General features: G+C 47.3%; 2 protein-coding genes across 2 annotated transcripts; one reads left to right on the top strand and one right to left on the bottom strand.

Annotated features, from left to right (window-relative positions):
• Positions 1 to 12,509: 12,509 nt before the first annotated feature.
• EXO5 (exonuclease 5) lies at positions 12,510 to 28,340 on the top strand. Its single transcript, XM_056865048.1, is given in 8 exon segments — positions 12,510 to 12,613; positions 12,785 to 13,129; positions 14,000 to 14,274; positions 14,878 to 14,940; positions 14,943 to 14,981; positions 15,996 to 16,037; positions 16,040 to 16,167; positions 27,873 to 28,340. Coding segments are annotated over 8 exon segments (1,464 nt in total).
• A 17,376-nt stretch (positions 28,341 to 45,716) lies between these two features.
• RAP1GAP2 (RAP1 GTPase activating protein 2) lies at positions 45,717 to 206,305 on the bottom strand. Its single transcript, XM_056864955.1, has 24 exons — positions 206,199 to 206,305; positions 168,749 to 168,833; positions 131,806 to 131,841; positions 129,348 to 129,392; positions 125,484 to 125,516; positions 121,337 to 121,546; positions 117,352 to 117,455; positions 115,908 to 115,986; positions 113,038 to 113,091; positions 111,146 to 111,229; positions 108,240 to 108,340; positions 93,556 to 93,685; positions 92,470 to 92,625; positions 86,476 to 86,547; positions 85,482 to 85,568; positions 83,885 to 84,019; positions 67,103 to 67,240; positions 64,397 to 64,515; positions 63,306 to 63,419; positions 54,857 to 54,974; positions 52,548 to 52,550; positions 49,745 to 49,871; positions 48,814 to 48,890; positions 45,717 to 45,749 (listed from the first exon to the last, which is right to left on the bottom strand). The coding sequence occupies exons 1-24, from the start codon at positions 206,303 to 206,305 to the stop codon at positions 45,741 to 45,743; spliced, it is 2,223 nt and encodes a 740-aa protein (XP_056720933.1). The 3' UTR covers positions 45,717 to 45,740.
• Positions 206,306 to 288,358: the final 82,053 nt, after the last annotated feature.

Below are 288,358 nucleotides of genomic sequence, written 5' to 3'. Positions count from 1 at the left end.
ACCAATGACGCCTTCTGACTTCTGGCTGCGCCTGCCAAAGACTGCTCCCCTCGGTTCTTCTTCCTGACGTCAGGGCAGTCTCTCTTTAGATGATTTTTAGATCCACATGCAAAGCATTTCCTGACTTTTAATGCCACATGCTGTAAATCTCCTGATGGCTGCTTCCTCTCTGAACTCTTATCTCCGCTGACAATGCAATGTGTCTTTTGGCTTCCCTCTGACTTGGCAAGCTTCCCAGATTCTGACGCAATCAACCTTTGCTCGTGTTCTAGCAGCCTCCCAGACACGTACTGCCAGGTCAGCTGATCTGTCTCACTGACTCCAAGGCAGTAATTAACATGCTGTAATCCTCAGACAGAGAGCTTAATAATATGAAGACCTTGTCTTCCTCCAGCACAGTTTTTCCTCTCTGTTCCAACATTTGGAAGCACTCTGCTAAAGAGTTCATGTGCTTCCTAACAGGCACTCCAGGTAGCATAACAGTTCTGTACATGCACCTGGTAATGGCCATTAAAGAGGCAGCCATCTTTTGCACATATACCTGACATAGAGTCCCAAGCCGCTTTCGCTTTTAGTGCACTTGAGACGTGCACCAGCTGGTCGTCAGCCACGCTTAGTACTATCGTAGGCAGTGCTTTTTCATCTTTTGCCACGTCTTGAGCTGTCTCTGGGTCAGGGGGGGCAGAAACATAAATCCACAATGCCTCTCTCTTGAGATAGTGCTGCATTCGCAATGCCCAGACATCGTAGTTGGTGGAGGTGAGCTTGTCAACAAGTAACGCCATAGCCGTCTGTGCCATGTCGTCAGCACCCGGCTGCTCAAGCTCTGTATCACTCTCCTCCTCCGCCCCCGACAACTCACTTTCAGCAGACCAGCTTGCCTCCACCTCTGCTCCCGACAACTCACCGCCAGCAGACAGGCTCGCCTTCTCCTCTGCTGTGTCTGAATCCACATCAGACATTCACTCACTCCCTCTGCAGTCCACGGTACTTGTTCCACAGATAGAACCTCTGTTCAGAACCTCCAGCACCTAGCACTGTCGTGCCGAGCCCATAACCCTGATGGTGTTTGTAAGAAGTTACACCCCAGAGGCAAGTGAATACTGCAGAGACAGCACGTATATAAAAGTGCTATTTTTTATTTCACAGTGTCAAAGTGCTCTGCAAAGCAACCACTTCTCTTAACCCACAACCAAATACATATATGTTACACTTATATACATTACTGGCACAATCTCCCAGCCAATGAGCTGTTGGCTGCCTTGTCTCCAGGATCATGTAGCACAGTCCAGTTTCTGCCAGTTTTCTTGCTCAGTCATGAGCTGTCATGTGACATCACCTATCACCTGGCTGTCACTCAGATCTTTTCCATCTGCTGGCTAATGTGCAGTCTCAAATGCCAACAAGACGGAGTGCCACAATGGATCGTAATGTCACCCCAGGATGGAAGGCTCCCCCAGCTCTCCACATCAAGGAAGCCTCAAAGGATCCTGCATCGTCGGACCCACCGGGGTCCAGGATTACAATTACAACTGCCCAGGAGGAGGACAGCTCCACTTCATCTGAAGAAGGTGACCGTTGGGACACCCCTGCCCTGAATTTGGCATCTCCCTCAAGCAGCAAAAAAAGGACAGGGTCTGCGACAGATGGAGCGACATTGCAGACCACTGCAGATGCTTCTGCACATCCCAAGGCTCCACTAATGGTGAGCGATGTAGGAGATACTGTACATCTTTATGTAGTTTTACAACACTACCGATGGGGTCCCCAAGTGAAAGTTAAGGCATTGATAGACTCCGGGTGTGCCCGCACTTTGATCAATGAAGCCACCTTTAAAGCTCTTAAAGTGAAAGCCGTGCCTTTACTGGCACTGGTTCAGTTTGCCCAAATGAATGGCAGTGGCTTCAGAAGGGGGGCGGTAGACTGGCGTACTGAAGGAGTGGCGATGGGGATTGGCTATCACTGGGAGCAGATTCATTTTACTATAGCTCCCGGAATTCATTATGCTGTGGTTTTAGGAGTAAACTGACTTAATGGACACAGTCCTACCATAGACTGGGCAGCCAAGACGTTAGCGCTTGACAGACCACAGTGCGAAAGACATTGCCATGAAGTAGCCATCAAAACCGGGGTGGGGAATGCCGAAAGCATCAACACAAAAGAATCTCCAACCCCAGCATCTGCGTTCCATCCCACTTCGTCCTCTCTGCCCCCTGAGTACCAGGACTTTGCAGATGTCTTTAATGTACAGGAATGCAATGTTTTACCCCCCCCCCATCGCTGTACGGACTGTGATATTGAGGTGGTGGGGAACGAGAAACTGCCAAAAAGTAAAATCTATCCGATGAACCCTACTGAAAGAGTGGTACTCTATGAATTTTTGGACAAGAATCTGGCCCTCTTCAGCACCCTATTCTGCACCAGCCTTCTTTGTGCATAAGAAAACGGGGAATTTATGGCTATGCATTGACTTTCGTAAGCTAAACGCGGTTACCCAAACAAATGCTTACCCTATCCCTTTGATTTCAGATCTTTTGGGACAACTAAGAGAGGGGCGCATATTTACCAAATTGGACTTGGTTGAAGCCTACTACCGTATTAGGATTCGTGAAGGGGATGAGCCACTGACAGCCTTTTCAAGTTGCTTTGGTATGTTTGAGTTTCTTGTGATGCCCTTCGGCTTAAAAGGGGCTCCGGGGGTCTTCATGCAACTAATTAATGAGGTTCTACATGATTTGCTGTTTAAAGGAGTGATAGTTTATCTAGACGACATCCTTATCTACTCCAAAACCCAGGAGAAACACGTTGCCTTGGTCAGGGAAGTGTAGCAATGCCTTAGAGACAACCAACTCTATGCCAAAGTGACCAAATGTGAATTTCATCAGAGACAACTAACTTTCCTTGGCTATATTGTCTCGCATCATGGATTAACCATGGACCCGGAAAAAATACGGGCAGTTGTTGACTGGGAACCACCCACGACCTGTAAACAGGTCCAAAGATTTCTCGGGTTCACAAATTTCTACCGGGGTTTCCTCCCTAACTTCGCGCAAATTGCTTTGCCCATCACTGACCTCCTCAAAACAAAGGGAAAGGAGATTGCAGCTACCTTGCCCACTGCCCGAGTTAACTGGACCCCCCAATGCCAAACTGCTTTTGACATGCTTAAGCGGCTTTTCACCTCAGAACCTGGATCAAATCTTGGATCAAATCCTATGACACCCCGATTGTGAACAGTTGTTTATAGTCCAAGTAGATGCTTCAGATGTAGCCATGGGGGGGGTGCCTTGTTGCAGCGGGGGGAAAACAGACAGCTGCAACCTTACGCCTACTTTTCCAAGAAATTCACCCAATCGCAGCTTAATTGGCCCATTTGGGAAAAGGAAGCCGGTGCAGTTAATCATGCTCTGACTATATGGAGGCAATTTCTAGAGGGGTCTAAAATCCCATTTGAGGTCTGGAGTGACCACAAAAATTTGGAAGCTTTGACAGGGACTCGTAAACTCTCCGCAAAGCAATTGAGATGGGCGGACTTCTTTTCCCAATTCCGCTTCGTACTGAAATATGTTCCTGGGAAGCAAAACCTGCTGGCAGATGCCCTGTCCCGACTCCCCCAATATACAAGTAAGGTGGATCGTCCCACAGAGTCCCTCTTTACTCCCACCTAAATGGGTCTGGTGCCACCTCTAGCAGTGCAAACTCAATCAGACCCAGACCCAACTGCAAGTGACCTTGGAGGGGGGGGCAGCAGCCGATCGAACCGCCCGCTTCGCTCCCTTCACCTGCACAGACCCTTCCACCTTTGGGCAGGGGGGGCAGCAGCCGGTTGATCCGCCCACCTCGCTCCCTTCGCCTGCACAGACTACTCCGCCTGTGCAACCTGCAGGCGAAGTGCCAAATATGTGGGACTGGCCGGGAGGCAGAGATCTATTTAAAGGGCACCCCGCGCGTCTCCAGGGAAGCCCCCGGCCGGGAGGCGCAGATCTTCAGGGAAGCTCCCGGCAGGGAGGCGCAGATCTGTTTAAAGACCCCCCGCGCACCTTCAGGGGGCTTCCCTGGAGATGCGTGGGGTGCCCTTTAAATAGATCTGTGTCTCCCGGCTGGGAGGCACACATCTGTTCCCCCCCCGCACCTTCAGTGCCGCCTTCTGGCCAGGCGGCACATATCTATTTAAAGACCCCCCTCGCACCTTCAGGGGGCTGCCCTGAAGGCGCGCGGGGGCCCCTTTAAACAGATCTGTGCCTCCCGGCCCGGGGGCGCAAATGTGTTCCACGCCCCACTGCTCGCCTTCCCGGGAGTCTTTAAACCCCTCTGTGCTGCCTGCGCAGACAGCACAGAGGGGCTTGACAACCCACCGCCCGCCTTCCCGGGACTCTTGGGAAGAGGGGCAGGGGGTCTTTAAACCCCTCTGTGCTGCCTGCACAGACAGCACAGAGGAGCTTGACAACCCACCGCCCGCCTTCCAGGGACTCCAGGGAAGAGGGGCGGGGGGTCTTTAAACCCCTCTGTGCTGCCTGCGCAGACAGCTCAGAGGAGCTTGACAACCCATCGCCCGCCTTCCCGGGAGTCCCGGGAAGAGGGGCGGGGGCTCTTTAAACAGATCTGCACCTCCCGATCTGTTCCACCTCCCCAGCTGGGAGGCGCAGATCTGTTTAAAGGGTCCCGAATTTCCCCCCAAACTCCGGATCTCGCCCAAATTTTGGGGGATACGAAGGGGGGAGTTTGGACTTCGGCATGACTCGAATCAAAACGGGCCGAATTTTGCCGAATCTGAATTTTACCCAATTTTTTTTTCAACAGCCCTAATGAAAATATCAACAAGAATATATTTTCATTGCCGTCTCTGCTCTTTTACTGCTTGCATCTGCTATTTTTATTATTTATTTATCAAAAAAATATGTCTGCCCAATCAGGGCACTGTTTATACTGGTTTTTAAATGGCTTGTCATAGTAATGGATTAGTACCTTAGCCGTTATGTATATTTGGAAGCCAGTTTGAGTAGCCGGAAGGAAGGAAGGAAGGAAGGAAGGAAGGAAGGAAGGAAGGAAGGAAGGAAGGAAGGAAGGAAGGAAGGAAGGGTTCTATAAATAAACAGCCATTTTCTCACACTGCACTGACACAGAACAGATTAATTTGCAGGCAAAGGTGTGGGACCATTAATACTGTGAGCGCCACACTGTGACAATTACCATTTAATGGGATTTCCAGTTTCCCCCACATTCAGCACATGGTCAAGTGTGTTTCTCCTGGAACTTCCTTACTGAGAACGCACAACAAAGTTAGAGCAGATTGAGCAAGGCTTTGAGCCTTCCCCAATGCAGAGACAGTTTGTGTGACACCTCCTTAAAGACATGGAGGGCCTTATCAGTCCTCTGAGAGGCATGATTGACTGTCCTGCCAACTTGGATAAGCTCTCCAAATAAAGAGCCAGCGCTGATTAAATATTTCCCTTGACATTTAATTAAGCAATTCGTTAGAGTCTGATATGCACACTGACAATGGCATAATCAAGGATTTCAATCAACAAAGGATGAGTATTTGCAAATGACACGCAGGGATGGAAATTCAGTTCCTGGAAAGATGACTGGCCCAGGATTCTTAGGTCTCAACCTTTGATCTGACACGTCAGGGGTTTAGCTTCCAGGGAAGAAGCAGATCAACAGATCCAAGTGGGAGGAGCTGTGGCTCTAGTGGTGGAGCATCCTCTTGGTACGCAGAGGGCTCCAGGTTCAATCCCCAGCATCTCCGGTTTAAAAAGGATCAGTTAACAGGTGATGTGAAAGACCTCTGTCTGAGACCCTGGAAGCTGCTGCCAGTTTGAGTAGACAGTTCACAGGACCTTGATAGGCCAAGAGCCTGACTCCATAAAAGGCAGCTTCATATGTTTAAGTACCATACAATCTATTCCAAAGAACTCAGAGCAGAATAAAAGGTTTCCCCCTCCCCACATTATACTCAAACAACCCTGTAAGGTGAGTCTGGGAGAGAGTGAATGACCTAAGGTTACCCAGCAACCCCCATGGCAGAGTTGGATTTCCCAGATCCGAGTGGGACCCTCTAACTATGACATCCACTGTAGCCAAGCAGCCTTAGCCTACCCCTTCTGCATCCAAATGAGGAAGGGGCCACCACCACTCCCCTCTGCTACTGCCTGCTCACCGGGCCCGCCCCTGCCCTCCAGCTTAGCCGCCTTCCTGTTGCTGCCACTCAGAGCTTGACTGAAGCCCAGAATATGTGGAATCTTCTTTACTAAAGCTTATTCTGAGAATGCAGTTTAGAGACAAATCACTTTTCTCCAATTCCTTGTGCTCAGCTAATAGGTATGAGAGGTTGTCAAGACACTCTTATCTAGTTTCCTTTAAAAGAAATAATTTAATTTGAAAAACAACATGAGCGGCGGACTCTGATCTGGAGAACAGGGTTCAATTCCCCACTCCTCCACATGAAGCCTACTGGGTGTTCTTAGCTGGTCACAGCTCTCCAAACACTCTCAGCCCCACCTACCTCACAGGGTGTCTGTTGTGGAGAGGGGGGAGGGAAGGCGATTGTAAGTCGCTTTGAGACTCCTTATGGTAGAGAAAAGCAAGGTATAATAATAATAATTTATTAGGTCTATGACTGCAGTCTTGGACCAAGGAAAGAGGGAGGGAGGGGAACACAAAGGAAGGATAGGAAACAAAACGTAGTAAACATAGTAAACATAAGACAATATTAAATTAACAGTGCTAAAAACCAGGCGTCAGCCCGATAGATAAAATTCCTAGCTAAAATAAACTAGGGGCGGAGCAAATTGACTAAAAGTTGCCAGAGGTAGGCATTGAAAGTTCTTTCTTCTTAAGTGCAACCACTCTGGCCAAAAAATGAGCCACATTCAATGTTACCAAACCATTGTTTAAATCGCCAAGCAAAAATGGCAACACCCAGGCATGTGAAGGGAGGTTCAAGCTAGTAAGAATTGGAGCAATGAAAACCTCTGCAAGGTATAAAAACCAATTCTTCTTCTTCCCAGAATAATAAGCCCCTTTAGGTTGTTATGACCAAATAAGGGGAGATTATGCATAGTGTGATCCTCTTGATACAAATGGTAGCCATTTTGTAAACAGTATATTTATCTGCTTCAGTTCACAAAACCAAAAAGTTTGAGGGTGGCCCGAAAGTCAGCTATGACTTGACAGCAAGTCACACAAAATGGCAACTATGTGCATTGAAAGGATCACACTACATGTGATCTCCCCTGATATGTGGTTGATTGTAATGGCTGAAAAGGGCTATAGATACCAACCAATCAAAATAAAAATGTGTAAGATTTGGTTTTGTTTTTTGAACTGTGTAACACACAGTTGTAAAACAATGCAAATGATAAGTTTAAAAAACCAAGTCAAAAGAAAATATGCTTGAAAACCACCAACTCCCACAACTCCTGCTAAATTAATTTCAGCTCTGTTTGTGGACACCTGGGCTCACACTAAAGATGCTTGATGCCTGTTCTCCTGACAATCCCCAACACCCCTGCACTTAATCAACCCTCGGGGAGTGTGTGTGTGTGTGTGTGTGTGAGTTCCTAAATATGACAACTCTAATTTGTCTCAACATTGCCTCCTGTGAAGTGGTTTCATAAATAACCACGGCGACAGGAGACCCATTTATACTTCTTGACGGGCTTCTACAGAGATGAATAGCTAATATTATGGGGATGATTACACTTCACATCTTTGTCCCCTGCAGGGGAGACAAATGCCTGGAGGTGGCGGGGGTGGGGGTGGCAGCAGCCTCTATGGGAAGGTGTGTTTTTGCATCAGGTTCTGCTGGAACAAAGGGCCCAGCCTCTCCATCGTTTGCTCGTTCACAGCTCCAATCCCCGGATTTAAATATCCTCAGATTTGGCCAAATTCACTATTAGAATATAAGATACCATGTTATTATCCAGATCAGAAGTTGGATTATGAAAGTTACCGAACATGTTTATCAAATACTGTTCCCAGGAAGAACCAGTGAATTATGACAAATCTAAAATTATGATATTTTCAAAAAATATTAAACAGAAGCTATGGACAATTAATGGGGGGAAGTAGAGCAAGCAGCCCATTTTAAATACTCGGGTGTAACATTTAGTAACAACCTGACCTGGAAAACCCATATTTATTCAGTGGTAAAAACAGCCAGGGTAAACATAAATGATCTATTATGGTTCTTTTATTCTAAAGGGGGGCTTTTAATGCTAAAATAATCCCACTGGGTTTATTGGGGCTCTGAATCCTCTGTCCACTTCTTCCATTTTGATGATGGATACCAGGGGAACCAAACTGTGTGGCCGGGGACCACTCGCTGGAGTCCAGGGCCTGGATGGGTGTCTCCACCCTAAAATGGAAGGACCTCTTTTCAGTGTCCACTCCTGGGTGTGTGTGTGTGTGTGTGTGTGTGTGTGTGTGGAGGGGGGCATACGTGTTTACATTTACTGAAGGAAGATTCCTTGAGAACATAAGAACATAAGAAAGGCCCTGCTGGATCAGACCAAGGCCCATCAAGTCCAGCAGTCTGTTCACACAGTGGCCAACCAGGTGCTTCTAGGAAGCCACTAACAAGATGACTGCAGCAGCACCACAGAACCCAAAATAATAGGCGTTTGGGTGTTCCACAGCACCCAAAATAATAGGCATGCTCCTCTGATACTACAGAGAATAGGTATGCAGCATGACCAGCATCCATTCTAACTAATAGCCATGAATACCCCTCTCCTCCATGAATATGTCCACTCCCCTCTTAAAGCCCCCCAAGCTGGCAGCTATCACCACATCCTGGGGCAGGGAGTTCCACAATTTAACTCCAGCTTTAGCAGATGACCCCGTGTTCTAGTATTATGGGAGAGGGAGAAAGACTTCTCCCTGTCCACTCTCTCCAAACCATGCATAATTTTATAGACCTCTATCATGTCTCCCCTTAGCCACCTTCTTTCCAAGCTAAACAGCCCTAAGCGTCCTAACCGCTCCCCATAGGACAGTTGCTCCATTCCCCTAATCATTTTGGTTGCTCTTTTCTGCACCTTCTCAAGCTCTGTAATATCCTTTTTTAGGTGTGGTGACCAGAACTCTACACAGTATTCCAAGTGTGGTCTCACCATAGATTTGTACAAGGGCAGTATGATATCAGCAGTTTTATTCTCAATTCCTTGTCTAATTATGGCCATCATAGAATTTGCCTTTTTTACAGCAGCCACACACTGGGTTGACATCTTCATTGAGCTATCCACTACCACCCCAAGATCCCTTTCTTGGTCTGTCGCTGCCAGCACAGATCCCATCAGTGTATATGTAAAGTTTGGATTTTTTTGTCCCAATATGCATCACTTTACATTTACTCACATTGAATCTCATTTGCCATTTTAATGCCCATTCTTCCAGTATGCAGAGATCCTTCTGGAGCTCTTCACAGTCCGATTTTGTTTTAACCACCCTAAATAATTTGGTGTCATCTGCAAACTTGGCTACTTCACTGTTTAACCCCAACTCCAGGTCATTGATGAACAGGTTGAAAAGCACTGGTCCGTAGGGCTGTTGAAAAAAAAAATTCAGTAGAATTCAGATTCGGCTAAATTCGGCCCGTTTTTATTCGGGCCCTGCCGAAGTCTGAGCTCCCCTGCTTCGGATCCCCGAAATTCGGGGGGATCTGGAGTTCAGGGGGAAATTCGGCCCCCTGCAAGTCTTCAGGGGGATTCCCTGAAGGCGCACGGGGGGCCCTTTAAACAGATCTGCGCCTCCCAGCTGGGAGGCGCAGATCTGTTTAAAGGGCCCCCCAACAAGCCCCACTGCGCTGTCTGCGCAGGCAGCGCAGAGGGGTTTAAAGACCCCCCACCTGCCCTCCCGGGACTCCCGGCAAGGCTGGCGGGGGGTTGTCAAGCGCCCCTGCCCCCTCTGCGCAGAGAGCGCAGAGGGGTCTAAAGACCCCCCCAGCCTTGCTGGGACTCCCGGGAAGGCTGGCGGGGGGCTGTCAAATCCCTCTGTGCCCTCTGCGCAGAGAGCGTCTAAAGACCCCCCCAGCCTTGCCGGGACTCCCGGGAAGGCTGGTGGGGGGCTGTCAAACCCCTCTGCGCCCTCTGCGCAGAGTGGTCTAAAGACCCCCCCCCCAGCCTTGCTGGGACTCCTGGGAAGGCTGGTGGGGGGTTGTCAAGAGCCTCTGCGCTCTCTGCGCAGAGAGCGCAGAGGGGTCTAAAGACCCCCCAGCCTTTCCAGGACTCCGGGGAAGGCTGGCGGGGGGCTGTCAAGCCCCTCTGTGCCCTCTGCACGAGGGGCCCTTTAAACAGATCTGCGCCTCCCAGCTTGGAGGCGCAGACCTGTTTAAAGGGCCCCCTCCCCACGCCTTCATGGAAGCCCCATGAAGGCGCGGGGGGGGAAAAAGCCAAATCTGCTGAATTTATTCACCGAACACCCAAAGTCGGCAAATTCGGCTCCCCCATTTCCTGCCTTTTTTGAGTTCGGTTTGTCCGAACCGAAAAACAGCCGAATCGGGGGAAATTCGGCTGTTTTTCAGTTTGGCCCGAACCGAATCAACAGCCCTACTGGTCCCAACACAGATCCCTGAGGCACCCCACTGCTCACATCCCGCCATTGTGAGAACTGACCATTGATTCCTACACTCTGCTTCCTATTTTTATTTTTCAGACAGCTCTCACTCCATAAGAGGACTTGTCCTCTTATCCCATGACTATGAAGTTTGCTTAGCAGTCTTTGGTGGGGGACTTTGTCAAAAGCTTTTTGGAAATCCAAATACACAATATCCACAGGCTCATTCCTGTCCACATGCTTATTGACACTTTCAAAAAACTCTAATAGGTTAGTGAGACAGGACCTACCCTTACAGAAGCCATGTTGGGTTTTGCCCAGCAGACCTTGCCCTTCTATATGCTTGACAATTCTATCTTTAATAATGCTTTCCACCAATTTACCCGGAACAGACGTTAAGCTAACTGGCCTGTGATTTCCTGGGTCCCCCCTGGAACCTTTTTTATAAATCCTGAAGTGATCTGTTAATTTGTGAAGTCCAAAGCTAATCTGCATGGCTATTGTTGACTATAGTCTTTGTTACTCTGGAGGTTTTTTAGGACAGGAAGCCAAGCCTTATTCATTCTTAAACTCTCTTCTTTTCTGTTAAAGTTGTGCTGATGTTTATGAATTTCAATGGCTTCTCTGTGCAATCTGACAAAATAGTTGGTAGAATTGTCCAGTCTTTCAGTGTCTTGGAATAAGACCCTGTGTCCTGTTTGTGTCAGTCCATGTTCAGCCACTGCTGATTTCTCAGGTTGGCCAAGTCTGCAGTATCTCTCATGTTCTTTTATCCTTGTTTGTATGCTGCGTTTTGTGGTCCCGATGTAACAGATCACTTCAGGATACAATGGTTCCATATTAACATACCACACCGTCATTAGCACATTATCTTGATACTTACAGGACAATGACTAGCACATTACTTTTGCAGGACAATGACTCAGCTCAAACCCAACCCCTTTCTGACTATATCTTCCTACACACTTGACACTGAGAGACACTGTCCTTCAGTGTTACTACTCTGATGATGCCTGCCACAGTTGCTGGCGAAACGTCAGGAAATAAAATTCCAAGACCACGGTTACACAGCCCGGATAACCTACAAGAACCAATGAAATTGAAATTGTTTAAGACTTTCTATTCCTTGGCTCCACCATCAACCAAAAGGGAGACTGCAGCCAAGAAATCAGAAAGAGATTGAGACTGGGAAGGGCAGCCATGAAGGAGCTAGAAAAGATTTTGAAGTGTAAGGATGTGACTCTGGCCACCAAGACTAGGTTAATTCATGCCATCATATTCCCTATTACTATGTATGGGTGTGAAAGCTGGACAGTGAAGAAAGCTGATAGAAAGAAAATAGATTCCTTTGAAATGTGGTGTTGGAGGAGAGGGTTACGGATACCATGGACTGCCAAAAAAACAAATCCATGGGTTATAGATCAAATCAAGCCTGAACTGACCCTAGAAGCTAAAATGACTAAACTGAGGCTATCGTATCATGAGACGACAAGAGTCACTGAGAGCAGCAGGAAAAGAGGAAGACCCAACAAGAGATGGATTGACTCAATAAAGGAAGCCACAGCCTTCAATTTGCAAGATCTGAGCAAGGCTGTCAAAGATAGGACATTTTGGAGGACTTTCATTCATAGGGTCACCATGAGTCGGAAGCGACTTGACGGCACTTAACACACACAATTATCTGCTTGCATTTCCTTTGTGCAAGTTTGTGTTTGCTTCTGTTCGCCTCATTTGGACAAACCTTCCAGTCTCTGAAGGAAGACTTTTTCCCTCTAATTGCTTCCTTCACCTTACCCATTAGCCATGGTGGTGACCTCTTGGACTTATTACTACCTTTCCTGACCAGTAGTATGCAAGCTAGCTGAGCCTCTAGTAATGTGGACTTGAGTAACCCCCAAGAAGTGGGGGGGGGGGCTGTGCGGATAGTGAAGTTTCTGGGTTTCTCTCTGGTCATGGTTAGGGATCGGGGCTATTCTGAAGCTGTGAGGTTGGCCCAGGAAAGTGCTGTGGTGCCTGGCCCTATCAGCAGCCGGGGCCAGGCGCAGGCGCTCCAGCTGTGCGGGGGGATCCCCTTCTCTTCGACCCTCCCCCACATCTGAGCCTCCTGCCAACTGCGGAGCTCGGGGGGAAGGGGGCTCCTGGCTGAAGAGCCCTGTGCCGCTCTGCAGCTGGCATTGCAGAGAGACCACCGGTCGCCTCCTCTTAATCTGCGACCGACCTGCAACAGGGTTGCCGAGGCGGCCGGAGCCGCGCGCCTGAACCGCCTGGCGGGGGCGGCTGGACGGGGAACCCTGCCGCCGGCCGAGCTGCTCGTGCCGCCCCTGCCCAGGCCGGGCCAGGCAGGGGCGGCACGAGCAGCTCGGCCGGCGGCAGGGTTCAGCAGCAGCCTGTCCGCGCTGGACTCTGAACGGGAAGAGGCCGGCGCGGTGTCCGCGTTTTCGGATCGGAGCGACTCCGACTTGTTGCGCGTCCAGGAGCCGGAGCCGGCGTCCCGCTCTCTGTGCCTGCCTCGCCTCTCTCGGCGCCTTCGTTCCGCGGCCGGGGCGCAGCTCCCCTCGCCGCGGGCGGGGAGGTGGGCCAGGGGGGGACGGGGATGCGATCCCCTCCCCTGAAGTCTCTGAAGGGCCTGTATGTCCCGTCGAGAGAGGGCAGTTGGAGCTGCTCCTGCTGGCAGCAGAGGATCAGGGGACTCGCAATAATGGGTTTAAATGGCGGTGGGGGGACGGTACCGGCTGGATATTAGGGAAACCTTTTTTCCCCAGTTGGAGTTGTTTGGCAGTGGGTTCGGCTGCCTCGGGAGGGGTGGTAAAGCTCCCCTTCTCTGGCGGTCCTCAGAGATGCTGTAGGCTGATCCTGCATTGGCCAGGGGGTTGGACTAGATGGCCTCTATGGTCCCTTCCAACTCTCTGATTCTAGCCTGGGCTAACCAGGGAAGGGAAGATTAGCTGCCTGAGAAGAAGAAGAGTTGGTTTTTATATATATATTTTATTAGGTCTATGACCACAGTCTTGGACCAAGATTGGTTTTTATATGCCAACTTTCTCTGCCACTTAAGGCAGAATCAAACCTGCTTACCATCACTTTCCCCTCCCCACAACAGACACCCGGTGAGGCAGGTGGGGCTGAGAGAGCTCTAAGAGAGCTGTGACTAGCCCAAGGTCACCCAGCTGGCTTCATGTGGAGGAGTGGGGAATCCAACCCGGTTCTCCAGATCAGAGTCCACTGCTCCAAACCACTGCTCTTAACCGCTACACCATGCTGAGAGAACAACACACAGGTGGAAGGCGCTGTTGTGGCAAGTCTGGGGTCACAGCTTAGACAGCAGTCTCATGGGCTCCTCTTTGTGCTCCAGGGTGGATGAAATAAATGAAATGAAATTGAGGGGAGAGTGACTGAGTGGCAGCGTTGTTCTAATCTGAACTTTTTAAATAATTAATTTCAGGGATTTGGAAAAGCCAGGGTGTTCTGGAGCTGACCATCCTGAGCCTGGGGGGAAAGGGAAGAGCAACAGCAGCAGCACATTGGAAAGAGGAGCCAAAAGGAAGAGAGCTCCGACCCCCCTGGAGTGTTTCCACTTGTGCTACCTGTGAGTCACAGATCTGTCTGCTCAGGTGTTGTGTGAGCAGCAGATGGTTTTCCGGAGAGAGCGGCCGGATCTGCTGCGTCCTGAGCGGGCTTTGATTCTGAGCATGGGCAGGAGTATCCACCTGGCCAGAGGTAGTGTGGATTACCTAATGGCCACTCGCTTTTATACAAGACAGAAAACCTGTGTTTGGGCTGTACCACTTTCTGTGGGCAAGTCTCGCCAGATAGAAGGCCCTCTCTGCACAGCAGTTTCCTGCTCCAGAAACCCCAGCTGGTGCAGGAAGGACTATACCAGGCACTTTCAATGTTAGATTTGTATTAGCCCTGCGAGGCAAGAGAGTTCTTGCCAGCAGAGCCAGATTTATGTGCAAGCTAAATAAATTTAGGGTCTCAGATGAAGATGGATTACTAAATATCTAAATAAATAAATTTCAGCGTTACAGTTATACACTTGGGGGGTGGGTGTCATTCTGTGGGGCCTCTTAAACATGAGCTCAAGAACTGATCATATTTTAATTCCCTCCTGCTGGCCAGGCCCAGGCCTCCTCTTTCCTGGCTCTCTCATGCTGTCCTCTGCCATCTACCCTTTAAAAAGATATTTATCTCAAAAGGAAAACATCTGTAAAACTCCTTTTTCTCTGGGTTTCTGGCAAAATGGAATCTGGACGTCCTTGTAAAGGTCCACTGTAAGGTCAGATAGTAATGCTCCTTTTATTTTGTTCATTTTGAACCCAGAACAGGAAGACCACAACCTGGTGACACTCCGCACCACAAGCCGGGAAGATTCATGGGCAATAAAATGCTAAATCTTCTGGTCATGGTTCACAGTTTGCAAGGAGGTTAATTGCCACATTCTCCCAGAGCTTGTTTTGTTAACATTGATGGGATATTTTTAGAGATGTGTTCTGGCAGCTGATGTTACACGGTAAGCATGCATGTTTGATTAAACTGGAGCACCAAAGAAAGAATCCACATCATTTTATAATTGTGTCAGGAATTTTTGTGTGTTCTGAATTCATCAGTATGCTATGGTTCGTGCGCACTGCTAACGTATGTGAAGAGAAGAGGTATTTTTTGAAAATGGCATTCTTAGGCTCTAATCTCAGGAATCAATGGAATGGGAGAATGGCAGGTGGCTTATGCATCTTTTCTGCATCAGAAACGTGACGGGGTAGTTTAGGATCCAAAGTCTATAGACAAAGTTGAATGCAATAGATTTTGTAAGCATTTACAGACTTTCCTTAAGATGTTGCTGTCCTTTTGATTGCTTATATATTTAGATAATTAATCCTCGACCTATCCTGTGAGGTAACTTAGGCTGAGAATGTGACTGGCCCAAAGATATCCAGAAAGCTTCCATGGCAAAGTGGGGATTTGAATGGAGGTCATCCAGATTCTAGTGGGTCTAGCATTGTAACCCGGGGGTCCCCAATCTTTTTGAGCTTGTGGGCACATTTGGAATTCTGACATAGCATACAAAATGGCTGCTACAAAATGACTGCCACCGGAAGTGGGGCCAGCCACAGAATGGCTGCCGCAGCTTACCTTCGGTCACACCGTGAAGATCCTTGGCCTGTGATGGGAGCTGTTGCCAAAGAAACTTAAAAAAAAAAAATCTGCTCAGCCAATGAAATTTCCACTGGCCCATCAGAAGCCTTGCTGGGCAAAAGCCGCACCCAGTTTCTGAAAACACCTGGCGGGCACCAGGAAAGGTGTCACCTGGAGCCATGGCTCCCATAGGCACCATGTTGGGGACCCCTGCTCTAACCTCCACACTACGTTGGGTTATAGCAACAGGAGAGCATCTCAAGAGCTCCTTCCACAAACAGATCATCTTTTTTTTTTAATGGCAGGGTTCCTGGTACGGGAATTCCCCGTGTTTGGAGTGCTTGAAGGTATTTTGTGGTTGGAATCATTGATCAGCTGTGTTATACTGCCAAAGGAGAGCTGGAGCTGCATGAGCTGAAAACACAGAGTGGCCCCTCCATGCTTTCGGTCGCACAGAAGAAACAGGACTACTTTCAGGTGGGCAGGAGAGATCTTTGTCCATTCTTAGCGTCAAGACAGTGCTTCCTTGAATAGTGGCACCCACGTTATCCAGCTGTTGCCTCAGGATCTTATTTTTAGTGGCCCAGGCTAGCCTGATCTTGTCATATCTCAGAAGGTAAGGAGGATCAACCCTGGCAAGTATTTGGATGGGAGACCTCCAAGGAATACCAGGGTTGCTGTGCAGAGGAAGACACTGGCAAAACCACCTCTGTACGTCTCTTGCCTTGAAAACCCTACAGGATTGCCTTAAGTCTGCTATGACTTGACAGCAAATGTGTGTGTGTGTGTGTGTGTGTGTGTGTGTGTGTGTGTGAAGTGCCATCAAGTCACTTCCGACTCATGACCACCCTATGAATCAATGTTCTCCAAAACGGCCCCGCACAGGTCTTGCAAACTGAGGGCCATGGCTTCCTTTATAGAGTCAATCCACCTCATGTTGGGTCTTCTTTTCCTGCTGCCTTCCACTTTTCCTGGCATTCTTGTCTTTTTCAATGACTCTTATCTTCTCTTAATGTGACCAAAGTATGACAGCCTCAGTTTACTCTTCTAGGGACAATTCAGGCTTGATTTGATCTGGAACCCGCCAATTTGTTGTTGTTGTTTTGGCAGTTCACAGTATCTGTAACACTCTCTTCCAACACCACATTTCAAAGGAATTTACTTTCTTCATCATCCAGCTTTCACAAACATAGTAATAGGAAATACTATGGCATGAATTAAATATATCTATATCTGCCTGATGGATATACACTCTAACACAGGTGTGTCAAACGTGGCCCGCTGGCCGATGGGCCCCCTGGAGGGCTTCCCTCCAGCCCACAAGGCAGCCAGCCCCCACTCCCCTGCCCCCTTCTAGGCTTCCTGGGGCTGTTCCGGCCCTGCCAGCCCAGCCAGCCGCCTTCTGCTGTCCCTTTCTGGGCTTCCCAGAAACTGAAGATCGTGCTGTCTCCCCACCAGGAGGCAGCGCAATCTTCATTCCCTCCCCAGCCAAGCCCCACAGGGAGCTTGTCTGGGGTGGGGTGGGGGACTGAAGATCGTGGTGTCTCCTGGCCAGGAGGCAGCACAATTTTCCTTCCCTCCCTGCCCCAGCCAAGCCCCACATGGAGCTTGACTGGGAGGGGGGGGGACTGAAGTTCTTCACTCCTTCCCCGCTTCAGCCCAGAGGGACCTGTGTGCCATGAAGTCGCTTCCATGCCATGAAGTGCCATGCAGTTGCTTCCAACTCATGGCAACCCTATGAATCAATGTCCCCCAAAACATCCTATCCTTAACAGCCTTGCTCAGGTCTTGCAAATTGAGGGCAGTGGCTTCCTTGATTGAGTCAATCCATCTCTTGTGGGGTCTTCCTCTTTTCCTGCTTCATGATTGTCTTCTCCAGTGTCTCTTGGCTTCTCATAATGTGTCCAAAGTACGACAGCCTAAGTTTAGTTATTTTAGCTTTTAGGTTCAGTTCTGGCTTGATTTGATCTATAACCCACTGATTTGTTTTTTTGACAGTCCACGGTATCCGTAACACTCTCCTCCAACACCCTAAATATGTATTTCTCCCCCCCCCACATTGCACTGCTCAAATTATGGAGCAAGATGAGCAGCTTCCTGCTCACCAAGTGTAAAACATCAGCAGCTGGCGCTCAGGGGCAACGTCTGAGGGTCAGGACTACGTGAGCAAGATGCTGATCTCCTATCCTCAAGCCTCAGCAATCTTGCACTGCTGCTCTATAGGCAGGAAGAACTTCCCAAATGTTAATTCTCCATGCAAATCCTAAAACAAACAAGGAGATGTACTAAAAGGAATGACAGGATTGCCCATTAGAAACAATGGGAGAGGCTTGCAGGCCCACTGGAGATAACGGGATCCAAGAATGCCAGTTGACTTGCATGGGCTCCATTGAAATACATTACAGCACAAAAAAGTTGCAAAAAAAATGCAGAATGGATTTTCCATTAAAGTCTCTGGGCCCAAATAGACTACTCTGGGACTGGAACGACAGGTCGCAGAGCAGAATGACAACCTCTGGGTAGCAGAAGCATTCTGGGACTGGAATGACAGCCCTCAAGTGGAATGACAGCCCCTAAGAGTAGCAGAAGTGGTCTGCGACTAGAATAACAGGTCAGGAGTGGAATGACAGCCACTGAGAGTAGCAGAAGTGTTCTGGGACTTGAATGCCAGGTTGCAGAGTGGAATGACAGCCCCTGGGAGTAGCAGAAATGTTCAGGAATGAAATGACAGCCCCCAATTGGAATGACAGTCCCAGAATGCTTCTGCTACTCCCAGGGACTGTCATTCCAATTTGGATTTTTGGACCATGGCTTACGCTTTCGAGATGAAGCTCTTCTATCGGGAGATGGTTTGCATCTCACGAGGGTAGGGAAAATGTTTTGGTGCCTTGCCAACCAGATAAGGAGGGCTTTAAACTAAATTCTGTGGGGGAGCAAGACAAGAACCTAAAGCCTACCATGATGACAATAACTGGAGATGAGAACAGTAAAGATTTGCAGGGAGTACCATGTATGTGAGGAAGCATAAACTTGAGGGTAAGTTCAGAGATGAAAACCTCAGGGCACGAAAACAATGGAATCCAATGTCTGTACACTAATGCACAGAGTATGAGAAACAAGCAGGAAGAACTTGAAGCCCTAATACAGGAAGGGGATTTTGACCTAATAATACTGAAACTTGGTGGGATGACACTCACAATTGGAATATTAAGATTGAGGGGTAAAACTTGTTTAGAAGAGATAGACAAATAAGGAAGGGGGAGGAGTAGCATTGTATGTCAAAGATGTGTACATTTGTGAAGAAGTACATGAATTTGAGCATGATAGTTCAGTCGAGAGTCTGTGGGTAAAAATAAAAGGAGTAAGAAATAATCATATTATGGTGGGGGTCTGCTATCGACCACCAAACCAGGCAGAGGACTTGGATGAGACACTCGTAGACCAAATTATAAAATTCTCAAAGAGACGGGACATGGTGGTCATGGGAGATTTTAATTACCCAGATATCTGTTGGAAGTCCAACTCTGCTAAAAAAGCAAGATCCAATAAATTTCTGACTTGTCTTGCTGACAACTTCCTATCCCATAAAGTGGACAGGGAAACAAGAGGATCTGCTATCTTAGACTTGATTCTCACCGACAAGAAAGAATTGGTGGATGAGGTTAAAATAGTAGGCACTCTGGGTAGTAGTGACCATGTACTCTTGGAATTTACAAAATTGGGGAAAGGAAAAACTGTACATAGTCAGACATACAGGTTGGAGTTTAGGAGAGCAAATTTTAACAAACTTAAACTTATGCTGGGTAGAATCCCATGGTCAGAAATACTTAAGGAGAAGGGTGGGAGTTTCTTAAAAATGAAATGCTGAAGGCGCAATCACAAACCATTCCTATGAGAAGGAAAAATGGGAGGAGCCTAAAGAGGCCAGGGTGGCTCCATAAACAGCTTTTTAAAGAGTTGAGAGAAAAGACTCCTTTATGAAGTGGAAGGAGGGCCTTATAACCGAAGAGGAATATAAACAAATAACTAGTGCTTGTAGAGAGACTAGGGCTGTTGAATTTAAATTTTTTTGGTATAGTTCGGATTCAGCTAAATTCAGCCTGTTTAGATTCGGGATATGCCAAAGTCCGAACTCCCCCGCTTCGGGTCCGTGCAATTTGGCGGGAATTCAAAGTTCGGGAAAAAAATTCGGCCGAATAAAGCCATTAAAAACACAACCGTGCCTTTCCGTGGCTCTGGGGGGGGCATTTTTGGGGGTAGAGGTCCCAAACTTTCAGAGGAGCTTCAAAGGACCCTTCTTGCCAGACCCCCCAAGTTTTGTAAAGATTGGGTCAGGGGGGGCTGAGATATGGGCCCCGAAAGGGGTCCCCCCACCCTTAATGTGCATCTCTGGGCAGAGCTTGCCGCCCAGGCACAAAGCTCCCAGCCCCGACAAACAGCTGATGAGAGCAAGGGCGGGGCAGGTGCTAAGAACTTTGCAAAGCAACACAACTGAAAAGCCACACCTTTGCAAACATGCAAAGGGCGGGGCAGGTGTGAAGAATTTTGCAAAACAATACAACTGCAAAGCAACACAAGCACGCAATGCAACACCTTTGCAACAGTGCAAAGCAACACCTGACACCTGGGAGTTTGCAAACCATGGAAAGGGACAGAGGCAGCTAGCTATGCATAATGAGCAGGAGGGGGTGGAATTTCTCCTTTTGCATTGGACTTGGGACCAGGCAGATGCATTCTTTAAGTCACCATTTGAAAACCAGTTTTGAGCAAGCATCAAAATAACCTAACTGATCTTATGAATGAGGGAAAACCTGAAGACATAAAAATGAAGCCCCCCCTCAAACCAGGGAGAGAGAGACTGGAGGGGGAACACACACCCCAGGCAGAACTGGCAAAAGCCCCCTTTGGCTCCCCCTCCACCCACAGAAACTGCTCCCTCCCCACACACACACAGACTCTGCTTCCCCCCCACACACACAGAGAAAAGAAAAATTACAGATTAAAGCCCCCAAAGGGGTCTTACTGTGGCTGTCTTCTGTTCCATCAGGAGGGGCTGGGAGGCTGGGTAATCCAATATGATTCCATTTGTATCCAATATGAGATCCATATGTATGCATCTCTTGAGGGTGATCCATTCATCCCAATAGGGAAAAGGGGAAAGCCCATATCTCGGGGGGCCCTGACCCAATGTTTACAAAACTTGGGTGGTCTCTTAAGAAGCCTTGTCCGAAGCTCCGCTGAAAGTTTGGGGTCGGCACACCCAAAAATGCGCCGCCTGTAGCCACAGAAAGAGAAAAGGGGGGAGCCGAAATTTCTGCCCCCACTGAACCCATCTTTACAAAACTTGGGTGGTCTCTTAAGAAGGATTGTCTGAAGCTATGATAAAAGTTTGGGGGCTGCACCCCCAAAAAAGCGCCCCCTGCAGCCACGGAAATGGAAAAGGGGGGAGAGGAAAAAGGGGTGGAGCCCATATCTCAGGACCCCCTGACCCAATGTTTACAAAACTTGGGGGGGTCTCTTAAGAAGCCTTGTCTGATGCTCCGCTGAAAGTTTGGGGTCGGCACACCCAAAAATGCGCCCCCTGCAGCCATGGAAAGAAAAAGGGGGGAGCCCATATCTCGGGACCCCCTGACCCAATGTTTACAAAACTTGGGTAGTCTCTTAAGAAGGCTTGTCTGAATATCCCCTGAAAGTTTGGGGTTTGTACCCCAAAAAATGCGCCCCCTGCAGCCACAGAAAGGAGCGAATGTGCACAAGCACCCCCGCACACACACACAAGGATTTCCCTCTCTCTCTCTCTCCCCGGCCGGGCTGCACATCAGCTGATTCCTCCAGTACTCAATCCTGACTGATTGGCTAGAAGAAGACCCAGCTTGGCCACTGATTGGCCGGGGGAGGAGAATGCTGCTTACTGAAGGTTATGCTGCTTACTGATGGCCCCGAATTGGCTGGATTTATTCGTGAACTCCCGAACTCGCTGAATTCGCCCCCCCTTTTCCTGCCATTTTTGAGTTCAGTTCGTCCCGAACTAAAAACCACCGAATCAAGGGAAATTCGGCTGATTTTCAGTTCGGGCCAAACCGAATCAACAGCCCTAAGAGAGACTGTTAGGAAGCTCAGTATGAGCTTAGGCTAGCGAGAGATGCTAAACACAACAAAAAAGGATTCTTTTCCTGTGTACGGAGTAAGAATAAGAACAAGATAAGTCCATTGTGGGGACCGGAAAGTGAAATTGTAACAGGAGATGAAGAGAGGAGATGTAACAGGAGATGAAGACATGCATGCTCAATTCCTACTTGTCCTCAGTCTTTTCTTGTGAAGGAAGCAGTGCTCAACATGGCTTGAACAGAACATGTGATGAGGGAAGGGATTTGCAACCTAGAATTGGCATTGGGGTAGTGCACAAACACCTAGTTTCTTTAAATGAAACAAAATCCTCTGGGCCAAATGAATTGCATCCAAGGATACTCAAAGAACTTGCAGATGTAATTTCTGAACCTCTGTCCATTATAGAAGGGATGTTATAACAATTAAGTGCATTTTGGATAACAAAGGATATTTACTGAATTCAAATAAGTTTAACTTATTTAAATAAGTTAAAAAAATTCATCTTTCTGTGTAAAAATCAAAGTGGTTTTACTGAATTGGCTGCCACACCTAATATGAGTGATCTGATTTAAACATCTAAATAAGTGTAAGCACTTGTTCCCGATGCACTCTCACAAGCAACACTCGCAGACAGGTAGTCCAAAGAAGAGTTGACTTTAATGGAGGTCATACAGGTATACAGAGCTTGCAACGATTAAAAAGGCAGGAATGGGGCAAAAGGGACATACAGCAGACTATATGGAGTAACAGGTAATATCAAGATAGCACAGGTTGGCATGGAAACCCCTCAGTCCAACGGGCCAGACTCCCACGAGCTTCAAAGCCAGAGAGGAATGCAGTCGTTAGGAAAACAATCCTTGAGCAAAGCAGAGTATCTCTGAGAAACCAAAACTATCCCTAAACGCAGAGAGCAGGCCTGACAATAAGACTGATTAATATTTAAACAAACAAACAAACAAACAAAAAACTATTCACCTTTACGTTTTATAACTGTGCATGTCTGATACTTATACAGAACTACAAACTAGAAGGAAAACATATAGATATAATTTAATGAAAAAAAATAGAAAAACAGATAAAGCCAGTAATTTGACTTTAAGGAAAAACTTGGAAGAAGAGGAGAAGGAAGAAGAGATAGACAGCGTGGAAGAATCTACAAGCCACCAATTGCAACAGAAGAGACCTAGCAAGGTACAGGCTACTATGGAGAAGGCACTGGATAAACTGGTTACCCAACTGACTGCATTAACAACTCAACTAACGGGAACAGAACAAAGATTAGACGCAAAAGTGGATCAAATAAATAGCAAGATGGACAAGGTAAATAAAGAGCTAGAAAGGCTGACCAAAGAATGTAATTCGGTCAGAACAGATGTACTTACGGTACAGATGGAAGTGAAGACAGTCAAACAGGAATTGGTGACAGGACTACAGGACATTAAACAAAAAATAGAGGAGAACGCCAAGGATATACTGGATAACAGAGAAGATATTAAGAAACTCAAAATAAGACAAACAAAGACAGAGAGAATACAATCTGAACATAAGGCCTGGACAGAAGAAACGGAAAACAGACTAGCCACAACGGAAATGCAAGTAAGAGAGAACAACCTTCGTTTCCAAAAAGTGTCAGAAGATATGCCCCAAGAAAGCTTAGAAGAAAATATGACGCAGTTGCTTGCTACATATCTTGAGATTGACGAGGAAGCTGTTGACATCAGAGAAATTTATAGGGTTAACTCCAAATATGCGACTAATGTTTATGGTTCAGTAATTGATAGGAAAACATATGGGACAATACGATATCAGGACTTGGTAAAAACAGATGGCTCTCTCAAGACACTAACAGAGTTACAAATCAATTATCCGCAGATGCCTTTGCTGACATACCACCAATTAATTTCAAGCTTTAAAGAGGACTGCTGGACTCGGGGAGTTCTAAAGGGTAAAACAGAGTTCGAACAGTTGATAAGCAAGCCAACAGATCATCTTTTAGGTAAAATTTATCAGCTATTGTAGAAATACGATACGGAAGACGAACAAATAAAATCATGTCAAATTAAATGGATGGAAAACCTTAACAAGATCATAACACGGACGAATGGGAGCAGCTATTTCGTGGAAATCTCAAATTTACTCTCTGTCAAGGGATTCAAGAAAATTGGCTGAAAATGTTGCACAGATGGTACATTATGCCGAGCGACATCCAGAACATGAACACCTCGACATCCGGTTTGTGTTGGAAGTGTGGGAAAGCTAGAGGTACTTTCTATCACTGTTGGTGGACGTGTACATTAGTCCAAAAATTTTGGAAGAAAATTCATAAGAACATAGAAACTATAATTGGTCAACCTATCACATATGATCCTAAACTTTTCCTCCTGAGTAAAATACCAGATGAATGCAGAAAAGATCAGCAGATCAGCGGCAAGAATAGTGTTTGCATCATTGTGGAAAACAGACAAAATACCAAAAATCGAAATTTGGATTGACAAAGAGTATGAACTTATAACAATGGCACACTTAACAGAACTATTACAAACAGATACTCAAAGATCAAGTAAAGACAAATGGCACGCCTTCTATGAATATATTAAAACCAAAAAGCAACAATAAAATCTTATAAACGTTATGAAAGTTAAGTTGACAATTAAATATATTATGTTAACAAATGATGACAATTTGAAACTTTTAAGAGGGTAAAAATATGTATTTTCTTGCTAATGTTTTTCCCTTACCCTTTTTTCCTTTCCTGTATTCTCATTTAATATTAGAAATCAATAAAAATATTTATTAAAAAAAAACATGGCTTGAACAGAACATGTGATGAGGGAAGGGATTTGCAACCTAGAATTGGCATTGGGGTAGTGCACAAACACCTAGTTTCTTTAAATGAAACAAAATCCTCTGAGCCAAATGAATTGCATCCAAGGATACTCAAAGAACTTGCTGATGTAATTTCTGAACCTCTGTCCATTAGTTTTGAAAAAGTCTTGGCAAACAGGTGAGGTGCCAGAAGATTGGAGACAGGCAAATGTTGCCCCCATCTTCAAGGAAAAAATGTTGGCCCCATCTTCAAGGAAAAAGGAAGATCCGGGTAACTACCGACCCATCAACTTGACTTCTATACCAGGAAATGTTTTTGAACAAATCATCAAACAGTCCATCCTTGAGCATTTAGAAAAGATGGATCTGATCACTAAGAGCAGGCATGGGTTTCTCAAGAATAAGTCATGTCAGACTAATCTTATCTCCTTTTTTGAGAAAGTTAATATCTTGCTGGATCAGGGAAATGCTGTAGACATAGTTTATCTAGATTTTAGGAAGGCTTTTGATAAGGTTCCACATAGTATTCTAGTTGACAAATTGGGAAAATGTGGGTTAGATCCTATTACTGTTAGGTGGATCTGTAACTGGTTGACAGATCGCACCCAAAGAGTGCTAGTTAATGCTTCCTCGTCCACTTGGAGAGAAGTGACTAGTGCAGTTCCTCAGGGATCTGTCCTGGGCCCTGTGTTGTTCAACATCTTTATAAATGATTTGGATGAAGGAATAGAAGGGATGCTTATTAAATGTGCAGATGATACTAAATTGGGAGGGGTAGCAAATACGGTAGAAGACAGAGCCAAGATGCAGGATGATCTTGACAGGCTGGAGAAATGGGCTAGAACTAATAAAATGCACTTCAACAAAGTCAAATGTAAAGTTCTGCATTTAGGTAGGAAAACTCAAATGCATAATTATAGGATGGGGGAGACTTGTCTGAGCAGTAGTGTGTGCGAAAAGGATCTTGGGGTCTTAGTAGACCAAACACTGAACATGAGTCAGCAGTGTGATGCAGTAGCTAAAAAGGCAAATGCGGTCTTGGGCTGCATCAACAGAATGTCCAGATCATGCAAAGTGCTGGTATCGCTTTACTCTGCTCTGGTTAGACCTCAACTAGAGTACTGTGTTCAGTTTTGGGCACTGCAATTTAAGAAAGTTGTAGACAAGCTGGAACATGTCCAGAGGAGGGCAGCAAAGATGGTGAGGGGTCTGGAGACCAAGTCCTATGAGGAAAGGTTGAAGGAGCTGAGTATGTTTAGCCTGAAGAGGAGAAGACTGAGAGGGGATATGATAACCATGTTCAAGTACTCGAGGGGCTGTCATATTGAGGATGGTGCCGAGTTGTTTTCTGTTGCCCAAGAAGGTCGGAGCAGAACCAATGGGTTGAAATTAAATCAAAAATGTTTCCATCTAGACATTAGGAAGAATTTTCTAACTATTAGAGCAGTTCCTCAGTGGAACAGGCTTCCTCAGGAGGTGGTGGGCTCTCCTTCCCTGGAGGTTTTTAAGAGGAGGTTAGATGGGCATCTGTCAGCAATGCTGATTCTGTGACCTTAGGCAGATGATGAGAGGGAGGGCATCTTGGCCATCTTCTGGTCACTGGGGGTGTAGGGGAAAGGTAGTTGTGAGTTTCCTGCATTGTGCAAGGGGGTTGTACTAGATGTCCCTGGTGGTCCCTTCCAACTCTATGATTCTAGGAGAGGTTGAGGGGGACATGCATGCTCGCTTTAAGTAGTTGAAGGGCTGTCACTTTGAGGAGGGCAGGGAGCTGTTCCTGTTGGCAGCAGAGGATAGGACTCGCAATAATGGGTTTAAATTGCGGCTGGGTAAGTGTCCGGCCTTCGCTGGTTCAGGCCTTTGTTCTTGACACGACTAGGCCTGATGGCCTTGGTTCACATGCTTTGTGTCAGACGGCCTTGGCTCTCATACTGGTATAATCTGTGTACAGTTTCGTTGTCTGCAGCTGCGGGGATAATTGGTCTACGCTGCCTGAGAATCTCTTATCTCGGGGTTACCTCACCTTGTTTTGGTTTCACTAGCCAGAGCCTTCTTAAGCCTGTACTTTCTTCTGTATCCTTATTAACAGCCTTCTTCTGTTTGTAGACAGTCAGTTCTTTTATTTACCCTTTTGCTCCTAATAAAGTATTATTGCTTCAGGACCACTTGCCTGGATGAGTTTGCTTTAAGGGATGCTAGGGGTAAACGCCTGATCCTGACAGGAAGGTACTGGCTGGATATTAGGGGGAAAGGTTTTACAGTAAGAGTTGTTCGATAGTGGAATCAGCTACCGAGGGAGGTAGTGAGCTCCCCCTCACTTGCAGTCTTTAAGCAGAGGTTGGACAAGCACTTATCAGGGATGGTCTAGGGGCTGATCCTGCATTAAGCAGGGTGTTGGGCTAGAAGACCTGTATGGCCCCTTCCAACTCTATGATTCTATGAGTCCAGCAGCACCTTAGAGACCAACAAGATTTGGGGGGGGGGGTTATAAGCTTTTGAAGAGCTTTGACTCTCAAAAGCTTATACCCTGAAAATGTTGTCAGTCTCTAAGGTGCCACTGTACTAGACTCTGGCTGTTCTACCTCACAGGGTTGTTGTGAGGATAAAATTAAGGCAGGGAGAGAACAATGAACACCACCCTGTGCTCCTCGGATGGGGATGGGGCGATCAAATTGTGCTAAATAAATATAAATAAAAAATAAAACAAGCAGTTTAAAACCACCTTTACAAAGTGTTCACAGAGACTCCTCTCAGAACACACCCAGCAACTGTAGCGGAGGGGTTGTCAAGTGAGTCTGTAACAACGAAAACAATAGGAGAAACATTCAAGACTTAACAGCACCATTGTCAGGCTGCTATCTCGGTTTCAGTATTGTTTCTGTGTCTGTGCTGTACTGTCTAGCCTCAAGGTCGACCACACATACCAAGGCCTGGGAATGCTACTCCTGGGAAAGTGAACTCTGTTTATGCGTTGCTGATGCTTTGTAATCTCCCGCCATTTACTGCTTTATATTATCGTTCAGCTAGTGAGACTCTCATAGCTGCCATAGTTCCCTGTATGCACTGTATTGCCTTTTTGACCAGTAAAAGCCATCTGCTTGGATTCTACATGACTCTGTGGTGATTTCTGGTTCGAAGGGTCAGGAGCTTACAACCATCCTAAGCAGGGTTCAGCGGACCTAGCAGATCCGGGCGCTGCTTAGGATTGTCGGGTAATTGATTTATCTAATGAGGATATTGTTTATTTCCAGGTCTTGTTGTACAAGTATATCTTTGATGGCATGGTACAAGGACACCTGTCCCCAGACAATTTTGTCCATCACCTCCACCTGAGGCCGGAGCAGCCGCTTGGCCCAGAAGTTCAGACGCATGCCCAAACAGCTGGATTCGCAGTAACCCATTTTTGAGATCTCCTGGAGCTGACGTTTCTCAGCTTGTCATTCTTGGGCATCCCTGTTATTGACCGTTTGCAAATTGAGCATATTCATCAGAAGACCAGCGCCCCGCTTGGCACTGAAGTCCTGGTCTATGAGGAAGGCCTTGTCAGGAGCCAGGTCCACGACCTCTTAGCGTACTGGAAAGGCGAAAGAGGCCCTGTGGGGGTGGACATTGAGGATGCTTGGAAATGTCGCTATTGTGACCACTCCAGCATTTGCAACTGTCGGACGAGGAGGGCAGAAAACCCTCTGCTGAGAGGTGGCCAGAAGAAGGTCAAGTGAAGAGCCAAGGCCCAGCTTGGCGTCGGGGATGCTTCAAATCCATTCTGCCTTCCCGTCTAGAGTGGGTGGAGGACCAGACATCAGCAGTCTATTCAGGACGAGAAGCTCTGTTTTTACAGTTTGCCTCTCTGCGGGATAGACTGTACTGCGATTTGTATCACAGAAATGCAGACTTTTTTTTTTTAAAGCAACAAAATAAATGACTAGTAACACTTTTCTATCTTTTAAAACATCATTATGGAAATAAAAATTATTCTTTCCCTGCTGTTCTACAAATGTTATTTTTCCAGCCTTCTGGTAGGAATCCAATATGGCATAAGATGTAACAACCTGATGGGGGTATATTGTTTATTCAGGACATTTATGCCCCAACTTTTAATTTTTAAAAAACTGTTAACATAGCTCATAAAGAAATCTGAGTGTAAAGCAACCACCGTTCCTGTTAAAATGACATTAATTATCATTATATCCAATTCTGAACAATGGCTCAAAAGATCCAGATGACAGGACCACTACAAGCAATTTCTACAAACGTGAGGGAAGCCCCAGCTTCACGGAAGAATCCAAATTCAAATTTATTAATACAGTCAGACCAGTAAAAAAAATTATACAGCAATAAACCTCAGCTGAAACAATATAAAAGCAGCTTTAAAAAGATGGAACGTATATATATAAATTTTAAGAACACTTTACATAAAAAACTAGGTGGAGTGAGAAAAAGGCACAATAAGTGCAGATAGCATCATTTAAGCAGATGATTTACGAAGCTTCATAATAACAGCACAATATTTGGCGACCTTGATTGTGACCTGAGGATTCTCACCACTTAATATCCTAACTCTATCCACTGAGTCCCGGCAAGGATATTTTGCCAACAATGGGGAGATCAATTCATCACAAACATTTTCATAAAGAGAGCAAAATAATAGAATGTGTTCCATAGTATCGACTTGCCCACGGCCACACAAACAAAGCCTTTGAGACACGGGGATTTTTTTGTAACAACCCTCTAATAAAAGCTGAGGGCAATGCTGAGCATCTGACAAGTGAAAATGCTCTCCTATGTCTATTTGCCTCAAGGGAAAACAAATATGTGGCTGGCGCCAACAGATATCTGGTTGTGGCTGGGGCAATAAAGGATGGTGTTCTGATCAGATCCGATTGTTGGCCAATATCCTTCACTCTCTGTTTGACTACTGTTGTGGCTTGATCTAAACGTAGCTGTAGTATAGAATGAGTAGAGAGACCTAAGTGTGCTAATTTATTTTGGACACTTGTAAGCCAGGATGACTGAAATTTGTCACGTAATATCAATGAAGACAATCCCTGAGGGTTTTTGTTGAGTTTGAGCCATTTTGAAATGGATGCCATACTGATCCTATCCTCCACTCTCAGCATCCCTGTTTCCAGGTGAACCATGGAATTGGATACACATCGGGGAAGCTGAAGAATGGCCCTCACAGAAGAATCCAGAAAGAAAAGAAAAGTGAGAGGACTTTTAAAAATCCCTCAGACCTCAGTTTATGAGGGAGAAAGTTCAGCTACCCTTTTGAGGAAGAAGGAGGGGACAGAGAGAAGCTGAGAAACTGGTCCTGCTGCCAAAAGGTGGGCAAGGCAGGCAAAAACAATTTGCAGGATGAAGGGGAACCGTCGGGATCGAACTCAGGTCGTGAGCAGAGCTTTTGACTGCAGTATTGCAGCTTAACACTCTGCGCCACAGGGCTCCTTTTAATTTCAATTGTGGTACCAGCCAGTTTAGTCCATAGATGGCCCCTGGATATCGTATCAAAGGCCGCTCTGAAATTGACAAAGGCTGCAAATAATGAGCCCCTGGCGGAACGCACCTGTTCCTCAGCCAGGCACTTCCCTGCTAGAGCAGACCGTCTAGACCAGCATCCCGTTTCACACAGAAGCCAATCTGTTGCCTGGGAGGGCCAAAAGACAAGGGATAGAGGTCCCGGCCTTGCCCCAATGCCACCTTCTAGCACTGCTATTCAGAGGCTTACTGCATCTGCACATGGAGGTTCCATTTAGTCACCATTGCTAGTGGCCGTTGTGGGACCTCTCTGAGAAAAACTGATGAGAAGTAGGCCTCTTGGCCACTAGATGTCAGCATCACGCGCTGCGCTGGATTTCTTCCCATTTTTGCAAACAAAATTGACAGACTGAGTTGTAGTTATCTGCCTTAGATAATTTACAGTGATGCTTCTGTTGTTTGGATTTCGTGATGCTTCTGTCATGTTTTCCCTTAATATCCATGCAAGCAAGAGCAGAAGGGAGGAGACGAGGCCGGGAATCTAACTCAGACTTTCTAACAAATGTGGATGCGTTGTTAGCACACCCACCGCCTCGTAACAGATCACATTTTGTTAAAACTGGGCCATGCAAAGGTTTTGACAAAAGGAGGCACCTATACATGCCTTGATGAAAAAGCAGGACTGTTTTGCTTTTCTTGGGTCTCGTGGAACTTCATGAAGTCTTCATATTTTTTGATCAAGAACTGGGTCGTCTACATGGTCTCTATTTCCCCCACACATTCATCATTATTGTCATCATCATCAACATGGCCAAATCTGTGGATGCTTAAATCCAGAGAGTGTAGCCATGAACAGGCAAGACAGATCTTTCTACAAACCTGTAAAATGCCCCAAATTTGCCGAGAAATCTTAAAGGAGGGGTGTTAAAACCCCCAAAATAATAGAAGTCGTGCCTGTAGCTGTAAGAAACAAATGCCATCTTAGTGGCGCAATACCTCAACAGTATTGCCAGCCTTCAAGCTTAGTTTCTTTCAGGGAGGGGGAGGGCCCTTTCCATGGCCCTTTTGGCCTTTGAGGGAGGACTCACCAGGGCCAGGCTCCATGGCATCCACTGGGCAACTTACATGTCACTTGCATGTGCCACCCGGGATCGGCTGCTAGCTACCATTCGACAGCACCTCCCCCATACAAAAGCCAGCGTGGTGTAGTGGTCAGAGTGTCACCCTAGACTCTGGGAGACCCAAGTCCGAGTCCCCACTCTGCCATGGAAGTTTGCCGGGTGACCATGGGACAGAAATACCTTCTCAGCCTAAAGTACCTCAAGGTTGTGCTGTGAGGTTAAAATGGAGGACAGCAATGGTGTGAGCTGCTTTGGGTCCCCCTTACGGAGAAAGACAAGAGTATGAATTAAGTACATAAATATAGCAGAAGATGAAGGCAGGGGAAAGGTAGGTTGGTTCGTGTGTGGGAAGGAGAGAAGGAAGCAGGGAAAAGTGGGGATATGGGAGTTGCCAGGAGGAGGGAAAGTGGAAATGGGATGGGGGATAACTGGGAAAGTGAGGTGCCCCTCACAGGTCCTTGGGGGTTCCACTCCATGCACCTGGGCCCTGCCACATGTCCAGCACTGTACAACTCAGCCATAGTTTTCCTGGGTAGAGGCTGCCAGGGGGAGGGAAAGTAGGCAGATAAAGGTAGGCTGGCTGATGGGTGGGAAGGATACAAGTAGGAAAGGGGGGAGGCTATCAGGACTTTCAGGAAAAGGAAAGAAGAAATAGCAGGGGAGGAGAAAGCGAGATGCTTCCCTGCAAGTCTTTGTAGGTCCTGCGCTCGTTCTGTTCTTTAATCTTCTGTGTCCTGAGTTGAGCTCTGTCTTTGTTTCGATTGACAAAGGAGTTCTGGGATTCCAGGACTTGCCTGTGCATGGTTGCTGCAGTTCATCTTCAGTCTTCAGTGCAGCCCCACTTATCTCCATTCCCCCCTCCCCGCGGGGTTCAACGACACAGTGTAGACTGTCCTCAACTCAGTCTATTTCACCCATTCTGATTTCTTGAGCCTCACCATGAAACTTCGTCATTTCACTCCGTTCCAGCAACTCCTGCTTCGGAACCAACTCCCTCTACTTCTTTGGTTCTGATGGTTTCAACATCTTTCAGTTCGAAGTGCCACACTGCCTCTACTTTGAGCCACTGTAACTCAGAACCACTTGCTAAGAAACAGAAGCAAAAGGTTAAACATAGGGAGAAAGTGAAACCCAAAGATGTCAAGAAGTCTAAGAAGGGCTCCATTCCATCGGTTTCCACATCAGATCAGGAGGTTATCTTGATTCTTCCGAAGAGACCTTCCTATCATTCAGATTCCCTGGAGTGGTCATTTTCAGAGGCTGAACAGGACACTCAGCCTCCATGTTTGGAATCTAGGGCAGTGTTATGGCCACAAACCGTTCCAGTTTCATCCCTCCACGTGTCACCAGCACACATTCAGGACTGGATTGCGTTTTGTCAGCAGAAGCCTTTCCACCTGCCTTTTATACAGTTGTCAGCTTCCATAGATTCAGAACCTGAGAAGGAGGAAATTGTGTCATCCCTCTACAGTTCCAAAGGACAGTCTGAGACTTCCCCCAGTGAAAAGGTTGGGTACCCAACCTTGATTTCTCCAAATGAGGACCTTGTGCTGAGCCAGGTCAGGTTACAGAGAGTCTCCGGTTACTGGAGGCCCCGGCAGCAGATTGAATGCAGACACTAGGAATACACAGCAGGAGGCCAGGGAGAGTCTTGGGAGCTGGGAACAGGAATCACAGTCGACAGGCAGGGGCAAGGTCAATAGTCCGGTCCAAATAGTCAGAATTCTGTTGCATCCTTTCAGGGAAGCGTTAGCAGCAAAGTCTCTGGCTTCTTTGCAAAGTTGTTTTTCCAAAGCCGGTTTGTCCTAGATGCTTGGTTTGGAGCCCTGGATCTTAAGGATGTCTACTTCCATGTCACCATCAGTCCCAGCCACCAGAGGTTCCTTCATTTCAGGCATGGCTCAGAAATTTTTCAATACTCTTTGTTGCCCTTCAAGTTAGCCACAGCCCTTTGAGTCTGAATGTTTTGCTCCATTGCAGGGAATGACCCATTATTGATTGGAGATACTCTTCAAATTGAGTGGTCAGGTTGCTTCTTTTATGCTTTCCTCCCTTTCCCGTTACTGTCCACAGAGTTCTAGAGAAGATGTTGGCAGACTACTCGGAGTGCAATCTGAGAGCCCCTTTCCGGCCACACCAGATTTGGTTCTCAGAGCTCATCAGGCTGGCAGGGTCAGAATATGTTGCACTTCCCCTGGAGCCAGACTTGCTAATATGGGGTCGATCGCTTCAGCACGACGTGAAATGCCTTCATTTAATGACCTGGCAGCTATTTCTGCATTCCATGGCTTGGTCAGATGGTTCATCCTTGGTTACACACAGTTGGTCCAAACGTTTTTGAAAGGGTTAATAAGTGTTTTTCCACTGTTACCAAAGTTGATACCTATTATTGTACACAGGAAAGGACAGGTCTCTAAATGGGCTCAATGATTCTGAATGAGGAAAACTGAAAACAGCTTTTGACTGCTTGAAGTTATATTAGGGAGAGACGAGCCTTTGAATGGCCTTTGAATGGCATTCCTTGGTCACCCAGCCTTGCTATAGGGAGAAACCTTTTGCCTACAAAGGTTTTTAATAGGAACACAGTGATTCCAAGATAGGAAAATTCTACAAATCTATATCATTCTATAGGTTCTATAGGAGCTATAGGTCAAAGGCCATGACAAACTGTTGCCCCCTGGCTATGTTATCTAGAAAGGTGGCGTTTCTTGTAGCAATTACATCCACCAAGTGAATGAGTGAGCTGGCTACCCTGAAAGTCGACTCACTTTTCTTGAAGGTGTTTAATGAGAGGGTAGTCCTACGGCCAAGTTTAGTCTTCCTCCCTAAGGTGGTGACTAAATTCCACCTAGCTCAGGAACTAGCCTTACCAGTTTTCTTCCTGAACTCTTCCTTGAATACTGAATGGGCCCTACATACACTGGATGTCAGGAGGGCACGTCTCTATTATATTGATAGGACTTTAGATAAAATACCTTTTAGTTGTTATTTGGGTCCAAAGAAAGGCAGGGGCACATCTGTACAAACAATAGCCAGATGGGTGGTTACCGCTCTCTGTTCCTGTTCTGAGGCTGCAGGGAGGTCCTGCCCCCTAGATGTTAAAGCACAATCTACACGGGCCCAATGTTCCTCTGCTGCTTTCCATTGAAGGATCTTGTTAGCTGATACCTGCAAAGCTGCTGGTCTGCAGAAGATACCTTTGTGAAGCACTGTGCCCGGGACCTGCAATCAAGAAAGGATGCGAATGTTGGGAAAGTGATTCTTCAGTCATACCAGTCAGAGTCCCACCCCACCTTCTTTTGGTGAGTAGCTTGCTAAAATCCAATGTGGGACTGGACTGAAGACTGAAGACAAACACAGAGTTGCACTTACCTGTAACCGTTGTTCATTGTGGTCTTCTGTGCAGACACACATTCTTTCCCATTGTGAGCTCTCTTACTGTTACTATGGTTTTCTATATGGGAACTTACAGCAGCAGACAGGACCTGAGGGAGGGGGCATGCCTCTCCGAAGCATGGGATGGTTTAGGCGGGGAAATGGTCCCTCTTTCTCCAAAGGGAAGGGACACCCCCTCCTTGGCTTGAAGGCTAGAGAATTCTACCAGTGGCAAGCCTGCACACAGGCATAGCCCCAAAGTGCGTCTGCACAGAAGACCTTGATGAACAACAGTTACAGGGAAATGCAACTCTGTTTTCTTTTTTATATTCCCACCTAGGGTTGTGCATATTGATATACCTGAACCGAAAATAAACCCAAAATTATTGTATTATAGTATTCGACTCATTCCGGGTTTACAACAACAACAACAACAACAACAACAAAAAACAATAAACCCAAACCGAAAATTTACCAGATTTTTTTTGCACTACCCTATTCCCACTTCACTTCCCATAGTACCAATGTGTGCATTCACCACGGCAAATTACTGCCAAAGAAAGAAAGAAGGTAACCCCGCACAGTATTAACAGCCTTGTACCTATAACTGCCCTGACCTGGATGGCCCAGGCTAGCCTGATCTCATCAGATCTCAGAAGCTAAGCAGGGTTAGCCCTGGTTAGTATTTGGAGGGAAGACCACCAAGAAATACCAGGGTTGCTGTGCAGAGGAAGGCACTGGCAAACCACCTCTGTTAGTCTCTTGCCATGAAAACCCCAAAAAGGGGTCGCCATAAGTCGGCTGTGACTTGACGGCACTTCACACACACACACGCACACCTATAACTGCATCTCGGCCCTGCTTGTGCGGTGTCTCACCAGGCTGCTCTTGTATGTTGGTTTAGTTGCAGAAAAGCAACCTCTATGTGCAATCCCATCAAGACTGGTCCCCCCTCTCCAAAGTGTTTGGTTGATGCACATCAGAAACAAAATGAAAAGACAGAAAGTTTTGTATGGAACTTGGAAATAACAAATGAAACAATTGAGGTTTCCTAGTGTAATGCTCCCACTACCAGCTAATCAGCATACAGGAAGACGTTTGGAGGAGAAAATTTGCAGTGTGCAGAATGTGTCCTCCCCAGAAACACAATGCCCTTGAGTGTGCATTACACACGCACACACATATATAGGGGTATGTTTGTATCTGAGTAAGCAAGAGTGAATTGTTCAGTTTCACCTGGGAATGGATTTTTAGAAGGAACCAAGATTATCAAACGGTTGGAGCACTTTTCCTACAAGGAAAGTCTGAAGAATCTAGGATGTTTCAATTTAGAAAAAAGGGAATGTGGTAGAGGTTTACAAAATTATACATGGAGTAGAGAGACTGGAGGGAGGAAAGGCAACATGGCATAGCCTGATCTCATCAGCTCTCAGAAGCTAAGCAGCCTTGGTACCTGGATGGGAGACTGCAGAGGAAGGCGAGGGCAAACAACCTCTGCTTCTGACTTTCCTTGAAAGCCATTTGCTGGGGTTGCCATAAATTGGTTGTGACTTGATGACACGTTCGTAGATAGAGTGAACAGCGATGCTCCCAGGACTCTTCTCAGGGGGACACCCTTTTTGATCACTGTACACGTGCACTTCTTAGCATGGTCCTAGCAATGAAGGATGATGTCTGTATCAAGCCAATATCAAAACGACAGTGAGTCACGCTAAGGACATGAAGGAATGCAAGGCAACTCCTCCATCAATCATGCAAAAGCCCATCTCCAGTGTGAGCTATTTCCCCAAAACTTCAGAGTCTCCTCCCAAATAATCAGATCCAAATATCCAAACAATAGCAATAGACATATCCCAGCTATTATCTCCTTGGGCGTTTATGCATGGTTGGCTTGTCTCATGATTCTCCCGCAATTGTCTCAGTTCTCCGTTGGGGTTATGTATGATGTTCTTCTCCCTGGGGGCTCAGCTCACTTCCATCCCACAACTTCCCAGGGTTTTCCAATCCCTGTTTTATTACACTATTTAGTTTATTACACTATTTAGTTTAGTTCTGAGCTTATCTCAGTGACCAGAAAGTGCATAGTTTAGCTGCCGGTCGATCTTCCCATATCCCAACACGCCCCCATTTTCCAACTCCTCCTGCAACTCCTCCTCCAGTCAGCCTTCAGCCATCCCCTCCGCGATGCCCCAGGAAGCCATTCCGGAGAAGGAGGCAGACATGATTGGATGCCTCCTTCTCTGGGCACCCTCCGAGTTTTTTCCCCCCTTCTGGTCTGATGCAATATTGATATATCATCTAATAATCCAAAAATACTAATCAAAATCTCACAGAGAGGCAGTGGAGCCTGGGATCGTATGTTCGCTCTCTCTCTCCCCCCCCCCCGCATTTGGGTGCTGGGTTACCCATGGGGGGGGCAAGCGAGTGCACGATCCCAGGCTCCACTGCCTCTCTCTGAGATTTTGATTAGTATTTTGGTTCATTTGATGATATATCAATATTCCATCAGAGCAGAAGGATAAAAACACAGAGGGTGCCCAGAGAAGGAGGTGTCTTTTTTAGTCAGTTTCAGCAAGTGTGTGTGCAACGGAAAATTTCTCGCACATGAAGCTGCCTTATACTGAATCAGACCCTTGGTCCATCAAAGTCAGTATTGTCTACTCAGACTGGCAGCTTCTCTCCGGGGTCTCAAGTACAGGTCTTTCACATCACCTATTTGCCTAGTCCCTTTAACTGGAGATGCCGAGGATTGAACCTGGGACCTTCTGCATGCCAAGCAGATGCTCCACCACTGAGTCACAGCCCCCCTTTACTTTTGTTAATGCAATTTAGTACTCCATTTTGCAAGATGGGTTGTGAAATGGCCACTCACCCAGGGGGAAGAGGTGAGTAGGGGGGGGGGGCTGGGTGACGTTTTTGTCAGAGTAATCCCTACTGCCAACGACAATGCAGCGTTTCAAGGGGTGGGAATTCGGATGCTTCCTGATACCTGCTTGTGATTATGCGGTGGTCCTGAGACCCCCAGGACTTTCTTCACAACAAGCCACCCCATGCATATGGTTTTCTGATCTCGGGCTATAAAAGTGTGAGACGAGAGAGGGACGAGCCGAGGACATACGAACCATGCATAAAAAACCCTTAATGGTCTCTGCCCTGACTCAATCATGTAAACCTCTCAATCTCCCCAAAAGAATATTTCCAATACTGTAGTGCAAATAAGGAAAGCTCCCCTCCACCATGCTGACAAAGACTGTCTTTTCAAACTAGCCCATCTCCAGAGAGATTGAATTTTCATTAACCTCTCATCCCCCGCCAGCACTCTTTCCCCTCCTCTCTCTTGGCAAACATGTATAAAAAGTTGTCCCTTAGACCCCAATTCTTGGTAGCCGGTTTGGAATCCGTCCCGTTACTACAGCTTCACAGTTGGTTTCTCTGCTTCTCCACTACACCGACCTCTTTGCTACACTCTTTCTCTTGCTTGGGCAATTTAACTCTCCAGGAAACATTCCCCCTTCTTCTCGAAGACCAGGCCTGTATGTTATTTTGGTTTTCCCCCTTTCAGTTTTCTCCTTGTAGGCAGGCAGCTTACTAGGGAAAGGCTTTAACTGTTTTCTAACATCTTTTTCCGTACTGTAAATTACCATTTTTACCTTGCACAATGCTCAGATTTGTAAACTTATTTTCTCTTCCGTTAACTATATAAAAATATCTTTTTATTTTTAATAGCTTATTCCCCCTCATTCTTTTGAGTGTTGGTCTGAATCTTGACCTCCAAATAGATAAGGTTAAAGATCTCGATTGTATTTTTACCCCCAAATAAACATGTTTTCTCCATATTTGTAATAGGACGCTTTTGCTAGTTGCAGGACCTGCCCGTGTATATAGTGATTTGGGCACCAACAGAAATAACTTTTCCTCCCTCTCCCAAAATACTAGAACTTGAGGACATCCAACAGAGCTGAGAGGCAGCAGATTCATGACAAACAAAAGGCCACATGAAGCCTGCAGAAGAAAAATTTCAAGAACCCTGATAGACACAAAATATGTTCTTTTATTATGAATTTTGCAAAGACACATTTAAGCAACAAAATATACATTTCTGACCTTCTTTAGAATCTGTTTTATACAATAACAAATACAAGATGCTACCATTGCAATAAATTAAATATACATTATTTACAAAAGACATCAGCAACCAGGATGGCTACAAAGCATCGCCTCTGTCAACGCACAAGAAAGAAAAATATTTCATTTTGTCAAAGGTTTTTTTTTTTTTTTAAAAAAGCCTTTCTCTTCCCCCTCCTTTCCATACCCTTTCCACAATTTTCTCCTACATCAGGGGCACATTCAATAATGTTCTTTCTCCTCTGGACCCACTGCAATAAATGGGGTCTTGTGCAAGTGAATATTTTATGCTCCTGAAATTCAGAATTGTCCTTCACAGGAGATAGTGCTACATTCATGAAAAGAAGTCAAAAACATTGTTTTTTCAGCAACAAAAAAGAATGCATGCTTTATATTTTTCCATCCAATGAAAACAAAATTGTTTCATTACTGAAGAGGAGGTGAAACTTTACATTTAAGGGATCGGATATGTAGAGATACAACTGCTGAGTTTGTTTTGCTTTTTCAAAGGAAAAGCTTCAGTATATTTTCTCCCTCTCCCATAACTCATGAGGCCACCCGATGAAACAGATGGGCACGAGAGCCTGAGAAGGCCAAAGGAAGTCCTTCTGCCCATCGTTCAAGAATAATGTATGGAATTGGGGGCGGCTGGCTTAGAGCCAGCTTTGGAAGGTCAGCCTAACCGGTGGGTGCCCTCTTTTTCCTGCAGCGAGAGTGTGTGTGTCATAACGTGTGATTTAAAAAAAAATCTTGTTAAAATACCCATGGGTTTCTATTTCTCTCTCAAGGTACACCCTCTGGTACAGAATGTGTGGGAGGAATAAATCCATGTGGAGGAATAAATACCATGCATACCAAGGCCCTGTGGAAAGCAAAGGATTCTAAAGGTAGAATCCTGCTCCCAATACAATACAAGCCTCCTTACACTGGAGAGGGGAAGAACGGAGAGCAAATAAATCTAGGAAACGGTTAATGCTAAGAGACCACCAGACCACCAGCAGCAGCAGAAGAAGAAGAAAGAGGAGGAGGAAGAGGAGGAACAAAGCAGTATAGGAAGAGAAGAGAGAGCAACATGGCAGAAACAATAAAGCCACATGAAAGAGCACTACAAGGAAAGTATCATTTTCACTCTATTTTCTCTCCATGGTGCTCAGGGCAGCAGACATGGCTCCCCCTTCCCCACTGTATCCTCATAACAACCCTGTGAGGTAAGCAAGGATAACAGTGACTTGCCCAAAATAATGCAGCAAGCGTCATGGTAGAGGGAGGATCTGAAGCTGAGTTTGCCAGATCCTAGTCCAACACTCCAGCTACTAAACATATTGGATCATTTAATAAATATCTTTATATTTAATTCTGGACCTGCCCCGCAGTGTGCACATCATAACCCCCACACAATGGGTCCTGAGAGAGACAAGGATCATTTTCTGTGAATCTGAGAGACTAGGTTTACAGAAAATCCCAAACATTAAAAAGAGAAGGTTACAAGAACCCAAAAAGTGGAGAAACATTTCATGCACTTATGCAAATGACTTAAAGATCTTGGCCACCCACCCCTGAGTTTCTCGCAGGTCCCTGTTCTTGGGACACTCAATGTAGTGTCGGGAGCATGTTTCAACTCAGTCTGAGAAGGCTTTCAGAAAGGCTTAAATTTATAGGCTAAGTCAAATAAATAAAACCTGCATATTCAGAAGCAGTGTACTTTTGGAATAACATTGGCAGGGGGAGCAAGACAGGAGAGGAGGGCTGTTTCCTTCATGCTCCACTCCTGGCCTTTTCGGGAGCATCTCTCCAGCCACTCTGAAGATACTGACTAGGTGGACCCTTGGTCTGATCCAGCAGGCCATACATTCCTTGTAGGGCTTCCTGTCTATTATTCTGGTGTCTGGTATGATGCTGCTAGTATTTAGCCATGTTTCCAGTTATCTGATACCTGTTTTGACATCTGGCTCCCTGTTCCGCAGAGTGACCACAGCATCTGTGGGGATCCCTGTCTGCAAGCCTCCTCCTGTAAGATAATTCTGCTCAGACCCCAGCATCTTGGTCTAGATAGGACCAAGGAACTGAGTTGTGGCTGACTTCTTGGACGGGGGGAAAATGACCAGGACCCATGCGATTGTTGTTGCTAAGAATCCTGGCTCTGCTACCAGAGAAATCCTCACTTAAGAGGCAAAAACACATTTTTGGCAACAAGAACATTTTCAGGACAGCTTACATTTGGTGTTTACAAAGGAGCTGACTCATCTGTACAGGCTGTTCATCTCTTTCTGTGTTGGGCTTCTCACACTCACTCACTATGTCCTCTGCTAAGCAGCCAAGGGCCACCCAACCATCTTCCTTCATGTTGGTCCTATCAAGCAAAATACACACAAATGATTTTTTAAAAACTCAGTGGCTTCCTGTTGGCCATGATCCATGAGCCTGCCGATCAGACAGGCTTCTAAAGTGTGAGTTCCATCCTACACTCCTACACATCCTACACTCGTGTGACTAACCTTGCTGGTATCTGTTGACACGTGTTAAAGCTTTCATGGACTTGATCATCCAAATGTATTTATGATGCTGATACTCAAGGCCAAACTAGACCGTACACATGAGATCCTTCAACCTGGAGAGCCAGTGTGGTGTAGTTGTTAAGAGTGATGGTTTGGAGAGGTGGACTGTGATCTGGAGAACCGGGTTTGATTCCCCACTCCTCCACATGAGCAGTGGAGGCTAATCTGGTGAACTGGATTTGTTTCCCAACTCCTACACACAAAGCCAGATGGGTGACCTTGGGCTAGTCACAGCTGTGATAGAGCTCTCTCAGCCCCACTTACCTCACAAGATGTCTGTTGTGGGGAGGGGAAGGGAAGGTGATTGTAAGCCGGTTTGATTCTCCCTTAAGTGGTAGAGAAAGTTGGCATATAAAAGCCAACTCTTCTTCTTCTTCTTCTTGGAGGCTGCGGTCATGAGCAAAAGAATGAAGGGGGGAGTGGAGAACAACTCAATGTCTTCCCTTCCTGCCGTTTTCCTGCTCAAGATTGCCCATAGCTGCTTAACCAGCTGTGGGGAGGAGTATAGAGAGCAGATGCCATTTACCTGCAGAGGGAAGGGCAAGTTGGGGAGAGTTATTTCCAGGGGGCAGAGGGATAAGCTGCCCCCTCCCACCTGCAGACTCTTTCCAATTAAAAAAGAAAGCCTCAACTATTGGGACATGGTTCATGTGTCTCCCTTGAAATGTCTAGTTGGGCCTCATTCAACTGACAGTTTTACTAACTGATTATGTTTCCACACCAGCTCATCATCCACCCAGAACCACTTGGCAGAATGGCAGTGTCTTGTTGCTTTGCATCCAGAAGGTGCGCCAAGCCCTTTCTCTCCTGCCAAACTTTCAGAGCTGGAGAACCCTGTGCCCCCCCCCCCCAGAGAGGGGTGTGGACTAGGCCAAACAAAGGGTGCCACCAAGAAAGTGGCAGTAAAGGCCACAATGGGATATGGCGGAAGAGTGGGGGTGAAAGGTATGTGGGGCCCTAGAACTTTTATGGGTTACATCTAGCACCTTGAATTGCACCCAGAAAATGACTGGAAGCTGACTGCAGAGGCTGGATCACTGAAGGTGGACTGCTGTAGTCTTCATTCACCAAAACTAGTCTTCAAGAGCAGCACCATGTGCCACATGACGTGGTAGCGACATCTCAAGTTTTATATTAGCATAACAAAAAGGGACGCTTCCATCGAGGCCATTGAGTACCAGACGGAAAAGAAACTGGCTCACGACAGCTGCTTGGGACCAAAAGAGCCTTCCTCACACACACAAGGAACACGAGAAGCACTGCGCCTGAGGCCTCGAGACAGCCAGGCCCAGGACAAGGAGCAGGTGCGCAGATGGACAAGGGAGAAGCGGTTCAAGTACAGCTGCTACATGACAGAAAACTCAACTCCAAGCAACGTCCTTCCAGTTAGACGGCATGAAGCATGAACCTTACAACCTGTTTTACTCATCTCCTGGGGCATGTTATCCAGTCGAGGAAATTTTAGTAAGATTACAGTTCCATCTTGGTCTTGGACGAATGAAAACAGCTGTTTAGGTGAAGGTGGCACAAGACGTGCCTGGCAGTTATGCCAAGGGTAGCAGACCGGCTTTCTCATCCGAAGAGAAAAGATTCCCCTTAAAAAACAAATTAGCCAAAAATAAAACCAGAACAGAAATGCCCTGCAAAAAACACAAAAATATTGGGGTTAGGTATTACTCTGATTTTGCCCTGACCTGGATGGCCCAGGCTAGCCTGATCTCGTCAGATCTCAGAAGCTAAGCAGGGTCAGCCCTGGTTAGTATTTGGATGGGAGACTACCAAGGAATACCAGGGTTGCTGTGCAGAGGAAGGCACTGGCAAACCACCTCTGTTTGTCTCTTGCCATGAAAACCCCAAAAAGGGGTCGCCATAAGTCGGCTGCGACTTGACTGCACTTTACACACACACACATTACTCTGATTGACATAGGGTTACACTGAACTTTCATAGGATTTAATTTTCACAACAAAATGGAGGGCTGGGGGAGTCACTAAAAGAGCAGCACCCCAACCCCACCCCCAGAGGGGGAAAGGTCTATTTCCGAGAGCATCTGCCAAAGCCCGGCCCGGAGAGGGGGATCAGGCTTTCTGGATTGTTTCGGAAGGATTCCCTTCCTGCCCCTGAAGGATCAATGAAGCAGAGAAAAGCGCTGGTATAAGTGCTTGTATAAAAGCAAAGTGCAAAATTTTAAAGGCCCATTTTTAATCCAGCCCTATGCATGAATTAATTTGGACAGTTAACCAAATAACTGTTGCAGCTCTAGGTGATGCCCCTGGTCACAATTCCGCGCTTTCCCCTCTGCCCAAGTCGTCATTTTCTCACTATGCTACAGACAGAGGGCTCACATGATTGATTCATTCATGAAAAGAACATTCTCTCACATAGAAAACTAACTTGAAGGTCCAAAGTTTTGACATATTCTCCCGAACATAGATTGGTGTTTTTAAAATGCATTTATGTGTGTGTGGGAGGTTGTTTGCGGAGCATCCAACCATGTGGATCATAGAAACATAGGATTGGAAGGGACCACCAGAGTCATCTAGTCCAACCCCCTGCACAACGCAGGAAACTCACAACTATCTCCCCCACACACCCCCAGTGACCCCCTACTCCATGGCCAAAAGATGGCCAAGATGCCCTCCCTCTCATGATCTGGCTAATAGAATCAGCATTGCTGACAGATGGCCTCTGCTTAAAAACCTCCAGGGAAGGAGAGCTTACCACCTCCTGAGGAAGCCTGTTCCACTGAGGAACTGCTCTGTTAGAAAATTCATCCTAATGTCTAGAGGGAAACTCTTTTGATTTAATTTCAACCTGTTGTTTCTGGTCTGACCTTCCGGGGCAACAGAAAACAACTCGGCACCATCCTCAATATGACAGCCCTTCAAGTACTTGAAGATGGTTATCATATCACCTCTCACTCTTCTCCTCTTCAGGCTAAACATACCCAGCTCCTTCAACCTTTCCTCATAGGACGGTCTCCAGACCCCTCATCATCTTTGTTGCCCTCCTCTGGACACATTCCGGCTTGTCTACATCTTTCTTAAATTGCAGTGCCCAAAACTGAACACAATACTCTAGGTGACGTCTAACCAGAGCAGAGTAAAGCGATACCATCACTTCGCATGATCTGGACACTATACTTCTGTTGATGCAGCCCAAGATCCCATTTGCCTCTTTAGCTAGCGCATCACACTGCTGACTCATGTTCAGTGTTTGGTCTACTAAGACCCCAAGATCCTTTTCGCACACACTACTGCTCAGACAAGTCTCTCCCATCCTATAATTATGCATTTGATTTTTCCTACCTAAATACAGAACTTTACATATGTTTTTGTTGAAGTGCATTTTATTAGTTCTAGCCCACTTCTCCAGCCTGTCAAGATCATCCTGCATCTTGGCTCTGTCTTCTGCTGTATTTGCTACCCCTCCCAATTTAGTATCATCTGCAAATTTAATAAGCATCCCCTCTATTCCTTCATCCAAATCATTTATAAAGATGTTGAACAACACAGGGCCCAGGACAGATCCCTGAGGAACTCCACTAGTCACTTCTCTCCAAGTTGATGAAGAACCATTAACAAGCACTCTTTGGGTGCGATCTGTCAACCAGTTACAGATCCACCTAACAGTAACAGGATCTAAATCACATTTCCCCAATTTGTCAACAAGTATATTATGTGGAACCTTATCAAAAGCCTTACTGAAATCTAGATAAACTATGTCTACTGCATTCCCCTGATCCAGCAAGGTAGTAACTTTCTGAAAAAAGCAGATAAGGTTAGTCTGACATGACTTGTTCTTGAGAAACCCATGATGGCTCTTAGTGATCAGATCCATCCTTTCTAAATGCCCAATTAGTGGCTGTTTGATGATTTGTTCAAAAACGTTTCCCAGTATAGAAGTCAAGCTTATGGGTCAATAGTTACCCTGGTCCTCCTTTTTCCCCTTCTTGAAGATGGAGACAACATTTGCCCGTCTCCAGTCCTCTGGCACCTCACCTGTTCTCCAAGAAATCTCAAAAATAATGGACAGAGGCTCAGAAATTACATCTGCAAGTTCTTTGAGTATCCTTGGATGCAATTCATCTGGCCCTGAGGACATTGTTTCATTTAAAGAAACTAGGTGTTTGTGCACTACCCCAATGCCAATCCTAGGCTGCAACCCCCTTCCCTCATCATGTGTACTGTTTAAGCCATGTTGAGCACCGCTTCCCTCACCTGCTTTCTGAAGTCAGGGCTGACAAGACCAAACCCTGGGCACTCTGTCCCCCCCAGGGGCCCACGAAGCATGGCCGAGTCTTGTGATTGGCTTTCCCATGAGCTTAGGGTTGGGTCTCAATGGTGATCGAGGGGCAGAGAGAATCTTTTCCTGGTGGCTCCCAGCAGCCCTGCCTCACGTGGAGAAGCCCAGTTGACCCCCAAGTGGTAACACTCACTTTTTGCAGGTCTGTAGCCTTCGTCTCCTGCTAATGCGTCTGCAGAGAAGGAAAGGAGAGAAATTAGTTTCAGTGGGACTTGAGGACATCTGACTGGTTTCTCATCAGGCCCACTGGCACAAGCCCTATGGCCCATAGGGTAGAAGCCCCCAGCGTTGATGGTGTCCAAATGCTTCTCTTGCTGCCTGACAGTGATTTCTGGTAGTCTGTCCATCAGCAGCTCTCTGCAGTTATCAGTAGGGCTTGGGTCCCACCTAAATTTCCATGGGCGCAAAGGGGAAGGGCAATTTTCACTGATTCCTACCTCCCACAGCAGCCCAAAACAAATCCCCAAATGCTGCTCCCGGGGGACGAGGGGACTGGTGAAAACTGCCTCTGCCTTGCAGCTGTGGAATTCTAGGCAGGATCCCAGCCGATATCCACACGCCAGTTTGCATGAGAATTGACCGGCCTTTGAGCCTTATCTTGGAAGCAATAATATGTCTACCTGTATGTAAAGCACTGCCCAGTTGCAGCTGACTTGTGGAGACCCCAGCAAGTGGCTTTCAAGGCAAGTGAGAAGCATAGCCTTCCTCTGCAGAGCCTTCCTTGGTGGTCTCCCAACCAAGGACTGACCTTGCTTAGCTTCCGAGACCTGATGAGATCAGGCTTGTGCCTTGCCGCCTTTCCTTCCAGTATGTCTGTCTAGGACATTTTAAATCCTGTCTGTCCTCCTTGAACCAGCAGGCATGGTTTCCACTTCCTCACTTTATCTTCCCAACAACCCTGTGTGGCATAGGAAAAGGTGGCTCCAAGATATCTTAGCAGGCAGCAGACTTTGCCTGGGAGCCGGTGTTTCCAGTCCCTTTCACCTGGCCTCCGATTTCAGTGGCCAAGACTTCCCATAGGAAAAAATGGCCCTTAAAAATTAAAACCAAGTTGCTGATTGGTGCGAGCAGTTCCCTCCCTGCTCTTGCTGCCTCTGTGGGGGGGGGGCAGGGCAGGAGAATCGGGGGCAATTGACAAAATGTTCCCAAATTTTCAAAATCCATGAAATAATGCCTTAAAAAAATCCCAAAATGGTAAAGGAAGTCCTAAGAATGTGGGAAAACAAAAAGCATGCCCTCCCCAAATCCGGATTTTAAATTGATCCCAAAATTTTTGATATGCACACCCCTAGATCCCAGGATAAACCCCTTGCACATGCAACTGAAAAATAATTAAGAGGATGCATTTTTTTCTCTGCCTGAGACTTAGGAATTCTTCTCATCTCAGGAATTCTCCTCATGACAATTTCAGCACTGATTTTAGAATTCCAAATTGCTTTCCTGTTTTTTTTTCTTCTGAAGTGGAACCAATGCATTAAAAATCCTCCATGGTTCATTAGTTTTGTACTAAGCACTGTTTTCATGTGATTTGGTGATGCTCTCTGTGCATTTGTTGTATTAGTGTCTCTCTCTCTCCTTTGTGCTCACGTGAATTAATAAAACTCTGCAAAACAACCTGTGAAGTGAATGTATGTGTGGCTATATTTGTTTGTGTGGTATGTTACCCATTTTTATTTATCCCAGATTGACTTCTTCTTTTACACAAGTGCACACAACATAAATAGGAATCTTGATGATGATGATCCATGTACCACTGCATCAAGATTGCTTTTTGAAGTGTTTTATCAATCTGCACAATCACAGAACTAATGTACAGGGGAAAAGACAGGCATGGAGTGAAAGCTGTGCCATGTGATCCTAATCTGAGATAAATTTTAGAAATGTTGCTAGTTAACCTGAATTAGAAGCACTGGATATTGGAGAGGGAACTACACCAGAATGGAATCAGGTAAATCTACTCATTTTATTTATTTGCTGCATTTATAACTTGCCTTTCTCCCCAATGGAGGACCCAAAATGGATTATAACTTTCTCCCCTTCCCTATTTTTTCTCACAACAACCCTGCGAGGTAAGTTAGGCTGAGAGTGTGTGACTGGCCCAAGGTCATCCAGCAGGCTTCCATGGCCCAAGTGGGGATTCACTATGCCACACTGGGGCCCACTTTTCACGGAAGATTTTGATGCTCTCTTGCTGTGGAGCAAAAAAAATGATTTAAATTTATTTTTCATGGGCGCGATTTAAATTCATGTTTTTATATCCCTGTCAATCCAGAAGTAGTTTTGGTTTTTCATGGGAACAAAGCAAGCAGTATTCTACAATTGTTTGGTCTGTCACCTTCTGAAAAGCTCATGGTTTATGCCCGCCCCCAACTCTGCCCCAACTCCGCCCAGCGGATTACCCAGTGCAGTTCACCTCTGTGGACACAGCCCCAGCCAAAAAAAGCACCAGTCCCTCTGGTTTCCTTATATAACTTTTCTATTTACCATGCTCCCCGTCCCCACTCCCGTACTTGGCCACCACCCCCCTTTCCCAGACTTTGACAGACAGTCATCATTGTGCCCCCCCCCCCCCCGTAGAGCTCTGGCCATCCGTTGCCAGGAACTTTCATCCAGACAGAGAAGGGAGACCCAGAGCAGACTGGCTGCCCCTCTTCAGAAGGGTGATGGGAGTTTTGGCTTGGATTTGCTGCTCTCAGGATGCCCCCACCCCAAACACACACACACATAGCATCGCACCGGCTGGAGGGAGACCCAGAGCAGACTGGCTGCCCCTCTTCAGAAGGGTGACGGGAGTTTTGGCTTGGATTTGCAGGAGGGAGATCTGTCCTGCCTTGGAGGGAGGCTGTCCCCCGGGCTTGAAACTCTCCCAGCCAATCGCCGTTCATAGGGGAGGAGAAATTAGCCGACATGGGCGGGGACAATTGGTCTGAACCCAGGAACATTTTTCATGGAGCGAAAAAAACGCGTAGCAACCACAAAGAACGGACCAACACAGGTTTGAGAAGACACGGAGTTGACACCGTTTTTCTGTTAAAGCTCGAAACGTTCATGAAAAATCAAAAATTTGAAGCGGGCCAAAACAAACGCAAAACCGTGCCAAACCTCCGTGAAAAAATGACCTGGCTCTCCCACGACTGAGCTCCTAAAGAGCCACAGTCAGAACAGGCAATGCTTGGATAGGCAGTCGGGCTGATGACCTGACCCAGCATAAGGCAGCTGCAGTCAGTCATACTTACTGGGCCAGAACTTGAGTGGCTGAGTTTATCGAATCGGAACTTGAGATTTGACCTCGGAGAATTCCTGCTCTTTATATCTGTAGGAAAGATCCAATCAAACAAAATCTGTTGAAAGGCAAACCTGGAAAACCAATCAGCATCAAGGTACTAATAGATATGATTGCAGTTTGCTTTGGGCTGAGTAGTAAGGAAAATAACATTTGAAAGACGTGGAAGGGCAGTTGAAGCACTTAACATAACTGGGAAGGCAAAGATGATAGAATTAAATTGTTTCTATGAAGCAAATAATTTTATCTTTAATCATGCTCATTTTAATTGTCAAAAAATGAAACAAGCTGTATACTATTTAGTACAAGAATAATTCTGCATCCCATTTAATACCCCCCTTTGAAATTTCACAACTTCTTTAAATGTTTCTCCCAGTTTAAAACTAATGAGCGTTTTAAATATCACACCTCTGTTCCTACATCCTTTCATGAGCCAGATCTCATGACCTTTCAGATAATTTGTGTGTTGTGCTCTACCAATGCATAGTGCCACATAGGCGCATGAGCAAAATGCCACAGAAGAAGGACCTCGGTGCACTCACAGGTCACAATCACACTGAGACTGGTAAAATGCTCATATTAGTAATATACAAGCAGTGAGATCCAAATAAACTGAAGAAACTCTGGTTTGTGTCTGCTGCAATCCTGGAATTTCTAAATTGAGAGTCTGTCTAAACTTAATTCTCATCGTTAAACTGAAATTCAGGAGGAGGTGAGATTGAAACAGGTGAGATTGAAACAGCCAAGAAATGGGACTGGAGAGATCTTCTCTATCTTGATAGCGACTGGCCCCTAACAAGAAGGCAGCCATTGCCTTGTCTATTGGCTAGTCATCAAGGACAGCCCCGCACAAAGACCATTACACCTGGTCTGGCTCATCTCACCTGTGGGACTCCGGCTCATGATCACAGGTGTAGTCGCTGAGGCTAAAGCAGGACTCTCGGTGCTTTGTGAGGCGCTGTAGACAAAGACGTCTTGCTTGAATGGCGATGCTGTGGAGGGCTGGCTGCCCTGTGGGGGTGGAGGAAAGGTTTAGTTAGGCTATGATACCTCAAGGAGTTATCAGCACACACTTGCTAGGCTGCTCGGCGAGAGGCTTGGCTCAGTGGCAGAACACAAGCGCCGCCCGCCAAACGCCCCCAGGGTCAATAGCAGGGGTCACCAGTGAAACAGCTTCATGTAGAAGATTTGGGACTTTCCTCTGCCTCAGACCTGGAAGAGCTGCTGCCAGTCAGAGTGGCCAATACTGAGCTAGATGGACCAATGGCCTGATTCAGTATAGGGCACCAACTTTACTGATCTGTTTGTCCTCACCCAGTCACAGAATCATTGGAAGGGACCACCAGGGTCATCTAGTCCACCCCCTGCACAATGCAGGAAATTCACAACTACCTTCCCCCCACACCGCACTCCATGCCCAGAAGACGGTCAAGATGCCCTCCCTCTTGTCATCTGCTTAAGGTCATAGAATCAGCATTGCTGACAGATGGCCATCTAGCCTCTGCTTAAAAACCTCCAGGGAAGAAGAGCCCAGCCCCTCCCGAAAAAGTCTGTTGCACTGAGGAACCACTCTAACTGTTAGAAAATTCTTCCTAATGTCTAGACAGAAACTCTTTTGATTTAATTTCAACCCGTTGGCTCTGGTCCGACCTTCTGGGGCAACAGAAAACAACTCATCCTCTATATGACAGCCCTTCAAGTACTTGAAGATGGTTATCATATCCCCTCTCAGTCTTCTCCTCTGCAGACTAAACATACCCAGCTCCTTCAACCTTTCCTCATAGGAGTTGGTCTCCAGACCCCTCAACCATCTTTGTTGCCCTCCTCTGGACATGTTCCAGCTTGTCTACATCCTTATTAAATTGTGGTGCCCAAAACTGAACACAGTACTCTAGGTGAGGTCTAACCAGAGCAGAGGAAAGCACTTCGCGTGATCTGGACACTATACTTCTGTTGATACAGCCCAAGATCGCATTTGCCTTTTTAGCTACTGCATCACACTGGTGACTCATGTTCAGTGTTTGGTCTACTAAGACCCCAAGATCCTTTTCGCACACACTACTGCTAAGACAAATCTCCCCCACCCTATAATTATGCATTTGATTTTCCTACCTGAATGCAGAACTTTACACTGTAAAGCAGGGGTGGGGAACCTCTGACTTGTGGGCCGCATCCGGCCCACGAGACCATTTTGTCCAGCCCCCGGCCCGCCTGCCAAGGCCTGGAGCTCCATGGCCCACCTGCCGAGACCGGGAACTAGCTATTGCTAGCCAGGCCCTTCTCCCGGCGCTTCGGGCTTTGCAGGGAGGCAGGAGAGCATGCTAACGAAACTAAAAGCTGATTGGGTGACTGTGGGGGGCGTTTCCCCCAAGTCTCCCTGCTTCCTGTTCCTGGAGAGAAAGTTCTTGGGGCACCCGAATCTCCTGCCGCTCTCCCCAGCCTGCGCCCTGGCAGCAGCGGCGCATTTTAAAGTTGTTGGGGCACCCCAATCTCCTGCCGCTCTCCCCCACTCTCATTGCCCTGCCGATGGCCGCGCTGCACCCTCCGCTGGCCCGGTGGGTTCCTATGCAGCCTTCCCCTCACTCTCCCCCGAGGCCAACAGGTAAAGTGTGTGTGTGTGTGCGCACGAAGTAGGGGGAAGCCGCGGAGGCTTCTCTCTGATCGCTCCTGGCTGCTCACGCGGCTGGGGGCTAGCTGGCTGGCTTGCTTGTGTGCGTGTGTGTGTGTGTGTGCGTGCACACACAAAGGTGGGGGAAGCCACGGAGGTTTCTCCCCCATCTCTCCCGGCCACTCATGCGGCTGGGGGCTGGCTGGCTGGCTTGTGTGTGTGTGTTTGTGTCTTTGTGTGCACGGGTGACAAAGCAGGAGGAAGCCGCGGAGGCTTCTCTCTGATCGCTCCCAGCCGCTCATGCGGTTGGGGGCTGGCTGGCTGGCTTGCATGTGTGTGTGTGTGTGCGCCCGTGAAGGCGGGGGAAGCCGTGGAGGCTTCTCCTCGATCGCTCCCGGCTGCTCGTGCAGCTGGGGGCGGGCTTGCTTGTGTGTGTGCGTGCGCACAAAGGTGGGACAAGCCACAGAGGCATCTCCCTGATGGCTCCTGGCCGCTTGCGCAGCCGGGGGTGTACCTGTGTGTGTTTGAGGGGGGGAAGCTGGGAACCCCTCCCTTTCTCTCTCTTTCTCTTCCTCTCTTTTCTTCCTTCCTTTCCTTCCTTCTTTCCCTCCTTCCCCTTCCTTCTCTGCATAGTTTCTCCAGGTGGTGGCTGGAGACCTGGCAACCCTAGCCTCCCCCCCCCAGGATACCTACGACTGGTATGGCCCTCGAATGATGTTATAAATATGGAAATGGCCCTTGGCATGAAAAAGCTTCCTCACCCTGCTGTAAAGTATGCAGAAAGGTCGCTGTTTTGCGTAGTAGACTTGAATGAGGATGCAGGGCATCTCTTGATTTGGAAATCCACTTTTATGTATATCAAACCTGTATGGGGCAGGAGGTTATGAACAAGCCTGATCCCTGTTCCTAATCTCACTGCCCCAGAGATATGGGCAGGGATAGCATCTGATCAGCCCCCTCAGAGATGCAACAACCAAACAGGTTCCATTGAAAATGAATGGTTTGTTGTCTGTCTGTCTGAAAGGGTGAATTCTTTAGGTTCCCCCTTCTAGGATTGTCCACATGAGGCAGGACAGCACGACCTCCCTGACCATTCAAATGCCCTGGGCACAGCTGGAGTTGTTCATGGTGAGGTCGTGGCTTCTGTAAAGGTAGGTCTAGTCTCACAATGGCGGGATGTGAGCAGTGGGGTCTCTTAGGGATCTGTGTTGGGACCGGGGCTTTTCAACCTGTTCATCAGTGACCTGGAGTTGGGGGTAAACTGCGAGGTGGCCAAGTTTGCAGATGACACCAAATTATTTAGGGTGTTTAAAACAAAATCGGACTGTGAAGAGCTCCAGAAGGATCTCTACATACTGGAAGAATGGGCATTAAAATGGCAAATGAGATTCAATGTGAGCAAGTGTAAAGTGATGCATATTGGGGCAAAAAATCCCAACTTCACATATACAGTGATGGGATCTGTGCTGGCAGTGACAGACCAAGAAAGGGATCTTGGGGTGGTAGTGGATAGCTCAATGAAGATGTCAACCCAGTGTGCAGCTGCTGTAAAAAAGGCAAATTCCATGCTGGCCATAATTAGACAAGGAATTGAGAATAAAACTGCTGATATCATACTGCCCTTGTACAAATCTATGGTGAGACCATACTTGGAATACTGTGTACAGTTCTGTCACCACACCTAAAAAAGGATACTACAGAGCTTGAGAAGGTGCAGAAAAGAGCAACCAAAATGATTAGGGGACTAGAGCAACTGTCCTATGGGGAGCAGTTAGGACGCTTAGGGCTGTTTAGCTTGGAAAGAAGGCGGCTAAGGGGAGACATGATAGAGGTCTATAAAATTATGCATGGTTTGGAGAGAGTGGACAGGGAGAAGCTTTTCTCCCTCTCCCATAATACTAGAACGCGAGGTCATCTGCTGAAGCTGGAGGGTGAGAGATTCAAAACAGATAAAAGGAAGTATTTTTTCACACAACGCATAGTTAAATTGTGGAACTCCCTGCCCCAGGATGTGGTGATGGAGGGCTTTAAGAGGGGAGTGGACATATTCATGGAGGAGAGGGGTATTCATGGCTATTAGTTGGAATGGATGCTGGTCATGCTGCAGACCTGCTCTCTCTAGTATCAGAGGAGCATGCCTATTCTATTAGGTGCTGTGGAACACAGGCAGGATGGTGCTGCTGCAGTCGTCTTGTTTGGGGGCTTCCTAGAGGCACCCGGTTGGCCACTGTGTGAACAGACTGCTGGACTTGATGGACTTTGGTCTGATCCAGCAGGGCCTTTCTGTAGTTCTTTTGAGGTCCATCGATGGCTACTAGCCATGGTGACTAAAAGGAACCTCCATATGCAGAGGCAGTTGCAAAAGATAGCATCAGAGCAAAGGTCCTGGCCTCTCTTGGCCCTCCAGGACAACTCACTGGCACTGTGTGGAACTGAATGCTGGACCAGATGGAGCACTGGCCCGGCGCAGCAGGGCTGTTCAGGTGTTCTTAGGAGAGGCAGCCCTCCTTCTCTTGCACGTGGGAGTGAAACGTTTTCTGACATGTTACCTGATGGGCATCATCTAATAATCAAGATTTTTGTCTCCAGTCCTCAGTTCTAGGGACTGTTTTAAGAAAACTCAGCCAGTCAAACTCAGGGTTTGCAGATTTCTTTAAGGGTCTCGCAATCTTTCTCTCCATATTTTGAGCCCTGGATATAGTATCTGAATGAATCCCTGTGGTTTATTCTGTGGGATTAATGAAAACCAAGGGTACAAAAAATTAACTTTTCCACCCTTCTTTGTTTCCAAGAGAGGGACGAGAATAATGTGGAGAGATGGACTGGAACTTGGAGATAAAGTTACAGAGGGGTGGGGGTGGGTGGGGAGAGTGAAATGAGGACATTCTGGCAACACAGAGGGAGGCAACACCGTGGCAGCCAGTTTGATGCAGCAGCCAGACCAGGATCTGGGAGACCCAGGTGTGAATCCCCCTCTCTGCAGTGGGAGCCTGCCGAGAGGGCCTGGGGCCTGGCACCCTCTCCCTCCGCTTCAGCTACCTCGCAGGGTTTTTGCTGTGAGGATAACATGGAGGAAGTGAGAAGGACAGAATGAGCTGCTTTGGGTCCCCAGAAGGAGAAAAGTGGGGTATAAATGAAGCAAATATACAGGTTTGTCCAAAAGGAAAACAACCCCCCAATAACCTTTACACAAATGTTTTAATGGCTGTACATATCTGTAACTTCGATGTATACACTTCTTCACTGCACACTTGGAAAAAGTTCCTAGACCTCCTTTTGGGTAAATATAGTGTGGGCCTCTGGCCTTTGCAACATCCAGGCTTCCCTTTAGGTTCCAGCCCCCCCTTCCCCCAGACCAAGGAAGATTAGGAAGAGCAGGACGCATTACCAGACTCTCGTACTCCTCCATCGCTTCGCTCTCTCCGGCGGTGCTGCTGAAACTGCTGGTACTGGAGGAGGAGCGGGAGATGTTCGACCGTCCGTTCTCTTTGAGCTTGATGAAGGGCCTGGTGGCCAAATGAGAGCAGAACAATAATGTTCAGGAGGCTCCAGGTGCAACCCACAAACCCCTTTGTCTGGGGCACTCAGGGCTTTTTAAGCTCCCTTGTAAAAATTGGTAGCCCACAGCATAGGGATGTGCCTAAAATCAGCAACAGCTTGACTTGAGACAGGAATTTCTCTTGCTCATATTGCTCACACAGGAAAACTAAAATTTAGGTGGGTCTGGTAGCAGTCCATAAATTGGAGCAATTAGATTTTTTAAAAATCTGTAATTAAAAAAAATGGCTGTCCATAGTGATTCTGCTGAAATTCTTAATTTCTTAACTCAAAATATGAATGTGCATGGATCATAATGCCCACACATGAAGACTATGTGGAGCTAGCAGCATGTCAGGCTGTTATCTCGGTTTAGATGTTTCCTCTGTTCCTTTGCTGAACCGTCCAGACTTCAAGGACGGCTCCACATACCAAAGCCTGGGAACGCTACTCCTGGGAAATAGTGCTCTGTTTATGCTTTGTAATCTCCCGCTGTTTCTATGCTTTATATCTCCAACTAACGAGCAAGACACTCATAGCTGTCATCTTATCCTCGATGCACTGTATTGCCTATTTGACCAGTAAAAGCCATCTGCTTGGAATCTAATTGTCTCTGTGGTGATTTCTGGTTCTTTGGGTCAAGAGCTCACATTATGACAGCTAACATTCACACAACTCTTCCTAATCTATTCCCTAGTCAGGCTGGAGCCCTGGAGGGTTCGCCTGCCACTCGGATGGGAGCTAGAAGGACGCTCTCCGAGTGAACCGTGACTACTACTTCTTGGAACCCTGGAGTCCTCATTTGAGGATCCTACCCTTCTACAGGACATAATCGCTGAACTCTTTAGGACTAATTTAGAGGTTTGCCGCTTGAGAGGACTGGTCCAGACACAGTGGCAATCTCTAGTGAGAGTCCTCTGGATGTTAACGTCGGAGGATACTAATACTCGTTTAGACCTCCAGGATTTTGATCAGTTGCTGGATGATGCCCGGCTGGCAACTGAGGACTTACAAGTACTAACTGGATTATTGGACAAGCTTATTGCTCGTGAGGCTCTCTCATCCACGGCTCTAACGCATCCTAACGTCTTGGGGAAAGCTACCATGGCGGGAGCCACATCAGCAGATGTGTCTCTGATACCCGATGCAGCTAGCTGTCAAGCTGAAGCCAAGCGGGTCGCTATTCATACAGCTCTCCTCTTTGCGGATTGTACAAAGGACACCACGGTAGCCACCTTGGCTCAACGTTTAGCCTCGATGTTTGGGGCCGATGCACCCGCGATTGCGGTCCAAGTGCAACCATTGCTAGGCGGGGAACCCGGCCCCATACTCACACTCCTGGAAACGGAACTTTTACCGCACGTTACCGCAGATGCAGCCCTGAAACTTGAAAGCGCAAAAGTTCTCGCGGATAAAGAAGCTGCTGAAGCGGCTAAGGCGGAAGCCGAGGCTCAAGCCGCAAGGGATAAAGAGCTACAGTTGGCTGCGGATTGGGCGCGGACAGGCGGTCGCCCCAAGGACACCTTAAGGAGCGGTCCTCCGTTGGGTCTGTCTTTTTCCCCGGTATTTGCCCCGTCGCGCACGACCCAACGCACACGCCGCCTCGCAGACCGACGCCAAGACTCCGGGGAGTCTGAGGAAGAGGACTTATATGGGGACAGTTCTCAGTGGGCCACAAGTTTTAGGACAAGTAAACCTCATCATACGGGTGGCCCAGCAGAGGACGTTCACCTGTTACGAGCTCAAAATCGAGAGCTATCTGACCGTGTTGATCAACTCCAGGAGCTAATGGAACGTGTGCTTCAGGACAACAGGCAGTTACAGCAGGCTCTGACAGCCCAGGCACAGCCCGTCCCACAGAGACCCGCAATACCGGGTCAGGGGGTGCCAGTCCAGCCACCCGCTAATGTGCCTGTGCAACCTCCGCCTCCCGGAGGTCCCGTTTTACCTGCACCTGGGGCACCCGTGCAACCGGGTCAACCTATGCCCGGTCCTTGGAAACAACTCAAATTGAAAACTACGTACGATGGATCTCTCGAAACCCTACCCTGTTTCTTGCATCAAGTGGACAGCTATATGCGAGAACAAGGACAACTCTTCCCTACAGAGGACAGCCGGGTTCGCTATGTGGCTTCCCTTTTGACGGGTAAAGCAGCCGACTGGATGGTCCTCCAATTCGACACCCGCTCCCGCTCTATCCGTTCCCTCAACAATTTCATGACTGCCTTACGTAGGAGGTTTGAGGACCCCTTTCTGGGGGAACGAGCCAAAGTGGAGCTTCTACAACTAAGACAGGGCACTACTCCAGTTCGAGAATTTGCCGATGAATTTCAAAGACTGGCGAGCAAAATTGTGGGTTGGCCCGAAGCCACCCTAATTCACCATTTCAGGGAAGCCTTACACCCTGACGTTCTGAACTGGTTGTACATGCGGGGTGATCCCGACACTCTCGAGGATTGGATTCTATTAGCCGAAGAGGTGGAAAGCCGCCGGCGCTTTATTTCCCTTGTCCGCCAAAAACACAAGGAGAAAAGCGTCCAAAAGCCCCAGCCCAAGGCACCACCCCTAACTCCACGGAAGCCTGCGCGTCCACCCCAGGATCGCGAAACCAGATTTCAAAGGGGTGCCTGCCTCATTTGTGGGGAACTGGGCCACTTTGCAGCAGTCTGCCCATACCGCCCTGAACCCTTTCGTCCCAGCACGACAACCCGAGCTAGAGGACGACCGCAACGCAGAGGCACCGCGGCCACCCGCAGCGCAGCGCCGGGAAGACCCACACCCTCTGCACTTCACGCTGGAGACTCATCCCTCCTGCCTGCATCAAATGACCCCGCCGGGTCCCGGATTACAAGTGCCCCATTGGGGGACAACTTTCCCTCTTCTGACGAAGAGAACCCATGGAATTCTCCGGCTTTAAACCTGGAATCCCCCCTTGATTTGTCAAAAAACGGCTCCGGTCTGTGGTGAGTGGAGCGTCTCCACAGACCTCTGCAGATTCTCCTGCTAAACCGACAGCTCCCACTAAAGTAAAGGAAGTAGAAACCACCGTTTATATGGGCGCAATTTTACAACACCACGAAGGTGGTCCCCAACTACCCGTTAAGGCACTCATTGACTCCGGTTGCAGTCGCACTCTCATAAATGAAGCCACATTTGCAGCACTCAAAGTCGAGTCCGAGGCTTTACCAGCCCCCGTCCAATTTGCCCAAATGGATGGGAGCCATTTCAAGGGGGCCCCAGTTGATCATCGTACTATAGGGGTGGCGATGAGAATTGGCTCCCACTGGGAGCAAATAGACTTTACCATAGCCCCTATCCGATTTGAAGTGGTCCTGGGAATTAACTGGATTAAAGGTCATAGTCCCAGTATAGACTGGGATACAAACACCATCTCCTTTGCCAACCCCAAATGCGACCTGCATCGACAGCAAGTTGCACTGCTGTCTCCACCCGCTTCAGCCTTAATCTCCGAAGTCCCATCACCACCATCCCTCCCTGCTGTATACCAGGACTTTGCGGATGTCTTTAACATTAAAGAATGTGATGCCTTACCCCCCCACCGGGCCACTGACTGTGCAATTGAAGTGGTAAAGGACTGCACATTAACCAAGAGTAAGATTTACCCTATGAGCACTTCCGAGCGCACTGTACTACGGGACTTTTTGGACAAAAACCTTGCCAGAGGGTTCATTCGCCCCTCGAATGCTCCCAACTCAGCCCCCGCGTTTTTCGTCCGAAAAAAGGAAGGCGACCTACGCCTCTGCATTGACTTCCGAAAACTCAATGCAGTTACTCAAGCCAACGCCTATCCTATACCGCTGATATCGGATATTTTGGGACAACTGCAAGAGGGACGTATTTTCTCTAAATTGGACCTAGTAGAAGCCTACTACCGCGTCCGTATCCACGAAGGGGACGAATCCCTCACTGCCTTCTCTAGCTGTTTTGGAATGTTTGAATTTCTTGTGATGCCCTTCGGGTTAAAAGGGGCTCCGGGGGTCTTCATGCAACTCATCAACGAAATCCTTCATGATTTATTGTACCGCGGGGTGGTAGTTTATTTAGATGACATTCTTATTTATTCAAAAACCATGGACGAGCACGTCGCTTTGGTCCGAGAAGTTTTACACCGCCTACGCAATCACCAACTCTTTGCAAAACTGGCTAAATGCGAATTTCACCAGAGCAAAATAACTTTCTTGGGATACATAATTTCCCACCATGGCCTTAGCATGGACCCGGCCAAGGTCCGTTCCGTCCTCGATTGGACACCTCCCTCCAACCGCAAGCAAGTACAACAGTTTCTGGGCTTTGCTAATTTCTACCGCGGATTTATCCCTAACTTCGCCCAAATAGCACTGCCCATCACTGACCTTCTGAAAACCAAAGGTAAAGAAAACTCTGCCACTTTACCCTCCGCTAAGATACTGTGGACTGATCAATGCCAGACCGCCTTTGTAGCCCTCAAACGCCTTTTCACATCGGAACCTGTGCTACGGCACCCAGACCCTAATCGAATGTTCATTGTACAAGTCGATGCCTCCGACGTAGCTATGGGAGGGGCCCTACTCCAAAGAGGACCAGATGGTCTCCTTCACCCCTGCGCTTACTTCTCAAAGAAATTTGCGCACTCCCAATTGAACTGGCCTATTTGGGAAAAAGAAGCCTCAGCTGTTCACCATGCACTTACTCTATGGCGACAATTCCTGGAAGGGTCTAAAGTCCCCTTCGAAGTTTGGACCGATCACAAGAATCTAGCTGCCCTCACTGGAACCCATAAGTTATCCGCGAAACAACAGCGTTGGGCGGAATTCTTTGCTCAGTTTCGTTTTGTCCTGAAGCATGTCCCAGGAAAACAAAACGTTCTCGCAGATGCTCTCTCCCGATTGCCTCAATACCCGGCGAAACTCGATCGGCCAACAAGCTCTTTATTTACGCCTGCACAAAGAGAAGCCCTGCCCGTACTGGCTGTACAAACTCGATCCCAAACGCTGCCCCAGCGAAAGCACACAGTCACCAACGTGCAAACCCCTCCAACCCTACCGACTGCCCAGCTGCCCCCGCAACGGAAACCCACGATGACCGGCACTCCAGCTCCTCCAACTCAACCGGCTGCCCAGCCGCCTGCAGTCTGCGCACCGCCGCACGTAAGCGCTTCCCCCTCGTCAACCCCCATAGCTGCTCCTACTGCCTTTACAAACACCGGGGGGGGGGGGTTCCCGTCTCCGAATCTTTCTTAAATTCCCTTCGGGAACAATGTCTTATGGAACACTCTAATCAAACCCTGCCTCCCGGTGTAATCGAACAGGGAGACTCTTGGTACAAAGACTCAAAATTGTATGTGCCCAAGGCGCTCCGAAAAGACGTCTTACACTTGGCTCATGGAGTCAAGACGGCTGGACACTTTGGGTTCCTAAAAACCCTTCACCTGTTGCGAAGACAATTTTGGTGGGGGGGAATGTGTTCTGACATTGACTCTTTTATTCGCAGCTGTCCCGTTTGCGCCACAGTCAAACGATCTCAAGGCAAGCCCCCAGGACTACTGCAACCACTTGAAATACCCAGCAAACCCTGGGAAGTAATTGCTATGGATTTTATGACGGATCTCCCTCTCAGCGGGGAAAAAACTGTGTTATGGGTTATCACTGACTTATTTTCTAAGCAAATACATTTGGTTCCATGTGCGGGGATCCCCTCCGCTCAGAAGTTAGCCCGCCTCTTTGTGTCACATGTCTTTAGACTACATTCGTTTCCGCGCAAAATAATCTGCGACCGCGGAAGTAGTTTCGTTGCTAAGTTTTGGAAAGCTTTTCTCAAATTGGGGGGGGGTGGAGCAGGGGTTGTCTAGTGCATACCATCCCCAAACGGATGGTTAAACCGAACGTGTTAATGCTGTACTTGAATGTTATTTGCGCTGTTATGTCAACTACCACAGGGATGACTGGGTAGAACTGTTGCCTTTTGCAGAATATGCGTACAATAATGCTGTACATCAGTCCACAGGTTTCAGCCCGTTCTATGCAGTGTATGGACAGGACTTCGGTCCTATCACCCCAATAGAAGGTTTGGAAGGGGAGGGGGATGCCGACATTGCCTCTTGGGCACACACCCTCCGTACCACATGGCCCTGGCTGGTTAGCAACCTTGACCGAGCCAAGCGCAAATATAAGGCGCAGGCTGACAAGCATCGGTCCCCCGGTGGGGACCTGCAAGTGGGTAACCTGGTATACCTTTCCACCAAGAACCTGCGTTCCACCCGCCCGTGCCATAAGCTCAATGCTAAGTACATTGGCCCATTTCCCATCACTCGCATCATAAATCCTGTCACGGTGGAACTGTCTCTCCCCAAAACCCTGAGGCGAGTGCACCCCGTTTTCCACATCAGCCTTCTAAAGCCCCATGTTGCTTCCCCGCAATGGCATCCGGAACTGCCGCCTGAACAGCCCATAATGGTGGGGGGGGGAGAACATTTCGAAGTCTCCAAAATCCTGGATTCCCGCATACACCATGGGGTCTTGCAATACTTGGTCCGCTGGAAACACTTCCCCCCTGCCTATGACGAATGGGTTCGCGCACGGGATGTCTCCGCCCCCAAACTCGTCAACACCTTTCACAATACCTACCCAGACAGACCAGCCCCTTTGCTGGATGGGAGGGGGCCTTAAGGGGAGCAGGATGTCAGGCTGTTATCTCGGTTTAGATGTTTCCTCTGTTCCTTTGCTGAACCGTCCAGACTTCAAGGACGGCTCCACATACCAAAGCCTGGGAACGCTACTCCTGGGAAATAGTGCTCTGTTTATGCTTTGTAATCTCCCGCCGTTTCTATGCTTTATATCTCCAACTAACGAGCAAGACACTCATAGCTGTCATCTTATCCTCGATGCACTGTACTGCCTATTTGACCAGTAAAAGCCATCTGCTTGGAATCTAATTGTCTCTGTGGTGATTTCTGGTTCTTTGGGTCAAGAGCTCACACAGCAATCCATACATCACTTAAGCTGGAACATTTATGTTTTTTTAAACCACTCTTGTAAATTAAAACACACACACACGCGCGCGCACATACACACACACAAACGAGAACCCATAGTGATGCTGCCAAAATTTGTAATTACCTGGATAGAAGTACGAATTTGCCTGGTTTGCCGTGCTCACCTCTTTTGTTCACGCACAAGAGTGAAGGCACAGTTTTGTAAGGAAAGGTTCGGAGGGCCCCTGTTGGCCTGCAGTAGAAGAGCTCAGTTTGAGTCCAGGTGCACCTTAGAGACCAACAAGGGTTTTGAGGTATAAGCTTTGGAGAGTCAAAGCTCCTGGTATCTGATGAAGGGAAGCGTTGACTCTCGGAAGTGTATACCTCAAAATCCTTGTTGTTCTCTAAGGTGCACCTGGATTGTCGCTGTTCTCTTGCAAGGTCAGGTGCCACAGGGATGCATCTCACACATGTTACTTCCACACAGAACCTTTGCTCCAGTCTGGTGACAAAACTGTTCTTTTTTGAGCTTCCAAACAACGTTGTTGTTACTTCATCCACTTTCCAGTTTTCACCTGCTTTATTCCATTCTTTTTTTCTCCTAATTTTATTAGCTTTTCATACACACAATACAACACCATACATGATAGAACACACAATTGTACAACCTAGATATTATTATTATTTTCTTTTCCCGGGCATCTGCTGCTTTACAATCAATCCATGTCATACAAAAATTGCACCATTGAAAACATCCAATTGATGACTTTTTCAACCCTGCTTTTAATCTGATTTCCTTCCTTAAAGCGTGTTTGCAGCCATGTGGACAGGAAGGGGTGTGCCACCTCCACCTATGGGTGTCATTTGGGTGCTGTTGCCCCCACCCCACCCCCGGCTCATGCCATTCTCCCACACACCACCAGAGGGCTTTTTGGAAGCTTTTAAAAAATCTATATTTGCAAGAACCAACAGGGAAAAAACATCTTCGGGTAGAATGGGAAGAGGGAAACAGCAGGTGTGAGGGGATAACTGAGGAAAGCATGGAGAAAACTCCCAGGTGGATGCTCTGTTGTTGCTGGGAATGATGCCTCCACATTTGCAGCAGCAGCAGCGACTGCTCCATGGAGAAGAGTCCTCCACGTGGCCGTGGCTGCAGCTGAAGAGCTCCAAAAGTGGACACTTGGACAGCCTGTCAACTGGTTTCCCTTGCTTCCTTTGACAGGAGCTGATGGGCAGAAGGGGGGCCATCTCAACAGTATTTCCATTGTGGAGCTTCTTGGGGAGTGATCCCAGATGGACAAGAAAGACCACAGCCTGTTTTGTCGTTTACCTCTCTTTGCTAGGACAGACTTCTGGTGAGCTTGGATTTGAGGAGGCTTCGGACTTCATTTCTTGGGAGGAATGTCCACCATCTGGGGTTTTGGGGGTTCCTGAGCCACTGTCACTATGAAGGAAGCAAAACAGATGAGGTGGATTAAAAGAAAGAACAACTGGTCACATGACTGTTTCAGAATTCTAGACCATGACTCAACACTATTGGACTTGAGCTCAATAGAGACAAGGAGTGGGTACCTTGCTGGAAAAAGCCACTGTCTCTCATCAGAGGTATATGTACACAGTTCACCTTGTTCTGTTCATTCATCACAGTCTAGGAGTCAAACCCACTCAGAGTGGATCTTTTATGCTTTGGTCTAGATCATTATTGTTGTCATTATTCAGCGTCTTCTACTGCTGACCTTCCTGTTTTTATTAGGTAAAAGTAATTCTCCCCCCATCTTCTATTTGTCCTTATTTTTTTTGTACCCATATATTGGAATAATTTGAAAATCATTTCTGCCAGCTGAGGAGAACAAGCGTTTCATGGGTCCCACAGTGGGTGCTATCCTAAGTTCCTTAGAGAACAGTCCTTTTCAGTGAAGCTGACTGAAGCCAGAGCCGAATGGAGCCTCCTTTTATGCTAGGGAGTCAGACCTGAGTGAAAACACCCAGGTCCAACTCCCCGGCAGGCCCGCCCCTTCCAAACACAGGCCCTGATTGGCCCATTCAAACTGCAGGGGGCCAGGTGGCAGCCAATGAATGCTCTCCCGGCAGCAGAAGTAAGCAAGGTAGGATAGGCTGTTTAGTAATTATCATAAAGGAGTTTGAGATTATGCCATTGCTCCCCTCTTGGCTACGGTACCAGGCCATTCAGCGGAAGAGCTAGTTACTCTTTTTTCATGCTGGGGAAAATGTACATATCCCCAAAAAGGTGGTTCTCTTTTTTAAAGTAGCCACTGAAACTAGATCCTGGATGCTGAAAGAACTCTGCTCTATACAATTGCTGTATTTTGTTTTAGTGACTGTTAACTATATAATAAACCATATAATAAAGTTCATTTGTTGTTACTAACACACACATTGGCATTTAATTCACTGAATTACCATCGACTCCGGGGTTCTGCCTGGCTTTCTGACCCTGTGTGCAAGCGGGGAAACAGCCCTGACCGTCTCTTTATGGGACTCCGGGACTGATTCTTGGCTGTGGCGGCTGTTACTGGAGGCTGGCAAACAAAACACAAATAGTTCAGAAATCTCAGCATAACTTTCCTTCCTGTTTTACCAGATGGCATTGTGCTGAATAAATGTGAGCTGGCTGCCACCAGCCCTTGAAAAGCGAATTACCATTTTTCTATCTTTAGTCCATCCTAAAGTGGAACAGGCTTCCTCGGGAGGTGGTGAGTTCTCCTTCCCGGGAGGTTTTAAGGCTAGATGGCCATCTGTCAGCAATGCTGATTCTATTACCTTAATTCTATGAGAGGGAGGGCATCTTGACCATTTTCTAGGCATGGAGTAGCAGTCACTGGGGGTGTGGGGGGGAGGTAGTTGAGAATTTCCTGCATTGTGCAGGGGGTTGGACTAGATGACCCTAGTGGTCCCTTCCAACTCTATGCTTGGCATGCAGAAGGTCCCAGGTTCAATCCCCTGGCATCTCCAGTAGGAAGGCCAGGCAGCAGGTGATGTGAAATACCCTGAGACTCTGGAGAACTGCCACCAGTCTGAGTAGATCTTGCTGATCTTGATGTACCAATGGTCTGATTCAGAAAATTAATTCAGTTTTGTAACTTTTTGTCAATGATTTTGGTTGTCAAATTTTTGCTTTCACTTTTTTTGGATTCCTATTTTCTGTTTTATTTTTATTTATTTGCTTAACTTATATCCTACCTTTGTCCCTGGTAGGGGACACAAAGCAACTTACATAGCTCTCCTTTCCTCTGTTTCTCCCTATTCCCAGCAACCCTGTGAGTAGGGTTGCCAGGACCCTCTTCACAACCAGAGATTTTGGGGGCGGAGCCTGAAGAGGGCGGGGTTTGGGGAGGGGAGGGACTTCAATGCCATAGAGTTCAATTGCCAAAGCTGCCATTTTTCTCCAGGTAATCTGATCTCTATCGGCTGGAGATCAGTTGAATTAGCAGGAGATCTCCTGCTACTACCTGGCAGTTGGCAACCCTACCTGTGAGGTAGGTTAGGCTGCAAGAGAGTGACCGGTCCAAGGTGACCCAGCAAGCTTCCCTGGCCCAGCGGGGATTTGTACCTGGGCCACCCAGATCCCAGTTCAACCATGTGTGCCACCCTGGCGCTCTCCTGTGTATTGCAGATGCTTGTTGTGTGGTTCTGAGATGCAACAAAAATGCTCTTTATCTGACCATGCATTTGTATGTATATTCCACCGATGTATTCCATAGCTCGTGCTGAATTTTTTTTTAAAAGAATGTGTGTACACAAGAAGCCCTATACATTGAGTTGGCTCTGGCCCCTTTTTCTGCTGGTGAAAAAGGAAAGAGGGATCCCTTCTGAACCCACCCATCCACCCCCCAAAAAAAGGCTTTGCTGGGAGATCGTGGGACATGCACATGCACAAAGGTCATGTGGGATGAGGCTGTAGTAAGGAAGGGAAATGGGCAAGACTGAGTGGGAAAGCTGGCAAGATACAACCAATTGTACCTTATTATCATCTAATTAAATCACATAGTAAGTATATTTTTGTTAAGGCGTTGGTTAGGTGAATGGGAAAGCACTATATCCTTTTGGAGCACATTCTTTATTTCTTTATTATGAAAGTTATAGTCCCACTGAACTCAGACATTTCCAGCCCTATGTTACTTCTGTTATTATACCCCACCTCTCCAGACATGCTCAAAGCATGTGACAAAAGAAAACCCAAAAAGAAACACATGTACATGTTTAAAACAAGGCATTCCTGTAACCATTTAAAAACAATTCAGTAAAAGTTCTCTCTACCAGCTAAACCATCTCCGTGTATGTGTTTTTTTTTAAAAAAAGCAGCCCATAAATACAATCAACAGGATAAAGCAATTGGAGACCTAAAAGCGGGGGGGGGGGGGGAGCATCAGCAGGTTAAAAAAAATGATTCTGGATTGATATATACCCTCCTTTGGAGGTCTTGCCCCCTGGCAAAATATGCCCTGCTTTCTTTCAGGCCACCAGTTATTTGCCTTTGGTGTGCATTTGATTTTTGAACAATGAGGTCAAGATGTCTGCTTGTTCAGAATGGGGTGTAGTCAGAGTTTGTAGGACTGAGGCTGTTTTCCCAAAGAAGCTTCTCTTTCCTCACACAGCATTCAGTGATAACATGGCTCTGATATAACATCATTTGCTTTTCAGGATGCATACACACACTTTTTTTTTTTTAAAGAAGGTGTCAGTGAGGATTATTCTCCCTCCAGAGAAAGTACTGTTTTCCTCATCTCTGAAACAGATATTTAACAAGAGTGTTTCCCACTATCAATTTTCTGCCTTCCATTTTTCAGACAGCATGTCCATATGTCCACCTATTTCATTTTGCAAAGAGCCAATTACAGATTTAAGCAATCAATAGTTCATTTCTCACATTTATTTTTTTTTAAAAACAGAATCAAGTTTTTAAATTCTGCAAAAACAGCTCCAGGGAAAGGAAGTAATATGATGACAATCTACCACTGCCCATGATGCTTCTACTGCACATTAGCAGAATTGTTTTCCCCCAACCATCAGTCCCAGAGAGGGTGGAGATGTGAGAAAAGAGCATAGTGAGGACATTTTCAGAATGCAACAACTCTCCTTATTGACCCTCAGTTGAGCAGTACTTACCGAGAAGGTGGTCTTGGTGACTTCGACACTGTTGTGTGCAATCCCCCCACTCAAGCTTCCAGGGATCCCTCCACTGTGGTGTTTCTTCTGACTCCCAACCATAGTTTCCATGGAATGGCTGCGGACTCGGATGGCTCTCTGTATGACAACAGCAGATTTTTCACCAGTGTGTCTATACTTGTGATATAGCAGAAGCTCACACAAAATAAGGTGCAAACCAGTATTTATTTACAGTACAAAAACAAAAAATTCCAACAGAGTAACTAGCCTTGTGAACACCAGCTCTCCAGAGTTAAATCTTACATATGCACACTACTTAAATACATATATACAGCCAATCACAATACAGACTCAATTAGTGCTTACATCAGCCCAGCACAGTTGATCTTAATTGGATAATTGGCAACTTCCCTTACTCAGCACTTTACAGCATTTGACAGCTGTCAAACTAGTTCACTGAGATCTGACTATATGATCCTGATCACAAACATTTCCTACATGACACTCCTTCTAATATTGTTGGATCATGTTAGTTAACTGCTCAAATCTTGTCTTGTCAAAACATTTGGTAAATAGATCTGCCACATTATCAATTGAATTACACATTACAATTGTTATTAGTTTTCTTTGAATTGCATCCATCACATTATTGTGCCTGCTTGCTATGTGTTTACTTTTACTTCTAGAACAGTTTTCATTACTACAATGTGTAGCAGCTGCATTGTCACATTTCACAGTTACAGGCATATACAGTTCTTCTAGTAGAAAACAGAACCATTCAGTCTGAGTAGAGACATTGCTGATAGCAGCATATTAGCTTCACATGTTGATAATGACACAAATTTCTGTTTTACAGCTTTCCAATGTATTGGTGCATTTCCATAGTAAATTACATACCCAGTGGTGGACCTTGCAAATTCTCTATCCCCCCAACTGGCATCTGCGTAAGCTTTAAGGATACCATCGCCTGCATCTAACCTCAGCTCAAAATTTATTGCACCTTTAAGATACCTGAGCACACGTTTAGCAGCTTTCCAGTCTCTCTCTTTTGGTTCCACATTTTGTTTACTCAACATATGGACTGCCATGGTTATATCGGGCCTGGTCCATTTTGAGATGTACAGTAAACTTCCAACTAAAGACTGGTATAATTGTTTATGTTCAAACACTGGCCCCTCAGGTTCTTTTGCATATTGTGGTGTCATAGGATTGCTAACTACATTTGCTTCAGTCATTTTAAACTTTTGCAACAGTTGTGTTATTTTTGCCTTTTGAGTTAAAGAATATACACCATCTTCAGACCTTGTTACTTCTAGACCCAAATAACTTTTGACAGGACCTAATTGTTTTAGTTTGAATCTGTTGCCCAGCTTTTGCTGAAACCATGCAACCTCTGATTCATCTTGCACCATGAGACACAGATCATCAACAAAAACTACAAGTACAGACAATTTGTTGCCATTCTTTTTCACATACAAACAAGGATCTGCTTTGGTTTGAATAAAACCTATTTGTTTTATTTCCTTATCAAGACATTCATTCCAATTATGGGCACTTTGGTGGAATCCATAAAGAGCACGTTGTAGTTTGAGTACCTGACTTGGTTCTTTCAAAGGAAACCCTGGTCTTTGGTTCATAAACAGATTTTCTTTGAGAGGTGCATTTAGGTAAGCTGTTTCTAGATCATAATGGTATGCTTTTAATTTTTTCAAACTAGCAATGGCAAATGCAAGCTTTATAGTTTCATCTTTGACTGTTGGTGCAAATATGTCATCGTAATGGATATCTTTTTTCTGATCAAAACTTCTACATACCAGGCGAGCTTTGTATTTTACAACATTATTTTCAGCTTGTTTCACTTTATAAACCCATCTACAACTCAATGGTTTTTCTCCTGGAGGTAAAGTTACCGGCTTGAACACTTTATGTTCTAGCAATGACTCATATTCCTTTTGCATTGCTGCTTGCCACACCTCCTTCTCACTTTGGTCAAGAGTGAGTACCTCATCATATGTTTCAGGTTCGTACACATGACAACATAGATGTGTTTCATCATCAATTCGTAATCTAGCTGGTGGAACTCCCTTATTGCATCAATTGGATCTTCTAGGTTGTGTCTCTGTCTGATTATCTTCCATTGGCTGTGTTTCAAAACACCTTCCTGCTCAGGACTAGTAGTTGTTTCCTTTTTTACAGGCACATCAGATGTTAAAGGAACTAAAGCAATTTCCTTTGTTTCACCATGAACCCTTTCCAAGCCTTCATTCTCATTGATACTAGCTGAACGGCTAAAGGTGATTGTATTGTTGGGATCAGAGAATCTATAACTTTTAGTACCTGTTTCATAACCCAGAAACAATAATTTCTTTGATCTTTTGCCACCTTTCCTTCATTTGGAGACAGGAATACTGACCCAACTGGTCCTTCCCCAGACTCTCAAATGACTCAATGATGGTTTTCTGTTATAGAGCAATTGGTAAGGTATCCCTTGACAACCTTCAGAATACACTCTGTTGGCGATGTAGCATTCCACCTTTACAGCTTCTGCCCAATAGCTAATTTTCAATTTAGCATCAGCAAGAAGACTGCTCATGATGTTTTGCAAAATGCCTGCATGACACAGCCACAGAATTCTCTTGTGGAACCCATGGGCTTCCAAGACGGTGTTGTATGCTTCTTTTGTAACCAGCTTTTAAACTCATTGGACATAAATTCTCCCCCTCTACAGACTGAGGTATTAAATTGACGTTCCACCCTTGCTACCCAGTATTTAATTATTTGAAACACCTGGGACTTGTGTTTCATGGGAAAAACCCAATGAAATTTTGTAAAATCATCGACCAGAATAAAAAAAATATTTATTCCCTGATATACTTTCAGGAAAGTTTCCTACATCTGAATGCACTAATTCAAAAGGCCATTTGGTGGCAGTGTTGCTTTTCTTTGGAATTGGATATGCCTTCACTTTTGTTTCTCTGCATATTTGGCAATTAAGATACAGAGAACATTTACTAACTCTACAAGTATCCCCAAGAATGTCTAGAGTTTTCTTTATTGTGGAAAATGCCACATGTCCTAAACATCTATGTAACAAATGAATACGGTTGTGATTAAAATTTACAGTGCCCACATTCTCAGCAAGATTACATTCATTAGTAACTTTATATACATTATTTTTCTTCACACCCCTAAGCATTTTTACACCATTTTTAATATAAAACATTCATTCTTGTTGAATTTGACTTCAAAACCTGCTTGTGTTAAAGACCCTGTACACACAAGACTTTTTGAAAAGTGTGTTTAAGAGCCCCAAAAGTTAGTTTGCCCTGACAAGAGGCAGGTAACCTGTGTCCATCTGCCATACATACTTGCCTTGTTGACACAAGAGTGATGTCTTCCGGACAGTCTTCACTGTTGCAAAAATGTTGAGACGCCCCCCTATCAACTAACCAGTCCACAGAAGATTTGGGAGACTCTGCAAGCTGCACTAAAGAGACTTGCCGAAAAGACTTGGCCGGTGTTTTCCCTCTGCCTCTCTTCTCCCTCCTCTCTGGGCAGTCGCGACGAAGATGATTAGACTATCCACAACCATAACACCAGCATATTCCCAAGGCTTTTTCCTGCAGTGGTTGGGGGAGTTGCTGCTTGCTGGAACTGGAATGGCTGCTTTTGCTGCTGCTAGGCAACTCATCCACAGCTGCAGCTTGTTTGCTTCCACAGGCTCCTTGTTGGACGGTCTGACGAGAAACCGCAGTCTCTTTCTGGCAAAGAGAATGGTCCATCAAAAGACCCATTATATACTCCCAGGTTAACTTGCCAAAATTGCACATCTCCAGGGAGGTCACGAGCACATCAAAGCTAGGTTCCAGTGAACTCAGCAACAGGAAAACCTTATCAGCCTCCTCAAAATGCTTTGCACGTAATTCCAAGTCATGGTAAATGCCAGCCAGACGATTTATGTGATCTGCCACAGGCTGACCAGGCTGCTGAACAGTTCTGTAAAGTCTCTTGGTTAAAGACAGCATCGACCCAGCCGAGTCTTGCAGATAGACTCTCCAAGAGTCTCCAGCAGAACTTTTTTCAGCTACATACCCAAGTTGTGAGTCATTCACTGTTAATACTATAGCAGCCAGGGCTTTGGTGTCAGCCTTTTCCTCCTCAGGAGTCTTTGGTCGGCTTTCAATCATCGTCCACAGCTCCTCTCTTTTAAGATAATGTTCCATGCGGACCAACCAGACCGCATAATTTGAGGAGTTTAGTTTCTCTATTGGCAAAACTGTTCCTGGCTGACTCATCTTCAGCCAACATCTGCTCTTTTCCGAGCTTCGCTGAAATACAAGACCTTCAGCTCTGCAGCTCCTTCTGGCACACAGCAGCACACTCACTTCCCTCTCTGAGCTCTGTTACGAGTAGACCTGGGCCTATAACCCTGACAACAGCAGATTTTTCACCAGCGTGTCTATACTCGTGATATAGCAGAAGCTCACACAAAATAAGGTGCAAACCAGTGAGTATTTATTTACAGTACAAAAACAAAAAAAACCCAACAGAGTAACTAGCCTTGTGAACACCAGCTCTCCAGAGTTAAATCTTACATATGCACACTACTTAAATACATATATACAGCCAATCACAATACAGACTCAATTAGTGCTTACATCAGCCCAGCACAGTTGATCTTAATTGGATAATTGGCAACTTCCCTTACTCAGCACTTCACAGCATTTGACAGCTGTCAGACTAGATCACTGAGATCTAACATATTATCCTGAACACAAACATTTCCTACATGACACTGCAGAGGGAGGAGGGAAAGAAAGTAGACAGTTAGATCTTCTAGTCTGAATTTAATGGTGCTTTTCTAGCCTCTTCAGAGGTGGCTTGGATTTTGTTGATATTAGAAACCAATGAGTCTCTTTTGGTATTTGTCTTTTTTGAGAGTATAGTACATAAACATTTTAAATAAATGAATCTAAGTCTGCTTTATTTCACTGAAACTCAGTTATATTTGAAATAACTTATATTTGGGGACCTACTTTTATGCCAAGAATTTGTTAAATTTGAAATGTCAGCAACATGGGCCACCTGCCAGGCAGAGTAAAGGTGTATTTTTTTGTCCTGCTGAAAGTGGAGTTCAGCGTACTCCCATCCTCCATTGTGTCCTCACAACAGTATTGGGGGCAGGCTAGGCTGAGAGAGCATTGCCGGCCCGAGTTCACCCCAGTGAGTATTACAACAAATGCATATTTGAACATGAGTGTCATGGAATCATAGAGTTGGAAGGGACCACCAGGGTCATCTAGTCCAACCCCCTGCACAATGCAGGAAAGTCACAACTACCTCCTCCCCACACCCCCAGTGACCCCCTATTCCATGCTCAGAGGATGGCCCAAAAAAACCCCCTCCAGAATCCCTGGCCAACAGGGGTGTGCAAAAAAAATTTCTGGTAAATTTTGTGTTCAGATTTATTGGCCCCATTTTTTCGGATAAACCTAAATAAACCAAATACCCATACCGGTAAGTGGGTATTCAGCTTTATTTCTGGGTTTTCTGGAAAACAAATCAGGTCCACTACTTTCTTCCTGCCAGAGGGATTCTGGTAAAATAAAACACACTCGAGGCCTTGTGTCAGTCTGAGGCTGCTCTGAGGCACGGCTGTCTCTGGTCCGCTTGCCTTTTTTTCCCCTCTGCAAGAGACGGCTCTGCGGCACAGTGGCCTGTTTCAATGGGTGGGGGGGTGCCCTCTGCTTCTTGTCCAGAGACTGCCCAGGAGCAGAGGCGAGACACTGGCTTTCTCTGTGTGGATTACACTTTCTGGGTTTGTGCACTGAAAGGCAGACCAACATGTATGTCCCTTCAGGCAGGTTTGCAATCAATGTGCTTCAGAGCCTGCTCAGGAGACAATTTCTTGTTGGGCTGGTTGATATTCTCTGTGACGTTTTCTGTGGAGCAATAAGTCCATTGTGCGTTAACCTGGCTAATGAGTTTTCTTCCTTGTTATTAGCCATGGTTTCCCTTTCACACAAGATGTGGATCATATCTGCTCGACAATAATGATTCTTCATTGCAAATCACTGTGCCAAGGTCTTCCTGACCATTGGATGACTGGGGTTGTTCTGGGGCTGGCAATTTCACCATAGCATCATTTATAGGGTTGCCAACTGCCAGGTAGTAGCAGGAGATCTCCTGCTAATTCAACTGATCTCCAGCCGATAGAGATCAGATCACCTGGAGAAAAATGGCTGCTTTGGCAATTGAACTCTATGGCATTGAAGCCCCTCCCCAAACCCCACCCTCTTCAGGCTCCGCCCCCAAATCTCCCGCCGGTTGAGAAGAGGGACCTGGCAACCCTAATCATTTAATTGTTGCATTTGCAGCTTCCTTCCAGATGCAACTGCTTGTACTGATAACTGTTGAGCAAATCCCACTATAAAAAATATTTTTTTCAAGCTCACCAGCCCTCAAATGCTTTTTGAATTATCAGTGGGGAGGGGCCATGGCTATCCCTCGGTTGCACTCCCCACACCAGACACCTTGTGAGGTAGGCAAGGCTGAGAGTGTTTGGAGAGAACTGTGACTGGCCCAAGGTCACCCAGCAGGCTTCATGTCAAGGAGTGGGAAATCGAACCCAGTTCTCCAGAGTCTGCCGCTCTTAACCCCATTTATTCTGTTTTATATTGTCAGAATTCTAGAGCAGTGCTGTGGCCATTGCCAAGACAAAACAAAAAAAAGAGTTCTATTGTGTTGATGTCAACAACCACAACAAATAAATGGTAGGGGTGGGGCAGCTGCATTATGAAAACACACAAAACGGGCTGTTGCCTTCCATTCAAGCATAAGGCATGCTTTCCCTTGGAAACACACGGAAAACTTTGGGCCAATGACAACATACTAGAAAAGGGTATGTTTCTGGTTTAAAAAGAAGTGGAATTTTCAACAGAAAAATTGGCCTGTGTGCAATTAAAGCATGAGTAGAGAATGATGCTGTTTGCACACATTGGGTGGCTGAAATAGGGGGGGGAAACCTCTGTGTAATGTGGGAAAACCTCCCTTGGTGTTTAAAACTGTAGCCTTCTCATAGCTTTTGCAAACAAAATTGCATTAAAGCACTTTAAAAACAAACAAACAAACCCAAAGACAGTGTCTTTGCTTACCTCCTCAGGCAGCCAATATCAAAAGGAAACAGACTATAGTATATTCCAAGTAGTTAAATTTTTGATGAAATTGTTAAGAGGTGGAGGTTAAATGATGTTTAGAGGGTTGGTTTTATTTGAGTGATTGCTTGATGGTATGCCAATAAAGGTATTGAAATTTGATATTCCAAGTCACCAGCCATGTTTGGGTGAGGGGGTGGCCAAAATATGGTGCCCGAAATCCCATAATGGCTGCCCTGGAAGCATAGGTGTCTTTCTACCATCTTTAGCCCTTGATGGGTATTCATTTGGGAACCAACCAAGGACAATGATCAGACTCACTGGGGTTCTGCATATCGATATACCCAAACCAAAAATAAACCTGAAATAAACCGTTTTGGCAATATTTGGGTTTTGGGTAGACCAAATACCCAAACCTGGAAATCTTCCTGAAACCAAATAGGTGGCTCCCGAAAAAGCTGAATAAATATTCGGCTTCTTCGGGTTCAGCTGTTCTTTTTTGCTCAGATGCACAGCTCTGTGCTTTCTCCTATAGTTGGGGCCCTTTTGAGGTAGGGGTCGTGTAATCAGAGCCAACTTGGTCTGACTAACCATCACCTTTTAGTGGGTTAATTTGAATAAAGCATAAGGGCTATTTAAAAGACGGGGCTCACCCAGTCCCTCCAACTAAAAAGAACCGTCTTCAATAGCTGCTCACACCACAAGGCTTCCAAAGGAGACGTCTTCACCCACGCGGATGAGCAGTCTCCTTCAGAATAGCCCCCGTGGTTGAGCATTTGGCTGGCTCCAATATCACCACCGCCCTCCCCTGAAAACCTGCTGTCAAACTGAAGTTTGCCCCCAGTAAAGGCTTTGTTTCCCTATACTGTGACCAGCTCTTGAAATCAGATTTTTGAGGGCTATAATAAAGGATTGTTCACAGGATGTCATTTGCCATCAAAAGAAATGTTTTCCGTGCCTTATTTTTCTTGCATTTAAGCCTTTTCCCTCAGTTTGGAAGCTAATTTGCATAGACATCATGCTATGTGCCCTAGATACAAAGGGAGCCCCCAGACTCTGAGGTGCCAGCCTGACAATTGGCTCTTTCCACCAGTCCTCAGCAATGCTGAACCTCTGAAAACTGATGGACAATTTGGCTCGCAAATGCCTGGAGGATGGGGGCCACCCCTTTGCTGGCCCATAAAATTAGACCCTCTGTCACAAAGCCAGCATCGTGTAGTGGTTAAGAGCAGTGGTTTGGAGCGGTGGAGTCTGATCTGGAGAACCAGGTTTGATTCCCCACTCCTCCACATGAGCGGTAGAGGCTAATCTAGTGAACTGGATTTGTTTCCCCACTTCTGCACATGAAGCCAGCTGGGTGACCTTGGGCTAGTCACAGCTCTCTTAGAGCTCTCTCAGCCCTGCTTACCTCACAGGGGTGTCTGTTGTGGGGAGGGGAAGGTGATTGTAAGCTGGTTTGAGTCTCCCTTAAATGTAGAGAAAGTCAGCATATAAAAACCAACTCCAACTCCTCCTCCTCCTCCTCTTCTTCTTCTTCTTCGTTCACCAAACTTCGGCGACTGTTAGGAGAGTCCCTTGCAGCCATGCTGCAAATTTGGTGACTCTACCTCCAAAAATGCCCCCACAGGAGCTTTGAAAAAAAATCTCCATAGACTATAATGGGCCCTTTTTTTTTTAGTAAACCCAGAAATAAGCCAAATACTCATATTACGGATTTACTGGAAAAAATCAGGCCCAATAAACCTGAACCCAAAATTTACCACCACCACTTTTTTTTTCTTTTTGCACAACCCTAACACTCACACCTGCTGGCCCATCTCCAACTTCCAGGTGTTGAAAGATACTGTTTGCATGGAGCTTCAATACCGAACCCCGGAACAGCTAAGGATCCTTTACTCTCCCATTCAGGACTCACTCTTTTGAAGTACCAGATTACATGAATAGGAGCCTCCTCACACTGAGGTGTTCACCCGTCCATTCTCATATGATCCCTACTTACCAGACAGCCCTAATTTTCTGCTTTATCTCTGACAAATCATGATCCCAATTCTGTTTCCATGTTTGCCTTTTCAAGATGCCTTTGGAAAATGTCCTTTCTCCCCACACTGCTGCACCTGGCCCCTCTTTCTACCGCAGCCCCCTCACATCACACACTTGTAGCTGTGACTGAAACTGAACCAGACCATTCATTGGTCTATCGATCTTCTTCACTCTGACTGGCAGTGGGGGCCTTGTTTTGGGAGACCCCACAGGCTGTGTGTGTGTGTGTGGGGGGGGAATCAAAAATTTTGCTTCCATGGGTGCTCTCTTGAAAGAGCATCCCAGACTGTACCGTTGCTCAAGGATATCTCACAAAATTGTTTTTCACTTCTATTAATTCGCAGGTGTTATTTCAATATTATCCTACCATCTCCCTTTAGAAAAATTGAGCCCAACGCAGATCGTTCTCTATTTATACAACTATCGCTGGCCTGCCAACTTGGATTTTGATCACGCAGTGAGCACAGTGACCTGTTACTTCAGTGCAGTGATGCTCACTCACCGGCTCCCTCTTTGGCTCCTTTGACCCACCTTCCCCAATGTGGCAAGGCTCTTCCCTGGTGGGGCACCCAAAAAGAGCTGCCACCAGGGGAACAGGGCAGCTGCAGGCCTCTCTGAGGTGCAGCCCCCCACCCCCGCAGGGGTGGAAGTAGACAGGGCTCTTTTGGTGCGAATGCGGCTCTCTGCAAGCTATGGAGTGCGCACCACTTCTCCAATGAAATGGAAGAGGGGCTGGTGATTTCCATTGATTCCCCCTCCTTTTGCCCCCTATGCTGTTCATGAGGGTCCACTGACAAACACACAAAAACACACACACACACACCCCGGAGCACAACTGTGGGGGAGACGGTACAGGAGAGAGAGAAATGAAAAGGTTCTGCTCTCTGCATCTATAGGTGGCTGGATACAGGCCTCTGCATTTCTGTGTTTTGAGAACTTCTTGCATATTCTGCTTGTTTAATTTTTTTTAACTAAAACCTGCCTAAAGCAGTTTTTAAAAGGTTGAATACCAACAAGCTGGGTTTCCATTTGAATATAAACACCTTCTTCTCTTTTTTTTGCCATCAAGTCACATCTGACTTATGGCGAACCCTGTTGGTATTTTCAAGGCACGGGGCGTTGGGAGGTGGTTTGCCACTGCCTGCCTCCGCGGGAGGAGATGGGTGTTCCTTGTAGGTCTCCCATCCAAGTACTCACCAGGGTCGACCCTGCTTAGCTCCTGAGATCTGATCCAGGTCAGGGCAAGTGTAAACACTACATGAGAAAGAAAGAACCAATGACATCTGCTTTCTACATTGCTGCAAGCAGGCTGATGCGGCACCCATTCACCGGGGTGTGCAGAAGCAGAGAAGAGCTTTCAGCTGTGTGCAGATGGGGCCGGGGAGTGACCTAGTGGCTAGAAGTGGGATGGCACAAATTCAGGTGCCCCCATTTTCGTCTGTGCCACGCTGGGAGGCCTTCAAATGGAAGCCAGGAGCACACACAGGGGGGCAGGGAATTCAGCCATAAATTAGTCCCTTTCATTCACACACTCATGAGTCCCCAGTGTTCGAGTGATGTTAGAGGGAATGACTATTGGGGCACACTGATTCACTGATGCAGTTAAACAATGTCAGCTGAACTGGGACCCTCTTGGGAGTTTGTATAAGACCTGCTTTAAATTGGGGTCATCAGAAGCTCAACACATTGGCCCAGATCTTATTGGCAGGGGGGCGCTTACTGCAGCTTTTACAGGAGGCTGAGATTCTTGGGTCTGCGCAGACCCCTTAACTAGACCACTCAGTAGGGCAGCATCCTCATGACTGGTCTGTTCTGTCTTGGCTTCCAAAGCGGAGAGGCGCTTTTTGGAGGATCCGCACAAGGCGGCCCTCAAACGTCCACTTTGCAGGTTTCTGCAGACTTTGTTCCAATCTCTTTGCTACAATCTTCCCCAAAAGATTACAAAGCAAGTTAATGGGCCATTGTGATGGGAACCTCCCACCCACCCTGGAACCAGCTTATTGCTGCCACCCCCACCCACCCACCCCCTGTACCAGTGGGCTTCTTTAAAATGGTGGTTGCTGCATCACTATAGCATTACAGCAACTACGCGGGGTGTGTGTGTGTTTAGAAGCCAGCAAAAATCCCTCCAGTGTGGGTGGGGAATGGTAAGCACTAGAGGATGCCCAAGGAATCCAAGTCGGTGCCCCGTTGCCATCGCAAATGCCTCTCTGTTTGCCATAGAAATGACTGTGCAATAGGGAATGCTGGCCATGTGGATGCAGCCTAGATCACCACTGCCCACAGGGGCTGTGGGGATGAAAATGGGGAAGGCGAATGAAGAAGTAAATCTTGGTCAGGAAGTGCCCTGGAGATCACGCTTCGCAAGCAGGCAATAAGCACTCCGGTACATGGACCGAAATGGGCACTGCAGGTGGGGGAGATAATTCAGTCAATACAGTTCCCCCCCAGAAAATAATGGTTGAAGCTGTGATCTCTGATTTCCTTCAAATAATTGCCTCCCAGGTCTTTCTTTGCTGAGTGCATGCACAGTCGTGCCTCACAAAACAACTACATGTCTCTGTACAGATCATGTTGGACGAATTCTCTGCAGTCACCGCCACATGTCCCACTTGCAATCCTTCCAGCTCCTCCTCCAGCATCCTCTGTACTAAGGTGCTCTGTGGATTGAGTAGTTTTTGCTTGTCAGTTCTTCCCCCACCCCCACTGCTTCTGGTTTGGCAGGCACCCGTGTCCTTGACACAGTCTACAAGGAGTGGCAGCTAGCTGTGTGCACATCAATTAACAGACAGACAAAACCCTGCCCTAAAAATGGCAAGAACAACCTGGCTATCATCAAAGGAAGACAGCAGCAGCATCCTGTTCTTGGTTTGCATGCAGAAAAGGCCAGGCTCTGGGTCTGGATTCCCCAGTCAAAGGCTCTCCTGTAGCAGATGTGAGGAAAGGCAGGAGAGAGACCGCCGTGAGACAGTGCTAAGTGGGAGAGACCAATGTGACTGACTCACATATTACTGACACAGATTGGGCCTGGGGTTCCCTGTGTCAGACCAAAAGGTGTAACTCCACTTCAGGAATGTGCCGGAGGCAGAAAACGTTCTTTGGCCCACACTGGGTTTGCTGGGCGGGTGGCTGCACCCCTCCGCCATCCCAACACCCCAGCAGGATTCTGGAAGGAGGAAACTCAGATACAGCTGCCCCTTTTTTCTCATGATTCCCTGGGTCTTTAGGAGGGGGAAAAAGATTTTGCTCCATCACCCCTTCTAAAAGAAAACTTGATGTTGAATGCCTACCAGTAGGAAACAAAATGGGGCTACAGACAAGATAAAAGATACTCAGGAGACTCATTGGGTATTCATAAAAAATGTTGGTAAATTAAAAGAGAGAGAAAGTACATCCTCAAATGTTCTGAAGAGGACAGATCATGCTCTAAGAAGCATGTAATACTGGGGGCCATAAGTCTTTTATGCATGGCTGTTTCACTCGCCTTCACCCCTCAGACGACTTCGGTTCTTTGTGTTGATTGTGCATGCAGTTTCTGACCATCAGAGGTTGCCTAGCTCTCCCCCCTGCCTTTCCCCGCATTTTGCCTGCGTTTTCAGAGACCTGCTTTATTTTGAATTTGAAAACATGGACAAAATGCGGGGAAAGGCAGGGGGGAGAGCGAGGCAACCTCTGATGGTCAGAAACAGCATGCACAATCATCACAAAGACCCGAAGTTGTCAGAGGGTTAGGGTTAGGGGGTGACGGTAAGTGAAACAGCCATGCATAAAAGACCATAGTATGTCACTTAATGCTGGTGGGGACAGAAAAAGAGCGGGGTGTGAAATGGACCTGCTTACAGCGTTCCCGTGTTCTGAAGGGGGGCAATTTGGGTGAGGAGTGATTGATTGCCTCTGTGATTCCTTGCAACACTCCAATTTACTTCTTTTAGAAAATGTTAGAGTTGTATCTGTTGCATACAGATGCTTTTTGTGTGGTGTTTTGCCAAAGGGAAAGAGTGTACATGCATACCAGGAAAATGGTGCACACAAAAATCTTGGCATTTATATGATCACAGGGGGGAAAATCCAACAATGAGCAGACAGAGGGATACAAATGGAACAGAGAATCTCAGCAAAATGTCCATGTTCCATTTCTGGGATTGATTTTACGAGTTCTTCTTGTTAAACAGGAACTGGGGTGGGTGAGGGCTGAACACAGTGGAGAGGAAAGATGGGAATGAAAAAAGAAATGGAAGGAGGAAACATTTCTCCTTAATAACTGCTACACACACACACACACCACAAGCAAAGGCAAGCATTCTATGGTTCTTAAAAAATCAAGACAAGACATGAATTTACAGCTTGTGGTTTATTAGGCACATATGGGGGGGGGGGCGGAATCAATGCTTGAAAGTAAAAGTTAACACAGCTAGCTGTATCCTAACATTCTCAGTAGAAAATGGCCAGAAAGGTTCCTCCTCATGTAATAAAAGATACTTTCCAAACTGCTCAATATTTAGAATTTCAAATTACCTGGTCTTGGAACCGTGGCAGTATCGCCCTCCCTGATACCCCTCCCCACACACACACACCAGCACCTTGTATTCAGATGTGCCCTGCCTTTGAATGGTTCTGTCCGGGCCATTATGAATGGAAGCTAGCAAAAACAACCTCTGTTCCTCTGTGAATGTTTCAAGTGTCATCAAGTGGCAGCTGACTTAGAAGAAGAGTTGGTTTTTATACCCCACTTTTTCTCTACCTTAGGGAGTCTCAAAGCGGCTTACAATCACCTCCCCCCCCAAGCAGGCATCTTGTGAGGTAGGTGGGGCTGAGAGTTCAGAGAGAACTGTGACTAGCCCAAAGTCACCCAGCAGGCTTCATGTGGAGGAGTGGGGAAACCAACCCACTTCACCAGATTAGAGTCTGCCACTCTTAAACATTACACCACACTGGCTCTCATGGTGATTACATGGGGTTTTGAAGCCAAGTGAGAAGCAGAGGAAGTTTGTCATCATCTCCTCTGAACAGCCTTCGCTGGTGGTCTCCCATCCAAGACCCGACCCTGCTTAGCTTCCACGATCTTGTGTTCAGTTTTAGGCATCACGCAAAGTGATGGTATCGCTTTACTCAGCTTTGGTTATACCTCACCTAGAGAACTGTGTTCAGTTTTGGGCACCACAATTTAAGAAAGATGTAGACAAGCTGGAACGTGTCCAGAGGAGGGCAACTAAGATGGTGAGGGGTCTGTAGACCAAGACCTATGAGGAAAGGTTGAAGAAGCTGGGTATGTTTAGCCTGAAGAGGAGAAGACTGAAAGGGGATATGATAACCATCTTCAAGAGGAGGGTGCAGAGTTGTCTTTTGTTGCCCCAGAAGGTCGGACCAGAACCAATGGGTTGAAATTAAATCAAGAGTTTCTGTCTAGACATTAGGAAGAATTTTCTAACAGTTAGAGCAGTTCCTCAGTGGAGCACGCTTCCTCGGGAGGTGGTAAGCTCTCCTTCCCTGGAGGTTTTTAACCAGAGGCTAGATGGCCATATGTCAGCAAATGCTGATTCTATGACCTTAGGCAGATCACGAGAGGGAGGGCATCTTGGCCTTCTTCTGGGCATGGAGTGTGGGGGTTGTTGTGAGTTTCTTGCATTGTGCAAGGGGCTGGACTAGATGACCCTGGTGGTCCCTTCCAACTCTATGATTCTATGATCTGAAGTGATTAGGCCATACTATACCATTCCATACCCCCTGTTCCTCTATAGATTTGTCTAATCTTTTTAGAAGCCATCATCTCATCATGAAGCAGGGAGTATCACAGATTCAGATGGACAGATTTGAGAAGAAATACTTTGGAGGGGTAACTCGAAGTTTGTTGTGATGGAGAAAAGCTATTAAAGCTGCTTCCAGAGGTTGTTGTTTTAAATGGCTCCTTACCTCTGCTATTTCCTCCCATTTAAACTGCCCCTCTGGGAGTTGATATTTGACCAATAGGTTAAGAAAGGATATACTGAGATCAGGAAAACAAGGTAGTGAAAAGGGTTAACCCCATTTACCCAGGGCCCCAATCCACACAGGGAGGGCACTATCTGCTATTACCAGTGGGGTTTTTTTTGGGGGGGGGGGTAATTAGTAGGAGTTCCAATCACAGATATCCTTTGGCCACATTTCGTTCAGGCCTCCCTGGGTATCTTTTGGGCCAATCCACACATTACAAAGTTGTTGTGGCTGCTAAGAAGACTTTGGTTCATGCTGTTTGCTGAACTGAAAAACACACAGATTTCCCAACAGAGCAAATAGTGAGAAAATAACAAAGGCCCTTCTCCTTGTGTGCCATGGCCCTGATCCAAATCAGTCCTGTAGCTGCCTGGGATGCACACATGGGATATCCTCAGCGGCGTCTATGAGGAGGACTTTGTAATGGTTGAATTGGACCTAATTCTCAGCCTAGCATCCCAGCCTCCCTAGACCCAGAACCGACCCAGAACCGACCCAGCTTAGGCTGTTGTTATGATAAAGAGATAATAACAGAGGAAAATGAGGTCAGTACCATGTTTGCTGTTCTCAAAACCTTGAGAGGAGGGGTACAATTATTACTAATAATGGTAACAATAATGCTAGCCTTTGATCCAAATTCAAAGATGTATATACGTTAAAGTTGTTTTTTCTTACATGGCTGCCTTGAGATCTACCTGGAGAGAAACAGGATTTTTTCCAGGCTGTAATAATATCTTGAAAATGACCATCTAGGGATATCTGCTGCCTTCCACCTCCCCTGTTCTCTCTCCCATTATATACTTTGCACATGAATCACACTGAGCAGTAAATAAGCTATCAAGCAGACCAGCAGCGCTGTCCAAAGGGAAAATGGCACCTGCCAAATTATTCGGACAGTTGTTTTCCTTGCAAGCTCGGGGATACCCTGAAATGCCAAGAGTAAGAGAGTCCAATTTCACTGAGGTAAAAGGCACAGGAAAGTTTAGCACCGACAGGCCAAGGACATCTTAATAAAACTGTCTTTCTGTATGACAGATTCTGGATATTCTGTGATGTTCCAATCCGTGATACCCAGAATGTGGGAAGGGGCAGAAAAGTGGTTGTTGAAGGCAGGAAGTGGAGGCGCACACCCTCGCTGGCGGACGAAGCAAGATGGCTGCAGAAGCAGGAGCAGGGGCTGAATGCAAAAAAGGCAATGCTCCTGAGAGGTAACAGCACCATGCGTAGGCTAGGGGTGTGCATTAAAAATTGGTAAAATTTGGATACATTGGACCCAGGAATTTTCGAGATTCCTGAAAAATCCCAAATCCCTATACCATTATGGGGTGGTTTTGTTGTTTTATTTTTTCCCAGAATAAAAAAAAATGGGGTCCATTATACCCTATGAGAATCTTTCTGGGGCTCTGGGGGGAGCTATTTTTCAAGGTAGAGGCACCAAATTTTCAGCGTAGCTGCTGGTGACTCTCCTTGGAAGAACCCGCACATTTGGTAAAGATTGGTAAAGACTGGGTCAGGGGGTCCAATTTTAGTGCCCCTCATGGGACTTTAGCCCAGTTTAGCCCCATTATTGAGACTTCAGCCCTGCCCAGACACAACAGCCAACCTAGATGCTCTTTACCTTAAAGGATTCCAAAAACCCTCCATGGCCTCCGTTCTCCAGCTTGTCCTCCTCAGAGCCCAGGCCAAGCATCACCTGCGTGTGAATGTGGAGCTCATCATGGAGGTTGTCCAGAAGGGCAGCTCGTGTCCGATCCTGAGACAAGGTTAGAAGGCAGCCAGATCAGCCATCTGGTTCTGTATTTTAGGTATCAAAATCAACCATCTTGAAGCAGGTTACAAAACAAAAGTAAAACAAAAACCAACCAAGATCTTTACAAATGTCATTTTGAATTTAAAAATAGAAAGAGGAGATAAGGGAATTCTCATGGGGAAGGGTGTTCTGGGACCACCACAAAAAAGGCCCTGCTGTGCGTGGAGACTGATCTGGCCTCTCTGTGTCATGAAATGCAAAGCCAAGCCTCACTGACTGCTGTCAAAACTACGTGGGGTTCATATGTGAGTAGACACTTTCCAAGGTACTCTAGATCCAAACCATTTAGGACTTTAAAGCCAAATTCAACACCTTCAACATGGCCCAGAAGCAGATAGGACAGCAGTATAGCTACTCCTCTGATTTCCTTTGAAAGCAACTTTTATGTAGAACGCAGCCAACATTTGCAATGCTGAAGGTGTCCTCAAAGTTCCATTCACGTTGGAAAGATACCTTCAGCCCTGGAGCTCTGGATGTGTGCCCCAGGACCTTCTCACTGCTCAGAAATCTGGGGTGTGCATAACAATATACATAGCTCATGTTAAAGTTTACAATTAATCTAAAGAAATGCAATCTTTGTTGCATAATAGTGGCTAAAAGTGAGAACCCACAAGAAACGTGCGAGAAGGGGCACTTTTCAGGTTTTTCTGCAGACCTATGGGGTCCCCAAGTCTGCAGAAACATCTGTTTAGGGTGAGTGTGCCCTCTATCTGCAGATTTAGGTATCTGCAAGCAGAGGGCACCGGTGGGAATTAGACATGTAGATTACTAATTATGCATTGTATTGAAAGAACTTTTTAAAAGAACATATGAGTCAGCAACACAGGGATCAAAGGATTCAAGGACAGGTCCTGCAAAAACAAACCTGTGGAACTCAGGAATATTCCAGCAGGAAGAGGAAGAGGAAGAGGAAGAAGAAGAAGAGTTGGTTTTTATATGCCGACTTTCTCTACCGCTTAAGGGAGTCTCAAATCGGCTTACAATCACCTTCCCTTCCCCTCCCCACAACAGACACCCTGTGAGATATTTTTAGCTACTATTCCAGTACCCGAATCACCTCGCAAAGACACTTCCCTTCCAAAGCACATAGAATGCCTACTATTGAGGCCCAAACTACAGGCTACGATTTGTCATATGTATGGTCTGGGTTCCCCTCCCCTGACCTGACTCTGACAGACAGACATTAGGAGCAGGGGGACATGTTTTCCAAGCATGCCCCCCACTCCGATTCAGATCAAGTCTGCAGCCCGGGGAAAAGAACTTCAGCCTCCTCCCCTCTCCATGTTTGTTTCTGACCTGAAATGGCCCCAGAGGGCACTACTTTCTCACTGGATAGAGTCGCATGTGGAGCATGTAGGTGAGCATGTAGTTTGGGCTTGCCCTGACCTGGCTAAATTCAGCTTACCTCCAACTTTGCAAATTTGTCCGACTTGCAACAAGCATTCTCTGCATTGATCAGCTTGGTGAGAAGAAATTCACGGAATTCAGAGTTCTGGAAAGGGATGGGGTAGAAGAAGTGAGACTGGCAAATCCCAACCCCCTTTAAGGTTCAGATGAAGCTGCATATCACCAAGCCAGACAGCCCATTCAACCCAGGCACAACAGAGATATGAATGAACGAACGGACGAATGAATGAATGACATGGCCTTCGATCTAGCATAGATTTGTCTTCTCTGGCCACCAACAGCTCTCCAGATCCCAACGCCTGCAACTTTGGTTACTTTGAGATTCCACAGATTGAACTCAGGATCTTCTGCATGCAAAAGAGGCACTCTACCACTGAGTCACAGCCTCTCCCCAAAATGGAACATATGAAGTTATCTTATACCAAGTAAAATTACCAATAGTGTCTGCTCTGCCACTGAGCCATGGCCCCTCCCTGAATGGGATTGCAAGCTATCACCAGCGTGGTTTTCAAATATCATGGTATACCAGAGCATGAGCATTATCACTGCAGGTCCCTCATCCATCCCCAATTCTGGGAGATGTTCCTTCCACCTGAGAAGCTCTGATGGGCGAATTCATCCAGCTCAATTCATAATTAGCTCGTTGTCACTTGGGAATTTCTCGTTGTCCTCTGAGAATTTCTGGTCTTCTTTGGAGTGTCAGGGAACTGAGACTCTTCTCATGGGCCCTCTACCGTTGCAATTCCTCCCTTCACCTTGACCAGTGTCAAGGAAGACTGGCAGCAGCGGAGGCCTCATGCTTACATTGCCCTGCCCTTAGGTCAGCTGGCTCAAAGCCGCACCTCAGACGTGACCATAGACTCAAGGGGGGAATTACAAGGTACAGCTTTCTTGGGACCATACGAACTGAAAATTCAAGGGGGGGGGTGTTACATGAAAGACGTAGGAGCAGAGCCACCAGGAAAAATGTCAAGCCAACTTCCACTGCTTACTTTTTGAAACACAGGTGGGCTTGGCAGCGATGGACCAAAGGAAGGGACATCTTCTCTGGCAGTGACTGCTACCTATCAGAAAGATTTTTTTTAACAAATATTAGCAAGAAATGCACAGACAGCAATCCAGAGATGCAACAGACCTAGCATGTCAGAATGTAAGAAGAGCCCTGCTGGATCAGACTGTGAGTCCATATGGTCTAAAACCCCATGTGCAGCAGTGTTTGGCCAGATCCTTTCCAGATGCCCACAATCAGGACACCCCTTCCCAGCTGAATGTCCCCCTAGCAACTGGGACCCCGCGGTATACTGCCTCTGAGCCTGGCCAGCAGGAACTTGAAGGAACAACAAATCAGTTCCGTTCTGCTATCTGTCTAAGATTCTTCTAACATAAGCACAAGGCGAGTTAAAGTCTACACACCCTCAATGTTCAAGAAGTACAGGATTTATTTTTAAAATGACAACGTTTTTATCTTAAGTATTCAGACTTGAGGTAAAGGAACTTAGGATTCAGTGACAGTTGCCATGGATTTTGTCCAAGCAGGCTTGAAACAAACATTGCTTAACCATCACAAAGGACGTAATGTCCCTCAGCTACCACTAAATGAAAATTAACCCTGTCCCTCTGAGATGTATTTAAAATCCTTAACATCTAAGCATGTTAGCCCTTTCTCCCCTCCTTCCAGTCTGACTGTTGTTTTCTGTCAATTCCTAACTATACCTGTTCCATAAATCTCTAATCTGTTTGGCTCATGCTGCTGTGAAAAATTTTTGTTAACACTTCTTAAGCCTGCCCTTCATGAATTATCTTAATTCCCTTTGAAGGTCAACTCATTATACCTGTCATCCATACATCATGACATTTCTCATTCTCTGATTTTCTTAACGAATTGTATGAAGAAATTGATTAGCCCTTGATTCGAGACAGACAGAAGAAAGTTCTTCACACAATGTATTTATTTACTTCATTTATAGCCTACTTTTCTCCCTAGTGAGGACCCAGAGTGGCTTACAGCATTCTCCTTTCCTCTATTTTATTCTCACAACAACCCTGTGAGGTAGGGTTAGCCTGAGAGTGTGTGACTGGCCCAAGCAAACTTCCATGCAGTGTGGGGATACATAACTGCTGTGCGAAATTCACTGCTACATTACGTAGTGGCCTAAAACGGGACCAGATGACCAGCACCGGGGAAGAGAGAACTATCAACTATGATGGTACGGCATGGGGGGGGGTACACACACAAGATCACCTAGTCATGCCACAGGCCCCCGGAGGATCAGGCCCTTCCAGAATTTTTAATGGCCAAATTCTTCTCTAAAATAGCATCTAATTTGGCTCCACGAGATGACAACTGTGGTCGAGGGCAATTGCCTTTGTGAGCTTCCCAAAGGCATCTGGCTGGTTACCATGGGAAACAAGAGGCTAGACTGAATATTCGGACCCCTCATATATCCTTAGAACACAATTGCATGGCAGGAATTAGAATTAGAAAGGAGTCTAAATACAATTCTTTTTTTAAAAAAATCTGCTTGGCGTTCAGCATCTTGCCTTTCCATTTCTGCACCCCAGGATGTCGCCCTCCTAACTGCTAAAGTGAAGATGCTAATGTGGCAGAGGCCCCCTCATTCATCTTAGCACTGCATCCATGGCTCCCAACAGGCACAGTCTATATTTACACCCAGCATGTGCTCGCAGACTAATGTACCAAAAGGGAGGATAATTTTAGCTCCTTATCTGACAGGAAAAGTTAACATCACGCTCTTTCGCTCTCTCAGTGAGGCCAGGCCCTGTAATTCCCCAGGCCTTCCTGCTGATCTAGAGGAGTTTCTGGGAATGGGTCAGGTAGTTAAAAGAACTAAGTGGGTCCCTAAACACAGGTGTGAGCTAACTTATTTTTTTAAGAGAAATACTCGCGAGCCAGCTCAGATAGCAAGCTTAGTGGAAAGAGCCAAGAAATTGTACATTGTACATCACTATCAACCTCCAGCTCCCACCACAACTACAACCCAGTTCCACCCCAGTTCCACACTTTTGACAATTTAATTTGTGCGGCTGCCTAGCCCTCTATAATGTGCATGGTGTGTGTGTGGGGGGGTTAGTATCATGGCTAAGAGAACAGCTAAGCGAAGCTCGGTGCCTATTTTGCCTCAGTCTGTTCCCTGAAAAAGAGAATGGGCTCATCTAGAGATGGCAGGAGGCAAACCACGACGTCCGGCCTGCTGATGGACGTGGGACAGAGAGGTTGCTGAGAGGCACCTGGCTGCACTGGATGTGTACAGATCCCCTGGGCCAGGCAGAATGCACCTGAGACTGCTCAAAGAACTTTCTAGAGAGCTTGCACAGCCGTTGCCCACCATCTTCAAGACCTCTTGGAGAACGAAAGATGCACCACAAGACTGGAGGAGGATGAACATTATCCCAGCCTTCAAAAAAGGGAGGAGGGAACACCCAGGAAGCTACAGGTCAGTCAGTTTGACCTCTGTCCCAGGGAAGACATTGGGGCAGATTTTAAAGGGGTCAATCTGCAAGCATCTCAAGGACAACTTGGTGATCTGGAAGCCAGCACAGATTTGTTCCTAAGAAGGTCCTGCCAGACCAAACTCATTTCCTTCATTGATTGAGAGAAGAGCTTACTGGATTGTGGGAATGCTGTCGATGTTATTTACCTTGACTTCAGTAAAGCTTTTGACAGGGGCCCACGTGATGTTCTGATGGGGGATTGTGGACTGGACCCTAGGATAGTCAGGTGGATAGGGAACTGGTTGGAGAACCGCACTCAAAGAGTCAATGGCATTTCATCTGAATGGAGGGAGGTGTCCAGTGGGGTGCCACAGGGTTCGGTTCTGGGCCCGGTACTTTTCAATATTTTTATAAATGCTCTGGATGAGGGTGTGGAGGGACTACTCATGAAATTTGCAGATGACACCAAATTGAGAAGAGCAGCCAACACACCAGAAGACAGTGATAGAATTCAACAAGATCTAAACATGCTGGAAAAGTGGATGGATGTAAACAAGACTCTGTTCAACAAGGACAAGTGCAGAGTAACAAAAATGGGTGACATATCTGGATAACAGAAATGAGAAGCACACATACTGGGTGGGGGATACACTTCTGGGTAACACTGTGTGTGAACAAGATCTAAGAGTATGGGTGGAGTGTAAGCTAAATATGAGCAGTCAGTGTGATGCAGCGGCAAAAAAGGCCTTGGGGTGTATCAACAGAGGCATCACATCCAAATCACAAATCGCAAGATGTCATAGTCCCACAGTATCTCACATTGGTCAGTTCACACCTGGACTGTTGTGTGCAGTTCTGGAGGCCCCACTTCAAAAAGGATGAGAACAGAATGGAGCGGGTGCAGAGGAGAGTGACGAGGATGATCAGGGGCCTGGAGACCAAGCCCTATGAAGAAAGGGTGAGGGAGTTGGGAATGTTCAGTCTGGAGAAGAGGAGGTTGAGGGAGGGACATGATTGCTCTCTTGCAGTATTTGAAGGGCTGTCAGAGGAGAGCAGGGAGCTGTTCCTGTTGGCAGAACAGGATAGGCCTCGCAATAATGGGTATACATTATGGGTGGAAAGGTACCAGACGGATATTTGGGGGAAAATATTTACAGCAAGAGTTGTTCAGCAGTGGAATCAGCTGCCTGGGGAGTTGGTGAATTCCCCCCTCTCTGGCAGTCTTCAAACAGCGGCTGAATGAACACGTGTCAGGGATGCTCTAGGCTGATCTTGCATTGAGCGATAGAACTAGATGGTCTGTATGGCCCCTTCCAACTCTAGGGTTCTGTGATTCTATGGAGCAACTCCAAAGAATCCCTACTCAAGACACTCCCTGGCTGAAGGCCTTGGATCACTGGAGAGTAGTGGTTAGTGTTAGACTACCCTGGTTCAAATCCCCACTCTGCCATGGAAGCAGGGCAGCCCATTTGGGTGAACTCCCACTGGGAGTTCTCTTTCCCTGCAGCCACTCAGTGGGCCTTCGGGAGGGAAATGGGTGGTAAATTGTCACTGCGGGCAATGCGGTCATGTCACTTCTGCTGTGACCTGGGGGTGACATCGCCCCGCACAGCCAACACTGGAGCCTTTAACCACAGGTCATGCTAGAAGCAATGTCACTGCATTACTGGTGACTTTGTTACATCACAATGTCTCCAACTGGTTGCCATCCTCAGACTGGCAACCCTAAATGGAAGCTTGCCAGGTGGTCTTGGGCAAAACACACATACTTAGCCTAACCTACCTCACAGGGTTGTTAAGAAGTTAAAATGGAGGAGGGTAGGATGGTGTAAGCCAGTTTCCATCCCTGCTGGGGGAAAAAGGCTTGATATAAATTAAGTAAGTAAGTAAGTAAATAAATAGGACCATAAAATGCCAGCGTTTCCCTGTGAACTTGCCGACTCATCATGGGGGCGCAGTCAGAAGTAGGACTATGGGATAGTTTTTGAATAGACTGAATTTCCCGGGTGAATCAGGCATCCCCCCCCCCACCATTGGACAGTTAGTCAGATCCAGTCCCAATCCACAAGACCGGCAGAGTCCAAGGAACTGGGCGGGGCAGGGGGGGAGGAAGATACTCGTGCAGTCGCAGAATTCGGGCGAGGGGTGTCCTCCAGTGGCATTTAGGCACACAATGATGTGGATTCCATGATCGGAACTCCTCATGGTTTTTTAAACATAATTTTCACTAGCTCAGGGTCTGACTCTGATTGTGACCACAGTGCTAGGGGTGGGGCGGGGGGCTAAGATGTCTCCACCGGGCCATCTCCATCTAAAATTTGCCCCACTGGGATATACATATAGGTACCCATACTGTTCAACCTATGTGTTTTCCCAGTGGGGCAAACAAGCAACCCCTCAGGACCATTTCATCTCAGGACACTGATGAGGCCAAAACCTTCCTTCTCCTCATGCTGAGACCCCACCCATAATCGGGCTCCCATCGGCTGCGAGTCCATTCATGGAACTCCCAGCATCTCAAGCACTGAGCCTTCCGGGTCACAGGAGCTTCACACAGGGTGCCCGTCTTTCCCTGGGCCAATAACAACTTGAGGGGGGCATGTTTTACACCTGAATCTTTGCAGGGGGAGGGTTTAATCCCTTCCTACCCACCCATCTCTGGGCCACAGACTCAATCTAAATTGGGATCAGTTGCAATTGGAAAATTGCTGGGCAGAACCATTCAGAGTTCTCCTCATGAATCATCAAATGAGGTCCTGGGCCCCAGGCACCCAAAATGAACTATACATCCTGCAAAATGAACTATACATCCTGCAATGCAACTTGGTGCCCTAGAGAAGCATCTTTGTCTCCAGTGAAAAGCAATAAAGGACAGCATGTCAAAATAACACTGGTGTGATATTAAATGCAAACATTAGTAGGGAAAACCTTGGTTGTGAGCATGCACAAACATGACATTCCCACTGACTGCACACACCCAAAATTGCAAAGCAGCCCTTCCGGGAGGGGCAGTTTGACCACAACCCAGAGCCAGCTTTGCCCCCCGCCCCCATGCCTCATTATGAGACACAAATGTATGCTCTAAACCACAGAAGACAACCCTTGGCTGGCCTACAGAAGCATTTCAACCTGTCGGGCAAACACAGCCATAGATAACACACTCAAATACATTTGATGCATTATTGACTACAAATATTTGAAAGCTGGAATCACAAGGGTGTGAAATCCCATCAGACATCTGCTGTTCAACCTTAGGTTGGCCTGATTCCACTTGGGCATCAAGGGCAGACATGAGGCAGGACACGCGTGGGCACTCAATGATGCTTGCTGCCATCTCACCGATAGCCATCGCCACCCAGGGAGCACCAGCTGCCTCTCCGAGAATAAGTAACTAACCATTTAGGAGAGACTTAACAGGAACTCTTTATCTGGCCAAACAGGAACATTTTTCCTGAGCCTCCAAAGCAGTTGTTTGTCAGCTCTGGCACCAATGCGCGCGCATGCGCGCACACACTCCTTCCCGTTCTTCTTACTTTGTAGGAAGGATTGTCTGTTTCAGAGTTTTCCACCTGGACGACAATATAGGCATGTAGAAAATTGGACGCGATCATGTCTGGAACAAAGGGAGTGTTTTCTTCTTGGAATATAATTGCCACAATGTCGTTGCCAATGTGCCTCTTCCGCTGGAGCTGAAAAGGTGGCAGAGAGAGAGAGAGAGAGAGAAACAGCCCTCAAGAATGAATGACCGTCAGTCTGAAACATTGACAAGAATGAATGACATGTTTACATGAAAGAATGAGTGTCACTGAAATGTTTACAAGAAAGAATGAATGAATGTAACTTGGAAAGGAATGAAATGGAAATGATGGAAATGTGTACAAGCATGAATGGATGTGATTCAGGAATGTTTACAAGAATTAATGCTATGTGGACCAGCGGTCAGCAATCTATGGCCCTACAGCCAAATGCAGCTCTATCTGGGACCAAATATGGCTCCTTTAAAAAGAAAAGGAAATCTGTTAGATTAAGGTGTATTGGAGAGGAAGGTGGGATGACAGAATAACCCAGGTGTGAAGGGAAGAGTGGGCAAAGATTTGCATGGGACTAAAAAATCCATAAAGCAGTTCTCAGGCTAGAAACAGCTTTAAAAAATCAAATCGTTTTGTTAAAAGCCCTTCCTGTATCCATCATACCAGGGACTTGCTTGGTGGTCTCCAAGAGGCAATTTCTTACTCACCCCAGGTGAGCACAGCTCTGGTCAATCACAAGTTTGCCCTAAAGGCAACCAGTGCCAGTGCAGAGAGGAGTCCGCCCTCCCATTGCTCCCCCCGCCAAAGCAGGTTCTCATTCTGAGAACAAAAAAGATGCCAAGTGAACGTCTCAATGGAAAACACGCACATATATGTTTTGAGCACAGGTGCTTCACGTGGAATTGAGCTCCGTACGCAAGCCGTTCAATTGCAGCTGACAGGTACCCTGGAGGAAAGGAATTTGCACCTTCCCATCTGCCGCTGATACACAATGCCCATTTCATAAATGCAAACTCACCAATAGCTGTGCTGTTACCTGCCAACCCCCTCCCATATTATAGCAACAAAGCAAGGTCAACCCTCGGTTACCTGCTGTGCGTCTCCCTCGGTGAAGGGAAGCTTGGTAGAGACATGAAACATGATCTCTCGGTCTCTGAACACTGTGTACACAGACTCCGCGCCCGTCTGGCCGTGACTGACATCCAGACCTCCTCGGAAGCTGAAACAGTTAAGGACAACATGGACCCTGGTTGCCGAGTTCAATAACATCATTTTCAACAAAGGTTGTTGGCACAATTCTATACTGCTTAATAGGACCAGTAGAGGAAAATGGTCTGAAATTGAAACCGACTGTTTAGTGGGATGAGCCAAATCCACATTGAACTCACATATTATTTTGAACCCGGCCCAGTCCTTTTCATCTCAGACTTGCCCATTGCAATTGGGTTGGTGTTGCCATCTTGGTATCCAGGGTATGTGGACAGAAATGCAATGGTATGGGAGCTGAAACAGTATTTCACTCCACTTAAAACTCTGGTGAAGTTTCATTTCCCCCCACATTTAAATATGATAACTTATTTATTTGTTGAAAACAAGAGTTCCAACTGCCTTCCTATTTTTATCCCACCCTTCCTCCACTAAGTTCATGACAACAAATATGGTTCTCTGTTCCCCTTTTTATCCTCACAATAAACCTGTAAAGTAAGTTAGGTTGAATGGACGAGTGAGTGGCCTGTACTCTGCCACTCCACTAAAAAATGCTCGAAGCCTTCCTCCTGCCTAAGGAGCGTCCTGCAACCAGAGGCTCTTTCTTGAATGGAAGAGCCACTTCAGTTAAAGGAAAACTGGAAGAACTTTCTTCAGTATAAGGAATGATACTATCCAGTAAGCATAATGGCTGAGTGAGGATTGGAACCCAGGCCTTCCAGGTCCTAGTCCAACACTCATAGAATCATAGAGTTGGAAGGGATCACCATCTAGTCCAGGGGTCCTCAAACTTTTTAAACAGGGGGCCAGTTCACTGTCCCTCAAACACTGTTGGGGGCCGGACTGTTTCGGGGGAGGAGGCGGCGGCGCGAGGGGGCTCTCCGGAAAAGCATCCTCCTTACAAGCCCGGTCCTTCCCCCTGTAGTGGTTAAGAGTGGCGGTTTGGAGCGGGGACTCTAGAGAACCGGGTTTGATTCCCCACTCCTCCACGTGAGAAGCGGAGGCTAATCTGGTGAACCTGGTTGGTTTCCCCACCCCTACACACGAAGCCAGCTGGCTGACTTTGGGCAAGTTACAGCTCTGTTAGCGCTCTCTCAGCCCCACCTGCCTCACAGGGAGTCTGTTGTGGGAGGGTATGGGAAGGGGATTGTAAGGCAATTTGAGTCTCCCTTTAGTGGTAGAGAAAGTTGGCATGTAAAAACCAAGACCATTTATTCATGGAAGGGTTTGCCTTGGATTTGCCGCTCTCCAGATGCACATTTTCCCCATCCGAATTCTCCAAACTCTCCCCTGGGGTGGGGGGGGAATTTACTTTTGAGTTCTGAGAATTCGGATGGGGAAAATGTGCATCTGGAGAGGGGCAAATCCAAGGCAAAACCTCCTGTGCATAAATGGCCACAAGTCTTTTTCTTCTCCCTGGAGATATGCCCAGCCCTCCCCCCCAAGGGGCCCCTACAATTACCTCCAGGCCACAAGGATACCCCCAGGAGGAGAGAGAGCCCCGAGCCGTGAGAACGCTACCAACTGTGGCCCAAACAGGAACGCCAGGACAGGAAGGGGGCGACTGGGCGGCGTGCGAGGCAGCAAGACGCCTCGCGCACCCAGGAAAGGAGGTTTTGGGCCGGGGAGGGAGAGGGGGAAGGGGGCGACCGGGCGGCACGCGAAGCAGCAAGATGCCTTGTGTGCCCAGGAAAGGGGTTTGGGGCTGGAGAGGGAGCAGGGAAGGGGGCGACTGTGGCAGGAGGGAGGCTTCCAGTTGTGCGTACACAGCCAGGAAGCCCAGAAAAGCTCTGGGGAGGGGGGCAAGGGGGGACTGGCTTCCTTGGTCCCCGGGCCGGACAAAAGCCCTCCGGGGGCCGGATCCGGCCCTCGGGCCTTAGTTTGAGGACCCCTGATCTAGTCCAATCCCCTGCACAATGTACGGAACTCACAACTACCTCCCCCACACACACCCAGTGCCTTCCCCAGGTCCTGACGGTCTCCCTGTTGAATTGTTTAAGAAATTTATTGATTGGTGGGCCCCACTTCTTGCCAAATTATTTACTTCTATTGACTTGTATGGCATTTTGCCAGACTCCTGGCTTAATTCAATAATAATCCCTATTTATAAGAAGGGTGATCCTACTTTACCTGAAAATTTCCGCCCCATTAGCCTTTTATCAGTCTTGGGCAAATTGTATGCAAAGCACTTAGAACAGCGTCTCCTTAGATGGGTAAGGGATAACTCCATCATCGGCCCAGAGCAAATCGGCTTTTCCAAAAATAAATCAACTTTGGATCACTGTCTGATTCTTGCCTCACTTGCAGAAAAGTATATGAAACTGGGTAATAAGAAACTTTTTGTCGCTTTCATTGATTTAAAGAGTGCCTTTGACTCAATCATCAGAGATAAACTCTGGTCTAAGATGATTAGATTAGGAATTGATCTTCGTCTTTTATTCCTTTTAAAAAAATTACATTCATCCACAACAAGCCAAGTAAAGTACTCCTCAAATGGCGGACTTACTGAGAAAATCCCATCTAATAAAGGAGTGAAGCAAGGATGCATCCTTGCTCCCCTTCTTTTTAATTTATTCCTTTCAGACTTGGCTTGTGCTTTAGAACCTATCAATGGTCATCCTCCAAAACTAGGAGGCAAAGCAGTACCTATACTTTTATATGCCGATGACACCGCTATTTTATCCTTTTCTAAAATTGGACTCAAACGTTATCTAGGGGCCTTTGAGAAATATTGTCATCTAAATCTCCTTAAAATTAACTACTCCAAGACTAATGTCTTAATTTTCTCAAAGAATTGGTTGCCCTCTAGTTGGCACATTGGAAAGGCCAAAATTCAACAGGTAAAGAGCTACAAATACCTGGGTATTACCTTTAATTATAACCTTAAATGGGCAGTACACAGAAATAGGACTGCCAAACTAGGGAGAATCTCTTCAAGCCAACTGAAGTCATTCTTCTTCTATAAGGGCAATCAATTTGTTCCTGCAGCAGTCAAGGTATTCAACTCCAAAATTTTACCCCAGATTTTGTATGGTATTCCTATTTGGGTCAATGCTTTTAATCGTGATTTAGAATCTGTTCAAGCAAAATTTTTTAGACAAATCCTGGGTCTCCCTAAATGTGTTTCTTATCATGCAATTTGCTCTGAACTAGGCCAAAATTTGTGTGAAACCAAGGTTTGGTTATTAACTATTCGATATTGGCTCAAACTATATTTTAGAACTGAGCGTGGTTCCCTTTTATCACTGTTGTTAAAAGAACTTCACAATACCTCCTGGGATTGTATAATTTTGACCAAAATAAGATCTATCAGAGTTTCTTTGGAAGATTTGGCTCCAACTACTGAAGCCCACATTTTTAAAATTATTAAACAACGTCTCTTAGATATGGAGCTTCAAAAGATGCACCCAATCCAACCTTATGTTTGCTCTTCAGCAATGTTGGGTCTTATGAATAAAATTGACAGTATCCCCCACTACTTTTACAATCTGGATATCCCTATCCTCCGTAGAGCATTCTCTCTTGCTAGGGTCAATGCCTTTCCATCAAGGATGCTGTATGGAAGGTACCACCAAATCCCAATACAGGAATGGATCTGTCCCTGTGGTTCCAACTCCCTGGATACAATTGAACACATACTGTTTGACTGTTCTCTATACAAAACATCCTGTGGGAAATGGTTAAAAACTTGGCTTTATTCAAAACATCACCTGTCTAATAAAGTAAAATGTCAATTTTTATTGAATGATTCAGTACCTGAGATCACTGAGGGTGTTGCCAATTTTCTAGTGGATGTGATGAAAGTGAAAACTTACAAGCTCTGATATTTGATTATATTGTTCTTTGTTTTATTTCACTGATTTTATGTTTTATGATCCCTTTTTGTAACAATTGTAATAATTTTTATGCCAATAAAGGTCTATGAATGAATGAATGACACCCAGTGCCCAGAAGATGGCCAAGATGTCCCCCTCCCATGAACTGCCCAAGTTCATAGAATCAGCATTGCTGACAGATGGCCATCTAGCCTCTGCTTTAAAATTTCCAGGGAAGGAGAGCTTACCACCTCCTGAGGAAGCCTGTTCCACCGAGGAACCGCTCTGTTAGAAAGTTCTTCCTAATGTCTAGATGGAAATTCTTCTGATTTAATTTCAACCCATTGGTTCTGGTCAGGCTAAACATACCCAGCTCCTTCAACCTTTCCTCATAGGACTTGGTCTCCAGACCCATCACCATCTTTGTTGCCCTCCTCTGGACAAGTTCCAGCTTGGCTACATCCTTCTTAAACTTTGGTGCCCAAAACTGAATACAATACTCCAGGTGAGGTCTAACCAGAGCAGAGTAAAGCGATACCATCACTTCACGTGATCTGGACACTATACTTCTGTTAATGCAGCCCAAGATCGCATTTGCCTTTTTAGCTACCGCATCACACTGCTGACTCATGTTCAGTGTTTGGTCTACTAAGAAAGCTTGAAAGCTTGAAAAAAAAGCTTGAAAGCTTAACTCAGGCAGTCCTGCGGGTTGGGAGTATTCCCTGTGTGGGGGCTGCCAGGGACGTCTGAGGCTCTCCCCTTGTGGGAAGGGGGTTAAAAGTTACACCACCACCACCCCATCTCCTGTTGGTATTTTAAGTGGCTGATTTGGCCAAGGGCTAGAAGGCTCGTGGCCTCTGAATTTTGTTGCGGAAGGCCTTTAAATCTTTTGTTGATCCAATTTAACTGTTAAATAAGATCAGGGGAGGGGTGGGGAGAAAATGGAATGTTGTTGTTAATGTACTGAATTGTAGTTAGTATATTAAGTATTGATTTATTGGTGCATTAACATGGGTGGGAAATTGGCAGAGAACAGGAAATGGATGGGATTTGTCTGTGGGGGCAGCAGTGGGCTGAGGAGCCCAGTGATTGGGGTGTGTGGGAGGTGTGGTGGTGAGAGAAGGTACCATAAAAGAAGGAGCCTGAGATATGGGCATGCTCGCACTCCTTCCAACCTTCGTCCCATCCCAAGGCACGATGGTACTGGGGCTATTTACCCTGCTCCTACTCTGATGTGTGCCATGTCAGGTCCATCAATAATAAGACCAAAACACTGCAAGATTATCTTGCAGTGCATAAAGTGGACCTGGCATGTGTGATCAAGACCAGGGTTAAGGAGGGTGAAATGGTGTCCTTAAAAGAACTGCATTCCCCACCCCACCCCCTTTGCTCGGTCCTTCATCAGTCTCAGACACAGAGTCAGGGGTTGCAGAGATTCTTATCTGGGAGGCTTTCTCCTTCAGGGCACTCCCCATCCCAAAGATCTCTGGTACTGATTGTGTTGGGCTGGCATGGGATGCTGAGGAGAGTTGGTTTCTGGTGTACTGACTGCCTAGCGCACCAGTAGATACTCTGTCAAGCCTATTGGAGGCAGTGTCGTGATGGGCCATGGAGTACCCCCAACTGATAGTCCTGGGGGACTTCAGTGTCCATGCTGATGAGGCTGCCTCATCTCAGGCACAGGACCTGGCATCTTCCGTGGCTGCACTGGGACTCTCACAGTTTTTCTCAGGTCCCACGCACCAGGCAGACCACACATTGAATTTGATCTTTGGCCTGGGGGTGGATGTGAGTCTGGTCTCTACTGACAGTGCCATGGTCAGACCACTTTGCTCTGAAGGCACGACTGGATGCCCTGCCTCCTCCCTGCATTTATGCTGATTTATGCTCACTAATGGATCCAATTGGTTTCCAGAAGGCTCTGTGGGGTCTAATGCCCCCTGGTGACTCGTTAGATGAACTGCTGGATGACTGGCACAACCAGTTATCCAAAGCCATCAATGAGATTGCTCCCAACGCCCTCTTCGCCCCCAGTCCAAACTAGCTCCATGGCATACTATGGAGCTACAGAGGAAGAAACAGGAACTGAGACGACTAGAACGAGTTTGGCAGCAAACTTGTGATGAGGCAGCAAGAACGTCTTATAGGACGTTTATGATATCCTATGAGATGGAAGTGAAGTCTGCTAAAAAGGAATTTTATGCAGCCTCCATTGCATCTGCTAGCTCACGTTCGGCACCATTGTTTAGAGTGATTAGATCATCAACGTCCCTCTTGGAGAGTTTCCCAAAATTTAGTGATTCAGATATTAGCTGCGAGGCTTTTTCGAGCTTTACTGAGGATAAGATCTTTTTGATTAATTAAAAAAAATAGTAATAGAAAAAAACAAAAAGTAAAAAAGAATAAACAGAAAATATAAATAACACTGAGATTGCTCCTACACATAAAATTGATCTGATATGCTTAAGGTGTCAGGCTGCTATCTCGGTTTCAGTATTGTTTCTGTGTCGGTACTGTACTGTCTAGCCTCAAGGCCGACCACACATACCAAGGCCTGGGAATACTGCTCCTGGGAAAGTTGCCTCTGTCTGTGTATGCTGATGTTGTATAATCTCCCGCCATTTACTGCCTTATATTATCGTTCGGCTAGTAAGACTCTCATAGCTGCCATAGTTCCCTGTATGCACTGTATTGCCTTTTTGACCAGTAAAAGCCATCTGCTTGGATTCTATACGACTCTGTGGTGATTTCTGGTTCGAAGGGTCAGGAGCTTACATTATGGCAGCTATCTATCATCTTCTTTATTGTACTACTAGTCAGGCTGGAGCCCAGGGGGGTTCGCCTGCCGCTTGGATGGGAGCTGAGAAGCTCTCCGAGTGACCTACTATCCTGGATTCCTCTCGGAAGGATCCCACCCTGTTACAGGACATAGTCGCTGAACTCTTCAGAACTACCCTAGAGGTTTGCCGCTTGAGGGGACTGGTACAGGAGCAGTGGCAATCTCTTAAAGGGACTCTCTGGATGTTGACGTCGGAGGATACTGATACTCGTTTAGATCTTCAGGTCTTGGATCAATTACTGGACGATGCCCGGTTGGCAACTGAGGATTTACAAGTACTAACTGGACTTTTGGATAATCTTATTTCTCGAGAGACTCTTTCCTCTAGTTCTATCATGGCAGGAGCCCCGCCGGAGGGTTTTTCCCTGATCCCGGATGCGGCCAGCTGTCAGGCTGAAGCCAAGCGAGTCGCTATTCACACCGCTCTTCTCCTTGTGGAATGTACAAAGGACACCCCGGTCGCCACCTTGGCTCAGGCTTTGACCTCGACTTTTGGAGCCGATGCACCTGCACTGGCGGTTCGAATACAACCCTTGCTGGGCGGGGAATCCGACCCCATACTCTCACTCCTGGAAACAGAACTTTTACCGCGTATTACGGCGGAGGCTGCCCTAAGACTTGAGAACGCCAAAGTTCTTGCGGATAAGGATGCCGCCGAAGCGGCTAAGGTCGCCAGAGAGAGAGAGGCTGCTGACGCAGCCAAGGCGGCAGCAGCAAGGGTTAGGGATCGGGCGAGAACGGATACGCGCCCCAAGGGCACTGTACAAGGGCTATCAGGTCTGTCTTTTTCCCCGGCGTTTGTCCCGTCGCGCGCGACCCAACGCGCACGCCGTTTGGCTGACCGACGTCTAGACTCAGGAGAGTCTGAAGACGAGGATCTTTATGGAGATAGCTCTCAATGGGCCACGAGCTTCCGGACCAGTAAGCCTCATCTCACTGGTGGCCCAAGTGAGGAGGTTCACCTCTTACGAGCCCAGAATCGGGAGCTCTCCGACCGTGTTGATCAACTCCAAGAACTAATGGAACGTATGCTTCAGGATAACAGGCAATTACAACAAACCCTGATAGCCCAAGCACAGCCTGTTCCGATACCGGGTCAGGGGGTGCCCATCCAGCCACCCCAACCACCCGCTAATGTGCCTGCTCCACCCTTGCCTCCCGGAGCTCCCGTTGTTCCTCCGCCCGGACCACCCGTGCAACCGGCCCAACCTGCGCCCGGCCCTTGGAAGCAACTTAAATTGAGGACTACGTACGACGGATCTCTCGAGACTCTGCCTTGTTTCTTGCATCAAGTGGACAGTTATATGCGAGAACAAGGACAACTTTTCCCCACGGAAGATAGCCGGGTGCGTTATGTAGCTTCCCTTCTGACAGGTAAAGCAGCTGACTGGATGGTCCTCCAGTTTGACACCCGCTCTCGAGCTATTCGTTCCCTCAACAACTTCATGACTGCTCTAAGAAGGAGGTTTGAAGACCCCTTCCTGGGGGAAAGAGCCAAAACGGAACTCTTACAACTCAAACAAGGCTCTGCTACAGTTCGAGAATTTGCCGATGAATTTCAACGACTGGCAAGCAAAATTGTAGGCTGGCCCGAAACCACTCTAATTCATCATTTCAGGGAAGCCTTGCACCCTGACGTTCTGAACTGGTCATATATGCGGGGCGATCCTGATACCCTTGAAGACTGGATTCTATTGGCCGAGGAAGTGGAAAGCCGCCGACGCTTTATTTCCCTAGTCCGTCAAAAGCACAAGGAAAAAGGCACCCAAAAGCCGCAATCCAAGGCACCACCGCCCGTCCCACGAAATCCTCCACGTCCGCCCCAGGAACGTGAAGTCCGATTTCAGAGGGGTGCCTGTCTTACTTGCGGAGAAATGGGCCACTTTGCAGCTGTTTGCCCGCACCACCATGAATTATTTCGTCCCAGCACGATGACCCGCGCCAGAGGTCGTCCACCACGCAGAGGCACCGCGGCCACCCGCAGCGCAGCTCCGGGAAGACCCACACCCTCTGCACTCCATGCCGGAGACCCAGCCTCCCTGCCTACTACCAACGACCCCGCCGGGTCTCGGATTACAAGTGCCCCATTGGGGGACAACTTTCCCTCTTCGGATGAGGAAAATCCTTGGAATTCTCTAGCCTTAAACCTGGAATCTCCCCTCGACTTATCAAAAAACGGCTCCGGTCTGTGGTGAATGGAGCGTCTCCACAGACCTCTCAGGATCCTCCTGTTAAACCGAATGCTCCTACCAAAATCAAAGAAGTGGACTCCACCGTCTACGTAGATGCAGTTTTACAACACACTAACGGTGGCCCACAACTACCCGTCAAAGCACTAATCGACTCCGGTTGCTGTCGCACTCTCATAAGCGAAGCCACGTTTGCTGCACTCAGAGCCGAATCTGAGGCTCTACCCGCCCCCGTCCAATTTGCCCAAATGGACGGGAGCCATTTCCAGGGGGGTCCAGTTGATCACCGCACCGTAGGGGTAGCAATGGGAATTGGCTCCCACTGGGAGCAAATAGACTTCACTATAGCCCCTATCCGTTTTGAAGTGGTCTTGGGTATTAACTGGATTAAAGGACATAGTCCCAGTATTAACTGGGAAACAAACACTATCTCCTTCGCCAGCCCCATGTGCAATCAGCACCGGCAGAACTTTGCACTATTATATCCGCCCGTACCAGCACTGGCCTCCGATGTCCCAGCACTTCCAGTCCTACCTAATGTGTATCGAGACTTTGCGGATGTCTTCGACCTTAAAGAATGTGATACCTTACCCCCCCACCGGGCCTCCGACTGTACAATTGAGGTGGTCAAGGACTGCACCTTAACCAAAAGTAAGATTTACCCTATGAGCGCTTCCGAGCGCACCGTTCTCCGGGACTTCCTTGACAAAAACCTCGCCAGAGGGTTCATTCGCCCATCGAATGCCCCAAACTCGGCCCCCGCGTTTTTTGTCCGGAAAAAAGAGGGCGACCTTCGTTTATGCATTGACTTCAGAAAACTCAATGCGGTTACCCAAACCAACGCCTATCCTATCCCATTAATATCTGATATTTTGGGACAGTTACAGGAGGGCCGGGTGTTCTCCAAGTTGGACTTGGTGGAAGCCTACTACCGAGTCCGCATCCGCGAAGGAGATGAGCACCTCACTGCCTTCTCTAGCTGTTTCGGTATGTATGAATTGCTCGTGATGCCGTTCGGATTGAAAGGGGCCCCGGGGGTCTTTATGCAACTCATCAACGAAATCCTTCATGACTTGCTGTATCGCGGGGTGGTGGTGTACTTAGACGACATTCTCATTTATTCAAAAACCATGGAAGAGCATGTAACTCTAGTCCGAGAAGTTCTGCAGCGCCTGCGCGACCACCAACTCTTTGCAAAACTGGCTAAATGCGAGTTTCATCAAAGCCAGCTCACATTTTTAGGATACATAATCTCCCACCAAGGTCTTCGCATGGACCCTGTCAAAGTCCAAGCCGTTCTCGATTGGACTCCTCCCACCAACCGCAAGCAAGTGCAACAGTTTTTGGGATTTGCAAACTTTTATCGAGGATTCATTCCTAACTTCGCCCAAGTGGCCCTACCCATTACTGATCTACTAAAAACCAAAGGGAAAGCAAACACAGCTACCTTACCCTCCGCAAAAATCCTGTGGACTGATCAATGCCAAGCCGCGTTTGTGGCTCTCAAACGCCTCTTCACATCCGAACCCGTACTACAGCACCCGGACCCAAACCAAATGTTTATTGTGCAAGTTGATGCCTCCGATGTAGCTATGGGAGGGGCCCTCCTCCAAAAAGGTCCGGATGGCCTCCTTCACCCGTGCGCTTACTTTTCGAGAAAATTTGCGCACGCACAATTGAACTGGCCCATTTGGGAAAAAGAGGCAGCGGCCGTTCACCATGCCCTGACTCTATGGAGACAATTCTTAGAGGGGTCCAATATCCCCTTCGAGGTTTGGACCGATCACAAGAATCTAGCTGCCCTCACGGGGTCCCACAAACTATCAGCAAAACAACAACGTTGGGCTGAATTCTTCGCTCAGTTTCGTTTCGTCCTAAAACATGTTCCTGGGAAACAAAACGTTCTCGCAGATGCCCTCTCCCGGTTGCCACAATACCCGGTAAAACTCGAGAGACCAACTGACTCTCTGTTCACCCCTACGCAAAGGGGAACCCTTCCTGTACTGGCCGTACAAACCCGATCTCAGCAACAGCACCCCAGATCCAGTTCTCCAGCATCTCCAACCCGAGCGGCTACCCAACCGCCCTCGCAACAACAACGAACCGACGGTTCCACTCCTCCAACCCCACCGGCTGCCCTACCGCCTACAATCTGCGCACCACCGCACGTAAGCACTACCCCCATAGCGGGTCCTCAGACTACTATAGCCGGGGGGGGGTTCCCGCCAAGGTTCCCATCTCCGAATCCTTTTTAAATACCCTTCGGAACCACTGCCTCTCTGAACGCTCCACTCACACCCTACCCCCTGGGGTAATAGAACAAGGAGGCTCATGGTACAAAGACTCTAAATTGTATGTACCCAAGGCACTTCGAAAAGAAGTCTTACACTTAGCTCATGGAGTAAAAACAGCTGGACACTTTGGATTCCTAAAAACTCTCCACTTATTGCGCAGACAATTTTGGTGGGGGGGAATGCGTTCCGACGTTGACTCTTTTATTCGCAGCTGCCCTGTTTGCGCCACAGTGAAGCGATCACAAGGCAAACCCCCGGGGCTACTGCAACCTCTAGAAACACCCACCAAACCATGGGAAGTGATTGCTATGGACTTTATGACTGATCTCCCTCTCAGCGGGGGAAAAACTGTGTTATGGGTTGTTACTGATTTGTTTTCCAAGCAAATCCATTTAGTTCCATGCGCAGGGATCCCCTCTGCTCAAAAAATGGCCCGCCTCTTCGTTACACATATCTTCAAATTACATTCGTTTCCGCGCAAAATAATCTGTGACCGCGGCAGTGGCTTTGTTTCCAAGTTTTGGAAAGCATTCCTCAAGTTGGTGGGGGTTGAACAGGGATTGTCTACTGCATACCATCCTCAAACCGATGGTCAAACTGAACGTGTAAATGCTGTCCTTGAATGTTATTTACGCTGTTATGTAAACTACCACCAAGATAACTGGGTAGAACTGTTACCTTTTGCAGAATATGCCTACAATAATGCTGTACATCAATCTACAGGTTTTAGCCCATTCTATGCAGTGTATGGACAGGATTTCGGTCCTGTTACGCCCAAAAATAATGTGGAGGGGGAGGGAGATCCTGACGTTGCTTCCTGGGCACACACCCTCCGTACCACTTGGCCCTGGCTCGTTAGCAATCTCGACCGAGCCAAGCGCAAATACAAAGCACAAGCTGATAAGCATCGTTCCCCCGGGGGCGAACTGCGAGTGGGTAAATTAGTCTATCTTTCCACCAAAAACCTACGTTCCACCCGTCCGTGCCTTAAACTCAATGCTAAATTCATTGGCCCTTTCCCAATCACACGGGTCATAAATCCTGTCACGGTGGAATTAGCTCTCCCGAAAACTCTGAGGCGTGTGCATCCCGTTTTCCACATTAGCCTCCTGAAACCCCATACGGCCTCTCCACAATGGCATCCCGATCCGCCCCCCGAACAGCCCATTATGGTGGGGGGGGGGGAAGAGCACTTCGAAGTCTCCAAAATCCTTGACTCCCGTGTTCACCATGGCAACCTACAGTACTTAGTCCGTTGGAAGCACTTCCCCTCTGCCTACGACGAGTGGGTTCGTGCACGAGATGTCTCCGCCCCCAAACTAATTGATGCCTTTCACACTGCCTACCCGGACAGACCATCCCCCTTGCCGACTGGGAGGGGGCCTTAAGGGGAGCAGGATGTCAGGCTGCTATCTCGGTTTCAGTATTGTTTCTGTGTCGGTACTGTACTGTCTAGCCTCAAGGCCGACCACACATACCAAGGCCTGGGAATACTGCTCCTGGGAAAGTTGCCTCTGTCTGTGTATGCTGATGTTGTATAATCTCCCGCCATTTACTGCCTTATATTATCGTTCGGCTAGTAAGACTCTCATAGCTGCCATAGTTCCCTGTATGCACTGTATTGCCTTTTTGACCAGTAAAAGCCATCTGCTTGGATTCTATACGACTCTGTGGTGATTTCTGGTTCGAAGGGTCAGGAGCTTACATAAGGCAAGATAACTAACAACCACCTTCTATACAGTCATTGATAGACGCAAGTTACAGCATTAGAAAAGATATCATTTCAGGACAGACAGTATATTAAATATATAAACCATTGTATTTGTACTGTCATTTCTGTTTTTGACTCTTTCCATTCCATTATATAAATTTCTAGATAATCTATATCCAAAGTACAATAATGCAAATGCTTTGTTAGTTTACGATCCTGAACTGCTTCTTATTTGTAATATCTTATTTGTGATATCCAGACATTATACAAAAAATAATAATCTTAATTAATCTAAAATTTAATCTCAACAAGCATATTTCTCTCAAGTCCCAAAACCAAATTTTGAGAAGAATAAATGTAGTAATGTTTCCATTTATCTTGAAACTCTATAATTGGCCTTCTGTTCATATAGTTTGTCAATTTTGCCATCACCGCATATTAAATCGCGGATAAGATCTTGTTGCTCCACCAGGACCTCCCAGCCAACTTTGGTACAGTTAGTGAATTGGAGACACCCCCCCCCCTTGTTGACATGTAAGACTGCACATGGCAAGCAGATGTCAAAGATCTAAGTGACAGCCAGGTGATTGGTGGTGTCACATGACAGCTCAATGACTGAGCAGAAAAACTGGCTTGTACTGGACTGAGCTAGATAGTCCTGGAGACAAGGCAGCCAACAGTTGATTGGCTGGGAGACTATGCCAGATATGTATATAAGTGTATCATATGTGTATTGGGGTGTGGGTTGTGAGAAGTAGATGCTTTGCGTAGCATTTTGTCACTGTATAATAAAATAGCACTTTTATACTACGTGCTGACTCTGCTGTATTCACTCGCTGCTGAGGTGTCTGATACTTCTTCCAAACACCAACACCCCTTGGGCATCTTCTGGTCCTGTATTGGACCACTTCAGGCAACTTTCCCAGGCCGATATGGACAGGGTCTTGGCAGCTATGAAGCCTATCACATGTCTGGGCCTTTTCAGCTTTGGCCCTGGTCTGGTGGAAGGCTATGCCCAGTGAGGTTCAGGCCCTGCAGAACTTAAAACAATTCTGCAGGGCCTGTAAAACTGAGCTGTTCCACCAGGCATATGGTTGAGGGCAGCAATGGTCTTCCATCTAGCTGGCCTCCCCTTCTCCCCCTCCTCTTCCGCCTCTGCTATCTCCCCCACAAAAAGCAAGGTAGTGTTATTGCTGTTCTGGTACTATGTATTGTTATTTGCTGCTGTAATAAAATGGGTGTCTGGGTTTTATTGCTATATGTTTGAAATTGGACCCATTTTAGATTGTTTTAACAGGTTGTGAGCTGCACTGAGCCTGGCTTGGCCAGGAAAGGGTGACAGAAAGAAAGAAAGAAAGAAAGAAAGAAAGAAAGAAAGAAAGAAAGAAAGAAAGAAAGAAAGAAAGAAAGAAAGAAAGAAAGAAAGAAAGAAAGAAAGAAAGAAAGAAAGAAAGAAAGAAAGAAAGAAAGAAAGAAAGAAAGAAAGGAAGGAAGGAAGGAAGGAAGGAAGGAAGGAAGGAAGGAAGGAAGGAAGGAAGGAAGGAAGAATTTCTAAAGAATGGTTTCATTTCAGAAATATGAGAAGGAATCCAGAATTCCAAAACTGCTAGAATAATTCAGATGAGGAGAGTTTTAGAAGGTGTCACCATTTATATATTTGTTTGATAACAAATAAACTGGCAAGGAAAACGTACGCAGGCAACAGTTCCTTTAACCTACCCCTTGAAATCCTGGAGTGTTATGGTATCTCCCAATAAACTCAAAAAGTTCTTGAATGCAGGACTCTCTTCATTATTCCCAAACAGTTCTTCTTCCTGGGTCTGCAAAGTTCACCAAACAAAAGAGCAATGCCATGAAAAGCTTGTTTTAACTGTAATGTTGGGGGGGGGGGGCATTTATGATCAAAGTACACATTTCAGGGAAGATGGAATAGAATAGAAATTTTATTTATACCCTGCCCTCCCCCGGCGAACCAGGCTCAGGGTGGCTAATAGCATCGATATACATAATAACAATTAAAAAAACAATTAAAACAATGCTGAGTCAAATCTTTATGCTGAAACTGAGAACTCCTTGAACCAAGGCTCCCTAATCTTGTTGGGACTGTGGGCAGTTTGGGAATGTTGAGAAAGGGTACTGGGCGCCACCGCCAAATGACTGCCGTGGGGACAGAGACCAGCTGAGAAATGGCTGTTACGAGGGATGCAGGGCCAGAAACCGTGAGTTCAAGGTGACTGGTTCCCAGTGGGTGCTTCTTGTGAGGTCTTCTGACCTCTTCTGAAGCACTTCCTATTCCAGTGGGAGGCCCCACTGGGGGGACGACTAGGAATGGATCTCTGGAGCAGAACAAAAACACACAGGTGGGCACCGCATCAAAGATGACCACATTAAACTAAGCATGCTGTTCTTGACAAGAAGGAGTACCTACACTGCAAGAGTCCATGGGGGAAAAGGAAGAATTGCCATCAGGAATACAGATCCATAATGAGATTTCCCAATATTTTGATTTTTATTTAATTATGAGCTGGGGGAAGGGCTACAAGTTTGATTGAAGCAGGGAGCTCTAGGTGTACCATCTGCTCTATCAAAATTGCCCCACCAGGCTACTTTTACTCTTGTGGGAAAGGGAGGCACCTCAGTTTTCCTCCTGTGGGGCAAACTTGTGGAACTCCCTGTCAAAAATGTGGTGATCGCAGATCTTGGATGGATTTAAAAGCGGGCTGGGTAAATGTATGAAGACCAGGTATATTGTTGGCAATTAGCCACAAGCGCTGAATGGGACCTCTAGGTGCACACACAGAGCCCCTCTGAGGGTGGGGGGCTGAGGAGCATCCGAGGAGGCCAGGGCTGTCGCAAGCGAGTCCTGCCCATCGGCTTTCTGGGGGCATCCAGTGGGAAAAGAAAGCTTTGGTCTGACCCAGCATGGCGCCCCTTCTGCTCTTAAGCCACAGCAGCAGGAGGAGCTGCTGAATGGAAGAAAGGCAACGGGGGTTCAGCAGCCCACCCCCCACAATGGCATTACGCCAATGAAAGTTGAAGATACCTGTTTTTTTTTAAATTTAAAACTAACAAGCAATCTGATCACAGATCTTCCATCCAACGAGTAGTCTGACCTTTAATTTCTATGCTAAAGCTTGAAAATGATTGATTTCCTTTGAGGGCTTCCTCACAATCACCCAAAAGGTGTTCATCTGTGAATGGCTCACCCACAGCTGGGGTTTAAATGACCCAACAGGTGGTTTAAATGGAACACAGATGTTGGGCGGGGGCTGATCCCACAGTCTTTGTCGGGGATTAGGCTTCACACTGGTGGAAGTTCTTGTGGCTGGGTCACAGATCCTTGGTATACACACACACACACGTGTTTTTCTGCTCAAAATCTCCTTGCTCAGATGCTTTTCTTCCCATGTGAGGATAAGACACAGGGAGTATTTTCCCTCTGCAGAAAGAAAAGCCAGGGAAGGGCAATTCTGTGAGGGAAACTCATCAGCATGGAAAGAGTTTTAGCCCCTCCCTGCTGCCACCCCCTTTGGTGCCATGGGGGCAATTTGGCTTTTTTGTGCTGCTGGGAGGTGTGGGGTGGGGAAGGCACACAGCTCTTTTGAGGTGTTCCTCATTCAACCCAATCCTGTCTGCAGGACTTCCTGGTTCAGTGAAATCATTTTCCTAGTAGAGATCCCTTCACCCTTGAGCTATTAACCCAAGGGGAAAAGATGCCCCCACCCTCATTCCCTGCTTGTCTCCCAAATGGGGACCCAAAGCAGCTTACAACATCGTTTGCCCCTTCTCCGTTTTATCCCTGCACTAACAACCCCGTGAGGTAGGTCAGACTAAGAGAGAGAGACTGGCCTGAGGTCACCCAGCAAGCTCCCACAGCAGAGCAGGGATTCAAACCTGGGTCTCCCAGATCCTAGTCTGACACTCTAACCACTAATACCCTATCTGCAATACCTGGGTAAGAACGCTGATCTACATTTCAAAAGTACTGTACAGATTCCAGTCAAGTGCATTTTCACCTGCCATTCTTCTAAGGAGCAAAGAGAAGCATGTGTGGTACTCCCTTCCCTAATTAATCTTCATAACCCATTTATGAGGTAGGTGGGGCAGACAGAGGATGACTGGCCCAAGGTCCACCCAGCCAGCTTCGTGCAGACTGGAGAGCTGAAGCTCAATCTCCCAGTGCCCAGTCTTTAACAACTATACCACACTGTCTCCAATAAGATGGACTATGTAAATAATGTTAATAGTGGTATGAAATGTTATTTATTTAAGGTATTTCTGTGCTGCCTTATAACTGTCCTGTTCAAGAGCCTGCCCAACCTCCAAGTGGGGGTTGGAGTTCTCCTGGAATTATAATAACTCATCTCTAGACTACAGAGATCCCCTGGAGAAAAAGGCAGCTTTGGAGGGTGGGGCTCTAGGACATCATGTGCCTGATGAGCTCCCTCCCCTCCTCAAACTCTGCCCTCTCCAGGCTCTGCCCCAAATCACTAGGAATTTCCCAACCTGGAGTTGGCAACCCTATCTGCTCACGGTGGCTGACAATTAAAACAATGCGTTAAGAATAGGTATTGGCTCTCATCCCATTATAAATTGGCTGTGGATAGAATGGCAGAGCTGCTCACTTGCTTAAACGTCTGGTAAATCATGCCAAATTTGAACGTGTTGTTGACCTCATGCTCATCATAGGATACGATCATTTGAGAGGCCTGAAACAGAAAGAACACACAACTTATCATTTAATTCCAAGACATTTTTGTCCTAAAAGGCAACTATCTGAAATTTATTTTAAAAAATATTTATGGCATTTGACCCTGGAGAGCTACAGCCAGTCATTGAGGAAACAATGCTAAGCTAGGCGGAGCAATGGTTTCACTTGATAAAAGGCAAATTCTTATTTACTGCCCTTCTTGGTCCAACATGGCTGCCTGAGTTGGCAACTGATGGCATGAATTAAGAGAACGGCAGTTATGAGAGCGGTCGGCGGCTACATGCTCAACATCCCCTGCGTGGCTCGCATCAGACACCAAGGGCAGGTTTGCCTGAAGAGGCCAGTTCGGCCAGCCCAAAGGCTTGTTCTTAGCGGCACTCCAAGCATCCAACAGTCTCCTTCAAACTGGTGTTCTGTTTTTTTTTATTTCCCACCAAGTAGTCCTTGGCAATCCCTCTGCCTGCAGTGGGTTTATTTGGGCTGGAGTTTGGTTTCTCCCTCTCTCCCTCTTTTTAAATCAAGGAGGTCAAGGAGAGGCCACATAACTGAGAGATGGAAGCGTTCTCAGGTGTGATTGCTGGTGGTTCCCTGGGCCCTGTGGCTGCCGCCTCTGACCCTGACGGCGGCTTCTCTTCCCACTTCCTTTATTTACTCGACACGGCTTCCAGAACTCCAGTAAATCACTGTCAGGGCTTCTTGTTTCATTTTGGGGAACTGCCCTGTTTCAACATTGCTGGTGGGGACTGCTAGTGTTGCCTTGGGCCCAAGCATCCGTTCTGTGGACCCAGCACAAACTTGTGAGATGCCTCGCACACACAGACACACTCACACCCCCGGATCCCACAGCAGGCACGGTGATCATGAGCCATAAAAGGAAAAAACCCGACTGCAATTTCTGAAATTACGAAGTTCTCCTAGGAATAAAGTTTGAACGTTCTAGCTAATGGATTTTTTTATCACGCCCGTCCTCCCAGGAGTCCAGGGTGGTGTGCCTGGCTCTCCCTCCACCGTTTTAGCCTCATAACAACCCTGTGAAGAAGGTGCAGCTGAGAGGGAGTGAGAGGTCCAAGGTCACCCACTGAGCATCATGGCTAAACGAGGATTTGTACCTGGATTTCCTAGATCGTGGTCCAATACTACGCCATGCTGACTCTCCAGTCCAACCCAAGCACTTTCCTGAGAAATCCCAGGCTGGTTTCCCTGATCGCTTGGACCACTTGGACCGCTGGGATCCCCCCTCCCCCAGCCCATGCATGTTTACTTCAATCCCATTGGGTGGGATCCCGCCTGCTCTTTCACTCCATATTGCTTCACGACAACTATACAAGACCAGAGTTAATAGAGATGAAGATTCAGAAGCCTTTTTGGCTCCTCTTGCCTTTCTGGTGCCCCTCAAAATCAGGCACCATAGGCGATCGCCTAGCTTTGCCTAACGGTCAGGCAGACCCCAGCTCCAAAGCAAGCCGGTTTCCCAGTATCTGTGAAGACAGTGGCTTAACTCCCATGAGCCGTACTTATTTGCCCCCCACCTAGTGCTTGGGCTCTGGCAGTCATCCTTTGTGTGTGTGTGTGTTTAAAGTGCCGTCAAGTCACAGCCCACTAGGGTCAAGGCAACAGACTAACAGAGGTGGTTTGCCATTGCTTGACTCTGCATAGCAACCCTGGTATTCTTTGGTGGTTTCCCATCTAAGTACTAACCAGGACTGACCCTGCTTAGCTTCTGGCTAGCCTGGGCCATCCAGGTCAGGGCTTGTCATTCTTTAGGACTTCTGTTATCTTTCATATCCTCATTTCATATCCTCTTACCTTGGGGTAGAGCACCGGGCTAAACTTCAGTCCGGTTGCATCATCACAGAAGGCCTGTCCAGAAACAGAAGAGAATCATGAATGAGAAAGCAGGAGAAGGAGCAGGAGAAGGAGCTTCTCTCCTCAGAGGCTTCCACCTGGCAACCCTGCGCTCTCAGAAAGTCTGCAAAGTACGGGATCCTCGCTCTTCCAGACAGTTTCTGTGTCACCTGCCCTCCCTGAAAAAGCAGTTCTACACAATGATGTCCATTACAGCCCACCCACGTTAGTGAGGGGTGGATGTGAGGAGATCTGAATGTGGATCAGAAGGTTCATTTCAATGACACTGACGGATGGCCGACAGCTGCGTACAGCTGGATGTTCATTCCAAGGCACGTCCAACTGTTTCTTCTCCCACTCTGCCTCGCGTGTGCAAAACTTTCTACGCCCACCTTCCCACCAGTTATGATTTCCCCTCACAGAAAGTCCACTGGACAGAGCTGGACAAAAAGAATTTTTGGAAAAACAATCTGCACCTGCTCAGCACTCAAAGCAGCCTCAGTCAAACCTGCCAGATTCCGGTGGCACTAAGAGAGGCTGAAGACAAGCTCTTCTTTTTTTCCCGAGGAGCAATGATTGAAGGTGACTGAAAAGAGGGATGGCCATGTGACGAGGGACTCCTCACCCCACTGGTTTTGCAGGCTTGGGGATTCGTTTAAAAAATGCAGTCCTTTATTACATTTTAACCTTCTTTACTCCAAGGAGCTCAGCAGGGTGTACATGATTCTCCCTTCCCCCATTTTATCCTCACAACAACCCTGCAGGGTAGGTCAAGCTGAACCAAAATAGTCACCCATTAAAGTTCATGAGAAGCTGGAATTTGAACACGGGTCTCCTGAGTCCTGTTCCAGGACTATTTCGCCAGGCCCTGACACACCACACCACACCAGCTCACAATAGGAATCCAATTAGCAATCCTAATATTGTTCTTATAAAAGACGTTCATATTCTCCAGCCCAAGTCTTTCTTAAAAACAGATTTTCTAAAAGGGAAGATGTTCTAGGAAGTCCTTAGCCTCGTGTGTTCCACTGCTTGTGTTTAAACTGTGGGATTTCATCCCAGGGGTGGGCGCATTGGGCAGTTAGGGTAGTGCAGCTGAGTGGCTTGTGGGCAGTCAGAGAAGCCCTTCCCTGTGAACACAAGGTGAATCTGCACAGTAAACCGACAGGGATGCTACGTGAGTCTGTGCTACTGTTAGAAGTGGCATCGCTAGCACAGTTATAAAGGACCAGCCACAAACTTAGTTTTATGCCTCTCCAAGAGGCAAGAAGGGAGCGGATGCTGAGATACATCCTGCATGTGTGTGTGTGTGTGTATGTGTGTGTGTGTGTGTGCATCTGTTTGTAAGAAAGAGCCAACACATGTTCACTTTGTCATTGAAACCGGGGTCCTACACCTGGATAAATGTGGGGCTGGTATCACACGCTCAGCTGCCATGCCCTCAAGGTAACATGAGAATTATTCAACACACTTATTGTAAAAAATCAAGTGTACAGCATGCATGGATTGTACATGTGTTCACGGTAACTTGTAAACAGGGCTAGTGCAGTGTAGAGGTTAGTGAGCTGGACTAGGCTCTGGAAGATCTGGGTTTAAATCTCTCCTCTGTCACAAAGCTTCCAGGGGAACCAAAGACCAGGCATCCTTCTCTCAGACTAAACTACCTCACAGGGTTGCTGTGAAGCTAAAATAGGGAAAGAACTTTTTCATGGCCCCAGCTAGGTGTGATCCTATTGTCACAGTATTGGGCTGTAAGCAGCATGGAGAGTCAGTGTGGTAGGAAACAGGAGACAAAGGACTCAGAAGCGCAGACCAAGGGGAATCAGGTAGGCAGACACGTCATGGGGTAAACCTTCATATGACTGAGGTCTAGCAACCTGACAGCCATGGTCAAGGGGCAGAGGAAGAAGAGAAGAAGAGTTGGTTTTTATATGCCAACTTTCTCTACCTTTTAAGGAGAATCAAACTGGCTTACAATCTCCTTCCCCACCTCAGGTCATGTGAGATCTCGAAGCATCTGAAGCCCTCCCAAATCAGGGCTGCCTAGTTGGGCGGAGTCATTATAAAGCCAGAAGCGCAATGAAGTGAACGTTGTGCTCTTCCACATGGAACCAAAGAGCCCAGCTCTGACGCTTCCTGGTTCGAGCTCCACATTCCTGAACTCTGCAGGGCAGGTCTGGATTGGCAGAAGGAGGGATGAAGACCAGGGAATTCTCCCTCAGAGCGAAGAGCAGGGCATTTCAGCAATGGCAGTCGCAGAGCCTGGAAGCCCCGATATGGAATCCCAGATTAGGGGGACTCCTTGGGCCACTACACAGGCAGCTTTCCTGTGGAGGCAAGACAGTGGCCTCAGGCAACAGATTTTGGGGGATGGAGTGACTTCTTTCCCTGCCTCAACCTACTCACCTGGTTATCTTGCCTTCACCACCCCTGTCTTGGAGTTGCCAGCACTTCCCTTTCTCCAGGCACCTTTAAGCACAGCGCAGGAAGCTCTGCTGGGTGACCACCTGCACTTCCTGAACTCTCATGAGCTGAGGGAGGGTGGGGAAGGAGGCTGCTCTAAAGTGTTTCTGCAGGTATGGATTCTGGGAAGTATGTTGGTTTGGTCTTGTGGCTCATTGGCTAGAAAGATATTTACTGAGAATTCTCCCAAAGGGCTCACAAAGACCAAGCCCCTTCCAAACTGAGTCAGGTGGGTTTGTCCATCACTAATCCCAATGGTGCCTTTACCTTAGAGGCTCTGAGGATTATACAGACAGGCATGTGAAGTGCTTTGAACACCAAAAACTTGACATAAATGTTACGTGTTGTTATCTGTCAAAGGAATGTACCTTCGCAATCTGTGGGATGCTCGGTAGCTTGCTAAGCCCTGCTAAGGGAATTCTTTCATGTAACGTCTTTGCTTTCGACCTAAGAAAGGTTAAAAAAAGAGAGAAGAAAGTGGAAAAGCAAAATGAGAAAGAAAGAAGGAAATAAGCCATGGCGGCACTGAGATGTCTCTCTCTGGACTGTTATGATAACGCATACACACAAAATGGGGATCGTTTCTGTAGAATTCACTATGGGGAGCTTTGCCAGCCATGTGGAAATGATACTTCACAAAACACTTGGGAGGATATTCTGCCCTTTCTGTTATGGTTGCCATCTCCCCCACCTTCTCTGCTTTTAAAAAGTTCACTTTTTTATTTTTTGCTTGGGGACTAAGAGGATTAAGTCAGGCACCAGGTTTTCACAGTGCTAAACATGATTGATACTTTCCAATAACCTTGCGGAGGTTTTTATGTCTGGTTTCCTTGGGCTTGGCTGTAGATCAAGCAAATAACGCACATTAACAACACAATCTGGAAACACCAGATTGACCCTACCAGCAGGGCATGGAGGGGCAGAGCCCCACAGCAGAAGTGGCATCATGCCTCTGGGGGCGCAGTTCAGCCATCCTGGTTTCCTTCATCTCTCTCCCCACTCCCTGAACTATCCCACAAATCTATAGGATACTCACATGCTCTCTCATACCTACCTGGTCCTACACATCTCCTAATTTTGTGGATGTGCAGGTGGAGGGTCTCCATGGTTTTGGCTTACCATTTACCCACCCACAGCAGGTAATCCCCCCAGCCCCTATTTCTCACCCTTGAGAAACTGGGGGTGGGGGGAGAGAGAGAATGGCCAGAATATTGCCTCCCTAATGATGCTGTAGGAATTTCTTCATGTCTCTATGGTCTTTATAATGGAGACTAGGTTAAACACCCATCCTCTCCAAATTCCACCTTCCCCAGTTATCACCCTCAAAATCTCCTGGCATTTGCCGAGGCAATGCTGGCAACCCTCCTTACCTAGGTTGTGGGTCAACAACCACTACACTACATGGGCAAGCCCCCTTGCTTCCCTTTGCCTTGATGGTTATAGGGCATGGCACAGGGATCTTCTCTCACACCGCCCAGATTCCACGGCGGCAGCGGGAGGGATGAGAAGAGGGCCTGGGCTTCATGCAGTTCTCCCACACTCTGCTCCTACCCTCTTGCCAAGCACTGTGCTCATTGGGAATTGGGGAGTCAATGCTGTGTCTCCAGTGGGTGAGAGGACCTTTGCTGGCCATAGGCCGGAGCACGCAATCCCCAGCGGTGGCCTTTCCGGTGGCCCCGAGGTCATCTGCACCCTGGTATTCAAGACCAGGAGACGATATGCCTATGACCTAGTGAAAATATCACTTTAAAAATTCATGAACACAATGCACCCTAGAAGTTTGGAATCAGCCTCTTTTCCTGTTCACCATACCTGAGTATAATCCGTAAATACTCAATCCCATCTGCCTCTTCGCATTTAACAGATAGGATAAGATTTCCCAGACTGCTAGCTGTGCAGTAAAAATTCAAATGATCCTAAAAATAGAAAGGAGGTGTTAGTGGAGCAGGAGGCAAACAGAGGGAACCTAACTGTGTTGATCCCCACTGTGTGTTGGTTCTCGGTTCAGCCACGGCCCCTCAGCAACCAGGAAGAATCACCAAGTGACTCATCTTCACAAGTGGTTTAGGAATATCTTGCAAACACGACATACGCTGTGAATCCCAGAAGAGGTCGTTATTTACACTTGGCTCAGAATATCTGATCTTCGCTGCCTGAGTAATTAGGCATCTGGTTCTCAGCACCTTGTCCCTAATTTCCAGGGACAGTCCCATGTTTCTAGCCTTTGTTAAGTATTACTGTCCTGAGCTTTGCCTTTTGAGGATGCCTTGTTACATTTTTGTGCCTTGCTCCTGCTGCCACTCTTCAAGGCTCAGCCCCTCCCCAGAAGTCCAGTCTCTGAGTGTGCGGAGGCATACATCTTGTCTGTAGTGTGCATGCGCATAAATGGTCAGTGGTAGAACACAGCACACCATTTCACATACAGTTGATGAAGTAGATTTTGTAGAGAACCCACTGTTGGACAGATTTTGTTTTTCATAGAGACCTTCAACAAAAAGTGACATAACTACATTACCTTTGAAAATGCCAAAACCACAGGTCTTGAGCTATGTGCAATAATGTAGGGGTTCTGGTACTGATCTTTGGTAGGAGAAGTGTCTGTACTTTCATCTGAGAAACACTGTTGAAAAGTATGCAAATGTACTTTGCAAAAATATGGATAGACGGAATATGTAGTTACACCATGCTTAGGGTCATGTGGCAAATCAATCTATAATAGTTCTTCTGCAATGACCCAATTCTGAATTGAGCTGAGGGGAACCCGTCTATCACTGCTGACCACAGAATGACTATAATCCTTCACCCTTCCCTGCTAAACACAACAGGTATCTCAGTAGTTTAATGTCCATGAATCAAACCTCTTTCTTACAATCGTTGACAAATTAAAAGCTGCCAGTTTTTTTAACTGAATTGATACTCAGTGAAGCATATGATCTTACCCGTGTTCAATATCCACAATAGTAGATTTACATTTAGTGTCTTTGCTCATTAAAAACGCTTGTATCCAGCATGGCTCCTAAGTCAGTTTCCATGTTCACTGGGTGAGGACCACAGACCCAACCTGTAAACTTCATCACAGTCAAACCTGATTTACATGTTCTCCTCTATTCCCACATGCACTGTTCCTTGTCCAGGGCAGGATGCAGCACATGTGCATAAGTGTGGTAAATTGGCTAAGAGTGAACAAACTGAAACTAAACCCTGAAAAGACAGGGGTAATGCTGGTTGGAAAGGCGGAGATCTTGAAGGACACGGTGCTCCCCACTTTTGATGGTTTTCAGCTGACCCTTGCTGACTCAGTTAAGAGCCTTGGGGTGACACTGGACCCCACTTTATTACTGGAGAAGTAAGTTAATGCAGTTGCTAACAAGACGTCCTTCCCACTCATCCTAGCTCGAAAGATGGCCGCTTATCCTGATATGGCCTATCTGGCCACCTGGACCACGCCACAGTAACATCAGGACTAGACTACTGCAATGCACTGTACATTGGTCTCCCTGCAAAATCGTTTCGGAAACTCCAGCTGGTGAAGAATGCCATGGCTCAGATATTATTGGGAGGCAGATGGAGCACCCATATTACCCCTGTCCTGCAGGCACTTCACTGGCTGCACATCAGTTGCCCGGCTCAGTTGAAGGTGCTGCCTATCACATACAAGGCCCTTCAAGGCCTTTGGACCCTCATCGCTGCAAGACCACCCTTCTCCTCCTGTGCACAGTGCTATAGGGCAGCTGCACTCCTCAGAGCAGGGGTCTCCTGCAAGTGCCAACTAGGGGCGGAGCACCCACTTCTTTCGGTATTTTTCAGATTCTGGTTTAATAGACTTTTTAAAAAAATGAAAACCCGAAAAAGCAGAATCCCCACACTGATATGGTTTCCCCCCAGCTTTTTTAAAATATCCCCCCAAAATTGGGTCCATTAAACCACATCAGAAATCTTTGTGGGGCTGGGGGGGGGACTTTAAGAGAGAGCCACCAAATTTGCAGCATAGCTGCAGGTGACTCTCCTTACCAGAACCCCCAAGGTTGGTGAAGATTGTGTCAGAGGGGCCAATTTTATGGGCCTCCAAATTTTCCTCCATTGTTTCCAATGGAGGACAGATAGGCTTTGGGGCCCCATAAAATTAGACCGCCTGACCCAATCTTCACAAAACTTGGCAGTTCGTGTAAGGAGAGTCACCTGCAGCTATACTGTATTTTGGTGTCTCTTCCTCACCCCCCCTCCCCGAGCCCCGCAAAGATAATGGATCTGTAAGAGCAAAACAAAAAAATCCAAAAAAATCTGCTTTTTTCGGCTCTGCCTTTTTGGCTCCATTAAAATGGTGCTTCTCTTTTATTGGTTCAACATATCTGAATGTACACTCTAATACCAACCTGCAAATGGACAAAATCAACAACTGCCCATACACAGGCCTTCTCCATTGCGGCCCCAACCTTGCTGAATGGCCTGCCTGGACCCCTCTCCCATGGCTGTACCCAAAGTAGGCAAAACTGAATTATTCAAGAAGGCTTTTCTACGCAGGCAACAGAGGTGCACTGAACAAAAGGATTCAGTACTTAGAAAAATTATTAGGAACTGTGGTCTATGCTACTGTGTATAGATTAGAATCATTAGAGTTGGAAGGGACCATAGAGGCCATCTAGTCCAACCCCTGCTCAATGCAGGATCAGCCTAGAGCATCCCTGACAAGTGTTTGTCCAGCCTCTGATTAAGACTGCCAGAAAGGGGGAGCTCACCACCTCCCTAGGTAGCTGATTCCACTTTTGAACAACTCTTACTGTAAAAACATTTTTCCTAATATCCAGCTGGTACATTTCCACCCACAATTTAAACCCATTATAGCAAGTCCTATCCTCTGCTGCCAACAGGAAGAGCTCCCTGCCCTCCTCTACGTGACAGCCCTTCAAATACTTAAAGAGAGCGATCCTGTCCCCCCTCAACCTCTTCTTCAGACTAAACATTCCCAACTCCCTCAGCCTTTCCTCGTAGGGCTTCTTGAAACTATAACCCTACTATAAAATTTCAATCATTTCAAGTGTCATGTTAATACTTAAATTTTACTTCAGTTCTGTTTTTAGACTTATGGTTAGTTCTACAACCCTAATCCTATAGTATTGTTTATTGAATGTCCTATCCCATTGATTGTATTGACTCACTCTGTGTAATCTGCCTTGAGTCCAAGTGAGACAGGCGAACTATAAATAACAGAAATAAAAACTGAATAAAATAAGATGTGCAGAGGGAGTTTCAGTCTTTCCAGCCACAATTACCCCAACCAGAAATGGTCTGGGGAAAGAACTGTTTGGCACACTGTGGAAGACCGCATGATCTTCCATAGTAGCAGTTTGGGGTAACTGCGTGCAGGTGGGGCTGAAGTTCTTTCTGCACTGCACCATGGCCCCAATCCCAAGTAGGACCAGCATATGTGGGGATAGAGGAGAACACACAAATCATGCATGAGTGTGACAAAGTTCACAGGCTGGGCCTGTGGTCCCCACCCTCTGAACTCCACTTCATGGAAATCAGTCCTTACTTTGAGTAAACTTCATAACCACTGGATATCAGTTTTTCTGCAAGCATCCCTTGGCTAGGCAAGTCACCTCTTCCACCAGGAAGACCAGCCTGGATATCCAATGCAGATGCAAAACTGAGAGGAAAAACAGCTTGTGGGCAAAGGTCCGCTGTTCTCAACATCTTTCCAAGTGGGACAGGGCTCGATTTTGAGTGAATAATTAGCAATGTTTGGCAGCCTCTCCACACACATCGGAAGCCAGTCCATAATTCATGTCTCACTGACCTTTCCCAAGAAGTGCTTCCGGTATGCCCTGGCTTCTCCTTTGCATTCCAATTTATACCCATAAGTGCTGGGGCTCAGCTGTTCTTCCTCTTCGTCACAGATGCTGCTGTCCGATGAGGTGGGGGTGCTGAGATTCTCCGGGTCTTCAATCCAGTAACCGCCAAACTGCGGCAGGATAATTAGGGGGAAAGGACTGCCCTTCTCTAAAAACTAAAGGACAAATTAATCATATCACAGGGGCTGTTGGGTAAACGTCTGACACACAATGTTTGAATCTTTATCCTATCTACCTATCACACTCTTATCGTGCCCAAGTAGCAATACAGACATTTTAATCACAACACCCTGTGAGGTGGGCTAAGCTGGTAGAGAGCAATTAGCCTAAGATCATTCCGTGAACTTTATAGCTAAGCAGGGATCTGAACTCCATTCTCCCCAAGCCTACTTTGAGGGAAAATGAACTTAGAGGCCCAAGATAAAATCATGATTCACAAAACTCCGAACATATTTATTTACTAAAGATTGAAACTTGGTTATCATTAAATACGATTTTCAAATGATCAAACAAATAAATAAAACAATCAGTATCAATCATATTATCAACAATAAAACAATCAGTATCAACCATATTAGAAGCTGGTGTAATGTGTTGGTTCAGGGAACTAGCTGGGAGGTCCCTGGTTCCAATCCCACCTCAGTCCCAAACTCACTTGGTGGCTCATATCAGATCACGCTGAACCAGTTTGTACTTTATTTTACATCTTTTGTATTTTATAAATACAGAAGTGAGGGACCTGCAAGGACTTGCAGGGGGCATTCCATTTTCCCCTTTAGCCCCCTCCCTGACTGTTTCTACTTTCCCTTCTCTAGCAGCCTCCATAGCCTCTCCCCTTTTCCCACCTCCTTCTCGCCTTCCCACCCACCCACCGACCAGCCAACCAACCAACTTTCCTCTGCCCCTGTCTTCAGCCGCCTTCCCTCACCCGGGCAGCCTCTCCCTGGGAAAAGTCTGACAGAGCTGTGCGGTGGCCACCAGCACAAGGCTGGTCCCAGTTGTGTGGTGACCCCAGTGCAGGACCAGTCCCAGTTGTGCAGTGGCTGCCGGCACAGGGCAGGGCCTGCTGGTGTGGCCGGGCAGCGAAGAGGCTGTCACGCCTGGGGCGGGCCAAGTTCACGGGTACTGGGTTTCTGGCAGCCACCGCTGTGCTGGCCCTCGCCTGCTGGTGAAGATAGACCTCCCTCCTCCGCCACCTTTGCCCACTGCCACTCAGCCGGATGGTGAGAGGAAAATGGCGGGCAAAACGGGGGGGGGCAGGTGATCAGCATCCGCAGTGTGATGATGCCACTTTCAGCATGACCCAGAAGTGATGTCATCACATCAGGTGATGCTCTAGCATTCACCCAAAACTCTATAGTTACACAATAGAGTTTTGGGTGAATGTTAGAGCACTGGTACAATGACATTACTTCTGGGTTACACAGTGGTATCATCAACACTGGGGATGCTGATCGTGTGCCCCCCCCACCTCCCTTACCTCCCACCGATTGCCAGGTGGTGCCTGGCAACCCTACTGGTGAGTCCTCCTCCCAGGGGACACGACAATGGAGGGGGGGGCTCCTTCCCAGGGCCTTTCCAGCCTCCCAGCCCACTCCTGCTCTCCCGCCAGCAGCTTTGCTTTACAGAAACCAGGGCTTGGAAGACTTCGGCCAAATTGTGGTTGTACAGCAACCCACAACAGCCACTGAGGCTTTAGTGCAGAGGTGTCGAACTCATTTGTTAGGAGGGCCCGATATGACATAAATGTCACTTGGTTGGGCCGGGCTGTGTGCACATAAATAAATAAATACCATAAAATGTAATGCCAGATACTGGAAATACAAACTTTACGAAAGACACAGGCAAAGTCAATTAATGTTTTTTTTTTACTTAAAACACGAACAAGTTTACAACAATAACATTCTTACAGTATTTTATTTAACAGTCTTATTGTTATTTTGTAAAGTATGTTTGTATTTTAAGTAAAAAATAAATTTAAAAAATAATATCATTAATTAACTTTGAAAGTTTATATCTCTAATCCCTGCCATTAATTTTGTTAAAAAAATTAAACCGGGGGGGGGGGGCTGCCTTGGCTGGCGAACCTGCAGCGGGCTCAACAGCCCAGATCTGGACTGGGAGGGGGGCTGGCTGCCTTGGCTGGCGAGCTCACAGCCCAGAAATACAGGGAGAAAGAGAGAGAGAGAAGAGAAAGAGAAACAAAGAGGGAGAAAGAGAGAGACAGAAAGAGTGAAACGGATAGGAGAGGGAGGGAGAAAGACATGGGGAGGGAGAAGTGAGAGAGGGAGAAAGGAAGGAAGGAAGGAAGGAAGGAAGGAAGGAAGGAAGGAAGGAAGGAAAGAAAGAAAGAAAGAAAGAAAGAAAGAAAGAAAGAAAGAAAGAAAGAAAGAAAGAAAGAAAGAAAGAAAGAAAGAAAGAAAGACAGGAAGGAGGGAGGGAGGGAGAGAGGGAGAGAGAGAGAGAGATGGGGGGAAGGGAGAGAAAGAGAGAGGGGGAGAGGGAGAAAGTGTGCTAAAGAGGGAGAGAGAAAGTGAGGAGAAAGAAAAAGAGAATGAAAGGGAGAGAAAGACAAAGAGGGAGGGGGGAAGGATCTTGGGGGGCCTTGCGGGGCCGCTCCGGCCCCAGTGTGCCCAGGGAGGGAGGGGGGAAGGCTTCCAGCTGGCATGTGGGGCAGCAGCGGCCCCAGGAAGTCCAGAAAAGGTCAGGGGAGGGGGAAAGGGGGACTAGCTGCCTGGGCTCCACATGCTAGAGAAAAGCCCTCCGTGAGCCGGATCCAGTGCGTGGGCCGCATGTTTGACACCCTTGCTTTAGTGGGTATTCTTTTCTAAAAGCTACAGGCATTATGTACCGTATGTTATTTTGAAGAGGCTTAATCCCCCCGATGAATTTTTGTTTTTTTAGATTTCAGGTTTTTCTGCAGCCCTGGGACTTCATTCAGGTTTGTTAACCCCACCCCCCACCCACCCCATCTGTCTCCTATGGCGTGGTTCAGAAACAGAGGCACTCATGATAGCATTACTGAGCAAAAGGCTGTATTTCGTGGCCTTGTCACTCATAATCCAGAGGCCAAACTTTGCATTCTGCCTCCCAGAACCTCCTGTCCCAGCTCATCCTGTTCCTCTCATCTTCCTCCTGTCCTCACGATCCACCAGCAGGGAAGTCACAACCCACTATTAGGTGCTGACCCACAGTTTGAGAACCACTGCGGGAAGGAAGAACATAAGAAAGGCCCTGCTGGATCAGACCAAGCAGGCCCATCAAGTCTGTTCACACAGTGGTCAACCAGGTGCCTCTAGGAAGCCACTAACAAGACGAGTGCAGCAGCACCATCCTGCCTGTGTTCCACCGCACCCTCAACAGCAGACATGCTCCTCTGATACTAGAGAGAATAGGTATGCAGCATGACTAGTATCCATTCTAACTAATAGCCATGAATACCCCTCTCCTCCATGAATATGTCCACTCCATTCTTAAAGCCCTCCAAGCTGGCAGCCATCACTACATCCTGTGGTGACACTGCTCTGTTTCTTGAGCCAACAAACGCCAGGTGTTTGCTGTGTACACCGGGCCCGGCCAACCCAAAGGCTCCACACTGCCTGTCAATCATAGAGGACACCGTTAAACTCTTCCATCCCTTTCTGCTCCCAAACAGGGTTCTGTACTTGTGCCTCCGCACAGCCCCTGGCCGCTCCCTGGGCCAGTCTGACCCTCAGGCCACGAACTGCTTTGAGCTGTACCCAGGGTTGACAGCCCTGGTTTGGGAAATGCCTGAGGATTTGGAGGGGTGAAGCCTGGGGAAGACGGGGTTTGGGAGGGGAGGTATTTCAATGGGGTATAATGCCATAGAGTCCACCTTCCAAAGAGGCCATTTTCTCCAGCTGAACTGGTCTGTTTCCTGGAGATCAGTTGTAATAGCAGGAGATCTGGAGCCACCACCTGGAGGTTGGCAACCTTGGCTGTACCTCATGTCCAGTGCATTCCTAAGCAGAGGTATACCCTTGTGATTCCACTGAAGTCAACGGACTTACAAGGCCATGAGCCTTCGTTGGATTAAACTGTTGGAAGCACTTTTCCCCCTCAAGCACATACCTCATCGATGCTGGGATACGGTATATAGTCCTCCTGAAAAACATTCAGAGCAAGAAAAATGTGCTGTCAATTCTATTGCAAGTGCCATTTGGAATACAAGAAGTGCATTATTAGGTGGGGTTTCAACAGTGGTTTTAAAGGATTTTGCAAATTTAAAAATAAAATAACTGACCATAATCAATTGCTGGTCCATGGTTCTTTTTTCTCCCTCTTTTTTTAGAAATCCTTCTTGTAGCTACAAACACATGAGAAAACTGCTCTGCCTGCTTTCTTCATCATCATAAGCTTCTCAGCAAAACATTTCCAGAGGCAGTCCTTTTGAAAAAGCTCAGTGCAGAGGGGAAAACAACCAACTCCCGACGCAAAGCTGGATTAGGGTGCTCCCCACCTATCCTGTTGATCCCCACATTTTTAATCAGGGCCTCGTTTTTTCAATCATCGTCAAATCCTTCCACCAGCTTCGTCACTGTTCTTCTGAGTTTGACTGTCTGCAAGCAACTAACGGGATGATCCGGGGGGGGAGGGGGGGGCTCTGTGTTAGTTTGCTGCAAGCAAAGCAGTGAAGAGTCTTGGGGCAAAAGCTTGCATGAGCCACAGCCCACTTTGTCAGATGGATGAAGCATTACACTCAGTAGGCAAAGTACATATGTCTGGGGTCTACAACCTATGGCTCCAGAGCCAAAAATTACTCTTCAAAAAAAAGAAGAAGAGGAAATCTTTATGTTAAGGGGTAGGTGGAATGCTAGAATAACCAGTATGTGGAATGAAGAGCAAAGATTTTGATGTGACTGAAAGGCTTCTTAAAGATGCTTTACAGAAAGGGAAATGAGAGAGGTCAACACTGGCCCCCAATTCAAGTCAAACCACACATGGGTTTATGCCAGTGCGCAATCGGGCACGGGGCTTCTCTGTATATTACTTATTGTGATACTTCATGTCTAGGGTTGCCAGGTCCCTCTTTGCCACCGGCGGGAGATTTTTGGGGCGGAGTCTGAGGAGGGTGGGGTTTGGGGAGGGGAGGGGAGGGTTCAATTGCCAAAGCAGCCATTTTTCTCCAGGTGATCTGATCTCTATCAGCTGGAAATCAGTTGAATTAGCAGGAGATCTCCCACTACTCCCTGGCAGTTGGCAACCCTATTCATGTCAGCCACTTTCTAATACTAGACCCACCACCCACCTTAAGCCCGGTGACAATAGCAGTGGTGCCTGGGTGCCTCTATGAGCCCAGAGCAGCTCCTGGTTCCTCCGCCACCGCAGCCGGCACCAGAGCAGCTCCCAGAGTGCTCCACTGCAGCGGTCGGGCCCAGAACCTCTCCCAGCATCTGCCCCAGCCAGGCCCAGAGCGGCTCCCAGCATCCTCTGCCATGGCGGCTGGGCCCAGAGAGTACAGGTTTTTGTATTTTTTTAAAACTTTTCAGATTTTTCTGCAAACCTGGGGAGTGAAATGCCGTATTAACTTCATTTATGGGAAAAGCATATACTCTCTCATATATATATGCACATTCACAAGTTAATATAAGATGCCATGCTCAGATATAAGAGCCTAAGCATCAGACACATATATTCTACACACATATGTATATTCAGATAGCATAACACACACACACATATATATATTGTCATACACAAGTCTAGAATCACTTTGCATTATGGGTAACATGTATACTTTGGTCAAGAGACATTTAATGCTGAGGAGCCTGGGTCAGAATGACCTGTTTGCAGTCAGCTGAATGTGAGATCATTCTCGCATAGTACAAGCAGGCTTCCTAATTGGGGCTAAAGCTTTGATTTAAGAGCAAGAAATGTCATGATGGAATGTTAACTCTCTTTTCTTCATCATTAGCTATCGTCAACGCCTTCCGAAGATTTCTATAGGATATGTAAATATCTGTTTATACGTTCCATGTAATCAGTGGCTAAAGTCTTCTACGTAATTATCATTAGTGCTGTCTGTCAATGACCTATAAAACATGTTGTCTCCCTTTGTTCTGGGAAGAGCTCTGACTTTGAGAAAAGAGTTTCTTCCACGTGCTATATCTGCTCTCTTATTGATCAATAAAAGACCTGCTTAATTGTTAACCTCTGTCTTGAATTACTTGATTGACTGCTATAAGTAATCAGGACATTACAGGAGTACCCCAAGTTTGCAGAAAAATCTGTTTAGCATCAGTGTGGTATCCGCAAATGGGAGTCACACGTCGCTACCAGATATATAGATAAATCAAAGTGTCCGTTATCAGTAATGTCAGGGTGCAGAGTTCCAGTTCTGCAAATGGTCTTTCTTACACTGGCCCTTTGTTGGTCTCTTGCTCTGAATGTTGATGTAATTTGGACCTTCATTATAAAAAGCTGCTGATCCCTGGTGTGTATACAGGCACACCAGAATGTGTGTGTGTGTGTTTAAAATATTTATATACCACACTCTTCAGGATTTTCCTAAGGTGGCCGTTAATAGAAGACGGGCAACAAAGTTATTGGCATTTATAAAACACCTATGCCACCTCTCCAAGAACTTGCTTGAGACAGCTTATAAAATAAAACATGCTAAAATTATAAAACAGCATAAAATCCTTAAAAATTAACCAACTTTTAACAATATTTAAAAGATTACAAGAGTCACTTCACAGACTAAAGGAACCCATCCAGATGAGCATGGATCCCTCCAAACTGGTGAAATTTACTGGCAAAGGAAAAGGAAAAAGCTAAGCAATCCTATGAGGAAGGGCAATTACTTTTGGTAGGGAACCACTCCCAGCCAGCATTAAGGCCAAGACTGATGGTATCAAATCTACCCAAAAATTCTGACAGCAGTTTCTCACCAGGGTCTCCATGTGATTTTTTAAAAAACATGGCTACTTTTAAGTCTGTTACTGAATGCCAAGGGAGGATGGTTTCCAATTTTAGTTCAGTTTAATTTGTCATTTATTCCCTTGCATAGATACAGGCCAGTTTGGTCAAAGTAACAGGTCCAAGGGTATCACTGGAAGCTGGAGGACATGACCAAAGAACACTAATGTTCATTGCTGATGACAAAACTCTCCTCCCTGCCATGGGAAGGTGCCCCCCCTTCAGCTAGCGAGAGGAGTAGAGGCACCGTTTGCCACAAGTTTGAGTTCAGATAATGCAGATGGAGTTGGAGAGGAAGCAAGCTAAGGGTTTTCTGCTAGAGGAAGGTCATTCTGGAGCAGCCCAGAAGGCTGTGGAGGAAGTCTAGACTGATGTTTCAGAAAGTACGAACCAGCACCTTTGCTAGCTGCTCTAAGGGCCAAACTAGTCATTGCAAGGCCAATCCCTCGGGAGAGGGGAAGGGAGGCAATTTGGGCAGGAGAAACAGTGCAGAGAAATGTTTCAATGCCCACTCCTCATGAAACCCCAGCCTGCTACAAATATAAGGAGATGCCACGATGGAGCTCCTGCCTCCTCTTTGTTCTGTCACATTGTTTGTAGGATGTTTTGTATTGGTTAATAAAACAGATGCTACAAATGTCCTCTAACTCCCCAATGCTCTTTTGTCCAAAGGGAATCAGCACCTCCAACATCTCACTGACTTGGATCCAGACCAGCATTTCCACAGATGCCACGGTTTCCACCCATTGAGTATAGTTGTCCCCCTCCCATGGCAGCCCCAAATGCCCCCTGAAATCTTGATCCTGGGGTCCCCTGTCCCATAGGAACAGTCTGACCCAAGAGGGAGAAGGCAAGGAAGTCCCACTCCATGGGTGCCCCCACCCCATCCTTGGATCCACTGCTGATGAAGTGGGGAGCTCTTAACACTCTGATCCCCAGCATCCAAGGAAACCCCCTCCCAAAAAAGGGAGACCGAACACAGCTGCAGGCTGAGGGAACTCTCACACCAGAACGGACCTTATTTTTCTGACTTCCGCTTCTTTGCTCTTCTAATTTTGGTGCCTGTTTGAAATACAACAAAAACGTGGTCAGGCTATTTATTGGGCACAATTTGAGAAGATCTGAATGTGCACCCCTAGGTCAAGATGCAAACAGACTCAGGGCCAAACTAGATGATATGAATGATAGAGATCGAGTTGGGAGTCCCCTGACCCAACTTGCATTCACATGTAACATCAGTGCAAATAGCACTTAAGAAAAAGCTGGGATATTATGGGCTTTCAAGTCAGTTTCTTTCGATGATGGGCTATGAGGAAGCAAAGGAGCCCCTTAAAACTAGAGTGGTAGAGGTAGAAAGACAACATGATCTAAATAACATCTCGGATCCCCTTTTCAGAAAGGACCTGCTCAACAGGAATGTGATAATGCCATATTTGTCTGGCGTCACAAATCCTGAGTATCGCAGTCCTTTATGCTCCTCTGATACAATGTCCTGCCTTCTATGTTCTTAGATGGGAAATAAAACAAACCCCCATTGGAAGCACGCAAATGCATTTGTAAACAAGATGCACTTGAAACTTCAAAACATGTGTTATTCGAATGCAAACTGTATGATCACGCACGAGATCGCTGATCCCATTACTTGTAGATTGTCCTAAGGTTTTGAGGAAACAATACCTTATGCTTTTATTATCGGATACAACAGATAATTTGACTAATAGAGTTGCCAGATTTGCTTGGCTAGCAATTAAAATAAGGCAGAGCTGGATGAAATCTATGCAATAGCCAAGGTAGAATGCGATCTTTACTGCCTGGAACCTTTCAGACTAGTTTTATATTAAACTTATAAATATACATGACTGGATTATTTTTGTAATGTTCATCTCATTTTAAGTATTGTAATTTTAGCCTCATTTTGTCTACATGCTTTACTGTTTTTTAAGCAATTCTGTAATCCTGTTTTATTTGATGGTATGACCATAAATAAATAACAGTAACAATGTTATGTCAGAGAACTAACATTCCCAAATGGTGCAAAAGGAAGGAGGGAGTTCAGCCTTTCCTCCTGCACCATTTTCCCAAGCCAAAACGGTTTGCCCCGGGGGGCTCCATGTGAAGTGACTGCCGCACATCATGCGCCACAGTGGGGCAGACTGGGCTCCCGATGTCTGTTTCAGCTCAGGAAAACAGCACAGAAGAGAAGGGGGCTGTCCCTCTTCACCCCACTGCTGAGCTAAGCTAGACTCCAGAACACGAGTTCCCCAGTGTTATTTGTGACTTCAAGTCGGGTTGGGGAAGCCCCAGCCCTACATGTCTCACACATATTGCCTAGGGTAGAGAAGACCAAAAAGACAACTGGGTGGGGAATCTCGTGGGCAAATGCATATCCTCTTCTCTGCCACCACTGAACATTTGGAGCAGTGAGCAAGGAGTTAAAATCCCACTGGGTGGCAGCCAAGCTCCCTCTGCCTTATGGCCCTTGAATCCGGCACTGGTCATTTGGCCAGAGATTCTCCTAGGCAAGCATCTCTATGCCGCCTGTTGCTGCATGTCAGGGGGTCTGTAGACTGGGTTATGAAGCCAACCTAAGCTTTAGAAGAGAACAGGATTTCTTTACCCCTCCCCCCAGGAAAACCACATAGTAGTAATCAAATCCAAAGAGGATCAAGGGGGGGAGGGGGATCTTTGGCCAGGATACATTCAAAGCATCCAGTTACTGGATAGTTGGAGGAACCCCCAGGATCCCCTCCCTTCATGGAAATCCCCCCACCCCTGGCCAATGTCTTTTGCACATCCCCGGCTTCAGAACCTAGATGAGTCCTGTTTAAAAGCAATTCTGGGTGAAGACACACACAGAGCTCTAAGAAAGGTGGGGGGGGGAGGGTGGAACACACATCCTCTTCCCAGAAACCAAATGCTTTGGCTGCCTGAAGCTGACCCGCTTGCCCCTCCTCTTCTCCCCCCTCCTCGCCCTGCCCCAGCCAGGACCAGCTGACCCACCTTCCTCCTCACTCCCCCGTGGTCTTTAAAGGCAGGGCAGTCAAGCTGCGCATGCGCAAGTCGAGAAGCCCCACTGTGCATGGGCAACTTTGCTGTGCTGCCTGTAAAGACCCCTGGGGAGTGAGGAGGGAAGGCAGGTGAGCTGCTCTGGGTCCTGTCTGGGGAATGGGCAGCATGGCGATGAGGAGGTGGGGCAGAGGCAGCCCCCCTCCCAATTGACCACCTTCTCAAACCATGGCAATGTTGACTGCACCTCAGAATGCAGTGGAGATGTGTCTGAACCAGTTCTTTCAGCTTTTTCATCTGTCTTTCCAAAGTATGCCCATCTTCAGCATTAAAGTGCATGTCTGTCTTCACCCACAGCATGTTAAATACATTTTGTAGTTTAAAAAAGTGAAAGAAAGACAAGAGAGAAATGAGAGAAAATAATTTAGAGCCCTCGGCATCCATGCGGCTCTCTGCACATTCACCTTACCTGCATTTTTTCCAGCATTTCAAAGAACTCTGCAGACTGGGGAGAGGAAATGGATATGAAATGTCAGACTCTTAATGGCAAATACAAACAGCTCGGATACAAAATTTATTTTTCCATTAGATCGACTGGGTTCCTCGGATGTTCTAGCAGGGGCAGAGTCCAGGGCACCCTCTGTGCCTGCAAGGCCACGTCAAGAGCTGGTGGCGTTTTTAGAGTAACTGACCAGGTATGGGGCGGGGGGCTGATTTGGGTCAGAACTGTTGCACAAAGGAAGGAGGGATAAGTCTTCCTCCCCTCACCATCTTCCCAACCCAAAATGGCCCCAGAGAAATACCAGATGACCTTTTGTACATATAACTCTAGCCAACTGAGTTATGCCCCCTCCTAAATGTTTATAGAAGCATCTTCTGTAACCAGAGTCAGATCACGATCACTCCTGCCTAGAAACAGAGCGACTCTTGAGATCACAAGCAGCACGGCCGACACCCAAGCAGAGATCCTTTTCTCTGGAGATGCGGGCCCTGCGGCAATCTGCATGCAAAGCGGGTTGGGGGGGGGGAGAGCCCATTGCCATGAGCCCTCCAACACAGCCAGGGACTGCTGAGACCCTCAAAAGGCTGCTTTTTCCATGATAGTAATTCAGACTGCTGAGCATGAGCTAGGTCAGAAACAGATTATTGAAAAACAGCCAAAAAATACCTAGAAAAGCAGCAAAGCCCTGAAGAATGTCAACTCACAAAAAAAGTCTAACAAGACCTCCTACTGGGATGGCCCTTGGATACAGATCACTGCTGTAGTCATCGACCCAATGCACCTTTCCCTGCTGTAAACTATAACATTGTTTCCTGCCCTTCCTCTGAGGAGTTCAAACTAGTGTATATATTTCTACCCTCCTCTGTTTTATCCTTACAACAACCTTGTAAGGAATATTAAGCTTAGACAGAGGGTGACTTGCTCACCCAGAGACAAGGTCACCTAGAGACCTTCCTGATCAAGTAAGAGGATTTGAACCCCAATCCTAGCCTGGCCAACTACACTGCCCTGCTTCTTCAACACAGAAACATTTCCCATTTCTGAAAAATCAATGTTTCCCAAAACAACATGACTTGCTAATACGCTGGGATTAGAGCTGCCAACCTCTGGTGGGGCTTGGAGATCTCCCAGAATTACTACTGAACTCCAGAGGACAGACATCTGTCCCCCTGGAGAAAATGGCGGCTTTGGTGGGTGCACACAGTGGCATTATACCCTGCTGAGGTCCCTCTCCTCTGCAAACCCTCCCCTCCCCAGCCTCCATCCCCAAATCTCTAGGGATTTCTCAATCCGGAGTTTGGGATATTTTACTGGAGAGGTTACCGCAGTGTTTTGAAGACTGCCACACCCCACATGTGAAGCAAAACAAAGGAGACCCCGCAGGCCAGAGCAAAGACAGATGCCAGCCATTAGGGGAATGAGTGGCAGGGTTCCAGCCAGCCGCTCGGACTAAACTCAATTACTGCAGCGCTTTTTGAATTTCCCAGTCATTTGCAATTTCGTACCCTTTCCTTACTAACAGCAGCATAATTCAATTGCAAGTCCTTTTCTCAGGAAGAAGAAAGAAAGAAAGAAAGAAAGAAAGAAAGAAAGAAAGAAAGAAAGAAAGAAAGAAAGAAAGAAAGAAAGAAAGAAAGAAAGAAAGAAAGAAAGAAAGAAAGAAAGAAAGAAAGAAAATCGGGACACTCCTGATATGCAAACAACGGCTGTCTTTTAAGAGGAAAAAAGACGGAAGCTGTCCAGAGAAGTGGGTCTCTTCATCCTCCACCCTATTTTTGCTTCCTCACCGCCCCCCCTGCCCCGTGTTTGCTCACCACAGAGCCTGTGGGGCCTGGCTAGAAAAGGCAGGGCCGTTCGTATGTCCTGTAAACGGCAGCTGCACAAGGCCCCGATTCAGGTCAAAGCCACAAGGGGGGGAAGGTTTTGAACTTTACCACCCCTGTGTGTTGTCAGTTACTGAAATTCCCTTTCTCGCCTCCCCTTCCTGCTGAACCCCTAAATTCCCCTCAGTGCCACTGGGAGGCCCAGCAGGGGCAGCAGGAGCGCGCAGCCAGGGGTCCGCAGTGGAGGGGTGGGGAAGACTGGTGAAAATCACCCTTCCTCTCTTCACAGAAATCCTCATCAGGATCCAGCCCACAGGGTGCCAGGACATGGTGGAATACTCCACTCTGGCCTGAGGCAACCTGTCCCTGCCGAAGTTGGACGATTTCTCTCGGGGACCCCAAGGGACAGAGCCCCTGAAATAGTGCAAAAGACATCTCCAGCACAGGTGACTCATTCCCACGCGGGCCAAACAGGGCTGCCTGTCCTCTGATTAAAGAATTTTAGACTGATTAATAGGCCTCCTTTTTGGGAACCTATGAGTCGACACAATTGAAATAAATGTGCATATCATCAGAAGCTGAATAAAGGTGCCCTTTGGTGATACTTAAGGAAGCAGGTGATAATGTGCAACTTAATTAAAAAGCTACCATTCTTCGTTAGAAGGAAAGGCCATCTCTCATACGTCGTCTTCCTTTCCTTTATTATACTAACACATACAAAGAAAATAGGCTCAAAAATGAGCAAGGGTGGCTTTTGGCCAAGGTTCTATCAATCACAATTGGCCGCCACTGGTTAAAATTGGCCCGTCAATTAATCAATGACCATTTTTGGATGGGAGACCTCCAAGGAATACCAGGGTCGCTGCACAGAGGCAAGCAATGGCAAGCAGTCTCTGAAAGTCTCTTGCCTTGAAAATGCTACAGGGTTGCCATAAATCAGGTGTGACTTGACAGCACACACACACACACACACACACACACACACACACAGAAGCTTGTGCAGCACTCTAGCACGTCCCTGATAAGAAGGCTCATGTAGACTGAGTTCTCACCAAGGAGAGCCAGTGTGGGGCACAAAATCACAAATCACACAAGGTTGGAAGAGACCACAAGGGCCATCCAGTCCAACCCCCTGCCATGCAGGATCCCACAATCAAAGCGCTCCTGACAGATGGCCATCCAACCGCTGCTTAAAGACCTCCAAAGATGGGGACTCCACCCCCACCCCCCGTTGCAGGGCATTCCACTGTCGAACCATCCTCACTGTCAGAAAGTTCTTCCTAGTGTTTAGGTGGAATCGCTTTTCTATTAGTTTAAATCCATTACTCCATGTCCTAGTCTCTGGAGCAACAGAGAACAAACTAGTTCCCTCATCAACATGGCATCCCTTCAAATATTTAAACACGGCTATCATGTCACCCCTTAACCTTCTCTTCTCCAGACTAAACAAACCCAACTCATAGGGCATGGATTCCAGACCTTTGACCATTCTGGTCGCTCTCCTCTGGACCCACTCTAACTTGTCAACATCCTTCTTAAATTGTGGAACCCAAAACTGGACACAGTATTCCAAGTGAGGTCTGACCAATGCAGAATACAGTGGTAGTATCACTTCCCTTGATCTAGACACAATACTTTTTTTTGATGCAGCCCAGAATTGCATTGGCCTTCTTAGCCGCCATATCACACTGTTGACTCATATTCAGTTTGTGGTCTACTAAGACTCCCAGATCTCTTTCACATGTACTGTTGTCAAGCCAATTATCCCCCATCCTGTACTTGTGCCTTATATTGTCCCTGCCTAGGTGAAGTACCTTACACTTCTCCCTATTGAAATCCATTTTATTGTTTATGGCCCAGCTCTCCAGTCTATCAAGGTCATTCTGAACTCTGACCCTGTCCTCTGGGGTATTAACTACCCCTCCCAACTTGGTGTCATCTGCAAATGTAATTATCATGTCCTCTATTCTATCCTCCAAGTCATTTATAAAAATGTTAAATAGCACCGGTCCCAAGACAGACCCCTGTGGGCAGCAGTTAGCACGCTGGGCTTGGATCTGGAAGACCCACATTTCAATCCCCACTTGGCCATGGATGCTTGCCAGGCGACCTCGGGCCAGTCACACACACTCAGCCACACTTACCTCACAGGGTTTTTGTTGTGAGGATAAAATGGAGGAGAGGAGAACAATGTAACTAAATAAATAAATAATTTTTATTTGCCGCTAGTATGCCAGATAAAACAGGTAAAACAGAAACTGACCATACAGATATTTGCAACCAAGGCCAGCAAAATTAAGAATCACCCAATTTTACATTTCCAAGGATTAAGGACGTACATTAAGGTGACGTAGCTTCATGGCTACTGCACAGTATTTTGTGACCTGGGTGGTGACTGGCGAGCTGTCTCCCAGCAGAAAACTTTTGGTCCATTCACCCTCCTCACCAGAGCCCATTTCCCTAATCAAAGGGTCAATAATATTGAAGCGGGCTGACTTGTAGAGGGGACAGAAGAACAATGTAAACTGCCTTGGGTCCCAATAGGGGAGAAGGTGAATGAAGTAAAATAAATATATGTCTTTTCTGGGCTGTACCTCTATACATTAAAAAAAATAACCCTGTGCTTTAAAAGGGCATTGCCTTTTATACTAATCTTTAGGATGGAGCTATAGGTCAGCAGCAGACCATAGAGTACAGAAGGTCCCTGGTTCAATACTGGACATCTCCAGTTAAGGGACCTCAAGGAGCAGGGAAAATCCATTCTCTGTTTAAGAGCTACTGCCAGCCAGAGTAGACAATAGATGGACCAACCGTATAACTTGGTATAAGGCCACTTCACAAGAGACTTTCTTTAGGGAGCTGGAGTTTAGTGGTAGAGTACAGGCTTTGCATGCAGAAGATCTGTGGTTCAATCCCCAGCATCTCCAGTCAGACAATACTGAGATAGATGGACCAAGAGAGTCATCTTTATAGGGCTACAAAAAGACAGAGGTGCATGAGGCTCAAAGGCAATGCCACAAGAGGGGTTGAACACATGAAGCTGCCTTCTACTAAATCAGACCCTTGGCCTGTCTAGGTGGGTATTAACTCCTCTGGCTGTCAGCAGTTCTCCAGGGTCTCAGGTCAAGGTCTTCCACATCACCTGCTACTGGACCCTTTTTTACCTGGAGAGTCCAGGGAATGAACCCAGGACCTTCTGCAAGCAGAGCAGATGCTCTAAGCCATAGTCCCCATTCCACACAAACACAGAGACGCATGAAGCTGCCTTCCACTGGGTCAGACCACTGGTCTGTCGAGGCTCTCCAGGGTCTTGGGCAGAGACTTTTCACATCGTTCATCACCTGGTCTTTTTAACTGGATAGGCCAGACAGTGAACCTAGGATCACCTCCTTCCTCATCCTTTAAACTGGATCGCCCAGGGATTGAATTTGGGACCTCCTGCATGCAAGGCAGCTGCTCTATCTCTGAGCCACAGTCCAACCCAAGTAAGTAATAAGTAGCAGCCCGTTATAATTCTGTCTTGTGGAGAAAAGAAAAGCTCATGAAGTAGGTACCAGGAAGAAAGCCATGCCAAACTTCTGATGCCCCATCAATTCAGGACTGCCTCTGTGAAGCAGTGTTGACGTGAGTCCAGGGGGGTGCTGAGCCCAGGTAGCCAGCCCATTACCAGGGATGATGCTTAGACCAGGAATCTGTGCCATTTTGGATTCCAGCATAAATACTATTACAGTGTCCTACATTCACATATATAAATGGTGAGAAGGGTGGAATTCTCCATCCCTTCCCTTTAGGCAGCCTGGAAATTTATGACTATTTTGTTCTGGAGAGTGTGTGGTCTCGCCTATTTTATTTTGGGGAATAAAATATTCTGGAGAGTGATTATTATTGTATTTTATTCTATGGAGAGTGTTTGGTCCCTTCTGACTGGTGATTTTAAGACTGCCACTTTCTAGTTTTTTTGTTCTCTGCTGCTGCTCCCCCCCCAATTTCATTTATTATGACCCAAGATCAGCCAACATAAGGGTACAAACTAAACACAAATAAACTATATAAAAACAAGCTGCTGTTTTTGAAATTTTTAATGCCATTTTTAGGATTGTTTTTATTCTGCTGCTGACCGCTGTTTTAGATCTCTTAGATGTTATGTAATTGGTTTGGGGGGGGAGGGGTTTCCCACATCACAAGTTGCCTTGTAGGCCTTTTGTATGACCAAAAGGTGAGATCTAACTTTGCTGGAGGATTAAGAGTCTGCTTCACCAGAAAAAGGCTTCTTTGAAAAAATGCACTTGTTCTGGCTTGATCCCGCACAAAATCTCTGCTGATAGAAGGGATTTCCACAGGACTTCCTGCTCTCCCTGCTCCCACTGCAGCTCCGCAACTCCTCCCACCCCAGTGCTGCACCTGGAGGATAGCGGACCCCCAGGAACAATGCGAGGGTGAAGCTGGAGAGCTGCAGCAGAAGAGAGGAATCAGCAAACCTGGCCCTCCATCTGTTAGTGGAAATTTTCTGTCGGACACATCCCACTATATGCATGCTTGTGAAGATATACAGCAAGGTTGCCAGTGTTCAAAATCTGAAACATGAGCACTCTAAGGATTCCTCTTCCACAGCCATAGCCAAGACAAAGGTATTGCTGGAACGCTTATCAGCCAGCTGCAGCTGGTATCATTTCCAACATTTCACGGCGAGCAAAGTTTCTAACCTGCCAAATGTACGCCATGCAAAAGACGAGCTCCAAAAGTTACTCTACATCCCTCTGCCTGCCTGAACCCTGCTTAAGGCAAAACTGTATCTCTGACAACCATTCTCCACCTCTTAACTTTAGACAGGCTCGACGGGTTTCACTGATTAATGGTAATGTAGTTATATAAATACAGAAAATTATCAGATCAAAGCTTCTTGGAAGCTAGGAGCATGTGTGTCCCCCCACCCCACCCCACCCCAATTCTGATTGAAAAGCAGAGCCTCCTCATCTGGCTCTGCAAAGGTCTACAGCTGCATTGCTACCCAAAAGAGGGAAAGAATGCAAAGAACTATTTTCCTTTTCTTGATCTATTGGTGAATGTAATGCATCAAGATATACAGAAAGAATCAGCTCGACAAGGTCCCATCTCATGATGAGAGTAAAGCTGAGGAGACCACGGTTAAACACCCCAGTCAATTCAGATCCTGCTCCTATATGTATGTTAAGAAAAATGTTCAAATGGTGTATTACAATGTTTTAAATATTTAATGGTTGACTAAGACAGGAATGCGCACCCATTTACAAAGAGAAAAACTCCATCAAAATTCACAGCGAGAGATCAACAAAGAGCCACTATAAGAAAGGCCATTTGCACAACTGAAAATATACAACTTAATATTACTGATAATTGACAAGTTGGTTAATAATCCATAAATATTCCACAGCCCAAACACTCATGATTGTGAGCCTTTTATTAGGCACACACGTTCTCACAATAAGTCATAAATACACATAAGATGCACAATTGTTTAAGTGTGCTGGCACAGATCTGTGCATGATTAGCACTCGGATTACTAGCAGTGGTTCACTTCTATCATTTCCCTTTCTGTAAAGCATCTTTAAGACGCCCTTAAATTCCATACCTTTGCCTGCCATTCCCTTCCATACAGTTTATTCCAGCAGCACACACATCCCAATATACCTTAGCCCAGTGATGGCGAACCTTTTAGAGACCGAGTGCCCAAACTGCAACCAAAAACCCACTTATTTATCGCCGAGTGCCAATGCGGCAATTTAACCTGAATACCACCCCCAGAGGGGGCCCAGAGGGAGAGGCTAGGGTTGCCAAGTTCCTCTTCACCATGAGTGGGAGGTTTTTGGGGTGGCGCCTGAGGAGGGCGGGGTTTGGGGAAGGACTTCAGTGCCATAGAGTCCAATTGCCAAAGTGGCAATTTTTTCCAGGGGAACTGATCTCTATTGGTTGGAGATCACCTGTAATAGCAGATCTCCAGCTAGTACCTGGAGATTGGCAACTAGTTCCTTAGTGTTTTCTCTCTACATATCAAGACAAATGGAAAGGTGTTTGGAGGATGGCTTGTGGGCACTTCAAAGGTGGAATAGGACTGCACGCCCCTCCGCCCGCACAGACCCAGAGGGTGCCGGAGAAGCCGCTGGAGGGAAAGAAGGAAGGAAGGAAGGAAAGAAGGGAAGGGAGGGGGAAAGGGAAGGAAGGGAGGGAGAGAAAGAAAGAAAAAGAGAGAGAAAGGGAGAAAGAAATGGAGCAAGGGAGAGAAAGAAAAGGACAGAGGGAGACAGAAAAAGAAAGAGGCCATTTATGCATGGGAGGTTTTGCCTTGGATTTGCCACTCGGTGGGGCGCGGCGGCAGGCTTGTGAGAGGCGAGCAGGGTGGGGCAGAGGGCGCCTCCTTCGCACCCACCGACCAGCCATGCCCCTCCGCCCGCACAGGCCCAGAGGGCGCCGGAGAAGCCGCCGGCCATGCCGAGTGTGAGCGCTCAGCTTCTGTTCCCCGCTCTCCCACCCGCCTGGCTGGCCACGCACGCTCCAGCGGCGGCAATGGCGGCAGCTTCTGTGGGAGAGTCCGGGGGCCACCGCCAATCATGTCGGAGGTTCCCCACCCCTGGGCTACAGCCTCCCCCATCCGGGGTGGGGCAGAGCCGGAAAGGCCAGCGGCTTGGAGGAACCGTGCGTGCCGGCAGAAAGGGCTACGCGTGCCGGAAGTGGCACCCGTGCCATAGGTTCGCCAACACGGCCTTAGCCTAAAGATAGAATCATAGAGTTGGAAGGGGCCAGACAGGCCATCTAGTCCCACCCCCTGCTCAGTGCCGGACCAGCTTAGAGCATCTCTGACAAGTGTTTGTCCAGCCTCTGCTTAAAGACTGTCAGTGAGGGGGAGGAGATCACCACCTCCCTGGGCAGCCGATTCCACTGTCGAACAACTCTTAATGTAAAAAAAAAAATCCTAATATCCAGCTGGTACCTTTCCGCTCGCAATTTAAACCAAATATTACGAGTCCTATTCTCTGCTGCCAGCAGGAACAGCTCCCTGCCCTCCTCTAAGTGACAAGCCTTCAGATAATTAAAGAGAGCTATCACGTGTGTCCCCCCCCCAACCTCTTCTCCAGATAGGGTTGCCAAGTGTCCGGTGGTGGTGGGCAAACCCCTGGTTATCCACCCCTCTGCCCGCCGACCAGCTGACAACCGGAAGTGCCACCTCACAAGGGGCTTAGTTTGAGTGGTACGAGGCACCTCGTGAGGCGGCACGCACACGCACGATCCCCTGAACTCTGCCCCAAAAGCCTCCTGCCAGAGGAGAGGGGGGACCTGGCAGCCCTATCTCCAGACTAAACATTCCCGACTCCCTCAGCCTTTCCTCGTAGGGCTTGGTCCGCAGGGCCCTGATCATCTTCGTCGCTCTCCTCTACACCCACGCCATTCTGTCCACATCCTTTTAGAAGTGGGGCCTCCAGAACAGTCATCTGACAACTTACTGGTGGTCCCCGGCCCTAAGAGTGTGCGGCTGTCCTCGACGAGAGCCAGGGCCTTTTTGGCCCTGGCCCCGGCCTGGTGGAATGCTCTGTCTGGTGACATCAGGGCCCTGCGGGACCTGAAAGAGTTCCTCAGGGCCTGCAAGACAGAGCTCTTCCGCCAGGCCTATGGCTGAGGACAGCCAGGAATACCATCTGCTGGCCTCCCTATTCTCCCCCCTTCTGTTATATTATTGATGTCAACTGAGGGGTAACCTGCTGCGAATATCCAGCAACACGAGTAGTGTTTAGGCGCCATCTGTAGTTTTGTAGTTTTTAGGTTTTAAGTTTTAAATTGGGATTTTATTGTTTTAAATTTAGGTTTTGTGGTCAATTTTATTATTGATGTATTAATGTTTTTGTATGATGTTACCCACCCTGAGCCGGCTTCGGCCGGGGAGGGTGGGTTATAAATCACAAAATTAATAAAATAAAACTGCACACAATACTCCAGGTGTGGCCTGACCAATGCTGTGTACAGTGGAACTATGACATCTTGCCATTTGCATGCTATGCACTCCAAGATCACATTAGCTTTTTTTGTTGTTGCATCACACTGGTTGCTCATATTGAACTTACAGTCCACCCATACCCCAAGATCTTGATCACACACAGTGCTACCCAGAAGTGTATCCCCCCATCCAGTGTGTGTGTCCCTTATTTTTGTTACCCAGATGTAGAACTCGGCACTTAGCCTTGTTGAATTGCATCTTGTTCACATCCACCCCCTTTTCCAGTGTGTTCAGAACTTGTTGAATTCTATCTCCTGGTGTGTTCACTGCTCCTCCCAATTTGGTGTCATCTGCAAATTTGGTGTCATCCAGATAATTTATAAAAAATATTGAAAAGTACCGGACCCAGAACCAAGCCCTGTGGCGCCACACTGGACACCTCCCTCCATTCAGATGAAATGCCATTGACAACTACTCTTTGAGTGTGGTTCTCCAACCAGTTCCCTATCCACCTGGCTATCCTAGGGTCCAGTCCACAGTCCTCTAGTTTACCCATCAGAACATCCTGCGGGACCCCGTCAAAAGCCTTACTGAAATCCGGGTAAACAACATCATTTCCTCAATCCAGTAAGCTCATCACTAGATCAAAGAAGGAAATGAGGCAGGACCTGCTGGGGATAAAACCATGCTGACTTCCCCAGATCACCAAGTTGTCTCATTAATATCTGCTCCAGTATCTTCCTTGGGACAGAGGTCAAACTGACTGGCCTGTAGTATCCTGGGTCATCCCTTTTTTGAAAATTGGAATAACATTTGCCCTCCTCCAGTCTTGTGGCATATCTCCCTTCCTCCAAGAGATCTGGAAGACGATGGACAACAGTTCTGCAAGCTCTCTAGAAGGTTCTTTGAGCACTCTTGGGTGCATACCATCTGGCCCATGGTATTTGTACTCATCCAATGCAGCCAATTTCCTTTTATTTTTCAAAGAGCCATATTTGATTCTGTACTGGAGCCATAGCTGAAGATTCCTGCTTTCATTTGTCATCTCATTTGTCATCTCCTGCTGAGGGACCAGATAAATATGATGGGTGAACTCCCTTTGGCTCAATTCAGAATCGCCATAATTATGAGCTCTTTTGGCAAGTGCTCAGGAAAAAAAATCTGCTTTCTGAGAGTTTCTCCCAACTTGTACTCTGGTTCACATCCACTGGGGATGAATGGATTCCAACAGATCTATTTAAGGTGCTATTCCATGTCACTCCTGGGGATCTAAACCAAAGATCTTCCAATGGAGTAAAATCCCCAAAGAAAGACTCCCCACCTTTTGAACATTTTCTCCATTGTCAACACAGAGTCTGGTCCTGGCATTTGGAAGTACATCTGTAATTTTAGCATCACTTCTGTAATTTTAGAATCATTTCTCCAAGCCCCAAAGTATATTTATTTATATTCATTCATTTAGGTTTCTCCCTTGCTATCTCCCCTCCATGGGGATCCAAAGTAGCCGACAACATCACTTGTTGCCTCCATTTTATTCTCACAACAACAAGGTAGGTTAGGCTGAGAATGAATGAATGACTGGCCCAACGTCTCCAGCAAGCTTCCTTGGCACACAGGAGTGTCCCAGATCCTGTTCTGACGCTCTAACCACTGCCGGCTCTCAGAAGCCGTTTGGGAACTTACACAAGGCTTTTAAAGTGCTAGAAATCAGTTCTCTGATCCAAAAAGTGCTACTGTGAGCTCTAAGAAGCTTCAAAGTTCCTAAACCTCTAAATGCCACAAATTTCCACACCATTCACTTACAGCATATTATCTTCATGTTCGACCCGCAAGGCTTGACTATGAATGCCCAGGTCGTTTATGCATGGGTACTTTCATTCACAATCACTCCCGGTCTGACTTGGTGGTTCTTTAGAATTATGCATGAGTTTTCCATCCATTAGAAATGACTTCACACCCAGCCCTTGCAAATCCTGGGTCTTCCTGTTGCTCTTATAACCAGATTCTTCAATCTCCTGAGATCAACCCAGGTGAAATCTCCATGCATAAGCCAGAGCACAGAACATAGAAGCTTGGGGGGCGGGGGTGACGTTTTTCTCCCAGTAAGCACCACAGCCAATTACAAAGCAACATTTCAAGGGGCGGGGACTCTAATGCTTCCTGCTTTCTCAGAGTTCTTACTGAGCAGACTCACAAGAAAGGATTTTAAAATGACGCTTGAGTTTCTTCCCCCTCCCTGGTTCCTTTAGAGAGCTCGGGGGCGGGTTGCTTTAAAAATGCTTTTTAAAATGGCACTTGGGTTTCTGCATGGGGGATAGGGGAAACAGACGTTTCTCTCACAGTAAGCCCCACAGCCAGTTACAAAGCAGCATTTCAAGGGGCTGGGACTGCTGGTGAATAGCAATTTTTGAATTCGCAATAGAAAAATGTGGGTCCAGTGAGCAACGAACCCCAGGTGAATCTCCCATGCATAAACAACCCTAATTTCTGTCTGCATTTCATTACTTTCTCAGTTTTATATATTCTTCCCAAAAATGTTTTTTCCCTGTCTGCACTTTTTAGGAAAAGGATAAAGTTCTACAGGCGAGCGTCACATCATTCATGATGTTGCAAATGCTCAAGACGCTCCCCCCTCTTCCCTTTCCCTTTTTTTTTTTTTTTGCGCATGTGCTCTAGCATTGGTGCAATGGTGTGCTGTGATTGGCTGCCATCTCACTGGATTACTTTTTTGTTTTTTCCCCTTCGTTATTTTTGTGTATTTGTGTGCCATTTTGAGAATCAGTTCATTTGTACAGCATCAAGAAAGGCCTTAACCACAATGTCCATGCAGGCACATTCTCTCTCCCCCCCCCCCCCCTGCCTCCACAAACAATCACAGAGCCGCCATCCTGTCGGGATTATTACAATGCTCCAGCTAGTAAAAATACAACAAATTAAAAAAAAATGAAGCACAGGGGGAACAGGAGGGAAAAGCGAATCCTGCCCATGTGATCGTGCGGTGTGGGAACCAGGGACCCTCTCTTTCCCCTGTCACCCCCTTGTGGGAAGTCAGCCTAGTTACAAAGTGCACTTAAGGGAAATGAGAGGTTAGGAAAAAGTTAAGTCAGGACACACACCCCCGGTGCAAATCAACGGGGTTAGTTCAACGTTCCTTCGGTAGTCCAAATGCAGATTGGTGGGGGGGGGGGGAAGCAAAGCTAATGGAAGGAGAGGGAAGGGAGGACAGGAGGAGACAGGCAACACAGTGGGTGTTGCCAATGGAGGGGAGAAAAAGGAAGCATCTCCAGCTTGTCCACACTCCGAGGATAATCATCTTTGAAATGGAGTAAAGAAATACACCATCATATAAGCTTTTGTCAAAAACACAATGATTAAACACTTGGAAAACATTTCTGAGACCAAACCCCGGGGGGATGGTGCGGATACCAAAACAAAAGACGTTTCATTAAACATTACAAATTAGTGCAGAAACCCTCTAAAACTCAGAATTGAACTTGATGGGACTGCTCATCCAACATCCTTTGGAAAGGAATTCAATCCATTGGGCAGCCTGTGGGAATGGGGACTCTGATTCAGCTGCAGGATCCAGTTTCACTGAGTTTCACAATCCTCCTCAATGAGTGCCACTGGTGCCATGCGTAGGATCTTTGCTTCCTCAGGATTCTAGTGCCCAGCACCAGCCATGGCAGAGAGCCACCAGGAACCTCCAGTTGAGCTACAGACTTGCAAGGTTTCCTTGTGAGAACCAGCTAGCAGCTTAGATATAGCTCTCTCACACAGACAGGCAAAGGAGCCAAAGTCTTTATCTAGAAGTTCAGGTTCTGCAACGACCACTTGAATTGAGAATGTAAGAAATGCTCTGCTGCATCAGACCAAAGCCTTTGACCCCCCTGCCTCCAGCAGAAGTGAGTCACAGCAGCACACTCCCTGCTTTCATAAAGCTGCAGTCCTCAGCAGAGTCAATGGGCTTATCTTGGCGTAACTCTGCTTAGTCTACTATTGAGCTCTTACGGCCGTCTTTTCCAGCATTTGTGCCACCACAAGTCAACTTCAACATATGGCCCAAGGGCACTCCCTGCACCCAGCAGTAAACTCCCAAGCCGTCATTGTGCTGCAGGGAAGAGGCAGCCTTTGCATACAAGAGACCAAGGCAGGAGTGGAGACCCAGCCACAGGTCCTAGCCAGACCAACAGCTTCTCCTGTGCCTGTCCACTTGTGGTAGGGTGAGCTCCAGGCTTGGGAAGACCTGGGGGTTCAAAAGCAAGAGGAGGAGGAGGAGGAGGAGGAGGAGGAGGCATTCTGATGTGATTAGCAGGTGGCAAGCCCGGAGAGGCCGAGAGTCGTTCCAAGGGCCGAGGGGCAGCAGAGGGCCCTTCTGGGGCATTGTCCTCTCAGCAGATCTCTCAGAAGGCTTGCCAACATGGCCTCAGCAAATGACATGAGATTTGGGGGTGGAGCCTGGGGAGGGCAGAGTTTGGGAAGAAAGTAATGTCACTTCAGGGCGACCTTCCAGGCTGCCTCTCCTAGCTTCTAGGGGTTTTTACGGGAGAGACTAGAGGAAATCACGCCATCACTATGCGGAGGCCATTTGTCCTCCTGCTCCTCAATTCCGCAGGTGTGAGATCTCGAGGCTGGAGGCCAGTCATTCCTTGCCCCGGGTGTGACGCTCTCAGCCTCCCCTACCTCACAATATTGTCATGAGGCTAAAATGGAGAAGAGGAGAATGTTGTCAGCTACTTTGGGTCGCCACTGGGAAGAAAGGTGGGGTATAAATGAAGTGAACAAAACCCCTCGGCACCGGCAGAAAACAGTGGAAGGCAAGGCCTGCGAGTGGCGGGCAGCGTGGTTAAGAGTCAGCCCAAGGCCTGGAGCCTCAAGTTCTGATCCCCACTCAGCCACAAAGCTCCTTGGGCAATCCTGCCTCAGCCACCTAACCTACCTCACAGGGTTGTCATGAGGGCAAAACGGAGGTGTGTCCCCAAGAGCTTCTTGGAGGGAGGGGTGGGGTAAGAATGCAGTAGCCGGGTCTCACAGGGCAGGGATGCCCTTTCCTCCACTGACTCACATCCCCGTCACTTGAAACTATGTTTTGGAGCAAGTAGACAATGCTTTGCTGAGCATTCCCGGACACAAGGATGTATGCCCAAGCATGACACAACCTGGGGGCTGGGAGAGGGAAGAACGGGCCCAGCGGGCTGCAGGGGGGAGATAAGCGCCAGGAGGGGGGAAGCGGCCAGCAGCTCTGCGGTCCTCTCCAGCTTGCTCTGCTTTTAACAGAGAGAACCTCCAGGACAAGCATGCAGCGGGGGCTGGCTCACAGGAGGGGTGCAACGTTTGGTTAGGTATCCGTTACTTAACCAAGGATCAAGCAAGTCAGCCATGCCCCGAGGGGGATTCTCCTCCAGAAGCGCTCTCTCATGCGCATCTGTCAGAACGCTTCCTACTTACCAGAACTCTGCTCAGCAAGTCCATCCCCTTGCCAATGCCCTGCTCCGTCCAGCGACCAAAGCCAGCATCACAGAGATCCCAAGCCGGGCCTGGGCCGTCTGGGGAGGTCTCTGGGGGCCAGACGCCAGCCCCATCGCCCACCGAGCCAAACTGCCCTCGGTTAATGTTTGGCTACATGAGAAATTGCAAGCCGGCTGCTTGACAGGGGCGATGGGCGTGGCCTGCCATAAAGGCCAGGAGGCCCAAACTGGTTGTGCAGGAAATGCTCTATTTGTTCCAAGCAAAGCAAGGAGCATTTCGCCCCTCCCCCCCACCCGCCATCTCACATTTTGGAATGAGATCAAGGCCTCCCTGTGATGCAAGCTCCGTGTTAATTTGAAGGTAAAGAGTCTAGCCTATATGGTATCTGAGGGAGGGAAGAGGGGAGGGAAGAGAAGCAGCTGCAATTTAATCCAAACGGAAGTAAAAAGTTTACTGAGTTAAACAAGGCAGGGGGGAAATGCTTCCAGATGCCCCAGCAGCGCCACCCAAAGCTGAATGACACCCTTCAACGTTCACAGGGCTTAGAAGGGGGTAACCCTACGTTGTTTGTGCTGCGAGTCAACATCCAGAATAACCTGATTGATTTCTGCCATCTTCTGCATCAAATGTCAAAAGCAGGAAGGAAAAATGACTGGGAAAGAAATAATCCTGCTTCATGTTTATCTGCTTTTTTGCTCGCAAACCCCAGAACAAAGACATGAAACATCAAAATGTGCATTCAACTAGGCACAATTTATGGGCAATTTGCATCATTTCATCACATCTTCTCAATTTTAGTGCAGGTTTATTTATTGAGCACATGTTATCCCTCCTTTCCTCTGAGGAGCTGCGGATAGTGTGCATCATTCTCTCCTCCTCCAGCTTATCCTCACAACAATCCTGTGAGGTAGGCCAGGGCTGAGATTGTGTGACTGGCCCAAGGTCACCCAGTGAGCTCCCCTGGCAGAGGGGGGATTTGAGCTCGGCTCTCCCAGGTCCTAGTCCGGAACTCTGGTCACGAGACCATGCTGGGTTACTGCTAAGGAGCAAATCTGGGCAAGTCCATCCGGGCTCCTGCTGCCAGCTTCATCATCTCCTAGCCTGTACAGAAAAACGACACTGCGAGGTGCCACATACTGTGCACGTAACTCTGGGTTAGGGTGATGCAGCTCAGAGCCCAGGTGGCACCCCTCCCCACCTGTGCCCCAGACTCACAAGGCCACAAAAAGCCTGCTTGGGAAAGTTCCCTTCCTCACTGGGGCGCCTGCCTGTCAGCCCTCCCTACATGCTGGAACCACATACTGCTCCTGCCATCCCAAGCCCTCGGGGCCAGGCTGCACGCGGAAGCCACAGGGACGGCTTGCTCCATTCCTTCATGTGTATTGGGCGAAATACACCCCCCCCCCACACACACACACCACATACACACACACATGGCCAGTTGGTGGGGAACAAGCTTCTCAATACTGTTTAAGAAAAACATTGATCCCTTATTGTACCTCTTATGCCCAACAACACAAATAGTTCCCACTGCACATTTTTTTCACCACTACACACAGTGACTTGGATCCAGCAATGCGCCAGCAGAAGCAGAAGCAAACTTAGTGCACTTTTGCCCAGCGCTTTCCTTCCTATATATTATTGTGCCCAGAAACTGATCACACAAAATCTTGCTCAGGCAGAATCAGAAGTGGGGATACAATAAGAGTGAAGTAGCCCAAACAGTTACTGCAGTCTTTTCCCTGGTTTTTGCTGGTGCAAGAGCTCGAGCGCAAGCAGAAATTCTGCACTGGATCCACCACCCCAGTGTGGAGCTTGTTTGAATAAGCTCTGGTTGGTTATAAAATAGCCCATTCATTGAGGTCATACTCCAAAGACCTAGTAGAGTTCTTCCACCTTTGGTGGCGAGGTGGGTGGCTTCCAGGTACATGGCCTTCTTGGTGGTAGCCCCTGGTTATGTATTTGTCATTTATTTCTTGTTATATGTACCTAGTCTCTTTCTCACTATTTGAGTAATCAAAGTGGCTTATGAGATAAAACAACAATAAAGTCAACCCCCACCAAATAGCTATGTGTGATTAGTTAGCACATCTAAACAATTTGTGTACAGGCTATGGATCTCTGGCATGCAAAGTAAGCATGTATAGCCACTTTGCATAGGCTGCAGCAAAGTTTACATGAGACCCTGAGCACATGTAAATTTGCCTAATAGCAACGCCCCCCCTCCAATCAAATGACTAGTATAAACTTGCTCTCCAAATTCAAACTTTTGTGCTTCTCCAGTGCTGAAACCTTGTCAACGTTGCCCACAACGTTGCCTGGAACTTGTTTTCTATGGAAAAGACTTCATTGCTGCTGAAAGAACATTCTTGGTCACAGAGAAATGCAGGATGCCTTGAGTCTTGCCAGCCCACAGATCAGAATGCTCCATGATGCAGGGAACTATGGTGTTTACTGACCAGGGACAGAACTCAAACTGCCGCTAGGAAGGTCTTTCTTCTTCCTCATACCTGCACGGAGCCTTCGGCTGCGCCCTCTGCAACTAAGGCCGCAAGGCACCCTGTTTTCCTTGCTTCCCTGTTGCTTTTTGCATTAAGTGGTTCTCAAGGGATCAAGTCCTCAGTAGGTGCATGTGCTTTCACACCCCTCCCCTTCCACAACTCTGGCTGTAATTATTACCCCAATGCATATTTCCATCTCCAAGGATCCCAGCAATTGCATCACAAAGTCTACCGGTAATTGGCCCTTGTTCTGTGAAAGATCGAACCTGGCTCTGTTCTGAGGTCAAAAGAGCTCTGTGTGCCATGAGGCAAAGGTAAAAACACATCACTCTTCTCACTGCCTGTCTCTTTTTCACACACACGTGCACAGACAAAAGCCAGGGAAGACACAGAAGGGCAGAAGTAGCCCAGAGGATCTTAATATTTTCACAGGTGCTGAGGTGAAAATAAATAGCTGGCAGAGAATTGAGCATCAGACAAATTGTGAATTTTTAAAAGCAGAGCCTATACAAAATGTGGAGGAGAGGGCATCTTTGGCCCAAAGTAGACCTCTCTTTTGAAATGTGTGCTAGCCACAATGCCAAATAAATCAAGGATAGACGTTGCATTTGAGGAGCAACATAGGACCGTGTAATACTTCCTGTGTCTTACTCATAACCCCTTTTTATTTTTAAACAAATACTTAATCCGTACATATACATGTGTGTGATAAGTGCCCTCAAGTTGCTTCCGACTCATGGTACCCTGTGAATCAATGTCCTACAAAACGTCCTATCGTTAACAGCCTTGCTCAGGTCTTGCAAATGGAGGGCCGTGGCTTCCTTTATAGAGTCAATCCCTCTCATGTTGGGTCATCTTCTTTTCCTGCTGCCTTCCACTTTTCCTAGCGTTCTTGTCTTTTCCAGTGACTCTTGCCTACTCATAATGGGACAACAGCCTCAGTTTCATCATTTTAGCTTGTAGGGTCAGTTCAGGCTTGATTTGATCTATAACCCACTGATTTGTTTTTTTTTTTGGTAGTCCACGGTATCCGTAACACCCTCCTCTGACACCACATTTTAAAGGAATCTACTTTCTTCCTGTCGGCTTTCTTCATTGTCCAGCTCTCACACCCATACATAGTAATAGGGAATATGATGGCATGAATTAACCTGATCTTGGTGGCCAGTGACACCTCCTTAGACTTAAGATTCTCTTTTAGCTCCTTCATGGCTGCCCTTCCCAGTCTCAGTCTCCTTCTGATTTCTTGGCTGCAGTCTCCCTTTTGGTTGATGAACATTATACATACTGTCGAAGGCTTTCACGGTCAGAGTTCATTGGTTCTTGTAGGTTGTCCGGGCTGTGTAACCGTGGTCTTGGTATTTTCTTTCCTGACCTTTCGCCAGCAGCTGTGGCAGGCATCTTCAGAGGAGTAACACTGTCCTTCAGTGTTCCTCCTCTGAAGATGCCTGCCACAGCTGCTGGCGAAACGTCAGGAAAGAAAATACCAAGACCACGGTTACACAGCCCGGATAACCTACGAGAACCAATTATACATACTGTTGTGTTGAGATGGTTCAGGTCCCTCAATGGTAGAACATTAAAGTTTGGTCTCTCTATCAAAAACAGCATCAAAGGAAAGCACACTTTGGAAAAACAGAAAATCCAGCAGCTATACAACGGGATTATTTTTTGTTATTTATTTTGAGAGGCCATATAATAATATGCACAGACACGCACAACTCATCCTCCCCCGACTCATAACATTCAAAATTCAACAGGGGGGTTCTCAAGAACTATATAATTGTATTGCAAAAAGAACAAACTCTTGGGAGAGCTGGGGGGTGGGGGTTGCGCTTTCGCACAAGCATCCTTTGAATGGAGGCCAAACCTTATTGTTTGTTTTATTGCTTTGCTTCATTTGTTTTGCCTAAAATAACTTAGAACAGCGCTTCCCAGTGTGGTGCCTACGGGACCCACTGTGTCTGCCAGTGCATTTCCTGGTGCCCGCTGGCTTCTCCCCCAAAGCCAATCCTCCCCTTCACTGCGGCAGGAGGGGCTTCAGAAGGGCACAGGAGGCGTGTGTCTGTAGGGGGAGCACACCCAGGGCCAGAGAGTGGGCCTTGGGCACACCATGCTGCCCAGAGGCCCTGGTCTACCTGCCGCCAGGCTCCCCTCAGACCTTTCCACACCCCATCTGTGTGCCCACGCCTTTTCCCACTTGTAAGCCCTCCCCTGCCCACCTTCACACCGTTTCCCCAACCGCACTGTCTGAGGTCGCTGTTGCCATGATCCCCCGCAGCACAACCAAATAATGCTGGGCAGCTGGGAACACCGGGGGGGGGGGCAGACAGAGCACTTCAAGCACAGATGGGGACCAATGGCAGGGGGTACATGGGCGGGGGTCAGCAGCAGTGGGCCCCACCAGGAGCCCAGGCCCTGGCAGCCACCCCAGCTCAAGGTGAGGTGATGCCAGCCCTAGGAGGACCCATTTGGAAACTGCTGCCTCACCCACAGGAAGAAGCTTAATATTTTGTTGAACTTCTCAATGTTTTGGCTGGACCCACTCCCCGTGGGAGACACATCATGCTTGGCCAAGCCCCCAATGGCAGCCCTTTTGAGGTGATTCCCTCTACCTGTTCTCAAAACTCCAGAAGGGCACACGGGTTCAACAAGGTTGGGAATCGCAGACTTAGAACAATGGTATGCCGCTGACACAAGATGAAGGCCTTTTATGCATGGGCCATTTCTGCTGGATACGCTGCTCTTACGATGCGTAATATTTGGAGTTGAATTCTCAAATCATTATGCAACAGGGTTTTTCCCCCAAAGAATTTCCTGGAGTAGTTGAGATTACTTTCTGCATGCACCAGTGAAAATGCAGATCATGTGTACCAAGGGGGGAGGGTTGTTACTAATGTCCTCATTGTTACCCAGCTTGCCACCCTCCCCTTTTAAAAAATTACATGCACTTCAGCGATAGATTGTTCTTGCGATAGATAAATCTACCCCCACCCCCAGCAAATGCTGCTTTGAATTGGCTGGGGTGTTTTGTCGAAAGACATCAGTCACCACCCCCGCGACGGGATTCTTTCATTTTAAATGAGCCGAGTAGCCATTTTACAAGCACAGCAGAGAAGGATCTGATTCCAAACCCCCACTACTCCCCCACACCTGCTCCCACAGTCCTTACCATTATTCCACCCAAAATGACTGAAGTGAGAAACGTTCACCAAAGCACCATTTGATTAAAAATGTCTTGTCAGGTGATAGAATCATAGAGTTGGAAGGGACCACCAGGGTCATCTAGTCCAACTCCCAGCACAATGCAGGAAATTTACAACTACCTCCCCCCTCCACACCCCAAGTGACCCCCTACTCCATGCCCAGAAGATGGCCAAGGTGCCCTCCCTCCCATGAACTGCCCAAGGTCATAGGATCAGCATTGCTGACAGAGGGCCATCTAACCTCTTCTTAAAAACCTCCAGGAAGGAGAGCTCACCACCTCCCGAGGAAGCCTGCCCCACTGAGGAACCACTCTGATAGAAAATTCTTACTAATGTTAGAGTGGTTACCCTTGTGTCAGGGTTAGGGTTAGGGTTGATCACTTGGGTCACGCAAGGGTCACCAAGGGGCATCATGGGCAGGCTGCCATCCACTGGGAACATGATGATGGAGAGCTTGGACAAACCCCCACCCGCCCAACCACTTTGTTTCTGCCTATCTAAATGCAGGGGTCACAAGGCCAAAAAAACAACTTTCATGCCTTAAGAGGAAACATAAAACGGGAGGGTGGTAAATCAGCCCAGCTATGTTCCATCCAGCTGAGGACTGAAACTGACCCACACTCGCTGTGAAACAGATCAAATAAGCAGCCTCAGTCTTCCAGCACTCTCTCACTAGTGCACTCACAAACAACAACAAAAAAGATGTCTTTGAGGGGAGGGGTTGGATGAGGGGGAAAGACAAGTGGGAGGGAGAAGTGAGAATGGGTGTGGGGAGAAAACCCCAGATTGACAAGTTTGCACAGCTTTCGATTTGGGATCGAGCAGACTTTAAACTCGGAGTAAAACAGCATCCACAAAACGCGGGGGAAATGCAAGGGGAGAGCAAGGCGACTTCTAAAGGTCAGAAAATTCATGCATCATAAAAACAAAGCCAGGAAGTAGTTAGGGCTTGTTGGCAACAGAAATAACCAGTGCATAAAAGGCCTAAGATAATGGAGCTTCTCGAATCTTGCTGCAGCATTTCTCGTGCTTCAAAAGAGTGTCAATCACACTTTTTTGCCCTAATCTCAACCTTGCCCTGTTCAAAGGTCCAGATTTGCATGGAGCCTCTGAGCCTGAGGAGACCAGTCGCCGCATCATTGTGTCCAGAGCTCCCAACATTTTTAATTCAACTACCAGTCATGCTGAACACGATCTGGACTGCAGCACAAAGGCAGGGAGGTTAAGCTTTCCCCCCGGGCCAGTTTACCAATCTAAATGACCCCAAAGAGCTGCTATGTGCCCTGCTGGGACAAAATATACAGTACCCATATCTATACTCATATGTCTCCCCAGTAGAACTTTAAATTGTGACCAACGACACAATCCTCCTTGCTCTTGCACCAGGATCCCAATCAAGTTCAGATCCCCACAGGCCTGATAATTCAGTTTTAAAAATGCAGGCAGTTCCAGGATCTCTTCTGGTTTAGCCCTTCTCAAGCACGTCTCAGTGCTCCCATAACCCAGTCTGGTAGACTCCTAAATGAAGGCACCCAGATGGCAGACTCGGCATTCATGGCATCTTCACGTCAGCCTGACCTCTGAATGGAAGGAGAGCCAGCAGGCCCGATCCCACTTCTCCCTTTCACTGCTTTGTACATTTTTGTGAATGATTTTGATACTCTGCTCTTTGGGGCTGGGGGGGCTGGGTTCCATCTGCATGTTGTACAGAAGGATGGCCAACCTCCAGGTGGTGGTTTAAGATCTCCCTCTATTACAACTGATCTCCAGGTGACGGAGATCAGTTCCCCTGGAGAAAATGGCCACTTTGGAAGGTGGACTATATGGCATTATACCCCCTTAAAGTCCCTCCCCTCCCCAAACACTGCCCTTTTCAAGCTCCACCCCCAAAATATCCAGATATTTCCCAATCCGGAGCTGGCAACCCTATTGTATGGTGCTTTTAAATAGTCAACTATAAACCAAAGGGTTAAAGATATCAAGCGACAAGTAGATCTAGCAAGAGTTCCCCTTTTTATGGCTCCCCCCCCTCCAAATTTATCCTTGCACCAGCAGCCTATCTCTGTTACTTAGAGATAAACAAATATAGGAGGGCTTTTACCTTGGGTAGGTGCGCAGCCTTACCCTCTGCTATGTTAGAGGGGAAATTCAAGAAGATACCCAGGGCCGAGAGACTATGCCCCTGCAAATCCAGGGATTTAGAAACCACTGAACATGTTCTCCTGAACTACACTATACCCCGTTCTAAGTTTATTGAGCCCCTCATACTGAGAATGGGACCCGACAGGGAAAGAGAAAAGAGAGAAAAGCTCCTACAAGGAGCTAATCCCTCAATCACCTCTCAGGTAGCAAATTTTTCTATGGCTGCAATTAAAATTCATTGCCATAGAGTAGTCTCTTAGTCCAAATGGCAGATGTAACTTGGATGTTATTTATTTTATTTTATTAAGTGACTTAAGACTCGGACTGTAAACCTTTGTCGGTAAGACCATTTTAGTCCATGTATCTTGTTTTATCTGGCCAAGGGCCGCAAATAAACTATCTATTTGTCTGTCTGTCTGTCTATCTATCTACCTATCTATCTGAGGGAATCGCCTGAGGGCAAGTGTATGGCATGCCAGGCTTTTTCTTTGTTAAAACGCCCATCCCAGAGACAAGCACTTGGCATCTCTTTTCCCTTTCCCCCATCAATGCAGAACATTTTTACTGTCCCAGACTTTGACATTTTTCACATTTTGGAGGATATTTAAGTAGCCGTGTTTTATTATTAATTATGGGTGGTATTATTAGTATTATCATTTATCGCTATTGTTTGACATTGTTTCCAACAGTAGCATTAATTATAATTTATGATCATGTAGGGTATTTTATTGGACTTTATTACTGGTTGCTTTAATTTTAATACTTCCTCTTTAGCACATGGCAAAGGTGATAATTATCACGTCATAAGGCTGGATATGCCTCTGCGGCAGATTCTCAACCAAATTAAGACAACCAATGGAGAGGAACCTGCCCCTCCCCGGGCTGATAATTTTCTCTGCCCTCGTAAAGATGCCTTCATGCACACTGAGATCTTCTGGAACTTTTTTGCCATTAAAAATAGGTTTATGGAAACAATGTACATCAGGACCATGACACTGTATAGAGGGGGCTAAATCTGCCCCTGTGCCATTAACCTGGTAAAAATCCACCACCACCACCACCCTGGATCATATTCACAAGAGGAAGACGGAACATCGAGTCCAACATGAGTCTTTGGTCCCTAGTGGGGTGAACAGTAGCTCAGAGAGGGTCCGGAGAAACAGCACGGGGAGAGGGGATATTTTCAGAGGGCAGGGGCCATGTTAGACTGCAGTAGCACAGCTGGAGTCAAGTCCAGCAGCACCTCAGAGACTGACAAGACTTTGGGGGGCAGGAGCTTTCGAGAGTCAATACCATGAGATACCATGGGGGGGGGAACGAGTGTTCACCACCCACTATCCTAGTGCTGTAGTCCTGATCCGAAGCCTTCCATACTCACACTTTTTGACATTGAAAAGACACACCAGGAGATCCCGTTCTGGATCTCCCACGTCTCGGCTCCTTTGGCCCTAGGGCCACGGCTCTCTGAGCTCCATGGCCCACCCCGTCCCAGCTCTAGAACAGTTCCCCAATGCCAACGAGGAAGCCCCTCACCCCAGTTGCTCAGCGCCTGTTCAGCCAGCTGCAACTTGGCAGGCCAGCAGAGCCTGTGAGGAAATCGTTCCCTTCTCCTGCTGCCCAGGCCAGCTGGTCTCTGCTTCTTTGTTAGCCATTCCCTGACATGGCCAGGTCATAATTGCAACCTCTCCCCTTGTCTTCCAGAGCGGTATAAAATATGTATCAACTCTCTTTGTTTCAGTCTCAATGGCCCATTCACAGCACAGGCCGTGTGCCACCACAACCGCTTGGGTAGCCGGCTGCTGCCAAACAAAACACCTTGCAGCCTCTGACCCTGTCAGAAAACAAAGCGCGGCCACGTATGCCAGGCCCGGTTGCTGCAGCACGGGAGACAGACGGCTCCACCCCTCCACTTGTTTTCCCCTGTGGCTCTTCACGGTGATGGCCCTTTGGTCTTACAGTTATGCTTTGTTTCTAGAAAAAGGGAAAGTTTCAGGGACCAATGGACGTCAGACAGATCTGTCCCCTGATCCAGACGTTCCCAGCCATGTGTGGAGGCCGGCTGCCAAGAGGTGCCCGTGTTCTGGCCTTTTCCCCTACGGTGAGGCCAGAATTAAGCAAGGAGGCTGGTTTCTGCTGAAACACCTTTAAGCTGCACCCTTTGTCCATCAGGCTCCACCCCGGCCTGAAAGTGTGTTAGCTTCCGCCCATGCTGAACAAGCTCCACCCCGAGCTCGGAGGTTGCTGAGCTCCTCCCGTGTCCATATCGCCACACCCTTGAGATGCCAGGAACAGTCATGATCTCCCCATGACTGCTTCCATCACTGGGCACTCTTAAACCCTCTCTCTGCGTGGCTCCAACCCCAGATCTGATCTGCTAGGAGCTCCCTCTCAGCTCCCAGGCTCCAGCCCCTGAGTCTCAAGATCTCAACCTCAGGAGATCTGACAAACCCACAGGCTGTGAGCACTCACCGCAAGAGACTCACATGCACACGTCCGTGGGCTGACCTGTGTCTCTGAAAGCCACCTCTATGTTTTCTGTAGAATGGGTTCAAATAAAATTAGCTCTTGCCTACAAAAACAACAAACAAAGCAAATGATTGGGCTATAATTCCACAGGAGGCGCAGGAGAGGCCCCAGTGCCCGGGAAGAAGTCCGTGACGGCCCCGTATGAATACAGAATCAAAATTGTATTACATGCAGGACGCAGCTCCCACTGGAAATGTGTGCAAAGTGCATAGATTTCAAAGTGTAGGGCACTCTCAGAAGTGTGGTGGGGTAACTGACCAGAAATCTATCCTTAACGTTTATATTTTACCTTTTCTCCAAGGTACCTAGGGTTAGGGAAATACGGAAGTCATCCCATTTCATTCTCATACCAGCCCTGCGAGGTAGGTTAGTCTGAGAGTGGGGGAACTGGCCATAGGGAGTTTAAGACCAAGGAGGGCAAGGTGCGAGGCTGAGAGACAATCACATCAGGTTGACAAAACACCACAGCCATGTGCACATTGATAACCCAGAAGAAGCGAGGCAAAATGAACAGAAGGACCTGACCAATGAGGCAAACAGTTTCTTCTTCAGCACTGGAATTAGTATGCAAAATTCTTCTAGTGAAGGTGGGAAGCCAGAGGGATGGAATTCAGAGCAGAGTGGAAGCGGAGCGGGTCTCTCAAAAGCTGACTGGCCTTGTTGGCGTCTAGGGCGCTCCTGGACTCGGATGGAGCTCTCACAGAGCAATAAGAGTCAGAAGGAGGGAAATCTTCTCATCCCAACTCACTCCTGGCAAAGGCCCAAGGGAAGCCCCCCCCATCACAAGATGATCAACAGTGGCAGAAAAGCGGAGAAGAGTTCGGGGGGGGATGCTGAAGTCAGTTGATAGCATACGGGCCTGCCTAAAAACTCCTGGACTGGACCTGGCAACCCGCTATGCAGGCACATGACTACTTCCCAGCTGCGCGCCCGCTCCAAACGCTACTGGGTGGTCGCTGCGCGGTCTGTTTGAAACTGACACGGCTGCTCTTGCGAGCTCCGTGCAGCCAGCAGCTAGGAAACAGAAGCAAGGGCCATCTCCAGTGAGCCAGAGAGACTCCATGTTCCTGTGCAAAGCCTGTTCCAGCCGCAGCCATTTCGTGGAAAGCATGCAGTCATGTAGTAAGTGCCAACACCCCCCCCCCCCATTGCAACATCGGACTAGTTCAGCAAAGCCATTCAGCAGACATTGAGATAACAATGACTTGCTCTTCAGCAACGATCTCCAGACATTAGCAGCGATCGCACCTTTTGTTTTCAAGCCATTAAGCCAATAAGCGAGACTCCTGACTTCTCCTGGGGTTGCATAAGTCATTGGAATCAGAATAGATTTCCAAATTCTCCTCACCCCACCCAGGTAGCAGACCATTAAGGTCTTTTGTCACCTTTTGTCACACTGGGAACCACCTGGATAATCCAGTCAGCCCCCACCCCCTGAAAGAGTATAACTGAGGTCCCAAAAGTCCAGATGATCCCTTTTCCTTAGGCCTGCCCCTCCATACTGCCTGGCACTCTGCCAGAGTGGGCATTTATGCTTGGACACATAGGGGGTCTCCCCCGTCCCCTTTTTATCCCCCATAGCCGCATGGAATTCAGGACGGACAACTACTCTGCAAGAGCGGTGCAGTATATTTCCTCCTCTGCCTGCCACATGGCAAAAGTCTCTTTATTCCTCTCTTTGATTCCTAGACTCTGTATGTTGTGTGATGTGTATGTGTAGTTTTGTGTGATGTGTATGTGTAGTTTTGTATGTGCGTGTGAACATATAATCTGAGTAAATTCGTTTTAACCTAATTCCATTGCTTCTGCCCCTTTACTGGTCATGGTATGGACTCTGGTAGATAAAGGTTGCATCCCTGTTAAGTTATGCCCATTGCCGGTTATTGATTAGCTAATTCCCCCATATAACAATTCATAACTGGGCATTTTGGCTAACACAGTGGAGCTTCTCTTGCTTGCAACAGGAGTCAGGCAAGGGGCAGTGACATGCACCCCACGTGTCAGGAAACAAAGAGACCAAGATCAGGCCGGGTGACACCCTGGTGAGCCCTCTGGGGCTACATGCACCTTTTTGCCTTCTGTTTGGAAATGGGAGACGTTGAGGAATAGACGTGGGATCGTTTGTGGGTAAAGCAGGAAGTCTTATCACTCAGCTACAGTTCCTCTTGGGGAAAAGAAGGTTGGCATCACTGACTGACAAACCGCAGGAGAGCTTGCCTAGACACCAGAGCCCAGGAACACAGCACTCACCTCATGTGTTGATTTAGTTTACAACATCTTGACTACCAAGGGTGTAGTGAGCAACAACAGTGAGCAAACTGCTTGTGTGGAAAGTAAAGGACCGTCTCCTTGCGTCTGTCCCGGTGCACCAACTACGGTCATCAGGCAGCCATGACTCTCCCATCACTCAGGGTGGCCAGTCGGGCACTGACCAGAGCCTGGGCCTTTTCCATTGTGACTCCTGCTTTGTGAAACGGGCTCCCTGAAGAGGTGAGTGAGGGGGGGTCCCTCCTGGGAGATCTCCAGGAGGCGCTGCAAGGCCTGCTTTGTTGCCAGAACTTTGGAGGGGGTTTGAAGAGCAGGCATATTTTAAAGGGGGGGGGGATTGGGGGTTGGTTATTTTACTTTTGATATTTAAGCTGAAAAATGTTTTTAACTATCATTGTAAGTCGCCTCGAACTACAAGGAAAGGCAAGGTGGCGGTGGGAAGTGCCGTCCAGTCCTAGCTGACTTATGGCGACCCCTGGGAGGGTTTTCAAGGCAAGAGAGGTCCTGGGGTGTCTGGCCATCGCCTGCCTCCACGTGGGCTGAGACAGTTCAGAGAGATCAGGGACTGGCCCAAGGCCACCCAGCAGGCTTCAAGTGGAGGAGGAGTGGGGAATAAAACCGGGTTCTCCAGATTTGATTCTGCCACTTTTAATCACTATGCCACACTGGCTCCCATAAAGGCAAGATATACATGTTTTAATAGATAATAAAAACAACTGGGGTCTTTTCTTCAAAACAAATATTTGAGCATGTTCAATTAAATAAAAAACGCACCTGCAGGGGCAGTCGGGGTTTTGGCAATGAAAGTCCTTCTGTAGGTTTGTCGTGGGCGCACTCACTGCCCACCTGACCACCATCACTGCAACAGAGGACTATAAAAGCCTAGGAGTAAATAAATAAACCAATTCTCATGTGCAGCTTCTTCTCCACCCCCACCTCTCTCAAGTTCTGTTCCAAAATGAGCATGCCTCCCCCAAAAAGCATTTCTGCAATTTCTCTTTCTTTCTGTGTACACATAAGGGCCATCTGGGCAGCAACCATTGGATTTTAAGACCACCAGGAGCATCGTCTGTTGGAGCACTCTCTGTAAAACAGAGCTATCACCTGATACATTTCCTTCCTGCACTAACCTAACCACTTGGGTAACATTCAATACACTCCTGTTATTTGATCAGGATAGGCTGAAAAGCGGTGTCTATCCTGTCCAAAGCTGTTCAGTGAGCTGTTTGATCCGAGATTTGAACTCAGGGCTTCAGTTTCTCGATCCCACACTCATTCAGCTACCCTTCATTTGGCTCTCTAAGAGAGTTGGTTTCTCTCAGCTTCATCTCTCCTGGCGACATGAGAGCCAGCTCACTCGTTGGATGAAAACAACCCTCACACTTTGGTTGGGCTTCCAATCTAGAAAGATTGACAAAGTATGGTCCTGGCTTACCTTTTAAACTCCAGACCGGAGTCCCCAAATCCCAATCCCAGAGTTTAGCATTCAAGGTGGCTAGACAGGATCTTTCTTGAGCTAGTCAAACTCCTTTGCTTGGCAGCAAAACCAAATGGGTTTGTTTCCCATTTCCTTTCAATTTTTGTCCGCCAGGCAGGACGGCATCGCAAGACAGCTGTGGGGATGTGGAACAAGCCAGCCTCCCGCTCAGGCGCTCTTCAGCAGTCATTACTGCATTATCGCCTCTCTGTTTTGCTTCCTTTCTGCCTCCGAGACAGACTGCTAACAGGACTTCCTTAAAATAAACCTCCAGGTAGGCAACGTGTGATTAACTTAATGCAATAAGAAGCCAGCAGAATTCTGAAAGAAGCAATTGGCAAAAGGTGACGACCAACACCCTGCCGGGATTAATTTACCCTTTAGTTGACTGACAATGCAGCTCATTATTGTGCCCAATTATATATTCTACAGCAACCAGAACAGTTTGAGGCACTTCCCAGTGGGAAGCAATTCCAGGCCGCCTTTGCTTGCAGGCCACCGGCCCAGGAGGAGCATTTCTGGCTGGGCCAGATTTTCTGTGGGTTCCTTTTTCCCAGCGAAGGGGGCTATTCCAGGGGTTGAGAACCGTTCTCTAAACAAGCAGGGCTCTCTTATCGTCTTTTTTTTTAAAACCAAATTTCGATCCTTCCAGTTCTTTTGGCAAAATGCTTACCGCAAAAGTGAGGAAGGTTCATGCTGCAGATTTTTAAAATTTATGCACGTTATTTATAGTCTGTCTTTCTCACTTGGACTTAAGGTGGATTAGAAGAAAAAGAGTTGGTTTTTATACCCCCCTATTCTCAAAGCAGCTCATACTTGCCTTCCCCCCACACACACACACACGAACACACAACAAGCACCTTGTGAGGTAAGTGGGACTGACAGAGTTCTAAGAGAACTGTGACTGACCCAAGGTCACCCAGCAGGCTGCATGTGGAGGAGTGGGGAATTGAACCTGGTTCTCCAGATTACAGTTCACCACTCTTAACCACCTCACCACACTGGAGTGAGTCAATACAATTGACAGAATGGGACATTTCATAAACAGTGCAATTGGATTAGGATTATAGAAATTGTCAGAATCAGGCGTTTACCTCAAGCATCCCTCCAAAGCAGATTCAACCAGGCCAGTGATCCTGAAGCAATAATACTTTATTAGGAGCAAAAAGGTAAATTAAAGAGCCGACTGTCTACAAAACTAAGAAGGCTGTTAATGGCTTGACACGGGTGGCATACATGGTGAAAAACACTTCAGCTAGAGAAAAGAAAACAAAGTGAAACAATTCCGAGAGAACGTTCCCAGGGCATGGTAGGCACCACAACAGGTGGGGAGTATTGCAGGCTGGGGAGTATTGCCGGCAGAGAGAATAACAGGACGAGAGACTAGACACAGAGTTCTGGCACCTAAAGCAGACCTTTGGCCTGTAGCCAATCTCTGGCCTGGGTCCTGCCAAGAGCCTGTCAGAGCCTGTCTTCAGGTGACTTTGGTCAGAACCTGACAGAAATCTGGAACCAACCAGAAATCAAAAACAGAACTGAAGTAAAGTAAAGCATAAGTATTATCATGACATATTAAATGATGCAAAATTGCATAGCTAGATCCTACTTATAGCATGATATACACAGTAGTATAGACCACAGGTCCTAATCATTTATTCAAGTTACATTGTGAACCATTTCATATAGTGCAAAATGATGGCCTCCTTTGACATGACCAGGGCCATGCTAAAGAAGCAAACATTTATTCAACCCACATGGATGTGCGTCCCCACTCCCCACACACACACTGGGGAACTCCTTTTTGCAGAGGGGAAAGGGTTTCCCCAAAGGCACTCCCCTTTACAGATCACCTGTACGAGCAATAAAAGGTGGGTCAGAAAAACTGGCAAAGGAGGCAAAAGAAAAGCCAGGGGTCATTTTCCAACCTGCTCCAAATTTGTGCTTATTTCTTAAATCATGGCATCATAGCATCATAGAGCTGGAAGGGGCCATGCAGGCCATGTAGTCCAAGCTCCTGCTCAATGCAGGATTAGCCTAGAGCAGGGGTGGGGAATGTCAGGCCCGGGGGCCGTTTCAGGCCCGCAAAATCATTTGGTCTGGCCCTTTGTGGGTCCTGGCAGATCTCTAGCTCAGAAGGAACTAAGACTGCTGATCCGCCCCCTCCCACGGACAGGAATAGCCTCTATTCAGGGCGGATGTGAGTTTGTTTTGCAGAGAAAAGGAACCTTCTCCCCCCCCCCCCTTGCAGTAGAGTCGTTAGCTATGGAGCTGCTAGAACCGCCCAAGAAACTGTGTTAACCCTTTCTCACCCGGGCCATGGAGAAACATATTCCCTCTGTACTACAAGAGGGCTGGGGGCGGAAGTGGCGACAATGGAGGGGTTAAAGGGGCCAGGGCCAGAATGCATGGGGGGAGGCAGTTCTTAGCCAGTGTGTCCTCATTTCATCCCTGCAGGCGGAGGTAGCAGAAGCCAGCTGTAGAATCCGTCCCCGACCATGCGGAGCAGGAGCAACTCCGGCATGTGGCTGGGCAGTTACACCCGGCTGGTGCAACAGACCATCCTGTGCCACCAAGTGGGCGAGTGCACCACTGGTTGGATGCCTGCCTGCTTGCCCATGCTGGAGGGTCATCTGGGGCAGCTGCCTGCTTGGGGCTTGGTAGACTAATTTTTAAGTTGATAATTTTGTATGGCCCACGAATGATGTTACAAATATCCAAATGGCTCTTGGCGGAAAAAAAGTTCCCCACCCCTGGCCTAGAGCATCCCTGACAAGTGTTCGTCCAGCAGCTGTTTGAATACTGCCAGAAAGAGAGGAATTCACCACCTCCCTAGACAGCCAATTCCACTGCTGAACTACTCTTACTGTAAAAAATTCTTCCCTAGTATCCAGCCAGTACCTTTCTGCACATAATTTAAACCTATTATTGTGAGGCCTATCCTCTGCTGCCAACAGGAACAGCTCCCTGCCCTCCTCTTGTAAACAGCTCCCTCAACCTCCTCCTCTCCAGACTAAACATTCCCAAGTCCCTCAGCCTCTCCTTGTAGGGCTTGGCATCCAGGCCCCTGATCACCCTTGCGCTCTCCTCTGCACCCGCTCCCTTCTTTCCACATCCTTTTAGAAGTGAGGCTCCCAGAAATGCACACAGAACTGCACAAATGCGCAGCTCCCAATTCAAGCAATGGCAGGCATCTACAGCTAGTGTTTGCAGTGGTTCAGCCCCAGACAACCACATTCCAACTAGGGATGATACTAAATTTCTCACACCTGCTGTTTCAGCTGCAAATTCACTATTCCTTTTTATAACTCTCTAGTGCAAGACAAACCAGCAATTTGCTGTTTCCTCATGTTTTGTCTCCAGTACTGTACATTTTACAACATTATTTATGGAAACACAGGTGCTCTGTCGTTTGTTTGAAAGAAAAGGTCCCAAATGCTTTCTTTCCCATGCGAACATTTAGATCACAGTCACTCTGCACCATAGGTCAAAATATTGCAAAAATAAAGAGTGTGCTGTGTCAATGGGTTCTGGTGTCCAGGAAAAACTTTTTCCTGCATAAAAGTGATGTACGCTGTATGCATAAATATCACGTATCTGTAGATTAAACTGGATAGTATGCATATATGGTATGCATACTCATTATTGTGCCCAATTATATACAGTATTCCAACAATGAAAAGCAGAGAACTAATACTGTTGACAAATATAAATGAAAAATCAAGGGAGGGGGGAACAATTTGGAAATCAACACACCCACAGATCTCATCCTTTAGGGTTCCATAAGTTCTCTGTGGCTTGATCAGGCTGATTTCTCTCCCCCCCCCCTTGCTGGCCCTATGTGCTTATATATGCATTTTAATTTTGGTTTTAATTGCAATGTTCTGCTTTTAACCGTTAGCTGACTTGGTGGCTCTGACTGGGCAGAAAGATGGGACATACGGTAGTGGTTGTAGCAGCAACAATGACAACATCAACAACCTGCTTCCCAGCTGCCCTTGACATTCCATGCGCCTCCTGGACCATACTCAGTCTTCACCAGGCTGTTTTGATTTTTTTTTTTGCTTCCTGATTAATCTCGAAAGCCCTTCTTTCTGCATATCCTGGCACTCCCCTGAGTTGATAGAGACCCCTGCCCCGTCCGTGGGTGGGCTTTGCAGCCACCCTCCTCTGCACAGGGGCCCTCCAGGTTACTATTATCAAGACATCAAAAGAACTGCAGGAGGAGCCCTTTGTTCTTCACAAATTCAAGCATCATAGATCAGTCCCATCCCCCCCTTCCCTGTTCAAATCTCAGATCAGCATTTAAGGTAGCCTTAGCCAAGCTATACTCCGTATCACACTGCAAAATAAGGAGAACAACACCAGCCTAAAGGAAACCAAAGAATCGCCAGCAGCACTGAGAATAAGGGGAACCCAAACAGATGATGAGAACATATGAAATCAAAGACAAAAGAGGCCTGCCAGACTGGCTTGGCCCGGCCCCACCACCAAGCAGCACAACACTGCTCTGCGAGCTTTACAGCGGAAGCAGGACTTGATGCCCAGGCTTCCAGCCACATCCAGTAGGGGCACAGAAGAAAGCCTGCAAGCAGCACAAAAGGAACGCAGAACAAAATGAAATTCTCCAAAACCGTTAGACACAGGACATACCCTGTGAAGTAGGCAGGACACTCTAATCTGCATAATTTATTCACTGCAAAATATCACAGGTTTCCAGGAAGGGTTTTTGGGAAGCTCCCATTATAATGGCCTGGACCCAACCACGCAGCTGGTTACTGGAGCATACGAGAGAATTTAAGAAGAAAATCAGCTTGTGTTTCATAGATTACAGCAAAGCTTTTGACTGTGTGGATCATGAAAAGCTATGGCTGGTTTTAAAGGAAATGGGTGTGCCACTACATCTGATCGTTCTGATGCGCAACCTGTATTCTGGACAAGAGGCCACAGTTAGAACAGAATATGGAGAAACGGAATGGTTTCCAATTGGCAAATGTGTCAGACAAGGGTGTATTTTATCTCCCTATCTCTTCAATCTATATGCAGAACATATAATTAGGAAAACTGGATTAGATTTAGATGAAGGTGGAGTGAAAATTGGAGGGAGGAACATTAATAATTTGAGATATGCTGATGACACTACATTATTGGCAGAAAATAGTGAAAATGTAAGCACTTGTCCCCGTGGTAATCCCACAAACAACATCCACAGACGAGGAGTCCAAAAGAGAGTTGATTTATTAGAAAACCTACAGGTATACAGAGCTAACAGGTAAATTGGCACGAATGGGAACTGGCAGCACAGTACAGGGCCTATATGGGAAAGCATCAGTCACAACGAGTCATGGCAACCCCCCCTCCTAACGAGGAGCCGTTCTCACGGGACATAGCGCTGGAACAGGAATTCAACAGTTAGCAGGCTCGGCCTTGAGATGCACCTGGTGGAACCGAAACCAAAACATTCTCAGTCTGACAGGCTGCTGAGAGCAGAGGAAAGCAGGCCTGACAGAAGATTTGAAACGACTACTGCTGAAAGTTAAAAGAGAAAGTGCCAAAGAAGGACTACAGCTGAACATCAAGAAAACAAAAGTAATGACTACAGGAGAATTACACAATTTTAAGGTTGACAATAAGGAAATTGAAATTGTTCAAGACTTTCTATTCCTTGGCTCCACCATCAACCAAAAGGGAGACTGCAGCCAAGAAATCAGAAGGAGATTGAGACTGGGAAGGGCAGCCATGAAGGAGCTAGAAAAGATTTTGAAGTGTAAGGATGTGTCACTGGCTACCAAGACTAGATTACCGGTAATTCATGCCATCGTATTCCCTATTACTATGTATGGGTGTGAAAGTTGGGCAGTGAAGAAAGCTGATAGGAAGAAAATTGATTCCTTTGAAAGATGGTGTTGGAGGAGAGTGTTACGGATTCCGTGGACTGCCAAAAAAACAAATCAGTGGGTTCTAGATCAAATCAAGCCTGAATTGACCCTAGAAGCTAAAATGACTAAACTGAGGCTATTGTATTTTGGTCACGTCGTGAGACGACAAGAGTCACTGGAAAAGACAGTCATGCTAGGAAAGGTTGAGGGCAGCAGGAAAAGAGGAAGACCCAACAGGAGATGGATTGACTCAATAAAGGAAGCCACAGCCTTCAATTTGCAAGATCTGAGCAAGGCTGTCAAAGATAGGACATTTTGGAGGACTTTCATTCATAGGGTCGCCATGAGTCGGAAGTGACTTGACGGCACTTAACACACACAAACCCCATTGTGTCACCCTCAGGTGATTTAATCAGCGCTCTGAGCTGACCATTACTCACTCTATCTGCCCTCATCCCTCCAATCAATCAGTAATCGAGGGAAGAGCCCAGGGGGCATATTCTCTTGGGACCTGACGACTCACCAAGCCTCTCCTATCCTTTTGTCGGAACCCTGGAAAAGCAATCAAATCTTTGTTCTCTGGCTTTCCTGCCAGAATTCCTCATACTGACTCAGGACCCGTTTTGGGGTATAGATTTGGCCATCCTATTGTGTGTATGTCTTGGATCGGTGCATCTATCCCCACTTGCATGTGGGTCTTTCTTCTTTGGTTTAATAAAACCTTTTTCCATTATAACTACCGCCTGCTCATTTAAGAGATCTCACCTGGGACAATCCTGGTATACATTGGTTATCGATCCCAGTTTACACACACACACACCCTGCCGACCCGCCTCGTTCTCTGTTTCCTGCTAATTCCCCCAACTTAAGTGGAGACTACCTGCTCAGGGTAAGAGCAGAGCCACACTGGCTCAGAGAAGGTGTCTGCCTGCTGGTCGTGCCTGGCCTGGGGAAGGCTGCCTGTGGCCTAGACATGCCAGGCTCAGGGCTGGGCAGAGCTGGGGGCTGGCTGGCTGGCTGCTCCTCACGCCCTCCTTGGTGGGGTAGGGCCTGGGCAGACCCGGGGGTGGGGCCCTTTTCCAGGGCTGCTTTTTTCCTCTCAGCCCACCCCTGCATATATATTTTCTAAATACATAAATACAATAATGATGACCATCCACAAATAAAATATATGTTTTTCTTCCAAGCGTGACGGTACGTATGGGGTGGGCTCAAGGAGGGAAATGCGTTCCATCGGCTGGTCCTGATGGTCCTGGAGAAATGAGCCTCGGGCTTCCTCGCTGAGTTGGTCCAGCCACAGCTGCGGACAAGGCAAGACAGACCTTTGGCCTCATACAGCAAGGTCATTTTTATGGCGAATCACCGATTCTGATTTTGTGATGATTCCGGTTGTAGCATTCTGTGCCTGTCTGTTTTGTGATAATACTCAGCTTTGCATACCCCCTCCCAGTCTTTCAAAAGATGATGGAGTGTCCTTTTGAAAATAAATTCAAAGCTATCTCATTAGGCAGGCTGTGAGTACAACAGATAAGAAGCCTTTAAAGTGTTCCTTTGAAAACAGCACCCCCATAACTGGATCAAATCCCACGTTTGGGGCAATGTCTAATGCAAAGAGCCCCTGCCATGCCCATTCTAGACTGCATGCCATAAGCAGCTTACCTTCATGCTTGGCGGGGCAGTGAGCGGCGGAGACAGAGGTCTCTCGGGGGCTGCCACATCCGTGTTGCTCAACACCTCCTGCTTCCTGTAAGACAAGGGATCTATTTTAGATAGTTGTCTCCAGCTATTTAAATGAGATTGCAGAAAGAAAGAACAAGAAACCTTCCTGAGTCTTGGGAACCAGGGGAGAGGAAAGGAAAGAGGAATAAAGTAGCCCAAATCCATGTTAACAATTCCAGAGTGTGTTAGCCTGTTGTAGCAAAACAGGAGTTTAGTAGCACCTTAAAGGCTAAGGAATAGATTTTAATCATTTTAAGATGTTTTTAGGCTGCCAAATCCAAGAGGATCCATTCTGATTCTTGCTTAATCCAATTCAAACCCCCTAAAATGCGAGATTCCCCCCTGCCCCCCCCCCAGGAATATCCAAAGTATGGAATAGCAATACAGCCCATACCAACTGAGTGCATTGCAGGTAAAATTCATTTAGGGTACTTTTTCCCACTGGGGTAGTGGGAGAGTTAAATAAAAGCAGGTTTCTATGGAAACAGCATAACAACAAGACTCCTCTCCCCCCCCCCCATTTTCCATCTGGTCTTACTAACGTTTGCTCATGTCTTTCTCTCTCGACAGAAAAGGACATAATGCACAACAGAGCAGATGCTGATCGTGGTTACACCAGATTATCATCAGCGAATTCTGAAGGAGCCACTACTGGACCCAACAGTCAGAACACTTGAAAACTTGCACTTGGGAGGCTTGCAAAACATATTCTTCCACCGTGCTTTCCCATGCTACAAAAGGACAGGGGGAAGGAAGCATAAGGGAAGCTTCCAAAGTTTCCTCATTTGAAACCGACCTTAATTTTTGGAGTTCCAAATTACCTCATCTTGTCTCCCTGGGGAAAATGAAGCATGAGGAAAATCCTGCTGTATTGGTATTTTTTAAACCAAATTTTAAACAAAGTGTTCTGTTTGATGCAGTGTGCAGTTCCTGAAGTCATATCTTTCCTCCTTCTCTACATTTCACACATATGTCTACGGATGAAACCCTAGGAGGAAAAGCCATTGTGACATTACTGCACATAACAGCTATACCAGGATTCTCTTTGTATATATGCAGAAGCACATTGGGGGAACACCGAACAAAAAGAATTTCAGGGCCATTGACAGATTGCTTTTCCACAGTGTTTTATCAATGTACGCATGCACATCTGTAATGTGGGTGGGGGGAGGAAATAAAAACACACAAAAATGTTTGTGTTAATTTCAGATCTGGATTACAGGGAGGGTGTGCTTTAGTTATTCCAACGCCTTGGAACCCTTGTTACCATTTCAGGATTTGGGAGAGTACTTTTTCTGGGCGCAAAAATTTGAGACCATTTTTCTGATCTTCCCCCACCTCCATGGGTAGCAGGAGCACAGAGGGAGGTGGGGGGGGGGGACTGGCCGCACCAAACAGCGGTTAGGGTCTCCCGTCCCTTTCCATTTTAAAGGAACAGAAACCCCATTGAACAGCTGAGTCTGACTAAACCAGGTCAACAGAGGCCACGTCTACCAGCCACTGGAATGAATGTGCCCCCTGTGCCCTGTGGGTGGAGCGGCCTCTGTACATCCCACCCGTAACAATGGAGCCTCTCCCCAAATTGCAGGAGATACATTTTCATTGCTACCAGAAATTCAGACTATGTCCAAGCTGACCCAATATGTTGATTACTAATAATCAACATATTGAGAACATTCAGGTTTAATTTTGGTCCAGTTATATCTGAATGCACACCCCTATTGCAAACTGCCACAAAGAACACACACACCAATTCCATAATTCTCCAACTTAAGACCAGAATCAGGAGGAATGGACCACAGTACAGAGAGCATTTCTGGAGCAACAGAGGAGCCGAATATTTATGAGGGCAGGGACAGCAACAGCCCCACCCAAAGCAGAGTTCAACCCTTCCAAATCCACTGAAGTCTGGTCTCCTTGGCCACAGATTAATAACTGTGCCACACTGAGGAAGGGAAGTTCTTATACAAATTATAATGATATAAGCTGCTTTGAGTCCCTACTGGGGAGAACAGCAGGGTACAGATTCAGTAAATAAATAAATGTCAGGTAGCAAAGGCTGGACTGGAACATCCGAGGTCTTGGTTTGGATTTAAAAGGAGAGTCGTTTTCAAGGGCCCTTCCCCTAGGAGAAAAGGCCATTGCCCTGGAGGAAGAAAGGGCAGGAGAAAGCCTGACAGTCAGAAAATGCAACAGATTTAATTATTGTTTTTTTTATAAAGGAAATGACAAATTTAAATCATAAAATAGACCTCTGAGAAAATATGTGGGTGGGGAGAGAGAAGGAAAGCAGATTGAAAAACAGGATTTAAAAATAATGAACTCCAAAACCAAACAAAGAACACGGAAATAAAGTCTAAACAAGCCAAACCACACATGGAAAACATTTCATTCCTCTGAACCTGGTGGAAGGGGGTCGGGCACTTCTGGGCTGACCCAATAGTAGAGAATTCCTGGAACCCAACTGGCACGAGAGTATTCATAAACTTCTTCCCGGTGTATCTGTCTGCCTTCATCTTGGCTTCTGAATTATCCTGGTCTTGGTAGCAAAGTGGCACTGAGGCATTGGTTAGAGCCTCACATTTGATTGGAATCTCAAATCTGGATTGATGAGACCGGGGCTCAGATCCCAACTTAACTAGGACACTTCCTGGGAAGCCTTTGAGCCAGTCTCTCTCTCTCTCTCTCTCTCTCTTTCCCCCTCTCCTCCATACCTACTCCCATGATATCCTCCTGAGGATAAAATGGAGGGGGAGGAGGGAAGAACAATGTATACCACCCTAACCACCTAGGAGAACGTGAGGGATAGAAATGTAATAGCTGGGGAGGTACAGGATAGACTGACACGATGGCCGTGGGTTGTTGCTGCATTGTGTGCATAGCTGAAGAACTGGACATGGAAATTCACATACATTCATCCATGGAACCTCTTGCCTGTGGACACTCTAAAACCACTGGGTAACATCAAACATGACCTGGCACGACCCTCTACTCAGTGCACTTGGCACCAGTGAACACTCGCCAGCATCAGTAATGATGGTCCAATGTGCTCTGTCTCAGCACTCCTCCTTTTCTTACCCATCGCTTATCCATGGCGCGTGAACACTTGAGGCATAAATTCATACAATTTGCTTCTAAAGCAATGAATAGCTAATGTGACTAAAAACGGCCAAATAAATTAACCTCAAGACTGCAAATGGAAGAGTAATGAGCAGATGACATGGACAGAACTGCCACCCGCCACCTTGGAAGGCCAAGGAAATTGTGCTTGCTAATTCATCTGTGATCAGAATTAAGATTAATTCATTCCATGGCGGAACATGCCTTCCCCCCAGAATCTAACACTTTCCTTAAGTACCACTAAAGAGACCAGCTCAAACTGTTGCTTTGAAGCCTTTTTAAAAATGCTGCTCCTTTATCAGTGTGTTTTTGGCATTTATATCCCACATTTCTTCCACCATGGAATTCAAGAGGATGCCTATACAGCTCCCAGGAGGACTCATGTGGACACCCGTGAAGCTGCTTTATGCTGAATCAGACCACTGGTCCATCAAGGTCAGTATTGTCTACTTAGACTGCCACTGGCTCTCTAAGGTCTCAGGGTATTTCACATCAATTATGACCTCATCCTTTCTTGTTTAACTGGAGATGCTGGGGATTGAACCTGGGACTTTCTGCATGCCAAGAAGATGCCCTACCACTGACCCACAGCCTCTCCCTAAAAGATAGGAGAGTGTGCCAAACAACTGCAATCCACGGAGCACATAAAGATGTCTTATACTGAATCAGACCCTTGGTCCAACAAGGTTAGTATTGTTTACTCACACTTGCATTGGCTCTCCAAGGTACGGGCCGTTCACATCACCTGCTGCCTGGTTCTTTTTCACTGGAGATGCTGGGGATTGAACCTGGAATCTTCTGCATGCAAAGCAGAGACTCTTCCAGTGAGCCACAGTCCCTCCCCTTCTCTTGAGGGTCTAACCAGACCTAGTCCTGCCTAGCTTCAGCAAGAAAGCTGCGTTATGAACCTCACATTCATATCCTGAAAATGAGCCTGGCTATTTTGAGCCTCGAGGAATGCCAAATTAAGGCCAGGGGGTCTGCACGCTTTTACAGTTACAGAACTAAACTACACCAAAGTTTGGAGCAACAGTTCAACAAGGAGCCAGCATAAGAAAGCCTATTTGCATAACTGGGAATAGATAACATTACCGATAATATGACGTGACTGATCATCCATAAAGTTTCCGCAGCCCAGACACTGGTTGGTGTGAGTCCTTCATTAGGAAGTGTCCTACGCAAGGTCTCACCAGGAAGCCATGAAGGTACACAGGAGCTCCCTGAGCAACGGTCTGAGAGTGCAGGCATCAATCTGAGCATGGTCTGCACTTGGATTCCTGGCTGCTGTTCCCGTCTCTCTTTTACCTTTCTGTAAAGCATCTCTAAGAAGCACTTTGACAGCTGGATATGGGCGGGGCTGCTGATATTATTGGATCTGTCGGCAACCTTCGACATGGTCGATTATGAACTTTTAGACTACCGCCTCGCCGACGTCAGGATCTGGGGCTCAGCCTTCCAATGGCTGAGTTCTTTTCTCCTTGGTCAGGGACAGAGAGTGACACTTAGGGAGGAGGTGTTGCAGCAGTACCCTTTGGTGTGTGGGGTGCCGCAAGATGCGATCCTCTCCCCTATGTTGTTTAACATCTATATGCGTCCTCTTGCCCAGCTTGTTTGGAGTTTCAGGCTGGGGTGTCATCAGAACGCTGATGACACCCAGTTTTATCTGCTGATGGACGGCCATCCGTATTCCACCCCGGACACACTGGCCAGGTGCTTGGATGCTGTGACTGGGTGGTTGAGGCAAAGCCGGCTGAAGCTTAATCCATTAAAGATGGAGGGCCTATGGCTCAGCCAGAGCGGCCTTGGGGTGAGGTGCCGACTTCCGGCTCTTGATGGTATGCAGTTGACACCTATGCCCGCTGTCAGGAGTCTGGGTGTGACCTTGGATGCCTCCTTATCTATGGAGGCCCAGGTCACAGCTGTGGTCCAATTGGCTTTTTTCCATCTCCGCCGGGCCTGGCAGTTGGTGCCTTACCTCTCTTGCCCCGACTTAGCTACAGTGATCCATGTGACAGTCACTTCCAGGCTGGATTACTGTAACGCGCTCTACATAGGGCTGCCCTTGAGGCTGACACGGAAGCTCCAGCTGGTACAAAATGCTGCGGCGAGACTTCTTACAGGGACCTCACCGTGGGCTCATGGTACGCCAGTGCTTAAACAGCTTCACTGGCTCCAGGTGGAATATCGGGTCATATTCAAGGTGATGGGTATTAACTTTAAAGCCTTACACGGTCTGGGACCTTTGTATCTGCAGGACCGCCTCTCCTGGTATGTTCCCCAGAGGACTCTTCACTCAGCTAATAACAATCTTTTGGTGGTGCCCAGCCCGAGGAGGGTCTGTCTGGCCTTGACCAGGGCCAGAGCGTTTTCGGCCCTGGCCCCCGCCTGGTGGAATAGCCTCTCTAGTGAGACCAGGGCCCTGCGGGACCTCAAAGAGTTCCGCAGGGCCTGTAAAACAGAGCTATTCTGCCAGGCTTGCGGTTGAGGACAGCTACGGTTCCTTATATATAAATGCTGGCCTCCCCTAACCCTCACCGCTGCAGTATTAAGTTCCATCTGCTCGCCTAGTTGTAATTTACTCTACACTTAGAGGCTCCTTAAGTAATTTTAGGTTATTTGGTTTACATAATTTTATAGGGCTATTTTAATGTTGTTTTAACAGTTTTATTGACTAAACGGGATATTATTCCCCTGTGAGCTGCTCTGAGCCTGGTCTTGACCGGGGGGAGTGTGGTATTAAATTGAAATAATAAATAAATAAATAAATAAATAAATTGTCATCAAGTCACAGCTTTGATCAAGTCTCCCCACACTAGCTGTCTAGCTGCTTTACTGAATTCCTGAACTTTTCAACTCTGAAATAAAATGGGGATAAAAATAATCCATTTTATCCCCACTTTATCTCTTGCATTGTTGCTGCTTTTAAAATTACTTCTTAGGAGAGACAGAAGTCTCTGAAGCACATGCCTGCTTGCTGAGTCATCACTAGCAGGAAAGAAGCACATAGAGAGAAGGCAGACGGAGAGAGGAAAAGCACCACTGACATCTGAATGCAGTAGGACTGGTAGCTTTTTCTGTTGGTTTGTGTTTCCTTCTCTGTATGCAGGAGGCTAAGAGGACAACTGTTCCCCAGAAGTGTGAGCTTTCTGCATCCGAATGTCACGCAACAAACAATAGTTGAAATAAATCACAGTTAACATGTTAGGTACAGATCATGATTTAGAAACCCAGCAAAACACCCACCCCAAGACACCCACTTGCTGAATTCAGACATCATATTAAGTTATATTTTAAACAACTGTCCTTTATTGTGATATCTGGATGCAGCCAATGACTGCAATCAGAATAATGTAGACCCAGTGCAACTTTGTATAGTTAGTAATGCACTTTCTGTTCTCAATGCTTCTTTCTAATATCTGAAATTAAACTTTGAATAGCCACTGTAGTCAGGTATCCTCTCAATACAGGGACTACTTATAGCAGGGTAGGAAGAAAATGCAAAAAATAAACATTAAAACTCCCCCCACTCACCCAGATAACAGAATGCCCCACCGCTGTATACTTCCCTGTGAATGCCGTGCAGGATCCGTGCTGGAGAGGGGAGGAGCACCCACACCTCTCAACCTGGTGTCACACAGGCCCCTGCAACAGGGGGCGCTGCTATGGGCCTCCAGGCCAACGAGGGAACACATTTTGATAAACTGTACATTTGTTGTAGCATAAACCAATCATCTGGAAAGGCCATTATTAAGTGGTGCTTTGGGAATGCAATTCTGCTGTGTCAAGGGAAACAGATTACCATCTCTCTAGTCTTTTTATAGCTTGATTGCTTGCTAATGGCCTTTGATGGCCACTGGAAACTGCACTGTCTGCAGGGCCAAAAGCATCATTTCTCATCGCCTGGTACAAATGTGTAATATGTCCTCCATCCCATCCCATCCCATCCAGGCAAGTCATGATAGGAGAACGTCTGTTTTGTTTCAGAAATTCCACAGGAGTGGAATTCTCACTCAAGTAGGCTCCCATATATGACACCGGGTAGCTATCTACAAATGACCAAAAACAAAAGAGCCCCTCAAAAAAGAGGACAAGATCTGCACATCTGTGCATTCTAATTTGCATACTCTAATTTACAGATGCAAATTTACACGTAATTGCTGGAGTTTAAATAAAAATACAACACCCCCTAGCAACAGCTCTGTCTGCTGCCTAGAGGCTAACTGGGAAGGGGGAACTTTTCAAAGCCTCTGTGGAGCCTTCTGAGGGCTCCTCCTCTTTAATGCGGCTTGAGCAGGGAGCTCTGGATCCCCACTGGCTGCACAGGAGTCTCCACGGCCACCGACCAATTTCATTGGACAGAAGCAGCCTCTAAAAAAGAGGACAACTAGGCGCCCCAAAATGATAAGAGGCCATCACTATCTATCCACTGTAATCCAAACTACTACAGGGTGCCAAAACCACCAAACAATAACCTATGGATTAAAAACTAGGGTTGCCAACCTCCAGGTGGTGGCTGAAGATCTCCTGCTGTTATTCAACTGATCTCCAGGCGACAGAGATAATTTCACCTGGAGAAAATGGCTGCTTTGGCCATTGGACTCCATGGCATTGAAGTCCCTTCCCTCTCCACACCCCGCCTTTTTCAGGCTCCACCCCCAAAATCTCCAGGTATTTCTCAACTCAAAGCTGGCACCCCTAATTAAAAACACATAACAAATAGGGTTAGAATCATAGAATCGGAAGGGACCACCAGGGTCATCTAGTCCAACCCCCTGAACAATGCAGGAAATTCACAACTACCTCCCCCCACACCCCCAGTAACCCCTACTCCATGCCCAGAAGATGGCCAAGATGTCCTTTCTCTCATCATCTGCCTAAGGTCACAGAATCAGCATTGCTGACAGATGGCCATCTAGCCTCTGCTTAAAAACCTCCAGGGAAGGAGCACTTCCCACTTCCCGAGGAAGCCTCTCTTGGCCATCTTCTGGGCATGGAGTAGGGGTCACTGGGGGTGTAGGGGGGAGGTAATTTGGGGAGTCCACCTTCCATCAGCAATTTTCTCCAGGTTAACTGATCTCTGTATCCTGAAGATCAACTGTAAATTCCAGGAAATCTCCAAGCCCCATCTTGAAGCTGGCAACCCTAGGATAGACTCCGTGGTAAGCCGTGGAGAAACAGAAGTCCTAGGTTGACATCACATCCCACTGAGCATCCTTCCCTCCCCAAACTCTGCCCTCTCCAACAATTTCCCAAGCCAGAGTTAGAAACCCTAATAACAAATAAACTTAACTGTGATTTTCTAAATATTTCTACTCTTTTTGTTAAGTTAAATACCGAGCATGTCCCACGAGACAAAACAAGATCCCAAGATAAAAACAAGCAGGTAGGCCACCCCGCCCTGAATTCAATCACATCCCCTCTGAGAGGGGGCTCTCGGCACAGGCTGCCAACCCCGGGGGCCTTCATAGAGTGTGCCTCCCATCCTCAAGCCCTAGGCTAGCCCTACCCACCCGCCAAAGTCAGGGCTGAGGTTAGTCTTCCTGGCCTCAAGGTGGGGCCTGGGGATCCCCCGGAATTACAGCTCACCTCCAGACTACAGAGATCAGTTCCCCTGGAGGAAATGGATGCTTTGGAGGGTGTGGCATCATCCCCCACTGAGGCTCCTGTCCTCCCCAGGCTCCACCCCCAAATTCTGCTCTCCCACCCCCAAATCTCCAGGAATTTCCCAGCCTGGAACTGGCAACCTTAGTCTGCCCTCAGAAGCTGCTTTCTCCTTTATGGGATCAGATCTTGATCAGCTGTAATTCCATGAAAGCTCCAGGGCCCCTCCTTGATGTTGCATCCAAGGGTACTTAAGGGTACTTAAAGAACTTGCAGATGTAATTTCTGAGCCTCTGGTGCGGTGCCAGATGACTAGAGGCGGGCAAATGTTGTCCCCATCTTCAAGAAGGGGAAAAAGGAGGACCCGGGTAACTATTGACCCATAAGCTTGACTTCTATACCGGGAAAGGTTTTTGAACAAATCATCAAACAACCACTTATTGAGCATTTAGAAAGGATGGATCTGATTACCAAGAGCCAGCACGGGTTTCTCAAGAACAAGTCATGTCAGACTAATCTTATCTCCTTTTTTTGAGAAAGTTACTACCTTGCTGGATCAGGGGAATGCTATAGACATAGGTTCTTGTAGGTTATCCGGGCTGTGTAACCGTGGTCTTGGAATTTTCTTTCCTGACGTTTCGCCAGCAGCTGTGGCCGGCATCTTCAGAGGAGTCACACTGAAGGACAGTGTCTCTCAGTGTCAAGTGTGTAGGAAGAGTCAGAGAGGGGTTGGGTTTGAGCTGAGTACTGTCCTGCAGACGTTATGTGCTAATCACTGTCCTGTAAGTATCAAGATAATGTACTAATGAGAGTGTGGTATGTTAATATGGAAGCACTGTATCCTGAAATGATCTGGTAATGTGTGAAATCCAAAAATCTTACATCAAAGATTCAACTCACTTCATCAACAAAATCAGTCCGTTGAGACTCAATCCACAGGATATATTCGTCAGTTTTGATGTTGTATCCCTCTTTACCAAGGTTCCAGTAAAAGACACAATCTCATCGATTAACCAGATTTTTCCAGAAGATATAACAGCCTTATTTCACCATTGTTTGACCACAAGTTATTTCCTATGGGATCAAGAATTTTATGAACAGATTGATGGAGTAACTATGGGAAGTCCACTCAGTCCAGTAATAGCAAATTTTTACATGGAATATTTTGAAAAGACAGCATTAGAATCGGCATCTTACAAACCTACAGTCTGGTTCAGATTCGTAGATGATACATTTACCATTTGGAGCCATGGTGAAGAAAAATTAATGGACTTTCTAAACCATCTTAATAATATCCATCCAAACATTCAGTTTACCATGGAAAAGGAAATTGAGGGTAAACTCCCATTTCTTGATACCCTTGTCATCCGAAAAAACAAACTTTCAGTTAGGTCACAAGGTCTACCGGAAACCAACTCACACAGATCGCTACTTACACAAAAACTCCAACCACCACCCCCAACAGAAAAGAGGAATAATCAAAACATTAATGGACCGTGCAAGACGGATCTGTGAACCACAGTTTCTCAAGGAAGAAACTAATCATCTAAATCACACACTGCTAGCAAACGGCTATTCCAAGAATGAAATCAGAAGGGCCATTAAACCAAACAAAAATCAGAAAGCTCAGGAAAAACAGTCTCCCATAGGAAAGGTATTCTTGCCATTTATTAAAGGAGTCACTGATAGGATGGAGAAACTTTTGAAAAAACATAACCTACAAACAGTGTTTAAACCCACCAAGAAAATACAACAAATGCTACGATCAGCCAAAGACAAAAGAGACCCCCTCACCTCTGCAAGAGTATATCGTATACCTTGCAGCTGTGGAGAAGTTTACATCGGGACCACAAAATGCAGCATATAAACAAGGATAAAAGAACATGAAAGATACTGCAGACTTGGCCAACCTGAGAAATCAGCAGTGGCTGAACATGGACTGACACAAACAGGACACAGGGTCTTATTCCAAGACACTGAAAGACAAGACAATTCTACCAACTATTTTGTCAGATTGCACAGAGAAGCCATTGAAATTCATAAACATCAGCACAACTTTAACAGAAAAGAAGAGAGTTTAAGAATGAATAAGGCTTGGCTTCCTGCCCTGAAAAACCTCCAGACTAACAAAGGCTACAGTCAACAATAGCCATGCAGATTAGCTTTGGATTGCACACATTACCAGATCATTTCAGGATACAATGCTTCCATATTAACATACCACACTTTCAATAGTACATTATCTTGATACTTACAGGACAGTGATTAGCACATTACGTTTGCAGGACAGTACTCAGCTCAAACCCAACCCCTCTCTGACTCTTCCTACACACTTGACACTGAGAGACACTGTCCTTCAGTGTTACTACTCTGAAGATGCCTGCCACAGCTGCTGGCGAAACGTCAGGAAAGAAAATTCCAAGACCACGGTTACACAGCCCGGATAACCTACAAGAACCAATGAACTCTGACCGTGAAAGCCTTCGACAATATTTTGCTGTAGACATAGTTTATCTAGATTTCAGTAAGGCTTTTGATAAGGTTCCCCATAATATTCTTGTTGACAAATTGGGAAAATGTGGTTTGGATCCTATTACTGTTAGGTGGAGCTGTAACTGGTTGACAGATCGCACTCAAAAAATGCTTGTTAATGGTTCCTCATCCACTTGGAGAGGAGTGACTAGTGGAGTGCCTCAGGGATCTGTCCTGGGCCCTATGTTGTTTAACATCTTTATAAATTATTTGGATGAAGGAATAGAGGGGATGCTTATTAAATTTGCAGATGATACTAAATTGGGAGGGGTCGCAAATAAAGTAGAAGACAGAGCCAGGATACAGGATGATCTTGACAGTCTGGAGAATTGGGATAAAACCAATAACATGCACTTCAACAGAGATAAATGTAAAGTTCTGTATTTAGGTAGGAAAAATCAAATACATAATTATAGGATGGGGGAGACTTGTCTGAGCGAGCAGTAGTGTGTGCAAAAAGTATCTTGAGGTCTTAGTAGACCAAACACTGAACATGAGTCAGCAGTGTGATGCGGTAGCTAAAGAGGCAAATGCAATCTTGGGCTGTATCAACAGAAGTATAGTGTCCAGATCACGCAAAGTGCTGGTATCACTTTCCTCTGCTCTGGTTAGACCTCACCTAGAGTACTATGTTCAGTTTTGGGCACCGCAATTTAAGAAAGATGTAGACAAGCTGGAACATGTCCAGAGGAGGGGAACAAAGATGGTGAGGGGTCTGGAAACTAAAGTTCTATGAGGAAAGGTTGAAGGAGCTAGGTGTGTTTAGCCTGAAGAGGAGAATATTGAGAGGGGATATGATAACCATCTTCCAAGTACTTGAGGGGCTGTCATATAGAGGAGGGTGCCGAGTTGTTTTCTATTGCCCCAGAAGGTTGTACCAGAAGCAACGGGTTGAAATTAAAGCAAAAGAGTTTCCGTCTAGACATTAGGAAGAATTTTCTAACAGAGCGGTTCCTCAGTGGAACAGGCTTCCTCACGAGGTGGTAAGCTGGCTGTCCCTGGAGGTTTTTAAGGGGTTAGATGGCCATCAGTCAGCAATGCTGATTCTATTACCTTAGGCAGATGATGAGAGGGAAGGCATCTTGGCCATCTTCTGGGCATGTAGTAGGGGCCGTGACTCAGGGGTAGAGCATGTGCTTGGCATGCAGAAGGTCCCAGGTTCAATCCCCGGCATGTCCAGTTAAAGGGACTAGGCAAGTAGGGGATGTGAAAGACCTCTGCCTGAGACCATGGAGAGCCGCTGCCGGTCTGAGTAGACAATACTGACTTTGATGGACCAAGGGTCTAGTTCAGTATAAGGCAGCTTCATGTGTTCATGTGTCACTGGGGATTGGGGGGGTAGTTGTGAATTTCCTGCATTGTGCAGGGGATTGGACTAGATGACCCTGGTGATCCCTTCCAACTCTATGATTCTATGATTCTATGAAAAGCCTTATTGAAATCTAGATAAACTATGTCTACTGCATTCCTCTGATCCAGCAAGGTAGTACATTTCTCAAAAAAGGAGATACGATTAGTCTGACATTACTTGTTCTTGAGAAACCCGTGCTGGCTCTTAGTAATCAGTTCCATCCTTTCTAAATGCTCAGGGACTGACTGTTTGATGATTTGTTCAAAAACATTTCCTGGTATAGAAGTCAAGCTGATGGGTCAGTAGTTACCTGGATCCTCCTTTTCCCCCTTCTTGAAGATGGGGACAACATTGGTCTGCCTCCAGTCTTCTGGCACCTTACCTGTTCTCCAAGAATTCTCAAAAATAATGGACAGAGGCTCAGAAATTACATCTGCAAGTTCTTTAAGTACCCTTATCTTCCTCCCTCAATGGTCTCTCTCTATTATTGTCAGCCTCCTCACCACAAGGGTCTTTAAAAGTCTTTAGAGTCAAGGGTCTTTAAAATCTGCTTTTCAATGAGAAAAAACTTTTCACAGTGAGGCACAATGAACAGCTCTATGAGCAATAAAAATAAAAGTCTGAAACCCAGAAAACCAAAGCAAAAACTATCAAGAGTTAGTTTCAGAGGGTAGCTATGTTGGACTACAGTAGAACAGCTAAAGTCTGACTGGGATATAAAGACTCAGAGATCTCCATTCCTACTCAAGTCTGATGAAGGGAGCTTTGGCTCTCGAAAGCTCATTTCCCAAAAATCTTTAACGATCTTTAATGTGCTGCTGGACTCGTATCTATCTAGAGACGATTCAAATCTGTAGCAAGGATCAGCAAATTGCTCATTCTTTTTTTATTTGTTTACATTTTGTCAACCATGCTTTTTTAAAACAAAAATTCCATTCTTGGTTTTTTGGGTTGTTTTCTATCACTCATGCAAATTGTACCATTTTATATGTACAATGCGTATGATGTATTTGTACAGTATATGTATAACATTTAATGCTGGTTATCGATTCACAAGCAACAGTGATAAATGCATCCCTTTTTTACAGGAAATAACTTTAGCATGGGTAGACAGACAGACTCCTGCTTGTTTCCCATACTCTGTGCATTAATGTGGAGACATCCTTGGGACACGCCCCCCCCCCCCACACACACACACACACCGGGCAAGGCCACTCCTGCAAACAGCCTTGTCTCACCTGCCTGAGGTCAGTCTAGGACACACTTGAAGCTTCTTCCAAGTCATCATTTGACCACAGGCTGAGACTCCAGATGCATTAATTACATTCAAAAAGTCATGCCCAATAAATGGTTTAAGCATTGACAGAAAGTCAATTTAATTGTTTAACAAGAAATTCATTTTAAAAAAATGAGAGATAATATGTTTACTTCCCTGTGTCCCTTTCTGTTTCCTTGCTGTGTGTCCTTGAAAGATACCTGGTAAACCTGACAAACCTGATAATGAAGCCACAAAGGGTGGCTTTATGATTCTTCGGTCTGACTTATTTTTAATGAAAAGCAGCCTCAGGAGCCAAAGTGGAGGATCAGCAAGAGCCAGGGAGCTGTTTAGTCCTGCTCAAAGTCTCCCTCCTCCAAGCTGCTTTCCCACCCAGAAGGGGAAAGCAAAGGAGGGTACGGGGGCAAAGGGGCAGTTTAGTCCTCCATTTGTGATTTCAGCCTCCTGAGGCTTCTTTTCATCAATCATCGCAGCACCTGCCCCTTCACGTTTGGTGAGAGATGAGCCATGGCACCCAGGCATTTTTTATGAACTGCTATCATGCCAACCCCCCATCGCCCCCCCATTCTTGAAACTAACTCTTCTAACAATCTCTTTCTTTGGGCTGGGCAGAAAAATGAACCACCTGCGAAGAGCATCAGCCTGGCCAGATTCTGGACCCCCAGCAAGAGCTCTGGCCAAGGGCGAGAGTGGGCAACAGCCCAGAGCCAGGTGAGCCAGGGAGCAGGCAAGAGCTGTAGTCTCTCGCGGGCCCTGCGACGGAGCTCTCCCAGCCCAATATTTGGCTCCTTCTTTCAAACCAATTCCTGAACTCTCTTCCCCTCTCTGTCCATCAAGGAAGGCCTCCTCCACAGGCAATATAATGGGGTTAAAAGGTGCACCACAGAAAGGAGAACTGAATTGGGAAAAGGTCCCCAAAGCAGAATGACAAATGTTTGGTTATTGAGCTTTTTTCTTCTTCTGTGCTTAATTACATGGAAGGTAACAAAAGGCCTCCTTCATGCCAGTCTATCAAACCATCGGTGTCCCTGGAAACAAGGAAAGGGCCTTGACAACAGAATTACTCGTGTGAAATTGTCCCTTTGTTAATTAAGACAGCTGGGTCTCGTAGAACCCAAACTGGAAGAAACAGGGACAATGCCAGACAAATGACAGGACATTTTATTGCTTTTCCCCTTCCTTGAGTGACAGGAATTGAACAGAGGCCCTGCCAGATCAGACCCGAGGTACATTTTATTCAGAATCTTATTTATCTGGGTATTCATGTGTCACTTTTCACCCCAAAGGGGACACAAAATGGCTTACAATATCCTTCTCTTCTCCTTCACATCCTCACTACAACAGCCCTGTGAGGTAGGTTAAGCTGAGTGAGAGTGACTGGCCCAAGGTCACCCAGCCAGCTTCCCTGGCAGAGTGGAGATTTGATCCTGGTTCTCCTACATCCTAGTTGGGCCCTGTAAGCACCACACTGTGCTGGCTTTCATATTGCCCTGCAAAAGCAGAGGAGAGGAGCAACCGGTCTGCCTCACTGTAAGTCCCCAGCAGCTGCTACACAGAGGTCTCCTGTCTCTGAACATGGAGGCTATTCTGAACCTGTCGCTTATCCACTTCATTGGTAATGATTTAGTAGTTGTGGCAAATAGCCATGGGCAGACCATGAATTGGCCTAGTTTCTTTTTCCAGTGAACATAAGAAGAGTCCTGCTAGGTCAGACCAACTAGTCTATATAGTCCTGCATCCTGTTTCTTACTTAAGCCGACCAGATGTTCCACAAACAGGGCCACAGAGGCTTGTTGCTGCCCTGCCAGCTATTGGTATTCACAAGTATACTGCCTCTGAACATTTACCCATCAAGAAAACACTCTTCATAAATGTGTCCAGTTTGCTTTAAAGGCCATTTAAACCAGCGTGTGTGGGTGCCATCAAGTCATAGCTGAGTTATGGCAACCCCGTAGGGTTTTCAAGGCAAGAGACATTCAGAGGTGGTTTGCCATTGCCTGTCTCCGCATAGCAACCCTGGTAGTCCTTGGAGGTTGCCCATCCAAATTCTAACCAGGGCCGACCCTGCTTAACTCCTGAGACCTGACTTGACCGAGTTAGCCTGGGGTATCCAGGTCAGGGTGTTTAAACCAGAGTAGCCCCCATGATATCTTGTGGCAGCAAGTTCCAAAGTGAATTCTGTATCACATGAAGGAGCACTCTTCCATCTTTCTTCCCTGGCTGTCAGTAAGGGCTCCCCCCCCCCCCCCGCCCCGTGCTCATTCTTTCTCTCGCTCGGCATTAGTGTTTCAATAGACATCCTCTGTGAGCTAGCTGGAGCCGCAGGACTATGCCTGGGAGCCCGAGAGATCGCCCCGTCATTTACTAGTCAATTTCACCAGTATGTCTCGTAATGGGTAATCACCGGCAAATACTTCCTTATTGTAAACTTGTATCCTTTCCCATTCAGGACAGCTCTGCTGCATCTCATCCTTTTGTGTTCCACCATTATGTGTAATCAATTCTATTGTATGTTCCCTATAAAGATGACCAGTATTTCCCCCATCTGTATTCTGACCTTAAGTTTGTATGGACCTACTGAACTCGTTTTGCTTTCTTAATAAAACGTTTAACTCGCTGCACCGTCCGGAGTGAAGTTTACTATTACTGATATGCAACGAGGTACTGAAGTCCTGACAGAGGCCTACCTCAGTTTCTAGTTCTGTGGAAGGTGGATAAATATTCTCTCTACCCACTTGCTCTATATCAAGCATGGTATTATAAAGTTTCCTCACGCCTTTTTTCCCTAAACAAAAAAAGCTCTCGCCTACCTTTGCCCAGACATGGAGGAGAGGTCTATCAGAGGCTATGAATCGGTTCTTCTGTCCCTGAGCTTCAGGCATTGGGGAGCAGTCAGCAGGGAATGGCTGTTGCTTCAGGCCCTGCTTGGGGCCTTTGAGGGCATGTGGCTGACCACGGATGGAAACAGGATACTGGGCCAGATGGCTCATGAGGACCCAGGGAGAGGAGGGAGGCCAGTTTGACAGCATCATAAAAAAGTGGGAATGTAAATCCGTTTGAGGATCAGCTTCCCTTGCTGATGTACTGCTTAGATGGGGGTGGTGCGAATACACTCCGGTCCTTAACCTAGGGTTGCCAACCTCCAGGTACTAGCTGGAGATCTCCTGCTATTACAATGGATAGAGATCAGTTCACCTGGAGAAAATGACAGCTTTAGCAATTGAACTCTATGGCATTTTTTAATTTTTTTAAATTTTTTTATTATTTTTATAATAAGAAAACAAACAAATTATACAAATCATAAAAATGAAAACAGAAAAAAACATAAAAATACAAAAATACAAAAAGAGCACTTATACAACCGTCAAAATTATACCATGTAATATAAATTGTAAAATACACAGTGCTCTAATACCCACCACCCACCTTAACAGTGTGTCCACCACCAATAGACTTCGGAGAAGTGTTTTGACAGTGTTTAAAATTACCTTATACTATTATTATTATAAAAAACATTACATTTTATCTATAATTCATTAACTATACTTGTAAAATTCATTTTCGCCAGTTTATCCCAAAATGCGACGGCCTTTAACCATGTTTTTTTAAACTCTTCCATATCTTTACCGTGTAAAGTTTGGCCATCCGCATATACATCCACAATTTCTCTCTCCAGTCCTTAATTGAAGGTTTATTTACTTGCTTCCAGTTTTTTGCTATTATAATTCTTGCTGCCGCAAAGCTGTATTGACATATAACTCTCTCACATCTATCCATATTGTCTTTAGGGATTCACAATAGACAAAAAGCAGGATCTTTTTTTTACTTTTATATTAATCAAATTATTAGTTTCCTTTAATATTAGTCTCCAAAATCTCTTAATTTTTTTACAAAACCACCATACATGCATAAACGTTCCTTTTTCGGTTCCACACTTCCAACATAAACCCGTATCGTCTTTCTTCATTTTACTTATCAGTATCGGGGTTATGTACCATCTATAAAACATCTTATATAAGTTTTCTCTTATTTCATTAGTAATTGTAAATTTGTATTCCCTCTTCCACAAGTTTTCCCATATTTCCAGATCAATATTATAACCTAACTCCTTCATCCATTTCACCATCACTGGTTTTATCCTTTCTTTTTCTAAATTCACTTCAATTAATAACTTATAAATTCTTCCTATCAGTCCTTTATTTCCCTTAGTTAATATAATTTCTAGTTTAGAACTCTATGGCATTGAAGTCCCTCCCCTCCCCAAACCCCGCTCTCCTCAGGCTCCGCCCCAAAAACCTCCCGCCAGTGGCAAAGAGGGACTTGGCAGCCCTACCTTAACCCACTTAGCTGACAGCGAGGTCTTCCACTGCTTCTGCAACCTCCGGACAATCAGAGATGCTCAAACCACCACCAGCCATGATCAGGCAGCCAATTTTTTGACAGACGGGTCATCTGTTTGTCAGCTCACTCACGGCTGTTCAGCACGTTGCTTCAACTATTCCTCCCTAACAGCGCAGTAAATTCAGCTTTATGCACATGCCCATTTGCACTCAGTCTAGGTGCGATCCACCCTGCCCCCTTACGTCACTGCTTATTAGGCAACTGTTTCCACGGACAATTAAATCAGACACAAATCATATAAATAAGCCATAAATAAATTCTACCATCCAGTGTTACTCTAAGTAGTCCATAAAGATATTGACTATGATTTGTTTGGCACAACAGCATTTTCATACATGCACCATTTTGCAAAAACCCAGCGCAAACCTGTTCAATGGCCCTGGAGTAATTTCATGCCAAACTGAACAGAGCAAGTGATCAGCTCATATCCGGTCATCACTTGTAGGGCTGGCGAGAGATGCCCATCTGTGCTTCTCCTTACTGCTGCAATTTCTGGGCAGCTGGCACATAGCACAAAGACTAAAGCCAATTGGTAAGGGCTTTGAGATCCATCAGCAGAGCCATTCCCTCTACAGTCAAGTCTGACTCAGAAAACCCACCTCTAATAATTCTCTGTTCTCATGCTCAGCGTTTTCTCCTGGCTCAAGAGACCTGGACTTAGTCAAGGCCCTGAACACTGTGGTATTGGCTCTGCATTGTCTTGAAATGAATTCTGTATTTTCAGAGTAACAGCTTTGCCTCTCTCCATGCAGAGCATTCCTCTAAGCCATCATTCACAGGTTCCAAAAAGGGAGCTGAAGCCCTATAAGGAACAGGGTAGCATTTCGCAGGAAATGAGCTGAACTTTAATTACTTCCCTCTGCCCCAAGGGTAAATATTGCTCAGTTAGCACAGAGAACATTGAGATGCTATCATGACTGTGTATTTTGTGTGTCTGTGTGTTTGTGCAGTGTTGTGTCCGTCCTCAATTGGAGTCAGCCCATTCTTTTGGTTCAGAATTTCACTCTGCACCTTGTTGTGTTCGTTATTCATTTAGGAGGCTTTCTAAAATACTCATTGGACCCAGAGCATGCTCAGTTTGCTTCTATTTCAGTTGCTTCCATCATTTACTCCCCCCCTTTACTCATTAGATTGCACATGTTGATAACAGCAAAAAAAGCAGTCTTGGTTAATTTACATATGTGACTGCATAAATATCCCTTTTTGTGCCACATTTTACTAATGTGCACATGCACACCTGCTCAGTAGAAAGATATCCTACTAAAAAAGAATCTTGGTGGAATCCTACACTGGCACAGTTCAGAGAGACATGGGGGTTGCAGGGTCGGACTCTGCCAGGGAAGCCGGCTAGGTGACCTTAGGCCAGCCACATGCTCTCAGCCCAGCCTACCTCATAGGGCTGTTGTGAGGATGAAATGGAGAAGGGGAGGAGGATGTAAGCCGGTTTAGGTCCTTATTAGGAAGGAAAGTGATGTGTAAATGAAGTAACTAAATAAATTGTACAAAACCATGGTCAATTGTACTAACAATAGTTAGTGTGGTCATCTGAATATAGGACACTCCACTAATTATGGATCTGAAAGTAGGATCTGAAACCATAATTTGAAGCTGGATTTTAACCACAGTCAGTCTTAACTATGGCTGTGCCTGATGTGTGAATGCAGCTGTCCCGGCTGAGTTCTGGGTGGTTCCCTGATGCCGCCCCCTCTCTGGCTGAAGGAGATAAATTACAAGCCTGGGTGGAAGGTCACCACAAGCCAAATCGTGGTTTCACAAACTAACAACATAATTTTTTCCAGCTTTTTAAACAATGTTGTCAGTGGTCTCAGTTCTCTTATTTTCCAATTTTGCTTTTTGTTTGCACTTGGGACAGACGTTGCACGGAAAACCAGTTTGAAGCAATCACTAGAGAAATAACCAGGACTGGGGGGACCAGGTTCAAATCCACACTTGCCATGCCCAGCTGGGTGTCCTTAGCCTGCCCAGCCTCACCTACCTCACAGGGATGTTGGGAGGATAAGGAAGGGAGGAGAACCACATTTACCCCTATGATCCCTGTGGAGGAAGGGCAGAATAAACATGCAATAAATAAATAAATATGGTCATTATGGGTAATTTAAAGGATGTAACCATATAATGGTGGACTATTGATACAGAAATAAGTAACACTAGGAAATTTACACATTTTGTGGGAACATCAGTGCAAAGGAACAGGAAATGACACAATGAATAAAGGATCACAGGTTGGATTTTCAAAATAAAGCAACACAACCAAAATGGAGATTTTCAGGTTAAAGCAAGAGGGGTGGGAAATTTAATGTTGCTTTGGCTGTTGGAGAATCGAAGGAGGTTCAAAAACCCTGAACCTTTCCGTCAGATCCTGACATCAAGTAAACCGGTCGCTGATCATAGTCCCACCTGTACTCTGCTGATCTGAGGTGGCCGATTTCCTGAGCAGCATGACCCACCACTGAAAAGACTGGTCTCTGACTGGTCTCTCTGCAGTGTTTCCTGCCTCTAGTCACACCAGCTAGTCACACAGGATCAACAGTGACATCCTGGGTTATTATTCAAATTAACAAGCCTCCTTGTGACTGATTGTTTCAGGAAAAAGCTCGGCAGGGGAGAGTTTCATCCTGACTCGGGAGGAAAAGGAAGCTTGCAGCCATCAATTTGCAGCATTGGCTTTTGCTGGGTTGCTAATCCGACAAGCAGCCCTGGCCTCCTGGAAGTCAGCATCTGCTGCGGCCCCGGACTTCCTGGCCTGGGGTCACCTTCAATTGCAAGGGGAGGACACCACTCAAAAGACAGCATCCAACTGTCACTCCATGCAGGGCTCAGTCTTTGCCAGTTGTTTGAGGAGGCTGAAGTTGGTTCCTTATTCCCAGTTCGTTCCCTATTCCCAGTTCCTTATTCACATTTCCTAGTTCCTGAATGATTTTGAGGACATTTCAAAAGCTCTGCACCCCAAGATATGGATTGGACCACCACATATCATACACCTCCACATTCAGGGGACAGTGCCCTTCGAGATGGTGCATGCTGGGTCCTGGTCCAAAGTCCAGTTCTTGTGCCAGCGGCTGCCCCCAGGACCAAGGCACATGCAGACACTGGGGCTCAGCTGCACCCCAAAATAATCTTTGGACCACCCCAAATGAAACATCCCCACACTCCAGACACTGTCTCCTCCAAGAAGTCATACAGCGGTGCCCGGTCCAAACACCGGTTCTGGTGCCATTGGCTTCTTTTTGGGTCCACCCCTCCTGTATTGCAAAGAGGTTTTGAATAAGGAACTGGAGCTCTGCACCCCAAAATATGGATTGGACCACCAGATATAATACACCTCCACATTCAGGGGACAGTGCCCTTCGAGATGGTGCATGCTGGGTCCTGGTCCAAAGTCCGGTTCTTGTGCCAGCGACTCCCAAGTGGGGTGACCCAGGACAGATGCCCATACAGACACTGCACTCCAAAATAATCTTTGGACCACCCCAAATGACACATCCCCACATTCCAGAGACTGTCCCCTCCAAGAAGACATACAGCGGTGCCCGGTCCAAACACCGGTTCTGGTGCCATTGGCTTCTTTTTGGGTCCCCCCCCGAAACCTGTATTGCAAAGAGGTTTTGAATAAGGAACTGGAGCTCTGTACCCCAAAATATGAATTGGACCACCACATATCATACACCCCCACATTCAGGGGACCATGCCCTTCGAGATGACGCATGCTGGGTCCTGGTCCAAAGTCCGGTTCTTGTGCCAGTGGCTCCCAAGTGGGGTGACCCAGGACAGATGCCCATACAGACACTGCACCTCAAAATAATCTTTGGACCACCCCAAATGACACATCCCCACACTCCAGAAACTGCACCCTTCAAGAAGACATACATGGTGCCCGGTCCAAACAATGGTTCTGGTGCCATTGGCTTCTTTTTGGTTCGTCCCCCCACCCCAAAACCTGTATTGCAAAGAGGTTTTGAATAAGGAACTGGAGTTCTGTACCCCAAAATATGGATTGGACCATCACATATCACACACCCCCACATTCAGGGGACTGTGCCCTTCCAGATGGCACATGCTGGGTCCTGGTCCAAAGTCCGGTTCTTGTGCCAGCGGCTCCCAAGTGGGATGACCCAGGACAGATGACCATACAGACCCTGCACCCCAACATAATCTTTGGACCACCCCAAATGATACATCCCCACACTCCAGAGACTGTCCCCTCCAAGAAGACATATCATACACCCCCACATTCAGGGGACTGTGACCTTCGAGATGGTGCATGCTGGGTCCTGGGCCAAAAACGCGTTCTTGTCCCAGCAGCTCCCAAGTGAGGTGCCCTCAGGACCAAGGCACATGCAGACACTGGGGCTCAGCTGCACCCTAAAATAATCTTTGGACCACCCCAAATGAAACATCCCCACACTCCAGAGACTGTCCCCTCCAAGAAGACATACAGCGGTGCCCGGTCCAAAAAACCGGTTCTGGCACCAGTGGCTTCTTTTTGGTTCGTCCCCCCACCCCGAAACCTGTATTGCAAAGAAGTTTTGAATAGGGAACTACTGTCCCCTGCAAGAGGACATACAGTGGTGCTCGGTCCACACACTGGTTCTGGTACCACCTGTTTCTATTTGTGGTGGCCCCTGAAAATCTTGTATTTGTGAAGAAATGTTTTGGACATTTGTGAGCCTTCTGCACCCCAAAATTAAGTTTTGAGCACCACATATCATACACCTCATATCATACATTCAGAGTACTGTGCACTTCAAGGGGGTACTTGCTGAGTCCTGGGACAAAGGCCAATTCTTCTGCCAGGTGCTCTTAAGTGTGGTGGCTCCAGGACAAATGAGAAGTTATCAGTCCCCTTAGCATATGTGTTAAAGGTCCACTTGCAGGTCACTTAGTAACTGACAGCAGTTACCTAAGTAATTACTATTCTATTCAGGGATCTTGGAATCATTCCTTCTTCCAGGGAAAACTCCACCCAAAACCATTTCACTCATCTGGAAATGTATAGCTAATACTTAACAGTACTTTTTCCGAATAATCTGGATATTCCGCGTCTCTGTTTCTATCACCTGTCCTTTCTAACTGAATGTTCAAAGGTAATATAAAAGTTCATTGTCCCTGGCAATGTTTCATTGCCAGTGAAGTTTGTGTTAGAACAGTTGCAATGTCTCAGCTTTCCTATCCTTAAATGTAGTTCCCTCAGTGGTCCAATGTGGTGGTCCAATTCATATTTTGGGGTGCAGAGCTCCAGTTCCTTATTCAAAACCTCTTTGCAATACAGGTTTCTGGGGGGGAAGTGGACCCAAGAAGAAGCCAATGGTGTCGCGCTGCGCCTTGGGCGTGGCCGTCACGGGGGTCTCTGGCCGGGAGGACGCTGAGGCTGAGACAATCTCTTCCGCCTCAGACCAATCCGAGGGGGAGTCAGAGCTCGACTCTCCCTCGGCCGTCGCCAGGTTGCCACAGGACACACCTTGCAGCACAACACTGGCATCTACATCCTCCCCGGCAGGCAGACTTCTCTGGCCTTATATGCTCTCCAGGCCAGAGAAGTCCCTCCCCCGGCTCCGCCCCTAGCTCTCCCCCCAGAAGTCCATATAAGGGCTGGGAGGGTCTTCCTCCCAGCCAGGGGAAGTTACATGTAGGCCCCGCCCCCTCCCCGCCCGTGCCCGGCCGACGGCCAGCTGGGTCGCAGGGAGGCCGGCCGCTTCCTCCGTTCTCCTTAGGCCTCTCCCAGGCCCCCCTCCTCCCGCTGCTGGCCCTGGCGGCCGGCGGATCTCGGCGGCCTTGGTCCTGCCGAGGCAGACGCCGCTGGCGGCTCCTCCAGCCGGGCCGCTTGCTCGGCTGTCCCGGCGGGGTCCGGCTCCCTCGGCGGCCTCGGGGCTTGCGCGGCGGCGGCTCGCGGCTCCTGCGGCGGCTCGGGTGGGGCCGTCCGGTCGGCAGCTGGCTGCTGCCGGGCCTGCCCTCCTCTCGCTGGTCTGGGGAGCAGCTGCAGGGAGAGGGAGCCCGTGTGAAGCCGCCCTCCGGAGATGCCCGGTGAGTGTGGGGGTTGCCCCTCGGCCTGGGAAGGGGGTTGGGGGGCCCCTCCCAGGACAAATGGCACCAGAACCGGTGTTTAACCGGGCACCGCTGTATGTCTTCTTGGAGGGGACAGTGTCTGGAGTGTGGGGATGTGTCATTTGGGGTGGTCCAAAGATTATTTTGGGGTGCAGCTGAGTGTCTGCATGTGCCTTGGTCCTGGGGGCACCCCACTTGGGAGCCGCTGGCACAAGAACTGGACTTTGGACCAGGACCCAGAATATGTCATCTCAAGGGGCACAGTCCCCTGAATGTGGGGGTGTATGATATGTGGTGGTCCAATCCATATTTTGGGGTGCAGAGCTCCAGTTCCTTATTCAAAACCTCTTTGCAATACAGGTTTCGGGGTGGGGGGGACGAACCAAAAAGAAGCCAATGGCACCAGAACCGGTGTTTGGACCGGGCACCGCTGTATGTCTTCTTGGAGGGGACAGTCTCTGGAATGTGGGGATGTGTCATTTGGGGTGGTCCAAAGATTATTTTGGAGTGCAGTGTCTGTATGGGCATCTGTCCTGGGTCACTTCACTTGCGAGCCGCTGGCACAAGAACTGGACTTTGGACCAGGACCCAGCATGCACCATCTCGAAGGGCACTATCCCCTGAATGTGGAGGTGTATTATATCTGGTGGTCCAATCCATATTTTGGGGTGCAGAGCTCCAGTTCCTTATTCAAAACCTCTTTGCAATACAGGTTTCAGGAGGGGTGGACCCAAAAAGAAGGCAATGGCACCAGAACCGGTGTTTGGACTGGGCACCGCTGTATGTCTTCTTGGAGGGGACAGTCTCTGGAGTGTGGGGATGTGTCATTTGGGGTGGTCCAAATATTATTTTGGGGTGCAGCTGAGCCCCAGTGTCTGCATGTGCCTTGGTCCTGGGGGCACTTCACTTGGGAGCCGCTGGCACAAGAACTGGACTTTGGACCAGGACCCAGCATGCGCCATCTGGAAGTGCATAGTCCCCTGAATGTGGGGTTGTATGATATGTGGTGGTCCAATCCATATCTTGGGGTGCAGAGCTTTTGAAATGTCCCAAAATCATTCAGGAACTAGGAAATGTGAATAAGGAACTGGGAATAGGGAACAAACTGGGAATAAGGAACCCACTTCAGCCTCCTAGTTGTTTGTTTGTGTGGCACAGGAAACTAATCCATGCCCTAAGGTCAGCTTCCTCCTTGGTGCACATGAATCTATTTAGCTGCAAGCGAGCACTTGTCCTTTCCAAGCCCTGCTCCAGAGAAATCCTTTTCAACTGAAGATGCCAGCAAAGGAACTGGGGTCCTTCGGTATGTAAAGAATGTGCAGCTCTGGCCCCTCATGCCACCCATGAGCGTTACCCTACCCCACCGCCAACACCTTTCCTGGGGCCCACCAAGATTTTTTAGAAAGTGGGTGGAGCCTGATTGGGGCTTTTACCCAGCAGGGCTTTTGATTGGCCCCTGGAGATCTGATTGGCGAAAAAGATTTTTAAAAACATCCCTTTGGCAGTAGCTGCCACCAGAGCACAAAGGATCTTCAGTACGTCCCTGAAGGTAAGCTGTGTGTATTCAAGAAAATATTTTAAAACAATATGTTCATTGTAAAAATGTATTGTAGAGTTACTATTTGAGTTATGCATAGCTCATTCCATGGCATTTTGTAGTTGGCTCCACCCCTTGTGGCAGCCATTTTGTGGTCACACCCACTACCCTGGGTCAGAATTCCAAAGGTGCTTGCAGGCTCAAAAAGGTTGGAGATTAGCCTTAAGGTATTGGTCCACTTATATCAGTAAAAGCCAATGCAGTGAAGTGACTAGAGCTTCAGACAAAGACCTGGGTGACCTAGGTTCAAATCTCCTTGCAGCCAGGAAGCTCACTAGGTGACCTTAGGCCAGGGGTGGGGAACCTTTTTCCTGCCAAGGGCCATTTGCACATTTATAACATCATTATACCATTATATAACATTATATACCAGGTGTAGATCTCCCGGTGGGGGGGGAGAGGCTAGGGTCTCTGGCCACCACCTGGAGGTTGGCAACCCCAGGGGAGGCCATGCAGAGAAGGCCTGGAGGGCGCCCCCGCTCCCCCGGTCCTCCCGCACACCTCCCAGGTGGGAGGGCAGCCAGTGGTGGGCCCAAGCAAACGAGGCGCCAGGGGGGCGCAGCCCGCGGTCGATCAGCAAAGGAGGAAGGGAGGAAGGAAGAAAAACAGAGAAAGAGGAAAAGGGAGAGAGGGAGAGAGAAATGGAAAGAGGGGGAGAAAGAAAATGACCGAGGGAGACAGACAAAGAAAGAGACAGAAAGAGAGGGAGAGAGAAAAGCCTTCCCCACACACACACACACGCTGGCCCCACACGACCTGGCCCCAGGCTCCATGCCCCCCACCCCGAGTCCACAAAAGCCTCCCCGAAGCCCGATCGGCTCCTGCATGCATGCTCTGCCGCTGGGAGCCGCGGGCCTCTTCCCCCCCCCTCACTGCTCAACAGCCGACAGGCAGCGAGAGGGGCTTACAGTGTGCCCTGGTGTTCCTGCACGCTGCGGCTATAGGGGGCAGCCTTGGGGGAAGCGTCCCTCCTCCTCCTCTTGCCGACCAACAGCCATCAGTCGGTGAGAGGAGGTCCAAAAGGCACCGCAGCACCCCTGCAAGCCGTGGCCCCAGGAACACCCTCAGGGAGGGCTGCCCTGCCTCGCCCCTCCGCTGCAGGGCCCCAGTACTCCCGAGGGCCACAAAAAATGTCCTCGGGGGGCACATACGGCCCCTGGGCCTGAGGTTCCCCTTCCCTGCCTTAGGCCAATCTTTCTTTCTTAGCCTAATTTACCTATCTCACTAGGTTGTTGTAAAGACAAGAGGGAGAATGGCCAGGTATGGTGTCCTGAGTTGCTTGGAGGAATCATGGGATTAAAATATCTAAACAGAAAGAGTGCAACCAACAACAACTCATCTCAGACAGATTTCCTGGGAGTGGGAGAGAACAGGGAAGAAACAATGAGCAGTTTGTCTCTGTAGCAACCATCCTCCAATCCCTAGCACTGGATCCAAATATAAGATCCAACTTTGCATCATTTTTGGGAGAGACACCCTTTCAAATATCAGTGTTGCTAGCAGCTTTAAAAGAAAGAAACGGCAATCTTTCTCTTCTGGTTACCAGAACTGAATTTATGGTCAGCATCAGTGGACGGCTACAAGCCAGGGCACTGTCCATTCAGCTTTCCACTGAGACTCAGGCTGTTATCTGCCAGAAACTGAACTCTATGCTTCCTTTGGAAGAACACTTCTGTTTCTTCAGAGCTGTCCCTGGTCCTGAACCCATTTCTGTATTTGACTGTCTTTTCTCAACTTCCTTTCTGTATTCTCCACCCTGATAAACCCACTCTTTTAAAAAACTTTACATTTAAACATTCAAGAAGCACATTCTAAAATGAAGGTAAGAACGGTTGTTCTTTTACAGCCAGCTCCCTGTTACTTGTTCCTACTACTCTTTGCTTACAATTGGTCCTTCCTTTACTACCACCAAAAAGATTCAGTCAAACAACACAGTAGTAACCTAGCTTATAAAAGATGCTACAGTTGGCATCAGGGGCCACAATGAATAGGGCCCTGCAACTGGTAGTCATGCATCTTAACGATCTCAACAAACAGCAGATGATCAACAGGCTAACAATGTTCTCAACAGAACCTCCACAGTATTTTCTAGTTCTTTCCTCCTGTTGATGGACTTCCCTGTCCTAGATAACAGGCTGGGGAGTTTCATTTCCTTCCGTCTCACAGTTGCTTTTGCAGCTGCACAGTAGGTGATATAATTTCTCTCTCAGGGTCATGGATGGTCAAGTTGGGTAATTAAATGATGTGGGGGAGCCGTGACTCCCATAAGGATGTGCAAAACACACATACACAAAATAACATCAGTAGCACAAGCTTAGGTGAACAGTAAAGAGTAAGGCTTCTGGGGAAAGGCAGCTCAAACTTTCCCTAAGCAATTGGCTGCTATGTGGCAACAATGGATTTGGAGCAGGGACTAAGAGTCCCCCTGAAATGTGTGCAAAGATGCATACTGTTAGAATATGTGGGAAACAGCCCACCAAACAGGCTTGAGCTGTTAACAGTTAGCATAGAGTAGCGTCTGATTTGACCAGTAGCTACTTTTTGGAGTTATTCAGCTCAACTATTTCATTTCCTGGTATCATTTGCCGACTACAGATAATAATATCACAGGGCACAAAGGTAAGAGTAGAATGAGGGAATTAAGACAAAGGCTCACCTGTCTCTTTGTCGCTCAAGATTCTTGGCTTCATGGCTTCCCAATAGAATCAATTGACTGTAAGTCCAGAGCAAATTAAAAGAAGCCCACCTTTATGCAACACTTAATTAAGTTAAGAAAATCATTGCAACACGAGGTGATAGCATACGGGCCTGCCTAAAACACCTGGACTGGACCTGGCAACCTGCTATGCAGGCACTTGACTACGGTTCTGGCTGCGCGCCCGCCCCAAACAATACGGGACGGTCGCTGCGCGCTCCGTAGTGACGGACTCGGCCGCTCCTGCGAGCGCCGTGCAGATAGCAGCTAGGAAGAAGATGCAAGGGCAGCCTCCAGTGAACCTGAGAGAAGCCATGTTCCTGTGCAAACCCTGTTCCAGCCGCAGCCATGTCATGAAAAGCAGACAGTCACGTAGTCAATGCCAAACACCCCCCTCCCCATTGCAAAATCCACAGCTAATGGGCAGTCAACGGCGATCCTGATAACAGCGATGACTCGTTCGTCCAGCAATGCAGCAGCGTTCCCCAGGCGTTTACAAGAGAACGCACCCATTGTTCCAGAGCATTAATCGCTTCAGCAAAAGATCTCCCGGTTCCTCCCGGGGTGCAAAAGCCATCAGAATCAGAATAGATTTCCAAATTCTCACTACCCCACCCCGGTAACCACAGATTAGTTCCTTTGTCACCTTTTGTCACCTGGGAGCCTAGGAGGAAGTAAACCCCCTCTCCCCACCCCCAGAAAAACAGTATATCTGGGGTGCAACCAGCCCATTAATTTACCTTAGGTCTTTCCTGGCACCTTTGCCGTTACTCTGTCGGTTTGGGTTTTGCGCAGCCCGACCACGCTCCCTCCCACCTTGCTGGTCAAGTCTACGGGAACCCCTGCCCCCATCTCGGCTTTAACTTTCAATCTGTCTTAGTCTACGTGAGTTTGGACAACACCACATCTGGAAGGTAGATATTACCCCTCAACGAATCCTATTTGTGCTTGTACTCCTCTCTTTACTTCCTAGCACTCCTTGTACGTTTGTATGCAACATTGATTTGATTGAAAGCTACATAAACATTTATTTAAATCTGGAATCCATTGCTTCTGTCTTGATTTAAAGGTCACAGATACCATCTCTGGTATACAAAGGTTGTGATACTGTTATAGAAAAAAAATAGCCATCTTGCTTGCTAATTCCCCAAGTTAAAGAGCAATTTGGCTAACAGAGGTGCTGCCAACCACTGGCGTACATGACTATTTAACAAGGTGGGATATGTGCAAGATAAGACTACGGATGCACATTAGCTAGGATAGCTTGGAAAAGGGCAGGCTCAGTCTTCAAGAGCTACCTGTATCTTATCAGGAGCATTCTTCACCCGTTACAACTAACCATATCAAAACATCATTACAGTTATCAAAGAAGGAATAGGTTTCTTTTAAGGGGCTTTAAATCCTTAGATGGTCAGGGACCATCAGATCTTAAGATGTGTTTCCTCTAATAGGAACCTGACCAAGTCAATATCAGACATTCTTTGCCCCACCACCCTGCCCATAACCATCTGAGATATGGCACCAGCTGATGGCCACATCATGGCCTGTGAGTTCTCGAACCCTGACTCAAAAGATCATCCTCAGAAGAGGAGGACTCATTGATCTAACATCCCCAGCAAGGGGCCCTCTGTACACACCCAGTACAAAGATGCCACTGAGGAACCCATACAGAAGACCATCTAACATCTAGTGGCCTTATTTATATTTATTTATTTAAAACATTTTAATGCTGCCTGCCCCCTCCCCAAATCAGGGTCCACAAGGCAGCAAAACAGGAAAACAGGGGTCCCCAACCTTTTTGAGACTGTGGGGACATTTGGAATTCTGACATGGCATGGTGGGCGCAGCAACACAACGGCTTCCACAAAACGGCTGCTGCAGGAGGCGGAGCCAGCCACAAAATGATCACCACAGTTTAATTTCAGTAACACAGTGCAGAAACTTGTGTTGTGGTGGCAGCTGCTGCCAAAGCAACATTTTAAAAACTGCACATCCAATTAGACCTCCAGAAGTCAATCAGAAGCCTTGCTGCACAAATGTCCTACACACACTTCCTAAAAAGACTTGGTGGGCACCAGAAAAGGTGTCAGCGGGTGCTATGGTGCCCATGTTGGGGACCCTTGCAGTAAAACATTTAAACAATTAAAAATAAAGTTAAAATTATAAAATTCAATTAAAACACAAAAACAACAAACAAACAATACTAGAAGGAGGGACAATAATTGTTAATGGGAGTATGCCAGATGAAACAAAAAAGTCTTCACTTGCTGGCAAAAGACAGATAGATGGAGACAGATGAATTTCCCCGGGAAAGAGTTCCAAAATGTTGGTGCTACCACCACTGAGAAAGCCCTGCCTTGGGTTGCCACCTGCCTAGCCTGAGGTGGCAGAGGCAACTGAAGCAGGGCCTCCGAGGGTGACTGAAGCAAGCCATGTAGGTTCGTATGGGAGAAGGTGGCCCTTAAAGCCTGCTGGTCCCGGGCAGTACAGGGGCTTCCAGCTCTTGGCACTGCTTCCAAGGCCAGGGCTTCTCCCTAAGTGCTCCAGGAAGGGGACAGTCTGCGTGGCCAGCTAGGAAGGAACCCCTCTTTCCTCAGCTCTGGCTCGCTGGCAGGGCAACTCCCCAGCCGTTTCAACATCCCTTATCTGGATCCTGCTCCTCAACATGATAGACCGCTCTTCTGCCTCACTGCTAGTCACAGCTCTGAGCCTCACGGTGCCAGTATTGCTGGAGACGGGACATTCCCTTACTCTGATACTGACATTACGATGCTGGTAAGTCAAGAAAGGGGCGTGGGTGAAGTGGGAAGACATCAGAGGCCACCACAGTGTGTCCAAGCATGTCAAGAAGTAGGAAAATGGTCATGTCATCTCAATAGTGACAGCAATGCTGATGTCACTGATGATGAGGTCAACACAACGGACAACATTTCTGGAAGCTGTGTCACTTCAGAGCCACGGCACGACTGAAAGCGATCAGCCACTAGAGCAGTGACCAAGACCTCAAACCTGTGAGGAATTGCTCTGTTCTGTTCTGGTCTGTGTCTGGTCTGTCCGTACAAGCGACAGGCCAGGTCTCTATTAGTAGAAGGGTTCAGGCCTTAGCTGGACTGTTTCCCATTTAGGCCCTTGCTGGAATGTCCCGGACGTTTTCCTTTCCTCCTTCCCACCTCCCTCTTCCGACCTTGGCTTTCTCAGGCTTGAGTTAACGAGCTCCTCTGCTGCCTTTGATGTGTATTCCGTAGCTTAGCTCAGCGCTGTTATCACTTGGTTCTCAAAACATGCAACTGGCATCTGTAAATTAGAACTGTTTATATTCTAGCCCTTTTGACTATGTGAGCACTTGTAGCTTTGTACCATGTAGGCCCTGACCTTACCTGATGCCTTCCAATAAACTTACCTGCTTCTGAACGGTCGTCTGAGCGAGTGATTTTATGGAAATTGCCCAGGGAGGTTGGAGAACCTCACAAAACCATCTCTCAAGGAGGACAGCCACCAGGATGCTGTCCATGACAGGTCCCCAGTTGAACAAAGTCTCTAGTCAGGCCTGCCGAAGCCCTGACCAACTCAGACCTTAGTCTTTCTCTACTTCCAGCTTTCCAAACATAGTGGGCAGCCCTACTCCTGGTCTTTAGGAAGTTATTAGGAAGCATGCCACCGCCCCCTCCCCCAGGAGGGCTTATTCTGCACAGGTCAGAGGGGTGAACCGGACAAAATGGTTCAGTCTTATTTGGATAAATTATTGGAACTGTGGTCTATATTTCTGTGTACAGCTTATTGTAAGTAGGATCATATTTATGTAATTGCTGTACCACTTAATGTGTCGTGTGAATACTTACGCTACGCTTCAGTTCTTTCTGACAGTTTTAGACTTTCTAAAATCCCAATGCGTTGGTTATAGAATGTTCCTTTTTGTTGATTGTACTGACTCACTAAGTGTAATCTGCCTTGAGTCCCTGTGAGAAAGGTGGATTATGAATAATGTAAATAAATAATGTAAATAAATAATCCCTCCCTGACAAATACCACTGTGACTCTCAGCCACACAGACAGCCTTGTCTGAAAGCTTTTGCTTACTTCAGTGATAAAGCTGTTTCTCTCATAGGTGTTGATAAATGCGAATTTTTGGCCCACGGTGCCTGATGGCCCCCAGATGCTTTGCATCTAATGAGCTTTGGGGAGGGGCTGTATAAAATACCATACCAATGCAGTTTGCAGAGGAGTTTGTGACTATTACATTTATTTATTTTCTGCTTTTCTGCCCAAAGTGGCTTACAATACCATTCTCTTTTCCTCCATTTAATCATAATAACAACAACCCTGTGAGATAGGTTACACCCAAGAATGACTGGCCCAAGATCACCCAAAGAGTTTCCATAGCACAGTGAAGGTTCCAACTTGGGTCTCCACCATGCAGGCTGGTGGTGGGCACAAAGGAGCGTTTGGCCTGTTGCCAAGTTTATGCTGCTTAATTTTGGAGGGACCCAACACGGCTTTAAAGGCTCTCTCTGTAACAGGGCGTGTCCCTACTGTCCTCGTGTTTAGTGTTTATTGGTAATTAAACAGATGCTACCAAACCACCACATATTTCCCCATAAGGAAACCAATTCTGACAATGTTCCCTGTTTCGTTTTTGTTATTTATTTATATTTTTGTCACTGGGTTCAGTTCTCTCCTTTTTTGGTTGTCTTATAGAATCTCTTTCATTATTTTAGCAAAGTATATAGATTTTACATATAGTATTTATAGATACAATCAATGTATCAAATGTAAACCTATCACTGTATCTAATAGGAAAGTTGTTGGCCCCTGTGAGAATGGTGAGAACCAAACAACAGTGCCTCCCAAAGACAAGGTATTCCCCATGTACGCAAGAAACATTGCCTTGTAAAATAACCGAAAGAACTTCCACACATACCCCCAAAGAAAGGCCTGATGAGAACTCAACATGCCTAGGGAGCAACAGAATGTTAAGAGCTGTGAAATGCACACAAGAGCAGACCCCTAACATCATGGCCTGAACAAGCTACCTTCTAGCCCTCTTCTTTTAAAATTTTGTCACATCCAGCCTGATGAAGAGTTCTGGTGGGCACAAAAGTCTGCACAATGTTTTGTGTCAATTTCATTGGTCCTAAGCCCTGACCTGGATGGCCCAGGCTAACCTGATCTCGTCAGATCTCGGAAGCTAAGCTGGGTCAGCCCTAGTTAGTATTTGGATGGGAGACCACCAAGGAATACCAGGGTTGCTGTGCAGAGGAAGGCACTGGCAAACCACTTCTGTTAGTCTCTTGCCATGAAAACCCCCCAAAAGGGGTCGCCATAAGTCGGCTACGACTTGACGGCACTTCACACACACACACAATAAAAAGTATGAAATGGATTTCATTCTCGTTTGTGAAAGAGCAGTGAGGGTCAGGTAAAGAAAAATAAAGGGACAGCAAAAGAAAACTAGCCTGCTCAAGCCCCTGAGAGATTATAGAATCCTGGACGGAGAGATCTTGAGGGTGACGGGTAGGGGTTTCCAAATCGGTCCCCCCTCTCATGATTCCTCACAGGACCCCCAGTGTGCAATGCTGATTTATATAGGCACAAAGAACACTGGAAAAAAATATGTACATTTTACAGGGAAAATTCACTGGCAGGAAACAAAGTGGCCTGAAAGTAAAGAGTGCTGGGGCTCAGTTCGCACATGGCAGAAGAGAAATCAAACGAGGAATTCTCAGGTCAAAACAACAGGGATTAGAAATTCAAAACTGCTCTTAAACTGACCCACATGAAAGGGTCATGAACATTTTCTGTAACATTTGGGAAATGGAGAACCCCAAACACAGTGGTACCACGCTTTCTTCAACATTCACATTTTCACAGAAACAACTGCATGTTTTATCACAATATTAAGGTTCATGATCCTAAATGGAGAGAAACACATATACTTCATAGAGTGGGGAAAAACATAAACCATTCCAATAAACTTATCAATCAAACTTAGACACATGTCCTTAGGAAATTTGCCAAAAGCATAGCTGTGGTAGTCTGTTGGCAAATGTTAATGCTAGAGATGATTTCCCCTTTATCATCTACCTTTATGCTACCTTTTGGACCCCCCCCCCAATAACCACTTCAGTTTCACCACCCCTATGCGAATCAAACTTTCAATTCTTTATTGTGTAACATTTTCTGTTTCCTCGCCACCACCTTTTGCAACATTACCTGTGCATCCATAAATCAGCATTGTAAGTGTATTATGAGGACCCAGCTTGCTGGGGGTAAAGGGAAGATGACTGGAGAAGGCACTGGCAAACCACCCCATAAATAAAGTCTGCCTAGTAAACATTGAGATGTGACGTCACCCCATGGGTTAGGAATGACCCGGTGCTTTTGCACAGGGGCTACCTTCACCTTCAAGTGTATTATACGTATAACGATGCACAATCATAAATTGCATATAAACACCTCACAACATGTAAGTTCAATTAATGGCCAAATCCAACAGGGGGGGACAGAGGACCAAAGTGGTTGCCAAGAATATAAACAAATTTAAGACAAAAAGAAATGGGGGAACATCCCACTCTCATCCTGACCAAAATCCAAACAAATGGATTCTGGAAGGAGCTTCCCTAGGCAAGACTCAACTTCATGGAGGAAGCGAATGCCACAACCCATTCCCCAGTCCTTGTGTCGCCTTCATGGTTACCTGTTTGCACCACATTGCAAGAACAACAGAACAATGAGTTAGTGAAGGCGGAACATCATTTCCCACTTGACAGGTTGCTTGGCTGGCATTCTGCCAAGAGGCAATCATTGTAGAGTATTTTGCAATGGTTCAGTTGAGACGCTGGGTCCTTTGCCAACTAGGAGTTTCTCTATCGCATTTTTATCTTGCTATTCCTCCAAGGAAGAAAATAGATTCCTTTGAAATGTGGTGTTGGAGGAGAGTGTTACGGATTCCGTGGACTGCCAAAAAAACAAATCAGTGGGTTATAGATCAAATCAGGCCTGAACTGACCCTAGAAGCTAAAATGACTAAACTGAGGCTATCGTATTTTGGTCACGTCATGAGATGACAAGAGTCACTGGAAAAGACAGTCATGCTAAGAAAAGTTGAGGGCAGCAGGAAAAGAGGAAGACCCAACAAGAGATGGATTGACTCAATAAAGGAAGCCACAGCCTTCAATTTGCAAGATCTGAGCAAGGATTTCAAAGATAGGATATTTTGGAGGACTTTCATTCATAGGGTCGCCATGAGTCGGAAGCGACTTGACGGCACTTAACACACACACACATTCCTCCATGAGCTCAGGGTAGCATGCCCAGTTCTCCCGTCTTCCATTTTATCTGCACAACAACCCTGTAAGGTATGGTAGACAGAGAGTATCGAACTGCCCCAAGGTTACCCAGTGTGTCAGGAGCAGGCCATGAAGACAGTTCATGGTTGTGCTCCCAGGTGTTGTTTTGCAGTTCTCTCCAAGGCCAGTCCGTGCCCCGTGTTTAGACTTCATAGAGTCCTTCATAGATTCCTTTAGTGTGGGAATTGCCAAGTACTCCTTCCTGCCTCTGGGAGGGGGGTTGCCTGGGTTACTGGTTATCTCCTTTTGCTTTTCCATATATGCCATGTGCCTTGCCTTAGCCCCTTACTAGTGTCATTCTGAATATGGCTTCTGTAACCTGTCGAGTCTAATCAATAAAACTGCTTTCGTGGACTTGCTGTCTGCTGGAATCTGTTTATGGGTTTGCAGCAGGCTAGAGCTCACACAGTGAGGATCTTGGCCAAATGGCAATTTGAACTCAGGTTTCTCCCTAGTCCAATCACCAGAGTGCATTGGGTTTCACCACATTGGAATTGGCTAACTGGGGGGAAAGTTACAGTGATCCTTTCCCATCTAGTGAAGTAATGGCAACATTGTTCCCATTGCTTAGATTTAGTTAGTTATCTTTGGGTGAGGAGGGAGACCAAAAGTCCAAAATAAATATTTTTCCCTGCCAAATCACAGTACCTGAAATCAAGTCAAACTGTAAGCTTGAAATCTAGGGATCAGGGAGAGAAATAAAAGCAAAACGCCTGTCGCCAGGTAGGGGAGGGAAGTGATCGCCACATCTTGAATTGTTACCAGACGCTGTATATCTACAGCAGAACAGTCCACGGCAAACAGAAAGTACTGCTCTGTAGTTTAGTGAATGATCAACCCAAAAAGAAAAAAAGGCTGGTTAGCTCTCTTTTTCCAGAAAGAAAATAAACCCTGACATTTGTTCTTCAGAATCTAATCAATTCTGTGAGCCACACAGCCCAAGATTTAATATTTACAGGCAAACCCTGGCATATCTTCCTCTGCAATGAAGTCCTACAGATTTCGGTGAAACTCAGGTGCAAGTTCGGCATTACTATATGGCACCCCACTGCCCATGGCTGGGAAGGCTGGCGTTGACACCATTCAAATCCTTGATAGTTCTGCATGCCCATCTTTATAACTTCCAACTCTCCCATGCTAGAATGGAGGAGAATTCCCAACATCCTCTCAAAATAAAATATTATTGAAAACATTATCGAATTATCGTAACAGGACCAACACCTCACAGCTATGGTCACAGCGTACTCTCGACTGGCTTTCCCATCCCAAGGGCTTAAAACTGCAGTCACATCCCGCTGCTGCTGGACTTCCACCTCCAGCCCCTCCCCCATTACAAACAGAGACAAAACCCAAACTTTTACATATATATCTATATAGAAAATGTATATATTAAAATTGATGCATTTACCTTTTTTCTTTATTTTGCCTTCGGGACTTGTGCAACAACCCTATGAGTACAACAGCTGCTTGGATTCCGGCTCGCTTTGAATGCATCCTCCCTGGCGTTTGTGACATAGCTTGAGGTGACAACCGGAGAGGCGTTGGTGCCAATATTACCAACCCTTGACAAGAGAGCTTTTTTTCTTGACAAGAGAGCTTTTTCTCCTCCCTCCTTCACACATGCATCCTCATTCTTCCCCAGCTTCTCTTCTGTCCTGTTCCTCCAGTCTGGATAGGTAAATCCCTTTCCTGAATCAGGTGACTCCACTTCAGCGACCTTCAAGTCACCTGCCACCAGCCTGCCTTGTCCTCGCCAGCTACGATCCCCGGCTCTGCTCACCCGAAGGGCTGCTCAACTACCAGCACAGCACAGGGGTGGCATTCCCGAGTCAATTAAATCGCTTTCAACTGTACCAGCTGCACATGTGGTCACCCGCTTTTGCCAATCTGTCATGCCTGCGCTGCACAGCCGACAACCTCAGTTCCCCGGCTGTCACAAAAGAAGACGAGCTGAAGGTTTTCATCTGGAGGCTTTTCTTGGGCTTTAAAATTGTGTGTGGGGGGGAAGCACACAGTATACCAAGGCAGAAGCGAATAGGGATTTTCTCAGTCATGGATAAACATCAGCGCACTCAAGCAACCCAATAGCTGGGAGCAGGATCCTCACAGAGCAAAAAGGTGGCAAAGCTTTTTCTTTTAACATCTCAGATGTTGCATATTATGTCTCTGTGGAAGTTGTTTTCTCAAATATATGTCTAGAAGTGTGAGTCTGGGGTCTGATACCTTGTGGAAATTGAGCTTTCAGTAAAGAAGGATGAGATTAATGGATGGGTGCTCAGATCTTGTCTACAAAGAATCCTCCGTTTTAGGGGAAAGGGCTTATTGAGAGGTATTTTCCTAACATTGTGAATGTCAGTGTAACCACAGCAGCTGTAACAAATGCTGTTTGAAAGTAAATGTCCTTCTTCCCCAGCCTGCAACCTCCAGTGGATGTCATTTACTGATTGCTGTAGGGGATTAGGAAGATCATAAGAGCATTAAAATGAAAGGGGGGTTGATTCGCCCCTCAGTGACTTTCAGATTGTATGGAAATGGGGTGCATCTGTGCATGCTGAAAGCGGGATGGAAATATCCCTGAGTGTTGGCAGTCAGAGGCAGCTGAGCCAAGGGGGGGGGCACTTTTGTGAAAACTTTTGGCCACTGCAAAGAAGTGTCTCTCCTCCCCCCCCCGCCCCCAACTGTGGTGATTTGTGCAGAGGGGCCCCTTCAGAGAGGGAGAGCTGACGGAAGAAGCATGACCCTCCTTCTCGTTTGTGAGTTCTGCTGCCAGTTACGATTGGCTACCCAGCATTGTGACATCATCACATTCAGGATGTGATCCCCAATTAGCTTGTAACAGCCATGTGGCTGTGCCCAGGAAGAAGACTGGTTATCTGTTTTTAAAGATTGGCTTTGAACAGCTGCACAAGTGGATTGAACTGGCTGAATCACAGAATCAGAGAGTTAGAAGGGGCCAGACAGGCCATCTAGTCCCACCCCCTGCTCAATGCAGGATCAGCCTAGAGCATCCCTGACAAGTGTTCGTCCAGCTGCTGCTTAAAGACTGCCAGGGAGGGGGGAATTCACCACCTCCTTAGACAGCCAATTCCACCGCTGAACTACTTTTACTGTAAAAAAATTCTTCCCCAATATTCAGCCAGTACCTTTCTGCATGTAATTTAAACCTACTATTGCGAGTCCTATCCTCTGCTGCCAACAGGAACAGCTCTCTGCCCTCCTCTAAGTGGCAGCCCTTCAAATACAAAAAGAGAGCATTCATGTCCCCCCTCAACCACCTCTTCTCCAGACTAAACATTCCCAAGTCCCTCAGACTTTCCTCATAGGGCTTGGTCTCCAGGTGCCTGATCATCCTCGTCACTCTCCTCTGCATCCGCTCCATTCTGTTCTTTTTGAAGTGGGACCTCCAGAACTGCACACAATACTCCAGGTGTGGCCTGACCAATGCAGTGTACAGCAGAACTATGACATCTTACAATTTGGATGTTATGCCTCTGTTGATGCACCCCAAGATCGCATTAAGCTTTTTTTGTCACTGCATCACACTGGCTGCTCATATTTAACTTATGGTCCACCTGCCACTCAGGAGAGAAAAAACAGACCTTCTTGATGGGGATGTTGGCAGCATTTCAACAAGACAGCATGTTGAGCACTGAAGGTACCAGGCAAATCCTCAGGATTATTAAGTCCTGCACCCTACCGCAATAACCGTAATAACGATGATGGATTGGGGGGGGGGTTATAGAGTTAGCCTTTCCCTTTAAAAAGCCCCACAATATTTTGAGTCACTTCAGACTCCTTCATAGAAGAATCATAGAATCATAGAGTTGGAAGGGACCACCAAGGTCATCTAATCCAACCCCCTGCACAATGCAGGAAATTCACAACTACCTCCCCACAACATCCCCAGTGACCCCATACTCCACACCCAGAAGATGGCAAAAAAAAAAAAAAAAAAAAAAAACCCTCCAGGATCCCTGGCCAATCTGTCCTGGAGGAAAATTGCTTCCTGACCCCAAAGTGGCTATCGGCACCACCCTGGCCATGCAAGAAAGGGCCACGAGGTCACAGAATCAGCATTGCTGACAGATGGTTATCTAGCCTCTGCTTAAAAACCTCCAGGGATGGAGAGCCCACCACCTCCTGAGGAAGCCTGTTCCAGTGAGGAACCACTCTGTTAAAAAGTTCTTCCTAATGTCTAGACGGGAACTCCTTTGATTTAATTTCAACCTGTTGGTTCTGGTCCAACCTTCTGGGGCAACAGAAAACAATTCAGCACCATCCTCTATATGACAGCCCATCAAGTACTTGAAGATGGTTATCATATCACCTCTCATTCGTCTCCTCTCCGAGCTAAACATACACAGCTCCTTCAGATCTGAGCTTGACTCAACATAGGGCTCTGTGGTATGTTTGGCGGGGGGGGGGCAGACAGTTGAATATGTGCATATGTGTGGGTTTCTTTGCTTTAGGGCCGTGTTGGCGAACCTATGGCACGAGTGCCGGACTTGGCACGCCGAGCCCTCTCTGTGGGCACGTGCGGGTAAGTTGAGCAGCCCTCTCGTCTGCCTTCCCTGGACTCCCCGCCGCCCAGCTTAGGGGCTTTGAACAAACATTAATTGTTCAAAAGCATGCCAAATGCAAACTTTTACCTTTCAATAAAAAGTTGTTTGTATCATTGAAAGCTTTGCTATTGTGTTTTTCTTTTAAGGCAAAAGATGTTCTAAACTAAAACCTCAGTATTCAGGTTAAATTGCCGTGTTGGCACTTTGCAATAAATAAGTGGGTTTTGGGTTGCAGTTTGGGCACTCGGTCTCTAAAAGGTTCGCCATCACTGCTTTAGGGGCAAGTGGCCTTTCCACACGTGCACAAAAGTCTTCAATTTTTTTCTGAATGCTTCACAATGACAAGCAGAAATAGCCACTGTTGTTCAGGTGGAGGCTAGTGTGGGGATTTGCACCTCCTATGAACATTGGCATGAAGGCAAATTCTGGTGCAGACCATGCTTCCATTTCTCAGGAAAAGCTTCCCTCACTAAAGCCTGGGAACAGGAATGTGGGAAGCCCCCTTGTGTCCCACTGGCTAGTCCAGGATCAAGGAAAAAGTGCACAATCCAAAAGAAAAAAAGGGGGTGTCTGAATCTAAATGGGGAGAGGGTGGGGAGGATTTTCTCGTGCCATTTCTTGCAAAGTAATGAACGACACATCCTTTTCTCAGGCTGCAGGCAGAGAGAACGTCAACCTTCTTTGTCATTAGATCTCCAAGTCCTGCTGCTCGGCTTCCTTACCCAAGTCAGGTCGTTGGACAAAACTGCTCACTGTCACCTACCCTGACTGGCACTAGCCAGTCCTGTTCATTATTTTTAATTTTTTGTACTCTAGTTAACAGGAAAATCACAAAAGAATCACTCGTTTACAAATAAATTCAAGTCCAGGAGCACCTTAGAGACCAACAAGAGTTTCGGGGTATCAACGTTTGCGAGTCAAGGTGAAGGGAGCTTGGACTCTAGATCTCTTTTAGCCTGAAACTCTAGTTGGTCCTTGAGGTGCTCCTGGACTAGAACCTCACTGTTCTACCGCAGACCAACATGGCTGCCCTCAGAAACTCATCACAAAGTTTCACAAACCAAAAAAGCAAAAAACAAACAAAAAACCCCCACCAAATCAGAATTCACTTTATCATTCCATGACCTAATAAACAAAGGCCATCTCTCCATGAATTTACAAACCCTTGCGTCTTCTCGATTTATAAGCCTATTTTGATCTGTCAATTTAGACATAAAAGCAATTTCCCATGCTCTCATAATCTCGTCATTACATTCGTCATGAAAATCATTGAATTGGACACGCCAGGGATTGCCCCTGCCCCCTTCTGCTCACAAAGCCAATGTTCTGCCGCTGGACTCCAGCTCGCCTGCTCTCCAAGTGCCCCGTGGCTTGACCCAGGAGGAGGTGATGTCAGCCTCCTCTGGGTGCTGCCTTGGCTGTAGGATCTTTTCACTGCCAACAGCAGGAGGAGCAGGAAAGGGCCATGTGAGCAAACAGCCAAAGGCAACATTTGGCCACAGGGAGCCTCCTTTGCTGTTTACGTTCCCCCTCCCATGACCGTCCGTAGCCTCCCCCTGGGAATGAAGCCATCCCACAGCTGAGAGGCGGAGACAGAAGCCCCCCTGAAGAGGGGTTGTGGCTCAGTGGCAGATGGCCCCAGCATCGGAGGCAGGAGGTGTGGGGAACTGTATGCCTCTTTGTGGGCTCATGTAGACCCCCTTCCAGCTAGGCATTCTCAGACACTCGCCAGTTCGGTTCATGCTTCGTTTGCCATTCTGAAGAGGGAACTAAAATTTTCAGTGGACTGTTCGGTGGGCCATTTGTGGCTCTTGAGCAGGCAACGTAGACTATTCCTTCTTCATAGCCCAGTGCGGTGCAATCTGCTTTTTGCACGTGCGCATTCTAACAGAGCCTGATCGAGCTTTCCCCCCTCCCCCCCTACACACACACTGCTGGTCTGCTTGGAAGGAAATTGTTCAAAAACGCTGTTCAGTCGGTTACAAATCTGATATGTCCGCTGTTAAGAGATGCTGTGTTTCACAACAAGTCCTACCATTCACTGTTCACCTAAAGAGCCTTTAGCTTGGTGAAAATCTGCAAATCTGTTTGGATCACCAGTATTTTCATGCAGGTGCAGTTTTGACACACAAAAAATGCAGACCTGCCTGGCAGACGTTTCAGTTGTTCCATGCTGAATGGGACAGACCTGATGATCAGCTCACATCAGACCGACCCTGTCGGACACCACAAAGTTCAACTTTCAAATATGTTTGCTGTGAAATTCACAGCATCCCTAGTTTCAGTCAGAGTCAACAGTGGTCTACCTTTCTGACCTCCTATGTTTCAGAGGGCCCTGAGGTCACAGCAGCTCTTGAACCAGAAGATAATTTGGCCAAGAACAGAGTGCTGTTACCAGCCATAGAATCATAGAGTTGGAAGGGAACACCAGGGTCATCTAGTCCAACCCCCTGCACAATGCAGGAAATTCACAACTACCGCCCCCACACACACCCAGTGACCCCTACTCCATGCCCAGAAGATGGCCAAGATGCCTTCCTTCTCATGAACTGCCTAAGGTCATAGAATTAGCATTGCTGACAGATGGACATCTAGCCTCTGTTTTAAAACCTCCAGGGAAGGAGCACTTACCACCTCCCGAGGAAGCCTGTTGCACTGACAGTCATGGTTGGCTCAGTCACTCTAACAGTCATGGTTGGCTCAGTGACTTGGGGAGGTCATAGAATCATAGAGTTGGAAGGGACCATCAGGGTCATCTAGTCCAACCCCCTGCCCAATGCAGGAAATTAACAACTACAGTACCTCCCCCCACATCCCCAGTGACCCCAACCCCCCCCCGCTATGCAGGATCCCACAATCAAAGCACTCCCAACAGATGGTCATCTAGCATCTGCTTAAAGACCTCCAAAGGCGGGGACTCCACCACCCTCTGAGGCAGCACATTCCACTGTCAACCAGCCCTCACCGTCAGAAAGTTCTTCTTAATGTTTAGGTGGAATCGCTTTTCTATTAGTTTAAATCCATTACTCTGTGTCCTAGTCTCTGGAGCAACAGAGAACAAGCTAGTTCCCTCATCAACATGACATACCTTCAAATATTTAAACATGGCTAGCATGTCTCCCCTCAACCTTCTCTTCTCTTAACTTTCTTTTTTCAAATGCTTCCAATTCAAATAGAAGCTAAGACGTTGATGGATTGGCAAAGACAAATTAACAAATTTGTGTGGGTCGGGAAAAACCAAGAATTAACTTCAAAATCATGCAAGATGAGAAGAAGAGAGGTGGATTAGCATTGTTAAACATCAAATTATATTATCAAGCGGCAGGACTATCATGGATAGCGGACTGGATAAAGAACCCTGAGCAAAAAAGCCTGAAGATCGAAAAAGGACTGTGGAACTATGGATTTCATTATTACCTCTGGAAGGCAAAGAGTTCAGAGATCTTTCGAGAGAAACATATTATCAAGGATGGACTGATGAAGATTTGGGTCAGAAATAAAAGTAGATTGAGCCCCTCACCTCCGTGGATGATGTCTCCAACTGAAACTTATTTAAGCAAGGGAAAGAAAAAAGACATAGACTATATAACATATCAAGACATGCTGAATGATCAAGGAGAAATAAAATCTTGGAATGAGATAAGGACAAGGAAAATTGGATGGCTGATGTATAACCAGATGATTATGAAAATATGACAAGACTGCTACCAACAGGGGACTATAAAAAAGAATACTGAGTTTGAAAATTTAATTAGCAAAGAATCTGACCACATTTTGGGAAACATATATAAACTACTACTTAAATATGAAACAGAGCAAGAGCAAGTCAAGTCATGCATGATAAAATGGATGGAAAACTTTAAAAAGGAGATTACTATGCAACAATGGGAAAGACTGTGGACTAAGTCAATTAAATTTTCAGCCAGCAACAATCTACGCAGGAACTGGTATAAGCAATTTTTTAGATGGTACATTACTCCAATGGACATTAAAAAGGTGGATGAATCTTATGATGGCCGTTGCTGGAAATGTAAAGATAAAGATGGAACTTATTTTCATATGTGGTGGTCATGCAAAAAGGTCAAGTTTTGGATACAAATATATCAAGAAATGCAGAAAATACTCAAATTCAAATTTCCTTTGAGTCCAGAAACTAAGTTGTTAGGGATGGAACCAGAGAATCTGCAAAGTAACCATAAAGAATGATTTGGATACTTGACAACGGCGGCCAGATTAGTATTGGCAGCTCTTTGGAAACAAGAGGACATTCCTGATTTGGAAAAGTAGCAACAGAAAATGGAAGAATTTGGGGTGATGGCCAGATTAACCAACATGATGAAAGAAAAGTCGATGGAAGAAACACGGAAGAAATGGCAATGTTATTTTGAATATATTAAATAGAAAGAATACATTAAAATTTCATAAATAGCAATAATATAGATAATGATTAGGTTATATAGATACAGGATTTATTAAGTATATTGTATAACACTGAAATAATCTTATAAGAGGTATTAGATGTAAGTAGAAATCTATTCCCCGAAGGAATAGAATCTGTGTGATTGTAAATGTATGTATGTGTTTTTTTTCTTGTTAAAAAATACTCCTATTGATGAAGCCCAAAATTGCTTGTGTGGGAGAGGTGAGGGCTGTGAGCATTTAAATTCCAAGGCACCCGCTCACCAGAAGCTGCATTTTGATTCAGCTGAGCTGAGCTGGGGACTACAGGCAGGGGTGAGTTTAAACTTTGACTTTTTCTAAACGCTGGGAAGCCTAACTAAACTGAGAATTTAATTGAGGTTTTCTGGGAGAGGGTTGTGATTGTTGTGCCAGTGGGTGATTAAGGTTGATTGCTGCCTGAAACCTTGTTACCTTGTTAAGTGGGGTTGTTGGGACTGGAGCTTGTGTGGGAGATGTGTGTCAGCTCTGGATTACCAGCTAAATCCCACAAACAAACTTCTAGGCAGGTTTTCCATAGAAAGTTGTTTATTGAGAAATAAGCACAGTGGTAAGCAGAAAGTGACTTGGGAATAAGCAACGACACTAATGGGGGTATAGGAAATATAAAGAAGAGCAAACTTTCAGGACGGCCCTTGGTTGCCACGGCAACTCAGATAGGCCCCCTCTTCCCAGGGTCAGGTTTCCAGGGTAGGATGGAGTACAGACATAACAATACAGACGATGTACCAACAACATAGCGACCTTGAGGCTAGCACCTGGCAAGCCTCTGAATAGGCCGGTGCCTGACATTGTGAGCATTTAAATTCCAAGGCTCCTGCTCACCAGAGGCATGAGCTGAAGGGCGAGAGCACAAGGGCTCTTGCCCTGTGGCTCTTAGCCTGTGGATCGTGACTGGGGATCTGTAGGGTGAATATAAAATCTTATTATCTTGGCAGAGTAACTTGCTCCATCCAGTTGGAGTACCAAGCAACTTGAATATTTATGTGAGTTAGCAGCAGATAGCAGATAGCTGCCATGAAGGAGCTAGAAAAGATTTTGAAGTGTAAGGATGTGTCCCTGGCCACCAAGACTAGATTAATTCATGCCATCATATTCCCTATTACTATGTATGGATGTGAAAGCTGGACAGTGAAGAAAGCTGATGGGAAGAAAATAGATTCCTTTGAAATGTGGTAATGGAGGAGAGTGTTACAGATTCCGTGGACTGCCAAAAGAACAAATCTGTGGGTTATAGATTAAATCAAGCCTGAACTGACCCTAGAAGCTAAAATGACTAAACTGAGGCTATCATATTTTGGTCACGTCATGAGACGACAAGAGTCACTGGAAAAGACCGTCATGATAGGAAAAGTTGAGGGCAGCAGGAAAAGAGGAAGACCCAACAAGAGATGGATTGACTCAATAAAGGAAGCCACAGCCCTCAATTTGCAAGATCTGAGCAAGGCTGTCAAAGATAGGACATTTTGGAGGACTTTCATTCAGAGTCAAAAAGGGCAAGAGTCCAGTAGCACCTTAAAGACTAACAAAAATATTTTCTGGTAGGGTATGAGCTTTCGTGAGCCACAGCTCACTTCTTCAGAAAATATTTTTGTTAGTCTTTAAGGTGCTACTGGACTCTTGCCCTTTTTGACTACTGCAAACAGACTAACACGGCTACCCACTGTGAATTATTTTCATTCAGAGGGTCGCCATGAGTCGGAAGCGAACACAATTTAATCAAATTTAATTTATATGTAAGTGGGAAACTGACTGGGAAATCTCACACAATTACTGTACCTTTGACTTTGAAAGAGGGAACTTCTCTAAAATGAGAAAATTGGTAAAGAGGAAGTTGAAAGGAATGGTTAAGAGGGTTAAATCTCTTGAAAAGGCTTGGGGGTTACTCAAGTCCACATTACTAGAGGCTCAGCTAGCTTGTATACCGCAGGTCAGGAAAGGTAGTAATAAGTCCAAGAGGTTACCACCATGGCTAACAGGTAAGGTGAAGGAAGCAATTAGAGAAAAAAAGTCTTCCTTCAGAGACTGGAAGGTTTGCCCAAACGAGGTGAACAGAAGCAAACACAAACTTGCACAAAGGGAATGCAAGCAGATAATTAGAGATGCAAAAAAAGACTTTGAGGGGCTTATTGCTAAACACATCAAAACAAACAATAAGAAATTCTTTAAGTATATTAGGAGTAGGAAACAAGCTAGGGAAGCGGTTGGACCATTGGATGACAATGGGAGTAAAGGAACTGTAAAGGAGGATAAAGCGATTGCTGAAAAACTAAATGAATTCTTCTCATCTGTCTTCACTGTTGAAGATACAGGGCAGATTCCTTCTCCTGAACAGAGATTTTGGAGAGGGGAAAATGAGGAACCGAGGCAAATAGTGGTAACAAGGCAGGAAGTCCTAGAACGTCTAGACAAACTGCAAACTAACAAGTCACAGGGACCAGACGCTATTGATCCTAGAGTTCTTCAAGAACTCAAATGGGAAATTGCTGAACTTCTAACAAAGATATGTAATATGTCTCTTCGATCAGCCTCTGTACCAGAGGACTGGAGAACGGCCAATGTAACACCCATTTATAAAAAAGGTTCCAGGGGGCACCCAGGAAATTACAGGCCAGTTAGCTTAACGTCTGTTCCGGGTAAATTGGTGGAAAGCATTATTAAAGATAGAATTGTCAAGCATATAGAAGGGCAAGGTCTGCTGGGCAAAACCCAACATAGCTTCTGTAAGGGTAGGTCCTGTCTCACTAACCTATTAGAGTTTTTTGAAAGCATCAATAAGCATGTGGACAGGAATAAGCCTGTGGATATTGTCCCCCACCAAAGACTGCTAAGCAAACTTCATAGTCATGGGATAAGAGGACAAGTCCTCTTATGGATTGAGAGCTGGCTGAAAAATAGGAAGCAAAGAGTAGGAATCAATGGTCAGTTCTCACAATGGCAGGATGTGAGCAGTGGGGTGCCTCAGGTATTTGTGTTGGGTCCGGTGCTTTTCAACCTGTTCATCAATGACCTGGAGTTGGGGTTAAACAGTGAAGTAGCCAAGTTTGCAGATAACACCAAATTATTTAGGGTGGTTAAAACAAAATCGGACTGTGAAGAGCTCCAGAAGGATCTCTACGTACTGGAAGAATGGGCATTAAAATGGCAAATGAGATTCAATGTGAGTAAGTGTAAAGTGATGCATATTGGGGCAAAAAATCCCAACTTCACATATACACTGGTGGGATCTGTGCTGGCAGAGACAGACCAAGAAAGGGAACTTGGGGTGGTAGTGGATAGCTCAATGAAGATGTCAACCCAGTGTGTGGCTGCTGTAAAAAAGGCAAATTCTATGCTGGCCATAATTAGACAAGGAATAGAGAATAAAACTGCTGATATCATACTGCCCTTGTACAAATCTATGGTGAGACCACACTTGGAATACTGTGTACAGTTCTGGTCACCACACCTAAAAAACGATATTACAGAGCTTGAGAAGGTGCAGAAAAGAGCAACCAAAATGATTAGGGGACTAGAGCAAGTCCTATGGGGAGTGGTTAGGACTCTTAGGGCTGTTTAGCTTGGAAAGAAGACGGCTAAGGGGAGACATGATAGAGATCTATAAAATTATGCATGGTTTGGAGAGAGTGGACAGGGAGAAGTTTTTCTCCCTCTCCCATAATACTAGAACACGGGGTCATCTGCTAAAACAGATAAAAGGAAGTATTTTTTCACACAACGCATAGTTAAATTGTGGAACTCCCTGCCCCAGGATGTGGTGATGGCTGCCAGCTTGGAGGGCTTTAAGAGGGGAGTGGACATATTCATGGAGGAGAGGGGTATTCATGGCTATTAGTTAGAATGGATACTAGTCATGCTTCATACCTATTCTCTCTAGTATCAGAGGAGCATGCCTATTATTTTGAGTGCAGTGGAACACAGGCAGGATGGTGCTGCTGCACTCGTCTTGTTTGTGGCTTCCTAGAGGCACCTGGTTGGCCACTGTGTGAACAGACTGCTGGACTTGATGGGCCTTGGTCTGATCCAGCAGGGCCTTTCTTATGTTCTTATGCATTGGCCTTCTTAGCCGCCATATCACACTGTTGACTCATGTTCAGTTTGTGGTCCACTAAGACTCCCAGATCTCTTTCACATGTACTGTTGTCAAGCCAACTATCTCCCATCCTGTACCTGTGCCTTATGTTGTTTCTGCCTAGGAAGTACTTTATACTTCTCCCTATTGAAATCCATTTTATTGCTTATGGCCCAGCTCTCCAGTCTATCGAGGTCATTCTGAACTCTGACTCTACCCTCCGGGGTATTAACTACCCCTCCTAACTTGGTGTCATCTGCAAATTTGATTAGCATGCTCTCTATTCCATCATCCAAGTCATAAAGATATTAAATAGTACCGGTCCCAGGACAGACCCCTGTGGTACCCCACTGGTCACTCCTCTCCAGGATGAAGTTGTGCCATTAATGAGCACCCTTTGGGTTCGGTCGGTCAACCAATTACCAATCCAACTAACAGTAGCAGTGTCCAGCCCACATTTTACTAGCTTTGTTTCAAGAAGATCATGGGGGACTTTATCAAAGGCTTTTCTGAAATCAAGGTACACTACATCTACAACATTCCCTTCATCTACCATACTTGTCACTCTTGTCACGCTTTCAAAAAAAGATATGAGATTAGTTTGGCATGTTTTTGAGAAACCCATGTTGACTGTCAGTGAGCACGGCATTTCTTTCTAAGTGCTTACAGACCGCCTGTTTAATTATCTGCTTTAGTATTTTACCTGGTATTGACATCAGGCTGACTGGGTGATAATTGTTTGGGATTTCTTTTTTTCCCTTTTTAAAGATGGGGACCACATTTGCCCTCCTCCAGTCTGCTGGAACTTCTCCTGTTCTCCATGAATTCTCAAAGATTATTGCCAGTGGTTCTGAAATCACTTCAGCCAGTTCTTTTAACACCCTTGGATGCAGTTCGTCCGGCCCTGGAGACTTGAATTCATTAAGAGTAGCCAGGTATTCCTGTACTATCTCAGTGTCTATACTATGCTGTAATTCCCCTATTGCATCCTCTGCTCCATTATTCCCAGGTTGAGCACTATTCCCCTTTTGGGAGAAGACTGATACAAAAAAGGAGTTAAGTAATTCTGCCTTTTCTGCCTCCCCTGTTAATAACTCACCGTCCTCTCCACGCAATGACCCGATCGTTACCTTGATCTTCCTTTTGTTATGGACATAACCAAAAAACCCTTTTTTGTTGTTTTTAACTTCCCTGGTTAGCCGGAGCTCATTCTGCGCTTTAGCCTTCCTGACTTTCTCCCTACATGTGCTGGCTACTTGTTTGAATTCCTCTCTGTTGATTTCTCCCTTTTTCCATTTCTTGTACAAGCCCTTCTTAAATCCTATCTCAACCAAAAGTTCTTTAGTCATCCACCCTGGTTTCTTCAAACCTCTACCTTTTTTTCTCCTCGTGGGAATTGATTGAAATTGCGCCTTCAATATCTCCCTTTTAGAATTTCCCATCCTTCATGTACTCCCTTCTCATTCAATATTCTCACCCACAGGATCACACCCAGTAGTTCCCTAAATTTATTGAAATCAGCTTTCTTAAAGTCTAGAGTACATGTTAGACTATTTCTTGCTTCTCCTTTCTGCTGTATAACAAACTCCAGGAGAACATTGTCCCTCCCACCTAAAGATCCCACTCCTTCTACCTCATAAACCAAGTCATCATTATTGGTTAAGATCAGATCCAAAATGGCTGTTCCCCTTGTCGCTTCTTCCACTTTTTGGACTATGAAGTTGTCTGGAAAGGAACTGAGGAATTTGTCGGACCTAGTCGTTTTGGCAGAGTTAGCCTTCCAACAGATGTCAGGATAATTGAAATTCCCATTACTACTACATCTTTCTTTTTTGAATGTTTGGACATCTGTTCCAGGAAAGCATTTAGATGATTAGATGGGATTAGAAAATTCAAGAAGTCAGAGGAAGCAGGACAGGAACCACAGATATCAGGAGGTAAGAAACTGATGTTAAAGCTTTACAGACAAAAATATTTCCCACTGAAACAAACAGAAATGATAACAAATGGGAATAATAATGAAAACCAATGGCACTTTGGAAACAAAGAGAGGGAATCACACAGCCCTACTTTCGGGGGCTTGAAAACTGGAGTGCAGCTGGTCCTTCCCTATCTCCTCTCCCTCCTTAGTATTCATTTATTCTTTTTCTACACAGACTTTCAAACCTAAAAATGAGGATGTGCCTGGCTGCTTCCTAGCCTCTCTCCTGGCCTCAATGGATACAGTTAGTAACCAGAGGGAGGGAACTGCACCCAGGAAGGACAGAGGGATGCTTCCTACCTTCTGATGAACCCATTGAATGCAGTCGGAGGCTAAAGAGAATGGGATTGTATCACTCTGTTGTGGGATTCCACAATCATCCCTGTATGGCAGACGAGAGGCTAATGCTATTTGAACTAGGGGCTTCCTCATTGGGAGCTCAGCCTCAGCTGTTATAGGAGATCAAATGAGGCCTATGGAAGGCCAATGCCTTCATTCCCTGGTTGTGAGGACCAGAAAAAAATCTGGCTAAAAATTTGGCTAGCCACTGTGGGAGCAGGATGCTGGATGAGATAGACCACCAAGGTAGTTCTTGTGTCACTACTACCGGCTGACCATGTAACTCCTCGCCACCCTACGATAAAGTTAGAAGTAACCAGGAAGCAGCCACACATTTTTTCATTGTGTTGCAAGGGCCGCTTCTGCCAGTTCCCCCAACGGCCATTCCTCAAGCCTGACAGAGAAGGGGCAGCAACCAGGCATCCCTACAACCCACCTGGGTCCAGATCTGGCTGAGAGCCCAATTTCCTGGTTGCCAACTGCCCTTCCTGTGACCAGCGGCTAAATAGAGAGCAGCCAGGCATTCCTCCATTACAGCTGTATTTTTAAATTGATGTGGGCCACTCTGGGAGTCAATCTTTGGCTGAAAAACAAGGTGAAAGTGCAATTTTTAATACTCATAAATAAATAATCCGAAAGCCTTCCTGCAGTAAAAGCTTATCAGAAGCCACTCCAAGTAAAGAAACAAGCATGAGAGTGGGGGGGGGGGAAGGTGTCTATTTTTTTCCGATTGCCATCTACTTTCCCGCTCAAATGTATAATTATTTTTATTACTATCCAGTGTTATTTTAAACATTTATACCCCAAATGCATAAGGTGGTACGTTATATCATTGAACTAAATCTCAGGTTCCCATTTATAGTTTACTTTGGGAACAGAATATTCTGGGCATCATTCACAAGCAAGTTAAACAGAATGGGGGAGCCGATTTGAGGCCAGGAGAGAGGCTAGGAAGCAGCCAGGCACATCCTCATCCAATTTCTTTAATGTGCTGGATTTGGGTAGGTTCTGGTGGGTTCCCAAAACTAGGATTCTGGGATTCTGGTGGATTTAATGTAAATCCTTCTGCTTACCTATGTGACAGATAATGAGCGAGCGAGCGAACAAAGCACTTCAAGCTTTCAGGCCAATTACAGTCTGCCTCAGTTCAGACGTGACACTGAACCAAAGACAGTGTGGGGCAGAGGTGCAAATTTCCCCCTCTGCCATGAAATTCTTTTATATATATATATATATATATAATAAATTTTTATTTTCTTAATTTGACATGTTAACATATAGAATAATATCCAATATTGACAATACTAAAAAAACACTTAAAATCTGTATCCAGTCTCATATTTAACATATTCCCTGTGTGCATCCCTGTGACCAACTTTGCAGGGATGTTGTAAGGGAGACCAATAGATGCCAACTTCCTTGGCGGAAGAGTGGGGAAAAACATACTAAAGAATAAATTCTAACAATGTATACATTTGCACGATGGATCATATGATTAGGGTGAATTGTGAAGTTTGGGCCACTTTTGAATGACTTCTGATCACGTGATCAGAGCAGGAGGAATAAATAACATGAAGGGGTCATTGTCTCACTTCTGAGATTGGCCACCTGCAAGACCCCTTTCTGTCCAAGGCTCCCACATCGTTTCAATAATCTGCCTCCCCTGTTTGCTGATCAGGGCTGCCCCCAGTCAATCATTAACAAAGGACAGAAGGCTGACTAGCAAAGTCTACCCCCCCACAAGTGTTTGCATAAACCCAGAGATGGTTTTACAAATAAAAACAGCAGCATATCACCCTGCAAGGAGGGGGGGAGGCTGTCAGGTTCTTCTTTGCACTTTTGTCTTGGATACACCTGAGCAACTTATTCAAGGACAGTTCATCCATGTGAAAACGTGACCCTTGCCGTGCCATCAAAATCGCTGAGGCCCAAACTGATTCTGGGTACTAAGTGCTTGATGCACCTGGCTGCCTCTAGGCAGCTGTAGTTTATGGACCCAATTTATCACAGATTCTCCAAGCGAGGAAATCTAATGACTTGTCTCTTCCACACTGGAACCAGCATCCTGCCACCAAGTTCCAGCTTCTAGAGAGAAACCAGAATTGCTGCTAATATAGAGCCAATATTGGAGTTAAGGAAAATATTGGCATGTCCTTCCAATTACCTGGAAACAAGAGACGTTGCTATTGATGCTGGATCACTGCCAGCTGAGTATAACATCTGGGAGGTGGTTTTTCTTCACAACAACTGACATTACTTGAAGGAAAACTTCCAGACCTATAAACCTGACCAGGGCTTAAGATCACCTGTGAATGCCTTATAGCAGAAGCCTGCATTATCAGACTTGGGGCTGGCAGATACCGGTGATAAAGTTTTATCAGATGCTACCAATATATCTGGCAACTTTGACATTTTGTCATAACCAAAAGACATGTGCATTAGTAAAACACTGCCAAAAAAAAGATGTCTATGAGTGTATTAAGGTTCTTAGCGTGTGGTGTTTTATCAATTCGCACATCAGCAAAACACCTTACAAAAAGGATCTGGATCCAAGGTACAAATTAGGTTCTATTAACTTTGCTTATTGAAGAGTTTTATCAATGCATAGATAAGCATTGGTAACATGGGGGATGAAATATAACTGAACTGAAATCCATGGCAAATTCCAAAACCAGAATTAATTTTTGTCCATTTATGCAGGGGTATTTACTTCACAGTCCCTGCTGGACTGCTTTGAGGCTTCTTTTGCTCATCACATCACATCATATGATTTTACTGACCTTCAGACGTGACTTTGCTCTGGCCTCGTTCTTCCCCTGCAGTTCTAGAATCCTGTTTTAGGATGAATTTAAATACTGCTTCGAGGCAAGAGCAAACAAATTCTCCCCATTTCCATGCATAGCTCTTAACTTCAGGTTTTTCTCCCCGCGCCCATTCTGGCTTCTCCCTCCCACATGTCTGTCCCTCCCATCCAACCCCTTCCCTCAAAGCAAAGCACAAAAGAGGGAGTTAAACTGAAAGCATACGGGCTGCCTAAATTCCCGGACTGGACCTGGCAACCCGATATTCAGGCACACGACTACTGTTCCAGCCGCGCGCGCACCCCAAACGCTACTGGGCAGCCGCTGCGCGTGCCATTTAAAACTGACACGGCCGCTCCTGCAAGCTCCGTGCAGCCCGCAGCTAGGAAACAGAAGCAAGGGTAACCTCCAGCAAACCTGAGAGACTCCATGTTCCTGTGCAAACTCTGTTCCAGCCGCAGCCATGTCGTGGAAAGCAGAGAGTCACGTAGTCAGAGCCAACACCCCCCTTTCCCATTGCAACATCAGCAGCTTAATGGGCAATTAGCAGCAATCCTGACATCAGCGATGAGTCGTTCCTCCAGCTATGCAGCAGCGATCCCCAGACGTTTGCAGAGATCACGCCTATTGTTCCAGAACGTTAATCATTTCAGAAGAAATCTCCCGGTTCCTCCTGGGTTGCAAAAGCCATTGGAATCAGAATAGATTTCCAAATTCTCACCATCCCCATCCCAGTAGCCACAGATTAATCCCTTTGTCACCTTTTGTCACCTGGGAACCTAGGAGGGGTACATCCCCTCTCCCCGCCCCCAGAAAAACAGTATATCTGGTGTGCCCACATCCCATTGAGTTACCTTAGGTCTTTCTTGGCATCTTTGCCGTTACTCTGTTGGTTTGGTTTTGCGCAGCCTGACCATGCTCCCTCCCGTCTTGCTGGCCAAGTCTACGGGAACCCCTTGCCCCCGCTTTTGCTCTTAATTTCTTCTGTCTTAGTCTACGTGAACTTGGACAACACCTCTTCAAGAATGGTAAATATCACCCCATCAACGATCCCTGCCACGTTGGCATCTGTGCTTGTACTACTCTCTTTGCATTTCTTAGATTTCTCTGTATGTGTGTATGCATCACTGATTTGAAAGGAAACAACATAAACTCTCTTAATTTGGAATCCTTTGCTTCTGTCTTTATTTAAAGGTCACAGTTACCGGCTCTGGTATACAAAGGTTGCTCTCGCTATATAAATATTGTAGTTTGCCATCTTGCTTGCTAATTCCCCAAGTTAAAGAGCAATTTGGCTAACAAAACCTTCATGAAATGTGCAGGAAGACACAGAAGAAGGCTACAAAGGTTGGAAAGCAGCTCCTGAGAAGGAGCTGTTGAAAAAAGGTGGGGAGGAATACCCAGCAAAAGCACACACAGTCCCTTTAAGACAGCCACTGTGGTGTAGTGGTCAAGAGCAGTAGTTTGGAGCAGTGGACTCTAATCTGGAGAACCAGGTTTGATTCCCCACTCCATCTTCTATGCATAGCTCTTAACTTCGGGTTTCTCTCCCCACGCCCATTCTGGCTTCTCCCTCCCTCATGTCTGTCCCTCCCATCCAACCCCTTCCCTCAAAGCCATCTTCTGGTCACTTCTGGCCATCTTCTGGTCACTAGGGGTGTGGAGGGGGCAGGTAGTTGTGAATTTCCTGCATTGTGCAGGGGGTTGGACTTGATGGCCCTGGTGGTCCCTTCCAACTCTATGATTCTATGATTCCTCCACATGAGTGGCGGAGGCTAATCTGGTGAACTGGATTTATTTCCCCACTCCTACACACAAAGCCAGCTGGGTGATCTTGGGCAAGTCACAGCTCTCTTAGAGCTCTCTCAGCCCCACCTACCTCACAGGGTGTCTGTTGTGGGGAGGGAAAGGGAAGGTGATTGTAAGCCGATTTGAGTCTCCCTTAAATGGTAGAGAAAGTCGGCATATAAAAACGAACTCTTCTTCTTCTTCTTTAAGAGCTGACCCCGCCCCCTCCAAGTAAAGTGCACAAGGCTGTGTTTTCAGGGGGAGGGACCGTGATTCACTGGGGATGCCTAATTAATCACAAGGTATGCCTGGAATTGGGGGGGGTTATCCCTCATGCATATGTTTGAGAATTTGGAGCAGAAAACTGTGCAGTAAACCAAACACAAATTTCCCCTGCATAAATGACCTTAGAGATTGATTGACTGATTTGGGGGTTTATATAACCCACCTTTCTCCTGACAGAGTCAGGACCTAAGGTGGGTATAGGGATCCTGGCCCCAGCTGTCATATGCCAGGGCCTACTTTGTCTGAAGTGCCTCCCATTGGCCTCAGACAGTGAGGAGCGGGGACTGGGTACCACGCTAAGCAACCACCTCTCCTCTAGCTCTCCTCTCTTCTGAACTGGGAACCAGAGCTGGTCTGGCCTCCCAGCCTCTTACCTCAAGCCTTTTGAAGGCCCTAGCCGGGCCTGGGCCATGCCCAATGCCTCCCTCTACCCAGAAGCCCTATGGGGTGTGGCCAAGCCTGTGAGGAACTAATAGTGCCTTCAGAGCCATTTCTGCTCACTCCCCTTCCCAATAAACAGGGTGGAGCTTCCCAACAGCTGCTGCCTGACTCTTACTGGGCCAGCCGCCACTGGCCATTGGTGAGCAGCCCTTGATGAGGTGCGCCGGGAATGCTGGGCTTGACCCTGAAGGGGGCTGAGAAGGAGGGGGCATGGTGGTATCTCCACCCCCAACAGTGGGTAAAAATAAATGCAGATAATCGTCTGCTCAACTCAAATCATTGAAACAGATAAGCCAGAACCCACATGTAGAACCCTCAAGATGACCCCTAATCTCTCTTAAATCTCTCCAGATTTACAGCCTCACTGTAGAGTCCCAAGGATAGGACAGAACATAGAGAGTCTCCTTGTTAAAGCGAAATTTAGGGGCAATGGAATGGGGAGGGGGCGTGGCTCAGTGGTAGAGCATCTGCTTGGCATGCAGAAGGTCCCAGGTTCAATCCCCGGCATCTCCAGTTAAAGAGACTAGGCAGGTAGGTGATGTGAAAGACCTCCACCTGAGACCCTGGAGAGCCGCTGCCGGTCTGAGTAGACAGTACTGACTTTGATGGACCAAGGGTCTGATTCTGTATAAGGCAGCTTCATGTATGTGTTCATGTAACACACAGCAAAATTCCACAGCAAGGAAGGGATGGAAAGGTTCATTTTCGCAGCAAAACAAATTCACATCCGCCTTGAATAGAGGCTATTCCTGTCTGTGGGAGGGGGCGGATTGCCCATCTTAGATCCTTCTGTGCTAGAGATCTGCCAGGATCCACGAAGGGCCAGACCAAATGATTTTAGGGCCTTAAACGGTCCCCGGGCCTGACGTTCCCCACCCCTGATATAGAGGATGGTGCTGAATTGTTTTCTGTTGCTCCAGAAGGTCAGACCAGAACCAATGGGTTGAAATTAAATCAAAAGAGTGTCCGTCTAAACATTAGGAAGAATTTTCTAACAGAGTGGTTCCTCAGTGGAACAGACTTCTTAGGGAATAGGTAAGCTCTCCTTCCCTGGAGGTTTTGAAGCAGAGGCTAGATGGCCATCTGTCAGCAATGCTGATTCTATGACCTTAGGCAGTTCATGAGAGGGAGGGCATCTTGGCCATCTTCTGGGCATGGAGTAGGGGTCACTGGGGGTGTGGGGGAGAGGCAGTTGTGGATTTCCTGCACTGTGCAGAGGGTTTGACTAGATGACCCTGGTGGACCCTTCCAACTCTATGATTCTATGACCAACTTGCCTAGTCCCTTTAACTGGAGATGCCGGAGATTGAACCTGGGACCTTCTGCATGCCAAGCAGATGCTCTACCACTGAGCCACAGCCCCTCCCTGTAGCAGAGCCCTCATTCCCTGACTTCTGGCCACTACACGTTTGCAAAAGATCTATTCGGTCAGTTGCCAGATTTGATCAAAGGATGTTTAATCTCACTTTTTCTTAGCCTGCACCACCTCCACCTGTGTTCTTCCTACCAGAAAGGCACTCGAGACCTGCAGTGCCATCCTAAGCAGAATTACACCTGTTCTAAGTGCATTGCTGCCAATGGACTTAGCAGGGTGTAACTCTGCTTAGGACTGTACTGTTGATCTCTTACAAGCTTTCAACATGCTGACATCCCTTTCCCTCTGAAGCGCAAGCTTTTTCCTTGTCAACCCCAATGCCAGCCATTTCACAGTCCTCTTGTCATGCAGAAATGATTGCTGTATGAGCATGGCACAGCATTTCTTTGGGGGGATGATGATGACGCACAGTTGAAACATCAAAAATAGCTGGGGGCTGGGAGGAGGCCGTACGTGAAAGACGCGAACAATTTCAGGAAGTGAAAGAGAACAGAACATTAGGGCTGTTGGGAAAACAAATCGGTAAAATTCGGATCTGGCAAAATTTGGCCCATTTTTATTTGGGAAATGCCAAAGTTCGAACTCCCCCGATTCGGATCCGTGGAATTCGGCATGAAATTCGGAGTTCACAAATAAATTCGGCCATTTAAAGCCATTAAAAAAACATTCGCTGCTTTTTGCGGCTCTGGGGGGGCATTTTTGGAGATAGAGGTCCCAAACCTTCAGGGTAGCTTGATGGGACCCTTCTTGAAAGAACCCCCAAGTTTTGTGAAGATTGGGTCAGGGGGTCTCGAGTTATGGAGTCCCCTCCCATCCACCCATTGGAATAAAGCCATTTAAAGCACATTTGCGGCTTTCCACAGCTCCAGGGGGGGGGGCATTTTTGGAGGTAGAGGTCCCAAACCTTCAGGGTAGCTTGGAGGGACCCTACTTGCAAGAACCTCCAAATTTTGTGAAGATTGTGTCAGGGGGTCCCGAATTATGGGGTCCCCTCCCATCCACCCATTGAAATGAATGGGAGCAGGCTATCCTTAATGTGCATCTCTTTGTGTTAAGTGCCATCAAGTCGCTTCCGACTCATGGCGACCCTATGAATGAAAGTCCTCCAAAATGTCATATCTTTGACAGCCTTGCTCAGATCTTGCAAATTGAAGGCCGTGGCTTCCTTTATTGAGTCAATCCATCTATTGTTGGGTCTTCCTCTTTTCCTGCTGCCTTCAACTTTTCCTAGCATGACTGTCTTTTCCAGTGACTCTTGTCGTCTCATGGCGTGACCAAAATACAATAGCCTCAGTTTAGTCATTTTAGTTTCTAGGGTCAGTTCAGGCTTGATATGATCTATAACCCACTGATTTGTGTTTTTTTTTTTGGCAGTCCACGGAATCCGTAACACTCTCCTCCAACACCACATTTCAAAGGAATCTATTTTCTTCCTATCAGCTTTCTTCACTGTCCAGCTTTCACACCCATACATAGTAATAGGGAATACGATAGCTCCTTCATGGCTGCCCTTTCCAGTCTCAATCTCCTTCTGATTTCTTGGCTGCAGTCTCCCTTTTGGTTGATGGTGGAGCCAAGGAATAGAAAGTCTTGAACAATTTCAATTTTCTCATTGTCAACCTTAAAGTTGTGTAATTCTCCTGTAGTCATTACTTTTGTTTTCTTGATGTTCAGCTGTAGACCTGCTTTGGCACTTTCTCTTTTAACTTTTAGCAGTAGTCGTTTCAAATCTTCACTATTTTCTGCCAATAATGTAGTGTCATCAGCATATCTCAAATTATTAATGTTCCTCCCTCCAATTTTCACTCCACCTTCATCTAAATCTAATCCAGCTTTCCTAATTATATGTTCTGCATATAGATTGAAGAGATAGGGAGATAAAATACATCCTTGTCTGACACCTTTGCTAATTGGAAACCATTCCGTTTCTTCATATTCTGTTCTAACTGTGGCCTCTTGTCCAGAGTACAGGTTGCACATTAAATGGCACACCCATTTCCTTTAAAACCAGCCATAGCTTTTCATGATCCACACAGTCAAAAGCTTTGCTGTAATCTATGAAACACAAGCTGATTTTCTTCTGAAATTCTCTCGTATGCTCCAGTAAGAACATAAGAACATAAGAAAGGCCCTGCTGGATCAGACCAAGGCCCATCAAGTCCAGCAGTCTGTTCACACAGTGGCCAACCAGGTGCCTCTAGGAAGCCACTAACAAGACGAGTGCAGCAGCACCATCCTGCCTGTGTTCCACCGCACCCAAAATAATAGGCATGCTCCTCTGATACTAGAGAGAATAGGTATGCAGCATGACTAATATCAATTCTAACTAACAGCCATGAATACCCCTCCTCCATGAATATGTCCACTCCCCTCTTAAAGCCCTCCAAGCTGGCAGCCATCACCACATCCTGGGGCAGGGAGTTCCACAATTTAACTATGCATTGTGTGAAAAAATACTTCCTTTTATCTGTTTTGAATCTCTCACCCTCCAGCTTTAGCAGATGACCTCGTGTTTTAGTATTATGGGAGAGGGAGAAAAACTTCTCCCTGTCCACTCTCTCCAAACCATGCATAATTTTATAGACCTCTATCATGTCTCCCCTCAGCCGCCTTCTTTCCAAACTAAACAGCCCTAAGTGTCTTAACTGCTCCCCATAGGACAGTTGTTCTAGTCCCCTAATCATTTTGGTTGATCTTTTCTGCACCTTCTCAAGCTCTGTAATATCGTATTTTAGGTGTGGTGACCAGAACTGTACACAGTATTCCAAGTGTGGTCTCACCATAGATTTGTACAAGGGCAGTATGATATCAGCAGTTTTATTCTCTATTCCTTGTCTAATTATGGCCAGCATAGAATTTGCCTTTTTTACACAGTAACCAGCGTACATTTGCAATATTTGTAAATATGCATCTAGAGAGCGGCAAATCCAAGGCAAAACCTCCCATTGTTTCTGGGGCAGCCAGAGAGAGCCTCACCAACCCACACTGACCTCAAGGCGAAGGTGGCAACCAGTGAAAACAGCAACAATCACACTCGCAAAGAGGAGATCAAGCCCCCCCCACCAGGACAGGTCACCCCCCCCCTTTTGCTCCCCCCCACACACACACAGTAGAAGCTAGTCCGTGGCTTCTAAGAGCCGATGTAACTACGCCGAAAGTGCATCCAACAATGCTCAAAGCATAAGTAAACAGTGTAACTAGCATGGGTAACGTATCTTTTCATTTCAACACAGCCAAAGTGCATCTCATAAGGCTACTAGCGTAAGCGCGACCTGCGTGAACTGCGTATCTTCAGTATTGATAGATTTCATTCTGCTGGATTCAAATCTTCCACAGCAACAATCACACTCGCAAAGAGGAGATAAAGCCCCCCCCGGACAGGTAACCCCCCCAAATCACACTCCACAGAGGCAAAAGCCCCCCCCAGGCAGAACAGCCCCCCCCCCGAACGAGAAGACGCAAATTCCTAACGAAGGAGAAGAACGGGCCAGACAGAGAGAGACTCACTGACATGGGATGTACTAAAACGAATGACAGGCTAGCCCATTAGAAACAACAGGAGTGGCTGCACAGCCCATTGGAAACAATAGGAGCCAGCCAGAGAGACTCACTGACCCACAGTTAACTCCAGACGAAGTTGGCAACCGGTGAAAACAGCAGAAAGCACAGTCCCACACAGAGGCAATCAAGCCCACCCCCCAGCAGAACTGGTAAACCCACCCCCCTTTGGCTTCCCCCCTCACACACACACACACAGAATCTCCCACACACACACACACACACAGAAAAAAAGTTATAGAGAAAAGCCCCAAAATGGGTCAAACTGTGGATGTATTTGGTTCTCGTAGGTTATCCAGGCTGTGTAACCGTGGTCGAAACGTCAGGAAAGAAAATACCAAGACCACGGTTACACAGCCCGGATAGCCTACGAGAACCAATGAACTCTGACCGTGAAAGCCTTCGACAATATTGTGGATGTCTTCTCTTCCATCAGGAGCAGGGACTGGGAGTCAGGACTCAGGAGTAATCCAATACGATTCTAGCAGCAGGTCAGCTTAGGGGTTCTTGCAAGTAGGGTCCCTCCACGCTACACTGAAGGTTTGGGACTTCTACCTCCAAAAATGCCCCCCCCCGGAGCTGCGGAAAGCCGTGAATGTGCTTTAAATGACTTTATCCCAATGGGCAGATGGGGGACCCCTTCCAGACACCATAACTCGAGACCCCCTTACACAATCTTCACAAAACATGGGGGTTCTTGGAAGTAGGGTCCCTCCAAGCTACCCTGAAGGTTTGGGACCTCTACCTCCAAAAATGCCCCCCTCTGGATCCGCGGAAAGCAGCGAATGTGCTTTGAATGGCTTTATTCCAATGGGTGGATGGGGGGACCCCTTCCAGACCCCATAACACGAGACCCCCTGACACAATCTTCACAAAACATGGGGTTCTTACAAGTAGGGTCCCTCCAAGGTACCCTGAAGGTTTGGGACTTCTACCTCCAAAAATGCCCCCCTCCGGAGCCGCAGAAAGCTGCGATGTGCTTTAAATGGCTTTATCCCAATGGGCAGATGGAGGACCCCTTCCAGACCCCATAACTCGAGACCCCCTGACACAATCTTCACAAAACATGGGGTTCTTACAAGTAGGGTCCCTCCAAGGTACCCTGAAGGTTAGGGACTTCTACCTCCAAAAATGCCCCCCTCCGGAGCCGCGGAAAGCCGCGAATGTGCTTTAAATGGCTTTATTCCTATGGGTGGATGGGAGGACCCCTTCCAGACCCCATAACTCGGGTCCCCCTGTCCCAATCTTAACAAAACTTGGGGGTTCTTGCAAGAATTGTCCCCTCAAGCTACACTGAAAGTTTGGGATCTCTACCTTTAAACATGCCCCCCTGGAGCCGCGGAAAGCCGCGAATGTGCACACGCACCCCCCCCCCACGGGGATCTCTCTCTCTCATACAAACAGACACTCTCTCTTTGTCTCCCCGGGCCGCACAGCGGCCAGGCTCATGCACTCATCCGCGACTGATTGGCCAGAAGAAGACCCAGCTTGGCCACTGATTGGCCGGGGGAGAATGCTGCTTTTGGGGCACCAAACTTGTACGAATTTATTTAACTCGCCGAGTTCGGCTCGTTGTTTTCCCGCCTTTTTTGACTATGGTTCTATCCAAAGTAGAAACCGCCGAATCGGGGAAAATTCGGCTTTTTTTTTAATCGACCGCCCTACAGAACATGTTCCCATTGCACCAGCGAGAGACGTATCCTTGGGGCTTTCATATGCTATCATGATCTCTACTCTGATGAGAAGCTGAGCAAGAGAACACTGGAGAAGAATCAATAGAATGCTTTCTAAGAAAAGAGGTTCTGAGGTTCATCTGGATGAAAACCTATTTGCGAAAAGCTCCATCAATAAGAACATAAGAAAGGCCCTGCTGGATCAGACCAAAGCCCATCAAGTCCACCAGTCTGCTCACATAGTGGCCAACCAGGTGCCTCTAGGAAGCCCCACAAACAAGAAGACGGCAGCAGCACCATCCTGCCTGTGTTCCACAGCACCCAAGATAATAGGCATGCTCCTCTGATCCTGGAGAGAATAGGCATGCATCATGACCAGTATTCATTTTAACTAGTAGCCATGAATACCCCTTTCCTCCATGAACATGTCCACTTGCCTCTTAAAGCCTTCCAGGTTGGCAGCCATCACCACATTTTGGGGCAGGGAGTTCCACAATTTAACTATGCGTTGTGTGAAAAAATACTTCCTTTTATCAGGGGATCAGGACTGAGAGTCTGTGAAACTGAATCTGAGTGGGTTCTGAGGAACAGAACTAAGCTTGGAACCTAAGTACTGAAGAAACCTAACTCGAGAAACATCTAAGCGAAAGACAACTTGAGTAACATCTGAACTAAGATATCTCTCTGAAGGAATCTCGTGTACATATATGTGATTTTGTATTTTCCCTCCAATTCTGCTTTCCCCCCAAAAACCCATCTTGTGAATACTGTTCAATAACGTTAAGAAGCCTCTTGTGTAAGATTTCTCTCTGAAGAAAAATCTGGTGTGGGACTGGAGAAGGAGAAAAATAATCTCACATCTACCCTCAGGCTAACGCTTTCCCTCAGCATATACAGTCAGGCTGAGAGTGTGGGGTACTAAAGAGGGTGAAAGGGGGTGTGTCATACCCCACATCTCCAGGAATTCCCGATTTGGATACGGCAATTCTATTCTTAGACCTGATTCACATATACAGTAGTAGTAGAAGAAAGGAATGAAACATTTTGGAATCTACATCAAGGATCGTGGTTTGGAATGTTCCCATGTGTTAAATATTCCCTGCAAATAGAAAATTAGCCTAGTAAGCAAAAACAGAGGTGACAGAACCTTTCACTCTGCTGTGACAGTTTTCTCCTTGAATAAGGGGTTGTTTTTATGCATTCAGAGCTCGAATCAACCAGCAGCAGCCACCCAATTTGGCCTCTCAGTTCACCCTGTCCCAAATCCAAGTCTGACTCTATATTCATGATATCCTGCAAGCTCTCAGATGTTTTAATTGCCTCTAGAATGGGGTCAAGGCTTTCTCCCACCTACCTGAAATTTGGGAGAGGGGGTTTACTGGGAAAAGCAGAAGAGCCCCCAAGAATTTTGTCCCATTTGGTTTGAAGATCAAAAAAGCACAAGTGGGAATATATTTTCCACTGAAGCCAACATCACTCAGACACCAGCACAACTCCAAGGACCTGCCATGATGACATGAAAGAATCCAAACCAAAGTTTTGACAAGCCCAGATAGTATCTCTGTACAGATCACTACTGCACTCACAGTCTCTTTTTAAGATGACCTTTAGAGGGGGGAATCTAAATTTGCTATGCAAGAAGAAGTCTGTTTAAAGCATACCTTGACATTTCTGTTTCAAAGCAGAGATTTCCGCTGCTGAATACCAAAATTTAATTTGCAAAGGAGAAGATGGCTTTTTCAGGGGCAATTAGAGGCCATTACAAATATATCACTGGGAGACTCAGATTAACCCCAAAACCCCCGCTCTGAGTCAATATTCACTTTTTAAAACAGCATGTACCCCAGCTGCTGAAGTTTCGGTGGCATTCGTCTCCTTGCTACATTTTGGTTTAGTCAGATGACATGATGTTACAAGAAAGATTTTGCTGTGATGATGTCACTGGAGATAAATGAGGCCACTTAAAAGAGAGGACAAAGCTTCAACTACATGAACCCACCCGTCAGGATTCTCGTAGTTAATGGGATGATGTCACAGCATGGTCAGTGTTGGATACAGGGAAAGAAGTAGTATGGGGAAGGGTACCTCATTTACCACTTCAAAACTGAGCCCAGCCGGGTGACTGGCACCATGACACTGGCCCTGGCCCAGAGGCCAGCATGGTGCATCTGGGCCACAGTTTTTATCAGGGGTTACACAGTGATGGGAATGTTATTTCCCCCCTAATTGGTAAATTCCCTGAAGAGTCAGCTGAGCTTTTGGCAAAGACACTCCTATTAGGAGAAGACCCTCAGCTTATGCGCCAAACTGCCAAGTTCTGCACTGTTGCTATTAAAATAAACAGAACTTTATTAGAAAATGATTGGTAGATTATTTTACAATTTTATTAATTTTAAGATGATAATTTTAACCAGGGGTTGCTTTTATTGATCTTATACTTTTCTATGTATGGGAAGTCTGTGATTCTGCGGTGCAAAACTATTGAGACTGGAATTTTTGATGTGTTGGCAGCGATTGGAATGATTTCACAAAGTATGCTAAGCAGCAAGTCAGACTGGACTGTGTGAAGACCTCGCCAAAAGCAAAGAATAGTCAACTGCGAGTGAAAGCAAGGAAAGGCAGTGGAAATGAAGAGGCAAACATTTTCACAAATTGTTCCAAACAATCATCAGAGAAGGGAGGCCTTTTTCAAGATGTCTGTAACTGGCCTGAAAAAAGACCGAGGAACGTTGGCTTAGCACCTCGTCACAATGAACGGGGCCTTGTTCAAAAGGCATATACTGCACGCAGTGAAAAAAGTAGAGCAATGGAGAATGTAATTAAAAAGAATATAATACACTTCAGGGGTGATTTCAATTTCTCAGCTGTGCTGGCTCCACTCATTTCAGTTTTGCTTCTCCCTTGTGCAAACTGAACCCATGATTTGTTTTTAAATTTGCATGCCATTTTTTGGATCCTTGCACCAAATGTTCCCCATAACTCAGCATTAGCTGTATATCAGTAATCACCTGTATATATTATATATTATATGTACCTATAAAATGAGAAAGGGAAAACAATATAGACCCCTTCCAAGTTCCTTGAGAAAAATGCAACACAATAAAAATTGGCATAAAACTCAGCATTAGCTGTATATCAGTAATCACCTGTATATATTATATGTACCTATACAAATGAGAAAGGGAAAACAATATAGACCCCTCCCAAGTTCCTTGAGAAAAATGCAACACAATAAAAATTGGCATTATATATATCACGTAATGTTACTTCTCAAAACAAATCTATCTATAAAACCAAAAAAATACAAAAACCATTACCAAAAATATAAATTACTGAACTGGGGACACACAAGACTCACAAGGTAGGAAAACCTCATTCCTCCACAGTGGCCCCCACAGTTTCCCCAGATTTTCTCCACTTTCCCTCCTCTGTCTCATTTCCATTATCTTCATCCTCACAGTACTTCTACTTTTTCATTCCCCTTCCTCCCTGCCACTTTCTCTGCCTCCCCTCAACTTGCAGTAATGCCAGGGTTGCCTCGGCCACACTCCCATGCCTTTGTCCAAGGCCCCCCATGATGCTACCTGTGATTTCACAAGATCTTGATCAGCACTCTCCATTTTGGGGGCTGTTGACTTCCCAGCTTGTTTGGGGAGTTTTCTACACACACACAAATGCCCTCGATCAGTGCATAGCCCCATTGTGTGGATTTTTAATTGGTATTCTGGGAACATTGTTCAGAATTAGATATTAAGGTATAAAAAGAAATGAAATAGGATACATTTGCCTGTCCCAAATACATCTGTGTCTTCAGTACTATTTGGGGATTCACTGGACCATTGTAAAGCAGAAAGAAGTCTACACACGTGAATACACAAATGCATTTCACCCACTCATTCTTGACCTGTTATTTGTAAGAAAGTGACATTGATTTCATTCTCAAACTCACCTTGCTCCAGGCAGAAACCTGACTCAATAGGTGGGGTCAATAAACTCAAAGGGCCCCCCTTCTACTAGCTAATTATTAATGGTGACATGTTTCAAGCCACTCTGGCATTTCAAACATTAACTAAATAATTTGTGTTTATACAATGCTTTGAAGAAGGACAGAGCAATTCGCACGGGACAGGCCACCTAAATCAGTCTGAAAGGAAGTATATGTTTAAGGCTAAAACCACAAAACCCATGTAAAAGCTTTTATTAGGCCCCACTAAAATAACCCAAGTTTGTGCAAGCTTTTGAGTTCCCCAGAACTCTTCATTAGCGTGGATGGGAGAGGAAAGTACATTTTAGTATCAAGGTCTCTTTGTCTTCATTCTCTAGGATGGCTGTAGCATGCTTAGCTACTTCAGTGGGCACAAGGTGTTTGCTGGCTGGTATCAGATTGCATCCCCGTCGTAGTTTATTGGATGTAAAATCTTTATATACTGCTTTTCTGACAAGCACTCAAATGCTATGAAGAAGCAAAAATGGAAGCCATCCCATTGAAAATATAACCACCAATAGCTGATCAAGGTTGAGAACAAAGTAGTCCTTATGCTAACCATACTGGAGGATTATTTTAGTTGGTCACTAAGAGCTAATATAAACCAAATTGTGGTAGTATTACCGAGAGAGATTTCCTGGACCTTTTCTCCTCCATTTGAAAGATTCATTTCTTCAGTGGCTAGATTCTGGAATTCTCAAAGCAGACCAAAAAAATAGGGAGCCATCTTGGTCCATAGTAAAACCCAACACCAAAAACCATGGCCATTAACACATGGCTGTTTTGTCTTGCAGTTCTCCCACAAATGTAGCGAATCTCCGTTGTCTAAATGCATGATCCTCCCCCTCCTGCGGCACCAACCCACTTCCGCTGCGAAACTTCCCCTGGTTTTCCAATCCCAGCTTTATCCTGATTAAAAACAAAGAAGAATAGCAATAGTGAGTGCCTGCCACTGCGTTTCAGCACTTGGGTCGACTCCTCTTCCTTTCGACACTCCCCCCATTCCACTTTTCCCTCCCACTCCTCCTCCCACCTCCCTCTTGGTGGAACTCCAGAAACTGTCTACCGTCACTCGTAATGGCCGTACATCTCTGAAGTGGTCAGTATACCAGTATACCAACATATTGGTAAAACAGGGATGGGGGTCCTTCATATTTCCCCCCCTTTTCCTGACTGTCTTGCGAGAAAAGTCTTTGGTTTCAACCCCAACCTTCCTCAGGCAGCTGTAAGTCAATTGTAAACTTGGGGGGGGGGCTTTTTTGCTTTTGTTCTTTCTTGCTCTTTGCCAGCAACCACTGGTGTTTGGCTTCCAGAGGGAGAGGAGAGGGGGGGAAAGCAGCAGTTACAAGAATCACTTGCAACTGGGAGCTGGGCCATTACTCCCCTATACACACACACACACATAACCCTCTGCTGCAGGAGAGGCTGGGGCATAGAAAAGGGGTCACACTGAGGAAATGAGAGAAGGCTCCCCCCCCTGCCAAGAACAAAGAAGTAGCCATTCTCCAAACCTCCCCCTTGCCATTGGAGCTCGTTCACCAGCCAGGGTCATCAGCACCCGCCCACTCACCCGCCTTGCAGCGCACTAAAAGTCATGGCGCCAGGCTGTTTTTATTTTGCAATGTGGGTGGGGGAGTCTACAACCATGCTTGCTATACAATAAGAGGGTTTAATGTTTTTACAATGGTATACTGGTATACCGGCATACTGGTATTAGAAATTAGAAATTAGAAATGCAAGTCCTCTTTCCTGAGAATGCATTTCTTGAAGCAGGGTTTGTTTCACATGGAAAACATTTCTGATTCTCCATGCATGTGTGTGCCGTGCACACACATATATATTTTGAAATGGTACAGTACAAGAAGTTATTTCCTGAATTCACAGATCACACCCTTTGGATGACAAAAATCATAATGCTACCATTCTAACCTACACTGTATTCATGTTTAATATACTATCAACAATTTTAAAGGGCACTGTAGAAGAAGAGTTGGTTTTTATACCCTGCTTTTTTCTACCTTTAAGACAGGGGTGGGGAACCTCCGGCCCGCGGGCAGCAAATGGCCTGCAAGGTAATTTTATCCAGCCTGCGGCGTGCCTGCCGAGGCTGGAAGCTCCACGGCCCACCTGCTGAGGCCTGGAGCTCCACAGAGCTAGCTGTTGCTAGCCAGGCTTTGCTGACAGGCGAGAACGCAGCACGTGCACATCCCTCCCCCTGCTCGACTCCCTGGCCACACCCCCGTGCCGCAGCCAAACTCTGCTGGGGCGGCCGAGAGTCGCGCCGCTGGGGCATCACCGGCCTGTGCACTGGCTGCACCACCACTGGAGGGCCCCTGCTCAGCCCTCCCCCACTCGATCTCCGAGCCTCCATGCAGGCCGCGCCGCTGCCCTGCTCAATCCCCCAGCCTGCGCTCTGGCCGAGTTGCTGCCGGAGGGCCCCTGCCCAGCCCTCCCCTGCTCGATTCCCCGGCCTCTGTGCAGGCTGTGCCACCGCCCCGCTCTATTCCCCGGCCTGCACAGTGGCTACACCGCTGCTGGAGGGCCCCTGCCCAGCCCTCCCCCACTCGATCCCCCAGCCTGCACGCGGGCTGCACCGCCGCCCTGCTCGACCCCCTGGCCTGTGCACTGCCCAGCCCTTTCCCACTCGATTCTCCAGCCTCCGTGCAGGCCGCGCCGCCACCCCGCTCTATTCCCCAGCCTGAGCACTGCCCGGGCCGCCACCCCACTTGATTCCCTGGCCTGCGCACTGCCCGCATTGCTGCCCTGCTCAATCCCCCAGCCTGCATTGTGGCTGAACGCTGCTGGGGCGCCCAAAACATGCGCTGCCATCTCCCCCCTCATCGGTGTGCATGCTGGCCATGCTGCTGGCTCCATGGGCCCCTCCATGGCCCTCCCCTTGCTCTCCCCAAAGCCAAAGCTGAAGTGGGTGTGGTGCTCCGTATTGCTCCCCCCTGCTCGACCTGACTTAGCCAAGCCCGAACTGGAGGCCCAAACTGGAGGATCAGAGGTAGAGCATCTGCTTGGCGGGGATTGTGGCTCAGAGGCAGAGCATCTGCTTGGCATGGGCTGTGGCTCAGAGGTACAGCATCTGCTTGGCAGGGGCCTTGGCTCAGAGGTAGAGCATCTGCTTGGCAGGGGCAGGGGCTCAGAGGTAGAGCATCTGCATGGCAGGGGCTGTGGCTCAGAGGTAGAGCATCTGCTTGGTAGGGGCCTTGGCTCAGAGGTAGAGCATCTGCTTGGCAGGGGCAGTGGCTCAGAGGCAGAGCATCTGCTTGGCAGGGGTTGTGGCTCAGAGGTAGAGCATCTGCTTGGCATGCAGAAGGTCCCAGGTGCAGGATGGACTACCAAATGTGGAGGATCTCTCTCTGTGTACTCTGTGCCCCTCCCCAATCTGGACCCTTGCAAGTTCAATCTACGGCATTGCCAAGTCGGGCAAGAAATGAACAGAGGTGGGTTGCCATTGCCTTTCTCTGCTTAACGACTCTGGTATTCCTTGGTGCTCTCCTATCCAAGTATTAACCAGGGCCGACCTTGCTTAGCTTTTGAGATCTGATGAGATCAGGCTGGGGTGGGCCATCCAGGTCAAGATCCAGGCAGCATATAAAATTTCCCAATAAACAAAGTGTACTTCTATGGGCCAAAATGAGTAGGCCACCAAAAGGTTATGATCCTAGACATCTGCAGGACAAACCTACTGACACTTTCCAATGAGTAAGCCCCACTGACTGGACTTGAGTAGGATTTAGAGTAGACCTGCATAAGATGCACAAATCTCTAATAATGATCTCTCTCTCTCTCTCTCTCTCTCTCTCTCTCTCTCTCTCTCTCTCTCTCTCTCTCTCTCTCTCTCTCTCTCTCTCTCTCTCTCTCTCTCTCTCTCTCTCTCTCTCTCTCTCTCTCTCTCTCTCTCTCTCTATATATATATATATATATATATATATATATATATATAATGGCCCCCAAATGATGTTAAAGATATCCAAATGGCCCTTGGCAAAAAAAAAAAAAAAAAAAAGGAGTCTCAAACTGCATTAAGGAGTCTCAAACTGGCTTACAATCGCCTTCCCTTCCCCTTTCCACAACAAGCACCTTGTGAGGTAGGTGGGGCTGAGAGAGTTTGGAGAGAACTGTGACTAGCCCGAGGTCACCCAGCTGGCTTCATGTGGAGGAGTGGGGAAACAAAACCGGTTCTCCAGATCAGGGTCCACCACTCTTAACCACTACACGACGCTGGAGGAGGTACATAATGAGCAATTAACAGTGCATTCCTGAGTGGAATGCCTGCGCCGGGCTTAGGCGGCAAGAAGGCTGCACTACCTCCTCCCGGCGCAAAAAATCCGTGCAGCCCTCATAGGGTTGCAGGGGAGATACGCCTAAAAGGTGGCATATCTTGGGAAAAATAAAAAGGGGCGTTCCTGAACCAAAAGGGGTTTGGAGGCTGCCAAAAGGCAGCTCCGCCCCCAGGCCAGCACCAGAACACCCCAGGAACGCCCTTGCATTGGCTAACATGTCCACTGGACCATCTTTTTGTCTTCCTGACCCTTCCTCTTTGGAACATGGCCCACAGAACAGAGCCAAGCATGTCTGCAAATTCTCAGAGCTGATCATTCAAATGAAAAGAAATTGAATGAGTGGAGGAAATAAGACTTTACAGTCAAAAAAGATCCGCAGTGTTTTGCTGGTGAATTGGTTGTTAAAGATGTTCATTTTGCCATTAACGTCACTAGGAAAGCCTGATTGAAGGAAGTTTATATGCAGCAGAGCTATTAGGCCCAATAACTTCTTTAGCTTCCCTTCTTATATGGATTCATTACACAGAAATAATCCATGCCAAAAATCAGAGAGCCATTAGTGGTAGTTTAATTCTAAGTAAAAGTTATGCTATGTCCTCCACCCTTTCCTCCACTCGCTGGAGATGCTGCCAAAATGTTTATAATGATTAGTGACTGCTGAATGCTCCCCCCACAGCCACTCTTTGTATCTGTGAGCCTCCCTTGTCGAACACTCCTGGCAGGAAGGCTTGCAAATCCTGGGAGGCACACAGGAGTCCTTCCCCATTGGGGGGCCACCTGGAAGAGGGCCAAGTGTTTAGCTGCACCAGCAAGAAATGGACAGTGCCCACTGGTAGCCCCTCCCCACTCTTTCCCATTTATCTGGGAACCATACCGAGTCCTCCCTCACCTGAATACCCACATGAATCTGTGTCATACTAAGTCAGACCCTTGGTTGATCAAGGCTGACATTGTCTACTCTGTCTGCAAATGATTGCCTGGCAATGCCAAGGATTGGCCCTGGAACCTTCTGCATGCCAAGCAGCTGCTCAGACAAAGAGCTGCAGCCCCTCCCTCAGCATCATGCTTCCCTCCCACCCGTGCTCACAGCATCTCCAGGCTGCCCTCCTGCCTTTTCAAAGCCTGCCACCTGCACACCATGGCTCATGTCCTTGCCCCACATTCGGCCGGCTGAATGGGGTCTGTCCTGGGACCGGTACTATTTAATATCTTTATAAATGACTTGAATGATGGGATAGAGAGCATGCTAATCAAATTTGCAGATGACACCAAGTTAGGAGGGGTAGTTAATACCCCGGAGGGTAGGGTCAGAGTTCAGAATGACCTCGATAGACTGGAGAGCTGGGCCATAAGTAATAAAATGGATTTCAATAGGGAGAAGTGTAAGATACTTCACCTAGGCAGAAACAACATAAGGCATAGGTACAGGATGCGAGAGAATTGGCTTGACAACAGTACATGTGAAAGTGATCTGGGAGTCTTAGTGGACCACAAACTGTGATATGGCGGCTAAGAAGGCCAATGCAATTCTGGGCTGCATCAATAGGAGTATTGTGTCTAGATCAAGGGAAGTAATACTACCACTGTATTCTGCATTGGTCAGACCTCACTTGGAATACTGTGCCCAGTTTTGGGCTCCACAATTTAAGAAGGATGTTGACAATTGGGAGCATGTCCAGAGGAGGTTGACTAGAATGGTCAAAGGTCTGGAATCCATGCCCTATGAGGAGAGACTTAGGGAGTTGGGTTTGTTTAGTTTGGAGAAGAGAAGGTTGAGGGGAGACATGATAGCCATGTTTAAATATTTCAAGGGATGTCATGATGATGAGGGAACTAGCTTGTTCTCTGTTGCTTCAGAGATTAGGGCAAGGAGTAATGTATTTAAACTAATAGAAAAGCGATTCCACCTAAACATTAGGAAGAACAAAATATTGTCGAAGGCTTTCACGGTCAGAGTTCATTGGTTCTTGTGGGTTATCCGGGCTGTGTAACCGTGGTCTTGGTATTTTCTTTCCTGACATTTCGCCAGCAGCTGTGGCAGGCATCTTCAGAGGAGTAACACTGAAGGACAGTGTCTCTCAGTGTCAAGTGTGTAGGAAGAGTAATATATAGTCAGAAAGGGGTTGGGTTGAGCTGAATCATTGTCCTGCAGAAAGTATCAAAGGTAATGTGCTAATCATTGTCCTGTAAGTATCAAGATAATGTGCTGAGGGTGTGGTATGTTAATATGGAACCATTGTATCCTGAAGTGATCTGTTAATGTGTGCAATCCAAAGCTAATCTGCATGGCTATTGTGGACTGTAGTCTTTGTTAGTCTGGAGGTTTTCAGGACAGGAAGCCAAGCCTTATTCATTCTTAAACTCTCTTCTTTTCTGTTAAAGTTGTGCTGATGTTTATGAATTTCAATGGCTTCTCTGTGCAATCTGACAAAATAGTTGGTAGAATTGTCCAGTCTTTCAGTGTCTTGGAATAAGACCCTGTGTCCTGTTTGTGTCAGTCCATGTTCAGCCACTGCTGATTTCTCAGGTTGGCCAAGTCTGCAGTATCTTTCATGTTCTTTTATCCTTGTTTGTATGCTGCGTTTTGTGGTCCCGATGTAAACTTGTCCACAGCTGCAAGGTATATGATATACTCCTGCAGAAGTGAGGGGGTCTCTTTTGTCTTTGGCTGATCGTAGCATTTGTTGTATTTTCTTGGTGGGTTTAAACACTGTTTGTAGGTTATGTTTTTTCAAAAGTTTCTCCATCCTATCAGTGACTCCTTTAATAAATGGCAAGAATACCTTTCCTATGGGAGACTGTTTTTCCTGAGCTTTCTGATTTTTGTTTGGTTTAATGGCCCTTCTGATTTCATTCTTGGAATAGCCGTTTGCTAGCAGTGCGTGATTTAGATGATTAGTTTCTTCCTTGAGAAACTGTGGTTCACAGATCCGTCTTGCACGGTCCATTAATGTTTTGATTATTCCTCTTTTCTGTTGGGGGTGGTGGTTGGAGTTTTTGTGTAAGTAGCGATCTGTGTGAGTTGGTTTCCGGTAGACCTTGTGACCTAATTGAAAGTTTGTTTTACGGATGACAAGGGTATCAAGAAATGGGAGTTTACCCTCAATTTCCTTTTCCATGGTAAACTGAATGTTTGGATGGATATTATTAAGATGGTTTAGAAAGTCCATTAATTTTTCTTCACCATGGCTCCAAATGGTAAATGTATCATCTACGAACCTGAACCAGACTGTAGGTTTGTAAGGTGCCGATTCTAATGCTGTCTTTTCAAAATATTCCATGTAAAAGTTTGCTATTACTGGACTGAGTGGACTTCCCATAGCTACTCCATCAATCTGTTCATAAAATTCTTTATCCCATAGGAAATAACTTGTGGTCAAACAATGGTGAAATAAGGCTGTTATATCTTCTGGAAAAATCTCATTGATTAGCCATGATTCAGCTCAACCCAACCCCTTTCTGACTATATATTACTCTTCCTACACACTTGACACTGAGAGACACTGTCCTTCAGTGTTACTCCTCTGAAGATGCCTGCCACAGCTGCTGGTGAAACATCAGGAAAGAAAATACCAAGACCATGGTTACACAGCCCGGATAACCCACAAGAACCAATTAGGAAGAACTTCCTGAGGGTGAGGACTGTTCAACGGTGGAATGTGCTGCCTCGGAGGGTGGTGGAGTCCCCGTCTTTGGAGGTCTTTAAGAAGAGGCTGGATGGCATTCTGTTGGGAGTGCTTTGATTGTGGGATCCTGCATGGTGGGGGGAGGGTTGGGGTTACTGGGGATGTGGGGGGGGGGAGGTAGTTGTTAATTTCCTGCATTGGGCAAAAGGTTGGACTAGATGACCCTGGTGGTCCCTTCCAACTCTATGATTCTATGACCCTGCCACATGGTGTGCGCGTGTTCCATCTTAGCTCCACTTAGGCTGCTCAGCTGATGGTGGCCGGTGGGGGGGTTCCCAGCAATGCCCTTAGGAAAGGCTGGGAGATTTGGGAGGTGGTGCCTGGGGGAGGATGTGATGTCACTTCTGGGAGTTTCTTTAGGCCACTTCCCTGAGTCTCTATGGACTCTATCCCCATTCCTTCTCCACTCCTCAGGTCCTCAGGGATGGGAAATTGGGGCTGGAGATGGGTGGGTAACTGGGTGGCCTAGGCTCCACCAGTTTGTGGGCCCCGGCAGCTTCCATAGTACAGTTAAACAATGACTTTGGGCCTGGTAAGAAATCACATCAGAAAACAGTACCATAAGCAAAGAGCCAAGACTCACACGGTCCTCGTCAAGACTAATACGGTCCTTGCCATTCATTCCTGATTCTCCCATGTGGTCTCTCTAAACTATTACCTTGTCAGCTGGACGTTGGATGGATCCACAGAGGTGCAGCTGTGTAGCCCCAGCCCAGTCTTCGCATACTTGCTTTGCCTGCACGGTTCAAGCCCTCCAAGATGTCTCCGGCTGGAACGATCTCAGGTAATCGGACACGGAAAGACCTCTCTCTGAAGCCTTGGAGAGCTGCTTCCAGGCAGAACCAGCCACACCAGACGTGGTGGACCAATTAAATGTCTGGCTCAGAGCGTCAACAATGACTGCTGGTTGCTAGGGTTGTTGCCACAGATGCTGGATTTGCTTGGTCTGATCCAGCAAGGTGTTTCTGAGGTTCTTAAATAAGAGCGTACACTCAGGAATGCTGAACACAGTGTAGTTATATCTTCTTGGGTGATCCCAAGTGTGCCTTTTTGGTTTGTGCAGCATCTGCTTTTATTTTCCAAAACCTTTCATGAGCAGGGTTCAGCGTTCCGTTCTGTCTTTTTCAACCCCAGATTTGCATGTGAATTTCTCATGGCCCTTTTTTTTTTGCAGTAGCTGTATCCTGAAATGGGGTTCTATTGAGCTGTCTGATTAGCAGCCTACAAAAGGATCTTGTAATCTGTTTATGCAACCAAATGTCAAGCCGCTACCCTGCAAAGGCAATTAGATGAATCCACACAGCTCCGGACGCAGGGCTTGCTCCTTAAGCAATGTGCTAGAGGTTGGCTGCTCCCCTTGATCTGAAGCACTTTGATGGCTCCTCTCACTTAAATACGTTCTTTGATGGTGAGGTGTGAAAGGGACAATGAAACGCTGAACAAAACCCCACAGATTTCTATGTATTAGCATACTAGGAGAAGTGGAAAGCAAATCATATTCTGAAACTATCTTGTTAAATCTTTCTGCATAAGCCAGAGCACAGATTTTCTTTTTGTAATACAGATCATTTTTAACATGCAAAGCAGGGATAATAGAATTTTCCCCATCCCCTGTGATTCCAAAATTTTGCTCAGCCCTATGCTCTTTTGTGTACAGGTAAAACACCACACACACAAAATGTGGATGCAGTCATGTGACTGCATCAGGGGGGTGGCCATTAGGTCCCCAGGACTTTCCCTGGTGATCCAGTGGACTGCCCCTCCCACCCGGCATGGTACAGGACTGGCGGCTCCCAGTTGAACCCCAGCAGCATGGGGGGAGGCTGGGCAGGGCAAGCTGGCCTTTTCTCCTCCCCTCCTTTGGAGGTCTGCCACTGGGGTCTTTCTCCAGGGCAGTTTTTTCCTTCCAGTCCATCCCCGGAGGGCATCAAGAATTTTTTTGCAGTGTATTCTTAAAGCACCTGCGTGTATTGGCAAATGTCAGGCGGGAGAGAAATTATTGAAGTGAGCACTGAAGCAAACTGCACATGTCCAGTATGCACTGTGCAATATTTGGAATTTTAAAATGGAACAAAGGAAAATACTTAATGTAATGGTTCCATTTTGGAACCAAGACCCAGTAATAACCCCCTCACACAAACACACACGCACACAAAAAACCCAACCTTGGAGAAAATGTGGACGAGAAGTTCAACGCTTCCCTCTAGTCAGGAAGTACCTGAAGGCACAGCCGATGCCCACCACGCCAGGCTACCAGCAGCAGCACAGCAGCCACAGGTGATATGCAGGGAGTGTGGGAGGGCAGCCAAGGGCAAGAAGGGTGACGAAGCTCCTTGGGAGAGGAGGACCACAGACCCCTCCCTCAGAGGCCAGGGCCAGGCAGGCAGGCAGGCAGAGAGCTGCTGGAGAGAAGGGCTGGGGCTGGGGGCTGGTGCCACCAGCGAAGCAGCCCAAGAACAAAAGGGGGGCTTCCCCAAGAACAGGGACACCATGCAGTTGGAACACACCTCCTTCTCAGGGGCCAAGGCAGTTGGCTGCCTTTAACATAGAGGCTCCCCTGGGGTGGGGCCATGGCTCAGTGGTAGAGCATCTGCTTGGCATGCAGAAGGTCCCAGGTTCAATCCTCGACATCTCCAGTTAAAGGGACCAGGCAAGTAGGTGATGTGAAAGACCCCTGTCTGAGACCCTGGAAAGCTTAGGGGAGGGGCCATGGCTCAATGGTAGAGCATCTGCTTGGCATGCAGAAAGTCCCAGGTTCAATCCCCGGCATCTCCAGTTAAAGGGACCAGGCAGGTAGGTGATGTGAAAGACCCCTACCTGAAACCCTGGAGAGCCGTTGCCAGTCAGAGTAGACAATACTGACTTTGATGGACCAAGGGTCTGATTCAGTATAAGGCAGCTTCATGTGTTCATGATGTAAGCACTCAGGTGGGGGCTGAGGGCACCCAAAAGATGGCAACATAGACCTGGCTGTGTCTGCTGGGGCCATATAGGGGAAGGGATGCACACACACTCTTTCCCAGGTGTCTTCATAGGCATTGTGTCCAGAGCAGGTAGATCCATATTTTACTTGGAGGAGGATGGCTTAACCTGAGCCAGGGTTCACCAAAGCAGAGACCCTGTTTCCAGCATTGCAACTTCAGCCTTGAGAAGCATAAGGTACTAAGACTAAAAAGAGTACCCTTAAGCATCTGCAGAATATTTTTATTTTCATCACTCATGAGCCACAATCAACCCACCAGGGTTAACTGTCAAGGATGCCCCCAAATTATGCTGGGGCCTGCCGTTGGATGAGGTTATTGAGAATTCTGGAAGAGTCCTAGTTTAGAACCTCACTGCACACACACAAGTCCTCCACACAGGCTATGCAGAGAGAGAAAATGGGCATGAGCATGCTGGGGTCCCATCCCTGCACAACTGATGGCTCATCAGCACAGCGCATACATGCGGAGGCAGAGCCCACAAGTGCACTCCTTCCCTGTGATTGGCAACACTCGGAAAGCAGCGTCCCTGATCACAGGGAGGGAACCCACAAGCGGACGCGGCCCCTGCACACAGCACCATGTGTGTGAGGCAGAGACCACACTGAGGTGAGAGGTGGAGCTGGTGTGCTCTTGCCAGCTCTCCCTCTGCGCACATTCAGTCAGCATGACGAGGTCATGTGCAGAGGTAGGGTTGCCAGCCACAGCCGGCAACCCTGAGAGCAATTGGGGGGTGCTGGTGCACCAGCATGCTGATGTCATTTCCAGTGTCAACTGGAAGTGATGTCATGGGAAACATTAGGTAAAACCTAGAGCATCCATGGCATCACTTCTGGTTTGGGGGTATAAAGGGCATGTGGAATGCCAGTCACATGGCTGGCAGTGTGAACCTCAGGACTGGCCAGGCCTGGTATGAATACTCAGAACCTGGCCTCCTGCCCTTGCGTGGTGCCAGTTTGCTACAGTCCAGCCTCTAGACTCAAGGGGCTGAGTTGGAATGTGTGCAGCTTCCAGGCCTGGCCTTGTCTGTGGGACTTCTGGAGGTGTCCCTCCAACCTTCTGCCCAATTCCAAGATATCTAGGAACCTCTTGTAATTGGTGCATTGCTTCTGAACCGGGGAATTTTGAACATCAGAATGTCTGAGGTGTCCCACTGGATCATACCAGTGATCCATAGAGTTCAACGTGCTTTTTCACACAGTGCCCCAACTACAGGGCCAACAAAGAGGGCCCAGAGGCCCAAGACCTTATTCACACGGCCATTCCCGGCAGTGGCCTCTGCCTCTGGATGTGGCCACTGAGGGATCTTTCTTCCTTCCATCTCTTTAATCCCCACAAGACCCCATTTGGAAACGCAGATCTATTTTTAACTGCCATAAAGCCCAGGGGGACCTGGTGCGGGTTCTTTGAACACTAGATCTGGAAGCACATTCAGCGACTATGTCCCACTCCCAGCACTGAAATAGGTTCTGGGACCAGGTTTATAATCTGAATTATAATGAAAATGTTCCAGTATGTTCTGCTGGAGATATTTATTTGGTAAGCCTCAGCTAAAAGCAATAATCTGCTTAGCGAGAAACATTTCCTCCTCAAAACCAAGAGACCTGAGGAGGGAATATCCATAACCCATATGGTGCCTTTATCTCGCTGGCCATTAAAAGTTGGAAGGGGGGGGGGAGAAAAGGTAACCAGCTAATATTTGCTTTTGAAAGGTTGTTGCTCCAGCAAAGTCCTTGTAGCCACCTGCAAAGAGCTTTTTATTTGGAAAGCTACCAGGAGGGAAATCAAGAGCAAGAGAGCTTATTACGTCCAAAACACAGTTTCTAAAGATACAGAGCTATCAAGAGATGTCCATGCGGTCATCCCCGGTCCTCCAGGCAGATGTAATTGTGGATAATCCCTCTTTTAAATGTGTACAAGTAGATTTGCTGGCTGGGCTGCATTTCCAGCAGATGCTATTTGCGAACAGCATGTGTTCATGGAAGGCTTCCATCCAGTGTTGAAGGGGTTCATTTGCATCATCCGGATGTTAATTCCCTTTTCCCCCATAAAGGTAAAGATGCTTCTGAAATCTTCCTTGTTTGAATTTCTCCCTGGATCTCTAAAGTTCCAAATTACTTGGTTTCATTTCTAAAGAGGAACTGACACATTTGAAATTGCATAGTGACGGAGTGTGTCTGTGCCGGATCAGACCGTCTTAGCCAGCATCCTGTTTCACACAGAGGCCAACCTTGCTCGGCTGCAGAGAGCTCAACTTGGCGTCGCCTCCACAGGCAGCCCCTGGGAATCGGTAGCTCAGATGCTAGTGGCCGGAGGATAACAATAATTATCAATCTAACTCTCAGGGTTGTTGTGAATTTTTGTTAACTCATTGGATATTACAATAGGCATTCATTTTAATTTATTTTTTTCCCATTACTCCAATTTTAGCTTTTCCCGGCATGGCTGTGATGGGGAAAGCAATGCCAGGGGGAATCCTGTTAAGAGAGGAACTAGATAACTCAATATCTTCCTTCACTAATAGAAATCAACCTGCACAAACACACATTCTTACCACAAGAAAAAATGCTTTCTTCAAGCTAATGCAGCAGATTCCTTTTTGCCCCGGCCAGAATTGCTGCCTCTGTTCAGAGTGTATCTATCCCTTCAGCTCCCAAATGCAGCGTTTTTTTTCCTTTTACAGTATGATAAGGCTTCTTCTTGGAGGGAGAAGTTCTAGTGGGGTGGGTCGCAGGGCAATTAGAGATAAGGGAGGCCAGCATCCCACCTCCAACATCCTCTGAGAGCTCACTGGGTTTGGAACAGCCTCTCGAAAGCTGCTGCACAGGCCCCCTCTCTCCCTGTGCGGCGCACTCCAGACTCTGAGATGTGGTCCTCGCTGAAATGGTACACCTGCATCTGGGTCACATCTCCAAAGGCTGCGGTGGTCTTGCCACCCCCTTCTGTGCCCATTCTTCCAGCCCCAACACCCCTCTGCCCATGATTCATGACCCAGAGTTCCTCAGTCTTGTTGAGCTTGTGGGCACTTGGGGAATTTTGAGTGCATGGGGTGGGCACCACCACAAAACGGCTGTCATTGCAGACTGGATCCTGTCCCGACATTTTGGGAAGTCTTAGGACCAGCCCCCTCCTATGATGGAAACGGACACCAAGGGCTCTTCTGAAGCACCTCCAGTGAACTCAAGAGAAGGCAGGACTGGCTCTTTGCTTTGGGAAGAAGGAAGTGGGCCCCAGTACTTCCATCATGGGGCCAAAGTTCCCCCAGGGGCCTAACTGGGGATCACTGACCTGTCCCAGCTTTCCCTCCTCACACAGCTTGACTGTTTTCTGCCTCCAGCAGGTGTTTTGGGAAGGTACACAGACTCCGTACCTAGACGGTCCTTTGAAAGCCACATTCGCTGTTTGCAGGGCAAGAGTCCAGGTGGCCCAGGACTTCTCCTGGAATTACAACTGATCTACGGACTTCCAGAATCTGTTTCCTGGAGGAAAATGACAGACTCAGGGGGTGGAATCACATCCCTACTGAGCCCTTCCCCAAACTCTGCCCTCTGCAGGCAATGCCTCCAAATTTCCAGGAACTTGCCAAGCCAGAGTTAGCAACCCTAAATACAAAGTCATCTGCCACAGACCAATCTCTCATTCAAAAACAAAGGCATGACCTTCGCCTGATGGCATTAAAAGACCATCTACTCCAACATCCAAAGCGACCAACTAGGACCATGTGGGACTCTCAAGTATCCTTTCCCGGCTCCTCCATTCACCTGGCTTAGGGCGTGGGAGTCTTATGGGGCCAGAAAGAAGTCAGAGGGTTTCTCAGCCCCCCCCCACCTGTTATTATCTTTCTCCTCCTCTTCCCAGCACCCTACAGTGCAGCCACTGGAGAGAGGCTGGCAGCATCCCACTGAGCCTTCTTCCTAGCCCATTTCCAAAGCCTTCCCAGCCTCTCGCCAGGACCTTTCTCCTCAGACAAGGTCAGGAACTGCATCAGCCAACTCCACGGATCCACTCAAACTCCCCCTTGCCAGGACACTGCTGATCGGCCCCAGTGTCCCCCCAGCTAAGTCCAGCACTGAACTGACCTCCCCACTTTTTGTCCTGCAGTGACTACTCCTCAGAGGTACACTGCCACAGAACAAGGAGGTTCTATTGAGCTACTGCCTTGCAGAGAATGGAAGAATTGTCAGCTGCAGATAGTAGTGGAAGGAAGACTCCTGGACTCAGAGAATGCCCGGGCTCCTGGTGTTTTTATTATTCTGTTTATAAACAGACATGATCCAACCCGACTCTGCTTTAGGGCTGGACTGGGCACTTGTCAGTGAAATGCTGGCCTTATTACAAAGCCACATCCCTGAGTAAAAGACTGGTGGTTGAATATATTTACTTTATCTGCAGGAGAAACTGAGTGCTATTACAAAGCCAGTGTGCACTTCTTTCTCTTCCAGCGCTGCCTCACCCCGATGTGGCTTTTTTGTACCCCTCGGATTCTACTCGGCTTTGCTACCAAATATCTCCCATGCCTCTTCCTACTCTTCAGATGACTTTATTGTTTCTGAGATAATATCCTTATTGTGGATGGATGAGCTGCAAAGAGGGACAGATGGGTGAGCTGGTTATGTTGCAATAACCCGGTGATCCTGAAAAATCTCTCTGGCTTGAATTTCCCTCCTGCACAGATGCCTCCACAGGTACCTATGAGTAATTGTGGAGGTGGACTGAGAGATAAGCCATTTCCCCCCCAAAAAAAATCTGTTCCATTTTGGAGCCGACCATGCGGCTCCAGCAGGCTCTTGGTCGAAGACCGCTCCAGTCTGCGTGATGGAGCATCCTCATTCAGACAGATGTCTTCCGAAATGGTTTATATCTCCCAAATTTGTCATCATGATGACAGCCAGGTGCGTGTGGAGGGCAAACCTGGGTGAGGGAGGTGGCCCGGATCCACCCATAGTGCAGTAGTGGAGCACGCTTCCCCTCCCACCTCCTGCAGGAAAACCTCAGGTTGGGAGCGGGTTTATGTTCACCCTCTTCCTCCTTCTCCCTCCTGCTAGCCCCCTCGTCTCCCTCATCTCTCTGGGTCCCAGTGAGGGGAGAGGAACCCAACCAAACCCCTCCTTTCCAGCATGCAGCTCTGCACCACCAGCCACCTCTGAAACCCATGTGAAGTGCAAAAGGCGGTGGCGGCAGAGTTCTGCGCTGGCCTGGCCAGCCAGCAGGTAAGTGAGGGGAAGAGGGAGAATGGAGGGGGAGAGGGGATTCCTCCCCAGTCTTTTTTTTTTAATGACAGTGGGGCTGAAGCGGCCCTAATCATGCCGAAAACTCAGCATAATTTGGGACCCATTTTTCAGCTTCCTTTAAATTGCTGCCCAAAAAAAATTAGGTTCAGCTTTGCCGGACGCACACGCCTAATAATGGGCAACTTTAACTACCCTCATATTGACTGGATAAATGTGTGTTTTAGTCATGCCAAAGAGGTAAAATTTCTAAATACCCCAAATGACTGTGCCCTAGAACAGCTGGCAATGGAACCAACCAGAGGGGAGGCAACCCTGGACTTCAATTCTCAGTGGTCCTGCCCTGTCAATGTGGTGGAACAGATTGGAAACACGGACCACAATGGCATCATATTCAATTTATATGTATGTGAGAAAGTGCCAGGGAATGCCTATGTGAGATTCTCCAGCTCCCCTCGGTAATCCCAAAAAGTCACACGTTCAGACTGATAGTCCAAAGCAGGTTAACACTTGCAGTGTGCACAACAGGCCTGACTGCTGTCAAGAGCCAAGGATTCAGCAACGGGCCTGACTGATGTCAAGAGCCAGGGATCCAGCAACGGGCCTGACTGATGTCAAGAGCCAGGCATCAGGACGGTTCCTGACAGCCTACACAAGTGCCAGGCAGTGTACAGAACTGAGGAGCAGGATGAGGGTCCAAGCCTGGGATGAGGGTCCAAGCCTGGGAAGAATCCTCTGGCCTGCTCAGCCATCCCACAGCTCTTCTCAGCTGGCGCACAAAGAGAAACAAGAGGTGCAGCCCCTTGGCGCTCGATGCCCACACTGGCAGCCGGTCTTTCCAAACAAAGCAACAAAGTGTGATAGCTCTACAGGGACTCTGTGACCCACCTGAAGGCCAGGCTGAAGACCACCACTGTCCCGCAAGCATCCCAGCAGCATAGCAGTGGTGTCAAAGAAACGGGTTGGGAATAGCGACAATGAAACCGGGTGCAAAGAAATTGATCACAAAAGGTAACGTACAAAAACTCGAAGCAGCAAAGAGCACACAGGCCCAGTCCCGGTGGGGCTCCTGGCCCTGTGAGGCTCAGAAAGTCACACGAAAGCACCGCTTCACAAATGGTTGTTTCCACACTATTTGGCGAAGCCACAGCTCAGCAGCAGAGAACCCGCTCTGCTCGCGGAAGATCCCGGGCGCCATCCTGGGCGCCACCCCCAGCTTATCCAGTTAAGTGTCTCAGGAGGCAGGACTGGAAACGTCTGCAGAACTGGGAGAGGTGCTGCTGCCTGTCAGAGAAGACAATGCAGACCTTGGCAGGCCAAGGGTCTGGCTCAGCAAAAGGCAGTTGCATGTTCACTGCTGACCAGATGGGCTAATGGTGTGGCTCAGAAGTAGGCAGCTTCAGAAGTGAAATCTGGTACTTATAATTTACCGTATTTTTCGCTCCATAAGACGCACTTTTTTCCTCCTCAAAAGTGAGGGGAAATGTCTGTGCGTCTTATGGAGCGAATATGCGCACAGAGCCGGCTGGGCGCACTGGAACGACGTGAGCCGGCTCTGTGCACCCCGTTCCAGCGCGCCCAGCCAGCTCTGTGCGCCCGCCCGCCTCCCAGCTGGGAAGTGGACGGGGCGCAAAGAGCCGGCTCGTGTCGTTCCAGCGTGAGCCGGCTTTCCCCACCCCGACGGCCAGCTGGGGGGGGGGAATCTTATGGTCCCGACGCACACGCACCCAGCCGGCTCTGTGCGGCCCCGCCCGCCTCCCAGCTGGCCGTCGGAGTGGGGAACACCGGCTCGCGCCATCCCGACGCGCACACGCCCAGCCAGCATTCGCTCCATAAGACAAGTTTTTAGAGGAGGAAAACAAGATTTTTTCTTGTTCTCCTCCTCTAAAAACTAGGTGCGTCTTATGGAGCGGTGCGTCCTATGGAGCGAAAAATATGGTAATAAAACCTGAGAACACATCAGGTACAAGCGGATATGGATTTGATCCAAGGCTCGGTTTATTTGCCATGTTATCAGCATATTAAAAAGATCAGAAGTTATCTGCCGGGCTGCGGGTTAGCCTTGCCGTTCCAACCAACACCCGCACCACTTCTAGAGGGCTATTACTTCAGGATCCCTGAACATACGTACATGAACCTGCCTTACACTACTGGTCCATCTAGCACATTGTTAGTTACTTTGAGGGCCTAATGACATTTTCCTGAGCCCTCCCAGGGCCCTGCTACACCAATCATGTGCTGGGAGTTCCATGCGCAAACTTAATTCTTGAGCAGATGAAGGCACAGTCCAGATCAGAGCCACAGGGTGTAGGGAAGGCTTCAGCCCCTCTCCCTGCTGCCACAGTACTGATCTGGATCAAGCCCCTATGTGTCATGAATAAAACTCCCAGGGCACATCAAGGTGGCCCAAGGGGAACTCCAAAACTGTGCTGACTGGCAACACCTCTACAGAGTCTCAAAGAGAGGAAGGCTTTTCCAGGATCTGCTACCAGAGCTCCTTGAACCAGGGATGCAGGCAATTGAACCCCAGACTTTCTGCAAGGCAAATGCATTCTACGCTTATCACGGAGCTGTGGTCCTTCCCACATCTAACATGCACAAAGAAGCATGAAATTTCCTTATAAAGAACCATCACAATAGCCCAGCCCAGACTCTTCTGATGGGCAGCAGTTCTCCAAGGTACTGGGCAGAAGCTGGAAATGCCAGGGAGTAACTCTGACCTTCTTTCATGCAAAGCAGGCCCTTTACCATTGAGCCACACTTCCTTGGTCTGCTTGTCACTGAGGCCTGGAACCCAGAGGCAAAGGGGAAGGAGAGTGAGAGCCACACCCCTGCAGGGGTACCATTTCCTTTCCATGCACTCGCATCCCTGGAGGGCCCAGACGGACCATTCTTGCACATGAAGGGGAGTTTGAAAGGTTCTTCATACGTTTTGCCTTTTTCCAGGAGACCTGAAGTCCAACCATTAAAAAAAAGCTTTGCTATTAAGTTCAAAATAAATGGCCTTTTTAAAAATAATAATTAAAAAACCCAACACTAATCACTCACATTGCTGCAATGGAACACTGTCAGCACACCAGTTGTGCCCCCCAACACCCCCTTGCAAACCCCTCTATGACCCCTTTCTACTTTGAAAAAAAGAAAGAGAAGTTGTCCAATGACACCTGATTCCAAAAGAAGCCATTCGGGGGGGGGGGGGGGTCCAATGGCTTCTCAAACATCCCAAGCCCGAGGTGCCAGTTTCAGAGCACCTGCAGGAAACTCTAGAGTTGACTAACGCTGATACACATACAACAGAGTTTCATAAATGCAAGGGATGTTTCCAAAATCATCTGAATTTCTTCCCAGATTTTGGAATTTATAAATTATTTTGCCTGGTTTCCAAAGTGAAATCCATGGATCAAAAAAATCTCCTTGTTCAGTTTCTAAACTTCTGTCCATTCTTTGTAGAGTGGAGCACATATGCGCTGCCTCCTTGGCTCCTCCAGTGTGAGCCAGCATGGTGTCGTGGTTAAGAGCGGCGGACTCTAATCTGATGAACCGGGCTCGATTCCCCACCCCTCCACAGGAAGCCAGCTGGGTGACCTTGGGCTAGTCACACTCTTTCAGTCCCACCTACCTCACAGTTGTGGGGAGGGGAAGGGAAGGCAATTGTAAGCCGCTTTGAGACTCCTTAAAGGTAGAGAAGAGTGGAGTATAAAAACCCACTCTTCTTCTTGTTCCTTGGCTCCTTCAACTCTGCTGGGTCTCCATCACCCACTTTCCTCAAGTTCCCGCTTTTCAGACCCCTGCCCATCCTTACCCACTGCCCTGAAGGCGTAACTAGACAATATGGCTGACATGTGCGACCAGACTCGCAGTCAGGCATACATTGTGGAAACTCATCTTAAAAAGTGCACTGTGGAGGGCAAGAAGGAGTTTCCAATTTCCCTCCTACCCCACTTTCACGAGTAGAAAGGGGGCAGGGAAAAACCCCTTTTCTCTGGGTCCATGTGCCCTACGAAGGACATGTGGAGCCACTAAAAGGGGCAAAAAAGCCCTCCACCTCTTTTTCCACAGGTGAAAGCAAAGTAGGAGGGAAACTGGAAGCTCCTTCCCCCCACAGCACTCCCTGACAGCGTTGAACAAAGGAGTGCTTTTTAAGGCAATTTCCCCCAATGTACATTTGTCTGCAAGTCCAGTCATGTTCCCATGACCCAGCATGTGTAGCTTTGGCCTTGATCCACCCTGTCTCTCATCCAGGTACCCCAGCATTCCTGTTTCTCTCTGCCAAGAATATATGCAAATAAGATAATTTTCTAATCAATTGGTAGATTTCATCCAAACAAGATTACTTCCCTTCCCCTCACAGAAACTTAATTGCAAACTGTTCCATTTCCTAGACATTCCATTTCACCCAGAACACAATCCATGCAGTACTTGTTATGAGGACCAACCAAATGACACATAATAGTGGGCAAGCTTTTGAGTTCACCCAAATTCTTCATCAGGGTGAAAGTTACCAAACAAAAATGTTTAAGGAGAGCTTGTCCTTTTAAGTTACTGTCAAAAAGTTACCAGTAAATTCCTAACTGAAGAGATGTTGTTGGTAGTACAATTTGGGAAACAAACTTAGGTTCCTCCTGAAGGATTGTGGGTACAAAAGACACAGTGTGCCAAGTACCTGGAAAAGAGTACAGTATACGGATGGATATGCAAAGGGAAGTAGTCACCCAAGATAACTTTGTAAGAATTTGGCAACCATGACTTGAATTTTAGAACTGGACAAAACCTGAAGAAAATGTTAAGACCAAAATTCTGTGGTGTGTCTGAATTACATGTAATTAGGTTTACTCTGTGTGCAATTTGCTGTGCAACTTCATGACAATAAGAGATATGGAATAAATGGTTTCCCCACATCTGCATTTAATGTACCTTTCATATGTCCCTTTTTCCTCTCCCCCTTTCATTTCCCGTTGTATTTATCATTTTTATATGTACGTATTTATTTGCATTTCATTTATACCCCGCCTTTTTCCCAATGGGGATTCAAAGCAGCTTACATTATTCTCCTCTCCTCCATTTTATCCTCACAACAACCCTGTGAGGTTTGTTAGGCTAAGAGAGTATGACTCATCCAAGGTCATCATTTATCAGCGAATTAAGTGCATTGGGGATATGGATTGTATGCTATGCTCTAGATATTCTGTGCCATTTGTGGATTTTGATAAGCACAAAAATTCAAGCCTGAGTTCATGTGTGAAGCCCTGTTCAAATCAGCCTGCTGTGTTAAATCCTGAACAGGTGAGAACTTGAAGATTCAAAATGGTTCTGATATCTCCAAGCAAGAGGCAAGAAAAGGATTTCTTTCCAAAAGAAAAGCCAAGTCCAGCCAATGTCTGTATTATCTTTCCAGGCAAGATAGAAAAATCCTTTATTGGAAGAAAACACAGAAAATGCTCAACAGTCGTTATATGAAGAATTTCAGGCATTGTGTGAAGTGTAAAAACCTTTTGTGTTTCCATTGCACCATCTAGTGGTAGGAATAGCTTTTTACTATATCAGCATTGAGAATATATTAAATTGGGGCATCTCGCCTCCCCACCATTAGTACTTTAATGTGTTGGTATTTTTCAGAACCAAACCCGCCAAACTGCCATCGATTCATAATGAATAACAATGATCAAGTTTTCCCAAACAAGCTCAAAATCAGGTTTGCCTTGTTCACAACACCCAGGGTGATATAGTGTGATATGATAGTTAAAGTATGCACTTTACACACACACCTGGGAGACCCAGGTTCAAATCCCCATTGATTTTAATGGGCGTTGAAGGGTGTACCTCTGCTCAGGACTGCACTGACATTCTTCTACCTTAATTAGAATTCAGGAGACAAGAAACGTGCCCCATGAAGATCTTTTGGAACAATAAAAGAATGGAGGAATGCCCTACTTGGTAGACCTCTCTGCTCCATGAACATGTCAAATCTTTTTTTTAAAAAAGCCACCTACATTATGGAGTTGCCTGTCAATGCATTACACGGCCATGAATATGCTTAATAGCTTTTTGAATCACAGCCAAAATCCACTCCACTTTGGCCCTTTGAAAATAGCACTTGAGCACAGAAGCTGTTCAAGCATTCTGGTGCCGTTCTAAGGATACACAGATTTGATTTTCTAAACTTCTGCTAAAGTGTTCCAAATGCTCCCTCTTGTGGATTCTGAAGGCATCTCAGATAGAATCACAGAAGCATAGAGCTGGAAGGGGCCAGACAGGCCATCTAGTCCAACCCCCTGCTCAATGCAGGATCAGCCTAGAGCATCCCTGACAAGTGTTTGTCCAGCTGCAGCTTGAAGACTGCCAGTGAGGGGGGGAGCTCACCACCTCCCTGGGCAGACGATTCCATTGTCGAACAACTCTTAATGTAAAAAAAACTTTCTTAATGTCCAGCCAGTACCTTTCTGCCCATAATTTATGCCCATTATTAGATGTAAACCAGCAAAAAAACCCAACAAGTTGTACAGCCACATTGGTCCACACAAAATCCAAAAACAAGAATGAAATCCATGCAATGTAAAACAGACCAAATTAGGGCCAACCAAATGGACACAAAATATTGTGCATGGTTTTGAGATCACCAGAACTCTTCATCAGGAAGGACATTACAAACTTTTAAAAAACATAAGGGTGAGAAACGTATTTTTCAGACAGAGTTGTTAAGGTCTAGCCTTGCACACATCAGCTGCGAGATGCAAGCTTAACTTTATGCTGGCCTTAAGTTAAGAAGCCTCCCGGGATCATAGTCCAAAACTCCATCCACTATGCCACACCAGCGTTCTCATGCCGCCGCCACAGGGCCGATCCGGGAGTCTAGACCTTTCCCCCTTTTCCTTGCTTGCTTGCTCTGGAAAATGTGTCTACCGCCTCTCCAGACCTGCTGGAGGTGGCTCACAACTACAAGCATCAACCCAAACAAATCACACCAAGACAAACAAGAAAACAAGCTAAGCCAATAAAACAAGTCAGGGCATAAAAGCACCTAAAACTAACAGAGCAGGATAAAACGATATTGATAAAATAGCCCTCAAGCAAAGGACAGACCTTGAAAACAGCTACAGAGGATGAAACTCCTACTTAAAAGGCTGGATAAAAAGAAACATGTTGTTCTGGCACGGGGCAAGCTACAAAGACAAGGTGCCACCACTGAAAAAGCTCCGTCTCTGGTCTCAACCCCCATTTACCTCTGTGGAAGGGGGGGGGGCAGTTAGGGATCAGCGGATGATCTCCACCCAAAAGAAAACTACAGTTCCTTAAAAGTTGGCCCTACATCAAGCTCCAGCTTCTTTCTGGTTTAGCTCAGAGCATTTCTAAAATTAATTTCAGAACTGGCCCTAGCTTAGTTTGCCAGTTTTTTCCCCCCTCAAGTGACCAGTGCTGACTGATCTGCGCATGTGCCCACAGGATAAATGCCACTCACACCCAGGTGCAAAAAAAACACATGGTTTAAAGGATGCATGACTTAACAATGATGATCCTGAGGCATACTGAAATCCCCCAAACAAGACAGTAACTGGTGAGCGTGCAGAGAGCTTCATCGAATATCGCTACCTGCTCAGGCACAAACCCACTCCAAATGCTATTTGGTGCATGTTGCTGATCCTACAGGGAACTCGACATGAGAAAAAGCAGGCCCTGTGTCCATTTTCAGATGTCTTGTCAAGAGCCAGTGCGGTGTAGTGGTTAAGAGTGTTGGACTAGTATCTGGGAGACCCAGGTTCGAATCCCCACTCATGCTGGGTGACCTTGGGCCAGTCAAATGCTCTCAGCTTAAACTACCTCACAGGGTTGTTATGAGGATAAAATGGAAGACAAGAGAATGATGTAAGCTACTTTGAGTCCCCACTGGGGAGAACGGTGGGGGTATACATTAAATAAATAAATAAATTTCTGGAGAAAATTTAATTATTCCTAGTCTGGATATGAATTCTGAAAAAGAACAGAATGTGATCCTAGACTCCAAGTGTGAAGTATGTGACCTCTAGAGTCAGGAAGGCCTGGTCATTTCTACTTACTGGACCCCAGGCACTGGCGTTTGCTTCTTCCCAAACTGGGTCAGTGAGTTGGCAAGCCAAACCAGGAAGGGAGTTTGCTGTGGCCTCTTCGATGTCGGCTGGGTGGGGCTCTTGGCCTCTGAGGCTGCGATCCAGCCCACGTCCCAAGTAGTTCTCCTGCTGAGGCCGAAAGCATGAAACGGGTGTCTGACCTTCTCTTTTGCAGTTTCACTTCCTGCACATTTGAGGCCTGCTAAACTGGTGCCTTCTCACTTCACACCCACTTCTTTGACTAAAGCTTTCCCAGGCGACTGGGGCACCATCTGTCCATCTGAGCTGGGCGACCCACTCTGGAGGCCTCCTCAAAGCAGTTCATGGTACACTTCTGCCAAGTGGCAGCAGAGCTCCAGAACTCCTAGCAAGGCATTCATCAGATTTCTTAATTATTTGTTGAAATGCTCACATCCTGCTTTTCTGTATCCTCAAGGCAGCATACATTATCCTAAAATCTCAGGTGTGTGTGTGTGTGGTCAAATCACAGCTGACACATGGCGACCCCTTAGGGTTTTCATGGCAAGAGATGTTCGGATGTGTTTTGCCATTGCCTTCCTCTGTGTCACGACCCTGGTGTTCCTTGGAGGTTGCCCATCCAAATAGTAACCAGGGCCGACCTTGACTTCTGAGATCTGATGAGATCAGGGTAGCCTTGAGCTATCCAGGTCAGGGCAAATCTCAGTTAAAATATATTTAAAAGGCTTACGTATAACAATAATATCCCTCAAACAATAATTCAGCAATAAAAAAGAAAGCAGCAGAAGGGATAATGCTGTTCCCAATCCCACCACCCAGCCACCAAATAACAGTCTGCCCTGGAGAGGGGCCGTGGCTCAGTGGTAGCACCTCTGCTAGGCATGCAGAAGGTCCCAGCTTCAATCCCTGGCATCTCCAGTTAAAAGAATCCTCCTGGGATTCTGGAGAGCCACTGCCAACCAGAACAGGCAATATTAACCTTGCTAGACCAAAGTTCTGATTCAGCATAAGGCAGCTTCTTGTGTAATCCAAAATCCTGGTGAAAAAAACATACATTTGCCCCTTGTGGAGCAATCGGGGGCATTCATTTTCACCAGCAGAGGGCAGGCAGATTCTCTTCTCCTTTTCCTGCTGCATTGATTTAATACAATTCATTGGTGCCCTTTTGATTTGTGGGCTGCCTTAAGGTGGAAAGGTGGAAATTAACCCACATTGATTAACTGTCATTGTCCCCCACTGCCAGTCAAACAGGAAGGGGCCCCATGTGCATGATGGGGCTAGAAGATCCAAAGGCCTCCATGCCTGTAATGGTGGTGACACACAAAACAGGGCCTCTCCCAACACCCGCCAGGCCTAGATTGGCTCATATGGGAAAAAGCAACGCCAGGGATGATTCGGGGGTGCAAGCTGGAGATAGGAGCCATTTCTCCTGCCCCCTCCCTTTATGGTCCTGAGATTCTGTTATGGCCTGTATTCCACCACTCCAGAATCCCAATTCATTTAGCAGCATCTCTGTCCCACAGACTGACCCCAAACCAGACTGAAGGGGATCTAGAGCAGATGAGTCATCCAGGAAACCTGGAAATGCCCTGCAGTTTCTCTCTCAATGATCTTGTCCAGTAAGGGAAAAGCAGAGGCCAGGCGATTATTGGCCACATCGTTACCAGCACTTTGAATCATGGCTGGAAAAAGGCAGACACTCAGTGGACCTGGATTTAAGTGCAAGCTAATTAGGATGCAGTTTGGGGCCTCCAATTAAAGGGGTCGTTAAAACACCCAAAAAACCCCACCCTAAATTCGTCAAGTACCATTTCTGGTAATATTCCGGGGCCTCTTAAACATGACTCAGTTGAGGGCTGCAGCATGTCTAAATCCAGCCTAGGAACAGATCCATTTCATTCTTCTAAAAGGGGCAAGCCAGGATCCCAGCATGGTGCGCCTGCCGGCAGTCCTGCTGCTACCTTTTGTACTAATGGATGTTTCCAAACAGTCTTCACGGGCAGCCCAGTGCAGCACACCTTGCAGCAGTCGAGCCTGCACCTTAGGTTCACTCTGGCTCTTCACAGCCTTTGCAGGTTGACTTGCAGTGCCCGTCCAAAGCAGAGTTACTTCCTTGGAAGCCCATTCACTTAGTGGGGTGTAAGTCTGCTTAAGGTGGCCCTGTTCACAATGCACACCATCTGCTGTGTGCAAAGAGCAAGAGTGAAACTGACAAGACCCCCCCTTCCAAACCCCAGTGTTGCACTGCAGCCTTTGAATGCAAAGAGGTTGTGCGCAAGTCATGGGGTGTCCTGTCACATCGGTTTGTTTTCCAGAGCACTGTGCCCAAGAGTCACACATACAGTTGACAAAAGAAAACTAAATCAAATAAAATCAGAGCTAAGGAGAGTCCAGATCAAGTTTATGCATCTGTGAAGCTGCCTTGTATTGAATCATACCAACTAGCTCGGTATGGTCTACTCTGGCTGGAACAGCTCCCCAGGGTCCCGGGCAGGGCAAGGTTTTTTGCCACCCCAGATCCCTGGGATCCTTTCACTGGAGATGCCAGTGCCTGGACCAGAGATCTTCCACATGCAGGATCTTCATTTGCACCCAAACAACAAACCTGCAGGATTATCACCATAGCTCTAATTAGCATACTTCACCAACTCCAAGCGCTTGGGGTGGGGTGGACCATAAGTCCAAGGAATATCCTTCTCCATGAGTTGGAACAAGCTGGACTCACTAGACCATGTGGCCTCTGGAGGGTTTCCATAACACCAAACTCAACAAGGAATATTGGGTTGCTTAACAAAGGGAAGCAAAACAGGGAACTGTTCAGCAGCGGCCATTCTTAACCCTTTTGTGTGCCTTCCCCACAGCTGACTTCATAATGGGACAGGAGTAAGAAGAAGGGAAACAAACTTCCCAGAGCTTTTTCTGCATTCTAAAGGTTTGAATGCAGTTCTACAAGAGGTTGTCTGTTTCAGACCAGTAAGGATATCTGCATTTCAAAGCACAACATCCCCTGGCCAATAGCAACTAATTACAGTTATGTCCTGCAACCTCTATTTTAATTTTACAAAGAAAGAAAACAGGCCAGGTAAAACTGCAAACTATATGGGCTTTCCATCCACTTCTCTCTTCCGTAATGCCCACAATCTGTAATATGCACTCATTGTCTCTTAATTTCCAAACGCTCCACAGATACATTCATTGTTGCCATAGGAACTAATGAAAACCAAATTAAAGTGTTTAAAAAAATGAAGAATGGGAGTTGGGAGAAGAGATTAAAATAAAATTGCTCCCTTTCTCAGCAAAGGAGGGCATCAACTTCAAAACAAATATATCACAGGAGGAAAGGAGGAAAGTTAAGCCAGAGATGTTATTACTTCTGTTACATTTTAATAGTACCCTCGGGCAAGATTTTCAGCTTGTAGTCAGACAAGTTCTGAAAACTGCCCCAAGCTCAATTCAGAGTGGGACCTGCAAGCCAAAGAGGAGAATCCTTGGAAAACAGGTTCTTTTCCCCCCTGTGAGTTCTAAAGGAATTGACAGAGTCAATCTCCACCACCCTCTCCCCCATCTCTCCCCAAATATCAGTCAGATGTCTTGGGAGAGTTACATGTCCCAGCAAATCTAGCATGCCAATGTAGGCTGCTTCTGCATGGAGGTTATTCTCTGCTTTGGTGACCAGAATGGAGCACCTTTTTTGAACACTTGAAGCTGCCTTATACTGAATCAGACCCTTGGTCCATCAAAGTCACTATTGTCTACTCAGACTGGCAGCAGCTCTCCAGGGTCTCAGGCAGAGGTCTTTCACATCACCTACTAGTTTTGTGAACATCCACATAATGCAGTGCTCTCCTCATGCTTCAGTAGCCCTCTGGATGCTCTTTCCCAAACCGCTTTGCAATGTTCTTTGTGGAAGATCGCAGTCCAAATGGATTATCACACCATCTGGATAGATTATGATGGCTAGCCGTGTTAGCCTTTCTGTAGCAGTAGAAAAGAGCAAGAGTCCAGTAGCACCTTAAAGACTAACAACATTTCTGGCAGGGTATGAGCTTTCATGAATCACAGCTCACTTTTTCAGATACCTGAAGTGATCTGAAGAAGTGAGCTGTGACTCATAAAAGCGCATACCCTGCCAGAAATTTTTAGTCTATATGGTGCTACTGGACTCTTGCTCTTTTCTACTACATCATCTTTTCTACTACATCTTTATGCATTTTCCAAGGACCTGCTCACACTGGCACCCTATTCCTTCTGAGAGCCCTACACAATCCTCATTTTCTGCTCTGTACCACCAGAGGGCTTTGGCAGAGTTAAAAAAAAATAGTTGCTATAACACCATTATACTGTTGTAATTCTATAGTGCTATAGCAATTAACAGTTCCAAAAACAACAAACTATGGTGACACAGCAGAGAAGAAAGCACTGGGGTAATGGTGGCTGATGGAGGAAAGTGTCAGAAAACTCCCCTGTGGAAACTCCATTTCCAACACGAATACCTCTGCATCCACAGCAGCAGTGAATGCAAAACCAGGAATACTCAGTACATGAATTTAGTCCTAGAAGAGGGGCGGGGGCAGGGTGGGGGAAGAGAGCAGGAGAGTAAGACTGAACAAATATTGCCCATTTAATTTCCTGTTGTATTAATTTATATTTTTCTCACTCCTTTCTGTAGGTTTTGCAGTTTTGTTTGTATTGTGTATGGTTTTTGTATGTCGTTTATACATTATTTGTATGCACATCATTTATAACTATTGGCTACATATATCTCAGACTGATTTACTGATGCATAAAACAGATTGGGCATGTGCACGTTTTATGAGGGAAATTCTGTATAAGAAAAGGGAGAGTGGATCAAAAATAGATAATTACAGTCACCTCACATGGTGGGGAATCAAAAGCTAAAATCAAAATGGACATAGTCAGGTCAAGATGGCAGGAATGAGAAATTTCAAATCACCCCTTTAAAAAGAGATAATCTCCTTCCAGCCCTCTCTCCCAGCCATCCCAGCAGTCAGAGATGAGGAGGAGGAGGATGGGGGTGGGGGGGAGACAGCCTCGGAAGCAGGAACTTTTGGGTGGCACCTCTACTTAACAGCACCCTTGAGCCCAATGCATGGTGGTTAAAGGACCCCCTTTTAAAAGAGGCCTGATTACAGCTCCATTAACTAGAACGTTCTTCAAAGCAGAGCTGAGGTGATTTGTATCCCTGCCCATCAGCTGCAAATGAGCCAAGGTTCAGTCTTCATAGTCCAGACACAATCCAACGGGAGGAAGATAACCAACAGCACATACATGTTTTGGCCTTAACATGTGGACTTCTAGAACTCCATGTGAATTTATTAACTGAATTTTGTTTCATAATGATTGAAGAAAAGGAGAAGAAAAAAGAAACAGAAATTCTTTTTAAAAGATTCGTTTTTATTTAGACGTTCTGTCATAATGAAAGAAGTCTTTGTATTCTGTGATGTGAAAACTGCATTATTTACATGTAACATTAACTAATTCATAACATTATGGTTCTCTTCTCTATCCCATGGATATCTTTCTCTCCTCTGGTATGCCTGGTCAAGATTTCCGAGTCAGAGTTTCTTAGGATGTTATTGTTGTTATCATTGCTACAGGTGAATCCTAATACTGGAGCTTTGCATTTAAAATTTACTGTTCTTAATATGATTGTTAAGTCCGCGTGGGGAGGACACACGAGGTCAAGATGGAGTTCCAACTACAACGCTTTATTGTAGTACAAGACAGAACTGAGAACTGTGAAAACCGGCCCCTCTTATATTCCCCCTGGCTGCGTGCGGCCACTCCCCCCTGATCCATGATAGGGGGGGAACAACCCCCGGGTCGCCAATAGTGCAACCTGGCTTAGGGCCAATGGGGCGCGCTGGCTCGGGCCAATTGTGCGACCAGGGCTTAGGAGCCTTTGCCTGGAACTCAAGCTCCAAGGTTTCCCCCTGCTTACTATCCTAACTATGTACATACATAACACCCCTCCCCCCAAAGTCCGAACACAACTATCACACAAAGTCTTTCAGGTGGCTTGGTCGTGTTCGTACCCGCTGCGATCTACGCAGCGCTGGAACCGACGCTGGTGATAGGGGAACAGCTGCTGGCATGGCTGCTGGCTCAGGTGCGCTCGTGGCGGAGCAGGCAGTGCCCGGCAGTTCCTCGGAGGGGCCGGCTGGGGGACGCTCATCATCCTGTGCGATTTCCACAGGTGCACCTTGCTCCGGATCTCTGGAGGACACAGGGGCTTCCGCGGCAGTCGCAAAGTCGGGTGCATCAGCCGGGAGGCGGCGCAGCTGGTCGATGTACCACCTTAAGACACATCCCTCGGAGGTAGCAACCCGGTAGGAGACTGGGCCGGTGGCTTCATGTACGGTGGCAGGAATCCAGGCTGGCCCCGTCCCGTAATTGTGGGTGGAATGGAGCAGAGGTCACGTGACGGATTATGTTGTTCGCCATGAACTCCTGGAATTCCGCCGACATGAATTGTGCTGCGTTGTCCGAGACCACCGTGTCCGGCAGCCCGTGCGTTGCGAAGAGCTGTCTCAGGACCCAGATGACCACCCGGGATGTCATGGAGGACACGGCTATGACCTCCAGCCATTTTGAGAAGGAATCCACGACAACTAGGAATGTCTTGCCCTGAAAAGGCCCCGTGAAGTCTATGTGGATGCGGGACCAGGGCGTGCGCGTTGACTCCCAGTGCTGGGTTGGCGCGCCCGGCATCTCTGGTCGGGACTCCTGGCAGGGACAGCAGCACTTGACCTATTCCTCCACAGCATCGTCGATGCTGGGCCACCACATGTAGCTCCTTGCCAGCGCCTTCATACGCACGATGCCTGGGTGGGAGGCGTGTAGAGTCTCCAGGACCCTTGTGCGGAGCTTGGGTGGGACGATGACCCGGTTTCCCCAGAGTAGGCAGCCCTTGTGCAGAGACAGTTCGTGCTGGCGGGCTACAAACGGCGCTAACTCCCTGTCCAGATAGCCAGCCACCCCTTCCCCACCCAGTTCAAACCGTGGGCAAGGGTCCGGTCTTTAGCCATGTGAGCGGCGACGTCAGCAGCATGCAGGGGCGGTTCTGGCAGGGTCTCGATCAGGAACACATCTTGGCCCGGGGCGGGATCGGGGGCGAGACACTCGAGCGGCAGGTGGCTGAGGGCGTCTGCATTCGCGATGCTCTTCCCGGGCCGATGCAGGAGCCTGAAGTCGTAAGCATTCAGGGAAATCGACCAGCGGAGCATGCGGGGGGACAGGATCTGCAGAGTCTGCCGATCCGGAACGAAGAGGCCCAAGAGCAGCTTGTGGTCGGAGATGATTTTGAAGGGCTGGCTGTAAACAAAGTCAGGAAATTTCTTCACACCGGCCACGACAGCGAGGGCCTCTCGGTCAATCTGAGTGTAGTTGCGCTCCACCGCAGAGAGAGACCAAGAGTATAAGGCAATGGGCGCCTCCCGACCGTCCGACACCCGGTGGCTGAGGAAAGATCTGACGCCATAAGGCGAGGCGTCGCAGGTCAGAACCACCGGTAGATGCTCATCGAAGTGGACAAGCAAGCTTGAAGATGACAGAAGACCCTTTGCGGCATCGAACGCCTGCTGCTGCGGATTGCCCCAGGACCACGGGGCGGACTTGTCCAGCAGGCGGTACAGAGGCTCCGCTACCGATGCCTTGTTTGACAGGAAGGCATGGTAGAAGTTGAGGAGCCCTAGGAACGACTGGAGTTCCTGCTTGCAACGGGGCGGCGGGGTGCTGTGGATGGCCTTGACCTTGTCGGGAGTGGGGTGGATACCATCTGCGTCTATCAAGTATCCCAGGAACTCCACCTGTGGCAGGCCCAGCTGGCATTTCTCCTGCTTCACCATGAGGCCGGCGTCTCGGAAACAGCGGAGCACCCGGCAGACGCGCTCCAGGAGCTCTTCATCGGAGCCGGTGGCGACCAGGATGTCGTCAAAGTATGGCACGACGCCCGGCAAGCCCTTGAGTAGGTCTTCCATTAAGTTTTGGAAGATGACCGGGGCCATGCTGACCCCGAACTGCAGGTGAGTCACCCGGAAGGCACCCCGGTGGGTGACGATCGTCTGTGCCTCGGCCGACTCAGAGTCCACAGGCAGCTGCTGGTACGCCTGGGCCAGGGCCAGCTTTGCGAAAACTCGGCCCCCGGTGAGGGAAGCCAGTATATGACTGACGACTGGAACAGGGTACGCGTGGCTCTGTAGTGCTTTGTTCACAGTGCATTTGTAGTCCACGCAGATGCAGACGTCCCCGTTGGCCTTCAACAGCGTCACTATCGGGGTCTCCCACTTGGCATTGGGCACCGGCACCAGGACGCCCTGGCCGACGAGACGGTCGAGCTCTACGTCGATCCAGTCCTTGAGTGCAAAGGGGCCCTGGCATGGCTTGAGGCGGATGGGGGTGGTGCGCAGGTGAACAGGCAGCCCCTTGTAGCAGCCGAGCGGGCCCTTCCAGACGTCCTCGAACTCGGACCAGACAGAGTCGAGGGCGGACTGGGAGATGTGGTAAATGCCCCCAATGTGGAGTCCAAGGGCCTGGAACCACTCAAGGCCCAGGAGGCTGGCGCAGGGTCCGTCGACCACGATGAGGCGGAGACAGCTGGAGTAGTGCTTGAACTGGACGTTCACATAGGCGATGCGCCAGACTGGCACCCAACGACTCTGGTAGTCGGAGATCAGGACGCTAGTTGGTTGCAGCTTGGGCAAGGTAGTGTGGCGCCCCAGGGTGCGGAAAGTGTCCCAAGAAACCATGGAGAGGGCCAAGCCTGAGTCGACCTCCATGTCGCAGGGGGCACCCTCGATTCTTACGGAGATAGAAACTTTCTCCACAACGTGGACCCGGTGCACGTGCAGCTTGGAGTCATGCCGGTAGCGGTAGGAGGCTGGAAACTTGTCATCGGCCATGTCGTGGACGGGCTGAGCGACGCCATCTTTCCTGGCCCGGCCCGCCGGCCGGCCCTTCTGCGTGGAGCAGCAGACTTTCGCGATGTGGCCAACCCGGCCGCAAGCCCGGCAGTTGGCGTCGCAAAAACGGCAGGAACGGAGGTCGTGCAGGTCGCCGCAGCTGGCGCACGGGCAAGCCATGGGGCCCTGCGACCGGTGTGGTCTGGCGGACATCTTGTGTGTCTCATCCACCGAGTCGGAGTCGCAGCCGTCCCCAAAATGGACGGGGGTTTCTGCACGAGGTGGTGCAGTGGTGCCATGGTCCCGGGGCTGGTCACCCCTGGCAGCGGAGTTGGCCGCCACAGCCTCCTCGATGGCGGAGGTCAGGGTCAGATCCTTTCTGGCGATGATGCGGTGGTGCACCTTCTCATTCCGGAGGCCGAAGATGAACCTGTCGAGGAGGACATCGTTAAGGTTCTGGAACTCGCAGAAATGGGCCAGCTGCAGTAGGGCGGCGAGGTAGTCTGCAGCAGATTCGCCCAGCTCCTGGTCCCGGAGGTGGAACGGCAGGCGGCGAGCGAGGTGCATCGGCTGGGGCATGAAATGGTTTCCCAGCGTGGCCAGAATGTTCTTTAAAGGTGCCTCGAGCACCTTGGTGGGGGCCATCAGGGACTGTGCGAGCTGGAAGGTCCATGGCCCACACATGCTCAGGAAGATCGAGCGCTGCTTGCCAGCGTCGTCAATGTCGTTGGCGTCCATGAAGCAGGCAACGCGATCCGCGTAGCTCTCCCACTCGCTGGGGTTGGCGGAGTCGAATGCTTCCAGTGATCCGCGGGTGGCCATTGCAGCGAAGTGTTGCATCTCGGTGTGTCGAGGGATTTCAGCAAGGCGAGCCGGACTGCCTATCGGGCACTGCGAGGTCGCGGAGAATCAAAGGTGATTTCAGCTAGAGTGATTTCGGTAGCAAGCCAGACTGCCTACCAGCCTTCGTCGCCAATGTTGTCCGTGTGGGGAGGACACACGAGGTCGAGACGGAGTTCCAACACAACGCTTTATTGTCGTACAAAACAGAACTGAGAACTGTGAAAACCGGCCCCGCTTATATTCCCCCTGGCTGCGTGTGGCCACTCCCTCCCTGATCCATGATAGGGGGGAACAACCCCCGGGTCGCCAATAGCGCGACCCGGCTTAGGGCCAATGGGGCGCGCTGGCTCAGGCCAATCACGCGAGCAGGGCTTAGGAGCCTTTGCCTGGAACTCAAGATCCTCCTGCTTACTATCCTAACTCTGTACATACATAACAATGATAATGTCTATTTTTTTAATGAACAGAAGAAAATGCAATGTATTAATTGAGCAGTAGAACAGAAAGGAGGCAGAATAATTCTGAAGAGAAACCACTACTCATCTCCATATGAGTTTACAGACAGGAATAAAAGTGATTGATCCAGTCCTGATACAGATCACTAAAGACAAATGATCTCAGAACTTAGTTCAAAAAATTCCATTCATTTCTGTCTAACAATTTCGCTGTGTTGATTAAAAAAACACAATGAGTGTTCTTCCACTGTAGTGTTATGATGAGACAAGTGACTTAAGTGTTTAAATAATTCCTTTCAGAACTGTGCTGCTTCCCCATCATGTCTACAGCCAAACAACATGGCCGTTGGATCAAAGTTTAGGTCACAGTTAGTTATAGCAGTGTTGTGGGAAGGAAATATTACACTTACTAACTATCCTGAGCTCCTCAGAGGAAGCACAAACTCTATAAAAACAACAGAGCTGATGAACAACAATCAGCCGTGGCGGGTGGGGGGGAATCAGGACCTCCAACTCAAACAGAATGACTAAATTTCAAACACTGTCTGTATGATCAGCCTGACCAACAAAATGCCAGTCAGAAAAGGTAAGCAAGTGGGCAGTTCATTGATTAAATAATAAGCATTGTCCAAGGAAGTACACAAAAAAATGTGTGACCATATATTGTGATAAAACTATTACAAATAGTTATTTTAAATGTTTTGGTCACATGGGTTTACTTAGTAATGCTCTGCTGGACATAGTTAGACTGCTGGACCAGGATCTGGGCAATCCAGGTTCCAATCACCACTTTGCCTTGGAAGCACTCTGGGTGACCTAGGCCAGTCATACATTCTCAGCCTAACCTACCTTGCAGGGTTGTTGGTGTAAAGGTAAAATGGAGAACAGGAAAGCAAAGTTGTAAGCCAGCTTAAATCACTATTGGGAGGAAAATCAGGGTAGAAATATCTAAATAAAGAATCAAACAACATTTTCAATGACTTACGGAGGCATTGTAAGCCAAGTTACACCTGGAGTTGTCAAGCGGTCAGAAACAAAGGGCTCTCCCTGGCTTCTGTGTCTTAGACAACTGGATTAGCAAACCTCCTCTGCAGAAGCCTTGTGCTACAGGAAGGTATTTTTGCTGCTCCTAGTGGCCCTCTTTTAAGTCAGCGGGCTTACAAGGGCATCACTCGGGTGAGGACGGCACCGAATGTAGCAGCATCCAGCAAAGCAGACAGCAACTTTACAGGGATCAAACCTTACATGGGTGCAAACGTTTTAAAAAATCAGCAACCCGTAGCAGCCACTCTTACGCACACACACCCAAAAAAGCTCAACTTGAATTCTTTTCACCCCACCCAATATTTAAACACCCAATTCAGCAGTCATATAGAGTAAAAACCATGGCCCTTCAAGGCTGGGAAAAACTGAAGCATTAATATCAACCAGCCACCTACTGCAAAACCACAGATGTCTAGAGAGGAAATGGCAGCCATGCTGGGGAGATATTGCAGTGAGGTTACTCATGCCATGCTGTGCAACCCTTCAACTCTTCTGCCAGCATTTGCCCTCGTTCACTGCAGCTGTTACACACAACAGGTTTTTACAGATTCTTAACTTTGGAAAGCACCAAAGGGGCAACCAGCAGCCCAAAGGGAAGATACTCAACTTCTTATTCGCCCCCAACAGATGCCTGTCCCACTTTCACGGAAAGATCTGAAAAAAGGCAATTCCACAGCTTCTCTAGGCATCTAATTAATTTCTCCTTGGTGGTATAAATGAGAGCACAAACTGTTCTCTGAAACAATTTCTCTAGAATACCTCACACTCTCCAAGACAAGGCCTGGCAAGTGCTCATTTTGAATCATGATTCTGCTCCCAGAGATGCAGCATCCTTCAGAAATCTCCCAGGAAGAGCACGTCTTGGGATGACTCCAGTTCCTTTGACATCAGGGGGAGAAAGAGGTGGCCAGTGGGGAGCTGGCTAAAACCGCAGTCATCACATGGAGATGATCACAAGGAGTGGATGCATAAAGGCATACAACTGGCATATGCCCATATAAAGGCATATACAATAGGACTGCAGGTTTTTTGTCTTTGAGAACAGTCAAGAAGAAGCTACTGCTTGTTATCAATTCTATAACCTTAAGCAGGTGATGAGAGGGAAGGCATCTTGGCCATCTTCTGGGCATGGAGTAGGGATCACTAGGGGTGTGGGGGGGGTAGTTGTGAATTTCCTGCATTGTGCCGGGGGTTGGACTAGATGACCCTGGTGATCCCTTCCAACTCTATGATTCTATGATCATTGAAGAAATTAAATCAAAAGAGTTTCCGTCTAGACATTAGGAAGAATTTTCTAACGGTTAGAGAGGTTCCTCAGTGGAACAGACTTCCTCGGGAGGTGGTGAGCTCTCCTTCCCTGGAGGTTTTTAAGCAGAGGTTAGATGGCCATCTGTTAGCAATGCTGATTCTATGATCTTAGGCAGGTCATGAGAGGGAGGGCATCTTGGCCATCTTCTGGGTAATGGAGTAGGGGTCACTGGGGGTGTGGGGTAGTTGTGAATTTCCTGCATTGTGCAGGGGGTTGGACTAGATGACCTTGGTATTCCCTTCCAACTCTATGATTCTATGATCATTAGGTTGATGGCAGTCAATGGAGTGAGTGCAGAAGACCTACCATTTATTTACTTATTTACTTACTTACTTAAGACCATTTTTATCCTGCCTTTCCACCCAAACAGGGTCCCCAAGGCGGCGAACATAAAAAACATTTAAACAATTACAATACACTTAAAATTATAAAATAATTCAATTAAAACACGAACAAACAACACTAGAAGGAGGGACAATAACTGTTATTGGAGGTATGCTAGACAAACAAAAAAAAGCCTTCACCTGCTGGCGAAAGACACCAATAAAGGCAGACACAAATCTCCCAAGGCAGGGAGTTCCAAAGTTTTGGTGCCACCACCAAGAAAGCCCTTTCTCGGGTCGCCACCCATATTAGCCTCAGATGGTGAGGGCGATGGAAGACAGGGCCTCCGAGGATGACCGGAGTGAGTGGGCAGGTTCGTATGGGAGGAGGCGGCCATTAAGGCATGGGGGTCCCAGGCAGTACAGGGCTTTAAAAGGAAATGCCAAGCATCCTGAAGTAAAGCCTGGAAGCAAACTGGAAGCCAGTGTGGCTGGAACATGACGGGGGCTATATGGTCCCTATGGGCCATAATAAGTCACACTGTGCGCTGTGTGTGTACTGCAACCTGGCTACAGCCGTAAAGCTGAGATAGGCTAGGAATTTTTTTAAATCCATTGACTACCTAATAGTAGTGTTCAAATTACAAGAAAGAACTGAAGAAGCCAGGCTGGCTTATCCTAATAAGCTCCAGCCCCCTGCTTACAATTTCGTTTTATTCAAAGTACCGGCGGGGGTGGGGTGACAAGACAGCCACCCACACACGTTCCCTGTGGCCCCAGAATTCAAATGCAGTCTGCTGCCAGAATGAGACAGATGCAGTTACTGAGTTAGACTCCTTGAGGGAAAGGAAAGAATCTCGCCACCATATCGATGTCAAGTGTCTGCCAGAGGCAAGTTGCTGCTGTGCAGAACCGCCAGGAGAGAGAAGAGCCTGGCATGGGGGCACAATGCCCTGCTGCAGCCGTTGGGGTAACCATCAGGAAGCAGAAAGGTACAGCCTCTAACCATTGGGGAGGGGGAACCAGACTGGCTGTGGGGCACGCGGCTGGACGAGACAGTCTGTCCCAGCAAGGCTCTCCTGGGGTCCTTTATTATTTCCTCTCAGCTGAACGCACAGAGTCTGGATGCCGGCTCACAGCACGAACTCTGGACTCACTTTATACAGCTGTGATCTGCCCGGTCAACCACATCTGTGTCAAAAATACATTTGTCAAAGAAGATAAAGATGTGGGCTTTTATCTGTCAAGCACAGCTCATCTCTGCCCCAGTGTCTGGATCCTGGCAGCCACCAGCGACAGAAACGGGGGCGGGGGGAGAGAGACGCAAAGGGGACAATAGCTGGTGATCATAATTCAATGAGCCTTTGATGCCGTTTCATACATTCTTGAAACAGAGCGGCCTCGGCGCCTGTCTCTGAAGTGCCACTTTTCATTTCACTTTTTAAAGCTTAATACGGTTTCTCAGGGAAGGGTAAATTCCGTTTCCCCAGACTGTTTGGAACAGGGCAGAGGACGAAACATACCTCTCTGGGCATTCTTGCCCCTGTTGCCCACGGAGGGGTAATTCCAATTTCTGGCTTAACTGTGGCTATAACCAACTATCATCAGCTGTGAGCCAGGAGCTCAGTGGTAGAGCACCTGCTTGGCATGCAGAGGGTCCTGGGTTCAATTCTTGCCACTTCCAGCTAAAGGAACTCAGGGAGCAAATCGTAGGAAGGACCCTTTGCTGCCTAAGACTCTGCCAGGCAGAGTGGAGAATACCAGTCTAGAGGGACTATAAAGGGCTGGCTCAGTGCAACAAAAGATCACATGTTCATTTTCACATGTTCCAATGGGGAGGGGCCATAGCTCAGTGAAGGAGCCCCTGCTTTGCATCTAAGAAATCCCAGGTTCAATCCACAGCTCCCCCAGTTAAATAATCTCAGGTATTGAGCACTGTGGGAGGTCCGGGGCTCCCCCCCTTGGCCCCCCCGGCCTTCCCTTCTGTCACCCCTCGCAGGAGAGGGGCTTCCTCGGCCTCAGATTGCTCCGTTGGGGTTTCTGGGCTGTCTTCCCCGCTGGAGTCCGCCAGCGTTCTGAGCTTTCCCTTCAGCCCAGTCGCAGCCTCCTCATTGGCCTCCACCCGCCTCCTATTTAGGGGATCGCGTCTCGGCCAAACCCCGCCCCCGAGCCCATAAGTTCCTGCTCTTTCGGTCCGCCGCGGGAGAAGCCGTGTTCTCCGGCCAGCCCCGCCCTCTCCCAGCTCTGGCCCGACCGCCTCTCAGCTGTTCCCTGGGCGCACCCTGCTCCGGCGATTCTCCGTCTCGCCCATCGCCTCCTCTGCTGTCGCCCCGCCCCGCCTGCCTCTTACCGCCGGCTTCTCCGCCGGGCTGCCTTCCCGAGGGGACGGGAGAGGGACCCGGTAAGCCTGTGGCGCCTCCCCCGAGACTCCTCTCAACCCTGGCGCCGCCGAGCGTCTCTCCGGCGCCCCTGGGCCCGCCGTCTTCCTCCCCGCAGGGGGGCCATGTACCCCCCTCCAAGCCCGCGACCCCTGTCTGAGGCTCTGTCGCGGGACAAGCACTGCCTGTTATTATAGGACCAAAGTAGATCTGGCTCAGCTGTCTCACAGTGGGGCAAATTCTCCCCTCCCCTCCAGGCCACTTCAGCTTGGGAAAATGGTGCGTGATGGAAGACTGGCACTCCTCCTCTACCCACGGTTCTGAGCCTATTTGGACCTGGGCACGCTTGGGAACTTCAGCTCCTAGACTAGATATAGTGTTTGCATCTGCAAACACCAGAGAAGGCTCAGGGTTACCCTGACCCAGCACTTACACCAGAGGTAAGCACACCTGTCCATGCGCCAGCTCTCCCTTTCATCACTGCTCCAGCCCTAAAAGTGAAGCACTTAGTTGAGTTGGCAGATGGAAATTGTTTTCATATCCAAGCTGCCCTGGAGAGACTCTGACTGATAGATAAGGAGCAGCAGCTCAGAGCTGAGGATGTTATTGCTTCTTGCTCACTGACTCATAAGCAGGTGGCCTTCAGGATGTGACGAAACCAGCCCCGTTGGCAGGGCAGGGACCCCCCAAAGCAAGGAGTAGTTTGCCAGCCCGTGCGTCAGCCGAACAAGGGTGATCTGACAACCTGTCAAACCATCACACCAAGGACGAATATTGTTCTCTAAGTACTAAAGCATGATGGAAACCGAAAAGGAGAGGGAAACAGGTGCTGGACTACCTGATCACGTGAAGCTGCCTTCTACAGAGTCAGACCACAGGTCGGCCAAGGTCAGCATTATCTTCTCATATCACTCTGATCCTTATAGCTGGAGATTAATTTAATTTAATTTGTTTATCCTCTGTCTTTCTCCCCAGTGGGGACCCAAAGCAGCTTACACCATGCGCCTCCTCCTCTTTATCCTCACAACAACCCTATGAGTTAGGCTTAGAGAGTGTCATTGGCCCAAGGTCACCCAGCACACTCCCACAGCAGAGTGGGGATTTGAACCAGGGTCTCCCAGATACAAGACCAAAACTCTCTACCACTGCACCACAGTGGCAGTGATGGAGATGCTGGTGATTGAACCCAGGACCTTCAGTAGGCAAAACAGAAGCTCTTCCACTGAGCCATGTGGTCCCTCCCTCCTTAACAAGAAGAACACAGGAAGCTGCCTTCCACTGAGTCAGACCACTGCTCTATCAAGGTCAGATCTGGCTGGCTGGCCACGGCTCTAGAGTTACAATCAACATGATGTGTATTGACTCAAAAGCAAAGATACAGTACCTACATCTGCCTGAGGCTATCTTAGAATCTTACAATGACAGAGCTGAAAGGGACCATATAGGCCCTCTGGGCAATGCAACCTAAAGCATCCCTGACAAATGTTTGTCCAGCTGCTACTGAAAGACTGCCAGTAAGGGGGAGCTCACCACCTCCCTAGGTAGCTGATTCCACTGCTGAATTACTCTCACTGTAAAAAAAGAAAAAAAAATTCCTGATGTCCAGCCTGTACTTTTTCACCTGTAATTTATACCCATTATTGCGAGTCATAACCTCTGCTGTCAACAGGAACGGTTCCCGGCCCTCCTCTCAGTGACAGCCCTTGAAATACTTCAAGAGAGCAATCGTGTGTCCCCCACACCCTCACCCTCCTCTTCTCCAGACTGAACATTCCCAACTTCCTCAGCCTTTCCTCGCAGGGCTCGGTCTCCAGGCCCCTGGTCAACCTCGTCACTCTCCTCTGCACCAGCTCCATTCTGTCCACATCCTTTGTGAAGTGAAGCCTCCAGAACTGCACACAATACTCCAGGTGCGTTCTGACCAATCCTGTATACAGTGTAACTATGACATCTTGCGATTTGGATGTTATGCCACTGTTGATACGTCCCAAGATCACATTAGCCTTTTTCCCACTGCATCACACTGACTATTCGTAATTAGCTTAAGTCCACCCACACCCCAAGATCTTGTTCACACACAGTGTTACCCAGAAGTGTATCCCCCATCCAGTATGCATGCTTCTCGTTTTTGTTACCCAGATGTAGTAGCCTACAAACTAACCACAGCTCACATTAACCCCATTTTTTATCATATCGCTACCAAGCCTTAGTATGCACTTGAAATACAACCAGATCAACCAGGCGGGAATTTTACTCACAGATCTATGCATATCCCTGAATAAGTACATTCTCAATGGCTCCCCACAATTCTCTGAATCTCTGAATCTAACAGATTCACATTTATATCTAATCGGGGCTGCAGTGTGGTGGATTACTGGATATGCTCCCTCACTGCTTAATTCCATCATTTCTTTCTGCATTGATAATCGTATGGAAAGTGACCATCTACCTTTGACAACTTCAATAAGCCTTCAATTTAATAGAGCCCAGGTCCAAGAATATTCAAATACTGAGACACGATATTACCGAAGAATTAGATGGACCCCCAAATTAGAGCCACTAATCTCCCAAATAATCTCCTCCAATGAAGTGGCCTCCCTCAGTAATACAATAATTCATTCTGATTCCATTTCAAATGTTCTCTCAGCCTTTAATCAACTTACCCAAGCCTTTACATCTCTAGCGAGTCCTGCTCCTTCGTGAAACAATCACTCTTTCATGGTTTGATGGTGAATGCCACCAACAGAAGATTCTTCTGAAAAAAATATTTCATATATACCAGTCCACGAGGGAGCCAAGTGCTATGAATGAATACCTAATTATGAAGAAACATCTCTCGGATCTTTTTACCAAGAAAAAGAATTCCTTCTATGATGGCCGATGGCTTGCATTATTTAAGGCAACCCAATCCAACGACAGTAAGCCATTTTGGAAAATTGTCTCAAGCGCCCTCTATGAACCTAACGTACAAACCACCACTCCTATTTCTGCTTCCACCTGGTCCAACTACTACTCTACACTATTCACAGTACCAACAAACTTAGTGACCAATCACAGTGGCCCCACACTCTTGCATTTACCAGACTGGGCCCCAGTGGAATCTGATGAAATAATCTCAATAATAAAGAAATTAAAACCAAATAAAGCCCCTGGACCAGATGGGATCCCTGGCAAATTACTCAAATACAATGTAGACTGGTGGGCTCCAATACTAGCCAACTTGTTCACTATGATCGAAAAGTTTGGGATACTGCCTGATCCTTCCTATATTCAAAAAACATGGCTTCTCATTTCAAGAAAATAAATGGCCATCCACAGAACCTCAGCAGACACCGCATAGGACTGCTATTATATGCGGATGACACTGCAATCCTTTCCCGCACCCAGATTGGCCTTAGAAGATTCCTGTCATCATTTACCTCTTTTTGCCGGATGAACTCTCTTGAAATAAAGTACAAAAAATCAAAAATCATGATTTTCACCAGACGCCGACAGACCATCAATTGGAGAATAGATAATCACATTGTAGATCAAGTTAATTCCTTTAAATATCTGGGGATACACTTTCAATCAAATATCAACTGGACAACTCATAGACGCCGATCGATTGCTCTTGCAAAATGCACCTCTTCGGCGATACTCCAATTTTTCTTTCATAAAGGCAATCAGATGGTACCAGCTGCGATTCGCATTTTCAATGCCAAAGTTCTTTCCCAGCTCCTGTACGGTATACCAATTTGGATACAAGCGTTTAGTAAAGAAGTTGAGCAAATTCAAGCTACCTTCCTTTGCAAGATCCTTGGCGCACCCAAATGCATAAGCTACCTAACCTTATGCGCTGAAACTGGCCAGCACTTCCATCCTAGCAAAGAGCTTTTATGCTGGCCAGATTAAATGCCTTCCCATCGGCAGTGACTCACGGCAGGTTTCTTCGCAGTCCACCCAATGCCCAATTATGCGCCTGTGATGCTGGAGACTCTGACTCGGTGGATCATATCCTATTGGACTGCTCATTCCACAGCAGATCTCGCCCTTTAATGTTTAGCCACCTGCCAGATTCTCGAAGTACAAGACCAAGAAGTGATCTAATTCGCTTCCTCCTAGCAGACCCAGGACAGGAATCTCACTGCTTCAGCAGCCTCCTTTTTGGCTACAGCCCTCACTGAGAGAATCTCCAAAGATCATTCGATTCAAGAGAGCTCAAACACACCACAATCTTTTAACTCCAATTGATAAACTATCTTTTTTAATGAATAATGATGATTTTATCCTATTCTTTTATGCCGGCTGTACGGCGTGTTTTACTATTTCAAGATGCCAATAAAGGTATTGTATTGTATTGTATTGAAATACAACATGCATACTGAATACTTAACAGTGAAGAGAGCCAAATAACTGGCAAAAATATAAATGGCATATAAAAAGAAATTAAATAAGGTTTGCTCATCCCTTCTCACCATTTCAAAAGGGCAGAATTGTGATGAGCATCTCTGCCATTTTCACATCTGCATTTTTGCATCACACCAGGCAGACAGTTGGTAGCTGCCTCTGGCGTACACTCAGAAACACTGGGCAAGGTACTGTGATGCACAATGTGCAAAAAAAAAAGTCACATGGTTGCCTAGGCAATGAAAAACCTTCCCTCTGTTCCAAACTAGCAGTCCAAGAACACACATGTGCCATGCATCTGTCATCCACTCAAGGAAAACTCCGCACCTCCCCCACCCCAAACAGAGGTGGGCCAAATGGACAAGTCAGTTTGGCGTGCTGGTGTTCTATGTGAAAGGCAGTTTTCAAATGGATGAGCTTTCAGTCCTGCCAACCCCTCAACTGGGGTCTGACATTTACACGCCAAACACATGTTTGCCCCCTCAGCCAGAACTGGGCTGTTGCTGGAGGCCTTTCCTCCCCCTGCAAACACCAAAGGAAACTGTTAGTGATTTATCTGGCCAGTGCCTGAATCCTGCTTTGAAGCAAAAGCGATTGCATTTCATGTCATCATTTAGCACATGAATCACCCTGCCTTTCAGAGGCAGAAGAAATAAACAGGGATGCTCAAAAGCACACCACAGCGAAGACAAAAACCCAAGACACGTCAGGGAAGAAGTGCTCAGGCTGAATCAACATCCAGGTTGGAATTGGTGTGGGTTGAGAAATAACTTGCAGGAGGTGTGTATTGTGGGGGGAAGGGGCTCACTGGGCCTTGGGGGAATCAGTGCTCATATTTCATTCAGAGGGCCAAATTAGAAAGATCCAAGACCACTGGCCAGGTGAGAAAGGGGCTGTCTCTGTGGCAGACAGTTCCTGGTTTATGGAGCTGCCTCCTAGAAGAAGGGAGGGAAAAAATATCTTTTATCTCTGCAGGGGCAGTCGGACATTTTTTTAAACCTTAATCTGGTCTTGCCATTTTGAAACCAATTTTTCATGGCATTTAATATTTCCTTTTTTCAGGGCATTTATCATTACTGCTGCAATGTGATTGTGTGGTCAGAATGTCATCTATGGCCAGGGAGACCTGGGGTCAAATCCCCACTCAAGCATGTAAGCTAAGAAAGCAATCCTACACAGGTCTACTCAGAATTCTACTCAGGTCCTTCAATGGGGTTTGCTCCCAGGAAACTGCTTAGGACTGCACTGTTAACAGCCAGGCTGGGCAGTACAGCAGGGGGGGCAGTCCTCTTTTGAGTACCCTGGCCATAAACCATAGGCCTTAGAAGGAGACAACTGGCACTTTGGACTGGGCCCAGAAACAGATGGGCGGCCAGGGCAGCAGAGGGGTAATCTGATCCCTGTATCGAGTCCCCAGCCAGATCCTGAATGCCCCAGTTTGGTACAGCTGAAGTTTCCGGCCAGTTTTCAAGGGAATCCCCTAATAAAGTGCATTACAGTAATCCAACCTGAGTGTGATCAGACAGGGATCCAACTCAGGCCCCTTTCTGCCAGCTATCCACAGGAGGGAAGTGACAGGAGCTGCATTACCAGAACTCTCAACAGCACACCTGGCGAGCCGCCAAGAACTGCGTGCGCTCAGGCCCCAGCAGCCTGTCCGGGTACACAGAGCAATCTCAGTGTGCCACATCACCAGGCTGAAGGAGGTCACAAAGGGGTGAGGCATGCAGGAAGAGGCCACCAGGGCTGGGTGGCCACCACAGGGGTGTGGGGTCTCCTACAGGATGTTACAAAGCAGAGAGTCCTCTCAGTCAGCAGCACCATGGAGTTGGGTGGCTGCTGAGCTGCCGGCACAGACATCCGTGACCCATGACCCTCCCAATGGAAAGAAAGAACACAACAGCTTACTTGATCTTCAGGCTGGCGAGCATCGCTTTGTCAATCCTAGAAAAGAACAGGGAAGAAAACATAAGCACACAAATGTCAGACGTGGTACTGATGCTGCGCCTGTCTCTTTATGTCTCATCTCTTATCCGTTTTAATAGGTGTCCTACACTGCAGGAGAACCAAGGCCCCTCCCTTTCCACAAGACAAATTTCACAGCATGGCAGACAACCGCTGCATCCTGTGAACGGTAACACAGTTGTACCTGATTTCCATGTTCTTCTCCATTCCACCATTACTCTGAATAAAAATGGTCCGGGCAGGAGCTCTTTGGTGCCCGGCAGAAGACCACGCGGCTCCACACGGCTCACTACATCCAGGCCAAAGAGTTCCTTCCCTGCGATGCTGCAGCCCAGGCTAATGGGTGGAGCAGGGGGCTTGGGGTCCTTCACCAATCCCACAAATCCCATGTGCCTGTATTAAGTGCTCACCAAACCCTCCATGAACCTGGCCTCATGGAAGTCAACCCTAATCAAAGGATGGGATGAAAGCCTTGCTTGAACAGGCAAGCTGGGGACAATTCAACGGCTTCCCTAGACAGAGGAGGCAGGAATAAAAATAGCAGAGAAGGAGGAAGCCAACATTGCTGAATTTGCACGGGGTGCATGTGTGTGCGTGCGTGTGTGTTACTCTCTCAAGCCCATGAGCCTCCCATGCAATTGGTATAAACAGTACTTTGGAAAGACAGACCAATCAGAACAATCCTCTTTGGTGGCAAGATCCGAAGGTAACTCTGGTAAATGCCCTTGTCAGTTGCATCTTTGCTGAGTCACTCTGGCCTGTCTCTCAAATCTTCAGCTCTGAGCCAGACAGCCAGGCGCTGGAATAACAGCAGGAGCCAGAGATCGCCAACGACCGTACATGCTTCGTTTTGCATGAGTTACCCATCCATACTTGCCTTCCTCCCCTCCTCTGTTTTATCATCACAACAACCTGTGGGGTACATTAGGACAAGCACTGGGAACGGACCTGGCATCACCAAGCCAGCTTCCCGATCTGTGCTGCTTTGCAGCAAACACGCATTAGGGTTACTCACATGTTGCAAAGTCCTTGTGGCTGCCCTGAGGACCTTTTGTCAGGCATGTGATGCGAGGTCTGGGCCCAATTCAGAGCATGAGCTTAGCATGCAGGGAGAAGGGGCTTCAGCATACCCCCCCCACACACACACACCTGTCAAAATCAGGCGTTTACCTATAGCATCTCAAAAGCAAACACACTCAGGCAGGTGATCCTGAAGCAGTATACTTTATTTAGAGCAAAAAGGTAAATATAAGAAATGACTGTACAGAAACAGAGGAAGGCTGCTAATAACCACAATAGGGAAAGGTCTAGCTTAAAAGCAATTTAGCTACTGGAGGTAAACACAATGAGGTAAACCCGAGACAAGAATTCTCATGAAGCGTAGACCAAACAACTAGGCAGCTGCAGGAAGGGAAATATACTCAGCAGTTACAGGCATGTGAACCAAGGTCGCTTGACCAGAGCCAGGCCTGAACCAGCAAAGGCCTGACAACACCACTGTCATGTCCTCAGACCACTCCAGGGAGCCACTATTTCCTCTGCAGTGAAAATGGACTCACGTTGTTGTACATAATTTTCACAATGGAGCAAACAGCAGCTCCCCGAGGCAGTTTCAGGCTGCAAATACAATGCGGGGGGGGGGGGGGGCTGAAGCCCACTCTCCACATGGGCTGTGGCTGCAATCAGAGCAGGGCCCACAGATGCCCGAGAGGCACAGAACTGCCCTCACGAATCTGCAGGGGTGGGTTGGCCAATAAGGCTACCAAGGAAAGTCCCAGTGGGGGGACGGCCTGGGGGGCTACCCCAACACCAGGGCCGTCCCTTGCAAAGTGGGTGGAAGCCACTGCCACTATGGGTTTGGGCCCCCATGGGGGGTGAGAGCTGCCACCACCACGAGCCAGCAGCCCCCCCCCCTTTGAACAAGGCTGGCAGGGGCAGAGTGGGCAGGAGCCACTGCAGCCCCCAGCTGGCAGCGGGAGCCAGGAAGAAGCTGCCAGGATCCCGCTCCATCCCTCCCCACCCCACCCCAAGCCATACGGGGGCAGGGGAGCAGGGCCAGTCCCTGTCCCTCCCTCACCCTTTGTGTGTGTGTTGGGGGGGGGGCTTTCCAGGGATGTTTCCTCCTCCCTGCTATGTCTGAGACAGTCCAAATGGAGGCCACCAGGACTTCTGGGGTCTGTTTTCTGCCCAAATGCCCACCCCTAGCAGGGCGGGGGGCGCTCAGGCATTCCCCACTCATCTCTGACATGGAAGGCTGGAAAAGAGATTTCCATGTGCTGCAAGCAAGCTCCAGCCAAATGTGTTACGGACGCAAATGGGCTTAGTGTGCTGTGAGGGGGGGTGGGGAGACTGAAGCCCTCCAAAAGATGGCCTGCTGAAATATTTATAGACGGCAGAGCTGCAGCTTGGATTTCATAGCAATGAAAATGTGGTGCGGGCGTGTCTGTCGCTAGGCCTTTTTTTCACCCAAGAAGAGGAAACCTCACATCTTTCACAGGAAACCGGACTTTCATTCTGAGTGGGCACTTGGGAGGGGGCCCGGCCCTGCAGCGGGGACCTTCTACTGCTGGGACCCATGTGAAGTTTGGAGGCTGGCGGGAATAAGACTATTGAGGGAGTCCCCATGGCACACAGAGATAATGATCTGTGCGGGAAGGGCTCCAGCTAAGGAGAAAGCATACTTGGGGGCGGGGCAGGGGGTCAGCCACAGCAGTTTGCCCTGAATTCTGGAGTTCACAATAACCCCATGCATCAGGCATTTTTCAGGGCTCAGGTTTCAGTTCCTGAATTTTGTACAGTGTGGTGTGTGTGTAATGTGCTGCAACTTTAGTTCCCTTCCTATACCCCCCATGCTTGCGCGAGCGCGCGCACACACCACCTTACAATAACAGAATGCTGATTCTTTTCACTCATTGTTTTACCAATGCGCAGGATCACACGTACAGATCAGTCAAACACCACAACAAAAGAATCTTGATGAAATGCTACATAGGATTGCACTGCTGTTGTTTACTGCCACCGTGGTCTGCGCATGTCAATGGGCTGCCTCCCCTGAAAGCATTCCATCAGTACACCAGTAATCTGTGGCCCTGGTGAGCCTCAGGCAACCGCAGCTGCAGGTGTCTAAGTAAGGGGCCTGATTTAAATTAGATACCAGGTGTATGGCATACCCCAGGGGCAGGTGTTCTTTTACAGGCCCAGTGTCACATTTAAATCAGGCCACAGAGGTACAAGAGGAAGGGTGCTCGCTTTCAAAAGAAGGGGATTCCCCCCCTAAACTTTTCTAAGTCGTAGCAGAGGGGAGGGTCGCTGGTCACAGACAGTAGCCCAGGGGCATACTGCCCCCACCGTGGTGTATGGGATCATTTTGCCTGGCGCCCAGAGCCAGATCTCTGCCCAAGCGACGGAGGCACTGGCAGCCCTGCTGGCTCCAGCGGGGCAGGAGGAGGCACCAGGCAAGGCTGAGGCCCACCGTCGCCTCCCAGATCCGCGCAGGCAAAGCCTAGAGACGTTGGCACAGGGGCCTGGCTTGTTCCAACGCCGCAAACGCTTCGAAACCAGGGTGTGCTTGGTGTGCGGAGGTAAAGGCCATTTCGCCTCGCAATGCCCGTCCCGTTCCGGACGCCCGGCTCCTCCTCGCCCAACCCCGACCGAACCGGAGAAGACCCCGGCGGAGGGCCAACCTCGACGCCGAAGCAGTGCTCCCGGACGCCGGAGCGCACCCACCGCGCTGCACGCGAGCGCCCAAGAGGGAGCCTCCACCTCCACTGGTCCATCGGGACCCCGGATTACAAATGCAGCTTTTGACTCCGCCGAGTCACAGATTACAACTACCACGTCTCCTTCTTCCAGCGAGGAGGAAGAGTGGGAGATGCCGGCAAAAAACGCCGTCGGTCTGCTGTAAGAGGGGCTCCCCAGCAGACCGTGCCTATCGTTGTGCAAGGAGCTCCACCGATGGTAAGCGCCCAAGAGGATAATGTGTACATCCGGGTCCACCTGTCTTTACCCAAAGGGGGGCCAGTATTTGAATTTCCTGCGCTAGTTGACTCAGGGTGTGCCCGTACCTTGATTAGTGAGGAGACTGCCAAGAAATTACGGGTCCGACGCGAACGGCTCCCGGGTCCTCTCCGTTTTTCTCAAATGGACGGTAGTGACTTTAAAAAGGGGCCAGTCACTCACCGTACCACTGCAGTGGTCATGGCGGTGGGAGAACATTGGGAACGACTGTACTTTACCATCGCCCCCATAGTTGCCCCCGTAGTTTTTGGGGATGAATTGGTTACAGGGACACAACCCCACTATTGACTGGGTCAAGCGGACCCTCACCTTCCCCGAGGACCCCTGCGCCATGCACGACAAGGACCAAGTGCTTTGCGCCCCGGCCGCCGCATTAGTGGGGTCCCCCGAGCCCATCCCCGCTACACCCCATCTACCCTCGGAGTACTCCCAGTTCGCGGACGTTTTTGATGTGAGGGAATGTGATGAGCTGCCCCCACACCGAGAAACCGATTGCGCGATCGAGATCGTGGGAGAGGGCAAGTTGTCCAAGGGGAAGGTTTACCCCATGAGTCCTAATGAAAAGACGGTGTTGCGAGACTATTTGGACACTAACCTAGCAAGGGGCTTCATACGTCCTTCTAAGGCTCCGTACTCCGCCCCCGCCTTTTTTGTCAAAAAGAAAACAGGGGACTTGAGACTGTGTATTGACTTTCGTAGACTGAATGCTGTCACTCAGTCTAACGCTTACCCCCTCCCTCTCATTCCAGACCTTCTAGCACAATTGAAGGAAGGCCGAATATTCACCAAACTGGATTTGGTGGAAGCCTATCACCGCATCCGTATTAATGAGGGGGACGAATCCAAGACGGCCTTTTCAAGTTGTTTTGGCATGTTTGAATATTTAGTGATGCCGTTCGGACTTTCTGAGGCTCCGAGTGTTTTCATGCAATTAATCAATGAAGTGTTACATGATTTGTTATTTCGGGGGGTGGTGGTATTCCTGGATGATATTCTCATTTATTCTGAAACCCTGGACGAGCACGTCCGCCTTGTGCGTGAAGTCCTCCAACGTCTGCGGGACCATAAATTGTATGCTAAGGTGTCAAAATGTGAATTCCACCAACCTTCCATCACCTTCCTGGGCTATGTGATTTCCCACCAGGGGCTAGAGATGGACCCCGGTAAGGTTCAGGCAGTGCGGGATTGGGAACCCCCCACCACACGCCGACAATTACAACAGTTTTTGGGGTTTGCCAACTTCTACCGCAACTTCATACCCAATTTCGCGCAGGTGGCTCTTCCCCTCACTTCCCTCTTGCGCACCAAGGGGAAGGGAGCTAACGCCGCGCTACCCTCAGCCAAGTTGCAGTGGTCCCCCCCCTGCCAGCAGGCTTTCGATGAGCTAAAATTGCTCTTTTCGTCCGAACCCGTGTTAGCCCACCCGGACTGCTCTAAGCCCTTTGTAGTCCAAGTGGACGCCTCGGACGTGGCCATGGGAGGGGCACTCCTGCAGAGGGACAGTAGTGGGGATTTGAGACCGTGCGCCTACTTCTCCAAGAAATTTTCTCAGTCTGAAATCAACTGGGCTATCTGGGAGAAGGAGGCGGCGGCGGTAAAGCATGCCCTCACCATCTGGAGGCATTTTCTCGAAGGGGCGGAATTTCCGTTCGAAGTGGTTACCGATCACAAACATTTGGAGGCTCTCAAGGGGGCTAGAAAACTCAACGCCAAACAGATTCGGTGGGCTCAATTCTTCGCCAAGTTCCGTTTCACCCTTAAGCACGTCCCCGGGAAAGAAAATGCCCTGGCAGATGCCCTGTCCCGACTTCCCCAATACCGCAATGACTTTGACCGTCCCGTGGACTCCCTGTTCACCCCCGAGCAACGGGGGGAGGTCCCAGGTTTAGCCGTCACCACCCGGTCCCACCTACCCCGATAGGCCTCGCCCCCCCGACCTTGCGGGAGGGGGGCCTTAAGGGGGGCAGAATGTGAGGGCCATGTGTCTCTGACTCCCCTTCCCCATTCCTGCTTCCTCTATCTCTGTTCCTTTGAACTCGTAAAAGCAGTTCACACCTCCCTTGCCTTCCTGGGCCCCGGCGCCTCATCCGCCTCTCCCAGGTGCCGCTCTTGCCCTCCCCTGCTGCGCTTCCTGCATGCACTCCCTCGGGCTGAATATGGCCTTGGGGATCTGATAGTCCTAACAGTCTCTCTGGGACCTGTTTGATGTTTTGTATTGCACCAATCTATCTTGTAACTTCCCACGACAAAAGAGACTTGTAGTAGATATATACTGTAACCCCGATAAGCCAGCTCACTTGCAACTTCAAACCCGTGTCTGTCTGGTACTATCTGAAGTCTTCAATAAATCCTTTGTTTC

This window comes from Euleptes europaea, chromosome 19, assembly GCF_029931775.1.
Source record: "Euleptes europaea isolate rEulEur1 chromosome 19, rEulEur1.hap1, whole genome shotgun sequence".
Taxonomy (NCBI): Eukaryota; Metazoa; Chordata; class Lepidosauria; order Squamata; family Sphaerodactylidae; genus Euleptes; species Euleptes europaea.
Note: the sequence above shows the minus strand (reverse complement) of the source record. Positions and strands in the feature narration are given on the sequence as shown.

Bases quoted from the DNA above. Each gene is read 5' to 3' on its own strand.
- RAP1GAP2 (XM_056864955.1), bottom strand. From the start codon at position 206,305: ATGTCACAAACGCCAGGGAGGATGCATTCAAAGCGAGCCGGAATCCAA. The intron at 168,834-206,198 runs GTAAATGCATCA...CTTGTCTTACAG, and splicing joins AGGCAAAATAAAGAAAAAAG to GAAGCAGGAGGTGTTGAGCA. The intron at 117,456-121,336 runs GTCAGTGAGACA...TTCTATTTTTAG, and splicing joins GGAAGCACTTCTTGGGAAAG to GATCATTTGAATTTTTACTG.